At 47.2% G+C, this 243,793-nt stretch overlaps 4 protein-coding genes and 1 long non-coding RNA gene across 11 annotated transcripts; 4 read left to right on the top strand and 1 right to left on the bottom strand.

The window, feature by feature from the left end:
* Positions 1-621: 621 nt before the first annotated feature.
* LOC119173868 (solute carrier organic anion transporter family member 74D) lies at positions 622-160,010 on the top strand. Of its 6 annotated transcripts, none has more exons than XM_037424651.2 (14): positions 622-891; positions 79,950-80,040; positions 113,654-113,730; positions 141,907-142,211; positions 142,794-143,251; positions 144,316-144,570; positions 144,987-145,076; positions 146,081-146,365; positions 150,218-150,382; positions 151,278-151,467; positions 152,222-152,369; positions 155,213-155,373; positions 158,330-158,394; positions 159,279-160,010. In XM_037424651.2, the coding sequence occupies exons 4-14, from the start codon at positions 141,973-141,975 to the stop codon at positions 159,593-159,595; spliced, it is 2,373 nt and encodes a 790-aa protein (XP_037280548.2). In that variant the 5' UTR covers positions 622-891; positions 79,950-80,040; positions 113,654-113,730; positions 141,907-141,972; the 3' UTR covers positions 159,596-160,010. The 6 variants fall into 6 exon arrangements, with proteins under 6 accessions (XP_037280548.2, XP_075751574.1, XP_075751577.1 ...); XM_075895459.1 differs by having other exon boundaries at positions 150,200-150,382; XM_075895461.1 differs by having other exon boundaries at positions 753-891; positions 113,623-113,730; positions 150,200-150,382.
* Positions 160,011-175,403: 15,393 nt separating this feature from the next.
* Positions 175,404-195,359, top strand: LOC142817788 (uncharacterized). Its single transcript, XM_075895458.1, has 5 exons — positions 175,404-175,672; positions 177,986-178,399; positions 180,128-180,303; positions 183,172-183,202; positions 195,085-195,359. The coding sequence occupies exons 1-5, from the start codon at positions 175,619-175,621 to the stop codon at positions 195,304-195,306; spliced, it is 897 nt and encodes a 298-aa protein (XP_075751573.1). The 5' UTR covers positions 175,404-175,618; the 3' UTR covers positions 195,307-195,359.
* Positions 195,360-199,326: 3,967 nt separating this feature from the next.
* Positions 199,327-224,121, top strand: LOC142817787 (solute carrier organic anion transporter family member 74D-like). 2 transcript variants are annotated; one of them, XM_075895456.1, is made up of 9 exons: positions 199,327-200,270; positions 211,810-211,896; positions 212,967-213,161; positions 214,402-214,566; positions 215,757-215,952; positions 217,400-217,502; positions 219,892-220,064; positions 222,206-222,276; positions 223,008-224,121. In XM_075895456.1, the coding sequence occupies exons 1-9, from the start codon at positions 199,553-199,555 to the stop codon at positions 223,301-223,303; spliced, it is 2,004 nt and encodes a 667-aa protein (XP_075751571.1). In that variant the 5' UTR covers positions 199,327-199,552; the 3' UTR covers positions 223,304-224,121. The 2 variants fall into 2 exon arrangements, with proteins under 2 accessions (XP_075751571.1, XP_075751570.1); XM_075895455.1 differs by having other exon boundaries at positions 199,331-200,270; positions 217,358-217,502.
* LOC119174550 (uncharacterized) lies at positions 224,122-233,211 on the bottom strand. The gene is made up of 2 exons (XM_037425498.2): positions 233,041-233,211; positions 224,122-227,758 (listed from the first exon to the last, which is right to left on the bottom strand). Exon 2 carries the CDS (start codon positions 226,714-226,716, stop codon positions 226,312-226,314), a length of 405 nt encoding a protein of 134 aa, XP_037281395.1. The 5' UTR covers positions 226,717-227,758; positions 233,041-233,211; the 3' UTR covers positions 224,122-226,311.
* A 3,680-nt stretch (positions 233,212-236,891) lies between these two features.
* Positions 236,892-237,406, top strand: LOC142817255 (uncharacterized). Its single transcript, XR_012895133.1, has 2 exons — positions 236,892-237,087; positions 237,168-237,406. It is a non-coding gene; the product is annotated as an uncharacterized LOC142817255 (long non-coding RNA).
* The last annotated feature ends 6,387 nt before the right edge of the window (positions 237,407-243,793 follow it).

The following is a 243,793-nucleotide window of genomic DNA, read 5'->3' as shown; positions in this document are numbered from 1 at the left end:
GGACACATTAAAATATTTTGCATTCGTAATTATGATTCACACAGCTGTCTTTCAGTAGTAATCCATTTTTTTCTTCCGTTTGAACTACCACTATATGAAGATACGGCCGCGCCAGTGCTCCTCGCACCACCCCAGTTCTTCACTCGAGCGCCTGCGCGCCGCGGGGAGACGCGACAGGCGCGGCGATCTGCGGCGGCAGCCGGCGTCGACCCCGATCGCGCATGCGCCCGGGCCTGTGCGCTCGCTCTCGCCAGCGTTGCGACCGTAGCGCCGCCGCACCTCTACCTGGCCGCGTGCGCCATGATGACATCGGCGCCGGCCGACGCACTTGAGTTCCTCCGGCGGGCAACAACTCTCGCCGGTCTGCAGCAGGCAGCGAGCTGCCGCCGCACCACGCCACGCTGCTACAGGACCGCGCATAGAAGACCTCCCGCGATGAACGCGAACACCCAGGCGCTGCGGCGGCCGACGGAGCAGCGCCTCTAGGGACGACCAGAGACGACTTCGTTTTCGCGCGGTGGGCGCCCTGTGTGCGTGCGTGCGGATTATACAATAATTTGCCCCCCCCTCCCCGTTTACACTCCGGCCCTCCTGTCTCGACGCGTCGGCTCCGTGACACCCAGTGGCTGACCTTGTTTTTCGGTTGTTTTATCGTTTATCTGTGTCGCAATTTCGTCATTTTTTTCCGCGTATCTGCGCGGCATCCCCCACTACTCAGACGCTGTCTGTCTCGCTGGATTTACTGTGCCTCCAGCCAACTTGCCACTCATCCTGTGTGCGCCGAAACTGGATACGCCAACTGAGCGCGTGTGTGTGCGGCCTTTAGAGTTCTGAACGAGATCTGCGTGGCTCGCGACAACAGCTTTGTTATTTTTTTTTACGCCGATAACGGTAAGTCTCACCTTTCGCACTGTTTCATTGCGGCTTTCATTCCACTAGGAAAATCAGGCGTGGTTAAAGCAGGCGTGCCGAGCATGTTTTGCGGGCTGAAAACAATTTGTCTCGCCGTCTCCCCTTAACTGTAGATCGTACTTTCGCACTCATCGACAGGTAAACACTCTGATCCCGCAGGTAACTGCGGTAACCTTTCTAGCCACCGTGTGTAGACGTAGCGACGCCTTGTTTATTGCCTTCCGTCTGGCCTGCTCCCATTTTCACTACTTGCTGGCGTGTGTTCCCTTTCGAGTCACGCTGGCACGACACGCCTGCATGTGTGGATTGGCGCGCTAGCTAGCGGCTGCTAGCAGTGTTTGCAGCCGACCTTGAAAAATGAGCGTGTCGTCAAGGGCTGACTCGCCGGCTCCCTTTAAAAAAGAAAGAGAGAGAAAAGAAGTCGCCCCAGTCGGCTCTTCGGGAAGGGCGCCGTTTTCCATCACGTTTTATTTATTCGGCGAAAAGGCGCAGCCATGTTATGTAGTAGACGGGATGGATCGCGTGCACCCCCTCTTTTCTATGCCTCCTGTGTTCTTTTCCTTGGGTGTCGACTCCAAGGTCGCCGCCTGTCCAGATGAATGAGCGGCTTGTCTGCAGAAAAAGGGAAGCCTACATCCTTTCACGCTGCGTAGCACGTGCCCCAGAAAACATTGCGAGCGATCCGCGGTAGTTCTGGGTGCACGGACGTTTACAACTAGCGCTGAGCACCGAAAATTTCCGGCGCACTTTGTGAACTTAAACCGCGTTGTTAACTTTTCCTGCTCTCCCAGTTTCGCTGCTGTCGCGCGTTTCCTTTCATAACATGCGATGTACGCTACTATAACTTTTTTTTTTTGTCGTAATACTTGGCTGTCACGACGCAACCAACCCCTTGGCCGTTTATTAGGCGGCACGTAGTTGTGACATTAACCGACGTTGACATAATATGGACGCCGGGGAAACTAGCGACGTGAAAGAAAAAAAAAAGATGTGGGGGTCGGAGGGGAAGAAGCCGGATTAGATAGAGGCTTCCGTCGACCGCGGTTGCTCTCCAAGCTTAGTGGCGTGCTTCTCACATTTACATTTCTTTTCGCCACTCTCTCCTGAGCCGCGATTTTGTTGGTTTCGTTTTGTTTTGGCGCTACGTTTTTTCTAGTTTTCGCTGTTTCCGTCGTCTTGGAGTTACGTAACTGCCGGATCGTGGGGGGGGGGGGGGGGAGGCAAAAAAAGAACAGAAATTCGAAAGCGGCGAGAAGGCTCATTTCGGCCGTGATTTATTGCCCCGTAAAAAACTCGCCAGGCATTCTTTACTGGCGGGTAGGTCGCCTCTCCCGTAGATCTCAGTAGATGGTCCGTCCGTGTGTACACAGGTAGGGATTTGCGAAGCAGCGCTCTTTGCCGTGGGGCCGATCTGTTGGTGTGTGTGTGTGTCTGTGTCGTGGCTAGGAGCATAGGTAGCCTTCGTTGTTTCGTTTTCGCTCACGCTTTCTTTCCGGTCGGAAGTGCTGGGCGTGTTCTTGCCGGACCCCCCAGCTTGTTCGGCTGAAAAATCGCCGAGTGGCTCGTTTTCGTAGAGTCGCGCACACCCGAAGTTCTCCCGAGTAGCTTTTCTAAAGGGACATTCTGGTACATTTACACTTGGCTAGCTCAGTAACTTTCCTTTTCGCACAAATAGGAACAGTGATGTGTGTCACGTGTGTGGCACGTATACACGTGTATATACTTCAGTTGAGTTATATATGGTTAGCGTATTACAGCAGGAAGTTCCAAAGTTACGGTACAATTGACGGGGGGACCTATTTTGTTTACATTATGGAGTAATTACCATACGGTGGTTTTGAGGGCGTTAAACCAGACATATCACTCGATGGAGTAGTTACCGAAAATGCAGTAAATGAAAGTACACGGACGAGTGAACAATGATGAATAAGTTTGATAAGAGTATCATTAAAATGTATGCTTGCCATGCTTACAATCACAGGTTTGACTTTTATTCTACTTTGGAAAAAAGGCGGTACGGACGGGGGGGGGGATAAAATAAATCTGATCTCTGTCGGTGATCTATTTCAACAAAAAAAAAGGGGGGGGGGATGGGAGTGCATATACCAATGACATGACAGATGATTGCTGCAGTGTTTCGCCCCAATTGCTTCAGTAAATGCGAATGCGACCGTCATATTAACGAGATTTCGTTATAGAGCTCGGTTCGCAGAAATTCGGGCGTCGGCGTTGTTGGTTGTGAGCGAAAAATCATCATGTGCGAGACCGAAAAAAATGCAAGTAAAATAAATTATAAAACATTCTCTGTCCTAATGGGTATCGAACCTCGGGTCGTTTGCGGTAAAAGAGTGTTCTACCACACAGCCACGCGTCTGCTTTTTTTTTCTTTTTCCCCCTCTCCGTGGTATTTAATACAAACGCGGTTTACGGTACATACATAGCGTACATAATACTGAAGACCTCTTCGACGAGTGTACCATAGGCATTACAAAAACAATTCCATACAACACTGTGTCTAAAAGGGTATTCGAGCAGCAGACAACTTCCCGGGAGCATGCCACATACCTGTTTCTGTGCTGAACTCTGCAATCAGTTGATGACTGCGTTTTCAGGGGGTTTGTAGATTTGGTGAGGCTGAATAATTTGAACGGTGCAGATAACAGCACACGAACGCCCACACGTTTTCTTATTTTTTTGAGCCTGTGTGATATATGGTGTTTGTATGGAACAACGGCTATCCTTTCACGCTCTGTATCCGTGTGTGTTGCCCAGATCCTGTCTGCTCTGCCCTATTAGTCCGCAGGATAGTCTCGGCAACGAAAGCGATAAACGCCTCGGGGAAACCCGAAGCCTTAAGCCGGGAAACTTGGGCTTTGAGGCTCGCAGAGATGTTGTGAACGCACGACTTATTCAAGGCATTCTCAAGACTGGTTCGTGCTGTGCCTCGCTTTAATAACTTACACGGTGGGTACACGTTTCTTTCCAATGATGTGCACTTGATCTATAGGTGGCACGCAGGACCATTCAATACACTGGAAATAGGTTGGCTTATAAATTCATGGGCCAAACAACATTCCCGAGCTTCCAGCTAAGTTCATTTGCGGGGAACTTGAAAAAAAAAATTTCATGGGCCACGCGTCTGCTGAAAATAACTTGTGCTTGGAAGTGCAGAGAAAGTAACTTTCGTTCTTTATAAACACACGCGTCTTGTATACATGTTTCACAATATAACATGAAGTATTGCAGTAATAATGCGTGGTACAAGCGTAAATTGACATCAGGCGTCACATGTGATTATCATAATGACTTTATGGTTTAAAGCCGGTCACCCACTACAGATGCACACACGTTACTGTGTCTTAATTTTTTTTAAGGCCACGCTTTCGTCACCAAAACGAAGAGATTCCTCCAAAAAAGCTTTTGGAGCCCTAATTTTTTATTGATACGGTCTCATCGAGTGTGAGGCCCACGGGCAGGCTTTATGCTCTCCCAATAGTAGAGTACCCAGTGCTCTTAATCGTTAACATTTTCTAAACGCATAGCAAATTCGAAAACGATATCATGCACGAAGTGTTTGAAGTACGCACTATGAGACAGGATAACGCTATCGCGCCCAACTCTTAAAGGCGAAGCGTAAGGGTCCCCCCGCCCTTTTTTTTTTACACATTTGAACAGTTATATTTCGTCTTTAGCTGGCGTTAGCTGTATTTCGCGCGCTTCTGTAACAGCGCGACAGTGGCGAATCGCTTCAAGTCTATTAAATGTTCCAAGGACAGCGAGCACTAAGCCAGATGCTTTAAAAATGAGAGGAAAAAAAAGAAAAGAAAAGCGGAGTATAGAAAGCGAAGAAGCAAGCCCCACGTGCGGCTGCGAATCACGAAGCCGTTTCTTTGTGCGGGGGAGAGTTCGGCGGCGGCGCGGCTAGCCTTGGTCGCTAATCCAGATGTTTTGCTCTTTCTGCTTTTTTTTTCTTCTTTTTTTTTGCAATCTGGCGCGCCTTGGAAGTAGAGCGTGGCGATGTGGAGCCGAGAGTTATAAGGGGATGGGGCGGGGGGCGGCTAGTCGATTGGCGGGGATGGATGAAGGTCAGGGACTCGCGGACAGAGCGGCGGATGGCCGCTTCTATACCCTCTTCATCATCTTCGTACCACTCTCAACGCTGCTTGCCTACGGCACCGTCTATGATCTGCCGGCTGCGGTGGCGTTGAAAAAGAGGGGTTGCGTAATGCCACACACTCCGTGGTGCAGCGACTGTTACCAGTGCATGGTCTATCTGTATTACGGTGCACTCGCTTGGGCGTTAAGCGAAACGCTGCCTGGTTGACCTGTCACAGCATCCTTACTGGTTTTATCCGTTAGACGGACATTTAAGTGAAGCAATAAGTTAGGTTGAATTGACGAAAATCCCTAGTGCCTGTAGTTTCATCACCATACGTGTGTTAATAAACGAGAAGAGTGCTAACAAAGAGAGAGAATCTAGATGGGAGCCGACAGATGGAAGCACGTCGTGGGATAATCAGGCTGAACAGTGGAAGTGCCTCAGATTACCAGGAAACGACGTCACGGCTAATCCCCTTAAAACTAACACGCCGAAGATGACATAGGTCCTCCTATCGAAACGTCGGTTAGCCTGTCTGAGGCACTTCCACTGTTCACCCTGATTATACAAGAAAAAGAGAGAGATGAGTGCTAACAAAGAGAGAGAGAGAGGAGAGAGGAAATCTTTATTGTGACAGAAAAGGTGAGAGGTCAGCCTGGACCTGCTGCTGGGCGTTAGGAAAAGAGGTGGTAAAAAGCGGAGACAGAAGGTGTTCATGGTGGTGAGGAAGACGGCGATAAAGAAAAACATGTTCAAGAAGTCCCGCTGAAATTTCGCCACGTAGGTTCCAAGAAATTGCCTTAAATTTAGTATGTTAAATCAATGGGCCCCTCAAAGGACAATGCACTTCGTTTGTACTACAGCTTGTAATTGCGTAGCACTTAGTGGACGCCGACAAAATATGTAACGTCGTGATCGACGTTCGGCGAGGGAATCGCAAGCTGCCATCGCAACCCGCATTTTCTCTTAGGTCGTTGTTTATTTTCTCGCTTACCAAGCGTGTTGGGGTAAACGGGCAGATTTCCGAATTGTTATTCGGATGAGAAAAGTGGCCTTTCACTTTGATGTATCTTCAAGCGAAGCTTTGCATAGCGCCTGCTACAGTGCCGTTGTGTCTGTGATCTAGTCAACATCATCCTCTCAATCACAATATACTTCGCTCTAAACGGGCCACTGCAGTACTGTGGTTACGTCACTGAGCTGAGGACATGATGGTCGCGGGTTCGATGTAGCTCCGCCTCGTGCTTCGAATGCCGTATTGTCACCAAAGGGTGAATGCATACCGCAACTGTGTTTTTGTCGGCCCAGTGGTCGCGTCCTCGAAACGTTCTCAAACGGCACACGTGCATATCAATCAACTTGAAACTGGGCGACCGCGCTTCGCCTGGTTCTTGCGAGACGCGCTTTCCGGTCGGCGTTCCCCTTTTTGTCCCTAACTGGGGGTGACTTTTGACGGCTCTGCTCGTGAACCGTGTCAACGTCCGAGTCGCCTTTTTCTTTCCCATGCGCGCGCGGGTCTTCCGCGTCCCCGTTCGCAGAACCGAAACGGTCAGAATTGCAGCGCGGGAACTCGCTTTTCGGCACCCGCATAACTTGCGCCACTCATCCCACCGACCTCATACTTGTCTACCTCATACTAATTGCTGCGTCGGTGCCGTAGCCGGAATTTCAAAGACGATAGTCCTTTTTTTTTTTCATACTAAGCTTCGTATACCACGATGTACTGCGCACCGAGATAAAGAGAGAGAGTAGACAGAGAGAGAAGGAAGACCGGGAGGTTAACCAGATATTGGCGTCTGGTTTGCTACCCAGCACTGAGGTGGGGAAATAGGGGCAAGAAAGAGAAGTTAGGGAGATGGAGCGAAAAAAAAAACGCAGGTGCACTCAAGAGAAAACGAAAACACACACAGGAAGGGCGTTCTGGCTACAACCGTTCAGAAAGGCCTGTGTACTAACTTTCTGTGTACTTACTTTACACATTTTTAATGGACCACAGACAGCGTTCCTAAATTCCGTAAGAAACGTAATAAAGCAGGCGCGACATTGAAACATAAGGGTCAATAGGAGAAAGACAGCTGCCCCCTCCTCTGGGAAGGCTGTTGCGGTTCGTATTTAGCGCGACTGCACATTCATGAGTGATCTGTGCGCCAGACAACTACGGCGCAGTCAGCGGGGTTTTCCTCTTTGTCAATGGAGTAACGCAAGCCTTTGCGGTGCGGTGGCTGCCACTGCGCATGCGTCGTAACGCGAGCCGCCGTTCGCGCTTGCGGTCCGCCCGCAAGAAATCCGAAATAGCGGGCGGCCCGCAAGACCCGCAAAGCCCAATTGCGGTGAATGAACTTGCGGCGAGCGTGCGTCAGCGTTTGCGAGACCAAACGCTATTTGAAAACTCATATGGCGCTCGTACGCAAACGCTGCGCCCGCAACGACAGCTAACTTGGCGTACGCTATTCTCAAACCCCCTAACATCGCTGTCTTCCTTTGCATATAACTCGGCGTTGCGTTCAGCTGCACCTACCGCCACATTCGCAAAGGAAATCATGCACAGTACGTGTGTGTTTTCAGGAGACGGCATGGGACGAGCTGTTCGTATCTTGATGCCATCAGGCTTTTTTTTTTTCTCGCTGGAATCTGCGCATGCTCAATGCATACAGGAGGGGCGCTGTTTTGCTACATGCATGTGTATTCACGCGCCACTGTCGTCGAGTGTTTTTTCCGCTCGTAAGGATGTGTGCTGTGCGTGTGTCAGCAACTAAGATTGCGATGACGTTTTACGGGGACTCCCCTCCTCCCATCTGTGAGTGTGTTGCGGCAGGTTTCACGTTTACATGCATGCGGCGTCGGCGAGAGAGCTCGGATCGCCTGCTGTGGCTCCGCCTTCAAAGCTACGGCGACATTGTGCGCCTCTAGAGCAAAGGAAAGAAAACAAAGCAACAACGAAAACTCGCACGAAGAGGAAGGTTTTGCAGAACGGGAGTGCAATCCCAGCATCTGTGATCTCTCCTGAGGAGCTTACCGCGAGTATGCGGATTAAGACTCTCGACCATCAAACAAGAGCTGAAGCTGCTGTGGTATCCGTTGCGTATACGGGATATTTAGAGCTTTTCAGCCGAGAGATAAGTACACAAGTGTGGCCTACTACATAAGATTACGCAGTTCCCTCACGGTAATGCAGTGGTGCTCGGCTGCCGACTCGCAGGTCGTGGGTTCTATCCCGGCCGTGACGGTCGCATTTCGATAGATGCGAAATGAGAGTCACGTCTCCTGTACGATGTCAGTGGGCGTCCGAAATTTCCGCAGAACCCTCCACTACGGTGCCTCTCATAATCATGTGTGTCTGTGTGTTTGGAGATGGGTGCCCGGTTTGGCGCTCGGCGTTATGAATGCCCCATTTCTCGAAAAGGTGACATTTTCTTTCTCTCGCCCTCTTCTTTCAGTTCTCTTCCCCGCCCAACGACACTGCGCCGTGCTCTCCTAATTGTCATTTTTACGCTCAAACCACTCGTATGTCGAAGGCCTGTCTTGCACTGCAACAACCTGCAGCCGCGGGCACAACGTTATAACGTCACCACACGACCATAAGGTCGCACCGCAGTGAGGCGCCACTAAAAAGAATAAGGCTGTACGTCATTTCGTTAAAAAGGTCCACATTGTGTTCACCCGATACCCCACCAAACAAATAAGTAAACGTCTCTCTGTTTTCTCTTCAACTGCTTCCTACCATTCTTCTTGGCAGGATGTGTTAGGAGGTGCAAGCAAGTGATCTTGCAAGGGCCCCTTTTGCGCCCCTCTGCCGACGCCCATGGCCACGACTGTGTGTCTCCTCTTCGTGATACGTACTTAGCACCCCATACGTCGTCAATCAAAGCAACAACTTGCCCAAGAAGAAGCTCCCTTGTAATTATCCATTTAGCAAACTTTAAACGACATAGTATTCCCAAGGAAATACCGCTCACTTCATGTAATGCGGCACACTGTTTATTCCCGGCCAATTTTTTACCAGCGTATTGCCGGCATTGTCTAGCCAGTGGCTAACAGAGAGCTTTAGTCTGTCTGCGAAACTTTTCATACCGGACACCATAGCCGTTAACGTAAGAGGCAGGACAGGTGGGGCCATTTGGCGGGGTCGAGGTGGACTAGGCGAGCACGTAATTGTTATTGCAGAAACCCTGGCGCTTTCTACTTTTCTGGTGGTATAAATTCGAGGCAGTGGCCTAATACTGACTGAGTTGAGTTTTAACCCCCCCCCCCCCCACCCCGACTTGGGCGCACGTTAAAGAACCCCAGGTGGTCGAAATTTCCGGAGCCCTCCACTACGGCGTCTCTCATAATCATATGGTGGTTTTGGGACGTTAAACCCCACAAATCAATCAACCCCCCCCCCCCCTTCTCTACTAGAAGACTAGGCGAAACAAACTAACGTGTCTGTACTTGCGGTTACACGAAGCGTTGCAAAATATCGGTTCCATCGACCGGTAAACCGCTATTCTGTTGTGGGGACAGAAGGCTTGAAATAAACATTAAGTAACCAAGTGACCTGGCTGATATCACGGCATGAAGTGCGAGCTTCTGAGTCTCTTTGCCCTTTTCGCGGACGCCAAGCGCGCTGTACACTGCTCTGTTAACTCTTTTGCGTATAGACTAACACTGCGTCCAGGGAACATCGTACGTACCAACCCAAGCGTTTCCACGCGTATGCGTCTACCGTAGAGAGTTTTCGTTTAACATGCAAAACACGAAGGTTAACAGCTCGATATGGGAGCACTAGAGTTCGTCGATGTCGTTAATGATGATGGCTCGATCGCGACCGTATGAGCGGCCGCATTCCGGCCGCAGCAGGTCCTTGCTCGCGAGCGACAGACGGCGATCATCGCGCACCTGCAGTCGACAGGCGCAGCAGACTGTGATCGCTCGCGCCTGTCTCGTTTCCCGACCTGGCTTTTGGGGGCGCGGCACGCGCGTGGCTGTTTGTAAACAAGCGTGCAACGACTCTATCCCCGCCCGCGTGTTAGCACGGTCTCTTCTTGTTCGCCGTTGTTGTTGCGGCGTCTGCGGTTGGCCGTCGCAGGTGGGTGCAAGAAAAAGGGGTCCGCGGGCATTCATTGTCGTTGCTGTTTGATCGATGTGCTGCTCTTTTTCCCCCCCAGGCCTAAGCTGCAGGATGGAAGAAGGAGCCGTGCCGTTTTTTTGTTGTGCAAAAGAAGATAAACACACCACAACAGAAATCTTGTTAGGAGGGCGGGGGGCAGATAGTCGCGCTGGCTGAAGAATAGAGGCCTTTTGCAGCGCGATGACACGGTTTTTAGCCGCTTGTCGTGCGCGGCGGCGTTTGGGAAGTAGCCTTCTTTTGGTGCAGGGGGTGTGTGCCCGGCGGCTTTCTTTCTTTCTTTCTTTCTTTCTTTCTTTCTTTCTTTCTTTCTTTCTTTCTTTCTTTCTTTCTTTCTTTCTTTCTATTTGTCATGGGAGATGTTTGTTGTGACAGCTCGAGGCGATTGTATGCTCCTACAACAATGAACCTCGACAACGTTAGATGAAGTACTTAGAGCGTGTTAGAGATGAAAAAAAAAATTGTGAACAAGAGGCGTCGCTTACCGACGTTTTGGCAAGTGGTCTTGTCTTGTTCAAGAATGCATGCGTCTATCTCGGGCTGTGATTATTTGTGAATTTGAATAGTTGTGAAAGTAAATCAAAGCTGTGAAAGTGAATGGTTGTCAACGACAATCCTCTTTGGCATCTCATCGATATTGAGTCTTCCTCGTCGCGGTCTTATGTCTTTTTCCCCTTGCTGGAGCACGCCTCCGAGTCACTCTCACATCAGTTTTGATGAGTGTGTGTGTATCCATTACCACTTCCTAATTCTTTACCGGCCCTCTTTCGTTTCCATAGCGCAATATATGAGTTGCAGGTATCGGCAGCGCCTGTGTGTTTAGAACAAAAAATGGCAGCGTATCCACGGAGTGAATGATGGAGAGTGGGGCGAAGCATTCGTCCGTCCATTCGTTCTTGCTTCCATCCGTCCATGCGTACGTCTGTGTGACCGTCCAAGCGTCCATCCGTCCCTGCGTTCGTCCATGCATCCGACCCTGCGTCCGTTCATGCGTCCATCCATGCATCTGTCTATGTGTCCGTTCATCCATCTATTCAACACTCCAAAGTACCACCATCTCGCATCTTTTCATCATATGTTCCCCATATAGAAGCACCGCCATCCAGCGGACATTCCAAGGACTAAACGTGAGGTGGCACACGCACACTTTCTTACTGCTTGCGCTTCGGGTCTACTTCCCACCTTTAACCACCTCGAGTTCATGGTATATACTAGTTCACTGTATTCATGGCACTGCGGCCCAACGCTCGCTAAACCTTTCTAAAACCAAGGAGGTTACGCCCAGCGAGTATAACGTAGCAACCTTTTCCTGTCAGATAGTGCTCAATGTACATGCCAATGGCTGCTAATGGGAAATGAGAGACAGGAGAATTCGACTTTTAGTTAACGCGCACGCTGCGATTTCTCTTCTTTTTTATTGTTCAACGGGTGCCGCTATAAGGAGCTTCGCCCCTAAATAGTGGTTAACGATTTAGAATACTAGTTACTCTACTATGGGAGAGCATAAAGCCGTCCCGTAAGCATCTCCTGAGCTGCATGCAGTAGGTTCAGTTATAGTTTCCAAGAGGCCCGGTACCTGGGACTATCATGCCAGCTATGTAACAGTAATGTGTGTGGGTTCAGAAACCAGGCCCTCAAAAGTGCCCCGGTCACATGCGTGTTTGTGTGTTCGCCGTTTTCCAACCATCGATGCTCTGTCAATCGTGGCTTTGTCGGAAATAAGCCGTTTCTGATACGGTAATCTGATGTTTAGTCGAGGTCGTTTGTCAATTCACGTCGCCACGTTTTATTTGTGGCTTTCATTCTATTTTATTGTTCCACGCATGACTAGTCGCTGTTACATGTAAGCAACATTGTTCCGCTGCTAATAACGTGGGTTCCATTCCAGGCGTGGAGGAAGGAAGCTGGTAGCAGATATCATTGTGCAGTGCGATAGAAAAAAAAATGGCAGTATATCCACGGAGTGAATGATGAATAGTGGGGCGAAGCATCCGTCCGTCCATTCGTTCTTGCTTCCGTCCATTCATGCGTGCGTCTGTGTGGCCGCCCGTGCGTCCATCCGCCCGTCCGTGCGTGCGTCTGTTCGTGCGTCCGCACGTTCATCTGTGCGTCCGTCCCTGCTTTCGTCCATGCATCCACCCCTGCGTCCGTCCATGCGTCCATCCGTCCGTGCAGCCATCCGTGCGTCCGTCCATGCATCTGTCTGTGTGTCCAATCGTCTACCTATTCAACACTCCAAGTACCACCATCTCGCATCTTTTCATCATATATTCCTCATATAGAAGCACCGCCATCCAGCGGACATTCCAAGGACTGAACGAGAGGAGGCACACGCACACTTTCTTACGGCTTGCGCTTCGTGTCTACTTCCCACCTTTAACCACCTCGAGTTCATGCATGGTATATACTAGTTCACTGTTTTCATGGCACTGTGGCCCAACGCTCGCTAAACCTTTCTAAAACCTAGGAGGTTACGCCCAGCGAGTATAACATAGCAACCTTTTCTTGTCTTCTGTGCGTTGTTGTACAAGAAAAAATTCGCAGCGTGCGCGTTAACTAAAATCCGAATTCTCCTGTTTCTCATTCCCCCTTATCAGTCATTGGCATGTACATTGAACACTATCTTTTATTGTTCAACAACGCACAGAAGAAATTTCTCACCGGCACCACCTTGGAAGTCAAAATGTTATACTTGTTACACAATACTACAACGGCTACGAGGGACGAACGAGTGCCGCTATAAGGAGCTTCGCCCCGATAAAGTATGTTTAGCACGCCCGCGGCAAGCTTCATTTAGCCCCATTTTTCCGTTAGGGGAAAGGCTTGAACCTATGCGCCACGTCAACTATAGCTGTGAAGCTGAACTGTTATATTTTCCATTGATGGCCCTTGTTTGAGCCTTCGACCCGGTTTTTACGGAAGAATTTGCAGTTACCGACTGGACGAACAGTTCTTTCATAGCCAAAAAACACTGTCGATTATGATTTATGATTGGCTTGCACGGGCCTTCTTTGCGCTATAACTACACCGTATACCGTTTTTCAGTGCATCTCGGGAGCTCGGATAATACGAACAAGTGCACTACAGTTTGCGGAGTTCCGGAACACTCCCCTATACTTTAGGATTGCACAGCGTGTACTGGTTTCGTAGCTATATAATTTATAATTTGTTTTCTACTCATCAGCATGTGCCCTTCTGTTTACTTATATATATATATATATATATATATATATATATATATATATATATATATATATATGTGTGTGTGTGTCATTACGTAGCACGATACTTCCATTCTAATGTAGTCAATTTTGTCTAAATTTTGCTTATGTCACTATTACGGCAAAATGTACTGCGGCATCTACGAAAGATCTGGCAACGTAGGCGGCTTAGCAGTTACTTTATAAAGTTACAAGCGCTATAGGAAAGCTTTCCTGGTTAGAAACTGCTAAAATTGACAAGCCGTACTAACTCCTGGCTAGCAAAGGTATGCAACGAAGGTAGTGAAATACTCCGTGAACAAGTAAACACACGCGTTTACTGATTACTTTTTTTTTCTAACAGTGTTCTAAAAGACTTTACAATGTCAGCTAAATGATGGCAAATAATCTCGGCTAGTGTAGCGGTTGGCGAAATGATTGTGGATCACAGTGTTGACAAGTTTCAGATATCCGCTCCTAGCAGTGATATATTGATTTGTTCTCTATGCTATGATTGATTCCACTTTTTTGTTTTGCGCACATTATTGTTACCCAAGTACAGATGGGCAACCTAACATGCCGATCGCGTTATTGTGCACTCTTCTAGTGCAGCAATAACGCGTATATATACTCGAATGTCGCGATAGGTTTATTATTTTTTCTTCAGATCTTTGCTATATAGTTAAAGTCGACCCTCGCCTGGCGATAGTTACAGCGCGAGAGCAAAACGACGACACAGAGACAAGAAGGACACAAAGGACACGAGCGCTAACGACACACAGACAAGAAGGACACAAAGGACACGAGCGCTAACTTAGCGCTCGTGTCCTTCTTGTCTCTGTGTCGTGGTTTAATTGTTCTCGCGTTATAACTATCGTCATGCCATACCATCTAGCCCAAGCTGCCACACTTCTAAGTTACATTTCAACCCTCGCGTTACAATCGAATTCCGAAAAGATGATCGAAATGACCGAGTTTCATTCTCGACGCAACCAAAAGCCACCCCTCGTGTTATGATTGTGGTGGCGCTGCAATCGAGTAAATACGGTAATTCAGTATATGTGCGCCACTAATTTTGATTGTCCGAGTAGAGAGAACGAGCTCATCGTTACCATCTGCTATGGAGGGAGGGGGGTAACTACGCTATGCGCTTTGTGAATTTTCAGAAGTCTGAAGCTCTGTAACATCATCCATGGGTTATTTGATATGCTCGCAGCACCTTGAACAGGTTATGGTAATATATACCGTAAACTGACTAGTCGTGAATGTCACCGGTTTCTCGCTCTGCTAAGTGGCATGTGTATACCGTCGTCGTGGATCTCGTTGCTTGGCGATATTCGTTCACAAATTCACATTTTCGCCGAAGGAACACAACAGAGCAAAAGTGTAAGTGCGCACTGACGAATCTTTCCATCACCGATAGCTCCTTGTATATATAGTCCCCTCCTCTGCGTGATAGGTTTGCGAAAATTGTTTTAAGAGCTGAACGCTTCGCTTCCATGTTTTCGAAGGTGGTGGGTTCGGATGCCACCGGCAGAAAGGATGCGTTTATTTCTTTTAAATTCGTTTCAAAGTCAAGTCGTAATTGCTAGGCTTACGTATACGAGTTAAGTGGCAATTGCTAAACTTGCGTATTCAGCTAAAAACGACGAATAATGTGCCATACGATTCTATTGGTTCGATTGCTGTTGGATTCATTTGTGTGTAACAAAGAAACGTGGTCCTCGAACAATTCCCTTACTTTCTTTTATCTCTATGCTATGCTATATGTGTTTCGATACGGTCGATCGTTCCGTAAGTCTCCGTGGCCTGTTTCGCCCCAGGCTCCTTCCGCATGATTTATCAGCCATTGTACACGCACGGTTGGTTGAAAGCGACGGCTTGCGCAAAAAGGCTTTCCAATCATGCCCCTTTTCCTCACGAAAGTGAAGTTGGATCCGTGTTCATGGAAGTTGGCCCCGGGCTGTGCCACTTCGGCCTCCTATCGGGCACCGTACGAGTAGCTGCTATTTGACAGCTTCATTGCGTCGACGCTTGTCGCTGCCAATACGTTGTGCAATTCGTCTCGACAAGCGGCGATAATTCAATTTCGCCCAGGATGCATGCGACAAGCTGCGCCAAGAGAAAAGACCGATCAAGAGTGTAACACAGAAGAGCCGCCCAATACTGCGCGTCCTTGTGTCAAGTTCTAGCTGTTCCGCATATGCAGCCGGAGCTGCTGTCAGTGGAAGACGTGCTCCTCCCGTGGTCGGCTTCTCTTCCAGTCTTCGTCGTCGCGTGTTCGGGTGGTTGCGACCGCGTTACGTCACGGCCGTCTCGTTGGCGTCGAGTCTAGGAAAAAAGAAAAGTGCGGCGCCGTGCGTGTTACCGGGGCGCAACAAAGTGATACTCGGAAGAATGTACGGGCTCGGCCGCCTCGTCAGCCGTGGACCAGTCGACGACGGCACCATGTGGAAGCGGCCTTGCCCGGCAATCTCCGCTCATCACTCGCAATTCGGCGCCATTTGAAGAAGGGGGTATTCGCTCGATCCTGGCGTCGCCTCTCCCCGGTCCCCTCCGTTCGTTGGCGTTTCCGAAAAGAAACGCGCACTGCCGTCACCCTTTCGAAGCCTCTCCCTCTCCGTCTCGTTCCTTTCAATGTATCTCGGGGTATCTTTGCACTGCTTCACAACTCTATTCGCCAGACGTCGCCGCTTTTCTCTCTCTCTTTCTCTCACTCACTGTGGAATGCCGACTGCATCACTGACGGCCCGCCCGCCCGCTCTGGTTGTTCCTCTTTTGTAGTTTTCTTCGTCCCTGGCCTCGCATCTTCGCTTGTACGGATCGCCCGCCTTCTTCGGCCCTCAGCTGGCTTTTTGCACTGTCGGTGTTTTATAACGAGAGCTTCCACGGAGGTCGGTCTTTCTCGGCTGACGGGCCAACAGCGTTCGAAGTAAGTGTGGCGGCGTGGCGATCGGTTTAAGTGACCGCGACTTTCCAAAAAGCGGCCAAAGAAAGAAAAAAAAAAAGCGCTGCTTCTCGGGCCAAGTCCGCGGCAAACGTAAGTCGCGACACATTTCTGAGAAGCCGGCATCTCTCCTTCGCGGTGTTCCTCTCCCCAAGTCCTACCCTTTCTCGCGAGGTTGCCCTTTCCCTTTTCGCCGGCGCTGTCGTCGGTGCCGTCGTCCGCGTGGGGAAGCCAGCGCTGCCGCGTGAGCCTTCTTCCCTTGTGCACTATTCCCCCCGTGTCCTTTAATTCATTTTTTTTTCTTTTTCATTGGTTGTCTTCCGCTACCCCCGCATCGAAAAACTGTTTGTCTCATCCCTTCCCCCCTTTCGACGTCATCGCAGGGATGCAGTCGGTGCGGTTATAATACCACGTACCCGAGGGGAAGCCAGTCGTCGAGATCGTCCTCGGTTGCGGTGATTGCGGTTGTACACAGTCGCCGGCTATCGCTGTGCTTTTACTCGCAAAGCGGGGCAGTCTGGTGCCCGGGAAGGAACAGCGTGGCGGGGCATTTTTTTTAAGACTGTCGTCGACGATATGCGAGAGGCCTCGCTGCATAAGGCTCTTTCCTGAGCGAGAATCTCTTCACACTCGAAGTGGCTGGCTTCGTCGACGTCCACGGAGTCCCGGAGCAGCCGGATTTTCTGAGGCAAGACGAGAACGTTGCGTACTCGTAGCATGGCTCGATCGTTGAACAAGCGTGCTGAATGCATTGGCTAGCGTAAATTGGAACGTTTTATCCGATGCTCTTAGTTGTAGCGATACATTCAATGATAAAGCTTGAAGGTAAGGGACACGAACGCATCTGTTTGGATCCTATGTATACTTTTGCCCTCGTGTGATCATCAAGCTCCGTCTTTAGAGCGACAGAACAGGCTTGATGCATTACAAAAATTTGGTCTAGTTGGTTATGATGCATGGTGTGAAAAGGCGCGATTAAAACTGCGCAGTGAAGTGCGTCCTGTGTTTTTCTATTCGGCGTGTCGGATTTTTTCGCGCCTTCTCAGATCATCAGTTTTTACGAGTAAACATTAACCTGTATACTTCATGGCAACCGTGCTTTGCACCGATGCGTAACTTCTTTTCTTGTATCTTTTTTTTTTAAATTTCCTTGAACAATTCGGCAGTTCAACATTCCATTCTTAGTCATCACCCATCTTTTGTAGCGGCGCATGAACCCTTAGAGCCAATTGTTGGAGCTTGAACCGGGAACGTTTACCGAGAGGGCATGGGACGGGGCGATGCGACGTATATGGTCTACAACACAGGCGTTTTCGCATCTCATGGCTGGCTGTAGAATGTCGCGTGATATCCATGTATTGGTGACACAAGTTCCTTGCTATTCCTACATCATACCTGGTATATCCTGCGTACAAGGCCCGATGTGGCGTTATTATAATGCCTCCCGGGTTACTGAGGCAAGCCACCTTATGTCGCCCGTGCGGACTGCGCGCAGACAAGTGTGTGAGACTTTGAGTAAAGTGTTGCATATAATTCAGAGTTATATTTACATATTATATATTATAATATATAATACGTAAATTATATGTATGTAAATATATGTAAATATATTATTAGCTTGCACATATGTGGGCGCCCGAAACGCCGAAAGCGGCATCGCACACCATCGATTGTCGCAACACTTTTAGTTCCGGGCGTTACGGCAGTTCCAAGATCTCGCTTGTATCACTCGTGTCGGAGGAAGGTACTCGCGCAGTATCCGCCGGGATGAGCTGCGTCACATGAGAGCCCTGCACCATCCTGTATATCGCTTTCGGCGAGGCTTTCGCATCAACAGGAATCGCGCGTAGGACATGCATTTCAGCGTAGCCACTTGGTTCGAAGTATAACTGCGTTGGGGTGAGAATCACTGCGGCTATTCGCTTATTGTACTGTTACGCAACTTAAAGGTAGACTAAAGAGCAAAACAATTTTTCGCTTATTATTGAAGTACGATTACACAATCCCGAAAATACCACTCTTCACCGCGAGGCGACGTTTGGTAAGCGACAGAACCCGCGAAAAGTAAATGAAGGTTGGAGACGTCACCGTGGGATTCCCGCACCAAATACCGTGACGTCATCAATTTCGAAGGCGTTTATACTTACTTGGTCCTACGTAGCTTCTAATCGATAAAAAAGTACATTGTCGTCTGTGGGTGGCGTATACTTATAGCATGCGAAGTTTAACAAAATTTCATTGAGCCAAATGTCGCTAAAATACGAAAAATAGATTTTGAAAATTTTGACGTCATGACGAAGGTTTCGGCGCGAAATTTAACAACGGAACTTTGCCCTTGAGTTCCTTCGCCAATAATGACCTTGAGTTTCTTCGCCAATAATGAACTTATTAAAGTCAAACATATCGCACTGGAGTTCTCACAGTTAGGTTGTCGATATAAACGAAGTCATTGTTTCTCTTTGTGTCCCCTTAAGCTCCGCAGACAGCGAGAGATAAAAGTGTGGCGGTGTATATAAAAGGGGGGGGGGGAGGGCTAATCAGAACAAACATTACTTTTTTACCCTGTACGCTGGGCGTTGGCGAAGTTACGTAGAAGGAGAGAGAGTGAGAGAGAGAGAAAACGTGCACTCGCTGCTGTTCACAGCACATCACACAGGCTTGTTAGCATTGCTCCGCTCCAGGTTGTCGATATAAACGAAGTCATTGTTTCTCTTTGTGTCCCCTTAAGCTCCGCAGACAGCGAGAGATAAAAGTGTGGCGGTGTATATAAAAGGGGGGGGGGAGGGCTAATCAGAACAAACATTAGTTTTTTACCCTGTACGCTGGGCGTTGGCGAAGTTACGTAGAAGGAGAGAGTGAGAGAGAGAGAGAGAAAACGTGCACTCGCTGCTGTTCACAGCACATCACACAGGCTTGTTAGCATTGCTCAGCTCCATGTGAGCAACAGACCTGCACCAGCAACCTCTTATATGAGCTGCGAACCCCATCAGCAGCATCTTATACGAGGAACAAGCCTGTATGAACGATAAGAATTGCAAGAGGCATTTCGATATAGCCCTCCGATATGCGAGTTGAACACGTTTTATGTGCTATACTGCTCTCGACGACACGACGTTCTGTGACACACGCTAGCGACTGCACATTACGACAGACCAATCTCAAGATAAGTAATTTTATGCCGAGTTCACGTTTCTTAATGTGACTTTTTTTTGTTGCTGCTGCTGCTTTCGTTGTAACAATATCTTTTGTACTCTCATGGTTACATCAATAGCCGACTCCTTCTTTGGAGACGTATCGCAACAAACGTAATTTGCCTGCAAATATGTAAGGGAGCGAGTGAAAGCGAATCAAATACGCGCTTTCCTAAGCGTGCTAGTTTCCTGTCATCATGCCAGTTTCCTGTCATCACGACTCGCTAACAACGAAGGCCGACCCATCGTTATAACAGCGCGAAATTCAGCGCGCGTTGTTCGCACGACACGAATAATGCGTTTTCATATACTGCTCGCGAAAACTGCGCGTTCTCCAAGCACATACTCGTATACCACGCATTCATCGACGCTGCATGCCGCAACTGGTGCTGTACAATTACTTCGCGCTATACAACTGGTTCTGCTGCGGGCTGTGCTGAATTGGCTATGTGGTCTGGTTTATGCGTATATACGCGAAAAAAAAGGTGCCCGCGCATAGGTGCACGCATGGTTTTTCCATTAGTGGGGGAGGGGCGCAAAGTGGGTAAAGCAACGCAGCCCCCCCCCCCCCCCCCATACAAGTTTCTTCAACTGACGATCTTATAACGTATCGTAAATATGCGGTTGTGTGTGTGTGGGGTGGTGGTGCTTATTTTATGCTCACGCAGGCTGTATATCAGCCGTGTGCACTGCTGCAGTACCCTTTGGAGTTTTTTGTAACGGGAAGCAAATTGCCCGCATTGCAACTAGGTGGTGATGTTTAAGTGTATGGTTCTGCAGACTCGCGGGATTGTGCATGCGTGTAAGCTACCTTGGCCGGTCAAATTACCTCCCCGCATTTTGTATAGCGTGCGAGCATGTAGATAAATGCCCGCCATCACGCCGCAGCCGCGCATGCGACGGGGAGGCATGGGGCTATACTTGCGCATAGCGCGCCTGGGTATGTGTACATCGCCGTAATATTGAAATGCCGCGTGTCTGCGCAGTATAGGCATACACGAGAGCACGCCGATCTCGCACCCAGGCGCCTTTGGCGGTATACCCTCGCTCCCAGAGACGTCATAATTTGTTTGCAACTGCCAAGGCGCGCCTTGCTGGCATGGAATGCAGTGGCTCTGGGAGTTTCAAATGCGAAAAAGCGCCCGTTCACGCTGCGCCCGCTTATAGAATGTCGTCTGGGTATCGCTCCGCTGTCATCTGATGCGACTACAACCAGCGTAAGTGGAAGGGATTTCCGAGCACTGCCTGTGAAGTTCACAGCGCATCGCGGGAATCGTGCCGGTGCGGTGTTTTGCGATTGCACAGATTTCCGTTCACAACTGAAAACGCCGAGCTCCACCGCCTTATAGGTTATAATCGCAATCAGCAGGAAAAACTATGAGCCCAGTGAAGTGTACAAGTAAGTATACTTATTGCGTTTATTCAAGCGCGACTCCAGCTGGTTCACATTACAGCAGCGATTTGCGTGCAGTATGCCTGTAGTACGAGTCACAAAACTATTGCCGTACTTTTTCGCAGGCCGCATGTCAATAATAGGATATACGTATTACGAATCACGCGTGTATGCACGCACCGCGCATGTTTAGTACAACTGCAACGGCTATACTGTCGCGATGCGTGAACGGCGCGGAAAGCATGACTTTCGACTCGGTCGAACTGCGACATGTCTTGACTGTCACTAGGCGAATCTACACGTGCTATCGGCTGGCGTCACCGTAGCATTTTAATGTCTTGTTCTGGCTACCACTTTTGCACTGTATGTTCCGAGTGCCAGGCAGGACTGGCAATTGATACACATGTGGTGCACGAGCGTTAGTTGGAATTAGATTCTAGCGCTACGTTGACGCTGGCTTACAGCACAAATTCTGGCTTGTCACAGGCAGGGCACGCCGCAGTTCGACTGAGTCGAAAGCAACGCTTTCCGCTGTTCGTGTTTCTTTCAATCTCAATAGCACGTACCCTATGAAGCTGCTTCCGTAGTCTGCAATGCACGTGCTGCAGACATTCTGCACTGTCGATGACGGTCTCCTCGACGTTTCACCCGAAATCAGCACAAAATTCCACCACAGGAACAGCACGAAACACGCTTACAGCCGTACTCGAGTTGTGAAGTTTCGCGTTTGATTTCCAGAGCGTCTGCTCGCCTGGCAGTTGAGTGTTGCTTCGCCGCGCTTGCAACAGATGGCGCCACACGCTTTTCAATATGGCAGCAAGCACTGAGCTCGCCGTGTTCCAGTGTATACGGTCGACGAGGTATCTAGGTTGCAATATAACACGGGTTGTGGAGCTGTGTTTTGTCATTGGCTCAAGAGGAAGGAGAGAGAGTGACAATAAAAATATGTAATACAGGGAACAAGCAAATTCGAGGCCCGCCTAAGTGTATGTAGTGACGTGCTCAAGGTGCCCGGGTTCTGAACCGAAAGTCGTGGGTTGGATCCCTGCCTCGGTGGTCTCTGTTTTTGTAAAGACGAAAACGTTTAGGACCCGTGCAGTGTGCGATGTTAAGAGTTTGCGAAGAAAACCGGCTGGTCAAAATTTCGAGATCCCTTCACTGTACCGCGCACCTCATTGTCCTATCGTGGTTTGGGCTCGCGAAATCTCGAATATTATTATTACTGTTAGCGAATTCGCGAAACTGTGCGTATGCAGGAGTAGTTGAAACTTCCCAAGCCGTGCTGTAGGATTAAACGGGACGATGGATTGCGAATTTTCACCCCTGCAGCATTTACTGCATCTCGTATGCAAGCTCCGAACAAAAGGAATGGGAAGTGAAACTGAATGGTGGACTACATATTTGTATATTGCGTATCTTATCTCTTAGAGAATGGAGTTGGATTAAAAGAAAGGGGATATAGGGGGGAGACTCGAAGTCAGGGAAAAAGGAATGGGGAGCGTTGCAGCAGTGTATGAATTAATGACGCTGCGGAGAGAAAAGTCGCCGATAAAAATCGGTCGCTCTATTTGCTAATGCGCTCGTGCGCCGAGGGAGTGATCAGCCAACGGCCTCGACTGTGTAAACACACACACACACACACACACACACACACACACACACACACACACACACACACACACACACACACACACACACACACACGCACACACACACACACACACACTGCGTTGTTCGTTCGCTGCCTCCGCTATATGCATGCGTCGTACTCCCCGAACAGAGGCTGCATTCGGCTCCGCTAATGAGCTCATCGCGAAGATGCTGCTACTCCGATGGGGCTCGTTTTCAGCGCGAGTCCGCCGCCGCGTTGGCGCGACGCGGGTGCCCTCCGTCGTCACGCTTCATGCTTTCTGGCGAGCAGTCGCTAACAGGCCTACACTATCACCGCGGGCGGCAACTGCACATCTTCGCGTACCCTTGAGGAAGGCGTGCAGCGTGCCGAGAAAACTTTTTGTTCCCAGCAGTGGGGTTTAGCTACGTGCTCTTAACTAGTAATAGTGGTTGGCAGCGTTCGCTATCCGCCTTCTCAACAGTGTAATAACGATTAATTGACTACGCTTAATTGACGCGGCTCGTATAGGCCGATGGCCGCTTCTTATGACATGCACACGATCGCACCATATAGCGTGCGTGCGCTTCGTTGCAATTAAATGGACACCTTTGCTGTGACGTGCTTGTCCACGTTACGTAGTACCGTAAGCTATACACTTTGAACGCCGGTGTAGTCGGCGTTCCCAACAAGCCAGCGATATGCGCACTGCTAAATTCGTGAAAGACGGAGACGCAGATCCGACTCGTAACGCTTGTGCGCAGATGAAAAATCTGGCTATAGGTGGCTGCTCTCTGACTGCTTCGCATGGAATCGACTCTTAAAATGCGTGAGATCAGACGGAACTTTTTTTCTAGTAGGAATAGACATAGCACCGAAGGGACAGCTAATGCATCGTTTCGGCCACTTAGAAGTATAACTTCTGCATCTGTAATCTTCCGTGCTAACTTGCGTTATTGTTTTTTGTTTCTACGGCTATACGCGAGATAGCTGTTCTATGCACAAAGCGTCACAGATCGAACCGAGTGTTATACCGTGCACTACGCGCGGACTAACTTTTATGGCCGCACTATACGTTCGTGTAATTTCCGCATTATTGTCTGGTATACAAATACGAAACTAAAACAGGGCTGAATTGGCCTTCGATCGTGGAACCCGCTTCCCGCAAACTTTGGCGCTTCACTGCATACATATTTGCTATGAGTGAGCGGGAATTCTTGACTGGAATTCTGGGTGTCGATGCCGTGCGCGTATCTCTCGCAGTACTGCACGCTACTATGGAGTGCCGCGGCGAGGAATGTGCATACGCAACGGGGCTCTGCGTGTGTTTGTGTGAGCGAGAGAGAAAAGAGAGAGGTGGTTGTATGCGTCGCTGGTGGCGTCCTGCATCGCAACCTAATGGGATTATTAACTTTCGCCGGCTTTCCCGCCGTGCCACTTTGGTCTCGCTCGAAAACGACTCTCTCGTACAGCGTTCCTTCATCGCGCGAAGTGCTGCTGAATGCATGCAGCCCGCTCCGACCGACGTTGTTCTATTTCGAAGCAACGATTCTCACAGCGGCCGTTGCTCCTTTTTTATACTTATCTATACGTTCAATGTTGTTGTTTGTGCGCGTCCAGACGCTTAGCGTCAAACGATGCATAAATAGCAGCTCTGCGTGGCGCTCCTGGCGCCGAAAGACGTCGGCATCTCCAGAGCAAATGACCTCCGCATTCTGTTTCGGGGCCTGATATACGCTCCCTTGATAGTAGGTAGCACCGACCGTGTCTGGAGCAATCTCTGAGTGAGCCGATCCTTCTGTGCGTACATATAACGTTGTATACTATGCGTATAGGCCACTTCGTGACGTGTGATTTTTCACTGCATGGCCCTGCTTCAACTGCCCAGAGCCGCGCTGCATGATTTGTAAAGCGTTAGTGCGTATAGCGTTCGACAACACCTGAGTGGCGACACGCTAACCTCGACAGGACAACCCTGTAATGCGTTTAACCTGTATACATTAAGTCAAGGGCTCGACTCCCGCCTGCGAAACGCCCGCCTGCGAAACGTCGGTACGTTTTGTTGGGCACAGAATGTGAGAACGCTGATGTAACGCTGTGTAACTGAGGCTCAGACGAAAGCGTCTCCGGCTGTCGAAAATTCCTCCGCCTTAAGGCCGTTTCACATGCCTCGATTGCAGCGAAAAAAAAAAAAATGTTCCGTTCGCTCCACTCGCTCTGTTCGCTCGCAACCGCCGCTAATAGCGGTTTGGTATCACATGGGGAACGGTCCGCAATTTTCGATCTGCGACTGGAGCGGCGAGCAACGTTTCTGGCCACCGTTCGTTGTAGCAGACAATAAAATTTTTCAAATATGTTACAACCTGTGCGTCATGATAATATTAAGTTTCCATGAACGGTAACGAAGAGCACTTGTGTTTCGTCATTTAAGAACACTTTCCAATCTAAATACACTTCGAAATTCGCAACAGAGGCCATTACCAAAACAAACACGTTGACGCAGTTTCGACAGCTTTGACCGGACCGAGCCTATTTCGACGGGTCCCGGACAGACATCGCTCTCGCCGCTGCGATCAGAGCGAAAATTTCCGACACGTTGGTATATGTCGCCGCAGACCGCTGCGGCGGGAGCGAACTGCCCTTTTTGTTTGTTTGTTTTTTCGCTGCTAGCGAATTCGCAGACAGAAAAAATCGCTACTTTTTGTGTCGTGTGAAACGGCCTTTACGCGAGCCTGAGATGACTCATAAGACCCGAAAAGTGATGATCGTAGGTGAATTATGACGCCAGAATCAATGCAATAATTGACTAAAAAAAGAGGATATGAAGAAGAAGCGGCAGCAGCAAAAATCGTTTTTGTCATTTTGTTGAAATGTATAGTCGCAGCCGTCGCCTGTCGAAGCAAAGTCGATGTATACGTTCGCTCCGGTGTTATCAACGTCTCAGATATCAACGGTCGATTGACTGCCGTGTGCGAAGCACGTCGAACTTTGGGGACCGAACTCGTGCAGGGTCCGAGTGCCGAGTTCTCTGCCACTTCACAAGGCGACTGCACCGCATTTCAACTTGACTGTTATGACATGTACGGACACCGCATTTCAACATGACTGTTATGACATGTACGGACACCTGTGAGCGTCCGTATTTTGTACCCTGCAACAACTGAACGATACTTTATGAGCCAGAAAGAATACATAAATAGTATATATTGTGCAAAGCGCAATTAGACTTTTTTATGGGCAAGCCGTGAGAGCACCATTGAACAAAAATGTACTGTACGTATATGCTATGTTATATGTTCACGCGTTCATTAAAAGCACCAGAGTACATACCACAGTGCCGGCCGCAGGTCAGAACATTATTCACACCAATAACCTTTCTAAGCTTTTGAGGCGACTTCCGAAAAGGGCGTGATGAGCATAAGTTGTATGCACGTTTACTGTCTTCCACGGAATGGCTGACACTGCTGCATGCGACCATTGTGGCAGTGATGAAACAACTTGGCACATTCTGTGTGAATGCCCACAGTACTGCTCGCAGAGACAGTCACTCTGCAATGCACTAGATGAACTGGACAACCAGCCTCTTTCGGAAGAAAGAATCCTGCGCTGCCGACAGGACTTTATGTCGCAGAAGAAGGCTGTGAAGGCGCTCCTGCGCTTCTTGCGTTCAACCGGCCTGTCCAAACGACTGTGATCGGAACTCTCTGAATGTGTGCGCATGTGGTTTTTTTTCTAATTTATTTTATATCTCTCTATATCTATCCTCTTTCCGACCCTTTTCTCCGCCCCTGTACAGGGTAGCAAACCAGTTCGTCTAGGTTAAGCTCCCTGTCTATTCATTTTATTTATTTCTCTCTACTGTCTTTAACGTACGAACAAAGCATAGGTTTGCATGCATCTGGAAAATTTTCTTCCGTCTTAATGACACGACAAGTTTTGAACTCAGATCGTTAACGAGAACGGTAGTTTTTGCATCCTACCGAGGACGGTAGTTTTTGCATCCTTTTGCATCGTGGGTTGAGTGGGAGGAAGGTAGTCTGGGAAGGGAAAGATAGTAGAAAGCGGAAAGGATAGGCCGCACGCATTATCCATATAAGTGTCAATCAATCAATCAATCAATTTTGTAAATGTTGTCGTTACGATTGGAGATTATACAGATACAGTGGGGGGTCTCAAAGTCAACAGACTGTACAGGGCACCACCCATAAGGAGTGAGTAACGATAGTACGTACAACGCAACTAAATAACACCAACTAATCATTGTAACACAAGAAGCATAACACTAACATGATTTCACATAAACAAGGGCTAAAAAAGTGGTTATGATGAAATGATTATGCTGAGTGCGCAAATAAGATCTATGGTTGAGCTTGAATGTGTGGAGATTAGAGAGAATCCCAATATACCATGGCAATGAGTCCCAGAGCTGTGTGTCTGAGAACTTAGTCATTGCGCAATGATGATATCTGGGGTTTAACGCGCGCCGGAACCATGTGATTATGAGGTGAGCCATATATATATATATATATAGTGGAGGGCTCCGGACATAGTACACGACCACCTGGTATTTCGCCTACATATAAATGCGACCGACGCAACCGGCATCAAACCCTAGACCTTTTGATCAGCCGCCAACACATGGACAACCGAACGCCATGCTCGTGTGAGTATACATCTCTTTCCTTAAGGATGTGTACCTGGCGACACCAGGAATCCATCCCAGTACCTCTCGCGTTGCGTGCTGGCAGTCTTAAGTAACTATGGCAGCGGTATATCTGAACTGCAGATCAGCTCTCATTCGTTCGTTGTATTTCGTATTTTTTAAAGACAATATATATCTTTCTTAGGGACCTTCAACGCAAAAATTTTGGTCTGTCTGTCTGTCTGTCTGTCTGTCTGTCTGTCTGTCTGTCTGTCTGTCTGTCTGTCTGTCTGTCTGTCTGTCTGTCTGTCTGTCTGTCTGTCTGTCTGTCTGTACATTTTTCTTTTTGTCCGCCCTTAGCGGTACCCTAAACGGCACCAAAGTTGCAAAATGATACTCCACATGGCCGACCCCATCCGCAGCGCCCACCAATATTGCTCAAGATTCAGTATTCACCAATATTGCTCAAGATTCAGTATTCACCAATATTGCTCAAGATTCAGCGTTTATATTTGTGCGATTGTCACTTAAAAAGCAATTATCGCGCATATCTGAGGCACCATAACAACACGTCAATATTTTGTACGTGTGTCTTCTTACTAGAAAAGGCATACACAAGTAATTATAAGGACCGTATAGCGTTTATCACGCTGGGCTGACAATGCAACGCTTGCACGAAAAGGCAAGTGTTTCCAACGCTTTGTTAAGACGACACGGTGGTGGCACCTACCCGTCGCCTTGCGTTCTACACCTTATCGGCTCCGAGACGGGCGCGCACGCCGCGCGCTTCGTTTTCAAAGAAAACTGCCAGATAGCGCTAATGTCTCACGTGTGACGGGACTTGATGCGCTCGTTCGGCTCCGCTGCAGGCTCGAGGCACTTTAACGCAGCGCCTCCAGAATACCATTCACCAATTTTCTTGCGCAGAACATCAAATAAACGTTTTCTTTACTCTCTCCACACGCATGGCTATCGTCTTTCGACGACATTTGCAGTGTAACATGCAGATACGGGGCCAATTTTTTCCCTCTCCCTCTTCGTTCGCTTCAGTCGTTGTTCGCATCGTCTCTGTTCTCCTGTACCTTCGCGTGAGCATGCATATGTCTAGCATTGCTGTAGAAAGTTCACAGCGTTCAAGGTTTCGGTTCGCTGACTGCTTAATGACGAAAACGTGTGTGCTTCATGCGCCGCCTGGCGGCGGCCGTCAGCCTTTCAAGCGGGCCTCTGCCGCCGCTGCATTGCGCGACGACAGCAGCAACAACAAAATGGCATTATTCTCCGTCAAGTCTGGGGAAAGTGCGGACGAGAGATGAATGCCCACTCTTTCGTCCATTTTTTTTTCTTTTCTGCCAATTATATCTACTTCTTTTTTAGTCTTCAAATCGTGCACGGTGCGGCGCTAATTGTCGAGTGCGTGTAAGTGGGTGTGTGGCATGCATGTGCAGCTGAAATAGATCGTTACTGAGGACGTTCAGCTCCTCTGTAAGGGCTTTTACCTCGCGTTGTGTGCGTGCCTTTTCATTATTGTGCTTAAGGAAGGTTGGATGCGTTCGCCTGTTATATGCACCCTTCAAACGCGTACATCTGAGCTACAGTGAACGCAGAAACGGTGCGTACTTGGAACACTAGCGCAAGAACACACAGAAAAAAAGGACGCAGGACGAGCGCTCTTTTTTCACGTGTTCTTTTGCTGGCATTTGAAGTATGCTTCGACTACAACTCTCTCTTATTTGTATACCTTACAGATGGCGTCTAACTCCTTTTTTACTCACTCACTCACTCACTCACATCGTCGCATGGCTGCATGCGTGCCGTGATGGATGGACGAAAAACTTTATTAGGGTCCTGAAGGATTCCACCCCCGTTTTATAGTGGTAGGATCGCGGGCCGCTCCCATGTAGGGACGGGGAGGTCTAGCATCACCGCTGCATCTTAGGCCTTCTGTACAGCCTTGAGTTGTATGAGAACCGGACTAGTGAGCATTAAATGAAAGGCGTTTTCGGAAAATTCTTCATTTTTTTATTTTTAAAGAGGGGCACCTCCAGGGCATGTGGTTAAAATCACTGCAATTGTGGCAGTGCGGACAAAGTTCTGAAATATCGGAGTAATGGCTATAGGTTATGGGGCTATAGGAGTATGTTACCGTCTGAAGCATGCGAAGAGAGATTGCCTGTGGCCTAGACAACTTTTCGTGTGGCAGTGGAAAGGACCTACGGCCTAATTGATAATGCTTCGTCATATCGTTGAAGGCACTCAAAATGTCCCTAAAATGAAGGTTGGGGGCTGATTCCTCTGTCTGAGAAGCACAAGTCCCGGCGCGGTAAGTGAAACCTCGCGCCTTGGAATGGGCTAGCTCGTTGACATCGGGAGGGCCTCCGACCTCCAAGCCAAGGTGATCAGGCAACCAAATAATAGTGTGGTGGGTGAGTTCCTTTTGAGCGAGAGTTTTCAAAACTTCCTTGCACACGGAACCAGAAGCGAAGGCTCTAGCAGCGGTTTTAGAGTCCGTATAAATATCAGTTCTTTGTGGATCAAGGAGAGCAGAAAAAAAAAAAACACGTTTACAGAGTTAAGGAAAACCCAGCTCTTGGCATGACACAACGATCAATGTTTTCTTCTTCACCGCGCTTTATCTAATACATTGTACATCGCGTGGCATGTCCGCGGACGATTTAGCTTTTTGAATCGTTGGTACCGCTGTGTTTAGATTTTGCGCGTATGGCTTTTTAGTTCTGATCAGTTGTCGCTATACGTGAGAAGTCGTGAAACGCTGAATGCGAGCCGCACAGCCACCGCCCCCCCCCCCTTTTTTTTTTGCGTATCAATCTGCTCTCTTGCCGTTGATTCAGTTTATACAAATACAAGTCGGCAGGGGTAACAGCCCGCGATGGTGGCAATTACACATCCTGATGGTCTTCTACAGCTTAGAACGTTCTGGCCTTTGGCCTCTTAAGGGATGCGTATTCGTTTCAGTGATACGCTATGATTTCGTAACCTTCACTCTGAAGCAGCCGTGGTGGTGTCGTGGTATAAGTTGTGCCCTATCAATTGATTTGTTTCAATGTATTAGTAGAATAGAGGGCCTACATTTTTGTCGCGTTGCCCTATCTATAGCATAGCAGTAATAGCAAAACTGCATACTACTACTACTACTACTACTACTACTACTACTACTACTACTACTACATGTTAGTAATGGGTTATTTATATAGATATTATTTACAAACACTGATGAGAAGGAACACGATACTTTTTTTCCTTGCCGCATTGTAGTAACTCTTTGGCAGATGATGTTGACACTTGAACGGCGGTCAGCAGCGGATGTAGGAGCGGAAGGAAGGGGGGGGGGGTCAGGGAGAAAAAGAGAGGGGAAGGGAAAGTATTTCGTATTTATGTACCCATACAAAGGAGCAAATAGACCGTAATAGCTTAGTTAGGTCGAGTTGGCTCCTCGAGAGGGGAACTAACTCGTTATCATGCGAGTTCTTTCTTTGCAGTCTCTAATAATCACTTTTATTACTTTGTTCTCGACATTTTTAAAGTCTGTTCATAGTTCAGTCGTCTCGTTCAGAGCCGCGTTCGTGGGGCCTTATTTAAATCTACTATATTATTAATAGTATCGGAGACGGGCGGTTTTTTTACCGCCTAGGGGAAAACCTAACCGTTCCCTGAAGCTTGTTCTCGTTAGCCGAATTGGTGGAGCGAAATGAGTTGTCTGCGACGACGTTTCTCAAATAAATAACAGGCGAAGAAAGTTTGGATGAAAAAAAGAAAGATGCGCAGTCTTGGCCGAGAAAGAACTGTCTCCCGTAGCGACCGCTGAGGTCAAGGACGATGACGAACGCGAATACTACACGAAGCACAAGCGAGCAGAATAGCCACACTATCGCTAGAACGAATGCATGGAAGAGGATATGTGAGGGGGGGCATGCAACATCAGCCTAAAGCAGCAGCAGCGCTGAGAGAGAGAGAGAGAGAGAGAGAGAGAGAGAGACAAGAGGCGACGTTAGATGCCCCTGGAGATGGAAGTAGAGACGCGGGGGGGGGGGGGGGGGTAGGGGGGTCTGTGAGCGCGCTCACATTTCGGGCGCCCCGCGCACGCGTTTGGCAAATGCCTTGATGCGCCCGGTGTCTCGTCGTATGTATTTTGTGCGGGCCTGACTGACCCCGTTTGGTATAGAATCGGCGCGGGGTTTTTCGTCCCCGTCTCGGCTGTCGGTCGGAAGGACGGACAGCCTACCACACGCCGTGTCGGCCGTAGAATTTGGAGGATGCGTGCGCGGGCTGTTTGTTGAATGCCATCCCTGCCTTTTCACCACTACTGCCAACTCCCTTCTTCTTTATTTATCTGCGCTCTGCTTACGTGTGCGTGTCTACTGCGTTCGAGTGTATATCCTTATGAACCAGCTACGTGTGTGTGAATTAGACGTGACACCAGCATACATGCGTGAAAAAAAAAAAAAAACAAGCTCGCTATACTGAAGCCGCGTATACGGCGTGCAAAGATAGGGCTTCGTTACATGCAGTGTTCGTTGTAAGCGTGTGTTCATTATTCACGAACATGCCACAGGCTTGTCGTGCGTTTGAGCGTCACGTTGTTACACTTGGTCGATTCGTTATGAACGCATATTCGTTATGTACTGATATCGGTGATAATTGCTTCTGGGTAACTTGTTATTTCTGATGGTTCGACGTAACCGTTTATGCCAACGTGTGGCTCTATAGATAAACACGAAGGGCTTGCTATGACGTCATGGGGTGGTCGCACTGTTCGGGGTGGAACTGGTGGCGAGAGATGCACCCGGCAGTGCTGTGTGTGTGATTGTCGTAGAGAAGCAGGAAGTTTTTTTTTTCCCGCCCCTCGATTCACGTCTTTGAGGGTAGTAGGGGAAACTGGCACATAGGACGAGCCGCCTCGCTCATTGTTTCTGGTGGCGAGCTACAATTTCTGTTTCTAATATCCACGTATACACGTTGGCATGCCAAGTTCACTCGCTCAATCAGTTATTGAAAGTGACATTTGCAGTACTTATACTTACGACCAATTTGAGAGTTTAGCATTGGTTAAGATCAAAAGAGATGTCAGTCAGCTTTTCTAAACTACAGGCCGCATAAACATACGCATATTGCGCCCCTAAGTTCTTTTTTTTTCACAAAGTTTTGTTTTCGTAAGTATGCGATGCTGTCAGCGTGTTTACGTAAGTAGCATTGATATTTAGTGCAATGTCAGAGCCATGATGAAGTTCCCACAAATAACAGTACAAGCGGGGAGCGAGTGAAAAAAAAAAAAAATGGCAGCATATCCACGGGGTGAATGATGGAGAGTGGGGCGAGGCATCCGTCCGTCCATTCGTTCTTGCTTCCGTCCGTCCATGCGTCCGTCTGTGTGACCGTCCGTGCGTCCATCCGCCCGTCCGTGCGTGCGTCTGTTCGTGCGTCCGCACGCCCATCCGTGCGTCAGTCCCTGCATCTGCCCCTGTATCCGTCCATGTGTCCATCCAGCCATCCGTGTGTCCATCCATGCATCTGTCTGTGTGTCCGTTCGTCCATCTAGTCAACACTCCAAGCACCACCATCTCGCATCTTTTCATCATATATTCCGCATGTAGAAACACCGCCATCCAGCGGACATTCCAAGGACGAAACGAGAGGTGGCACACGCCACACTTTCTTACGGCTTGCGCTTCGTATCTACTTCCCACATTTAACCACCTCGAGTTCATGGTATACACTAGTTCACTGTATTCATGGCACTGCAGCCCAACGCTCGCTAAACCTTTCTAAAACCAAGGAGGTTACGCCCAGCGAGTATAACGTAGCAACCCTTTCTTGTCAGATAGTGCTCAATGTACATACCAATGGCTGCTAATGGGGAATGAGAGACAGGAGAATTCGGCTTTTAGTTAACGCGCACGCTGCGAATTTTTTATTGTTGAACAACGCGCAGGAGAAATCTCTCACCGGCACCGCCTTGCAAGTCAAAGCGTATGACATGTTACGTACTACGATGAGGGACGAACGGGTGCCGCTTTAAGGAGATTCGCCACCCCCCCCCCCCCCCCCAAAAAAAAAAAAAACGCATCCATAGCATGCGTATTTCGAATTTCGGCTCTGGTACCGTTGGTCGTGAACGATGGCTCGATTGTTTGCCGGCGTAGCCGGCAGGCTCTGTGTACAGTATACACTGTACACGTCGTTCACGCTGTGACGCGAGTCTGCCGTCGCAGCCGCACTTACAACACAAATTACATTGTCATGCGGTGACCAAGTGGTTCGCCACAGCTGCTACCTAAACCATCCATCTTTCTCAAAGCGGACGCTTGCATGGTTGACCTTCAAGCCTTTCGTTCCTCTCCCGCTTCCTCCTATCTTTCTCTCTCTACTGAGGTGTTCATGAACTGCATCTCTGACGCCGTAACATGCTCATTCTTCCCTAATATATATATATATACTTTAGCTCGCTCTGTAGGCGAAGAAGCGCATCAGACGGTAGCGAGTGGGGTAACCACGAGAACCTTTTCGTTCTTTTCGGCTGCGCTGAGCATCAGGCGCATCCATATGGCGTTGCATGTCACTGTAATGCACTCATTTCAAGTTGCTGTATACGCCACCTTTGAATAGAGTTGCACCTACGTACGTGACGTAGGTTGCACATTGGTACCGCAACTACGCGGCGATGCCGCACGCCGTTTTTGCAGGGGGCGTGCCTACTTGGTGTAGCCAGCCGGTCGAAATGGTTGACGTGTCGGAAGACAGGCGATTCACTGGACTCTCGGTAACTAGAGGAAATCTCTGCTTGTGCCGCATTGAGATGTGCAAAAGTGCAAAGAAAAATAGAGCTGATTATACGCACTGAGAAATTAAAAGGAAATTCGAGTGTTCAGGAAGTATTTGTATGCCACACAATTAGTATTATCCGGCTTTCTCGCCTTTATTGAAAAGTCGTCTCTCACCACTGCGCTATCAAGAATGCCATGTCACGCTGATAACGCGCGTGCCATTCGTGACTGGGAAGTGCCGGGAATGCGCTGACAATGCATTGGAAGTACGTGGGGTCAACCATCACTATGTCTGTGTGGCAAAAAAATATACTCTACAATACTCTATATTTTCTTAGGAGTAATAAATACACTAACTCTAAGCCGCTTATCTCTATAGCGCCCCTGTACACGAACATGCGCATTAAACGGTCGCGCGTACGAAATGAGCTGTCGCGTCGGGAGAGGGGGTGCTCGTATATCAAGCCGCGCGAGTGTGACCCCGACCTTTTCCGGCTGCCCCGGCCATCTGGCGGAGGTCTACGCCTATAGGCCGATTCTGCGCTCCTGGCGACGCCACGGAGTCACGGGGCGCCCTTTCTTTCTCACGCCTCTCGATCGTTGCATGGACGAAGTCGTGGTGTGCTAGTGGTTGTGACGTGATTGATGACAAAAGCGTTACTGACATCTCCAACACACACACACACACACACACACACACACACACACACACACACACACACACACACACACACACACACACACACACACACATATATATATATATATATATATATATATATATATATATATATATATATATATATATATATATATATATATATATATTTTTTTTTTTCCCGGCGGCTCTCCGTCGCTCCTTTCTAGTTCCTCTCCTTCTTCTGCTTCTTGTTGTCTGTTGCTACCTCGTTCGCCCGCTTGTCTTTTTCTCTCTCTCTTTTTTTGGAGGGTCTTTAAACTGTGAGGGTGACCCTCTGCTACGGGAACTTGTATCATTTCACTTACATCCTCCGAAGAAGGCTGGTCCACCAGCCGAAACTGTTAGGATTAAATAAATATTTTATTGTTTTGTTTCCTATACTGCACTATTCTCGAAGTTTATAACTTTTATTACGGTAGCCGGAAGAAACTCTGATCATCTATTTCATCTATATATATATATATATATATATATATATATATATATATATATATATATATATATATATATATATATATATATATATATAATCTACGTTTTGACACATCGTTCCGGTTCTAGTGCACTCTTAGAAAAGTTAGTAAAAAGATTGTAACCACGAGCAAAATGTTAGTAACAGCAGCTACTACTTACTCCCTTGGGCCACTACTACCTTTTTACTACATACGTTAGCAAACGCTTAAAGGTTGCAGTAGTTAATACCTCTTGCGCACCGTTACTAACTTTTCATCATGCATGCGTTCTAGCGCCAATGACACGGTGGGGCTCGAATCCGTGTCCGCTGAGTGCCAGCCCAGTATTTTACCACTGAATTACGCCGGTGTTTGTTACTTGTTGTCAAACTTGCCTTAGGCAGGCCTGATGTCGGGAAAACAATCGCGTTAATATGACTCATAAAGCGTTTTAAAACAGGGAAAAAACAAGCAGTCGTCGCATAATGCGAACAGCGTTACGAGTGGGCCGTCCAATGCAGCAACCCATCATAAAAGCTTCTTTTTGCTCCCCTATTAACTGTGGCGCATACCCACTTCAGCCATAATTTCTCATCGTCGTCAGACACTGTATGAACAATTGGCACAAAATTCCTCGAAGTTGCTTAGCGGATACCACGCTTCTCAAAAGAATGACGAAAAATAGCATAGCGAATGCCGGCCTACTACACAAATAAATTTAATAATAATGACCTAGTGGGTATCAAGCAAGTGTGCTTTCAGTATAGTTACCCAATGAGTGTTTCGAAAAGGCTCTGAGAGGCCGCTCTTCTAGCTTTTGCTGTGACTGTGCTACGCCTTCCGCGCAGGCCTGGCGTTTTTTGTTAGTAGCTGTTGCACACCTTAGTAACTATTACTTACTGCGTTAGTAAAGCTGAAGGTTACTAACGTCACTTACTAACCGGTTAGTAACATATATGACAAGCAGTTAGTAAACCTAAGTTAGTAAGAACTACAACCTTTTTTAAAGTGTGTACATGCAGGTTCGCACGTGTGTGTGTTTGCAGAGTTCTTAAGAACAATTACAGTTATGTGGGCACATGTGTGACGTCTAGCCTACATATCCCGATATAATGGCGTCGTATATTCCCCGTGGATTTCGTTGGAGTTCATTGCACTTGCATTCCGGAGCCCTTCACTATGACGCCTCTCATTAAACAGTGGTTTTGGCACGTTGAACTCCACATATCAATCAATCAATCAATCAATCAATCAATCGCACTTGCAAAGGCATCATCACTTGCCGAAATTTTCTGCCAGGTAAAGATACAAAAACTTTCGTTCTTTAGTGACCCCTTAGGCCTCGCTTATACACAATGACTCGGCGCACGTGAGTATTTATTTGTGGAATCTTAAGGAACATGTATGAGATAAAAAAAGCAGCATGCCTGAAGGAATTCCTCATTTGTTCCCATGAAGACAAAAAAAAAAGAGAAAAGCTAATCATATCGGGAAGGACAGTCAGTCGCAGGTCAGCACGGGCCTTGTGCAGGCGTATCTGTACGTGTGCGCGTTAAGCAGTCAGGATAAACGAAACATGACCTTAATGAGGTCGCAAGCCTGCGTGTGTAGCGTGACCTTCTCTGCCCTATATCGATTTGGTTTTTCGAAGCTTCGCGCCTCTTGCCGAGGCTGACGGGCTCTGTCCCTTTCTCCCTCTCTTCCGTGTTTTTTCCAGCTAAGCGAAGGAAGCCGAGGATAAACCGGGCAGTGCAGTTCGTGCGTGACCCAGAAGCCTTCGCGGATGCGCTGTTTGCGCTACCCGTGTAGTTCCTCGCAAGTGTGCCCCGTCCTCGGACTCCAGTGACCGTGCTTCCATCTTTCCTGTCTCTCCTATCCCCTCAGTTTGTTGTTGCTTCTTCTTCCTCTTTTCTATACCTTTACTCCTAACTTTTATATCTCTCCTCACCCCCATCCCTTGTGAGCCCTGTGTCGCTCACTGAAGCAGACAATAACGGGGCTCACTTTTCTCTTCCTTTCTCTTTCTTAAGAATCACGTGATTCTTAGAGTACTCCACCGTATAGTTCCTCGTGCTTGCGCAGCAGCGCCACAAACATAGCTCTAGGGAACAAACCCTACCACTCCGCCTTCATTTATTTCTTTGTTTATTTCTCTATCTCCTCTATTTTCCCTTGGCCGGCGGCGACCTCGTTTCCCGATGCGGGTGCAGAAGAGAGAGTGAAACAGAAACTGAGGGTGAGGGGCCGCGGTGCTGACCCGGGTCGCGAGCGCCCGAGGCCGAGAGCCCCGCAGAGGAGCAGGGTGAACGGCCATTGATTTTTTTTTCTTCTCCTTTTTTACGGCACTGCCTCGCGGTCCTTGCCCCACGCGCCGCTGGCCTCGGCCCCGTCGTCTCGGTGCTGACGTAGCGCCGCGAAGACCCCTTTCCACCCCAGCCCCGAAGCGCAGAAAATGGCAGGCGCGCACGCTATTCGACGGCCCGGAGTGGCGTCGCGCTGCCAAATGCAGTAGGAATACTCGCATGTCGACGCACAAAAAGTTTGCACCCTTTGCGGAATCGATAAACCGTTTCGTATATACCGTCACAGAGGTCCGCTGCGGTGTACAGGTGTAGCGGTTGCGGCGCTACACCTGTACACCGGTTGCTCTCTTGAGGGTCGCGCGTTCGATCCCGCCGGTCGCATTTCGGAGGAAGCTGTACGCTATATAAGCCTGCGTACTGTGCAAAATCAGTGCACGTTGAAGAACCCCAGGTGGTCGAAATTTGCGGAGCCCTCCACTACGGCGTCCCTCCTAATCGTATCGTGGTTTTGGGACGCTGAACCTCATTATTGAATCGACGATTATCACATCCTTAGAGCACTGAAATGTCTGGCAATGCTTTCTAAAAAAGAATGTGTAATCAAGAATATAACCTTCCCACGCCCTCACTCGATTAAAAGTGGTTGAAGAGCATTGTTCGTGAGCTACGCCCAATAAGTTGGTGGCACTTGCTTCAGTTTACTTTCTTAAAAACTCGGTGCTCGCCGCATTCCTGTCGAGAATGCTGTCACGCCGACATATCTATATAGCGCACGCCGTTCGTGACCTGAGAGTATATAGCGGCTGCATGTCGTTAACGCGAGGAAAAGCAGTGTGACATTATGTGGATCGGTGTTGTTTGAGCCGGGAAGACGCCCGGAACACACCATTTCTATTTAACAGTGTGGCATAAGTATACAAACAGAAAAACAGTTTCGGCGCCTGAAGCCTGCTTCGGCGCACGCAAAAATCGAAAATTACCGCGATTGCGCACTTGTGATCCGGCGCAAGATTCCACTGGTGATCTCCGCAACGAAGACCGACGTGTGACCACTGTGTCGGGCAAATTTGAGAAGGTGTTGGTCGGGTCACTGATGATAGCAATGCGCACATAGGATGACAGCCGCATCAGCTTGACGTGCATGCGCTGGAAGTCCTGGACACCTTAGAGTCAGTCTTTTCAAGCCTTCATTAACATCGTGGATTGCTGTCTATTTCATCTATAAAGCATGCCCCGCCTTGGTGGTCTAGTGGCTAAGGTACTCGGCTGCTGACCCGCAGGTCGCGGGATCGAATCTCGGCAGCGGCGGCTGCATTTTCGATGTAGACGAAAATGCTGTACGCCTGTGTGCTCATATTTGGGTGTACGTTGAAGAACCCCAGGTGGTCGAAATTTCCGGAGTCCTCCACTACGGTGTCTCTCATAATCATATGTTGGTTTTGGGACGTTAAACCCCACATTCTTTATTCTTTATTCGTAGTATACCTGCAGCGCCCGAAGGCGTTATAGCAGGGGGGTTACAGATCCGTAAGAAACAAATTTTCATTTACAGCAGACACTTGTACACTTGTGAGCCCATTCCACTCATGTATTGTTCTGACAAAAAAAGAATTTGCAAAAATTCCAGTCCTGGGACGGTATTCCCTCCGTTTAAAAGGATGATCAATTCGATTTGACAAATAATACGGCGTCTGTAAATACATATCCTTATTGATTCCAGTTTTATTATTAAATATTAGATATAAAAGTTTTAATCGCAATTTTATTCTACGCGATGAAAGCAGCTCCCAATTCAATTCTTGTTTCATAGCAGTAGAGCTTTCCTGCCATTGATACCGTCCCAGGACGAACCTTGCCGCCCTGTTCTGTATTTTTTCTATCTTATCACTAAGATATACCTGCGCCGGATCCCACACAGCGCAGGCGTACTCTAAGACTGGTCGTACACACGTCAAATACGCACATTTTTTAAGTCGCTGATGCGAACATCGTAAGTTACGCTGAATAAAATTTAACACCTTCGCAGCTTTCGCGACAACATAATCAATCATTATGTCGCGAAACATATCAATCAATCCGGCCACATACCAATCAATCGTCTATAAATCATTCGAAGTCAAACCGTACTTTACAACATTTGGCAGTTTGAAATCTTCATGGGTATGCACGACGAACGCTCCTATACATGCCAGCGTAACTGTTATCAAATTTCTTTTTCTTTTTTTATTATTTTCGTACACTCCTCACCTCCCACTCATGTGTAAGGCAGCTAACCGGGTGCAACTTGGTTGACCTCCCTACATTTCCTTTGCATTTCTCTCTCTGCTCTCCGTTTTTGATAATGCTAAATCTATCACACGATTACAGCGTGTGCAAGGAGTTTCGTTCAGTGAGCGTGGTACGTGTCTTGAAAAGCATGTACAACGAGCAAAACACGATCCCAATTGTCCTATCATGACGCGCATGTCCGTGTATTCTGTTCTTCGTGTGATGCGTTCCGATAGCACGTGCTCAAAATCAACACGACGCAGGTGTGTCTCATTTACAGCTCTGCCAACGTCATGTGACGCACTGTGTCACGGCGTGATGACACATATAGGTGAACTTATACACTTGTATACGTCGTCGGCGGTACAGTATAGCTCATAAAAAGCAAGCAAACAACCAAACGTAAAAGCACTCAACCCCCCCCCCCCCCTTTCTACTATAGCCCAGTAGAAAAAGCGAGTGAAAGCACTGTAACGCATATGTATTTAATTAATTTATTCGAAGTCCATTACAGGGACACCGAGGGCGTCGCCTAAGAGAAGTAACTGGGGTGTCTTCGTGCGCATTTTCTTCACGGACCGAAACACACTAGGAGTAACGAAAAAATGTCACCCGTTTCTCAGTCGACGCAGAGTTATACATCAATAAGAAACCATTGTTGATAGATATATAGCAAGAAAGAATTAAGTGCAAAAATGTTCAATATTGTTGTAATAAAAACTTGGAGGAGAGGATGCTTGAGCTTCGCATTCAGCTCGAGCTAAAACGCGGCATCGTACTCGGCGCCCCCTCGAGCGGATCGCCTTTTCTATTGCTAACCTGGCTTCGATTTTTCGCGCATTCTTCAACCGTGCTGCAAGATAAACGAACGTCCTTGCGTAATTGCGGTTTCGCAATTAGGTGGGATTTATTTTTTTATTTTTTAAAAGATGAGCGAATAGTGAAATGTGCGCTGAGGAGGTAGAGAGCCTCCTTGTCACCTCCTTCCACGCTTCTTGTCGGAAAGAGAGCGTGGGTTGTTCGAGCGACGGTGCGTCGATGTCTGGCTCGGTTCCTGTGCCAGCTGCCTTCCTCTTTGCGTTGTCGTGCGTGCATGCCAAGTTGAGCGGTTAGGGCCGTCGTCCCTGCAGAGTAGCGGCGGCAGACAACAGAGGCTCTCCTTTGCCAAGGCAGCAGCGGCGAGGTCAGTGACAGCTGAGGCGAGAGCGCGGGCACAGCGTGGTGGAAGCCGGCCTTCCGGGTCATCCCTCCTGACAGAAGCATGCAGCAAATGCGAGCACTGTGGCATAACGCGCTAGCCCTTTTGCAGCTGGTTTCCGTTTCCGGAGCACAGTTGCGGGGCTGATGAGCCCATAAGGTCGCGAGTTCGATCCCAGCCGCGGCGGCGGTCGCGTTTCCATGGAGACGAAATGGTGAAGGCCCGTGTGCTGAGAGGTGTCGCCAAATGCGGCGTCACTAATAATCATATGGTGGTTTGGGTACGCAAAACGCCAATTACTATTATTATTATTATTATTATTATTATTATTATTATTATTATTATTATTATTATTATTATTATTATTATTATTATTATTTCAGGTGACTATACTGTATCGTTACGTCAGAAGAGTTCATCCCACGTTTTCACTTCTGACGTTGGGTAAAAGCGTTCAGAAGGTAGACAGACGAGCCCACGAGAGCGTTCGCCGTAGACCCGGGTGCGCTACCACTGAAACTCGACGACATTTCGGAGATTTAGGGGCCCTTCAATTTTCGTTGAGGCAAGCTGCATATCTCTCTTTGCATATACAGCATAAAGCTCAGTGTGTGTCCCAGTAAAGGAAACGACAAAATGAGCATCGAAACGGCACGATGGACAATAAGTAGGGGTATGTGAATGGTGGAATGAGGAACCGAATCGAGTATGAATCGAATAGTGATCACACCGAATTGAATTCGAATATGTATCGAACACTATTCGTATTGCTTTTGATTATTAAGGCGACCGTTTCCAAGGCGGGCCTAGAAATCGGCAAGTTGTAACTTTTTTTTTTCAAATATATAATCGCTAATTTTAAGAGAATAACATAAGCGTTGAATAGTTAACCAGCAAAAGATGCCACAAAAGTTTAAAGTGCGATAAGCTCGTACACTGCAGCGAATAGAGCGTTGGATGTATTTTTTTTTTTTGAACTGCAGAGTCAATACAGCACTCGTTTCAGTATTCGAGCTGGTTCGTCACCATTCTTTATGCAACGTTAAGCCCTAAAAGTTAAATAGTATTTCACGAACGAACATCATGAACCTCGTGATAACGTTTCTGGATTGATGGCATATTCGCTTCGGCCAGCTTAAAGCAAACGTCCAATCATCCTATGATGATTAAAGCTTCGATGGACCCGAAAAAGCTCGTCCTGCCCGCTACTTGTCAATATGACTGATCGATACTACATAAATGATCCTTCGATTTTCCAAGACGTCGTTCCTATGAATTTTTTTTTTCGTTGGCGTTGATCGTTCGTGAAACATTTGAAATGTATTCAGCAGTTCGAATATGCGCTCTTTAATTCGTTATCCGAAGTTTTCAAGTGCTCCATGCCCCTAAGGCGCCTGCGAACAATTGAAACATTCTCCCATGCTTTTCCCTCTCAAGATGAGCTTGCAGCGGCTTTGCGCTTCACACGAGGGCTTCGTATGACGTCAAACGGCCCTTCCTTCTGTCCGCGCGTTTCCCCTTTTCATATGCAAAAGCGAGACTCGTCTAGCAACTCAATCTGTCCATGCTAAAGCCTATCATGTGTATACACTGAGGAAATTCATTTTTATTTATTTATTTATTTACAATACTGCTAGCCCTTGCGGGCTGTAGCAGGGGTGGGAGGTGAACAGGTGAACAATACACAAACAATGTTAGGCAAAAAACAAGTCCAGACGTCGTTGAAAATCCTGTGAGGATCTACATCCTGTAAGTACCTCGGGAGAAAGCGCATTCCAGTCAACAATAGATCGCACCAGAAACGAAAACCTAAATACATCCACCCGCGGTACATAAGCTTGGACAGAAAATGAGTGATTGGTACGAGCCGACACTCGTCCTGGGGGGCGCAGGTATACACTGGGATCCAGCTTGTAGTTCTTATGATACAGGTCATAAATAAATTTTAAGCGAGCTATTTTTCTACGTGTAGCTAACGATTGAAGGTCAGCCCTAGCAAGCAAAAGTGACACAGACTGTGTTCTCATGTAATTTGAATAAATAAACCTCGCGGCCAATCTTTGTACTCGTTCAAGTTTGTTAATTTCAGTTTTAGTATGCGGATCCCAGATGATAGCTGCGTACTCCAGCGTTGGTCTAACAATAGTCTTATACGCTAACAATTTAACAGAGGGCGTTGCATTACGGAGTTTCCTTCTCAGAAAACCCAGCTTTCGCTTTGCCAGTCCTGTAATGTTGTCAATATGCTTGTCCCACTTTAAACCGCTGGATATAGTAACACCTAAGTATTTAAACTGATTAGAACTCTTAATTTTTCTATTGTTTATTGTGTATTTATAGTTAAGGGTTTTTTTTATTTGAAATTGTCATGCAAACAGTTTTATCAAAATTATATTCATGTCCCATTTTTCACACCAGTTGTCAATACATCGAAGAGCATCATTGAGGAGCATTTGATCAGAAACACTTTTCACATGACAAAACAAGAGACAATCATCTGCATATAACCTTACATCAACAAAAGGAGGCACAACCGTTGCAATATCATTCACATAAATTAAAAAGAGTAGATGTCCCAACACGGAGCCTTGTGGCACACCTGAGGATACGCGTAAAAGAGAAGAACGTGTGCCACTTATTTCAACAAACTGCAACCTATTGCGCAAGTACGCTTCAACCCATCTTACAATTGGGGGATCAATATCAAGTATTAACATTTTTTGAATAAGTTTCTGGTGACATACTCTATCAGAGGCCTTAGAGAAATCAATTGCTATGACATCGACTTGTTCTTTTGAGTTTATCGCTGTAGCATTCATGACACCAGAAGAATAGCGTGAATACACAGTTCGTCGAAAGGAACAAATTCGATTTGCGGCAAATAGTCGCGGAGATTGTCACGCTCTGTCACAGCGTCTACAAGGAGCTTATCACTACCATTACTCTAGAGCAATAACACCCCCCCCCCCCCTTCACCAACGTGTGTGGTGTTTGAAACAGCGTCGCTGGAACATTCGCGTTCGCAGGGCCGACGTAAATGTTTATGATTATGAGAGACCGTAGTGGAGGGCTCCGAAAAATTTTGACCGTCTAGTGTTCTTTAACGTGAAGTGGCATTGCGCAGTACAGGGGCCTCTTCCATTTCGCCTCCATCGAAATGTGACTACAGCAACTGGAATCGAACCCACGACCTTTGGGTCAGCAGCCGACAACCGTAGCCACTGTTCCACCGAGGCGGACCACTTATTTCTCCGAGTGTGCCACGATCCGAAAACATTTTAGGTGCGTGAGTTGCTCGCGACGCTTCAGGCCGCATGATGAGAGTGGCTACGCAAGTCTTACGGACTAACAAAATAACTGTGCGTACGGTCTGCTGTCGTCACGCGCCAATACTTCGCGCGACGCGCATGCGCGAAGAAGAGCACACACATTCGCCAAATGCTATTCAGGCAGTCATCCTCAAAGGATGCCGCAGCGGCGAATTGGGTCAGCGGAACAGACGCGGCGGTCTGCCGCGGGGATTCCCCCGTTACCCCCTCCCCGCCACAAACTCCACCCGCTGCTCCGTCCTACCCTCTCGGCCCTTTCCCCACTCCAACAACGCAAGGTTCGTCTCCGTTTCCAAGAACATACGACCTGCCTCACCAGTTTGTGTACAGTGTAGCGTCGTACAGGACATCAACCACGTTCTCTGTGAGTGCAACGATATACGAATCAGAGAGACAGTCTCTTGAAGGTGGCCTTAAAACTACAACGGGACACAAACTTGAAGTTGGAAGATATTCTATAGGCCCATGTCAGAACAGCTGCAGTGAGTTACACGCCACAAAAGCGCCACTGACATACTTGCGGGCCACAAGACCGAATAAAACGTTGTAAATAGTGCAGTGCGTGTGTGTTACTGTATGTTTTTATTGTTTATCACTGTATATATTGATACGCAACCGCCGGCACAGCCTGTCTGGAAGAAAGAGAAAGACGACGTTGGTGGCTGGTTGTTGATGAACTGTCGCCATCTTGTTCGCCGAGCACAGTGCATCGTATTTAATTTATTAAATACGTTACCCGTAACAATATCATAGTCATCACCCGGTACCTGGAGTAGCATGTTAGGTGAAAAACCGGGCAAACTTCACCAGCTCTCCGTTAAAATAATTCGCTTTATCTCTCTGACTTCGCGTGATAGAGTGAATAAGCATTGAGTATTAGCGAGTGAATAAGTGAAGGAAATACGGGTTGGTTAACTGAAATTGCAACTATTCTAGAAAGGGGTGGGGGGGGGGGGGGGGACGCTTTACACTCGGCTCTCCGCCTTGACTCGACAATGTCTATTTCAGACTCGGCTTTTCACATGAATGTTCATTGTGTGTTGGCGATAGCGGGCATCATTTCGAGAGAACCGCTGAGTAACTTTCAGTCGAGTCGAACTTCGAACTCGAGACTTCATATTAAAAGAAAAGCGGCGCACCAAAAGGCGGAGACAAAGAAGAGAACCACACACAGCGCTGCAACACCAACTCGCCCAACTTTCTATTTTGTTTTTATAACTCGAGACTTGTTTGAGAATACAGGGGATGTGGTGTGTCCGGCAAAAAGTGACTCTAATGGACACGAGTGCGAGCGCTGCCGTGATAATGTGGACAAAAGTGCCAAATAGTTAACAAACATGAGCGAGTTCACCTAATTGTGTCTAACTTAAGTACGTCTGCGCAGCACGGCACGGAGAAGCGACATAGCCGCGCACGGGAGGTGTGGTGTCGTAGTGAACGGGGGGAAGTACATGACTCCGGAACGAACGATTGATTGATTGTATGTGTGGGGTTTAACGTCCCAAAACCATCCGGAACGAACGAAGCGAGCGTAGTGTAGCCTCGGCGTGTCACGCAGTCGCCATTTCCAGGCTCGAATGGATCGCTCGAACGAAGCCTCCACGTTATCCATGCAGGTACCGTGTGTACGCGCGCTCACACACACACACACCGGCTAGTTGCGACGAGGACCGAACGGGAAATTCCCAAGGAAGGCCGGTCCGCCGTCGGTCGGGGTCAGTCGTACGTGCGTCTTACGGCCGCAGTAGCCACTGCCAACAGCTGCTGCGGCCTTCTCGTTTCTTGACTGCTCGAATCGAGGACGCTCTTTGAAGAGCCGGTCGTATGGGGGCTGAGGAGGAAATGAAGAGGCAGTGGGCCGCCGCATTTGGTGGTGATGGGCGGCGATGCACTGTTGCTAGCCGAGAGCCCACGCCTGTGTTATGCGTGCTTCCGAACTAGTGAAGAGGGAATACCCAGAACTGCGGCCCTGATTTCGTGGCCCAGGTAACGAACGTCGTTTTGCGGCTAGAGAGGAAGCGTTTTGCGACTGCGCTTCTGAACTGTGCAACGCGCTTATTTTTCAGCGCACCTCTATGATTACTGCAACGATGGATTGACAGTCGAGCCTCCGCTTATGATGCTGGAGGTACTGGGCTCCTCTTCCAGGTACCTCCGTATATACGTATGTACACGGGGCGTACGCACATGTAGGCAGGTTGTCAGGAGGACTGCATTGTTCCTTTAAAGTTTAATGTGAAAGGTTATAGGCATGCCCGATTTTTGACGACAGTGACTGTCCAGAGGCTCGGTCCTTGCATTGTAAGAGCTCTCTACTTCCATCGTTCGGCCCCGAAAAGCCTCAGAAAACAGACATTTGCGAAAAGCATAGCTTTTCTTTTCCCCCATTCGTTTCGGGATTCGTTTTCTTTATGGCTCCAACAAGGAGGGCTTAAGGTCGCTGTGACAATACTCCTGAACATAGGGTGCCTCTTCGAAGTGCCTCTTCGAAGCTACATGCTCGGGATGAAGACGTTCATCCTGTCTCCGTTCTCGTCGAGCTGCTGTCCCCTCTTTAATGACCGAAGTTTGCTTGGTAATTATAGATGGAAAGAAAGAAAACGAGCGCGAGTAAAGGAAATAAATTATTAGATTCACGACCATGCCCAGCGCGTTGCGAAGAAAGCGTATATTTGATTTCAACTTGACGAACTTAAGAAGTGGTATTTTAAAGCTTGGTCTGGGGAAGCCACGTGGTTAATTTTGTGCGCATTCTTTTCATACGATACTTGACAGACCTTCCATACACTGTGCGCTCGTTATACGCAGGGCATAAGGTGTGATTACGTATATGTTTTTTTTTTTTTTGTGTGTGTGACTGGGTGAGTACTTGCAGCTGATAGAACGTGGAGTCCGGAAACGAGGGATTGTACTGGCGCCGCTAGAAGCCTGATGCATACGCGATCGAGATAGAGAGAGGGGGTAGATGGTGGAGAGGAGTATTGAAAGGACTCGAACCGGAAGCGTTGAAAAGTTGGGTTTGGGCGCGCACGCTCATGCATCTGTGTGTCGTAACGGGCATCCTTACGTAATCCAGCGCCGAGAGAGGTTGCCCGCGGGGCGAACGGCGTTGTCTGTCGCCTTGATCCCCTTGAGCCGAACCACTGAACCGCTATGCTCTTTGACGTGTGCCTCAACCGCGGGTAGCAAAGTCGCGGAAGCTCTTTGAGAGATGTTTTGCGCAGCAGGCTTTCAGTTATGGGCCCACTTTTTTCGGACGAAAAGTAAGTAGCGACAAAAAGAAGCCAAGTTAGAGGGAAAAGATGCGGATGAGAATGGAGGGTTAGGCCTAGCGGCAGCAGGGCCACAGCAGGCAAGCAGGCGGGCGAGCGACCGGCCTGTCGAGAAGGAAGCAGGAAGCAGCGGCAGCGCTGGATTTTTTAAATTTTTTTTGTCATTCTTCACTTCCCATCTGAGAGTGAAAGCGCATAGGGAACAGAAACGAAAGAAATAAAGCGAAAGAGACTGAAGTAGAAAAGAACGTTAGTGCGTAAGAGGACGGAAGGGGGATAGAAATGAAAGGGGGGGAGGGGGGCAAAGAAGAGCGCTGGCTTGAAATTGGTGTTTTCCCCACTTCTGAAGCGCTCTCGCCTGTCTGTTACCGAACGTCCGGGGTCTGTCTGGTATGGTTTAGCTTGGCTTCGCTTGGATTGCCTCGAAGGGTGGGGGTGGGGGGTTCCCCCGTCGGCGGGGACCTTGGCATTGAACTTCCATTTTCTCTTCACCCGCCCCCCTTTTTTTTATTCTTCTCGTCCTTGTTTTCGTTGCCGTTTTTTTGGTACTCCATCCAAAACCGTCCTCCCTCTTCCTTCCACTTCCCCCATTTCCTGACACGACCCTGAAGCCCTCCTGACCTCCTACCCCGGAATACGCGGTTGGGGGGAGCTGTCCCAGAATGCGCGCCCTATTACGCAATTCAAAACCTTCCCCTTCGTTCGTCAAAGGGGGGTGGAAGGGAGGGGGTGTAGAAAGGTGCACACAATGTGGACTGTTGATAATACGACTGTATTCTTATTGTCGACGCTGTGGTGGTTATTGTAACACCCCTTCAATGGCGGAGCGTACCCGCTACTCTTGTGGTTCTGTGTGTGTGTGTTCTGTGTGTCTCTATATTATGTAGGATACTACGGAAATAGTGTATTTGCTGGGTTTACTTGCTGCATTTCTTTTTGATCATATGCGTAGGAGGAGGAAGGAAATTGCCAAGCATTGCATTCTTTTTTGATGTCCCCATATCTTCTTGATCGCTGCACTAGACTCCTGTTTTTTTTTTTTTTTTTTGTCCAATGGTACGCCCAGATGCTGAGGTATCGGAAAGAATGGCATTATTTAAAAATAAATAAGCAAACAAATGAGTATAGAGACACTAACAAGGCTGTGTATTAGACCGTCATCTGACCTTCTAGCGTATTTTTCGTTTGTTTTGACGTGTTTCTGTATATAAAACAAACGCACGTGTATCAGCGTGCAAACGGAGCTAGAACCGAGTTTTCATGTTTAGTCGGCAAGTGACGTGCGCTTATGGAGTATCTTAAGCACACTCTTCAATAATTGTTGGGGTTTAACGTCCCAAGGCCACCATATGATTATGAGAGACGCCGTAGTGCAGGGCTCCGGAAATTTGGACCACCTGGGGGGGGGGGGGGGTCTTTAACGTGCACCGAAATCACAGCCCGCGGGCCTCTAGCATTTTCGCCTCCTTCGAAAATATGATCGCCACTAGACCACTCTGGTGGCAGGTAGGCGCGATCTTTAGATATATAGATAAACAGGAAGAACTAGAAAGAGAAGAGAAAAAGATAGATAGATAGATAGATAGATAGATAGATAGATAGATAGATAGATAGATAGATAGATAGATAGATAGATAGATAGATAGATAGATCGTGATCGATCGATCTTTATTTTCGCGTACCCTGTTGTGTGCCAAGTTCTGTGAAATGTTTCCGGCAAGATCACCTGTCCGCTCAGCTCACGTTCAGGCCCTGCGTTCATTACTGTGTTTTCGGAGGCTCTTGGCGGCCGCCTATTTTTGGCCCCCGCCAGAGTGCTTCCTAACGTCACTTTCTGACTCTTATTTTTTTTTTTACGCTATTTTTACCGGTGACGAAGCGCTGCACTTGGGTGTAGGGCGCCTGAGATATTCCACTTTCTCTCAGGTGATGATAACGCTGTTGTCGCTCAGGCCACTCTTCTCGAGTTTCGCGATAAGTAGAGGTAATCAAAAGAAAAAAATGGCCACACAGGATTTTCTGCGCAGGCAAGTCATTGGATGACATTATTGGCAAGATCTGCGCCGTTGCCATTGAAGCTCGACCTGACATTCCTGTTAAGCGTTACTGTATATGCAGCGGCATCATGTACTACGTGAAGAGACGTCACGCATTAACTGCAGACAGAACGACTCCTGGTCATCCAGTAGATTTATTATTATTATTACTGTTCGTCCTCAAGCTAACCGTTTTCTTTTTCTTTCTTGCATTATCCTCGATACAACGGGCTTCGCATTTGTTTGCCTCTCATTGTGGCGTAGGTCAAGAATCATGGGTAAGCGGGACATGCACGACGTAAGCGCGGTCCACGAATCGGTCGCCGATTGGGGGAGGTGGGGGCGCAACCCAAACTGCCTCGGCACACATGCAAGACACCGTGTCGTCGCCATCGAGGTGCAGCAATGTGGGCCACTTGCCTCGTATACGCTTGCTACCCGGCGTTGTAGGTAGAGGGCGGCTGTGCGGCCCCCATGGTAACAGCGGCTGCTGCAGAGTTTCTGCGCGCCTGCCTCCGCTAGCTCGCCCGCCAGTGGCTGTTGGTGACAGCAGCCTTTGCGTGACCGGAGGAGGGCGAGAGTGTTTCCCTCTTCAGATTTTTTTTTTTTTTTTTTCGGGGCACTGCCGACCTCCGTTCGATTGGGGTCGAGACTGACAGCGGCACAGCTGCCCGGATACTTCCACTACCGTACTACTTACTACTCGCCAGGCGCCCTTGCCCTTCTGCGGGCCGCCAGGAAACGGGTTGCGCCGGCCAGATCGCTGACCAGGTTGCGCTGCTGTTGCATTGCACGGTGGCACACCCCTTCCCCTTACTCCACGCCCATTCCCTCTCTCACCCCTTAAAGGGGTCCAAGTGCGCGGCCCGATTCTACTTTTTGTTGCTCCGCGTGCGACATCGAGTTGCGGGCGCTGCGGGGGCAACCGGGGGCTGCCGTGGAAGGAGTCGGGGCCGTTTGGGTTTTGCTGTGCGTTGCCCGCCGCCGCCGCTACCACTTGTCGCTGCTGCTGCTGCTGCTGTTATAAAACTGCGTGAGTGGAAGGGTCTTTTTTTTTTTCTTTGCGATTTGTGTGCCGGTCTGTCTTCACTGCTGTAGTGCGTACTATATTATACGGGCCGGTTTTTTCGGTTGCCGTTTTACCTCGCGGGCTATCGGCATCTGAAACGGAAAAGCCCGCTAAGACGCGCTCCGCAGGGTTCGGTGGTAACCGTGACTCTGATGATCCCCCGCTGATCTTGGGGGGGGGGGGGGGGGGGGCGTTACGTTTCTGTGGGTACGCATCTAGTAAGAAAAATTGCTGCTGTGTTGCTAGTGAAGCCGTCACTTTGTGTCGAGTGAGATAAGGAAGGAAACTGTAGCTGGCTGTTTGAATTAGTTATTGGTGCGGGTGTGGTTTAAGTTTAGTTACCGTCCACACTTTGACACACGGAGTTTGAAGTTTGTGTTCTGTGTTGGTTGAATATTATCTGAAATATTGAGAAAATTTTAGTGGATTTTTTTGTAGTTTGCATGTGTATAAACATTAACGTACGTTATATTTGTACACGCACATGTTTTTCGAAGGCCAGTTCGCTCCTCAAGGATTGCTACACTAAAATATTTGGTCGCCAACCTAGACGTTACATATTTCTTTTTTGGTCGTGATTGACGAGCTAGCTCTTAATGGAACAGATTCGCGGGTTCCGGATGGAGGTTTTCGAACGATTCTCGATCGGTGATCGAGTGTGCTCGTAATTGTTTTGGGGACAACGGAAGGCGCTGGCAAAACATAATTACTATATAGATCGCAACTGTATATATATAGTATTCGCCTTCTCAACGAAGGCTGCCTGGATGCCGCCATAATACCCTCTGTGCTGTGGCATATATGACCCTCCAAAAATGCACTGCTTGAGGAAATGACGTCAGCGTGCTTCAGCCCTTGTCCTGACAAAAAGTGGGTGGGAAAGTCTATAGAGATACGTTTTGATAGGTCGCACACGCATCCCGGCCACCTTTGTGGTGGCTCGACTGTTCTGTATCCGAAGCCAATCTATGACTTGGTAAGCGTTGACTTCCTGAGGAGCTGACATGCGTCTGGTAAGCACAAGTCATCGCAATGTACACATAGTATACGTGGACGCGACTAGATAACACTTGTGCATATATACCGGAGTTCGCCGAGAGGAAGAAACTGGCCATCTTTTGTTGTTGTCATTGCGATGCTGGATTGATGATCATAGGGAGTCCGACACCAGGACAAATTCGGTAAACCACAACAAATACCACAAATAAATGGGCGAGTTACGTTTAAAAAAAAAAAAAGCATCGCTGATGTTTCGATGTCAAGGCATGCAAAGGGACGTGTATAACGTCGTAAAAAAAAAAAAGAAAAAGAGATGGTGACTATGGTGTGCCCGCCCCACCGCGGTGGTCCAGCGGCTAAGGTACTCGGCTGCTGACCCGCAAGTCGCGGGTTCGAATCCCGGCTGCGGCGGCTGCATTTCCAATGGAGGCTGAAATGTTGTAGGCTTCTGTGCTCAAATTAGGGTGCACGTTAAAGAACCCCAGGTGGTCGAAATTTCCAAAGCCCTCCACTACGGCGTCTCTCATAATCATACGGTGGTTTTGGCACGCTAAACCTCGCATATCAATGTGGTGCGCCCGTTGTTTTATTCGCACATCGCAAATATGGTTCACGCATGCTTCTTTTTTTTTTTTCGCAGCGGAATGGGTGTAAAGGTAACGGCGTGCGCAGGATAAGTGCGTAGTGGGATGAAATAAGGAGATCTTCGTGCATTGGTTGATCTACGTAAGTTGAAGTCCGAAACCAGCCGGGGCAATTATTGTTAGGATACGATCACGACGTGTTCACGTGGTAATTTTTTTTTCACTTCCAGATAGGAAACCGTGCTGATTATTTGTTATACATTGCGGGGACATGTCTACAAGCGAAGTTGTCCCGGACTTCCTTGTAAGTGGTTAGGGCTCAAATCGGTGCGCGAGTGCGCACACCTTGTTCGTGCTGTGACACAGATTATTAGTTTCGAAACTGTACACATCTCTGCTAACCTGACCTTGAAAAGAAGAAAGCGGCCAAGACACGAAACGGTTAAAGAAAATCGAAAAACAAAGCATGTAACGTCTCAAGGCCGCGTCCGCGCGAATAGGCTTACTGGCGGCCACGGAGTTACGTGCAATATTGCTGCGCAAATGAGGACGCGAGCCAGGGCCTATTGGTTTACGTACAGTAGGCGTAAAAGTAGCACGCAACGCCAGAGGAACCTAAAGCACGAAATGACGCACGGCTTCGTCGGTTTCCGACGTTACGTTTCCGGCTTCTTATAATACGTCGCCGCTGAAGCTTTCTCCCTCGGTTCATCTTAGCGATAGTGTATAGAGTAGACCCCGGAAAAATACACACTTTATTGCACGGAACAGCCCCGCCACGGTGGTCTAGGGGCTAAGGTACTCGGCTGCTGACCCGCAGGGCGCGGGTTCGAATCCCGGCTGCGGCGGCTGCATTTCCGATGGAGGCGGAAATGTTGTAGGCCCGTGTGCCCAGATTTGGGTGCACGTTAAAGAACCCCAGGTGGTCTAAATTTCCGGAGCCACTACGCGTCTCTCATAATCATATAGTGGTTTTGTGACGTTAAACCCCACATATCAATCAATTATTGCACGGAACAGGCCGCCATTTTTGTCTTGACGGCCTCATGTGGAATTCTCGGTCTACCACCGGGCAGTCATCGTTCAGCTCCCAGCTTTTGAGGAGAGCATGCATTTTTATTTCATTTTTTTAAATTAAAGGTGATCAACTTTGCCCAACGCTACAAAGTGTATACTGGACACGGCGATAAAAGGCACATGCAGAACGCAACTATTCGAACTATCAACAATTGTTTTGTACGAGTCTTTCCTCGTCGTGCCTAGCATTTTTTATATACTCTAGCGCAGGGACAGTTGATCATGTCCAACCAAACAGCCCATTGGCAGGTACTGAGTTCACTAGGTGGCCCCGATTTTGAGTTACCGCGTCAGTTCTCGAATATGGTTTGTGAAAGGCAAGGTGTGGGAGCGAGCTGGTTCTTATTCCATATTGTTACAGATGAAGCGCGAAAATGGGGGAAGAGAACAACAAGAGAGAAGGCAGGGAGGTTAACCAGGCACATGCCCGGTTTGCTACCCTACGCTGGGCGAATGGGAAGGGGGCATGAAGATGAGATAGGGAGGAGGTAGACAGTGAACAAAGGGGACAACGAGGACAAGCGCTAACTTCCAGAGAGAGAGAAGAGAGAGAGAGAATAAACATTTATTAATAACAAATGCACACTGAGCCTTCTTTGGGTGGGGCCCTCAGTCCAGGGCTCCATTGCCTTGCGCGACCCTGCGAGCCCGCTGGACCAGCTGCTGCTGTTCCTGCCGGCGTAAGCTGAGCAGTGCAGACTCCCAAGAGGAAGGGGTGGGATTGGGAATGGGAGGCACGCCCTGTGGGGCAGAGCATTCCCACGTGGAGTGGTACGCTAACTTCCAACTACACTTTTTAATCAAAGCAAGCGCTTTATCAAAGCTAGCGCTTGTCCTCGTTGTCCCCTTTTCCCACTGTCTACCTTTTTCTTACGCTTCAGCTGTAACAATCGGGAAAAAGCGTTGCCGTTGTTGAGGTTGACGCAGCGCGTAGGGGCGCTGCCGTCGCCTCTGTGCGCGCACGAAGCTTTGCAGCGTGCTCTATCTGCTGCGTTCGTGGGCGCGCGTCGCGTTGGTTACGGGATGGAGGGAAGCGAACCGGTTGCGCCGCCGAAGTCGCGTTGCACGTGCTCCGCTTGGCGGCGCTCGTGCTCTCAATTCCTGTTCCGCCGCCGCCTTGTGTCTCCACTTACTAGGTTACCGTGTTCGAGGTCGCGTCCCGCTGATGAATGACACCCTTCCCAGCAGCCCTCGCTTGACGTCCGTCCGGCTAGCTCGTGCTGAGCGCTCCACACTTGTTGCTGCGGTCCTAAAATGAACTAGAGGGGAGACTCTTGACACTGTGATTGTTCAGAGACCACGGGGAGGATGAGTATAGTACACGGATTTGCCTATAGTCTTCGTACTCGACGGCGGCGAATCGCACCTGCGGATTCGCTTATTGCTGTGTTTTGGTTTTGTTGTGAAGGAAAGAATGAACCCTTTTGTTCTTAGTGACCCGATTTGAAATGGTAACCCTTACGGATTAAGGTGGTGAAGCGTAACTAATGAACTATTGCTGATTGTTGTTTTGTGACAAAACAGCTTCCAGCTATGCGAAGCCAAACGGAACGCGAAGTACGAAGATTATGCAAATCCATGTACTACCAATAATTGCCATGCTTGCTGAAGAGCCATGCGTTGCAGCTCCCATATACACTATATAGGGCCAGAGTTCCCTTTATAGTGTATAAAGAGAAAACTATATGGCTGAGGGCATCGGAGATGCAAGAGCGGCTGCTGATAGGAGCCATGCACAGGGGAGGGGTACGGGTGAGGAGCGAAGGTGCTTCCCCACATTTCTAGCCTGCGCCCCCTCCTCCCTTAAGACATTGTGAAAACGCAACGCATAACTAGTGGGGTACTGCCCAAGCATGAAGGAGAGAAGAGAAACGGGCAAGAACGTCATATGTGAATGCAAATTTTGACGATCTGACGCTTAATAATGACGTCATGCAATGGCGTCATCACATGAAATGCCATTGATTGATTAAAGGTCGCTCAGTAGCGGAAGCAGTGCAAAACCAGGTGGGGTGCAGAAAGCTTTCGCATGGATAGGGAACCGGTGAATTGTATATTTTAAGAACTAGCCAATACATAAGCATACACAGCGTGTGCGCTGCAGGTGTGTTCAAAAGGTCCTATATTAACGTATAAGTTCTCCACTTTTCTGCCCCTCATCTAAAGAGCCCCCCCCCCCCCCTTCCTCCCTGTGACCTGGGGCCACCCCTGGCGGCGATGAACGAACGACTCGGTGTCATTGCGTGTAAGTGATTCTTAAAATATGAGAACAGAAGATAAAAGGGAGCCCCGTAACTGTCTGCATCATAGTGCGACACCTCAACAGTGGCTCACGAGGGATAGGGGTAAGATAGATATGTGGGATTTAACGTCTCAAAACCACCATGTGATTATGTGAGACGTCGTAGTGGAGAGCTCCGGAAATTTCGACCACCTGGGGTTCTTTCACGTGCATCCAAATCTGAGCACACGGGCCTACAACGTTTCCGCCTCCATCGGAAATGCAGCAGCCGCAGCCGGGATTCGATTCCGCGACTTGCGTGTCAGCAGCCGAGTACCTAAGCCACTAGACCACCGCGGTGAGGCGGGGGAAATGGGTAAGGCGGGATTAAAAGGCATGGGGATACAGATAGGGCAGGGACAAAGAGACCCACACACGGAAATAAGAAGACTAGGAAAGATGGGCGCGGTCGCAGGGGTCCGAGGACGGGGCACCACTCAGCGAGAGCTTCACGGCGTCAGGATATGGCGGAGGGCCATCCGGTCGGCCAGAACTGCGCTGTCGTCGGAGATCGCGGGGGTTTTACTGGTCGGTGTGTCGCACGCGTACACGCGCTGTTTTTACTATCGCCAAACTCAGTTCCGCGACTGTGCTGGCCGTGGCCGCTGTGGTCACGCGGCGCTCTTTCGAACAGTAGTCGCGGATGGACTCGGCTCGGCCATCACGGTCGGAGGGCTGCGTCGGCGCACCCGACACGCACTGTTTGTGGAGGGGGCTTAGCGGCGGTAGCCCGTAAACGCACACTGCTTTGTTGTGACTAAAGCGCGAGCATGCACGCAGAGATAGATGAATAGAATGCGAACGCTCGCTTTCTAATGCTCAAAAAGAGTCATCCTATTAAAAAATAAAGCGTTGATGAACTGATCAATGTTTCTGCATCAAAAGAGGAGTCATATTGGATGCACATAATATCAGACCAAGAGTTAGCTTCGGGTAGGGGCCAATTAATTGCCAGGACAAATAATGAAGATTTATTGAATAAGTTCATCGAAAGAACACTGTTTTCTTGTGAGGAGCTGAGATCGTTAAGGCACCTGGCGGAGTAGGTCTCAACCTCACTCTCCTTTCTACAAGGCCGTTGAGATTGGCCGGACGTGTACAGACCAGGACCGCACGAACGCAGATTGATTGATTGATTGGTTGATTGATTGATTGATTGATGTGTGGGCTTTAAACTTTCCAAAACCACCATTTGATTAAGCGAGACGCCGTAGTGGATGGCTCCAGAAATTTCAACCCAAATCTGAGCACATGGGCCTTACAGCATTTTCGCCTTCATCCAAAATGCAGCCGCCTGGATTCGATCCCGTGACCAGCGGGTCAGCAGTGTACCTTAGCCCACGGAGCAAGCAACTAGACCACCGTTGCTCTGCGCACAAACGCCGCTGTGCCTGTGTCACTGCCAGGCACCAAAATAAGTCAAGCATTAGGGTGGCCTACAAATTCTCTTTCTAGTGTTCATTTCGTTTCGTGGTTCAAGTGTTCTTGTCCCCACCGTCTGCCTGCTATATGTTTATGGTGCCGACCGAGGGTTTTTTTTTTTTTTTTCCACAGTAAGGAATGTCCACACTGTCTCGCCGGTGACCTTGCTGCGGAGTGTACACTGGCGGTTCGAAAATAGCCCGGCAGAGCAGATAACGGCGTTTGGGAAGTGTACACACGTGGTGTGTGCGTACTTCGAGTGCGTCCCTGTTATCCTGTGCATTGATTGCTTATAGAGCATCGGTTAGTGCACTCGTGGTATGCTCGGCGGCGCTGCTGTACTCGATGACGCGGGTTCGATTCCCGGCCTCCGCACTTCGGCTGCATTTCGATTAGGACAATGAACGCCTGCATACTACGCTTTATTACTGGAATATTTCATTTTGCATTGTGAAGCCTGTATACAGGACGTGTGTGTGTTGGTAAATCACGAAAGATACTTTCTCTGCATTTCCAAGCAGAGGAATTTCTTTTCACTGTACTCCCAAGCAGACGCGTGGCCGTACAATGAAGAAAGAAAAAAAAAAGAAAAGAGGCGTGGCCGTGTGGCAGAGCATCCGCTCGTCATGCGAAGGACCCGGGTTCGATACCCACTCGGACGGAAACGACCCCTGTTTGGCCCCCCACTCTGACCCAGGATTCTTTATCTTTTTTTTTTTCATCTGCATCGTTCTTGATTCTTCGGTCACTCATAAGATGATAATTTTTTGCTCACAAGAAACTACGCCAACACCGGAATTTCGGTGAAACGAGCTCTTTGACGCTATATATCGCGTTAATATATTGTACACCACTGCGCCACCAGACACGCTCCGGCCGCCAGATAGGAAGGCTGATATGTGGCTCAAAAGTGTTGTGGCTCGAGCGAGTTGGTTATCCATGAACTTAGCTTGTGTTAGCGTGGCACATATGGAAATGAAAAGGGAAAGACGACAGATACGTCTAGAAAGGTAGGCGCTGAACTTCCAACAGTTACAACAGTTCAAAGTTTAGCGCCTACCTTTAATAGACGTCTTTTTCGTCTTTCCCTTTTCATTGCCATATGTGCCGCGCTAACACAAGCTAAGTTGATGATACATGGCGCATTTCTGACAGCAGCAATATATGCAATATACAATATATAAAGATGAAATAGCGGGAAACATTGGGCCGGTGACTGGCCGCCAAACATATGCGCCCTCTCTGCCTGCATTGAAAATATACTAAAAGTCGGCAGAAGTTGCTCCAGGAAATGAAAACAAAACAAAAATTCAACAAGAGAGGGGATCAACGAAGGCTGTACAATAAAAAAAGCGACAAGGACAACAACAACAACAAGAAGAACTACTACTACTACTACTACCACTACTACTACTACTACTACTACTACTACTACTACTACTACTACTACTACTACTACTACTATACCAACAGCAACAACAGTGCTTTGTTTGACTGTGAATGCAGTTTGTGCAAATCTGAGTATGACCCTGCGAGAACAGCCTATATAGGAGTTTCAAACGTCTGCCGACCGGAGGTTGCTCGAAGTATCCACATGTAAACACAATGCCAACAAGCGCCGAAAATAGAGAGCAGTGGGGTGGGGGTGTGGAGAGGACGAACTAAACACGAGCGATTACGTGCATCAAAACAACTCTCGGGAGCGACACGCGTACACATTTCTTATCTACAGTGGCGCGCACGTTATCGCACCCGTTCTACACTTGTTTAAAAGTTGGACGGCAGAATGCGGTGCCATCGTAATCTCCGATGTTGTTTAGTGCATCGTTGTGGTCAATGGTGCGTTAAGAACCGCCTGTCCTGCAGAAGAGCCCTTCAAACACGCGGAGCCGCGTTCAGAAGTTTGAGTCATGTCATCGAAATTGTTTGTTACCGCGGAGTTGATTTGAACCAAGGTTTCACCCATCGGAGTTTATAAAGAATTGCTGAAGCGGAAATCATTGCTCAATTAAGTGTAAAGCCATAGAGTAACATATAGCAAGCCGTGCCAAATGGTCGAGTGGGGTCACCATACACCGTCTGCGTTTGGAGAAGCAAAGGTGTGTTTTTCGCGCACGCTGGACGAGTTCCATATGACAACATGTTTGTATCAGATATTACTCAAAGTGCGTTTCTGTGTGTTTCCTTAGTAAGCCTCGAAGTCTTATCAAAATTTATTGAAGATCAAGTCACCAATACTCATTTCGACGCTTCGCTTTCTCAGAGAAAACGGTCTTTTATTTTATGCTTTAACGTATCATTGCACTAGAAGCCACTTAATCTGTATGCGGGCACCACCTGAAATGAGCATGTTTCGGAGATTTTAGGGGCCCAAGCGCTGCCTTCACTTTTGCTGAGGCCATACGAGAGATTCCACTCCAGAACTTTTGTTAACCACCTTGGTTTTGAACCAATTAACCAACCACCTTAGGTTTATGCCTAAATGTGTGCTGAGAAAAAGTTGAGCAGAGAACGTTTCTATATAATTATGTCCCAAAAACCATGATATGATTATGGGGAGATGCCATAGTGGAGGTCTCCGAAAATTTTGACCACCCGGGGTTCTTTAATGTGCCCGTAAGTCTGTGAGTACACGGGTCTCCAGTAGTCTCGTCTCCAGCGGAAATGCGGCCGCCGCCGACGAAATTCAATCCTGCGGGTCTGCAGTCGAGCAGTTTAACCACAGAGGTGGGTGCCAGGGAACGTTCGTTTAGCGAACATTTTGACGAGCATTATTTTCGTATAAACAAGCGTGCGTAAACAAGCGAAAGTGTAAACATATCCGAGGAAGTACAATCTGAACGATCACGACTATATATGCTACTGCAAGTGGGCCTTCGATACAGAGGCGCGACCAGCTATGACTGCTGTATACGGAACATATTTAACGAAACACTACTTGGTTTCATGTGCAACACTGGTCCTACGGCACACTTCTATAATATGCATGCGCGTACGAAGTACCACGCCTGAAGGGGCACGCTTATATCGCGATAAAAGCATGTGCAAACAAGCATGCACGATTGAAGAGCGCGCAAAGAGGCAGCAACACAGCTAAGCGCTCAAAACGTCCACAGACCGCGTCTCTCGCATATGAGGCATGTATACGCCGCAAAACGCAAGCAAAGCGCCAAGTCGCTCAGTCACGGAGGTAACCATAGCCTCATTGTGAGCCAAAAGCAACCCTGAGGGGACCCTTGCAGTGAGTGCGTGCATGTATTAACAAATATGTGGACCTGTCCAGTTGCTCATCGTAGATTGCAAGACGAGAGTCAACTTCTCTGAAGTATACGTCGGAATTTCGTCGAGCAAGCCTGCGAGATCGCATGCTTGCTGCCATACTTGATAGTGCTTCGCGTGGGCGAATTTCTCCCTCACCTAAACGAACAAAGAAAGTAAATACTTAAGAACTTATTCGCACGCAGTATAGCCCGCCGCAGATTTCCCGATCACTTGCCCGCAGAACAAAATCACGAACATGTGTCACAAGTACACAACCCGCTATCACGCAAGGGCTATCGAAGCGATCGAGTCGTCATTGCTTCCTGTGCACTTGTGTATGTGGTGTGGTGTTTATTGTTTATAAATTGCTTATAAATTATTGTTCATAAATTGCGGTGTTTATCTGAAAGCGTAATATTTTTTGAAGTGTAGATCACTTTAAGGGCCTGAACTGTCGTCATCTGGCGTAACGTAGGCGAAACCACGTATACAAATAGAAAAAAAAAAGCAAGCAAGCGATAAATAGAGAGAGAGGTGTTAAATAAAAATAGGAAGAAAAATAATAATTGACAAAAACAAAAAGAAAAAATACAAAAATAACTGCGAGAGAGAAAAGGAAACAGATGGGGCAGGAAAGATTAAACCGAAAATTAAACAAAGAAGGCTGCTCAGCCCCGCATTTTCTACGCACCAGTGTAGTAGTGCGAAGCTGCCTAAAGATTTACATACGAAATCACTTATATACGGAACTTTTTTTTTTTTTCGTGATCTCTTCGAGGTTCGATATGTCAGGGTTCGACTGCGCACTGTAGGTGTGCACGAATAAAGAGTGCACGCAGTTCTATATACCTGGCGTGCGCCCTCGCTTATATAGGTGTACGTGTATATACCAGAGAACGCGGGTTGCAGTCGCCCCTGGCAACGCAGTGGTGCTGGTTGCAGTGTAGTTCCCGTTTTTTCCGCAAGCAGAGCGGTGCTGTTGCGTGGTTGGCTAGTTTCAGTAATAAGGGGGGCATGAACCCCCCGACTTCCTAGTTGTCGGAACGGGGAAATCCCCCCCCCCCCCCCTCCCGGTGGGGTTCGTTGCACTTCGGGAAACCATGCGTGTAACGTCCTGAGCTCTCTCTTCCATTCATTATGTATATGGATTCCGCCTGAGGCGTACGTCCGCCCCGATAGCGTTAACCACAGAGCTGGTGACGCCGCGAGTCGAAGGCATTTTTTTTTTTTTTGCAAACTCGTTGATTTTTCGAGGGACGATCGGTTTCCGGCTTGTAATAAGCCCTCCCACTTCCCTAACCCCTTTTATCTACTATCCGCATACCTTCGGGTAACCTCCTTTATTTTATTTTTTTTGTTTCCTCTCTTTTGTCGACACTCGGGTTCGAGCGTGGTCTAAATTACGCCTTTTCGAGAATGAATCACCGCGGAAACGGTGTGCAGCGCGAGCGGAGAAAGTTGCCTTCGCATTCTTGGGCCACGGGGTGAAGCCAACTTTTGCGAAGTGGGAAATGTATGGCATTAGAGAAAGTGAAAGGAGAGGGTGTGCTCCTCCCTCTCTCCCGGCGTCAACTTTGAGGTTGCAAAGGTCATTGACATTTTCACGTCGTTGGGCTCTCCCAGGAAGAAGCTCCTACGAATGCCAGTGCCGTGCGTAGCTGGCTACGTCGTCTGCATAAGAAAAACAAAAGAAAAAAAAACACACACCCTTTTCTTGAGTCGGTTTGATCGCTCATACTGATAGCGGTGGTGTGTCTCCTTTTTTCTCTCCCTCACATGCACACTCTCTCTCTGTCTCTCTCCGTTCGTGGGAAGTGTAATGCAGCGTCAGTGTACGTCGACTTTCTCGGCCATTCTGCAAAAGCTTTGTATTGTTTGCATAGCTTGATTTTCGTTGTATTTTCAAATACAATTGATATTATCATTATCCTCGTTATAAGTTAACGAACAATGCATTCGACGTAGCGTTGGTGCTGGTCATTACACGTTTGACGGTATTAAAAAAAAAAAGTCTCTGCGCGAATGAATCGTGATTGCATCTTGTCGCACTATGTGGCGAAATATTTAGTTCCGCATGATCAGTTTTGCCGAGCCCCGTTATCATTCGAAGTCACCAGGGCGATAAAATTAATTTATGCAGATATCGCGCTGTCCCACCAATCAAGTCGCACCTTTTCTAAATCACCCAATTTCATGCATTCTGCGGGTTTAGTACATCTCTAACGTCAGATTTTGACCTGTTTTCTGATTCTCGTAGAAAAAAGACTTGTCTCCCGATCGCCGTTGTCGTCTCGACGGTGGCGTTGTTCCGTTTATTTAGTTGCGCATGATCAGTTTTGCCGAGCCCCGTTATCATTCGAAGTCACGAGGGCGATAAAATTTATGCAGATATCGCGCTGTCCCACCAATCAAGTCGCACCTTTTCTAAATCACCCAATTTCATGCATTCTGCGGGTTTAGTACATCTCTAACGTCAGATTTTGACCTGTTTTCTCATTCTCGTAGAAAACTCGTCTCCCGATCGCCGTTGTCGTATCGACGGCGGTGGCATTGTTCCGTTTCCGGCTTCGTATACAATAGGCGCGCACCTTGGCGGTTTTCAAGGGCGACAGCCCCCGCGCAAGAGGCCGTTGCCTCAATTGTTCTCTGTGATTGACGAGAGATATCGCGAAGTGACAGTCGGTCACAATAGTGACAGCCTGTGATGGCGCGCGCGCACGTGTTTCCTGCGTTTTTGTATCTTTATTTTAATCTGTCACGTTCCGCATTGCCCGGTGTGTATGGCATCTATTCTTTTGTTGTTTAACTTAGCCTATATACCTAGGAGAAGCTCGCCCATTCAGCTGCGCGTCGTATACGGTGTGTGATTGCGAGCTTGCACTCCACGAGACGAGGGTTCTCATGGGCAACAATAGCAAGAAATGAAGCATTTGATTTGTGTTTGTGCATATGCGCGTATATACAGACACATACAAAACTTAAAACATTACAGACTGAACCCCCCCCCCCCCCCGCTCCAAACCCACCGCCTTGGCCATGCCGTAGGGCTGCAGCAAAAGCAACAGACCTCGGCTGTGGCTTTTTCAGGGGCGAAGCTCCTTATGGCGTCACCCGTTAGTCTCCCGTCATCGTTTGCACATACCTGAGAGGGTGGTCCTTAGAATGTCCTCTGAATGGCGGTACTTGCATACGGTGTATACATGATGAAAAGATGTGGGATGGCGGTACTTGGAGTGTTGACTAGATGGACGGACGGATGGACACGCAGATGGACGGACGGACGGACGGACGGACTGACTGACAGACAGACAGACAGAGGGGTGGACGGACGAATGGACAGACAGACCGAAGAACGGCTGCATGAGCAGACGCACGAATGGACGGATGGACCGACAGACAGACAGACAGACAGACAGACAGACAGACAGATGAACGAACGGACGGATGGATGGATGGATGCACCGACGGTCACACGGATGGACGGACACACGGACGGAGGAAGCAACAACGAATGGACGGACGGACGAACGCCTCGCCCCACCAATCATCATTCACTCCGTGGATATGCTGGGATTTTTATCAGTTATTCTTTATCAATAAGTAATTATTTTATAGACTGATTCTGTTCATTATTTTACCTTGTGCAACTAGAGTGATGCTAGGATTTTTTTTTCTTACATACGTATTTTGTGACCCTACTGCGTTTGCCATAGATTGTTTATCACTTGTCTATCAACATTTTATGTCTGTTATTTTAGCTAAAACTGTAACCCCATGCCTTCTATACAGAAATGTTCTATATGCTTTGTTTTTGCATTTGTGTCGTTTTTTGTAACCACTCCCCTCTTTAATTCCTCTAGCTCTGAGGGCTTTCATAAATAAAAAAATGAAATTTTAGCCAAGCAATTCTTATCAGTTGCTCTATTTGTATCAGTGCGAGCTTCAATTAGCTTGCATTGCTTTGGCGTACGACATTGCGCAGAAGGCGGCATTCCACGGTGTTCCACGCAGGTGCTTTTCCACGATTTTCCAACGAGAGTGGTCCGCATACAATGTTTTACAATGCAGCGTCCGTGCTTGCCTACTTTGTCCTTTCGTGTCCGTTCAACATTGCGATAACTGAACCGTGCTAAACTTTCAGCCCTTGTCCTCTTTTTTTTTTTTTTGCTTCTCGACATCTCTTGCTGCATTTCGGCGTATTCTAAGTGCTCAAACAAACAAACAAAAAAATCTAGGAAGGTGATGGGCGTGAGCCATTGGGTGGTCCTCGTTCGTCTCTTCCTGTCTTTTGTGTTTAGTTGTGCCCTCACGATGGTTTTTTTTTTTTGTGTGTGTGTGCGTCAAAGCACCAACTTGCCCAACAGTCCACTCTTTTGGAGCCTCAGCAAGCCGACCTCCTCCTGTTGCCTTTCATTTACACCACTTCCACCAATGCGCGTTGTCTGACGCAACCAATAAATTGGCCAATAACGGTGCTAGCCTATCGTGTGACCAGGGCCTGTTTCTTCCGCAACATTTTTCTTATGATCAAGATGTCACGTGACGCTCCCTCCTTTAGTTGTTTCCCTCCTCCGCAGCTGGAAGGCACGGCCTCCGTGCTGTGTGAAGTGCCCGTGGCACCTCTTTCTTGCCCGAGGAGACTCGTCCGACTAGAGGCACCTCCTCTTCCTTCTCTAACTTCCCCCGTCCATTCGAATGCGCGCAAACTTTGCAGCGGGACGCTTATCCTCCTCTGCCTCCATTTCTCTCTCTCTCTCGAGGATTGTGGGTGATGGTGAATAAGATCGCTGAGGGCGAAAGTGACCGCCTCTCGTAGAGCGTCCCTCTCGGTCACCCGCAGCTTGCACGCTTCTGCAACGACCGTGTCAGCCGGCCGGTCGACCATTAGGCCGCCGTAGCGGCTGTCTGGGAGCGCTGCGTCCTCTGCGCATCTGTGTGTGTGTGCAGATGCGGCGTGTCCACGGGTTGTTCCACGTCCGGTCTGCTGGCGAAGGGTGAAATGTGAGAGCCGACGTCTGCCTCCGCGTTGCTCCCGGCTTTGCGGTCATAATCGCTGAACGTTTCATGCATAACCGGAAAGCTTTAAAAAAATTGGCCCCGTGTCTGCATGTAATCCGCAAATGTCGTCGAAAGACGATAGTCTTGCGTGCGGAGATAATGAGAAAGAAAGATAGAGAAAAATAAACTTTTATTTAGAAACCAGTGTTCCGAGCGAGGCCCGCTGTCACCCCTAAAATGGGAGGGTTCCCTAGTCTAGGAACATTCTGGCTTCGACTGCCCTCTTGGCCCTGTTGACGAGTTGTCGCTGGTCTTCTTGGTCCTCGAGGACGAGCTTGGCCTCCCACGTTTCCATTAGGTGGTCGTCGTTTATTTTTGGGGCTTGGTCCCGCTCCAGTTGCACGTCGTGGTTTGCATGGCACTGGCATTCCAGGAGCAAGTGCGCCAGGGTGTCTGGTACGCTGCAGAGCGGGCACATGTAGCCATGTGTCGTCGGGTAAAGGTGGTGCATTAATATGCCATCTATGTAAGTGTTGCTTGGTGCGTCTCAAAATCATGCTCTCTTCTTTGGTTATTTTTGGATGGGGTGGAGGGTACACCCGTCGCTACAGTTTGTAGTGTAGAAGTAGCGACCAACATGTCAAGACGCCGCGGTGATTTTCACTGACTCGCAAGACGCTTGCCGAAATTATGTGAAGGACCGCGTCTCAGTCTACGCAATTAACATCCTCCAACGGCGAAGCTATCCACTTCCATATACCTGCGTAATCTGGGTTTCTGGACACGAGGGTCTACAGAGAAATGAAGCGGCTCACGTCGCTGCCCGCGAGTACGTCAGCCGGGCTGCCCTGAGACCAAAGGATACCCGATCCGTGGCCGCAGCGATGGAGGTAGTAGAAAACACCTACTCGTCGCTACTTCAACACTACAAACTGGAGAGAGTGAACAAAACATTTATTTGATGTTCTCCGCAAGAAAATCGGTGAATGGTATCTGGAGGCGCTACGTTATAGTGCCTCGAGCGTGCAGCGATGGCGAACGAGCGCATCAAGTCACGTCACACGTGAGACATGAGCGCAATCTGGCAGTTTTCTTGGAAAACGAAGCGCGTGGCGCAGGGACGGGTGTGCACGCCCGTCTCAGAGGTGGTAAGGTGTAGAACGCAAGGCGATGGGTAGGTGCCACCACCGTCTCGTCTCGTCTTAGCAAAGTGTTGGCAACACTCGCTTTTTCGTGCAAGCGTTGCATGGTCAGGGCAGCGTGATAAGCGCTGTGGTCCTTAAAATTACTTATGTATGTCTTTTCTAGTAAAACGCGCACACGCAGAATATATACGTGTTGTTATGATGCCCCAGACACGCGCAATAATTCCTTTAATTGACAATTGCACAAGTATGAACGCTAAAGCTTGATCAACATTGGTGGGCGCTACGGAAGAGGTGGCCGTTTCAAGTACCCAGTGTTGTTAAGAGTGGACAAACAGACAAATGTACACAGACAGACAGACAGACAGACAGACAGACAGACAGACAGACAGACAGACCAAAATTTTTCTCTCGAAGGTCCCCAAAAAAGACTATCATCTTTAAAAAAACCTCTGGTTGTGTGTTTGTTAATCGTCAGTCGTTACGTGTTTGTTAATCGTCAGTTTATACGAATGCTATGTCACTACCTCATTCAAAAAGGAAATTAGAAATAAAGAGAGAGGCAGAGCTTGAGAAGTTATTGTAGACATCGGCCAACTGTCCTGCGCTTACGTAGGGAGGTAAGAGGACACCAGTATGGTATAAGGCGCAGGAAAGTAAAATAAATAGGGCGAGAGTTCATACCTGAACGTATACGTCCCGATATGATCTTCTGACCGCGGTAATGCTTACTTTCGTCGTAGGAAGTCAAAATGAGCACTGAAATGGTCGCGGTGATGGTGGATTGAGTGAGTTTGGCAATCCCACATACTACCTTATATAAGGGTGTATACGCGAGATATTGATTTATCCGTTCCTTCTGTTGCCCTGCGCTAACTTTTGCTCTAAGAGATCAGTTGCAGCTGCAAGCGTGTCTATACAAAATTTCATGCACACCACAGCAAATAGTTTCTATATATTCAAATTTCATACATACATTTAGGAAGGTGCCACATATAAAATGACATACATATTCAAAAGGCATCATATTAAATTTAAAATATTCAAGAGCCCTATTGCTCTTTAGCAATGGATTTACGCTGCTGGTTCAATGTGTGGTGCTCAAATGCACGCGCAGGGCAGTTGGCTCTGTCTGTCTCTTTGATTGATATGTGGGGTTTAATGTCCCTTAACCACCATATGATTATGAGAGACGCCGTAGTGGAGGGCTCCGGAAATTTCGACCACCTGGGGTTCCTTAACGTGCACCCAAATCTGAGCACACGGGCCTACAGCATTTTCGCCTCCATCGGAAATGCAGCCGCCGCAGGCGGGATTCGATCTTGCGACCTTCGGATCAGCAGCCGAGTACCTTAACAACTAGACCACCGCGGTGGGGCTGTCTGTCTCTTTGGATAACGGAGAGGGATCTCAAAGGCTATATACATTGGTACTGAACTCTGTGTATACCGGAAAGGATTTGGAGGCCACAACCACGTAAGCTACTCATAATTCTCAATGATAGAATGTCGAGCACTCCAGTAGAAGGAGGTCGCTTATGTGAAAGTGCTCACAGACCCGGCCCTACAGCAGGTGTGAAGCATTTCGTGGGGACCACGCCTGTATGCGCTGTGATACTATTGCGATAACGATATAAAGCTCGTTTAGCAGGAATTCCGGCGTCGTTGGTTGTGAGCGCAAACTGAACTTGTGCGTGACCCGAAAATCGATAGAGATTGTAATAAAATAAATATTAAATAATTCTAGGTCTGAGTGAGGATCAGAACCAGATTGTTTGCGCGGCGAGCGAAAGTTTCACCAGAGAATATACGCACACCGGTAAGAATATCAATGCACTATAAATATATCTTAAAAAATGAAGAAACAGTACTGCTACTAGTGCAACGTTATGATCAATAGAAAAAAAAAAGAATATACCAATAATTCTGAATATAACAGCTCAGTTACAGCACGCAAGCACTATAAGACCAGAAAAACGACACGCAGTGCTCTGTCTTTCCTGCCTCTCGGTCCTCGCGTAGCGATTCTACGGTTATGAATTTCTAACAAGCCCAAGCCTTTTGCCTAGTGAACTTCTGAGTGTTTTCTAAATACGGTAGTTGAATTCGGTTGTGAATATTTCGCCATCGCAAACCGTCGCTGTAACCTTCCATCGTGGCACGTCACTAATGACACCGTCTTCAAAAACAGCGTCGCAACTTGACGTCAACGACACCGCGTTGCGGGCAACAACCCATTGTTTCAAGAGCGTGCAGTGCTCACTGGCGCGGAGTGATGAGGGCGCATCAGTGAGAGAGAGGGGGAGGGGGGGACCTCCGGGTCGCGCACCCGTCCGCGGTGAACTCCGGCGTTAGGGCTGGGCGAGCGAAAGGCCCTCGCGGAGGTCTACGTCCGCGACCCTCGGCCCTGCCAGGGTTGGGGTGAAGGCCCCGCGCTGGCATTTCTACGTCTCCATCCTCGCTGAGCGCGCGTACACCGCCGCCGCCTGCAAAACCTGTTTCGGGGCGTCACAGCGGCGTGATAAGAAGACCTTCTCCCTCTCGACCTCCTCTCCGCTACAGGCTCGTCGATGATTCGTCGACGTCGTCGGTTTCGTCTCGTGCGGTGTGTTTGTTGTGCGTGTGGGTGCGCTGTTTGCGTGCGTACGTGCGTTTAACAAAACACGTGCGCGCGCGCGTGTTTTGTGTGTGTGTGTTTATACTAACTTGTCAGTCCTTTTAAGTCGCCCCGACGCGGTGGTGTAGAGGCTAAGGAAACTCGGCTACTGCGGGATCGAATCTCGGCTGAATTTTCGATGGAAGTAAAAATGTTAGCTGGCCGTGTGCTAATAAGATTTGGGTGCACGTTAAGGAACTCCAGGTGGTCAAAATTTCCGGAGGCCTCTACTACGGCGTCTCTCATAATCATATGAAGGTTTTGGGACGTTAAAGCCCACATATCAATCAAATCAAGAGACCGATTCCCCGTATGTACGAGTCACTTGTATAGACAGGCAAGTGAGGGTATAAGGCAGGATCTCCACCGCGTGTCTGTCCGTGCGACCGACACTTCGAGCGACGTCCCCGTCTCGCGCCCGGCTGGTCGAATCATCGCACCCACGCGTCGCTCGTCTTGTGCGCAAGCCGAAGTTGAAAAAGAAAAAAAGGGGAAAAAAAAAAAAACGCCTGCGCAATGATTGCCTCGTTCGCGACGGATGTAGCAACTCTTTGTGAACTCGGGGTCCAGCTCGCTCCTTTGTTCCGTTCGGAGTCGATTGTACCCTCGGCGAGATATTTTTTTTTTTCTTAGAAAATCAGTGGCTCTTGCTGGGACAGGTGACCCCAGTCGATGACGCCACGACGGGTTGCCGTGGCGACGTTGATGCCGGGGTCGTCCACTTTTTTTTTTTTGCGCGTGTCTTTTGAAAATTCACTCTCCGTTGCAGCTGTCGCCGGTGTCTGTTGTCCCTTGTGCAATACCGCACAACGTAACGTGACCTGCGTTGCAAGATAGTTGCAGGGCGGGGGGGGGGGGGGGGGGTTATCAGACTGTTTGCTAAGGCGACCTCCACGGCATCTGTTTTCCAAACTTCGCTGCTGAATTCTCAATGAGATCCAGTCTTAGCGATTTCGGGTTTAATCTCGAACATTGCTTTCTATCGTTTCTTTTTGTTTGTTTGTTTGTTTGTTTGCTTGCTTGCTTGCTTACTTACTTACTTACCTCTTTCTTCCTTACTTTCTTACTTCCCTTCTTACTTCCTTCTTACTTCCTTCTTACTTCCCTCTTTCTCGTCTTTCTTGTCCCCTTCCTTAATCCCCCAGTGTAGGGTAGCCAACCGGATGTCTTTCGGTTAACCTCCCTGCCTTCTCCCTTTTTGTTGCTTCCTCCTCCTATTTACTTGCTTACTTACTTACTTACTTATTTACTTACTTACTTCCTTTCTAACTAACTAACTAACTAACTAACTAACTTACTTACTTACTTACTTACTTACTTACTTATTTACTTTACACTCTACGTGCCTTTGTAAGATCGGACCAGCGGCGGCTCCTTATAGCGGATATGACGTTATGTGGCTGAACAACAAGTTCAGCGAGGTTCTGATTGTCCTACGTGGCTATCAGTGAAACCTATGCGCGTATTAAGTGTACGTCGAGGAGTACCATTGACTTATGTTGCAATCGTTATTTCGCCTATAGTTCATGTCTTTGTAGACAGTCCGTCTCGGTGACGCCATGCAGCCCTGTTATAGTCCTGCATAGGCTACTTATCATGTTGCCACAGAATGTTACCAATAAATACAGCACCTGGTGCTATAAAACTACTTATTTAGGGCAAACCTGTGCCTGTAAACTCAAAACTAAATTGTCAGCCAAAATGTCCCTCGCTCGCTGTCTCCAACTTCGTCGGTCTCTTCCTCTTCACCTCGAGTCTCGTGCCGGTCCCGTGGCGTAGCATCGTGGCGCGTGCAGGACGGCGTTCTATGGCGCGGCTTTCTTGCTACTTGTGTGGCGGCTTTTACGAACGCAAATTGTTGCACGCGTCTTCTGCGAATGTCGAACTGTGGCATTATAGATTTATCAGGAGCGCGAGCACATCTTCGATGCACATCGTTCTGCGCTGTGCTGTCACCTCCCACCTCGAATCACAGCCAGTCCATCGCATAGTCAGTTTGCATACCGTAGTTTGGGCAGATCTCTTTGGACAATGGCAGTCGTCGCAAGCAAGCACTCCAGTCGAGCGCGAATGTCATCTCCACCTGCAGATCTTGAAGCCGTGACCATGCTGCACAGAACTATACCGAGACAGAGTTCGTGTATGTTTGAGTAAACCCTGAACACGTTCGCGCTTCAAGGTTGTCGTTGCCCCACCGCGTTGGTCTAGTGTCTAAGGTACTGGGCTGCTGACCCGCAGGTCGCGGGATCGAAGTCCCGGCTGTGGTGGCTGCAATTTCGGTGGAGGCTAAAATGCCGAAGGCCCGTGTGCTCAGATTTGGGTGCACGTTAAAGAACTCCCAGGTGGTCGAATTTCCAGGAGCCCTCCACTACGGCGTCTCTCATAATCATATGGTGGTTTGGGGACGGTAAAGCCCACATATCAATCAATCAATCAATCAATCAATCAATCAATCAAGGCAGTTGTGGCCGTGGCTATGTTCTCAGAACTCTTTCAATTTCTGCAAGCGTCTGGCTTTCGGAAATTCAGATATACGCTCTCCTGAGAGCGTGGGTGGACCTGTCAATGATAGTGTCTGCGAAGTAACGCGTAATATATACGCACGAACCGACACTAACGAGCACTTTTTTCACAGAGCACTTCAAGTGTCGTCTCTCCTCTTTTTTTCTTCCTTTTTTTCAATGCCGTTGTGTTAACTCCCGCCCTTTATACTCCCCCGAGAGTCGGTTCCATGAACGACAGATCGTTGCTCTCCGAGGGAATGTCATTATCTCGGCCAGATCGCCTTACCGAAGCGCCCGCGTTAGGCTTAACGAAGTGGCGGAGTGCCGCGCCCATACGACGCCCGTCCCGAGGGTCAGAACTCAATTTCTTTGTTGCCCGTCGTCCTTCTGTGTGGGCGAAGCAAGTTGGCGCCTCGGCGCGCTGTTCTCGTCTTTCGTCTCGCGCCTAAATCGACGAGCGGTCTCCGGATGCATAGTTTGGTTAGCTTGTTTATTTGGTTAACAACGTATAATTAGGGTGACTGCACCAAAACGTCTGATTACGTCAGTGGCGTGGTCGTATTTATATTCAGGGTGAAGGGGCAGAGTGGGATTGGGGGGCTTTGCAGCCGGGTGTGTGTGGCAGAATATGGAAAGGTAGACTACGATAGAGCTGGCTATCCCAATATCATGACAGTAATGTACAAGATAAACATAAAAACACGAAAAATAAGAATGAAAACAAAAAGAAACTAGTCAGGGGCGCTACGTACATACTATGTACACTATAGGACTTATAACGCATGTATCCGCTTTAAATGCCATATATCCATATACACGATTTAATTGAACTAATTTAAATGCCAACCATGTGTCCGCTTTAAATACCTTTTCTGATTAATATTGAAGCTCTAGTGAAAGTGAGCGCTGTCTTTGTCAGCCTCTTCTGCTAGTATCGTTTCGGTGATCTTCAACCAAACATTCAAGGAAGGTTGTAGCCAAACATTCAAAGAAGGTTGTAGCCTTCGGACCGTCGTGAGTGACTGCGTGAGTTTTAGTTGCGGAGCATCTAATACTCGAGGCTTGTAGTGCGGCGCCGTCCGCAAGCTTCCTCCTCCTTCTTCCACCATCTGTGCATCCCTTCCTCCTCTACACACCGCGCGCGCTTCACTCCTCCACCATCTGTGCACCCTTCCTCCTCTACACACCGCGTGCGCTTCTCCTCTTCACGAACATTCGATAGCTGTATAATGTAGCGCGCATGCGCCGTCACGCTTCGAGAACATCGGCAGCTGACGCGCGCGCATGCGCCGTCGCGCTTCGAGAACATCGGCAGCTGACGCGCGCGCATGCGCCGTTGCGCTTCTCCCCCTTCTCGAACATTCGACAGCTGACAGTGCATGCGCCGTCGCGCTGTATATATACTCAAGGTCGGTGCTCGCTCGCTCAGTTGCCGCTCGTCGGTTGGTTTGTACGGCGCGTCGACGTCCGAGGTCGCAATGATCGACGTCCCTTCGACCAGCGCCGGCCAAAGTGTTGGCGGAACCGCAACCAAGTCGTCGTCCGAAGACAAGGCAGCGCGGAGAAGAGCTCGCGACGCCGAACGTAAACGTCGGCGTCGAGCGGAAGATTCTCAACTTAGAGAACGTGAAGCCGCTGAGAGACGTCAGCGTCGAGCAGCAGCACCGGATTCGACCTACGACCGCTGCAACCCGATCCACTCACTCTTCACTTTACCGACCAAAAAGCCATCGTGCTCAAAGTTCGTCGCAATAAATAAGCACCGCCCTTTCGCAGACGTGTCGTACGTGTTCACTCATTTAACACCCCTCCTACAACCACGTTAACCAATTTAGCCATCGACCCAAGTAAGTCGCAATTTAACACCCCATTTCACAACCACGTTAACCAATTTAGCCATCGACCCAAGTAAGTCGCACTTTAACACCCCGTTAACCAATTATATGCTCCGCATCCTCCTCAGCGTTCCCCCGAGGGAAGCTGCGGGCAATTTTTTTTATTCCACCAGTTGGCATTAAAGGGCGCCTAAAAACCGAAAATACGAGGAAATAGGGCGTTCCTCTATTCTGCGATTTCCGAAACATCCGTGGCAAACATTCGTGACGCACGCAGTTCGCTCGAGTGGGCTCACGGTGCAATAGGTTCTCAATTGGTCGATATAAGGACTATGTGTGTTGTGAATTGTCACCTGCATACCTAGCTGTTTCGCTATACAGATCGCGTGACCGTTACGTATTGTCTCTCATGACTACTGCGCGCGATTAACTGATTTCACTTCGTTTCTGACTGTGCAAGCGGAGACAGAAGGTTGCATTCGAAAAACGCGAAATCGAAACTGGATCAACGCTTAATATGTGGGGTTTAACGTCCCAAAACCACGCTATGATTATGAGAGGCTCCGCAATGGAGGGCTCCGGAAATTTCGGTCACCTGGGGTTCTTTAACGTTCACCCTAGTCTTAGAACAAAGGCCAGCAGTATTTGTGCCTGCACCGACAATGCAGCCGCCGCAGCCGGGATTCGATTTCGCGTCCCTGGCTCAACGCTTAAGGCTTGACCCCACGTATTCGTTGCAGCGCGTCAGCGCGTGGTTTTTTTGCCGCAACTCCGTGCCCTCTCCCCATGAAGAGAAAGGGCGCGTGGCTACGCGAACCTGCTCTCTCTCTCTCTCCATGTGAAAGAGGGCTCGGCGCCGCATAAAAAAAAAAAAACGCGTAGACGCGCTGCAACGGATACGTGAGGTTAGGCCTTAAGTGCTGACATCCGTCGTATTTTCTTAAAGTAGCGGGGAGGAGATATCGCCTGTAGGAAAAGTAGCGAATGCGAGGAGAAAGCCACTCCTTCGTCTTTTTAACTGACGTGGTTTACGGGGGAGCCCTTTAACCCACTTTCTCGCGCAGAAAGCGACGGGAGGGAAGTAACTTCTTGCGGCGCAAGCAAAAGTGGTTGACGCGTGGCGCTTTGCGTCGCGTGTATTCCGGCCGTCCTTTGCGGAAAGCGCGTCGGCCCTTCCGAGAATCGCGGCCGCGACGACGTTTCAGACATTCCTCGCCCGGCACTGTATTGAGGTGCGTGGCGAATTCGCAAGCGTGCGTAGCGGCCCTATGGCGTCACGAATGCAGAATGAAGAAGCTCTCGACGGAAGGTGCTGTTGCGCCATCTAAGCACGCGGGTGCGCTTAGTGGCGTATGTATGTATACATCCCACCCACACACACGCAATGGCTGCGTTGTGCACGCAACTGGGTCTCTCGCGCGCTGAAGGTAAAGGGGAGAGGTATAAGCAAACGAGAAGCAAGCCGTGGATAGATACCGCATAATTTTGCGTAAGGGCGGCGCCCTTAAGCAAGAGCCGCGTTGCCAACGTGAGTACCAGTAAAAATTAAGTGCAGTCGGCGTCAAAACTTTGCGAGACCATTGCGTCGGGAAAAAAAGTGAATTTTCTGGCATTTTGTCTCTATAGTTTGCCAAGGTGCACAGTACATGACAGTACGTTTTATAACATGCCTGAAATAGAAATGCGATGCTTCGTTGCCTAAATCGTTTTCTTCTGTTTTGCGGTATTTCAACTTTCGACGCTGTGTGTGCGCCGGCATGGTTGCCTGGATAAGAAGGGCGTAAATGGGCGCGAGCTAGTTGGTACTAATCATTCACTGTAAACAGCGCCAAAAAAAAAAAAAAACACCAAGCACTTTATACCAGCGCTCGCTGGATATCTGCATGCTTCGCTGCAAAGGTGATGCGTTAAGGCCGAGGACTCGCGACACCTACACGTGCTCCCGAGGGGAAGGGGAGGGCTCGTTTCTCCTCGTCATGTGTACAGTACTGACGGACTGAAACAGGATTATTTGGGGCTAAGCAACGCACATTCTTTCGTTTGCACCGTCTTGAGTTCGGGTAACATCGGCGTAAACGAGGGCTGTGCCAGCCCCGTGGCAATAGGGAGGGGGCTGGACTGAAGTCCCCCCCACCCGGAAAAAAATTCTGCCAGCTCGTTTTTCTCCCCCTTGCCCCCCCCCCCCCCCCGTAAAGAAATTCTGGCGCCGGTCCTGGGCGTAATTCTGACTTGAGCGCGTAGATGGAATGGCATGGGAAAACCTAATTTTTGTTCAGCAGGACAGGTTTCTTAAAGGGTGAATACCAGCATTATCTTTACAGACCAGGTTTGTCGATACGTAGACGTGGTACCTTGCTAGTAATTGCGAATTGCAGTAGTTATATTTAGAAATACATGTATCGCGTTTGAATCCGCAGCAAAACGACAGGTTTCTTAAAGGGTGAATACGGTAATGCACGTGACAGCTTCAGGAGTCTATATAAGTAAGGCTCGGGAAAATCGGCAGCAGCAGTGAAGGGGACGTGTATAAATGCCGGTGTACTGGTATATACTTGAGCTGAGCGTGCGTATGGAGTATATCTATGCCGGTGCAAGAACAGGTTCTCTTCTCGTCGTCCTCTTCGCGAGTTTACGTTTCTTTTTGTTGTTTCTTTTTTGTAGGGATGCGGAAACGTGAGCGCGATTGGCGCGCGTCGGATCTCCAGCGCGCATGAATACGTGTACTATAGATATAACGCGACGCCGCACGACTGCCGAAGGAGGCTAATTTCGAGGCCCTGTGGCTTACGTTATTCGGCTAAAATTGTGTGACGGGGGAAGTCGCGAAAACCGACGGGATGTATACGTAATACGTACGGTGATGTATGTCTCAGCAGTGACGGTGGAGCTGATACGGCTTTATACGTGATAATGGCATATCCTCGAAATTAACGACGATGACTGGGCAAAACAATGGGATCGTTCGGTGTTGCCGTAAATCGCCTGGTGACATTGACCACTCGCCCGTGTAAATGAGTCACAAAGCAGTGTCCAGCTGTGAACAATGTTTATTGGCCATAAATGGTACGCTGTGTTGAGTCGGGAATTTCGCTTTGCCTTCATTATTACCGTTTTGTGGTATACCCTGAAGTTGGCAAGGACGAGGTCTGGGCGCGTTCCTCTGGTGGTTGTAAGTTGTTTCCAGTCATACGAAATACATCGTGAGGGCATATTGAGACGTCATACACTGCACAAGCAGTCTATCCGGGAACATCATCTTCATCTTCGTCAGCGTCATCGTATTCGTCATGACTTATAATGGGTACCATGCACGTGGTGGGCCGTGATGGAAAAAAGAGAATGTGACACGCTTGTTCTTCAATGTCATCGGAATCATCATCGTCAGCGGCGGCTGTAGGGTGCACAACGTTGACGCCAGCGCCAACGAACAAGTCGTGACCATAAAGAGCTTCGTCCCTAAATAAACCGAGGAAACTGAGGTAGGAGGAAAGAAAAAAAAAACAGTACATAGTTGTAAAAAAAACAGATAACAAAGGCTTAAAACGCGACGAAGTAGTCACATATAGAAGGAGGAAGAAGTTAAAAGAGAGGGAAAGGGAGGTTAACCAGAAGGAATTCTCGTTGGCTATGCCCTACACTGGCGGTAGGGAAGGGGAATAGAAAAAGAGAGGTGAAAAGAGAAGGGAATTAAAAAAAAAGGGTAGAGAGAGAGACAGTTAATTCGTTGCATCATGTGGAACTGTACCGCAAGTCAGAGGCGTTCGCACAAGCCTGTCGTCCTCCAGAAGCACAACAGGGCTTTTCACTGCCTTGTGGGCTGTCAAGACATGTGGACGCTGTGCTGTAATAGCAGGTGTACAAAAAGTGGCCGATCATCCAGTCGCCGCAATGCGTGGGCAAGTGAGGAAGGTTTTATCGTATCTGGTCTCCCTCTCCACGATATGATGAGGGAGACATCGCTGCAGCGGTGAGTTCTGGAAATACAGACCATCGGCTTGACGGTCCCAACGTGGGACTAGCCGGGTGGCGCGGCGTCTCCCCTGCGTCTTCTCAGGACAAAAATAAAGTTTTAATCAATCAATCAGTCAATCAATCAATCAATCAGTTGTTCTTTAACGTGAACTGACGTCGCAATCAGTTCGTGGGCGTCTAGCACTTCGCCTCCACCAGAGTATGACCGCCGCGGCTGTCATCGAACCCCGATCGATTCGGGTCAAGATCGTTACCGCTGATTCGCCGTGGCGGACGAAGATGTTCTCAGTCGCATTCTTGCGTGGAGCTGCATACTTGGGGGTCGTTGACGATAATAGAAAAATAGAGGGGCTTGAGGGAGGAGATTGCGGGCGTAAGCCCCACACGTTCTGTAATGAAGTGCATGGTATAGGGAAGTACTCGTTATTCCATATTTAACACGGCAGACGAGAGGGGGGAAAAAAGACAAAAAAAGTTGAAGTGTCTCGCAGAATTCCGCATAGCCGGAACGATTTCTTGGTTCACGCTTCGCTTGTTGCGTAACGTTTCGTTCTTCTTTTCTTCCTTCTCGTAATCGGTTGCAGTTCTGCTGATCTTACGCTAGGTGGGACATGTTACTATATATATACCCTATATACAAACGCATGCACAAGAGCTGAGCGCGCGGCCAGCGGGGCAAACGAAAATCGGGAACGCTTCAAAACCGCCGCGGCGTGCGAGATGGTGGCGTCGTCTTCGCGCGCTAAGGCATTCGTTCCACTTTTTCCGTCGGCGTTCGTAACAGGAAAGTCTCGGTGCGTCTTCCCTTTCTTTCTTTCTTTCTTTCTTTCTCTCTTTCTTTCTTTCTTTCTTTCTTTCTTTCTTTCTTTCTTTCTTTCTTTTCTCTGTGTGCTCGTCGCGTTCTGCTTCCTCCCAGCGTCAACTTTCCATCAGACGTGGAAGTTGAAATTCCACGATGCGCTGGTCATATATATAACTCCACTTTTTTCGACAAACGAACGAACGAATAAAAAAAATGATAGAAAGGAAACGTCCAGTGTACGAGGTTACGCACGGTAGAGCGTTTTTGAGACAGTATAGAGGCCGGGTTTACAAGCTCGCGCTTTTGAATTCCAACTGCAGCGTGTCTGGACGGCTCTGTGCATACCTCGCGTTCACCCTGGTCGCGACTGAGCGAGCTCAGCTGTTGCTATTTCTGACTTTCGAAAGTTTATTCGCCACCCTGGGCATGCGCGGTCGCCTTCTAAATCGGTCTCGTAGTCGTCTCCACCGCGGCGAAAACGAGACTATACACACTAGACTCGAGGAGTGGTTTTCTTTTGTTTTCCGCTTGTCGTCCGCTTGCGAGTGTGTTGGCGGCTGACGGCGCATAAGGGGTTTGCAGTTCGCTATAATATACGTCGGATAGAGTAGTTTGCTACGAATGCCGCCAGGAGTTATTCGCGGCGCTGCGATCGTTTCAGTTGGGTTATATATGCATGCGTTTGTCTAATGATTACGCACACTTCTTGATGCATTCCCGCTTATATACCTCAGTAAGGCATTCTGACGTGCTGGGTCGTTCATTGCCACTAGACGTTCTTGAACTGCGCCAAAATGACGATGGTTCTAGAAAACGAAACGCACAGACGAGCGCAGACTCACACTTTCAATATTGTGACTATTCTTTAAGGGAAGGCCCCAGGACGGCATCCAGCACCCCAGCTTCGAACGTGGCCCCAGGACGTCCTGCGGGGCTACGTCTGAAGAATACCCAAGATATTAGAAGGCTGGGTCCTCGGTGGCTTCGGTCATGATTTCAGCAGCTAATGACGTAATTGCAGAGTGGCATGAATTTAACGCATTGTATTCCGTCGACTGCGCCATGTTAGGGAAATAAAATTGTATTCTTTCTTTCGTTATTTCCCTGATAAAGTCTGAGTCTGCGCTCGTGGTCTTCTGTGTTTTTTTTTTTCAGAGTCCTCGTCATTTGGCGCAGTTTAGGAACGTATAACAACCTTATTTACCTTTATTTTCCGGTTAAAACGCACACGCGCACGCACGCCATTCGCGTCTAGCCTCGTTACAAATTTGAAAAAGTCGTGACGAGCACTTCCAGCCTGACTACGCATTCGTTTACTTTCAGGTAGATAAAACTGCATCTACATCGTGGTGTGTGTGTGTGGGGGGGGGGGGGGGGTTGAATTCGCTTTACATACTTTGACGGAAGTACAAATAACTACGCGTATGGCTGCTTTGTTGTTCTTTTATTTTCGTTCCAGGGTAATTCAGTTTATATGACAACTGCTACACTCTGGTCCAATACTGCAGTGTAGTAACTTGGCTTCATGGGGTTGTCTAATGAAGAGGCCCTCGAACAATTCCCGTTACAATGCACTTATAATATGACGTGCATGTACCGTATCGGTGATTGCTTGCTGTACGTGGGTGTTGATAGCTAAGCGTGTCTCCTCAACGCGAAGTCGATCGTTGAGGAGACTTACCGGAGAATGGCAATAAGCAATGCTTGAATGCATTCTGAACTGTTTACCTAAATTGTTGTCGAACACGCTGAACTGCTACATAGTAAAGCAAGTGTGTTTTTACATTCCACGCTGAAACTGCGATGGCAACAGTACACGTAGCGTGATATAATGTCTAACACCTGAGTCTGTTTCTTCCTAATGACTAATCGTGTTCCCTCATGTCATTATTTTCTGGCTCTCTTCAGGGGGCAGGATTGGTTGGCCACACTGTGTGCACTTCTATTGGAGCTTCTAATTTATTTTGGAACTCGTGCTTTTGGGCGTCGGCGTCTACAGGTGAGTTTCCAACGCGCTGTTCTTACTGCTAAGCTTTGTACGACTCGGTTCCCCGGATTTACGGGAATACGGAATGAAAAAAAAAAGGAGAGAGACAAAGCAATATAACAAGATTTATACTCGAAAAAAAAAAAACGCTACACGTGCAAACACAATGGAGGGTTTAAGCTTCTTTTTTGTATACGCAAGGGTTGCCGGACGATGATATCAACAACTTGTGACGCGTCGTGCAACCCTAATTACTGACACACTTGTTTGTTTTCGACACTGGATTACCCCAAAGTGTCGTTGAAGACAAAAAAGTCAGAAAAAATGTAATCATAATATATTAAACCACTGGCGATAGTTTAATCAATCGGAGGAGTTTAGTACACTAGTGTTCTGCAGTAAAAATTCTATGCTTGCCCGATTCATCTCGACCACGCCAGATGGCACCACCTATCCGACCACTGACGTTTATGCCTACGCTATCCGGCGTCAAGCTAACGTAAAAAAAGATTGCAGACAAACTAAGGTTCTTTACGTGAATCGCGAGGTTTCGTGCATGTGTTCAAAAAAACGTGCACACACGTAGTAAAACTGAACGCTAAGCAATCCGCATGCTTTCGTCGTTTCCAGTTTGCGTCGCTGCGGCGTCACAGTAGAGTCGATATCGCCCGTACTTCGCTTACCAGATTTGTAGTGACAGGACGTGTGGAGTCGAGACCAAGCAGGATTTAAAAAAAAAATTGCTGGAGTGGAAATTACTGCCCAGAAGTGAAGACGTTCCACTGGCAAGATGGTGGCTGTGGCGGCCATCTTGCCAGGGGCATGATAAATTATCACCGTTCCGCGATTAAAAACGAACCGTTTCGCTCGTACGCCCAACAAGTTTAGTGTGGGAACTTTTTCTGGTCACATAGTGCTCCAAGTGCGTCTTACAGTTACTAGTTTTTCTTAGTCAGCCTCTAATTGGAGGCAAAGTTCCTTGAAGATTCAGTCATCTATACTCGTTTCTGTGTGTTATTTGGTCGAGAACAACAATCTTCTAAGATAGAACTAACGTAGCATTTACATAACATATCAAAGCCATTTGATCTTTGAGTGGGCACCATCAGAAAAGAGCATGTTTCCGCCATCTTGGCAGTGACAAAAGATGGCTTCTGCTGGCAAGGCATTGCAAGAGCTTCCACTCCAGCAATTTTTTCTTTAATCCTCTTTGGTCGAGACATAGCACAACAGTTTGAATGGCCTGTAACGGTGAAACAAAAACATAGCACAAACATAGCACAAATGGTTGCAAATAGCGTAAAACACAAAATCAAAACAAAAGCATTCGTCTTTCTTTTGAAAACGTGGCATTTATGCCACTCACTTCACGCGGGCTTCGTTTTAAGCTTAAGCGAGTAACAAGTTTCTGAGGCCTGTTATACTTTTTCTTCTTCTTCTTGGGACGCATTCTTTTGCGGCCCTTTGACATCTATTCGACGCCGTGACGCGTGGTGTGACCTTTATTCGAGCGCGGGCTGGGTGTTTGCGCCATAGGCTAAAGGTCACGGCGGCGTTCTTCCTTTCTCTCTATATTTGCATGCATCCTCGGCCCAGACCGACCGAGCGTCGTCCTCGACATTTGAAGGGCACCCACCGCGCCGTCTGCCGTTTCAACCGCGCTTACGCAGGCGCCTGCCACTGGTGTGACCTTTAAATTACAACTCTGGAAGAGCGCGCGTGTTTCGATGGCGTATCCAGAGTGTTGAAAATGACATGTATACTATAATTGACGCTAGAAAACAACTACAAAATTTCCTGCCAATGCCCCTTCAGCATCCGAGAGTCTCCTTTAGGAATTCTGGGCTGACGTAATCACTACATGAAGAACGCTTCAGTTGGTCATCGATGTTAACCCAGCGATAAACAGTGCGGCCGCGCGGTGCCAATTAACGGTGAATTTCTCGTTAAGGGCCCACCGAGCTCTCCTTACATTTATGAAACAAACGGACCTGGCCACCCGTTTATAGACGGTTTTTGCCGTTTTTGTTTTTTTTATTAGTTTTTTACTCATATCCGTGCCACACGGGCATAGAAAATGACATTTGGTGGCGAAGGCCTTCAGTTCCCGAATGACATTCGTTTCGCTGGCGCTGCTACACGTCCAAAGCGAATGACATTTGACTTGATGATGTCGATCACAGCACCTTCCAAGTGAGCATTGAGTGAATAGCAATAAAGAAATTAAGAAGAATTTACAAGCTTCATACACATCAGATAATCATCAAATGTAGAAATAAGCGTATTACGCTGTTCTAAGTTTTAGTTTCTTGCTTTGTTTTACAACGTTGCAGCCGACCGTAGCAACTTAAGTCAACACTAGTCAGATCCACAGCGTAAATAGACACTAAAATTGACAAGCGTTTCATTATCAATACTTTATTTTCTTCGTATAACGTTCAAAGCATCTTTTTAAGATTTTAGTGCAAATAAGAGACGGGAAGTTTCATTTTTAGCTCAATATGATTTGTCTTATATACTTTCAGATAAATCGCACTTCGCGAGCTGTGTCGTCGAGAGTAGGCATTTCTCAGTCAACTGAGTTCTGGCGAAAGCAGTTGGTGGCGAATGGCATTCGAATGGCATTCGGATGAATGCCATTTTGTTCGCCCGTGTGGCACCGCGCGAATGGCAATAAATCTGAAGGCATTCGGGGGTAAATGCCATTTTTTCTGCCCGTGTGGCACGGGTATCATACTCGTTGAAGTCTTCGTTTTTTTTTTTCATTCTTCATCTTCTTCTTTCGTTATTCCCTCCTACTTTCCTTTTCTCTGTTTCTTTCCTTCTCCTGAAAGCGTGAGCAAACGTTGTTCCCCTCCAGGTGGCAGTTGCCAGCTTGCTCTCTCCCTCTGTGTCCTTCATTATCTGTGTATGCAAGTCGAATAAATAAATAATAAATAAATTACGGGTCTTCGAAATGCAGTCTTTTGAAACGCGAACGGGATTCGAACCTTGCATACATCTCGCAGCCGGCGAAGCCCATGCATCGTAACCGCAAACGCTGACAGCCCCCCGCCGTCGTAGCACCTGGCCTTTCTCTCTCTTTCGTTTTCCTCCCGGGACGCATTGTCTTGTGCAGGATAAAACTTGCGTGGTCCGACGGAACTGTCGCTGGCAATGTTTCCAGCAATCAATAACTGTGGCCCGCAGCGAAACCTGCCAGGTGCCTGTCATTTAATAGTGGCTGCAGTGTAATAAGTCTGAAAGGGGTTTTTCCAGATAGGTCGCGGCGTATTGCGTTTCCGTTTCAGGCTTCTTGCAGTCGTGCGCTGCGCGCCGGCATGCCTCGTATCAGCGCCTGCCGTGGTTGTTTACTTTATATGTGCGGTTTAAAATAGGGTCACAATAAAATGTGGGTGCTTGCATTCGTGTGAGCACCTGCGGGCGTTAGTGTTGGTCCGTGTAGAGGTCCGTAGAACGTGACCTCTCGTATGCAGTCGCAGCTGCGCCTAGAGCATGCCGAGACTATGTAGCAATTTTCAACGAAAGCACGTGCCTCACTGCCCTTGCCGCCACGAATAGTAGTTGGCGGATGAAAATTACCTGAAAACTATACTGTTACGCTGACGTATTTCAGTCAATAATCCCATGTGAACATTTTTCAAAGCGCAGTCCTTTGCGATATAGTAAATAACCGTGGGTTCAGTTGTGTTTATGCGGAGTGTCCTGTTCGGGGTGGTTGACGATAGACAACGGAAGTTGTTTCCTTTTAAATATCATCATTATTATTGACTCTGTCATCGTTGTGATCTTTTTGTGCACTGCAGTGAAACAGCAGGCAGCGCAGTTGTTTTGCTCCTGTTGGAACGTATAGCGAACACGAAGTCTTTATATTGCAGAAGGACGTAATTAGCTGCAGAATGTGCGATACGCACCTTCCCGGTTCTTCTTCACAACGCTGCCACTTCAACAACATTCCTCGCTCGACTGCATTCCGCACTTGAGCGCCATATTTATTCGTCAATTCGGGAGAACCGCTCTACCCTATAGCCGCACCAAGCGTCAAAAAACGGTGACCATATCTGCTTCTTAAACTGAGGGATCACTGACCAAACTAAACCGAGCCCGACGTCAGCGCCGCCTCGTCCCTCCGTCGTCTCGCCCTTGATGTTCTTCTCCTTACGTCACGGGCAGGTGAAAGTGTCTCCGTGGAGTGGTCATTAATCGCTCGCCTCAACTGCCAGAGGCCAAGCAGAAAATGGAGGGTTACGCATGTACTTTCGCCGAATGCTGGGAATATAATTTACAGCGTTTGTTTGTTTGATTTGGATCGTGGGGTGATTATCGCCGTAACACCCCGACACGTCGTGCGATGCTAGTTGGTTGCGGTTTTGGTTTGGGGGGGGGGGGGGTAGGCAAAAGAAAAAAAAGGGGGGTCCTTGCCGTGTCGTTAAAGGCGGCACCCTTTTTTTTCTCTCTTGGGGTTGGTTCAGATGCAAGCAAGCTGGGTTTGCGAGACTCGCGACCATTAGTATTATTATCCGCGCGTTCGTTTGGGTGCGTCGTTTTTGGGGCGACGGGGCTGTAGCGTGACTGCTTTCTTGCGGCTGTTGTGGTTTGTAGCATAGGCGGACGCCGGGTAGCCGCGCGCGTGTGTGTGTCGACTCGGCTGCATGGCGCGAAAAAAAAAAAAAAAAAGCGCGCGCGGCTTTTGAGGGGTCAAGGTCCTCCGCGTAATCTCGTTTACCCTGTCGGGTCTCGTGGTGGCGGCGGCGGCGCTGGCAGCGTTGGCGAGAGAGGAGGCCGACGTCTCCCCCTTTCTTTCGACGCTTTCTCCTCCGTTTGTGCCGTTGTTACGAGTGGCCCCGGCAGACGCGCTTGTTCGTGGCTTTTTTTTTTTTTTACGTACGGTGAAATTAAGTAAATTGTACGACGTAAGAACCGAATTGAAATGGGGCCCCGTGAGCTCTTAACTTGTCACAATTCTTGTGAGGCAGCGTTTCCTAAATTTGGTTCGATTCCGAAAAAAAAAAAAAAAAGAGCAAGCGCTTGCTCTATATGATTGCACGGTAGTGATTATTTAGGCCGGTTGCTACATATTCATTGGATACGCGAAACAGTGTGAAATACAGGACAATAAAAAAAGACAGAGACAGGTGGGATTTGTATTCAGATAATAAGCCAGTTTGATTTATATAACATAATTGAGAAATTGGAGAACTTGTTAAAGAACAAACTATAGGCGAGTTCGCTAAAAAGTTCACGCGTGATTACGTGAAAAATACGAATCTGTCATTTTCCTGTATCTCGCGTTGTTCCTCATTTTGTACAGTATTCGCTGGATTGACTCTGCTCCTAGGACGTTGTTAACCAAAACAAGTTTTTGGTCGCGTGATCATTGCTCGAAGTAGTGGATGTGGTGACAAAAATATTGTTTGAACTCTCCATAATAGAAATCTTTATCATAAACGGTGAACGACTGAGGCATCTCTGCTTCTCCCGCGTTCGTAATTGATTGCGTGACGCTCGTGTCTTACAGCCTTCATTGCAGTGCACGGATTTCTTGAGGCGAATCACGTGGGCATAGTATCTGAAACAGGCGGCTCAGTTACAAGTTGAGCACCGATGCTGCTTTTATTTGTGTACAGTTATGGCAATCGTTAAATGAAAGGTGTCGGCAAACGGTATATGCTACACCTTTGTTTTACGTGATAGCGTTATAGAGGTCGTATCGCAGGAATTCCAATGGTAACGGTGTTGGCGTGGTTGGTTGTGAGCGAAAAATCATTTTATGCGTGACCGAAAAATCGAGAATGATGCAAATAAAATAATTAAAAAAAACGTTTTGTCAGAGCGAGGATGGAACACGAGTCGTTTGGGTGCATTTGAGGATTGTTCTACCACACAGACACACACGCCTCTGCTTGTGAATACAGTGAAAATAACTTCCTTTGCTGGGAAATGCAGTGAAAGTAACTTTCATGCTTTACCACGTCCACTTCTTCGTGACTTCAACTGTGATATCCCTAACACTGGTTTGTTCTCTGATCCACTCTGCTCTCTTCTTGCCTCTCGAGGTTGCACCTATCATTTTCCTTTCCATCGCTCGCTGCGTCGTCCTTAATTTAGGCTGAACCCTCTTTATAAGCCCCTAGGTTTTTGCTCCGCAGGTAAGTACCGGCAAGATGCAGCTGTTAACACATGCGTTCTGTATACATGCTTCACAACTCATCATGGAATATTGCAGTAATAATGAGTCGTACAAGCACCCGCTGCTGTCGGGCGTCAGAACATATGATTATCATAATGGCGTTGTGGTTTAAAGTCGGTGAGCCACTACAAAATGTGCACGCGCTACTGCGCTTATGCTACGTTGTGAGTGCGTAGCAAGTTTGAAAAGGTTTCATGCACTGAGTGTTTGAAGTACGCAATAACGACAGAATATCGCTGTCACATGCATTCAACTCTTAAAGGCGAAGCTTTATGGTCCCCTAAATTTGGTGATTGCGCACGGAGTCACTCTACAGCTTTACGTTTCGTAGCGCCTGCTTGTGCCGGCTGAAGTTTCTGTCGATGCTCTAGAACCGTGTGCGTGATCTTACCGCATGCCATCTCCGCAGAAGGTAGGAGTTTTCTTGCGTTACAACTTATGCTAAATCTCGCTCTGCTCTTCTATTGCGTGTTCCTATTAACGATGGGCCAGCTTGTGCAGCGTTACTGTTTTTTTTTTCTTTAATCGCTTGACTTGATTTGTTAGTTCCAACACATGCATTGGATTCTTTTAGATGCAGAGCATCTAATACTCGAGGCTTGTAGTGCGGCGCCGTCCGCAAGCTTCCTCCTCCTTCTTCCACCATCTGTGCATCCCTTCCTCCTCTACACACCGCGCGCGCTTCACTCCTCTACCATCCGTGCACCCTTCCTCCTCTACACACCGCGCGCGCTTCTCCTCTTCACGAACATTCGCTAGCTGTATAATGTAGCGCGCATGCGCCGTCACGCTTCGAGAACATCGGCAGCTGACGCGCGCGCATGCGCCGTCGCGCTTCGAGAACATCGGCAGCTGACGCGCGCGCATGCGCCGTTGCGCTTCTCCCCCTTCTCGAACATTCGACAGCTGACAGTGCATGCGCCGTCGCGCTGTATATATACTCAAGATCGGTGCTCGCTCGCTCAGTTGCCACTCGTCGGCTGGTTTGTACGGCGCGTCGACGTCTGAGGTCGCAATGATCGACGTCCCTTCGACCAGCGCCGGCCAAAGTGTTGGCGGAACCGCAACCAAGTCGTCGTCCAACCCTTTCGCATACGTGTCGTACGTGTTCGCTCATTTAACACCCCTCCTACAACCACGTTAACCAATTTAGCCAGCGACCCAAGTAAGTCGCAATTTAACACCCCATTTCACAACCACGTTAACCAATTTACCCATCGACCCAAGTAAGTCGCACTTTAACACCCCGTTAACCAATTATATGCTCCGCATCCTCCTCAGTGTTCCCACGAGGGAAGCTGCGGGCAATTTTTTGATCGTGGGTGTGAAGTGCCTCTACAGTAGTGGCAATACGGAACTGAGTGAGCATAGGAATTGTGCGGCTACATCTTGAGTTAGGGGCGGTTCCAGGAGGGGGGGGGTAGAAGCGATTGCCCCCCCTAAAGATTGTGGAAGCACACCTACCCCCCCCCCCCACTCAGTTCAGTGCGAGTCGTATGCATTCTATCTCCAATTTGGGAAGTCTCGTGATGATACACAAGTAACTACAAAAAACAATAGTCAAGACCCCCCACCCTTCGCCGCATTTATTTCAACTAATCGCCCCCACCCTTAAAATAAGTGACTGGGTCCGCCCCTGTCTTGAGTGTATTTTGCTACACTGCCACATACGGTGACTTAAGCGTTATAACTTGAGCATCGTTCTTTCCTTCTCCCTGCCTTCGTGCATCGAGGAGAATGCCGATCGATCGGTATGATGCATGTCCTAGCCAGTTACGCCCTTTCGTGTTTCTTTTTGTTTTCCTTTTGATCCATATCAATAATCGATTGCCACTTTCTTGCATGCGTGCCTTCCCTTGGTTTAACGCCGTGCATTCGCAAGTTTCCAAGACAAAAATAGACGCTATAGCAAATCTGATGCCGATTTAATTGAGAGATAGAGAGAAAGGAATCAGACATCAGACAACGCCCGTACCGGCTGTTCTTTATGTGAATTTATTTTTCCTATCCTACCCCGTTTGCTATACTCGGAGACAACTTTCTGTGGCAATGAAGGGAAGGCTACGTGGGCGGAGCTACTGCTCCTGTACTCCTCCGCGTACATTGTAGTCCGCTTCGGCTTGCGTTTCGAATGACAGCCGCGTTCATGTAATTCCACTGCAGACAATGTTATACGCCTGCTTACATAGCCATTTCTGAGAGAAATTCGACACAAGCTAACCTTCGGCGAGTCGTCCAAATAGCTGGAGGGCGACGCGCGCTCGCCTTAAGACGAAGACGCCATTTTGGTTGTGGGGTGCACGTACAACGTGCGACGTTTTTCAGACGCGCAAAAACGCGAAACGACTCTTCAGAAAGCAACGATAAATAATGGTATCTCCTCGGCGCGTGCAGCGTCTCTGTATAAGCAGCAGCATCTAGTACAAAATAGTGTTGTTCTTTTTTATTACATTTCACGCGGAAAGCACGGACGCATTTGTGGCACTATCTTCTAGAGCGGTGGCACATGGCCACTTTGCCTCCGTAGCCTTTCCTTCATTGCCACAGAAAGTTGTCCGCTAGTATAGCTCTCAGCGTTCTAGAATCGCGATGCGGCTCTTAGTCATACACAGACGTAAATGGAACGTGAAATGTCGACCACGACTATGAATAAAGAGGGTGGGGGGGGGGGGGGGGTTACCGAGTTGGATCGTTATGCAGTGTTTGAAAAGACAGCTCAGCGAAAGGGAACAGCTGATTCTGTGGGAGAAAGAGAGTGCGCGTGAAGGACATAACAACGGCGTTTCGATGAACGAAAGGAACGCAAAAAAAAAAAAAGAAATGAGGTATCCGGGGGAATAGCCGCATTTTCTTCCTAATGGAGCTTGACCGCCGTCGTCTAGACGTCCCAGACGGACGCTTGTTGGGGGCTTCATATGTACGTATACCGACTCCCCATCTCCACGCACTTTCACTAGCCCGACCATCAGACAGGCAGGCTGTAGGCAACTTCCTTTCTTTTGCTTCCGTTTGTTGTCTAGGCACTTCTTTGTTGCTGCGTCTGAATGATCGTATTTTTTTTTCCTCCTTTTGCTTCTCCTGCCAAGGCCTCTGACTTGGATTTCTTTCTGGCTTTCGCTGCGTAGATACGATACGCCCACGGCTTGTGTTTATTTCGTAGCAGCGCGGACGCGTTAGAATAGACGCCAGTAATTTATATTTAATCTTTCGCTTCGCTGTTTGTTTGTTTTTTTCGTGGTGACGAATACTCCGTTTTTTGGGAAGGGGAGGGGGCTACTTCAGCGCATTGCAAGCTGATTCGTTATCGATCACTATCAAAGCTGAGTTAATGATCTCGTCAAGAAACCAGAAGTGCTGTCAGGTCCACACGCATTGAGATTATTGCGGAAGTAGAGGCGACGCGAACCGGACACCGGGCGAGAGCTTCGTAACATCTCGCCATCTGCCCTCCGCCTCCGTGTTGCCGCTCCTTTAGGTGCGAAGCACTTCATAGGTCCGAGCTGTCGTATGTTGTCGTAGCTTGGAGGATCGCTGGCAAAACCACGACTAGCATGGCCATCTGTAGCATATCGGGCGTCAGGGTGAACTGATCTTTGAGCGCCTTGATTGTGATGAGTGTGGAGGAAAGAAGAAAACAGGGAGAAGAGAGAACTCAAAGAGATGCATACTTTCTCAGTGAACAACCACTTGGCCTTACTATTATTCCACTATATATAGTCTATCTTACCCCGCCTTCCTCTCTCTCTCTCTCTCTCTCTCTCTCTTTGCTTACGTCCGTACCATAATTTTCATTTTATTACCACCGAAAGTTATCGGCGAGTATAAGCTTCGATGCGTTTGATAGTGTGTGTAAGGCGAAGTAAATTAAATAAAAACGGTCCTACGCATGGGTGTACACCGGCCGTCGACTCTAATTTGTGCACACGTCTACCCTCGTTCGCTTTCTTTCTTTCTTTCTTTCTTTCTTTCTTTCTTTCTTTCTTTCTTTCTTTCTTTCTTTCTTTCTTTCTTTCTTTCTTTCTTTCTTTCTTTCTTTCTTAATACGAGTTGACACAATCTGTGTGTCTGTCCCGTCCGTGTCCAGCTGTCCACCCACCCTCGGGAGGACGGTGGGGGAAGACAGCTTCTCCGCGAAGTGATTTGCATACGCGGAAAACGCTCGTGCCAGCGTTTCCTTGGCTTTCTGCCCGCTTCAGCCCCGTTGCGGTGCTAACAAGCCTGCCTGGCGGCCACTCTCCGCGGCGAGCGGGTGCGCAAGTTGCACACGTCGGCACTGCCTCCCTCAATCCGCACCATCTTTTTTTTTTTGTTCGTTTTCTTTCGTTTTTTTAAAGGGTCGAAGATTCTTAGGGTCCATGTCCGCTGTCCGTCGGTGAGACATATGGGTATACGAGTACGTGTATCCGCATATGGGTATCCATATGGGCATGCTCGATTGGGCAATGTACGGGGGTTAATGATACCCCGGCGCTGGGCCTACTCGTCATCATTGACGTCGTGAATATTCTGTGATGTTTTTTTTTTCCGCATTGGCCCCATGCTTTCACTCGCTTCTGGTTGCTACCATTTCGTTCTCTTCCATTAAAGCGGTTGCAACTTGAGGAAAACTAAATAAAGAAGTAAATAAATAAACAATTAAGGCAGCCTTGCAATAGTGGTGCACCAAACCTGAAAGAAGTGCAGCTGGGTAGCCGCCTTTTTTTATATTAGGTTTTCTCTTTCCTCTTATTTTCATTTTCTATTTTCTAGATTTTTCTGTTCATTATATTTTATTCTATTTTTATTCCTATATTCTCCCTTTTTCCTTCTTTTTCTATTTTGTGGTTCCTTTTTCGTTCTTTTTTTCCCCTTGCTTGCCTTTGCCTGCGTTTTACGCCAAGCGACGACGACAGCGTACAACATCCCGATCCACTAAAGTGATACCAGAGTGTTCCGCACGAAAAAGGCAAGCTCTGCGTCACTGTGTGGATATCTCACTATAAATAGAGTTAGGTTAGATTGTGCCTAAGGTGGTTTAATAAAAACCACAGCCTATCCACGGAATGAATGATGATGAGTGGGGTGAAGCGTGCGTCCGTGACTCTGTGCGTGTGTCTATCCGTCCGTGCATCCGGATGGACAGAGGCACTGCCGACCGGACGGAAGCACGGATGGATGGATGGACGGATCGACGGCGCATCGCCCAACTCATCACCATTCACTCCGTGGATATGCTGTGAAAACCACTAACGCCAACTAGAAATATTACTTACTCCCAAGGACATATACACACAACGCCATCTATATAGCAAGTCATAAACTAAAGGTGGCTACATACTACATACGGAGAAGAGAACGACCGACCGCATAAGGAGCTTCGCGCCTAAAACTAACAAAACACAAACCGATGGAGTGAGTGAGTGAAACAACTTTATTGACGATCCGGCATAAAGGGGGAAGGGGCAGGGGGATTAAAGCGAGACACTAGCGTGCTCGGACGTCCCGGAGCAGCAACCTACTCGCGTCAAAGCACGTTTGCCCGGAGGTTTACACCACTGATGTATGCCAACACTGCAAGAAGGCGCGAGCCACCCAGAGACACCTTCTTTGGGACTGTGCACCACCGCCGGGTAACCAAGAAGTAATGCCAACTGCCATAAGCAGCAAAATTATCAGCTGAGAGCCAGGCAATTAAAGAGACGTGGTCCAGCACGTGCTTAGCATCCTGGAACCGATGGAGTGAAAATTGTCTTCGAAAAGTGAAGCCAGACAGCCGTCATCTCACTCCAGGTACAATAACACAAAGATCACAAGAACAACTGCGATCGGCTCACACGCTTTGTAAATTTAATAGGGTTAATTTCCTTGTATAGATACTGATCAACATGTGTCTGCTTAAGATGCCTCGAAGTCGTGGAAAATATTGGTTGACAGCAAGCTGTCTGTGCTATTTGGTATTAATTAATTTTGTTAGGAGAAGCGTCCTCTTATTCTATACTTAGGCTAGCACTCACGTTAGCAGAACAAAATCAATTAATCTCGGATTCGGTATCACGTGAAAGCCATGTTCTGAGGTAGACTCCAGGCAAATGCTCGCTTCACATCTGCTGCCACAGCTTAGTAAAAGTTTCCACTTCAGAATTTTTTTAAAACCTCTTGGTGAGGTCCCCCTAAGGCAGGAGCCGATCCAGCCACTCAATTTTTTGGGGGGGGGGAGGGGAGGGGGGTGACCGTTTAAAGTATCACCGGAGAGGGGTGTGGGGCCATCACTTTTTTTTGTTTTTACTAGAAGAAAAATATCTTCACAGCATAAATACTGTTAATATGTGTTCACAGTGGTTTTATTCATTTGTCCTGATTTGGAGGTGGATTACTAGCACTGAAGCGAGGGGGGGGGGGGTGCCAATTCAGACTTTGGGAAGGGCGGGGGGATTGGCCCTACCGCCCCTACTAGATCCGCGACTCCCCTCAGGACAATAACAAAATTCATTGTCGTTCTGTCTGCCGACAGTTTGTCTACAGCTGCGAAATGCAGTCGTGCTTGTTTGTTTTCGCTCGAACCATAAGTTCCTTTTCTGGGCTAGGTAAGTAGTACGCTTATTCAATATTGTGGCTTTAAAGTTCGACGATATTGTCTAAAACATTGCGTTCAGCTGAGCAGCTATATCACAATCCCTGACGAAATTTGCCTGGACGCTCACATGTTTCCGTGCTGAAACTAGCGCCACCAATGTGTTTGTTGAGAAAAAGTCAACAACGAGTACATGATATATCGGACGTACCATATATGAAAATTTCTGTGCGCTCGAAGAGATGTGTGTGAGGCACACGGGACGGCTTTATGCGCTCTCGTAGTAGAGTGCCCAGTACTCTAAATCGTTAGCCACTTTTTCAAACAGATGACTGTGAGAGCTGTTGATGTTCTATTTTACGTTGCGGTCAAGTGTATTATTTTGTTATTATTCAGCCTTAAAAATCGAAACGAAAGGAAGTAAAGCTTCTTCCCGTTTTTTTTGTTTCTCTTCTCTCGCTGACTACCTTTCCTATTCTCTGCTAGTTCTTATTCGTTCCGTCAGCGTTGACCGGCCTTGGCTGTATTTATGCACTTCGGGGATCCCTTGAGCGACCAGGGCACATCTGTTTTCGGATGGTGTATAGGTCAATGCACCCTCTCCCGGCTGTCTTTTTCGCTGCGCACGAAAAAAAAAAAAAAAACAGTGGCGGGCGCCCCTTGCTTGCGCTGCCGTGTTTTCGTTCTAGCGCGTGGTAGCTTGCGCAGCTTTTTTCCGCGTAGTATCGTTTCTGCCTACGTGCGCTAGCGTATGTAAACGTTCTGCGAGCTCGTCTGCATTTTTTACGCTGACTGCGTGCTTCCCTTTCTCTTCTTACGCTTATTCTTCCCTTTCCCTCTCAACAACGGTGCTCTAGCGCCTGCTGGCGTCACGGCTCGATGCTGGCGGGTCGCGTGGTGAAACGTAACTTTCATCGTCTTCGGCGATTGCATCTAAACGTTCGTTTTAGCTGCGGTGGTTTCATGTAGTGTATACTTTAAAATTAACTAGAGGGCGCTCTGGCGCTGCGACCATTCAGCCGCAGCGGGGAAGTATGGGTACTACACAAATTCGTCTTTGTGCTTGAGACTTCTAGCACACTTCTGGCTTTGTTTTATTGCTGTGGTTTGGGTTTGTTTCGAATAAAACAATATAACCCTGTGAACTTCGAGGAGGAGGAGGAAATAACTTTATCCAGAGTCCGACTAGTTGGTGGGGTGGGCCAATGGCCCCGCCTATAAGTTACGGCGAGGAGTCCTTGAATCCGGGCGGCTTCCTCGGCCCGCTGAATGGCCCACATGCGATCTTAGAGGGCGGGGCCGAGCATTGCGGTTTCCCAGCACGCGCGAAGGCTGTCACTAGTGGCCGCATACTCGTTATGGGCACTAATACCTCTACATTCCCATAACATATGCTCCCAAGTGGCTCTGGAGTCTCAACACTTGTACCTGTCCGCTTTGTACATATCGGTATATATAATGTGCGACAGCGCAGGATTCGGATACGTCCTACTTTGTATACTGCCGCCATTCGACAGACTGTATTTTTGGTAATTTTGGATGAGGGGGCGGGAATATGCCCCTCTGTAATCTATAATGCCTTGTAATGTCATTGTATCTGGTCGTTCTGTCTTCCCGTTCCCACTCGTCTGCCGCGCCGTCATCACTTCGAGAGCCGATTAAAATGTAGGTGAGCCTAAAAGGTCAGAGGTGAATGGTAACTGCTGAACGTTTGCTGAATTTCGTCTTGTGGCAAAGCGAATTCAGGCTCAAGAAGCCAAATGTAGCCAAAAGAACGAAGACTATAGGCAAATTTGTGTACTACCCCGTCACTCCCGTGCTCGCATGCAGAAGCGCCGTGCGTTGCAGCTCCCGTAGACACTAGCGCTGGAGTTGCTTCCCTCCAGTAAATGTTGTAGAAACTCAACGGGTGGTTACGCGGTTCTCGACCGCTGCACTCGAAATACGCGGGTTCGGCGCCAGCCCGCGGTGGTCGCATTTCGATTAAGGCGAAATTTCGCTGTTGATCCGCGTTTGAAGAACCCTAAGTGGTCGAAGTTATACGGAGCTTTTCGTTGTGGCGTCTAACCATGGCCTAAGTCTGCCTGGGACGTTAAATGGACACTGCACAGAAAAAAAACTGTTCTTGTTTTGGTAAATTACAACTTCACTACACCTGAAACACAACTATTACCGCCAGAAGGCGCTGCGTAAGTGAAAAAATGCGCAAGAAAAAATTAATTTCAATACAAGTGAAGGTCTGGACGCCATATTGAAGTTCGAGCACCATATCTCCGTGACGTCATAGATTTTGGAGGCGTCTTTTAAGGACTACGGAATGATCTGTCGCTAAAAAAAAAATCAACGTTCAAGCACTCCGTACAAATGGTTAACCAGCGAAAGCTGAAACGTGCGGCCCCGGTGTTTATCCGTTCCGTGGGTTCAACCCGACGTGGCACTGAAGCCTTTTACAATATAGTCACGTTAGCCCTTGAATTAGGTTTCACGCGGTGACCCACATGACACACCGAAAGGTCGATACGCATTTCATGAATCGTTCTCAAACAGCTGAGCACGTTCATATGCAAGTTCGGACTTGTAAAGTCTCTTTATGAGTCCTGTTATTTCACATTTCGTCCACTTCCCTTCTCTTTACGCTGGGAATATGCTCGCGGGTTCGATGCGTCGTCAAAGGTGGTCGAAATTTCCGGAGCCCTCCACTACGGCGTCTCTCATAATCAAATGGTGGTTTTGGGACGTTGAACCCCACAAATCAAATCAATCAATCGATGCGTCGTCAAGAGCGCGATGACGTCATGACTGGCCGGTTTTTAGATGCGAAAGCACGTTATGCTCGGGGCAGTGTCAGTCCTTCGGCGGTGGTAGTGGTTAGAAGAGGACAGGAAAAAGGCACCTAATTTCTGTCTGCCTGAGCGGCGACACGCCCTCAAAATATCTGCATACTCAATCGCGAGGTCACGCGGAAAGACTAGGATACCGTTACAAGATTTGTCATAATAAAATAGAAAGAAAAAAAAGGATCATTTAATTCAACCTGTAAGTAAGCGAATCACACGCTGTCATCAGCGAAAAAAAAAAAAAAAACTGAGCTACTATAACTGTCGTACAGATGTATTTCACAACACATTTTTCGCACCAACCATAAGGGAATGGAACGAGCTCCCAGCTGATGTCGCGGAACGCACAACCACAGCAGATTTCATTTTGACACCCCAGGCTCATTCGACGACTGTATAAGTGTGCGAGTTTACATATTTTGTGTAGGCTCACTTGTACATTTCTACCTGATGCCTTCTTCAGTTTTTGTTTTTCTTTTGACGGTACATAGTCTTGGTATCGGTCACCTTATATGTAATGAGATGCATAAATTCGTTCATTCCATAATGTATGTGCTATTAGTATTTAGGATATAATGGTTACCGTGTAGTTATGTACTGCGGTGATTAATGATGAAACCGATGATGCTTTGCTGTTGACGAATACTTAGTGTGTAGTATGACGTTATTGCTTTCGTTATCGCTTTCTTTCGCGCAGTACGTACGTATTTCTTCATCTTTGTATCCCCACTCTTGCTTGCAGCCTTTTTAGCTTAGCAGTATTCTGCAAATAAATAAATAAAAAAATAAAACGAGCGTTGAAAGACGAGGGAGTCCCGTTGCGGTAAGTGACGTAATTCTTGTCGCTTCGCTGAGAAAACTGCGCTACGCTGCGGCGACCTTATCCAACCGTCGGGAGAGAAACACTCAACTGTTAGAAAACGTCTCGGCAGTGTAGCTAGTGCCACGATGTATTGCGCCATTTTATCCGTACCGCGTAGGCGGCTGCTGATTGGTGGGGCGCGCTTTTTAGGCCCGCCGAGAAACGGCGACGCACTCGACGACAGAAGGCGGCCATCGTGCGCCTATCACGGCCGAGTCAAGAGCGGATGCGCGTTGTTCTGCCGCTGCAACAGCCGGTATCACGAGGAGGTGACCCCCCCCTGTAGCGACTGCCTGCTGTGTCTAGACTGAACGGACGTAAGAGGAGAGGAGGGTTATGGCTGTCAATATCCAAGGTCGAGCACGTCTTGATGCTCCACCGCTGTGCAGCCACTTCCTCCTGCAAAACCGTCTGCCGACACTTTCTTTTCTCTTTCTTTCTTTCTTTCTTTCTTTCTTTCTTTCTTTCTTTCTTTCTTTCTTTCTTTCTCTCCGCACCTATGTATAGGTTTGTCTGAACCGGCTGACGAAAAGTTCGCGTATTAAGTACAGCTCAAGAGTCGGATTATATATGTGAATGCATCTATTACACATCCTCCGCGTTGTGTAGCAACTAGTTTTGCGTCAACGTGAGCATTTAGTCTATTCCACTCGCGGAAGTAATTTCCGAACGCAGATGCCTGACGGACTCTCTCGGCCTGTTTGCGGCTGTCGTATTTTAAGGATTAGTACGGAGCAGTTAAATCGCCGCATTCGCAATAAATATAGTTTTTGCACATTCGAAGACTCCGTTAGGGGTGTCTAGATTCGCTAGATAACCCCGTCACCTTTCGTTTTAGCTCACGTCTCGTTAACCACATCGCGTTTCGAAATACACCAAACATGCGACGCCCATGGTGGTGGTGAGTGGAAGGCCGCTGCGATCGAGATAACTACCACTCAATTGTGCTCGCAGCGTAGCGCTGCTTTCCAGACGAGGGTTGTATGCAGGATGCTCGGAATTGAGCTTGGCTGCGTGTTCTTAGTTACTTGCTGTATTCCGTTTAGCGTTGGATAGATAGATAGATAGATAGATAGATAGATAGATAGATAGATAGATAGATAGATAGATAGATAGATAGATAGATAGATAGATAGATAGATAGATAGATAGACAGACAGACAGACAGACAGACAGACAGACAGACAGACAGACAGACAGACAGACAGACAGACAGACAGACAGACAGACAGACAGATAGATAGATAGATAGATAGATAGATAGATAGATAGATAGATAGATAGATAGATAGATAGATAGATAGATAGATAGATAGATAGATAGATAGATAGATAGTGCGCGAAGGTATGTGATATGACATTAGCATCATACTTTCGGTTTACTTATTTCTTTCTTCACTCCTCCCTCTGGTTACGTGCCCCGCGTGACTATACTGCTACTACTGCTATTGTCACGCAAACGTTGAACTTTTGACTCGTTCCAACGTCGTGGGGTCGCCTAAGAGTAGGATTTGCACCCCACTGCCGAAGCCCATCACTTCTTCGTGTTCTTCTTGTACTACTACTACTACTACTACTACTACTACTACTACTACTACTACAATAACAACAACAACAACAACTACTACTACTACTACTACTACTACTACAATAACAACAACAACTACTACTACTACTACTACTACTACTACTACTACTACTACTACAATAACAACAACAACAACAACTACTACTACTACTACTACTACTACAATAACAACTACTACTACTACTACTACTACTACTACTACTACTACTACTACTACTAGTATTGTCCTCCTCCTCCTCCGACGATGTTATCGGGTATACTAAGACGCCTTCGCTGTAGCAAACGTATCATTACGCTCTCGTTGGCGCGTTGTAGTGAAAACAGGGCAATGGAGCAAGCCTACTGCAGTGGTGGCAATGTAGCGCACAAGTGACGCAGCCCCCGCAAGATCAGCCGAGTTCACGCGCAAAAGTAAAGCCAGTCGCGCCGTTTTTTTCGCCTGCAGGACGGTCTCGACGTGGGTGGGGCGTCGTGGCGTCCGTCCGTGCACATTTGTTACGGGCAATAAGAAGCGCGCAGCTGTAGTAGCTCGCACGCGTTTCTTATTCGGGTCGTTCTGCTCGTTGGTCGGCCTGCGCGGAGAAGTTGAACGGTGATGATTTATCGTCGCGTGACACGGTGCTGACGACAGGCGATAAAGAACCACCTTCTCCACTCTCTTCGTCCCGTCTTTTTTTTACGAGCCGTCCTTTGCCAGTGGCGCTGTCTCGACTGGACACGTATCGCTCTCTCTTTTTCTTTTCTCTGTCAACAGTTGCGTGCACTGCGGCGAAAGCCATGCATCTCGCGTTGGCCTGTACCCTATAACGAGAGGCATATTGTGCGTTTCGAGAAAGGTCTGGTCCGTTGTGCGCTGCTAATCCTTCCGACAAGCTTTCCGCTCTACAGGCGCTGTGCGGAGGTGTTATCACTGGCCGACTGTGGAGCAGCCTCTTTCTTTGGCGGGTGCAAATGATAAACATTTTCGTTCTCCTGGGCGTTTTGCGTAATCACAGATATGTTTGCGTACCTAAAAGCCAACACCCAACCATCGTGCACTTCTTCGCGCTTTTTTTTTTTTTTTGCAGTTCAAGTAAGTATTTGCGTTCCCCGGCATTGGGTGTGCAACGCCTGGAGCTTTTCCAGCTTCGAAATCAGCTGCCGTCGTTTTTCGGAAACTTTAGGCTTGACCTACGAGCCGACCTGCGTTCTGTAGCCCCGGCGTGACTAGCGTACCTTTCGCCGTACTGCACGTAATTTGTGCGACGGACCATACGCAGAGGTTCAGTCCGCGCGGCTGGGAATGGTCACCACCGAGTGACCCCCACCAGACGTTCGTTTGAAAATACCTCCCCCCCCCCCCCGAAAAAAAAGGTGTCCCTCTCCCCCACCCCTCCTGTCTGTCAGCAACGATTCTAATGTCTTAGAATCATATATGACACGTAAATGCACCTATGTTTCTTCGGCGATGTTGTGTATGTCTACTTTGCCCTTTTGTCGTCGGCAATATCTGCTCTTTTAGCAATGTGTACTGCATAAAAATTGGCCCCACACGTTCTCGATGATGATGATTATGACGATGACGATGATGATGATGATGATGATGATGATGATGATGATGATGATGATGATGATGATGATGGCCTATTTGTATGGCTCACGCCTAACCTGGAGGATTGGTCAAAAACGAATAATTATAAAGTTGTAGGCCCGTGTGCTCAGATCTGAGTGCACGTTAAAGAACCCCAGGTGATCGAAATTTCCGGAGCCCTCCACTACGGCGTCTCTTATAATCAATCATATGGTGGTTTTGGGACGTTAAACCTTACATATCAATCAAATAATTAGATGCAAGTGATCGCATAAAAATTATTTTCTAATGAATTATACGATACTTATTATTCGTAGCTTGTTTTTCGTGCTGCATACGCATATCGGCATTTTTGCGCGAATTTCTTGCGCTGGCCACATTTGTTCTGCGCAACAGATCGCGCATCTGTCCGCCGCTTTCGTTTCAAGTGGACGTTAGGGAGTTTTAGTGCTGGGTACGCATTCTCTTGGGGCGTTGCGGGCTTGGGAGCGCGCGGCGTTACGTGCCCAACCCATACCCAACCGGAATGCCTTTTAGTTGGCGCCACGGTGGCACGCACGCAAACGCAAGCCGCACGAAGTTCACACGCGCTCGCAGAGCCATAGCGTCTTGTCGCGTAAGTATTATTTAAGTCTTTTTATGATTTAAAATGTTAAATTAAAGATACATAGTGATCAGGACACTTTTTTTATTGCGTACAGAATTCTGGTATACGTAAAAAAGTGAAAAATACAAGGTTACTGTAACGACAGTGTCGACATCTTGTGACACTTCATGCAACCGCAGTCATGAACATGTTAGCTTACGCGTGATGTTTTTGAGGTGAAAAAGAATAAAAAGGTTACTCATTTGTAATATTGTCGCTGCGCAGTTTTTGCACCAGATGTACAATGCACAATGTTTCTGCAATAACAAAGTTGTGGTTGTCTGTTTCACTATGGCCGCGCTAGATGGCGCCACCTATTCAGTTGGTCGGGGGTTGGCACATGACTTTTAGTCGCACTTTTGCTCGCACTTTGGCTTATTTTAACTCGACGGCTAGAGTATCCGCGGTGCGGATACCGTGAGTTCTTGCGAAGGTGGACCGCGCGGACGCATGGCCCCATCGCCCCAGCGATCTTGCGACGCATCTGTTTGGGGATTCGCGCATGCGCAATACCGCCGCCCCAACGTCCTGCGTACGCAAGCCGCTTGGGTACCCAGCACTAAAACTCCCTGTTATCGCAACGCGTGTGTTAACATGCCGCATTGCTATGCCCGCGAGCGCGCTTTCCTTAAACACTTCTAGATGCGTTATTTGTGACCATATGTTGCAGAGATATAGAGATACAAGACTTTATTGATACCCACAGTAGGCCGGCAGTTTGGCTTCAGGGGGCGGCACCGCGTTCCTGGACTCGGGCGGCATCCTACTGCCAATTTTTTCCACACATAATCTAGCTACGATCCGCATAGTTTTCTCTAAGCACGCAGAGTATGTCTATACGTATACTCTTACTTTCTTGACTATTTCTATCGTAATAACTAATACCTGGAACTGTGTTTCGTTGAAGTCTCCAATGTTGTTCGGAGCATTGCTGAATATTTTTTTTTAGTTCGTCAGTGAACGATTACTTCACTCGTTTGGAAATGAAGTGGTGAATAAAATACCCGGAACAATGACCCACGTATGCGTCGTAAAAAAAAAAAAAAAGTTGCGGCTGCAAGTGTGCCGGAGTATGACACAACTATATGTGAACCACCATTCCGGACAACAGCGCCGATTTTGCTCGAGCCTGCGTCCAGATATCTGATGTTCCATTGCTTTAGAAGTTCCATACATTTCGTGATCTTACGTGGAATACGCTGTTAAAAGCGCGGAACTCGCATGCAGTGGCGTAAGACTGCAACCGACAGCAGTGCTAGTGTTTGACCTAGCTTTTGCAATGCCGAGGTTTTGCTGGAAACAGACAGACAAAGAACTCGAGTTAAGTCCAGAGTGGCAAGCAGGGCAGGGCCCGCTGGGGTCCTCAGCTCGCTGCTGATTGCTGCCATATCTGAATCGGGAGACCATGCTTCTTCGCTCTTCCACAGGCCCTGTGTACGGCCGTTGACTGGGTATTGAGTTCAGTACTTGAGGTGGCCTGTACCGCGCCCTGTTTCTTGGTGTGTGACGTATCCCGCAGCGCATGCAGGCACACTGCCAGAGCAAACGTAATAGTGCTAACCGCTTCCCCGCAATCCGGGAACTCTCAGTTTCGCGGTTGGTTCCCCACTCATAGGACGTGTCACGGGGTTTCGACGGGAACATGTCACGTGACCAGTGGTTGCGTATCTCTAGGCAGGAACCAGGGGTGTCGACAGCAGGCTGCAAATAGGGCACCTGCCCCCTTCACGACACGCCAGCGCTTGCTCCCAACCTCTTCCTATTCCCCAGCAGCGATGCAAAACGAGTTTGCACCCCTCCCCACCCCCCAAACAGAAAATTCTGCCGACGACCATGGCAGAAACATGTCACGTGACGAGCTGTCACGTGACTTCTTTCTGGTATAGCTGGAAGCTTAAGTCGAGACTGTGTAAGGAGAGCCCAAGCTACGCACTGAGCTGTCCCGATTGAGCTCGCAAAGCCAAGCGTGGACGATTGTCCTTTCCGTCATTCTTTGTCAAAGAAAACTGTTGCTAGGCTGAGTTGAGTGTGTCGTTCGCTGTGTTGAATGGTATACGCCTAACCTGTCTCCTCGCCGCTGTCGAAATCGTGCTGTAAGTGCGCTGAAAGGAATCATTGTTTCGCGCAGCTCGTCGTTCGCTGCATAGGTGGGCCGCAGCAGTCTTTCGTGTCGCTCCTTTGCATAATACAGGCTCTGCAGTCCCGTCGGCTCAGGTGAGCGCGCTGATCGGTTCCCGAGTCGTGAAGTGGCAACCGCACGAGATTGCTTTCAAAATGGTACCGAAACCAATCATCGAAGATGACGATAGTTATAGCGCGAGAACAAAACGACGACACAGAGAAGAAGGACACGAGGCCAAATTTTTCTGTGTCGTCGTTTTTTTTTCTCGCGCTATAACTATCGTCATGCCATACTAACTAGCCCGAGCTGCCACACTTCTATATCATCGAAGCTACGTTTACTCCGTCATACAAATCTCTTGAGCTTCACTTTATCAGATGCCGCTCTGACAAAGCGAAGCACAGATTATGCTAAATCAATGTTCCCAATATTCTGTTTGATCACGTGCCACGTCCCACGTGACGTCTCGCTCAACATCACCGAATTGTGGAGTACCGTCTGCTTTTCTGGTTGCGGGACAACGGCATAGCGGCACCACGAGACGCTTTTGGGCGCGTTCTTGTGCTCCGTGAGTGTTTGTTCCACGAGGAAGCCCATTCGCAATTATACTTCACCGTCGAAACATTGCACCGACAGTGAGGTGGAACAAACACACTCTACCGATTGAATTCACTCCGCACTTTCGCTTCAAGTGTCCACTCGGATTGGTGGTCTATTTGCATGGTGCTGGACTGCCCACTTGACCCGGAGGAAGTCGCGGGATGGAATACCGGTCACGGCGGCCGCATTCTCGATGGTGGCGAAAACATGCTTGAGGCCCACGTAATTGAGATTTAGGTTCACCCTAAAGAACCCCATGTGGTTGAAATTTTCGGAGCCCTCCGCTATACACGGCGTCCTTCATAACTATATCTGGGTTTTGGGATTTCAATACTCTATTATTATTATTATTATTATTATTATTATTATTATTATTATTATTATTATTATTATTATTATTATTATTATATTTATTATTTCAACCGCCCGATCTCGCCCGGCGCTCTTTATCGTATTCACCGTTGTGTCTACTTCTGCTCTTTCTAATTAGTTCACAATACGCGCATCGTTGCCACTTTATAACGCATATAATTCCCGACCTCTTGTTACCCGGCGCGCACTGCGTGACATATTCTCGGCGCCGCTACGCAGTCTATAACGCCGCCTGCGCGACTTTTCGTCTGCTGATTAATTTGCGAGCGTGCGGCATTGAACAGCTGCGCGGTTTCATGGGCAATAAATAGATAACGCTTGGCCAGACTAGAGCGAAAGCCCAGAACCGCTGCGCGCAGTACGATGCAAAGCGGCATTTTTTGTTGCACTTCGCATATCATCATCATCATCATCATCAGCCTGACTACGTCCAATGCAGGACAAAGGCCTCTCTCCCATGTTCCGCCAGTTAACCCGGTCCTGTGCTTGCTGCTGCCAATTTATTCCCGCAAGCTTCTTAATCTCATCTGCCCACCTAACCTTCTGTCTCCCCATAACCCGCTTGCCTTCTCTGGGAATTCAGTTAGTTACCCTTAATGACCAGCGGTTATCCTGTCTACGCGCTACATGCTTCTTAATCTCGTCTTCTTAATCTTTTCAAACTTCTTAATCTCATCTGCCCACCACTTCGCATATATAGGCATTCGAAATTATCTCGGAAACTCGGCCCGCACTAAACATTCACCAGCTTCCACCGCTTTTGTCTTTAGACCCGGTCACTGCGCACGTAGGCATATCTTAATACTGTTGAAGGAATCGTGGTGAATACAATGGCCGACGTAATTTTGTGCGTCTCTCTCTCTCTTTCTATCTACTTCGCAAACTTGTGGACACTGAGCGCACCTTTGTATTCTTGTTCAGTATGACGAACTTCTCTCCTTCTCTTTCGCCCTGTGATCTGTCGCTGCCACTTTCTCGCAATAGAGGGGTAGCCAGCCGTAGCGTTATAATTAAACCTCTTCGCTTTTGCATCGTTGGTCTTTCCATCTATACCTGTCAAGCTGTCGCTTAAGAAATCAATAGGCACCGCAAGGAAGCGTGTGAATGCGGTACACACACACACACACACACACACACACACACACACACACACACACACACACACACACACACACACACACACATATATATATATATATATATATATATATATATATATATATATATATATATATATATATATATATATATATATATATATATATATTCCTGGCATGTCGTCTAGACTAACATGATAGTGAGATTAGCACCCATAGTCCACATAGCTTAACGAGCACTTGCATACGCTAAAAGCGTATTCACACGCAAGGGGAAAATCATGCTTCTCCGCGGATCGCACGGTCACGTGACCAGTTTCATCCGACGAAACGGCGGCGGGGTTGCATGCACATGGCCCGAGCGCTGCTCGCGGAATCGGCGTGCATACTACCATCGACTCTCGCGCGCTACGAAACCCTTCTCTCTGGGTACAAGGGGGGCATTCCCAGGTGGAACGCTGTTCGAAACGATGTTTGTACGCGAGGCATTTAGGTCCGTGGCGCCAGCGGTGGAGGGAGTTCTCCATAACGTGTGCGTCATGTGAGGGCGCCGTCCGCGGCGAAAATTACTCCTCCATCCGCTTGTGTGAATGCAGCTTAACGCGAACGACGATTTCTACACATTAACCCACGGAGCTACACGCAGTTCTGTTGATTTATTTCTTTTTTTTCTTTTTCTTTCCTTGTATAGCTTTTATCTTTGCAGGTATCATCATTCCTTTCGCTCGTCCAGCTTTATATAAAGAAACGAGGTCACGCTTTTCTATAACACGAACTTCGCGGCGGATGTCGTAATGGCGGTCGTTCTTATAGCTCCCGCCGCGACATCAATTACGGTTTCTCCTCGGCGGCAGATGCAATCGAATTAGCGTGCGTACACGCATCTCGTGCCGCGCAGCGAGACATCGCTATTTTCTATACCGCCCCCCCCCCTCCACCCTTCGCCTTATTCTTTCGCGTCGCTCCCCTTGCTCCGCAGGGAAGCCACTCTGCACGACGTTTTAATGAGCCCCATACGACGATTTCCAGCTGCACCCGCGACAGCCCTGGCGAAAACGAGTTGTACGCTCGTACTTCTCTCTCTCTCTCTCTCTCTCTCTCTCTCTCTCTCTCTCTCTCTCTCTCTCTCTCTCTCTCTCTCTCTCTCTCTCTCTCTCTCTCTCTCTCTCTCTCTCTCTCTCTCTCTCTCTCTCTCTCTTTCTCTCTCTCTCTCTCTCTCTCTTCTTTCTTTCTTTCTTTCTTTGTTTGTTTGTTTGTTTGTTTCTTTGTTTCTTTCTTTCTTTCTTTCTCAGCGTTAACACACATTACAAAGGTTTAGGGCGTCTGCTATGCGCTGCAATGTTTCCTATCTTGTGCGAAGCATTTCTTTGACGATCAAAAGCGCCTTGCATTTACTCGCCGTGCACCAATCGCGATTTGTTTAGAGAAATTTATTCTCACAGACAGTGAACATCAATTACGATCCAACAGAACATTGCGACAGAACACAACATCCACAGACACACCAAATGTTGTTACAAAAAGATATATGTGGTCGTTTTTAGCGGCGAAGCTCTTTATAGCGGCACCCGTTCGTCCCCCGTAGTATGTAACAAGTATAACATTTTGACCTCCCAAGGCGGTGCCGGTGAGAGACTTCTTCTGTGCGTTGTTGAACAATGAAAAATAGTGCTCAATGTACATGTCAATGGCTGCTAATGGGGAATGAGAGGCCGGAGAATTCGGCTTTTAGTTAACGCGCAAGCTGCGATCACCATTAGCAGCCATTGGCATGTACATTGAGCACTATCTGACAAGAAAGGGTTTCTACGTTATACTCGCTGGGTGTAACCTCCTTAGCTTTAGAAAGGTTTAGCGAGCGTTGAGCCGCAGTGCCATGAATACAGGGAACTATAGTATATACCATGAACTCGAGGGGGTTAAAGGTGGGAAGTGGACCCGAAGCGCGAGCCGTAAGAAAGTGTGCGTGTGCCACCTCTCGTTTTGTCCTTGGAATGTCCGCTGGATGGCGGTGCTTCTATATGGGGAATATATGATGAAAAGATGCGAGATGGTGGTACTTGGAGTGTTGAATAGATGGACGAACGGACACATAGACAGACGCATGGATGGACGCATGAACGGACGCAGGGGCGGCTGCATGGACGAACGCAGGGACGGACGCACGAACAGACGCACGAACAGACGCACGCACGGACGGGCTGATGGACGCATGGACAGTCACACTGACGGACGCATGGACGGACGGAAGCAAGAGCGAATGGACGGACGAATTCTTCGCCCCACTCTCCATCATTCACTCCGTGGATATGCGGCCATTTTTTATCTATCTGTCGAGGCGCCTATATCTGCTCTTTCTCGTGGTCGTCTCCTTAACTTCCTATCACACAAAATTAGCCCAGGAGGACATCATGAGTGCGTGACGAACACCGCTAACAGGTCACGACTGAAATACTGGGACCTGAAAGAAGGTACCGGGTTCGACCCTGGTCGCAGCGGTCGCATTTCGATGGGGCCAAAATGTCAGAGGCCCGCGCAGTGTGCCATGTCAGTGCACAATAAAGAACATCAGATAGTCGAAATTTCCGCATGGAGCCCTCCACTGCGGTGTCATTCCATAATGCCGTCGTGGTTTTGGGACGTAAAAGCCCGGATATTATGATTAGGTCGACAAATGCATATCTTGACATGCTTGTTATCCTCAGGTAAACACAAACCCTCGCTCACGTGTGTTTATGAATGTATTCAAAGAACCACGGGTGGCGTATGTGCTACCGATGTCCTTCTATAGAACATCACGGCCTTTTGTGGCTCTCCTAAACAAGATACATTGTTTAGTGGGAGACACACAGCGATGCCAGCTACGGATGGTTTTGAATCGACTTGACCCCGGACTATTTTGTGTGCAGAAGACACTAGCACCTTGGGCATCTGCCTCAGTTGCGCAGAAAGCAACTAAAGCACTGCTACTTTACCTTAAGTCAACAAACCTGAGCGACCGCCTGTAAACTGTGTGTGCTCCCCGAGTGTGCTCGTGATTGTGTGTACCTTCTCATCTTTCTGCAACCTCTTTTCTCCCCTTTATCACCTCCCCAGTGCAGGGTAGCAAACCGGATGTGCGTCTGGTTAACCTCCCTGCCTTTCCTTGCATCTTTATCTCTCTCTCTCTTAGAAGATTGCTAATCCGTCTCTCTGTTTTATTAGACCGGGCTTTCAACAAACTGGAGTTTTTTTTCTGCTATAGAGCCCGCCTGCCGTGCCCGCGACGCCAGCATGCGGTGCCCCTCTTCGCAGCGCCCGGCGCTGGGCCTCCCAAAGGCTATTCTGGGATCGGGAGCGCGCCCCTCTCAACGTTTCCTGGCGCAACGCGCTCCAAATTAATGTCTAACCGCGGAATGCTCGTTTCGCCGTCGTCGTCGTCGAAAGCTGCAGCGACTCGGCCCGACACGCAGCTTTACTTTCGTTTATTTTTCCTAACGTAGTGCAGCAGAGGTACGCGGGCTGCTCTTGTTTCTGTTTCGAACACTTCCGATCGAAACCTGATTTGAGTTTTACGAATATTCAGAAATAGGAAAATAAGAAATAGGAAAATAAACCTTAAATTTTGTATCGAAACAAAGACTGTGGTTCAGGTTAAAGGGGCCCACAACCGATGCAGCCCATTCAGCAAGCTGTATAACAGCTGTATCTTACCGGTACTATAAATACCTACGGAGAAAAAAAAAAAAAAAAAAACCTGGAGGCTAGCTTACGAATAGGGTTCAGCTTGAATTAAGGACGACGCAACGAACGATGGTAAGGAGAATGGTAGGTGTAACCTTGGGAGACGGGAAGGGAGCAGAGTGGATCAGGAAGCGAAGAGGCTTATCAAAATTTCTGTAATTGGTTTTCAAAGACATTAATTGGGTAATAATGGTAATAAATGTAGAATATAAATGTAGGTAATAAATTCCAAACGGTTTAGGGAACCTTCATACACACACGTAAACGGTGACTCGCATGCGTTGTCCGCTCATGGCTTTTAGTCAGCATATCCCCTTTCTCTCTCTCGATTTTTTTCTAAATTCGTTTTTTTTTCATCCAGAACAGCGTAGATTTGGTAAGCAGACGTACCGTCGCCTGCTTGCCATTCCTATTTGCGCAATCGGCTACAACGCGCTCGCATAAGCGATGATGGTGGTGCAAAAAGAAAACGAGAGAGAGAGAGAGAGAGAGAGAGAGAGAGATACAACACGCTCGCGATCGGGTACAACCAGGTACAACACGCTCGCATGATGGTGGCGCAAAAAGAAAAGGAGAGAGAGAGAGAGAGAGAGAGAGAGAGAGAGAGAGAGAGAGAGAGAGAGAGAGAGAGAGCCTCCTTCGCAACACAGTTTAACGAAAGCTTTTTTTGCTTTTGAGCTCGTGCCATGGGTTAGTCATCAATCCCGGAGCGCTCGCATGCTGGCGCGTTTTATAGTTTGCGTAACGCACCGCTATATGCGCTACGCGTCCCACGTTAGACACAGTTAAGTAGGGCGTACGTGTCGAGCCTACGTACTCACAACGTGGCTACGGGAGTGCAGCATGTAGACTCAGTACGTAACGTATAGGCACTGTGCCGTGCTCCCGAACGGGCTGCATAAATTAGGTACCTTTCTCTTCTTCTAACCGCTACCACCACCACCAGTGCGTAACGTATCTATTCAACGGATGCGCGCGTCCGCTTAAAAAAAAAAAAAAAGACAATCAGGCGCACGCAAGTTTAACAAGACGCAGTGCTAGTTAAGTACAGCCCTCTCGAGGTCTCGTATAAAAAAGCAGCCAGATTGCATGGGGGCACACAACGTCAAAACGTGGATACAACGGTTCAGCTTGACTTGGATGCCAGTGGCCGTTATAACAGCCGCTACCGCAGAATAGAACTAAAAGAAGCACTGGAAAGCTGTTTCATTTCACGTATGATATGTCTAGTTGAACGAAACGCATCCCGGAACTACAGTACACTGTAGCGGTACGGTCAATACGGTGAACTAAAATTGTTGTCGAGAACTCCGCTGGCAGCGTATGCAACGTCACGTGTGGCGTACGTAGGCTTGTTGCGCACGCCTAGCTAAATGTGTCAATTAGATGCAGCGTTCTGTCTGGCGTTAACCATTGCTTGCATGCCACGTGTCTGGTGGTTCTATGCAAAAAAAAAAAGGGGGGGGGGGAGGAGGATGGAAGTGAGATTGCAGGAACGCAACCGTGTACGTATATGTATGTGAACCTGTGAACGGCCAGTTAATTTCGGCGTAAAAGTCTGATAGCGTGTAGACTGCGCAAGTTTGTGCCCGATGAAGAAAAGCTTCTGTATTTTCTTTGTTCGCGTTCTTTTTACTTCCATCTAAAATCTTCCCTTTTCCTACTAACGTTATTAACTTGCTCTCTGGTTCTTCGTTTTAAAGTAAAACTTGCGTTGTTATCCCTTTCTATCGTTTTTTTTTTCGCCGCGATTTTATAGCGTCTGGTTTTTTTTTTATTCATATATCGTTCGCAACTAACTTATGTCAAGTTATCGACGACGCCTTTACATTAATTCCTGTTACTTCTATTCAGCTTCTCTCTCTCTCTCTCTCTCTCTCTTTCTCTCTCGTCTTTTTAGTCTAGCGTTCTGCGTTCAATCTCTGAAAGCCTTTTTTATGTCTTTTTGTGTTGGTGATAACAACGAATGGAAACGACCATACCGTACGTCGTACGGACAGCGTCACATATTGTAGCATATCGCAGCAGTTTATAATGGCATTACATTATTACTCGCCTCGTGCCTTAATTCGGTTCCTGTAACAGTGCGAAACTAGGTTTGGCCTCAAAGGGTTTCTTTTTCTATTTTTCATTCTTCGGCGTGGGTATCAATGCAGCGGACCTGGAAGAAATAAATTATGGCAGCCGCACTAGTGTTGCGAAGCCTGAAGAGGGCGAGGAGCGGGGAGGCCTTCTTTGTTGCTCTTTGTTTCTCTCTTTCTCCTTATCTCTTTTTCACAATTCGCTATTTTTTTTGTATCTCTCTTTTGTATCAGTTCCTATTTCTATCTTTTCCTCGCGCTTTCTATAATTATTTCATTTTCTTCGCTGTCTCTCTCCTTTATTTGTTTCTTCCTCTTTCTCTCGCAAATTCTTCTTTCTCGTTCAGAACCACTGTGCTGTCGCCTTATTCCTTCACCCTCACATTCCTCCTGGCAGATTGCGCGGCCGCGATATTCCTCCTGGGAACTAACCGAGTCCTGAACAAAAACTTCCACCCTCTTGGTAACGCAATTGGTAACGCCCGGTAACGCAATTCCAGCTTCTGGACTACGTGCGCTAGGCGGCGTAAGCCGGTGGGACCCATGGACCTAGGTTACCCCCAATTAGCTCTTGAAATTCCCTTTACCCCTCATCCAACGTCTCGTTCTTCTTCTAGCCAGACCTGGCCGGCCATTGTTGCGCCTGACTCTACGTTTACCAAGTGTCACTTAGGCCAGTTTTCCTCGGATAAGTTGAAGGAATAACCGAAACTTTCTTGCGAACCATCCGCGCACATTCTGGAAGCACACCATCTGTCCAGCGCCCCGAAAAGAAACCTCTTTTTCGATTCTCTCCGTGAGCTGTTATTATTTTTTTTTTCGCTGCAGATGCGCTTGAAAGGCGATGTCTCATGATCTGCATCGCCCACTTCATTACATTCCGTACACAATGGCGAGGTAGTATCCCTTACTTTAAAAAGTGTTCGCATTGTCCTTCCTGTGGAACGAAGGCATGTTAAAAATAAATCATTGCGCCTGGACATGTCCTCTACACCGCAACGCTTTTTCACCGCAGCAACAGTGTCAAGGTCGATGCAGCACTCGGAGGCAGGTGCATGCAGAGTCTGCCGTTAATGGAACTAATTGCACAGGCTCTTCTCATTCGTATTTTAATTTCGCAGAAATTCCAGCGAACGCCGCGCGCAAACATCGCGAGCCTCTGCGAGATCACCGCCTTTTATTAGCGGTGTACCATGTAGCGCAACAGGTGGAAGGGGTGAATGATGAGGGCTTAGTGTACGGTGGGAGAAATTGATCGTCTAGGAACACCTGCCCTGCAAGGCTTACGTCACCCGACCGGCGTATGGATTGTGAAATGTGGGAACACCTGTCCTGCGTGTGGATTGTGAAATGACGCCGAGGTATGTAGGTACAGCTGGAAACAACAGGGAGCCGGGATGGGCCCACCTCGTGTATGATCGTTGCCGTGCGAGCAAATATTGGAAATACTTAAAATGGACCGACGCGATATAGCTAACCTTTCCCACGCTTCGTAAAATGAAGAGGGAAAAAAAAATGCGAATACGACGTTTAACGGTGGAGTATGAAGTGATGTGATGTGGCCTCTTTTGTGCCCTTAGGAACATGGCAGTGGTAGTTGATATACGTAATAGCATTGTCACGTTGTAACGAGGCGTACCACGACACGCCTTCGTACTTTATGGCGACTACGGGTGTCGCTCTTGTATCGCGTAAACCAGGGATTAAAACTTCCTTTTCCGCCGTGTTCAAACGGGATAGCGCGAAGGAGCTCGTTTCGCAGAAACTCAGGCGTCGGTGGTTGCGAACGGAATATGATCAACTTCTGTGTAACCGATAAATAATGAAAAACTTCTGATCCGAATGGGGATCGGCCCCGGATCATTTGCATGGCATGTGGATGTTTCACTGCACGACCATGCGTCTGCTTGTGAATACAGGGAAAGTGACTTCCTTTATACGCTTGGAAATGCAGGGAAAGTAACCTTCACGCTTTTACACGCGTTCTGTATACATGCCTCGACATATAACATGAAATATTGCAGTAATAATGCGTGGAACAAGCGTACATTGCCATCGGGCGTCGAAACATGCGATTATCACAACGACTTCATGGTTTAAAGCCGGTCACCCACTGCAAAAGGACACGCGCTACTGCGCCTATTCCTTCAAGATCACGTATAGTGGGTGCATAGCAAGCTCCAAAAGATTTCGTGCACTGAGTGATTGAAGTGCGAACTAGAGACAGGATATCGCTGTCGCGTTCAAATCTTAGAGGTGAAGCTTAATTAAGGGTGCCCGAATTTTTTTTTTTCGCACTTTCCTTGCCTCTCGATATTTTACGACTATAGCGTGCATGCCGCAGTACATACGCGAAATGCGGGACGCGGTGTTATCTGGCCACTAACGGAGAGGAATGATTAGAAAAGCGTTTATCTTTGCAGAAATTCTGCAAGCGCCGCATGGAGTTCGAGATAAGGCCCTCAAGAAGTAGCGGGAGTATTTCGAGGAAAAAGAAGAGGGGGAGTGGTAGTCGTAGCGTGGGGGGGGGGGGGGTCGCTTTTTTGTACGTTGTCGTGTCGCGCCTTTGACACGATTCTGTCTCTTTGCTCCGCCTCTTTATCGGTCTCGATCTTTGACACACGTATTGTTTGTAGGCCCTTATCACCTGTACGGTTTTCTTTGCCGCTATTTTTCTTTTATTTAGCGTGTCTTACGCCGGCTATCTTCGCGCCCTCTTTCGACACAGTTTCGTGCTTTGCGTTCACCCATACTAGCAAGATCGGTCATTAAAAGAAGCAAAATAAAAAAAAATCGGCAATGTATCACTCCGCCGTCGCACTCCCTTGTTTTCCTCCCCCTCCGTTAGTTATGTAAAAGTCGGCTTAAAGCGTTCATTCGCACAAATGTTTGACGACAGTGTTTTCCCCAACCGCGGCACTGCTTAAGCCTTGGAAGTCGATTGAAGTGCTGTGGGACTACTTTTTACGTCGTAGTAATACGCCGAGTAACGCAGTCTCGCTGCGCTCGCCGCGATAGCGCTGCACGCGACTAGACTATGCGTGCGTGGTCAAAGCGTTATCGATTCGCTCTTGAAATCCCGGCCGACCTCCTTTTTGCTCGCGTCGCGTGGCTGTTCAACGCCACACGTGCTGTGGTAACGGGCGTGCGACGGTTGGGTGCAGTGATGAAACGGTCACTTTCTTTCAAGGATGCACTTTTGTCTTTCTTTTCAAAGTACAGTGTGGGTGTGGTGGATTCATCTTTCTTTCACGTAGAGCAAATAGCATTCTATGCTGACATTCATTGTTGTGTGTTGTGCGGAGTGCTGTGCGGTTTGGACTCGTCGTGCCAGTGACATCTCCTCACTCGAGCAGTGGTGGCTCTTTTTTTTTTATCCGACTACAGTATTGATCTGACGTGAGAGCAGCGGCAGCAGCAGTGGCGGCGGCGGCAGCAGTGCGCCTGCAGTACCGCCCTTAACGGTAAGCGATCACCACATTCTGTCAATTTTTTTTTCCTTTCTGCTTTTGCGCACGCGTGGTGTTTCGCAACTCTCTCGCTCTCTTTGTAGATCAAGTGACTGTAATATTAAGCCTAGAAGAGTCGCGATGAAAGGACGTGCACGCTTCAACTTGCTATCTTAATTTAGACAGTGGTGCGTGATTTGACTATTTCGGTGCAATCATGGGTATACGAAGGTGGTTGGCAATACTTCGCCATTACATTCTTTTAACACATGACTTCATGGTGCGTGTTTGCGATTGGAGAATCGAGTGCACGTGGTAGTTAAAGCACGGTGGTTTTTTCTTCGGAAGCGATGCTATATTTCAGGAGTACTCAGCGGCTGTAGCGAAATGAATTCATGCCCCGCCGCGGTGGTCTAGTGGCTAAGGTACTCGGCTGCTGACCCGCAAGTCGCGGGATCGTATCCCGGCTGCTGCGGCTGCACTGTCGCCTCCATCGGAAATGCAGCCGCCGAAGCCGGGATTCGATCCCAGGACCTGCGGACCTGTGTGCTCAGATTTGGGCGCACGTTAAAGAACTCCGGGTAGTCGAAATTTCCGGAGACCTCCACTACGGCGTCTCTCAATCATGTGGTGGTTTTGGGACGTTAGACCATACATATCATCGAAAGGAACTTCTCCTTCTGTTAACGCGTTTCGACACTGCGAAAGAGAGAAAACAAGGATGCCGTATTGAAGTGTACTTTCACCTAGAACAAGAACGCATTTCACGCCTTCGTCCGTTCATTATTTTTCGGCAAGCTGGAGCGTGCTAAACCTCAAGCTAATCATTGTTCTCACTAACTGCAGGGTGATTTCGAAACCGCACTTGCAAGTCATTTCGGCTGCTAGTTGATGGTGTTTTCTTAAGCCCGCTGACAATTTTCCCTGCAATCAGCCGCTGGCACGAAGTGTTCTGGACAGTAAAGATGATCTCGACTACCATGTATCGAGGAAAGTCTCATCAGACGCACACAGTGCGTATACTATTGCGCCCAGCGCGACTTGCTATACGCGAGAGCGTGTGGCATGCATAAGAAGCATCAAGATTGTACATGGCTTCTCCTCACCCTGTTTTCTACGTCTGAGTGCTGTTGACTCGTTCACCACCCCCAAACGATCACTATTGAATGAACAGCATTTAGTCTTAAAAAAAAAAAAGCAAGTGGATGCCATGCGGGATCGTTGGGGATCGTTTTGCCTCGTGCTCCTCCTGTGCTGCAAGCCGTACCGATCGCGTTAGTGCGTGTTTTTTTTTCTTTTTTTTCCTAAAGCCTTCTTCGATTTTTTTTGACGTCAACAGTGAACACGGACGTAACTGTCGCAGAACTATTTTACTGCCCTAGCTTTAACTGTTTGGAGAATCTGTCCCTGAATGAGGTCGCTGAACGCCGTGTGACACTTTGCCCGCAGCAGGAAAGCTTCGCCTCAATGATGCTCGTCTGGCAACAGTGCGCAAGCGCGAACCCCGCTGTCATAGCCGCATTATGCGCGGTTCATCGCTTCGCCGCATTCCATAGACAGATCTGGGTTGGTTCGAGCTTTCGTATCCAATGCGGGCATCCATTGCACTGTTCTGAATATATTACTGCTTGCGCCTCGCTCTAACTATTTTGTCACAGTTCTTTTTTACGTGTTTCCTTTCCTGCTATCCTGTTGCTTATTTTGACTGTTCCATGCGAGAAGGTCCACTCAGGAGCCCCAAGAACTCGCTGAAACGCGCCCCTGGGAAAAAAAAAAAACTGCAGTCCAAGTTACATTGTTCGCAGACTACTATGTGTGTTGAGTTGAATTAATAACTGATCGACGAAATTTGGTGCAGTTCAAGATTAAGGGAGCAGGGGGCTCACCACCACCGACCCCCTTTTGCCAAAGACGAGTGGGAGTGTGATAAAGCGTGTGCTCAGAGCGCTGATCACATTCTTCGAGGACAGCGTGCTCTTTGAGCACCTCTGAACTCTCCTGCTTCTCCCCTCCTACCCAGAGGCTCGCCGAACTTTCCCCAGTGATTTGACGCCCTCTTCACTTTTTTTCCCCCATTCTGCTGTGGCGATGTGCTCTGGCTAGCGCTTCCCTCCGCACTTATACTTCAACTGACGCGCCTCAGGGCCCGTTAGTTACTCCCACTCGGCGGGTTTTCCTCCCCTGGTGTTCTTGAGCCCCGCCACGGTGGTCTAGTGGCTATAAGGTACTCGGCTGCTGACCCACAGGTCGCGGGTTTGAATGCCGGCTGCGGCGGCTGCATTTCTGATGGAGGCGGAAATGTTGTAGGCCCGTGTGCTCAGATTTGGGTTCTTGTTAAAGAACCCCAGGTGGTCGAAATTTCCGGAGCCCTCCACTACGGCGTCTCTCATAATCATGTGGTGGTTTTGGGACGTTAAACCCCACATATCAATCGATCAATCAATCTGGTCTTCTTGGCGGCCTTTCCGAACGGTTTGCGGCTCGTGATTGTTCGGATCTGCGCTGTTGAGACAAAATCAATTCTTTTTTTTTCTCTCTCTCTTCTTTCTTTCCTTACCTATATTCTTTAATTCCACTACCCATTCCCGTGTCGACCTGTTGAGATGTCATCGTAAGGATAGACAGTTACGGGCGGCACTTTTCTCTTCCTTTCACTTACATAATCACTTAGAGAGAGAGAAAGATAACAAGATAAACATGGACAAAGTAGAAAGCATTACAAGCACACGAGCAGACCAGACCAGCAATACAAGCATAGAGATATTATATATGGTCGCAATGTTGGTTATGCTGGGAGCCAAACTGTCTTATAGCACCCGTGACCCCGTTCGGTCCCTTTCTGTTGCCATTAGTGTGCTGGATTTCGCCGCAGTACATAACGTGCTGCGTTCTTGCAAACGCTTTTTCTTGTCTAGTGAATTGTAATCACCTCTCATGCGTAGATTGTACATCGCTGAAATTTGCTAAATCAATCATTTTCATGACCAATCATGTGCGTTGCTGACTTTTATGTATTTTCTGTATTGGGCCTGCTACTAGCCACATGTGCTATGTGTCCAAATATTATCTGCGCGTCTTTTGTATACACGATTTAATTTAACTCATCTTGATTTGACTTGATTTGATTTGAACGTCATGTCAACTATAGTTCATCATTCTATACCCCTGAAGCGTTCTTCACCGCACGAAGCCAGCTATTGCAGTAAAGCCAGCTTTGACGGCACGTATTGTCTCGATAAAAAAAAAAAAATTGCGGGATGAAAATGGAATTGCCGCATTGCCGACCGTACATCCTTAGAATTTCTAATCCAGCATCTTGGTAAAGCTATAGTTTGCGATTCTTTCGAATATATTGCAGTGTGTCAACATCTACCTATGTCGAGGCAAATCTCTGCGCGCGCGCACTTCGTTTAAGGCGAGACATTTGGACATCGCGGGGTACCGCGTTGCCCGCCACGCATTTTCGTTGGAAGGCGCTCGGCGACGACGAGAAAGTAGAACCACCACACTGTGAACCAACTGCGCATGTGCTAAGCTACGTGTCATTTAAAGTAGACGTCGCTGACGGCACGGCTAGGGCGGTTTGCGCTCCCATGTTCACGCTAAGCGTGTTCAGGACTGTACTCGTACGGATGAAGTGATCGGTATATACGAGTTTATACTACGCGTGAAAGGCACCCCCCGCAACCCTTCTATGTAATTCCGAGCTGACCTACTTTTCTTCCCGCGCAACGCATGGCTGCTCCCGCGGGATGCGAGACAGCTCGCGCGTCGACGCAGCCGAGACGTCTCTCGATTCCGTACGTGCTCAATCTTGCTTGGAGAGGAAGTAAAAAAAAAAAAAGACAGCTAGATGGCGCCGTTTTTTGCTCACGGCACGAAGGGAAAGTTACCGCTTCTTGCAAGGGCTGTATGGTCTTCGCGGTTCCTTCGGGCGCTCTCGTTCTCTTGCGTGTATGAAAGGGAAAGAAAGAAAAAGAAAGAAGGAAAGAAAGAAAGAATGAAAGAAAGAAAGAAAGAAAAAAAGTAAGAAAGAAACAAAGAAAGAATACGAGGCGGGGTGCACGCAACGGACGTTAACGGAGACGAGTGCTGATAAGAGGGTGATAAAAAAGTGCGGTCGCCGCTGTGTGCGCAGTTTCGGCGTATATGACATATATAAAGAGAAGGGGCCGTGGACTAACATACGGATGGGTTTCTGTGTCTCTATATTGGGATGAAGCTGGGATGTAGAATTTGGGATGTAGCTGGGATGTAGAATTTGGGATGTAGCTGGGATGTAGAGCTAAATAAACAGCGCTTGGGTGCATGGTAGGCGCGCGCACACTTAAACATGGTTGTAATGGTGCATTCGACGAATTATTGATAATATGGGGTTCCTAAACTAGCACTCGAATGTATGTAGTACGCGGGTGTTCTTGCATTTCGCCACCATCGAAATACACCGGCTGCATCGTCTCTGTGGTTCTTGAAGCGTTGTCACGGAGTTGCAATCAAAGCGAAAGGCCGAGTCCCTGCCCTTTCTTCCCCCCCCCCCCCCCCCGCGCTTTAGCTACGTGCTGCTGTCAAATATGTAATGAATAGTGTTGTTCAGATTGTTTAGAAAACTTGTCATTATTTTCGAATTACCCCAAGAGCAACGCTGCGAAACCGAAACTGGCATAGGCGCCTAAAAGTTTTCTACAGTTGTGGCACAAATCATGGCGACGTGATGTGAACACATCAATATACACGTCATTCAAGTGTCGCAAACGCGTACGGGTGATAATCTGAAGCAGTGAGAGGTATAGAAGCCCGAGAAGAGGAGCTGCCATCTTAGAAACACTGGGGTGCAGCCTGGGACGCGCGAGAATCGGGCCCAGTGCTTCCCGCACAGCATCCACTGCCGCCGCGTTGAACCTCCTGATTCGGCGAGCATCGATACTTTAATTGGTGTATTCATGTGGGAGGTTGTAATAGCCAAATACCGCACCTGTGTGGCCAGTCTTACTTTGGTGAGGTTCAGGGGACTTATGGGACACGAGGAGAGCAGAGAGAGAGAGAGAACTTATTTATCCGGCAGACAAATTGAGTCGGGCAACAAACGGTTTAGTTAAAAACATTTTTGACAAAATCAAGAAATGGACATGGACAGAGCATGTACGCGTAAGCATGATAACCGCTGCTGATTGAGATTAACTGAATGGATTTCAAGAAAAGGCAAAGGGGTGAGGGGGAGACAGACAAAGTTTCGTCAGTGCACGAGATTAAGAAGTTTGCAGGTGGCAGCAGAATGCTCAGGACCGGATTGATTGGCGGAACATGGGAGATGCCTTTGCCCTGCATTGGGCGTAGTCAGGCAGCTGATGATATGAACTCTATTGAACTGGCAAACCGCACAAAGCGATTCTAAACAAGAAAGCTTTCGATACCTTCGCACTCGAAATGGCATTCGAGCCTCTGTTGTTATGACCTATCAAGGGTTTTTAAACCAGTGGTTCAGCGGGCCGCATATTTTTTTCCTTATTTGCGACTGATAATTTTGTAGCTTAGCTTTCCGCAATGCGCGTTATTTTCTCTCTAATGCGACTAATAACGCCTTGCTCCGTTATGCTACGCACAGGGGATTGTCAGTCAGTCAGTCAATGAACTTTAACACGGGATTGTTCTCAGGCATCATCATCATCATCATCATCATCATCATTATTATTATTATTATTATTATTATTATTATTATTATTATTATTATTATTATTATTATTAGGCGCCTCATACGGTCATATGTTGAAACAACCGTGGAAGAAAACCTCTATATTTAAGAATCGACTTATATATTTTAGTCGTCTTGGAGATCAGTGTCAATGTGTTTTTCAAATCCTGATGCAAAAATCCCCTTCAGAATTGACCCGAATACGCGATACGGGCAATGCCTTCTTTCACCTGACAACCTCAGCTGGCGACCATTTTGTTCGAATCCCTCGTCTCCCCATCATATTCGGCTTCGCGGTAATTTTCGGACTAAATACTGCGGCACGCTTCTAACGTAGGTCAGTTTGAGACCCCTCACCGAGAGAATGGTTCGTTTCTCGGAACTTATGGTGCTTTTCGGTTCATACTGCCCAATATATAACCATAAAACTATGGTCATTTAGTGCGAAACGATGAGTGACATTCTCTATGCACACAACATCACTGTTTTCACGCGTTTTTTTATTATTATTATTTAAGGTTGTGTATACCGAATACAGAACGGAGATGGAGGCTGAATACACGTCCCGCTAGACCAGGTGTTGTATACCTGTGCAAACACGTGTTTATACTTGTATAGCGCTTACAACGCCACTGTGTACGCCACCGCGGCGTCGAGCGAATCTAGGCCGCCTCCCAATCGCCGTCACTCTCCCCCTCGATGCGCGGCAGTTTCGCGTCGGCGTCGGGGATTTGCGGCCCGCGATGACCCGAATTGCGCCGCCGCGCACTTGTATAACGTGTGCGGGCAACGCTTACGTATATACTATCGCCTCCGAGGCCGTGGCCGGTTTCGCGTTGTCGTTGCGACGGCGGAGAGAGGAAAGAGGGAAAGGGGGACGACGACTGCGGCTGCTCGTATCTTGATGCGGGTGCCGCGGTCAACTGCGGGGCCTCTCTCTCTCTCACCAGCGGACGATAGCCGATGACGTCGTCTGAGATGCGAAAAATGAGGGCGCCACATTGGCATGCGCGTCTCTATTTTTCGCCGATGGGCAGAGCGCGTGTTATATACAACTGTTTTCGGAAATTCTGTGTTAATTAATCGCTCGACAGATTTGGGGGAACTCGTCAGTTGGCGCACGCCTTGCTCTCTCCCGAACTCATTTCCTCGCTAACGCCCTAAAAACCGCGATATAGTTAGGAGGGACGCCGTAGTGGAGGGATTCGAAAATTTTCGACCATGTGGTGTTGTTTAACGTGCACTGAAATAGCACAGTATGCGGAACTTCGTCCATCATTTCGCCTCCATCCCCGACTACCTCCGTGCGTATTCCATTCTCGTTTCATCAGAACGCCTACGTATTTGCAAGCTTCTATCAGGCAGAATAGGCCGAGTTGATTTCAGTTGTTGTATTAAACTTAACAGACATTCCCGTTTGCCTGTGTCGTAGCTGATTCTATAGCTGCTACCGTAGAGCATAATAGTACCTCATCAACGCATCATTCGCCGTCTAACAATGTTTGACGTGACGTGTCCAAGTAGCAGTTGCTGCTCAGTAAGGGAGATTTTAAATATATGCTTCCGACTTCTAGCTTAGTTTTTCATACCGCAGCCTTAATTTTGGTTTTCTAGTTCTAATGCGAATAACAGCGTATACTTTAGCGTGCAATCGTGTTACTGCGTGCTTAACCTATGATAAAACTGTTCTTTTTTTTCCTTTTTTCTTCAGTCCTACTAATAAAATTAGGAGGGCGAGGCGGCGTTTTCGTTGCATCATGGGACAAATACGGAATAAGCGAAGCAGAGGGAAGCAATGTTTTTCTCACCAAACACGGTAGAGTTAAAACAACAACAAAAAAAACCTTGGACAGTCAACAAAATTAAATGTTCACACGTCTCAAAACTGGAATGTCTGTGTTGCAACGCGTAGAAGAGGAAATGTCATTATTTTTATACTTCGAACTAAGGTGCTTCGCCGGAGTCGCTATGGCACCAGGGCCATGCCTGCATCCTCGCTCCTCTAAGCCATACTCGCTATTGGGTATAGCGTTCTCTAGCTTTCTAATCTCTGACTGCCGCCCTACTTATGCAGCGACCCGCAACGCCAGAGCCGCGCGAGTGGAAAGGCAAGACGCTATTCGAATATGTGTCGCGCCACTTGAAAAATCACCCGGAGTGTCCTTGACATTCTGCGATGCCTGTCACGTCCTGGTGACTCTCGCACTCTTTATGACGTCATTCTTCTTGCGCGACGGTGCGCGCCTGCGGGCGCCTGTATACATACAGTCTGGCATACGCTCGTCTGGAATGCCTGAGAGGGTGTGACAAGTGAGAGAGGGAGTCGTGTCGTTAATGAGCGCTGGAGAGATGTGCCTGCCTACATGCCTGGCACGCAGTCCTCCATTTTTCATCATGGCGCCAGGGTCCGTGCGCTCAACCCCTTAGCGGGAAAGTCGCGAAACGTAGTGGCAGTGCATGGCTCCGCACGCTTTTCTATTCCGGAGGCTTTTGATCTGGCGATACCGCTTGTCCCGGATGTCGCGAAGCTCCGACCAACGTTTTTTTTTAGATATGTTGGCTCCAACCTCCTACCAAAACGGCTGAGAGTAGAACTGGAAGAAAAAAAAACGCATTCCACATGAGTGTTATTAAAGGGGCCCTAAAGAAGAACGTCAACTAGGTTTAGATTGACAAACTGCGCTGTGAGAACTCTAATGCCATGTATTTCATTGTCGTATAAGTTCGTCATTAGCGGAGAAAATTAAGGGTTGAAGTTTCATTTTGAAATTTTGCGCCAAATTCTGCGCGCGTATAACGTAGGAAATTTCAAATGTATATTCGATATTTTTTTTTCGCATTGGCTCGGCGAACTTTTTCTGAAACTTCGTAAGCTAAGTGTGTGACACCCATAGATGACAATGTTCTGTATGGTTCACTGTCAAAGGGAACACTCGAACGCACCCCATCAATATTCCTGGCCCTCTGGGAGCAATCAGATAAAGAAACAATCTTCATGCACCTCAGAACTTTGTCAAGAGGAGTCAGAACTTCCAACCACCAGTAATATGCATATCTTAGCCACTGTGCTTCCGTAAGATGGCGAAATCTAAACATGCTGCTCGTGAAGGGGTTCCTTTTAACACCGGACCTGCCTGTACATAAATCTTTATTGATTCGAAGCTACGTATGACCCAGTAGACGCTTCTGAAATTTCTGACGTCATGGTGTTTCGTTTGGAACTCTCAAGGTGGCGTCGCCACCCGCATTTTCATTTCGCGCGTTTTCCCGCTTCCTTCTCTGCTCTCTACCTTTAATCTCCCCCATCCCCCTCCCAAATGCAGGGTAGCAAACCGGCTGCCTATGGGCTCGTTAGCCTCCCTGCCGTTCTTTTCCTCCTATTTTCCTTCCTTCCTTCCTTCCCGCTTATGAAGCGTTGTGTAGCGGCAAGAGTGGTGTTTTCGGGATTGTGAAATTGTACTTTACTAATATGCGGAAAATCGTTCTGCTCTTTAGTGTCCCTTCAAGTACGAAGTGCCAAGTCGCGTGGTGAGAGACACCTACAGAACATACACAAACACGCGCAGAAACAGACGACACGGCAGCACTTAATACTTTACCTCATGAGACCAGCGTAATATGGGCCGAGATTGTTTTTTAGCTAAAGTCTACCCGGCCATGGTGGTTATGGTGGTTATGGTACACGACTGCTGACCCGGAGGTCGCGTGTTCGAATCCCAGCCGTTGCGGCCGCATTTTCAGTGAAGGTGGGAGAGCTTGGAGCCCGTGTATTCAGATATATTACGGAACCCAAAATTGTCGAAATTTCTGGAGCCCCCCACTACGGCGTCCATCAAAAATGATATCTTGGTAATAGGACGCGCTAAACCCATAATCTCGTTATTACCTAAACGAGTGTTTCTAGTCTGCAAATCAAGATGCGAGAGAGCTCCTACTGTGTCTGTTACAAAGTTCGTGAGCAAGGCGTATATGAACTCGGTCCTAAAGGATTAAGGCAGTCGCGGCCCGGACGAAAACAGCTCTACACTCGAGGAAACTTCAAAGGCGCTTCGATGGGACTCTGCGCCCCTACCCTGTCGAGAACCCCGCGAACGCCCACGGCTCTCGTAGTAGGCGCCACTGCTGTATGCTCTATGCTTTACGTCATCTTTTGCTTCTAGGTGCGTAGGCGCGCGCATGGGAAGGGGGAGTCAGGGGGGGGGGGGTGTCAGGAGGGCGCAAGGTCTGCCCTATACATTGACGAAGTCTTCGCCTATAAAAAATAGGGTTCCTCGATGCGCGCTCCCCTCCGCCGCCTTCGCCTCCTCCCCCTCTCCCCCCCTCCCCCCGCCCGCGTAAGGGTTACTTTGCGCACGCTCATGTAGGTAGCTTTGTTACGTGCAGCGTTAAAAGGTATAGACCGTGTTCACGAACGTGACTCGGTCACTGCCGCCGGGTGGTGCTTTTTTTGTTCTTCTCGTCACGATTACGAAACGAGTTCGCCGAATCGTCCGCGCACGTAAATGAGCTTTTTTTTTTCGTTTCCCAGAATTCCGCAAAACCGATGTCGTCACGTGCTCATGCCATGACATGTAAGGCTGGAGTTGCGTGAGAGCGACCTTTTTTTCTTTTTGTTTCTCTTCGTTCTCCTTGTTTGTTTTTTTTTGTATTCGCATTCGATGTTAGCTATATATAACTGGAACTCTTGGAAACGCGTTTTCGCAGAATTGCCGTTCCGGCGCGTGTCGTATCGATAATTCCACCCAGGAGCTCGCGTTCCTATGTCTATTGTTATTAAGCACGCTCCGCAATATCATGAAGCGAGGAAGGAAACCGTATGCCGCCTGCATTCCTGAGGCATCCACGCGTTGGCCACAACGATCTCAATAAAAGTTGGCCCCCCTCATCTAAAAAAAAAATAAAACAAAAAAGAAAAGGGGCGGGGGGGGGGGGCTTGAGCAATTACAAGGCTTCTATTCTTCGCTCAATCGGTTTGAGTCAATCTTTCTGTACATGCAAATGTATTCACGGGCAAATGGTGTCGTTCCGCGATCATATATATAGGCTTTGTTGCATTAGACCGTATGTATGTATTGTGCAATGCAACAAATGACGGTGTTCACGGCACGCTCTGTACGATTGCGCGTCGTCAACACTGCCCCAGCGTTCAGCTGTTTTGTTGTTGCATGTGACAACGCGCGTGCCGCACGTGTTTCTAACAGCATTTATTAGTACATTCGTTTTACCCATTATCTGCATACTTTCCGAAGACGAGAAAAAAAAAAGTAATCACGCTTTTTTTTTTTTTCAGAAATAGAGTGCATTCATAGGCAGTTCTTAGCCGCCCGGTTGCTTTTTTTTTTTTTTTTCCTTGTCTTTCAAAGCCGTTGCGCGGTCACAGTATCGCGTCTAGTTTCCATGGATCTCGCATCGCGAGAAAATGCGAGAGCTAAAAAGTGCCACGCCATCGTTAGAAAAGGGAGAGTGTGTAGTGAGCGCACGTCCACGCCTTTTTAGATCGCGTCGACGGCCGTCATACTTAGGCTGGAACCTAGGCTCGAACACAACACCTAGGCTACACCTTTACGCAAATGCCTAGGCTATACCTAGGCTGGAACACAACATATGTGTTCACCCGTCACAAAGGGCAAAGCCACAAATCATCATAATCTTCATCATCATCATCATCATGTGGCATCCTTAGCAGAAGGGGTGAGTTGACCCACACTAGGTTTCGGTTTGCAACGGATCTCCTACGTGTCATTGTAGTAAGCTAACGCGTTCTGGTTTACTTTGTCACGGGCTGAAAAGATGCCGTACAATGACGACGACGACGAAGTGCTGAGCGGAACGCATGTGATTGCAATGTCGTGTCCACTCCCCCTACGCACCACCACCAATAAACTTACACAGGGCTTGTCGCCCCACTCTCACGGAGAATTATAAAATATTGCACATTACTTTTTGTCTTGTCGCAGGTGTTTAATCATTAAACACGACTCGACGCCGTGCGTAATGTCACGCAAACTGCAGCATTGCTGCCATATTAATCTTCAGAAATACTCGTTATTAAAATGCGGTAAATCTAACTGATCTCAAAATTGTTCCAATTAGGTTGGTACGGCAGTCTTGAATACGAGTTCAATAGCATACTACTTGTTTTCTTAATTCAATGTATTTCGTGTTATTGCTTTATTTCGATTTTTAAAGTAAGCTAACATTCTTCGAATAACTTTTCGAATTTTCAACTGCGCATTCTCGGTCAATCCCCCGGAGTAAGTACGTACGTGTGATAGGGTAGAATAAAAATCAAACAAAACGCGCTTGGACTGCAGCCGTGTTCTACGTTAGAAGTGTAGCAGCTTGGGCTAGTTGGTATATGACATGATGATAGTTATAGCGCGAGAACAGAACGAACACACAAAGCCGAGACGTGTCCTCCTTGTCTCTGTGTGTTCATTCTGTTCTCGCGCTTTAACTATCATCGTGTTGTACGCCTTTGCTAGCAAATATATCCCATGTGTGTATAGTTACTTCCTCGTAACATTTTATAGAAATTCGCGTGGTCCTTTGTAGATACGCATGTCACTGGATACGGCATTGTTGCAGGAAGAAAAGCAACCTGGTGCAGTTGCTACAGTATAGGTAACCGTGCCATACTGGATAGTTCGTTTGACCTGATGTTTTTGGATAGGACTGACTATATAGAGTTGAAAATTGAAGAGAAAACGCGAGAGGCAGAAAGGTTAACTAAGCTTTGCCTACATTGCTACACTACACACGTGGAGAGGGGGCATCGAAGAGGTGAGAGAAAACGGAAACGAAGCATGAGTGCAGATGATTCATAATTAACACGCACCGTACATGCAGGTACTAGGTTCGGGTAATAGTTAGTTCAAAAGATGTAGGCGCGAATTTAGCGTTTTGACCCTTACCCACGGTATCGCTCTATATCGCTGCTCACGCAAGGCCGCACAGAATTAGATGCTATCTAGCTTCATATTCGAAATCAAGAAGATCTTAGTGGTCGTGGGCAGGGCACGTAGCGCGAAGGCAAGATAGCCGCTGGTCATTAAGGATCGCAGACTGGATTCCAAAAAAAAAAAAAAGAGACAAGCGGTTGAGGGGGAGACAAAGTTAGGTGTGCAGATGAGATTAGTAAGTTTGCTGATATAAACTGGCAGCAGCAAGCACAGGACCGACTTGACTGGCAGAACATGGGAGAGTCCTTGCCTTGTCCTGCAGTAGGCGTAGTCAGGCTGCTAATGCTGATGATGATCTAGCTTCAAACTACGACCGCATTTGGCTCCCTAAACAGCCACGCACTTGTCACGTTAATATGGTGGTTACTGGTCAATGGTTACTGGTTAACGCCGGGACCGTAGGTCACTGTGACGAAACCATGGTTGCCGGTCCACATTTCGATAGAGGCGAAATGGTAGAAGCACGTGTGCTTTTCTTTGGGCGCGCTTTGAAGAGCCACAGGCAGCCGAAATTTTCGGAGCCCTGCGGCGTCTTTCACAATCATACCCTGGTTTTGGGAATGGAAACCCCGACTGTTATTATCCGAATAGCCACAAAACTCGTGCGCGTGACTGTTTTGCTCTTCCTCCACTGCACGGAATTGTAGGACAAGCTGTACAATGATTGCTGGGTCTATACATAGCTATTGCAACACGCTCGTGCAATGATGCCCTAATGGCGCATGCGCATCGAACGTGCTAGGTGGGCCGTCCCCCGAGCGCGACGTCGTTAACGGAACACCACTCCGATGAGATGACCCTGACAGTTCCGAGAAGTGTTTGTCGTCTTGCGTGCGCTACGGTTGCCTCCGTTGTTTTTCTTCGAATGCGATCTCCCTTCTCGTTTCTGTTTTTGTCCCGAGCGTCTCTCCTGCTTTGCGAGAAAAAAAAAAATGGTGGCGCCGTGCGCCCTCGCTTGGGCCGAGAGCGACGAGGGCAGGCATGGGCAACGGTCCTTTGGATGAGTAGCTCGTTAACGAAGAGAAATTTCGTTCTCCTTCGCGAATGACGCGCCATCACTGCAGACGTTAAAAAGAAAAAAAATTTCGACACAGGGAGTGTTGCTTCTAAAAAAAAAACACACACACAGGCTCGTCTTTGTCTCTTCTATTTGGGGAGGAACGTTCAGTTTGGCGCACAAGTTAACGGTGTTGCGCCGGAGACGTCATCGGCTGAACTTCCGAGCGATTGTGCATGCGCCTTGCATCACTTGTAGGAAGGAGACTGTAGTCCGTGTGAAGTCCCCTCGCCGGTCGTCGCTCCAATGTTGCTGTCCTGCTTTTGCAACACGTGCGCGCGAAACACACGCAAGCACTGTATTTATCGATGTTTTTTTTTTTTCAGAAACCGGCAGCTACACATTACGGAAAAGAGAAACAAGTTTTCGTTTTGTCGAATAAGGCAGGTGTCTCTGGGTGTGCGCTACGCAGTTTGCGCGGCGCCTGTATGTTAGTCACGCGAAGCGAAATTCGCTATACCGAGCTTCTGAACTGCGCCGTATAGCTTCTGCCGAGACATACAGTTCGCCGTCCTTTTGTTCAAGAGACCTTTGTACGAAATGCGCTCGTCTTCGGGCTTAGACACTACGAAGAAAGAAAGAAAGAAAGAAAGAAAGAGAGAAAAAGAAAGAAAGAAAGAAAGAAAGAAAGAAAGAAAGAAAGAAAGAAAGAAAGAAAGAAAGGACCGGTCACGCAGTTTTTTTTTTGCTACAGTCTTGTCATTGTATACCCGCTCGACTTGCAGAGTCCGCGCAATCTTGTGCTTGGTGTATATCCTGCGCCTACGTATAAGGATGGGGAACCTCTGCAGTTCTGACGACGGCAGAGCGCAGCTGGCGAGCGATAGCGCTAATTGCGCGAAAGATAGCGAGCCGCGAGGCTCTTTCGTTATTTTCTTTTTATCGCACTTCCTTTCTTTCGTCCTGCTACCCCCGGACCCGCTCTTTGTTTCTGGCTGTACAGGCGCGTCGCTGCGACCTATCTCTGTTTCCTCTGTGCTACTTGGAACTCCCGGCAGGGTTTTTTTGTGCCTGCCTTTTGAAATTTTCCTGCGTTTACTGAGTGCAAAAGAAGGTAGTTGTTTCCTGCTGATAGTTCTTTACTTTCTTCATGAACTTCGTGCTTCTCTCGGGTACGCCGAGTACTACTTACCACTCGCACGTATCGGCGCTTGTTTTGCGTTGAGATTCCACGCGGCCTCCCGCACAGCATTGTTCCGTCTTCGCGCGGGAAAGCGTCTTTTTACCACCGTGTACGCTGTCGCCTTTCAGTGTGTCTCGCAATCTTGTTTTTTTTTTTTTGTTATATTTTTTTCTCGAACCAACGACGAAGTTTCTGTCCCTCGTGGTGCCGCATAACGAACGATGAACGACGTAGGACGCGTAAGCTAACGTGTGTGCAGTAATAGATGAGTTTTCGGTCTTTCACGTGGTTGCCGATCACGCGTGCATGGCATGCTGACCTAATTGGAAGTGCCCTTATTTATAGTCGTTGTTCAAAAGAAATTTTGCCGAGTAAGAGCTCCTTAATTCCAGTGTTTTCAAGTTGAGGCGTCTCTAAGAGGGAGTGAGTGCCCTCTGCCATTAAACGTGTATATATATATATATATATATATATATATATATATATATATATATATATATATATATATATATATATATATATATATATATATATATAGAAAGAGAGAGAGAGAAAATGAGGGAAATGCAGGGAGCTTAACCGGAAATTAGAGCATCCGGTTTGCTACCCTGCGCCAGGGGAAGGTAGAATGGATAAAAAAGATGGTAAAAAAGCGAAGAACAAAATAGTTGCGCGAAAATGAAAAAAAAAATTGAGCTGGGGTGCTATAGCCTATACAATGGGTCACTACCACGCAAAAAGCTCCGGCGAAGTCACCAGTCGCGGTCACGCCGTCGAATCGCGTTTGCCTAACCTAACCTGGCCATGTCCAACTTGGCTTGCAGGGTAAACGACTGCGGCTGTTAGCGAGAGCAGATGTTGTAGCCGTTTATCAGTGAAGGCGGCTTTCGTAACGAATGGCCAATTTTTGTGAAAACGTTTATATAACCTAACAAACCTAGCCATGTTGAGCTCGCACACTTTGAAGTGACCGTTCTTATATGATTGGGGCTGTTAGCAAGAGCATGTGTTTGTAATTCGAAAAACAGGACATATATTATAAGTGAATGCGACTGACCTAATGGACTATAGCCTACAACTGTGAACTAAACCAGAAATGCTTATTAAAAACATGATTGACTACCCTAAGCGCCCTCGGGCGATGTAGGGTTTCATATATAAGCCTGAATGGCGGCCCCAACAGAAAGTGGGAGTTGGGGTGAGTTGTTTATCGTATATGTACGTGTTGCGAGACAGGTCTTGTGCTCCCCGTCGCAGTCAAGGAAATAGCGAGGTTGTGTACCTTCCTTCCGTCGGCGGACAATGTCCTCGCGGGCCACTTGCGCTCTTTTATAACCTCGTCGTGGAGATGGGTTTCTCAAGGAAGGAAAATTTCCACCGCCGCGTTATGATTAATTTGCTGCGGGCATCGCCGCAGGATGGCGCCACCAGCGTTGTTAGAAGCGCGTAGCAACTTTCGGTATTTTCTCGTTTAATTTCCATTTTTCTTTTGGTTCTTTGTTTTCCTTGCAAAATCTTTCAGTTTGTATTTTATGGCCCTCACCCTCTTTTTCATACCACAGGGTAGTCAGCCGGTCTGAAAACTGGCTACTAACCGCCTGCTCGTTTATCTCTTCCGTCCTTCCCGCTGCACACACACACACACACACACACACACACACACACACACACACACACACACACACACACACACACACACACGCACGCACGCACGCACGCACGCACGCACACACACCCACACCCACACCCACACACACACACACACACACACACGCACGCACACACACACACACGCACGCACGCACGCACACACGCACGCACGCACGCACACACACACACACGCACGCACGCACACACGCACGCACACACACACACACACACACACACACACACACACACACACACACACACACACACGCACGCACGCACGCACGCACACACCCACACACACACACACACACACACGCGCGCGCGCGCGCGCGCGCGCACTTAAGACTGCCGCATTGAGCATACGCGTGCTTATAGCGCTAATATTGTCGTAGATTTTATAGACTAAATTTCATCGCGTCTCTGCCGTTTATTATTGATTCTGTTGTTGAAACGGCGTGGCATATTTGCATGAATGCTGCAAGCGGTTTCGCAAGAGCAAGAGGTGTTTTACGATTTTCGTATAAGCCGAAGAAAGAGATAAAATTCACCGTCACACGGGGGATGTGCCGGCGCAACTCATTCCGCTGTTGACAAGAGGATAACCGGACGTTATTCGTAAAATACGACGAACACACTCACAAAAAAAATAAACAAGAACAAAACGCCGCAATGTTGTCGCAACAAATTCGGCTTCATGTCCTTCGCACCAATACAGGATGTAACGTTTAAGTTAAACATGTTATCGCGTGATGGTTAGCTTTCTTATATGCGTGTAAATGTTTAATTCATTCACTCACTCCTATATAGGCATGAGCGGGCTAGCCCGAGAAAGGCTTTCAACACTGCAAAACAAGAGTGTGCGCAGCCGATGCTGTTCGGGTAAGACTTTCACGTCTCTCCCTCTCTCTGCTGCGTGAGCTCGCAACGTCGTCAACAGCGAGACGCCGAAGGCGCTTCTCTCGAGCCCGCTGGAAAGCGGAAACGCAGTTTCATGTTATGTGTTTTTTTTCCCCGGCTCCAAGTTTGTTTTTCGTCTACAGAAGGCTTTCTTCGCTGCACTCCCTCGGTATACGGTAAGCCTTGCGAAGATCTCACGTAGTCCTTCCTCTCCATATGTGTTCTTTTCGCACGCTTGGCTGCTCAGGTTTAGCATACGCCACCTGGGATGAACCACGCGACGAGTTGGAGCTTGCAACTTTGTTGCTAGACTTGTGCCCCCGCTGCTCGCTTGGCACGGCCGTGTAGCATGCTCGTGATTCGCTCTCTCTCTCTCTCTCTCTCCCTTGAAGAGTGTATACGTGGTGTAGTAGTGGCAGTACTGTATACACATTGTCTAAGAAAGGCTGCTCCATCCCAGCGACCGCGAACGGCGTCTCGGTCTCTCGCTTCTTATTTTTATACGGCTTGATTACAGCGGTCATTGTTCGCCGGATCGCGTTATAATCTAACTCGCCGCTCGCTCGCGTCACCGAGCAAGATATACGACGGCAGGTGTCACTCTAAAAGCCGGCAGCGAGGCACGCATCGGTTGGGGACTCGAGCGAAAGTTCTTTGTTCTTGGACAGGACGGTGGATGCACTTCATACGGACGGTTGGAAGTGCGCGTATGTTCAGTGTTGTTCAGACAGACAGACACAGGCAGGTTGGCACGCAGACAGAAATGTTGTAAACGCATTAGGGGTGCTTCAGTTAGCTGGTGCTCAAATGCTCTTTTTCTTGAGCGAACTACTAAAACTGTCATACCAGCAGAGGTGGTGTATCAGGAAATTTTTACACGGGTACCGAAGTTAAATGAAGTAAGGCCTATGTAGGTTTTGGTCCTCATTTCGCGTTATCTCGCCGGTAAACCTTGTATATGCGATATGGTCAAGTAAAGTTCATTCGACCAAACGAGGGGTGATGGTGGGTGTCAGGCAGCTAATGCTTCGTGTTTTGACTGTTCGCCCTTGGCGTTATTGAGTGCGAGTGTTTACGTTAGCAAAGTTCGGCGTTACGATGAAAACACAAGTGCTTGGCGATGGAGCCGTGCAATCTACGGGTGTGTTCTACTGAACGTACTAAAGACGAATTGACGGGAAAAAAATATGTTTCGATTGTACAGGCGTTTGGAGTGCGGGTATATATGCGAACCGCGACAGAGTTTTCAGCGTGTCTGCACGTGTGTAGACGGCTTCCTGAAAGGGCTTGAAGAGCTATAGACCCCCAGTGTCTCCGGGGGGGGGGGGGGGGGGAAGACACGTATATCGTCCGCGGGGTTCGCACTCCCGCGAGAGAATCTTGCACTCGCTCACCCTTGCATATCACCATAACTCATATGATCGTCCTCGTGAGCAGCAGCACTCAGCCTCTCCTAATGTCCATTGCAGATCGAAAGCATCTCCCACCCGCCGCGGTGGTCTAGTGGAAGGTAGTCGGCTGCTGAACCGCAGGTCACGGGATCGAATCCCGGCTGCGGCGGCTGCATTTTTGATGGAGGCGAGAATGCTGTAGTCCCGTGTGCTCAGGTTTTGGCGCACGTTAAAGAACTCCAGGTGGTCGAAATTTCCGGAACCCTCCACTACGGCGTCTCTCATAATCACATGGTAGTTTTGGGACGTTAAACCCCACATATAAATCAATGAAAGCATCTCCCAGTGCTGTTTAACTGGCCTCGTCTTGCGCGCTGTGATCTCGCTCTACAAACAGCTGTCTTAGTCTATCCTCTGTTTCGTCGTCGTCGTCATCGTCGTCGTAGTCGTTGAAACATAATAGTAGTTGCAGTATATGCTATAGCTGTACTTCAACTATACTGTTAGACTACGACGTATATGGTGTGCAAAAGCCACAGCAACAGCAGCAGTACTACTGCCCCGCCGCGGTGGTCTAGTGACTAAGGTACACGGCTGATGACCCGCAGGTCGCGGGTTCGAATCCCGGCTGCGAGGGCTGCATTTCCGATGGAGGCCGAAATGTTGTAGGCCCGTGTGCTCAGATTTGGGTGCACGTTACAGAACCCCAGGTGGTCTAAATTTCCGGAGCCCTCCACTACGGCGTCTCTCATAATCATATGGTGGTTTTGGGACGTTAAACCCCCATATCAATCAAGCAGCAGTACTACTAGTAATAGTAGTAGTAGAAGCACACAAGTCACTCGACCAGAGCGGTAGCGAATGAAGAAATAAATTAGTCGAACTGATGGCTACTCGAAACATCAATGACGGTGGCGCTCGACATATGCGGGCGCGCGTATTTCAAACCTATCGGCGTATTTACGACGCCACGTGATCTCGATAGCCATTCACACGCACTCGCACGCCTACGGCTTCGTTTTCTGCCGCTATTCACGGCGTGGAACGGGATAAAGACTTTTTTGCCTGTGTTTTTGTTTAATTTTATCACCCCGCCTAACTTTTCGCCGTCCACGGCTGCGCTGACGCGCTATACACCGTGAACCACTTTGCGCGCTTAAGCTGGTTTCAAGCTAGAAAAGTACCCCTTTGCCTAATCGGCAGCGTTAGCAAAAGTGAGGGCGTAAGGTTACTTGTTTTCGTTTCGCCACATGGTTTCTGGGTTTGGGTAACGTTTTGCCGAAGACACCAGAACACGATGGTGTTACGAGTTGTCGAAACGCCCGTGGCCCGTCCGGCGGTGTGCTGTTGGGGCTCGTTGATTGAAAGTTCGTTGGATATTAAGCGAAAGTAGGATAAAAGATTCGTATCTTTTAGGGCTATCTACAAACACCAGATAATTTTAAGCCTATTTTGTGAATATGCAATGTTCGATGATATAAAACGGGAATATCCCCTCCTGCACAAAACGGTCGCTCAAGATACCATGGATTCACAAGATGGTCGGTGTAAAGCGGTGCGGCTGTTTCGACCAAATCGGGTTGTGTCTGTGGTTGCGTGCGTGTGTTCACCTTTTATGGTGATGTCGTCTGTATCTGGGTGTTTCCCGACTGGCAAACCTCACTTCTCACGGCTTTTATTAAGTGATAAGGGTGTTTGTAGATGATAGTCAAACCCCCATGATGGGTCTTCATTCATTCATTATGTTTCAATAAAACGCTTTTTTTTCTTCTTCAAAGGTGTAAGGGTGTTAGTTATAGGCACAGCTAAATGAAGAAAACGCCTTTTTCCTAAAGTGTAAGGTTGTTATATGCACAGCAAAATCACGAAGGCGCCCTTTTCTCAAGTTCCTAAGTTTTTTCTTAGTTCCTTAAGTGTAGGTGGCTAGTTATATAGATGCGGAAAAATGCCCGCAAGTGTGTTAACCGGTATAATTGAGGCGTACGCAGCCCGCCTGCTTTGTGTTTTTTTTTTCACTCTTAATTCTTCCCTTGCTGCTTCGTAACTCTATATATTAGAACGGCAAGGGTCGCAGTAGTAGCTCTTTGACTTACTCCTGCAACGGGCGATGGTTGCACCTTTTCGTTTGATACATAACTCCCGCCGCACTTCTGCACCACTTAGTGATTGCGTAACTGCGAACGAAAAGAAAGCTCTGTACATACGTATATCTTCCGAATCTCGTACCGTTGCGTGCACGCATCGCTGATCTATACAAAAAAAAATGGCGACCCTTACCTTTTTTTCTAATCCCGTGCGCCTTCAGATCGCAATCTTGACTCGAGCCGGAATAAAATATGACACTCGACGCGGGGGAATGCGTAGAATAAACTTGTGACATCTGCAGCTGCCACCGTTACTTCTTTTTTGTGGAGAAAGTTTCCAGGGTCGACTTCTTGGCTGCGTGTGGTGTGTGTGTGTGTGCGTGTGCGTGTGCGTGTGTGCGCTCTCGCCGTGAGTCGACTGCTAGAGACGTCGCATAAAGCTATCACTCGATGTCTTTCCTAGAAAAGCTGGACAAAAAAAAAATTGAGGACGCTTGAGCTTCACCTTCAAGAGCAGATTGCGATAGCGTAATCGGGATCTGATCGCGATAGCGTAATCGGGACTCTCTCGCATATCGCCTTCCGAACTCCTATAGCCTGCTTCGATTCTCGGTGCACGCCTCAACCGTGCCGTGTGCTAACTAACGACCGTGCACGTAACGTAGGTCGTTTCAAACTATCATTAACCTGCTTAGTGCAAGCAAAGTTAAGTGGTTAAACGCCCAATACGCAATATTTATTCCTTTTGCGAATCGGCGAAGAACTCGCTATGCGTTCGTAGAGCAACGCGCGGACCTGCTGCAGCTTGTTCACTTCGTTGATACTTCTGCTGCTGCTGCTGATGATGATGATGATGACGATGATGATGATGGAATGTGTCTCAGCGGTTCTTTGTAGTGGGTGAGCCTTTAAAACACCCACTCGTTGCTCAGTTCACACCTTCTGACGCCTGGCGCGATTCCACGCATCTTCCACTACGTGACATTCATATAGTGTTCTTTTTTTTTTCCCCAAAGTAGTTTCAGCGATTTTTGTGGCTCTGTGGTAGAACACCTTCTTGCCAGGCCTGGGTTCGATGCTCACTCGGAGCCGAACAATTTTTTTTTACTATTTTCATCTTACTTGCATATTTCGCGATTTTTCTGTCACGGGCAAGATGATGATTTTTCGCTTACAAGCAACGGCGCCGACACCGAAATTTAGGCGAAACGAGCTCGTTTTAACGCTATAGCGTTGAAAGAGAGAAAGTAAAGGGTTAAACCTTCCAATAATGAACAACACAACCAATACATTTCTAGAGGAAAATTTCACCAACTAAAGCCGCCTTCTAAAGTCGCCCTGCCCCCCCCCCCCCCTCTGGTGTGTGCGCCTCAGGGCTACGTAAATAATATATAGTGCCAAATTCAAAAAGCATTTCGCCGACAACGCAACCCCCTCCCCTTTCATAGCTTAGCCAGGCCCGTAACTAGGATGTTTTTTTCAGGTGGAAGGGGGGGGGGGGCACCTGTTTAATGCCTTTAAGAACACTTATTTTCGTTATTTATTCTCGGTAAAACCACCCCACCCAATCCGAATTTCTTTGAGGTGAAGCTATAGCACCGCACCCCTCTGGTGACGGGCCAGATCTTAGCAGGTAACGTGTCGCGCAGCTTATATCCAGGACGAGGGTTCACTTCCCTACTGCGGCAGCTTCACTTCGACAACGAAAAGGGGAGGGGGTAGCGGAATGTTTGAGTGCACTTCATAAAGCACTATACAAGTGGCTAAAATTTATCCGGAGTCCTGCACCACGGTGTACCTCGTCCTAATATCGCAGGTTCGTCACGTAAAATTCCATTTATTTTGAAGACATCTTTAAACGGCGCGAAGACAACACGCCACAAACATCGAACACGCCCACACACGAAGTTCGTGTTCTATGTTTCCATAGCGTGCCGTCTTCTCTCGTGCAGTTTAAACGCGTCTCCGAAATAGATCAACGAACTAACCCAACAACCCGCCTCGCTTCGGTAGACTATTAATACCTACCGGCAAAGTGTCTACACCTCGGTAACATTTATACGTATGCGAGTTTAAGCTGCCGAAGCACTTGAGTCGTTTCGCATTGTCGTCGCGGTAGCATGTGACGTACGCAAGTGTAAGACGTATGAGGATAGCGACATGCGAAAGAACGCAGCCAGACGTGCATGCATATGATCCGCTGACGCGCGCTCTGCACACGCTGCGTATGTTGTTTTTTTTTCACGCGTTCTTTTTCTTTTAATCTGCTGTACACGTACGTGTAATGATAGTCTGGCCGAGAGGATTTTTCACGACGGAGTCACTGCGCACATTTAAACTGTCTCGCTTTGTCTAAGTGTCCCTGTAGAATACGGATTGAGTGACGCTTGCATTCCGTGCGCGTTGATCAGCTGCTGTCTTCGGAACGATCGGATGAAGAGCAACGAAGCGGTCGCCATTTAACTTAACTCTATTCGCAACGGTGAGTGTTTCTGCGATGGCTTTATTCTCGCGTTATTTCAAAATAAAGCACTGCAAGCAAATTTAACGGTACTTTGCGCACAGTTGTCGCGTTCTGTCGTGTTTCCACGCTTTTTTTTTTTAATATCAATTCTTAACAATAAGGCAGCTCGAATCTCGGTCATCTGAGACTGCGTCTTGCATCAGCGGTGGATGTAACAATCAGCGCGACAACTTACCATGAAGAATGCAACCACAAGACGCTTGTATTAAAAGCTCGCCCACGTAATTTATTAATATGGGGGTTTCGTGTGGCGGAACCGCGATTGTGAGGCAGGCCGTTGCACAGGCCTCTATAGAGGCATATAGCATATATATATATATATATATATATATATATATATATATATATATATATATATATATATATATATATATATATATATATATATATATAGCATATCGCGTCCATCGAAACGCGATGGCCTCGGCCGGTGTCGAACCCGCCACCTTTTATTGGTCAGTGTCCAACCACCGTAATCACAGAACCACCGAGGCGGACTAGACACAATTAAAAAAACGAAGGATAAAAGAGACAGAGAGGGTGGGGGGAGAGAAACGGCACGAAAGATGTCCCATGTTTCTCTTTTCATTTTTCAGGTATCCCTCTTTTTCGCGCTTATCATTACTGTTCCCTAACAACGGTCTCTATAAATTATTTTGACGTGCTTGCTTGATATTCATTGCTTTGCGATAGAATTTTTGCTGACATTTCACTGAACAGCGTGTACGATTTTTTTTAGGGTTATTATTAATTCATTGCAGGCGTGATTAAATTTGACACCATGACGTGGCCGAAGATATATATGAAAGCCTGCATGCGCGATTTCCGAGAAGCAGCCTTGCCGTGATCTCGCAGATGCAGGCGTGCCCGATGGTTTCCGGGAAAGCAGAGGAAAAAGAAACAAAAAAATATTTGTGCCGTGGCAGTCGCCGTGCCGTTGTCGGCATGTTTCTTCATCGGTGCGCACCCCCTAAGCCGTCCACGCCTTTTCCGTGTCCGTCTCGATATAGCACGTCGAGGAAGCTTGGCATGCAAAGTACTTGACCTCATGTGCCACCTTGCCAGTCGTACAGCGTCGCCTACGTCGTGTCATTCAGTCAGGGGTCAGTGCGCTCACAGATACGAAGTTTTACGGCGAAGCTGCGGAGCATGTCATTCTGCGGACATTTTCAAATCTGGTGCCGTTTTCTCTTCCGTTAATTCAAATCTGGTGCCGTTTTCTCTTCCGTTAATTTTAACGATGTTATCGGACCTCTCCGTCACGCAATAAAATTTCTTAATGGTGACACGCTAAGGCAATGAAAAATGCCGCAGAAGCCTTTCGTGCTGATCGGGGTTGACCAATGACGAAGTTAGACGTGGCGGAATCCGACAATTTTCAGAATAGCGGCCCCCGCTGTGATTGCTTGGGTACGTACTCATCTCCGGCCGGTGAAAAAAGTTTACGGTTTCAACTGCAGTTGCTTGGGAACGGCAACCGTAGAATAAGAAGCTTGATTATGATCACATAACAAACTCGGTGTTAAACACATAACATAACTCGGTGTTAACACATTTGATTGATATGTGGGGTTTAACGTCCCAAAACCACGGTGTTAACACATAACAAACTCGGTGTTACGGCACCGAGTCTGTTACGTCTTGCTTGTTACGGCAGTTGAGATAGACGTTGTGTGCAGCAGCGAGTTCGGTCAGGTTGTATCTTCTCAGCTGTAGTGGTGACGCAACGTCCACGCGCTCTCTTGCGCGGCCCCCTAGTCAGCCACACGTTGCCGAAACGCCTTTAGAGATATTTAGTTTGTTATCGCGATTACTTCGTGGTTATATTACTTTAGACCTTGTTCATTCATTTTAACCATGATCACGCCACGTGAGATACACGGACTGGCGACAAGTCAGGCCCCTGAAGTGCATGAAAAACAACGACAAAAGAACATGTGCCTGTCGTATGGTGTGTTACCATGAACATATCCAGTTGAACCTTGTTAAATAAACACTGATGTGGAGAGTTAGCTGAACTAAAAAAAAAAAAAATTCGGCAGATCCCACGTACCTGGGAATCGGCGTTTCTCGAAGCATTCGGAGGGAAGGTGACCGTGTTGCAATTTTTTTTTATCGAGCGACACTTCATGCAATGACGCTCAATATTTTACAAATGTTGCACGCACTGACATATGTTGAAGAGTTGCAGATGTTTGTATAACCAGTGGTTTGTACTTGCGCAACAATGCCAAGTAGAACATGCGTATTAGCAAAGCCAGAAGCTGATATGAAGCGCTGACGCTCGCGAGGATGCTTTTCTTCGTTCCTATAGGTCAATCACCTGTGCCACATGCTCGTATACCAGTGGCACATACCCGCCGCCCGTGGGTATGTGTCACTGTCTAGCGGGAAGTGTTCGACGATGTGCGCGACGGCATTGTGACATTATTTATGTCTTGACCAGCGCGTCATATTCGTCAAACCATCTTATCCTCCCATGCTAATTTTGGCTCACGCCAAGTTAAGGGGGTGACCACGAGAGCACCCAAACGTAAGCGGACGGACGAACAGACAGACGAACAGACAGACAGACAGACAGACAGACAGACAGACAGACAGACAGACAGACAGACAGACAGACAGACTGACTGACTGACTGACTGACTGACTGACTGACTGACTGACTGACTGACTGACTGACTGACTGACTGACTGACTGACTGACTGACTGACTGACTGACTGACTGACTGACTGACTGACTGACTGACTGACTGACTGACTGACTGACTGACTGACTGACTGACTGACTGACTGACTGACTGACTGACTGACTGACTGACTGACTGACTGACTGACTGACTGACTGACTGACTGACTGACTGACTGACTGACTGACTGACTGACTGACTGACTGACTGACTGACTGACTGACTGACTGACTGACTGACTGACTGACTGACTGACTGACTGACTGACTGACTGACTGACTGACTGACTGACTGACTGACTGACTGACTGACTGACTGACTGACTGACTGACTGACTGACTGACTGACTGACTGACTGACTGACTGACTGACTGACTGACTGACTGACTGACTGACTGACTGACTGACTGACTGACTGACTGACTGACTGACTGACTGACTGACTGACTGACTGACTGACTGACTGACTGACTGACTGACTGACTGACTGACTGACTGACTGACTGACTGACTGACTGACTGACTGACTGACTGACTGACTGACTGACTGACTGACTGACTGACTGACTGACTGACTGACTGACTGACTGACTGACTGACTGACTGACTGACTGACTGACTGACTGACTGACTGACTGACTGACTGACTGACTGACTGACTGACTGACTGACTGACTGACTGACTGACTGACTGACTGACTGACTGACTGACTGACTGACTGACTGACTGACTGACTGACTGACTGACTGACTGACTGACTGACTGACTGACTGACTGACTGACTGACTGACTGACTGACTGACTGACTGACTGACTGACTGACTGACTGACTGACTGACTGACTGACTGACTGACTGACTGACTGACTGACTGACTGACTGACTGACTGACTGACTGACTGACTGATAGATAGATAGATAGATAGAAAGTCGCCGAAGTTCGAAGTTCGCTAAGAAATGCGTCGCATTTAATACGAAGTTTGGTTGTCCACTTTATTTCAGACATGAATTCTTTATGTGACGAAACCGAAAATGCGAGAGTAGCCGTGATATCGGCAGGAACGATCGAAGGACCATTTGGTGCGTGCGTGGTTCTGAACTGGACAGGTAGCACAAAAAGCAAAACAAATATTAAAAAAACATTCACAACTACGCTTTAATTTTTCTATATCGTTGTGAATTGTTGTGAAAAGCCACCAACCAGATCGAGCCGGGAGATTTCTCATCTTTGGTCAACTAATCTTACCGCAGGCCTGTTTTATCGAAAAAACTCATTATTTCGCCTTCTCTTGTTCCTGTCTTCTTAGTTCCCACAAAGACAGATAATACCTCGTTCATATATTGGGTTTGTGGACGAGAATAATGAATTTTTTATCCTGTTTTCTTTAGCAGTCCAGATTGCCCATGAATTTGACCCGATTGGTATTTCAACTATTACAATGAATATCAGATATAACGACCCTATTTATGGCTCCCATGCTACTTCATTTTAAGGAGTCCTGACTGCATACAGTAGGCAAAATTTGGTTGTTCACCACGGCTTAGTCGCCCCGCCGCGGTGGTCTAGTGGCTAAGGTACTCGGCTGCTGACCCGCAGGTCGCGGGTTCAAATCCCGGCTGCGGCGGCTGCATTTCCGATGGAGGCGGAAATGTTGTAGGCCCGTGTGCTCAGATTTGGGTGCACGTTAAAGAACCCCAGGTGGTCGAAATTTCCGGAGCCCTCCACTACGGCGTCTCCCATAATCATGTGGCCCCGCCGCGGTGGTCTAGTGGCTAAGGTACTCACTCGGCTGCTGACCCGCAGGTCGCGGGTTCGATTCCCGGCTGCGGCGGCTGCATTTCCGATGGAGGCGGAAATGTTGTAGGCCCGTGTGCTCAGATTTGGGCGCACGTTAAAGAACCCCAGGTGGTCTAAATTTCCGGAGCCCTTTACTACGGCGTCTCTCATAATCATATGGTGGTTTTGGGACGTTAAAACCCCACAAATCAATCAATCATAATCATATGGTGGTTTTGGGACGTTAAACCCCACAGATCAATCTACCACGGCTTAGTCGGAGATGTAAAACAATTACTTTTTCTTTTTGTTCGGGGAGTGATTCGGCGATTTTTCTTGTCCACAGGTGACGATGACGTAACCGGGCCCAAACGGTACTGCCCAGATACCGACGGCCTCATCTGAGGCGGCAATGGCGGGCGACGACCAAGCGCGGCAGCGCACCACGAATGGGTGCGGTGGCGGCGGCGGCGTCGACGACTCCAGCAAGCTCAAGAACGGCAACGGTCTCCTTCTGCCGCAGTCCAACGGCAGCAACCACCACAAAGGTCTCAATGGTGGCCTTGACGCACTCAATTGCAAAGTCCTGCAGCCTGTACATCCTGAAGAGGACCCGGATTCCATATGCGGCCTCTGGTTCTTCAAACCGAGGTCGGCACATGTTTGTATCTGTTCTTTTTTTTTAACAGTACGGCTGTTCAAACTAGAGGTTTGCTACGATGTATTAACAACAACAACAAAAAAAAACATCGTCAATGGCCTCTGCTGGGGAATCTCTTGTCGCTTAGCACCCTGCAGAGTTGGGCCTAACACGTGCAGTGCAGTAACTCAGCTGGTGCACTCTCTTCGTCCTCTTCTTCTTAATCTTCTTCTTCAATCCCCTAGCACAGAAAAATAAAGAGAAACAAGGAACGGCGTCCTGTGCCACCGTTTTGTTTGGCTTGGTACCAATAAGGCCCGTAGCCAGGAAATTTTTCGGAAAGGGGGACTTGCTAAAAAACACTTATTTTCATTATTTAGTCTCGGTGTTCATTACATTATGGTGTGTACTGTGTGTGGTGTTCCATGAGGGCGGCTGTCTACAGACAGACCCCACAAACACTACGCTTCCTGCAAAGTTCAGCAGCGGAGCTGCCTAATGCTTCGATGGCCGCAGTCAAGAGAACCCACAACAGCACCATTTGCTTCATATGCACAGTGAGAGCTATAGAGACCACTCACTATTCCTTTCAGATGGCTGCAGCGGTTTGCGAACAAAAAGGCCTTCCTGGCTGTGTTCTGCCTGACAAGCGTGCTGCAGGGCATGTACTACACGTACTTCGTAAGCGTGCTGACAACCATCGAGAAGCTGTATCAGATCCCGAGCAAGACCACGGGCATCATCATGTCGGCCACCGAGATCGGCCAGATCGGCGGCGCGCTACTCCTTACGTACTACGGGGGCCAGGGGCACCGGCCCAAGTGGATTGCCTGCGGCATGCTGGTGTTTGCCGTTGCCTCCATCCTGTGTGCCACGCCGCACTTCATCTTCATCGACGACTCGCTCCTGGTGACATCGCAAGCCAGGGTCCGAAGCTCCCAGAATGCCACCATCGAATCACAGCGGGCCAAGCTGTGTCAGGCGCTCGACCATGCCGCACCTGCCTCTCCACTGCCAGGCAACATGAGCTCACCGTTCATCATCGATGGAGGTGAGTACTGTGGCACCATCATCGTTACAGTGCGCATCATAGCATTGTTGTCTTCGTCATAATCATTGTCACTGATAACAAACAAGACTTCGTGCAACATTGCTTATTGTAAAGGAGTACTAACACGAATTTTAAATATTTTCTGGCTGTTGCTCTACATGAAAGCATTGGTGTCGGAAAACTCTGAAAAAGTATTGTAGTGCCTGGCACTGCATCATATATAAAACACGGTCTGAACATTGAGGGGGTGGCTTATCAGTGACGTCTGTCATTGCAGCATGACGTCGTGGGGATAGAGCGATTCGCGGCGTTCTAGCAGCAGATCTGTCACCTGCTCGTGTGCAAGTGAGTGACGAGAGAATTGTCATCCAGCAACCCCGACAATGATTTCTTCGATCTAGGCTAGGTGTAGGACGCAGAATTCACAAATGCGATGGATCTATATTAACTCATCGGTATGATGTCCCTTGCAATGGGGCTAGCTTGTAGATGCTTGGTGACAAAAAAATGCTAAAAGCAATGTAAAATATTTCATGCATGTTGCAGGACTCCAGTGTGTGGATAGCATTAACACGGCATAGCAAAGAAATAAAGGTCAGCCATTCTAGTTCGTTTATTGCAAGTTCGGCACTGTTGTTTGCAGTAATTGAATTATCAATATGAAAAAAGCAAGCTTTCTATAGTCGAATCTGTGTTGTTGCCATTGTATGACCTTGAGGGGAAGTGAACAAAGAAATAAATAGAACAAAATTAATACAATGATAGCACTGATTGTATTCCTGTGTAGCATTGATAGTAATATAGGTGGGTGCGTGGAATGGGCCTGTCATCGCGTGGGATCGATTTGGCTAAACCAGAACAACAAGGAAATAACAAATGAAGCCTTAGTAAGCACTTCGTTGAAACTTAGAAGAGGCAAAATGTTATGCCTGACAGAAGGGACAACGGCTTTGTTGCAACAAACGGTTTTAGCAGTGTGAAATTGGCTAATTTTTTTTTTCTTCATGTTCTTTGATACCACTTCATAGCTGCATACAGTGTGCGACTACTTTCTCCATTTGCAGTGTTGGCGACAACATCCAACCTCTTGAATGATGGTGAGGGAGCTGGTGGCCCGGTGGCAGACGCGTTGAGACAGACAGCTCCCATTTGTGACGTCTCAACGCGGCCGCTCACCCAGAATCGCATCACGCATGTGGTGCTTTCCGTGTTCTTCATCAGCCTGCTCTTCATCGGCATTGGTGCCACAGCCGTCTACACGCTCGGCATACCATACATTGATGATAATGTCGCCAACCGAGAGTCTCCGCTCTATTTCGGTGAGAGTGGATCCACAGCCTGCATTATTGCATCATTTGTCTGTTGTATTATATTATATTAAGGACTGTAGTTATATAGTTGTAGAAGTGAAGAATATATGCACACAAAAAGTGCGTTATAATCAAATCTGAATTAATGTACTTGCTAATCATCGTCATAGCAGTAACTTGCCCTTTCTACTTGCTCACTTACAATTGTTATTTGTTGGTAGCTAAATACAAATAAATATGCACGAGCATTATTTGTTTGGTTCAACAACAGTTATGTAGCCTGCTGCGGATTGATATGATTTACTTAATGAAGGGTTGATTATCCTGTTTCTCAACAAATAAATTTTTCTGTGACTTGAATGTAACTGTTCTGAGTCTGTCTGTGTAATTTCCAAATGACTTTGTCATTTTTTTTTTTCGTACAGGTATCACGATAGGTGTCAGGATATTTGGTCCTGTGTTCGGCTTCCTTCTTGGCTCTTATTGTACGAGCGTCTATGTCAACTTTCCATTTGGTGAGTTAATGTTTCAGCGGTACTGGCACATGTGGGACTGAACTTGGATCGAATCTAATTTATTGATGTCTGTAAATACAATGAGCTAGCCTTTGAAGAAATGTTCACTCAAAAGTTGCTTGTTCATTGAGTTTCAACTAGAGCTCAATATCCCTTTCGGACTCAAATTTTTTGTAGGGTGGAAAAAAAATTTTTGATGTTCTTATATAGTGGAAAGCCTTTTGAAAGGCATGGGGAAAAAAAAATAGAAGAAACGGTACGTGCAAGGAACAACTATATGCAGTATACTGGACACTGATGTTTATTTGGGAAAGGCATACATTCTCCTCTCTTACCTGAAAAAAAAATGTTGGTTTTGGTCCTGTCAGAATTTCCAGCATGCTCCTTTATTTTTTATGGATGGGCTTCAAGATTGTCACGTGATGCTCCCTACTAGATTTTCTTGTTCTGCCTATGTTTAGCACAATGAGCACCAGTTACGTCCTAGTGCCCAGTGTACTTGACATAAATACTTCTTCACAATGAGAGAAAACTTCTGAGAAAACTTCTTCACCATGAGAGAAAACAGCACCATTCTAAAAGCAAAATATAGTACTTGCATAAATTAAATCACCTGAATTGAGTGGAGATAGCTGCTAAAATAAGTTCGCATACTTGAGCGCACCGAGTGTGCGAGTTCCCCTGTCGTCGGCGCCATTACTCTGACCATTACATTCCTGCATGTGATGTTGCCTGTTGTGCTCTAGTTCTGCCAATAGTATACCATACATCAAAAATGTTGTCTCGCACTACAAGGGGCCCTAGATATGTTTACATCTCCAACTCCATGCACAAGTGCTGTGTTAATGTGTCGATAGATGTAGTGTAGAAGATACTGTTGATTTAATGTAAAGTTGATATCATCGAAAAGGAGTGCTTATCAAATATTTTCTAATTTATCGGGAAACGCATAGCGCTACGTATAATCAACACTGTGTTCGGACATTTCATTTGTAATCCTGCAGAGACGTCAAACCTGTCTCCCGGCAACCCGCATTGGGTGGGCGCTTGGTGGCTTGGCGTGTTCATCGTGGGCGCGGCACTCATCGTTACGGCTCTGCCCATGATGGCGTTCCCGCGCAACCTGCCACAGCGGCGGTCCTCGCAACGGGTGCCACGGCCCGCCCTGGACCGCAACGGTGCCATCTGCCCCAAGCACCAGCTCCAGCAGAAGGTGCCACTCATCAGCTCGCCGCCAGCATCGCCGTCCGGGGCCAAAAAGGCCCTCAAAGACAAGCCGACGCTCAGAGGTGCCTACTGTCTCCACTTAATAAGGCTGCAACGGCTGTTCGTTGCTACAACTTCATTTTGTAATGAGCTGCTAGAAATGACTAGGAGTGAAGAAAACGAAAGACAACTAACAATTTACTTTATTGGGACAATGAAAAGACCTGTGTACGGGCTGAAATAAGGAAGTAGGAACATGACAGTGAAATAGAAAATCAGAAATAAAAAAATGGTGGACAGTATTCAAAGAAGTCATATCAGCCTCCAAGTGAAAAAAGAAAAACACCGCCAACATGTGTCATGTGTTATGCATAGCGCATGACACTTGTTTGTCTCTGATGCTGATATGAATAACAAACATTTGTTTGAAGTGCTTGTGGACTTTGACCTTCTCTGACTATAATCTACTGCTTTTGCTTTCAGAATTTGCTTTCGTTTTACCGTGTTACTTTTTTCATGTTCAAGCCTATACATAAATCTTTGCATGCTCGAAATAAATCAAGTTGTTAGATTGCTCATCGTTCTGTGTTGTATTTCGTTTGCTTTGGCCCTTTTCATTTCTAGCAGCACATTACAAGATGACTAGCCTGCTTGATTTTTCGTGGTGTATACCAGTCATTTATGCTAATGCTGGGCTCTAAATCCGCTTAGTCAGCTCTGACATTCTTTCCTTACAATGTTCTGTCAAACTAATTAAGCATACTATGCTGACATGTTATTGGATTTCTATGTTCCCATATGATTATGGCTTGTCCGAAGTGAAATTCGTACGCTTTTTTGGAAACTTATCACCAGCCAACTAGAGTGACTTAGCGGCTTAGCAGCCAAGCATGAGTATGCAAGTTTTATTCCTGGCCACAGTGGGCCCATTATAACAGGGGCAAAATGCAAAAACACGCATTCCGTATTTGCAGTCACCATCATACTTTTCTTAACCATGCTTTAAGTTTCCTTTTCTTGTAGTGCTGGAACTTATGGTATGAGTGTCTTGACTGTTAGTGTTCGATGTCGCTTTTTTTATACTACACTTGAGCCGATTTATAAGAGTCAATTCTTGCCTTTTATATGAAGTGTCTCTTATAACCAGGGTACCGTGTATGCACTTTCTTATCAACACCTGTTTTTATAGAGGCTCACTGGTGTCTGTTATACCCATTTGTCTCCTACATCAGTGTCTGTTATAAAGGGGTACAACTGTAGCGCTTTATATTTGCACATTACAGCATGCATTTGCTAATGTGCTGTAATGTCTAATGGAATATGTTACCAGCTGATTTAGTTGGCCACAACACTGCAGATTCATTCCATGAGGCACTGTAGCCCCCGCAGTAATGCCTAAAATGACGCTGCGGGTAGTCATCCGAATAAAAAAGAAATGTGTAGCCCACAGTAAACACACTTTACTGTTTTGCGGGATAGCTGTACCCCTAAACTCTTGATGCTTCGAGAGAGGTGAACTGGTGTAAAATAGAGCTGTTGTCGCACTGCAATCATCCAATCTAGAATTGAAACTTATAATACTCGTATACTTAAATGAAAATGCATGTTAAGCAACAACGCATTCTCAGAATTAATCTTGGGTTCTTTACCACAGTGGGCCTCATAATCATTTCTTGGCTTTGTCACGTGAAGCGCCAGAAATACTTAGTGAATTGAAATCTATGGTAAATATTTTATGTATAGCTTTACATCTATCGCTGATGTCTATTCCTCTGTCTGTGAAATGAATTTGAGGCTGCAGAAAAGTTTCGAGCAATTTTAACTTGATTAAAAGATGTGCTCCGACCTAACACAACAAAATGTAACAAGAACTTCAGAGACGTTTCTCCACCTATGCAGGTGGCATCCTCAGTTAGCACTGGCTCCAAACGAGCGAAAGTCACCCAGTCTATGTCTAGTCTCTTGCGTCTCTGTACACATGTAGTTGGGGGCCGCAGTTGTTGTTGCATGTGGACTTGTGAATGAGCCACGACTCGAGAAGCTTTCTCTTGCCCCATCATCGTTCTCGAGCGTCTTCACATTACTGAATTCGAATGGCATGCTCTGTGTTCCAGCAGTGCTCATCGAGCTGTCTTCAAATGAGTGGCGTGGGTGGTTTCGGTCATGTCCCCTTTGTGCTCTTTGAGCCTCGTTGACCGCTTCCTGCGTGTTTTGGCTATATATGTAGTGTCGCAGTTCCCACACGGTACTTTGTAAGCGACCCCGCTTTGATCGTTCACAGGGGTGCTATCTTTAGGCTTGGTAAACACGTTTCCCAAGGTACAGTGAAGCCTAAAAACAGTTTTAATGCCCAGCAGATCGAGTGCTGTCCAAACAGAGTCCGATACACTCTGAACGTAAGGAATGCAAACATTGGATGTTGTGTTTTTTTGTGGCACACTCCTCGTTCTTCTTCGCATGCGTTTCAGGGTGTCGTTGATAAGCGTCCTCGACAAATGCATTTGTTCTAAGGCACCAACCACATTTTCCATCTCATGTCGCCGCAAGTGCTGATCAGAAAGTCCTCACAATGGACTGTTTGTGCTCGGTTGGGTGATGCGAGCTGAATTACAAGAAATCCCTGGTATCGCATTGTTACTGCAAAAGTTGTCCACTGCCATTGCTGGTGTCAGTAACCACTATTGCATGAAATGAGAAAAAAACTCGGTAAATAAAAAGCACTAAGGACACAATAGGATTCGAACCCAGCTTCCCTGCATGCCAGCCCAGTATTCTACCACAGAAAACTGGCCTGTTGGGAAAGGAGCCATGTAATACAGGTAATAAAGTGTTTTAGTATAGCAAAGGCGAAAGCAGGTATCACACAATGCAAATAGCATGACGCCATGCTGCATGTTTGTTTTTTTTTTTGTTCGGTACGCTTGTTTCCACCCCTCCATCACAAGTATATATCCGAAAATGGCAAGGCACTGTTCTTCTCTACTTCATAAGTAAACCTAATGGCAGCTGTACGCTGTTCAGTGCCTCATGGAAAGCAACCAGATTTTTCCTCTTCAGGATGACAAAAGTGTTATCAACGAATCTACGGTGCAGTTTTAACTGAATAGATAGAGCCTCCAGCGCACACGTTTCGACACGCTCTTTCACTAAGTTGGCCATGGTGACTGAAACTGGAATTGCAGGGGGCATGGGGCAGCCTCCTCCACCGACGTGCAACTTTGCAAATTCCTGTCCTCTTTCAAACGGGCCTCCACAACCTAAATGGCCAGGACAACAGGGACATTTGTAAACAGGGAAGCAATATCAAAACAAACCATGACATCATTATCACTGAGCTGCTACATACGCAAAACAGTTGCAAATTCCATAGTTTTTGACTGACCTGCTGCTGTTCTCGGTTAACGGTCTTGGCAAAGAACTCCGACAAGTTATATGTTGGTGATCCAATGAAGGACACAACAGGACATAGAGGGCAGCTCTCCTTGTGTCGGAGCACATCTATTAATCATGAACTCACTCGGTTTTTGGAACATGTTTGCAATTTTAACTTTTTGGCTATTCCATGTTTCAAAAAGTTTTATGACTGCTTATAGTTGTGCATTAAGCATAAACAAATACCGCCACTCAGAATGAATGATGAGGCTGACTGACAGGTACAATTTTTCTTACGGTTCCCATTTTGCGCCATAGGCTGTACTATATACGATGCTCGAAACATGCTACGCAATACGGAAAACTGTAACAGCGGCATTCAACTGCTCGCAGAGGCATTGGACGACGTTTGCTTTAACGCTAGTATCTGTGCATGTGAATGGGAAATGTGTGTTTGTGTGTGCTTTGCTACTTCTGCTTTACGCTGCATGCTTGCTTTTCTATACACCTTGCTTTGCCCGGCTGCTACTTATAGCTTTCTATAGGTGCTCTTTCTCTTTCAGACTTCCCCACAGCCATTCGGCGCCTCCTGAAGAACGAGATTCTGCTGTACCGCACGGCCAGCAGCGTCCTTCACATCTTGCCAATCGCCGGCCTCTACACTTTTCTCCCGAAGTACTTGGAAAGCCAGTTTCGGCTTACCGAGACCAAGGCCAACATGATCACGGGTGAGTCAATTTCTGAAACCTGGCTGACTGCACGTTGTGTTGGTTAGTTCCAAGCGAGCACATATTTGCGGAGAACCGCAAATCACAAATTCAACTCGTCAGGCACTAGTACCTTTCATTTTTTTTCCTTGAGGCTGTTCATTATCCTGTACGTGAACCCATAACAAGCGTAGAGGGAGAAGGAGGGTGGGAAAGGACATATGGCCTAGCTCAATTAAGTCCCCTTTTGGGCACTCTTAGAAGGTGGGGAAGGAAGAAGGGCCAGTCGTAAATTGTGGTAGTGGTAGGGTGGAGGGGGGCGGGCTGCTGCTGCTACGGACGACCCCCTGCCACCATCACTGATCGGCTGTTGAGTAGCCAAGTCGTTTTGTTACGTAATAACAAACTTTGTATGTATTTTTATACATCCTGTAATTCACATTTGTTACATTGAGATATGATGTGCACGAAACATTATCCTGGAAAGTTATACATGTGACCATTGTACATTGCTGATTTTTAGATTAAGTGCATCAGAGCTACACAAAAACACTAACCAGCTTAGTATGTCAAGTGCTGATTGCACGACATACTAGATTGGTTTAGGTTGTTTTGCACTCTAGGCAGCTAGTGTATGTGAAATTTTGTGGCAAGCTGTGACAACAAGCTTCTAATTTCCTGTTGGGTCAAAAAATAAGTGATTCAAATATTCAAGTGTTTCTTTTTCATTTAGAATAACAAAGCTGGGGTAGTTGGTGCAAATTCATCGCAAAAGACTGGGCGTGCAAACACGGACACAAGAGAGAGGTCATGACGCCGCAAGCACCTGTGTTTGTGGTGTCTCGACCATAACTGTGCCCGTGTTTGCACGCCCGGTCCTTCAACGTAGTTGCTCTTGCCTTTCCCGTCATTGCAGGGTTTGCTGGTATTCTCGTCATGGGTGTGGGCATTTTCGCCAGTGGGACGTTCATGCGCAAGTACAAGCCGAACGCCCGCTTTGTTGCCAAATGGATAGCATTCACTGCCCTGGCGTACTCCATCGGCATGGTCATCCTTATGTGGGTGGGCTGCCCTCTTGGAGACTACGTCGGCCTCAATTCTGAACAGTAAGTCCACAGTTCTGAAGACAAGATTTATATATCTGGCTGCAGGACAAAGGCCTCTCCCGATTGACGTATGCATGTGGGAGGTAGTGGCCAGATACTGCACCAGGGTGGTCAATCCTTCGCTGGTGAGGGAGTGTGTTACCGGTGACGCCGCACCCCAGGCGTCTTTAATTAGGTTGACCTAGATAGGGCCAGACAGAACACGTTTAAGCCTTGGTGAAGGTTTCACATTGAACCGCAGTTCTCTTATCCTATCCGAATCTCTGCTTATCCTCCCCTTTCCTGTGTTAGTGTCCACCGCAATTCTATGGCATGAATCAATTGAACACAGACATAAAATGAGAATGTGTCCTCTCGTCTTTGTTTTCACATGATAGCATTTTGAATTAACGATATGCCAGCACGGCCAAGGTTTTCTCGTATGTTACTTCTGTACTTTACTAGCAAAAATGTCAGGTAGGGAAACCACTCTCACATTCTATTATTAACTCTGGTTGGGTATATTGTTTCTGGAGTTTTATTGGTCCTACAGGTTTACTTGATCATTAGTAAGCATCCGTTTATCCTATTTTGTGGCTCCGTGATAAAGGATTACAGGTGGTTAAGGTGTACTTGGAATCTTGTTCACAAACAGCAACTGTCTGTGTGGACCGCCATGCCTAATTTAGTCATTGAGCCCCACAGACTGAACCGAATGAGATAGAATCAAATTCACGTTGAAAAACCAATGTTTTCTTTATTTTGTTTTTTGCAGCAGGGACGTAGATTTTCTACCTCCAGCATGCAACAGCACCTTGTGCGAGTGCAAGTCGGGGCTTTTTTCTCCAGTGTGCCATGATAGTGTGACCTACTTGTCTCCGTGTTTGGCTGGCTGCTCACAAGTCTCCGGCAGCAATCAGCAGGTGCGCTGTCTAGCTTCTTTCTATGCCAGTGCCATAAATTTGTTCAGTGGCATGAATCGTTTGGGATCAGGGACATCACGACCCCCCTTGTGTTCCGGGCTTGGAGGGGGGACCTTTTGTGAGTGTTCTTTCTGTGAAATTTGTGTTTGAAGCATCACATAGCCTGATGCCTATGCTTGTAAAGTGCATATTTTGATCTCTTAAGTAGTCATTAGTCATACTGTGCAGAAAGTTTTTGTACTAACCTATTTCTTTTTCACATCTGTTCATTTTGTAGTAGTAGCTGTGTTCAAGACACTAAGGCATACAGACTAACTTTATTCTTATCTCATATCTTCCTGATTGGATTTGTGCTTTTAGGATGTCTGGCAAACAAATTGTTCCGGTACAGACAAACCAATCTTGTTGATACATATGAGGGGTTTAACGTCCCAATACCGCCATATGATTATGAGAGATGCCATATTGGAGGGCTCCGAAAATCTTGACCACCTGAGGTTCTTTAATGTGCAACCAATCTTGTAATTGCCGTTCACACTGCTACCGTTTTAGTGCCCCTGTAACAGATGTACAGGAACTTAAGAAAACGATAAGATGTGGATAAGGTGGGTTCGTGAATTCAAGCATATGTCTGTATTGAATTTGTCTGTATTGATATGCAATTTGACTGCTTTCCGGGGAGACTCAATACCACAATACAGTCATGTGGTGTGTGAACCCACGCTCCGTCTTTTTTTTCCAAAGCGCAATCTGAAATAAAAGCAACATGCCCACCATCCTCCCCCTCCTTGTAATTTTACCTCATTGACGTCACTGCACCTGTCGGCACATTGTATTTCACGTGCATTTTTTCAGGGCTACTAGAGTATGCCACTTTTCTTGACAACTTAGTTCAGTGCTTCTAAAGCTACGAGTTTCAGCAGCAAACCAGGAAAAAAAAAAAAGCAGCAGAAATGGCGCATTTGTTGAACACCTCTAATCACACTCTGCATGATGGCAATTAGGTGTTAACTTGTGCTGGTTCGTGCATTCTAGAAAAAACTGCCGTATTCAAACGATTGGAAGTTTACACAAATGTAAGTCGATCCCGCAAAAATCATATGGTGAAAAAAAAAAATAAGAAAAGGGGGATGGGCGAGAGCATACCTCATTAAAAAATTAGTTATTCACAATGTCTCCAAAGAAAATGAAATTGAAAGTGGTGTCAAGGCAGTGCAGCTGCACAGGAAAGCTAGCTTTTCTGTGATACGTAGAATCTTATTTAGAAAGGCTTTACACCCGAAACTAGCTTTAGATTCTAGGACGACCCCTCCAACTTTATAAATTTCAAATGAATACAAAATTGGTCGACCTACAATTATGTAAGTACGGTAGATGACAGCGCAAGGATAAGTGTCACGCAACGAATTGATCTCCTTCCTTCAGTGTAGCACACATCTGGTTTTTTTTTTTTTTTTTTTTCACTTAGACTGAAAAGAGCTTGATTGTTAACTGCAGAGAACCGTGGAGACACATCATAAATTTCCCACCATTGTGGCTAGGGTGCAGGGGGTGTGGGTTCGATTCCTTGCTCATATAGTGGTCACCCTTCATTTGTGATGGAGTGAAAAAAAACTGCCATGTACTTACGTTTAGTTGCAATGGGTGAAAAATTTTTGGTGTAAACCCACCGTCAGAAATCGTCAGAAATCGTGTAAACCCACATCAGAAATCAGACTGAACGCAATCTATGCACAGGTAATTGTCGTGACGTACTCTCTCCCCTTTTTTATGACACGTTACATACTGTTTCAGTGGTTGGCTGCATATGCATTCTAGCCTGCACTATCCACAAAGCAATGTATTTTACAGTGCGATCATTCAGAAAAGAAAATAGAGCTGGCTGTCAGTAGCAGCTCTTACATTTTTCTGGACACTTTAACTACAAAAAAATTGTGTCCTATAGCAAACACCAAGCAGCTCATGAAGTTATTCTGTGCTATGCTGGTTACTTCCAATACTCAAGGAGCTAATTCCCCAACCACACCATGTACTAACAGCTGCTGGCAGATCACTGTGTCAGATGAAGCAAACTTGCTTGTGTTTAGAACTTCAGTCAACACAAACAATTAAATCAAACCTTCAAGGAAAGTACAGGGATTGTTAATTGTTGTCTTTAGCTGTAGTGTAGTAATAAACACCTTACTTGAAGTGAAAGTCGACGAGTAATGACTCGTTTTGTTTGTGAGCTCCGAATACACGACCGCTGATTGAAGGCTGTGGGCACAGCTGATTTTTTGTCCACTTTAACATAATTTCAAATCACGTCATCATTGCTGTGCTGCAGTTAAAGGGGGCCCACTTTTTCAAGTAACGGTCAATTGGCTTTAAAGGATTTCGTTGCCTCGCGAATCGACTGTCGCAAAAATGTTGACAAACCACTGAGTATGAATGAAGTAAACGAGATTTGTTATGCGTCATCACTTATAGCCAAAAAGGGGAACGATATTTAGGTAACTTCAAGACTTAACTGTAATTTCCAGGCCACGTGTTGTGCTACAATGTTTGACTGGCTCGCATATTCTTAAGAGCCCCGGCTACCAATCGACACCGTTTTCTGACCATGCTGAGAAACAGTGGCAGGGCCCTTTTAAAGACGATTAATGTCCTCTATGCTTTTCCTCGCTTAACTATTGTCAGTTGGATTAATTTGGCTGTGTCCAAGCAAAAAAAAAAGAAACTAGCTCCTCAAAAAAAAAAAACTGCCCTTCTTTCGCTCGAGAAAAATAGTAGCAACATCCATGCACTTTTTATTTTTAAGGCCTACCAAGATTTCAATTATGTTTTTTTTTTTTCTGTTACAGCCAACATTTAGCGACTGCCATTGCACAGGAACCAACGAAACAATTGTGAATGGGTTCTGCTCTCTCGAATGCAACACCCTTACTTGGTACATTGTCATCTTCTCAGTTTTCGTACTCATACACTCAACGTCCGAAGTTGGGTCCATGCTGCTGACTCTTAGGTGAGAAAAAAATGAAAGCTGCATACTATTTTTTCATAGCCTGTGAACATAGTGAATGTAGAGAGATTTACAGTGGTTTTGAGGGCTTGTCCATCTCTTGATGCATTTGTCACAGTCACTGCCTCGGATGTCTCATGATTGGCTTGCTACAGCGCCTTCTTTTTCGCACTTTTAAAACATGCTCCGCACATTTTTTTTTTCTGCGCTAGCTATCAAAGGCCATATAAGTGAAATTTGGCGTAAGCCATAGTCAATATATATGCTATATGAGCGACCACCAAGCCAATCTTTGCAAGACTGCATGCAGGTTTGGCAATGGTAGAGTTTTCTTATTGTCAGCAATCAAGTGGCACTTCAGCTAACTGCTTGCGCACCTGCTGGCTGTCAATGGGATATGAGTTCAAGCACAGCACGTAGGAGACACTTTAGCTCCCCCAATCTCAAACGGCAATTCGACGAGCTGCACATTCTCGGTCATGCCTCACACCCAGTCATGGGCACGTTGCCAATAAAATGTAGCAGTGTTTCAGTTACAGCTACCTAAGCCAAAAAGTAACCCAGTTACAGTTACTGTGAAAAAGTAAAGTTGTTACTTTTCTGTTACTGTATAAAATAAGTAATTTATTATGCAACGCATGATCAATTTATGTAATAAAAACGCACTAAGCGGTACGGGTACTGCATCAGGGGTGATGACGACATTCATGGATCATTGCCGTCCATTCCCATGTGTTCTTCGAAGTGTATCAGACCCTGTTCAGAGAGATGGGACACGTTTTGCGAAACCCGAAGAACGCACACCTGCAGACGATCAGGGCGAGATCATCTACATTTACGATGCGGGGATGGCAAAGTGTTTTAATTACATCAGTGAAACAGGCAGGCAAGAATTAGTTGCTGTAATCAACCCTGTAACACATTCTGAGACGAAGGTTTTTTAACATTACTTGACCACGGCCGGTGTCAAGCAAGTGCGCGCCTCCAGACCGGTCGTTGCTTGACAGGCAATAACTTTGCCCTAAACAATGCGACGACACTGCCCCACGAAGGACAGCAAGGGGGTTGGGGGGACTTCTGGAAACGTGATTTTTGCCCCACAATGCTCTGGCTTTCAATAGCAATAGCGGCCCCCTACCGAATGTTTGCAAGAACATGCGTGTCAAATGAACGTCCGCTTACCTTTTCCTGTTTTTTTTTACTTGTAGCCAGTTTATACTTGGCACACGTCTGCTATTTTGTTAATAATTGTTGTGTGAAGTCGAAGTAGACCATTGGCAATCAATTACAAAAAGGTTTTCAAAAGCCGATTCAATAGTTCAAAGCCTTCTGGCTTTTTCAGCCGCTTTGTGTGGCTGTTTTTTCGCCACCTGTCAAACACGATAAGCTCGGGGCCTTGGACGAAAGAATACTCCACCGACACGTGCACAAAGAAGACAGTGTGAAGCTCAAGTTACAAAAAGGATATATGCCCCCTTCTCTCCCCCCCCCCCCCCAAATTGTCGTGAACTCGGCATGCTGTTCAGCTACAACATAATAGATTCACGACATGGAGTTTGCAAAAGATGGGACATGGTCTTTTGCATAGAAGATATATCCCTTTGCGGCTATTTCTCCTAAATGCTAGGGCAATGCTATTGTGGTAAGTAGGAAGGTAGAGAGGATATTGCAAAAAAGAAATTTAGGAAAATTGAAAAGCGTTTACCATCGGTCTTTAACGAGTGTTTCTGTTGTAGAATTTTCATAAAAGCATGAGTTACTCGAACGCTTTTTTTTTCGTTACAGTTAATGTGTAAAAAAGTAATAGTGTTACAGATACAAAATGTGGAAATATATGAGGGCACAAGGTAGCAGAAAAAGCACTTGACAGGAAAGACGCTCACTTACAACTGAATTTTTATTAGAAAACATTCATTGCACGAGAACACAAATGCGCAGGCACAACCAACTATCACTTCAAGGTTCCACCCCCCCTCTTCTCTCCCCCAAAAAAGGAGGTATACGTTTATCTACTTCAACAGCTCAAAAAAAGACACCTCTTTTTCACTTATTGCTACCGAAGGAACATATATTTCCACATTATGTTGTACCAACTGGCCCAGCATTCTACTTTATTGAATTACTGATACAAGTTACTCTAATAAGTAATAGTTACAGTTTCAAGTTACCGAAAAAGTAAGTGGTTACTGGTAATGCTTTACTAGTGATTAGTTACTACCCAAGACTGCTCACATCCAGCTAATGTTAAGGTGGATATGAGTCCCAAATTTTTTTTATCAAATTCTTCATTAATTGAAGTGGGACTTGCAAAGTTTATATTTGCGAACAGATTTCAAATATGCAATATTTTTTTTCTGTTTGGAGGGTGGGGAATGTTCACAAACCGAGACAGTGGCGAAATGTGGTCGAGCTGAATGCTATTACTTCACATGTTGCCGTGAGCGTTTTTGCTCGAAAAGCACCGCTTGCGCTTTCCTTCGATATTGGAAAATCGCTGCTAGCTTATGCAGAATCGGTTTATATTTGAAATGTTTTGCTATGGACTTCACGTTCTGTTAATTTACTACCGAATAGAAAGTGCCACGCTATAATGCGCCGCACATCTGTTAAGAAAGGCAGTTTTGACAAAAAGATATCATGTACTGAATAACAGTAGTCAATGTGCATTCATGAACAAATGAATGAACAAATAGTTGAATGAACAGATGAATGGATGGGTGATTGATTGATTCATTGGGTCACAGTGATAGCGTAATTGGAAACCTTCCCACAATAAAAAAATTCAGTGAAGGGCTTTTTCTCTACTCGTTATTGGAAATGATAGCTTTGAGTGCAGTTGTATGTGCCATTAGGATATAATTTGTTTTATGCATTGACTATTATTTGCAAGCTTGTTAATGTTCATTCCTTAACAATCTGATGCTCATAACTCAGAGATTAATTACTCAACATTCTTTAGGTGTGTAGAATCACATGACAAGGCCCTTGCATTGGGATTGATCCAGTTTGCCATTGGACTGTTTGGTAAGTTGCTGTCGTAAGATTTATCAGCAGCTTTTTCTCTGCCTGCCAGCTCTGAGCAAGCCCACCGTGATAGCTTAGTGGAGACGATGTTCCGCTGCTTAGCTTGCGGTCTTTTGTGTTCAGCTCCCGAACTTTGACACTGCGTTTAAGTGAGGGTTAATTGTGAAAGTGCTCATATATTTAGCCTGTTCTGTCTCTGTGAAAGTAATTGGACTCATTGCTTTGAGCAAGTGCAGTTAATTTTGAAGCAAATATTTTTTTACCTTCAGCTTGAATGTCTTTTGTGGAAGGCATAACTTTACTTTGGCTCAGCAACAAGGCACTCCATGTATACCATCTGTGGTGCACGGCTGCTTTAAAAATCGCGTTTCCGAGAAATGTCAACTATTTTGTCTTCGCAGCAAGTAAATAAAATTTTCCGTAGTTTATTTTAGCCCAGTAACGCTGCGGAACGGTCTCCAACGAAGTTGCAATCAATATTTATGCATAATCTCGGTTATAAATTGCAGTTGTTAGCTGGTAAATAAGGTAAATTATATATAATAAAATTTATTTTGCAATAATATTTAAATTTTACCAATTAATTTTTTTCATTGTTCGTCTGAAACAATATATTTTTTTCGTTTTCTTGTACGCTCAAGAACAAATTAAAAGACGTTTCAAATAAACTGACCTGGAGTTACCTTTTTGGGTCTGAGGATGTTAAGTTGAGCTGTGCATGCAAGGATCCCAGGTGCTCAAAATTATCTGGAGTGCCCTATTACGGGCTACTTCGTAACAATATCTTGGCTTCATTACTATGGCTTGCTTCATAATGATATCTTGGTTTCCTCACTTGAAGCAATGGAACTGAATTTTAACTCACTAATGTGCACATTCTGCAGGGAATGTGCCTTGTCCTATAATCTACGGCGCAGTCGTCGACTCTGCCTGCCTCTTCTGGGAGGACAACTGCGGGGAGCCTGGGGCATGCCGCGTCTACGACCCGGCCAAGTTTCGTATGGTGTTCCACGGTGTCACTGCTGTCATCATGTTTGTCGCGTTCCTTGTGGATGCTGTCGTTTGGTACAAGGCCAGCTCCATCCACATCCACGAAGAGGAAGAGGCCAAAGACGTCGCCGTTGTGGCGGCAGCAAACGACGTGGCTTCCTCGTCTCCGCAAGTCCCAACGGCGCACGCTGAAACCGAGTCGTGTGTGTGAAGGATGCGCTTGCCTCTGTTGCCACGAGAATTTGGCGCTTTTGCGTCTGTACAGGTGATGCCGCGGTTATGCTGAGCCTCCAACTCTTCCATCTTGTTTTTGCTTCCTCCTGTTCCGGTGGAAACAGTTTCGAGCAGCGCTCGCGAAGTATCTCCAGATCCTTGGCGCAGCAATGGTTCGGTCTCCGCTGCTCTGCTAGGGCCATCGGTTGAAAAAAGCGCTGTGGCCATCCAAATGCCTTGCTGTGGCAAATGTGGCAGCCTGAAACCACGTATTTCGCCTGGGGACAAGAAACAATGTGCATCCAAAGTGCCAGTCTTGCCTAGTGCTGTAAATGTAAGTGACCCCACCCCGCCTTTACGTGGTTCGCGTCCTTCTTAGTTTGGCAGTGTCAGTTTCACGAACTCTACGTGCAAGTTGTCTGTTAGCAAGGCTGACCGTGCAAGTGACTGCTTCATGACAGAGGTGCAGTTGCCGCACAAAATTGGTAAGGCGTGTAACTCTAGACAATTTGCTGCACGCACAATTGCAACCTCTTTTGAAAGACCGCGAAGTTTCATCACTCCTTGAACGAACGCAGGGCTGTTCCCGCTACAGACTTTGACACAACTTGTTGTTCTGGCTTGGGAAGAGAAGAGGAGGACTCATGTTGTTTAATGTTGCTGGACGATCGAGTGTGCATTTGTTTTGTACAGGAACAACTCAACTCTTCTTGTGTGGTTCACATCGTGTGTTTGCTTCCGCAGCTGCGGGAGTTCTTGTTGCTGGAGTGTACCGAGAAAGGCAGCTCTGCGAATGTGCGCCATGGCCTTTGTTGTTTTCGAGATCGCTGTTAACCTTCATTTTTTTTTAATCCTAAAGTTGTTGATATGCTGAGTTAGTTACTGGAGCGAAAGAGAAAGAAAGCAAGCAGAGTGAAAATGGTTTTACTTTAGTATATATTGAATCACTTGGAGGTGAGTGTTGATTATTAAGCCGAGCGCTGGACTGTCGTCTTTGCACGCTGTTGGAGAAAGAAAATGCACAACTATATGGGAGAGCTTTGTTCCCTGATCTTTTTCTCCCCCCCTCTATTTGTGCATATTGCATCCCCTTCCCTCAATTACGACTTTAGTAATATATGAGACCTGTTGGACAAAGTAGTGTTCCTTTTTCTTTTGGGTGAAATCCATCCGAACTGTGTGGTGCAGTGCTGTTGATCAGATGGGGACAAGTTTGTAACCCATCACAGGCTCCATCATTTGGAGCTTGTATTGGTTTATTAGCGTACGTAACATGGCGCGCAAACTCCTCCGTGTTTCCGATGCCTCTTTAAAAATTTTGTGTGAAATCTTGTTACTGTTGTAACCGTGAGCTTAGATTATTGACTGAAGTTGTAAGCTATGCTTTTTTATAGGCATAATTTGCACATGATGAAACATGGCACATGGAAACCATATGACAGATTTTATTGTTAAGCTCTGAAACTCACTGAATGAGCATGTTACCATTCGCCTACGTTATGTCTAAAATTCTACACTTACCTCTCAATGCTTGCATGCACTCTACAAATTTAATGTGTTAGTAATTAATTTCCCCTAGGTAAAACTCTTCCTACTGAAGACAGGTGTTGAATTCACTTAAGCCTTAATTCTGCTTCCAGTGAAGAAATAACACTAGGGGCACCTGTTTTTAGCTGTTTGTAAACAATGTCCCAGTGCGTTTCTGGTGCCACTAGGAGCTGGTGCAGTCTTTTTTATCATATATTACATTTTTTATACCGCTGCACTCCTGGACAATGCATTAACTTATCGAAAGCATTAGCAGTTGACCAGTAATTGTAACTGGTAAATCGATCATGTGATTGGAGAGGGCAAGTTCGCGGAATGGTTACAGTTGTGTTGGTGTAGCTTATTTTCTCATCAGCCATGCTTCCTACGCACTCGATATGTTTGCTTTGAGGCACACTTTTGTAAAATACAATACGGTTCTCCATTATTGAAAACACTCATAATTTAACGAACAATCACCACAGGATAACAACATGCAAGCATTACAGCTAGTCCTCACCTTGTGGCTGTTAGCATTGATGCGTTTTATTTTTTTTTTCTCACTACGAAAGCGTGTTCAAGTTAGTATGTAGTTTTCAATGCTAGCTAGGTGTTCCTTTCAAGCATGTACTGCACTGTACAACTCGGCATATGCTTTGCTTGTCTAATGATGCTGTTTCTTGAATAATGCAAAATGATGTGTCATCCTCAGCCTATGCTTCAAGTGATATGCTACCACCAAAAAACTATTTCCAAGTCGTATTCTGGCTTGAGTCAGTCACTCTGGCGTAATGGCCAGAGTTGCTATTTAGTGATGGTTAGCATTTATTAGCAACTTTATAGCAGTGAAAAATTACCGTACTTGATTGCTGTACTGATTCCACCTGGTGCTGAAACCCAACTCCGCCACTGCTATACTTGACTGTTGTTATCAATCGTACATCACACCCACAGCCCTTGCTGGATCAAGATTATCACTATCCCGGTAAATGAAAATTGTGTACAGTAGAATCTTGATATAGCGAAGTAGTACATAACAATGTAAGAAGACATTGAAAAGTTTTATCTGGACCAATGCGGCCTATATGTCCAACATATTGAAGATAATGTAATGTTGGATACAGTTGTGTTATAACGAGATTCTACAATGCGCTCCAGCAGCATACACCGTTTCAATTGCAGCATTTAAAACGGAATCAGATTCTGTCTCTCTCTTCTGTGCTGCGAGTTACAATTGTACACACACAACTATATGCACACGTAACTATACGCACACATAACTGTACACACATGTGGGCTTACGTATGGGTGATGTCAGTTTCTTGGTATTGCCCCCCTGTTTGCCCATTGTCAATGCGCACATGTATGGATATTGATGTGTGGAACTTTACCGCTGCTCAGCGTGCTTCGTCGTGAGCATTCCCTCTGCACAAGAAGTCTACAGAAGAAAAAAAAAATGGTGCTGTCGATGAATTATTTTAACAAATCAAAAAATGATCGCTTTTGTAAATATGTATGTGTGTCTGTAAATGTGTATGTATGCATGAGTGTTAGTTGTTGCTGGCGATGTGTTACAGAGAGTTTTATAACATGTGGTGTAAGAGATGTCTACACAAGAAAGAAATTGAGCATTCTTTTTTGGCAAGCCTGTTGAACATTTTTCACCAAAGAAACGCGTGCTTACAAAATATGAATCGTGCCACGCGCTGTGAACAGCGGAAAAAAATTTTTTTCTTCAGTTCTGCTGATAGAATGCTTCTTTTAGGTACGTTTTTTATAGTATTTAACCTACTTTTACCATACAAAACTGCATCGTCACATCTGTCCTACAGAAGATGCACTTGGAATTCAACGTACAGTTTTACAAGCTGTTTGCTTTTTTTTTTTTTGTGACAAAGCACTTGCTTCATTATCATGCTTAGTAGAGCAAGTTTCACTGCCCTACAGCTAGTAAAAATTTAATGCATGTAACGTGGGACATTAAAAAAATATCAAGAATTGGGCTGAACAGTCAGTGCTGTGCAGTGTTCACATGGAAGCGGTTTTAACACGACAGAAAGCAATGCTTATCGTATTCTAAATGCCCGATCTTGGTGCCTGCTTAATGCATGCCTTCAAGCATTCTGATTTGTGATGTTTTCACTTTTGTTTATATTTTCTATTATATGCAGATGTGTGTTAGGCACATTGTATTCATCTCTAATTACTGTGAACTTGACTGCGAGGCTGTTGTGAGCCTCTCTTCAAGGAAACCTTATTTTTGTAAAAAAAAAAACAGAATATGGAACAAACGGGCTAAGGGATAAGGTAGTCATATGAACTAACGAGAAATTTCTGCAAGAAGCATCAATATTAGAAAGAAGCATCAATGTTAGAAAGTAGAAATGGAATCGAGAGTTAAACGACTGTTCTACTTTCCATGAAAGAAGAGTTTGTGAAGCTTAGCAAAAAAATATAGTCTTATTGTTCATTCAGGTGACAAGTGTCATATTGCTTTGTTTATACACACCATTTCTTTTTAACGCTCATAGTGCTGTATACGACAATTAGCATTGACGTGTTTTAGGAGTTTTCAACATGGTTATTCTGATGTAGTCGTTTTTCAGCATGTTGGTTATCGTTTTCTTTTTCCTTTCGTTCTGCAGCATTGGCTCTTTATACCAAATATACTCTAAATTTCTTGATGATAAATTGTTAAATCGATCATTTTTGCCAAAAAATGTGAACACAAAAATAAAACGCACCATATTGACTTTTATTGCCACCTATCTGTGTCTTTTGTTGGCAGTTGATCATTAAAAAGCTGTTTGATACCATAAGTGATGGCAATTTTTTTCAAGTACCTGCCTACACACACACACACACACACACACACACACACACACACACACACACACACACACACACACACACACACACACACACACACACACACACACCACACACACACACACACACACACACACACACACACACACACACACACACACACACACACACACACACACACACACACACACACACACACACACTAACAAAAACCTCATATATACTATGTTCATTACAATCATATATCCAACCTTATGGATGACACTGACTATCACATGGCGAGGAATTACAAATTTTTGTGTATCCATTAGCTCCTGAAATGTGTTTTCTTGTTCCAAACAAGACAGGTTCAAGGTATGTTGAAGCTGCAAGTGATGTGAAGGCATTGAAGAAACGATGTCGCTAGATCCAATGCCTTATGAAATGTTGGCTCAGCCGATATCGTGCGTGTAATGATTTCTCATCACCGTGGAACCTATATGTTGTTGAAACACCAACAAAATTTTCTCAAATATTACGATTGATTGATATGTGGGGTTTAACGTCCCAAAACCACCATATGATTATGAGAGACGCCGTAGTGGAGAACTCCGGAAATTTCGACCACCTGGGGTTCTTTAAAGTGCACCCAAATCTGAGCACACCTTAAATATTACGCTGGATAGAATTATTCCTTGTGTGACCTTGTGTCGTGTGTTTATGAAAATGTAAGAAACTAAGTATCAAGCTTCACACCTGGAACTGCAAGCTGATAATACGTAAAGTGCGCTATACTCAAGCACAAAAGACACATGAAAGGAACACGCACAGGATGGGCGCAAATTAACAAAATTCAAAGCTCGACACTTAACGCGCTGCTCATACCCAAAGGACACGTGAAACATACGCGCAGTTATACACGCACCACGAGTGTGAACTAATTAGTGTCAGAATTTCGACTTGTGTGTGACCAGCGGGCTCCTTTCGCAAATGGGGTCTGCGCAGCGAGTGAAGTGACCTTGAACGAGTGAAGTGTCACTTGAACGCAATCTTTCCGGGGAAAGCACACCATGTACAAACTGCTCCCATCAAAAGATAAGCGGCCGCGCGCGTTGACTACGCCCAGTAGTGCAAAGTACGCGTTCACAGTGCGTAGTGCAAAGTACGCATTCACAACGAACCGAGCGCGCCCTTCGCACCATCTCCCTGGTATATGCAGAGAACACACTGATATTCTGAGATCGGCGTACCGCCAGCGGTAGATGGCGTGTGTTGTTATAGGCTTAATAGCTCGCCTTTACTATAATGAAAAACGCGGTTTAGTGGTTGAGTGGTTAACGCTGCGGAGAGTTCGCCGCTTCCACTCCACGCATTGCAAAATATTTTTCTGAATTATTGTTTTGTGGACCTGTATATGCGTGGGTGACAAAGCGCGAGTCTGAACACCCATTCGTCGTCGTGGCCTCTCCTAAAGACTATAGCGGAGATACTTCGGAGCTTACAAGGTTCTCCGATGCATCATTGAGATTAATTACGAGGTTGTTCCCGACGGCCCTCAGTGTTCAAAGCGCCAAAGACATTCGCCAGAAATTGTTCACGTACTTCGAATGAAACCATATCTTCAATGAATATATAGTTTTTTTTTTCTGCTTTATGAGCCGTGTTATGACCGTCGTCAGTAGGCGCCATGCCGTCGCTGAGATACGTAGCTGGGCAGCGCTCCCACGCCTGGAACCCCAGTTCTCTCGGAACCAGCGTCCAGCGGCAGGGAGCGACAAAGGGATTTGAAGACGGTCCGTGAGCCTAAACTTCTACAAACGATTCCTCCGGGCCGGCTTGTTTAGTGAGACGGCGAAGCAGACCAACCGCACAGGTCGTGTCTCCGCGATTCAAGTGTCTACTCCTTGGCTGCCCTTTCTGGGAAAGGCGGAAGAAGCAACTGATCGGCCAAATTGTTCCGGGAAGGAACCCCGGAAAAAAGCATTGCATCATCATCAAAGCATTGCGTCAAGAGGGTCAATAACTATTTGGCGGACCATGTGCTACTGAATTATGCCCTGTTGGTGGTGCCTTGTGGGTGTGTGATTGACGTTCCAATCAAGGAGGAGGAGCCCGACAGGGTTGAAAACGACGCTGCAGAATGCAGGACGTCGCTCTGAACTGTGCAACGGTTCAACCACCACGCTCGTGGTTTGTTAAACTCTCAACCTCTGTATGCCGTAAATAAGTGTAAATGGTGCCATAAACCTGTTTGTTTTTCGTATCCCCATCTTGTCAGCGTTCGTTTCCTCAACCCGAAGCTACACCACGCTACTACAAAAGACCAGGCAGACCCCGGTCCGCAACAACTGGTGATCAGCGCTGGGATTCGGAGCGACTACGGGTGAACAGCGCCGAGAGCCGCAACAACGGGTCCTCAGTGCTGGGATCCGCAACAGCCGGCATCATCGGGAAGATGTTTTTGTTTGTTTTGAAGAAGGGAATAATGCTTCGTGTATGTGCCACTGGCGAAGACAAAGAAGTCACTGGCACATTCGCGGGGCATTATTCCCTCCCCCCATAGATATATATATATAGACTGTCGTGGTCCAGATACCATGTGTTTATTTTAATGCACGCGCACTTCCTCTTCGTCGGCTTCTCCTAGAATCACCTTGTTAATGCGTCACACTTCCCCCTCCCCTCGAGAAATTCTCAGTTCAGAAGGTTCAAAATACACCGCAGTTTGCTAACATGCACAATGTCAGAGTTTCTACGTAAAGGTAGCACGGAGCGGTTGATCTCATAGTTCACTGTTGAGACCTTGCGTAGAATCTTGTAGGGTCCTTCCATCACGGAAGTCAGTTTGCCGTTGTTGGGATGCCATGGTGTCTCATAAAGGACAAAGTCACAGACTTGGAACTCAATCGGAAGAAATTTTCTATCATAAATGACTTTGTTCTTATTGCGGTAGGCGATAGAACTTGTAACTGCAGTTTTTCGCGCTTCTTCGACAGTTTCTTCTCGTTGTTCCAGTACAGTAGGATAAGATGGAATTCCATACATCAGGAAGGAAGGTGCATAGCTGGTCACTTCGAGGGTGTTCTGTTGTATTCGTCAATTACCTCCGGAAGCAGCTTAGTCCAAGACTTGTGTGGTTCGTCATTGATCTTACATTTAAGTCTCGTTACGATAGTCTGGTTTGTCCGCTCGTTCATGCCATTGCATTGCGGATGATGAGATGAGGTTAATAGTTGGTATATACGATTATGTTTTAAAAACTGCTTGAATTTTCCTGTATAAATCCTGTTCCACGATCTGAAAGGAGCTTCCGTGGTTTTCCAGAAGAAAAAATTGTTTTTAAGCATGAAATGTAGGCGTCGCTGTTCTCACTTTTATGAGCAAACGCCCATTCGTAGCGAGTCGCATGATCAATAGCCAAGTGTATAAACCTTTTTGACGAGCCATATCCAGAAGATCCTCCAATGGTGTCTATTGCAAAGAGGTCGAAGGGCTCTTCAGCTGGAGGCAATGATTCAAGCGTTCCAAACTTTTTTGTTTTCGTCTTCTTGCATCTCTGGCATGTATCACAATGGCGAATGTAAGTGGAAACATCGGTTACCATATGCGACCAATAATATTGCGGAGACAGGATTGATAGCGTCTTCTTCACTCCGACATGCCCGAAATGTTGATGTGCATTCTTCAGAATGGTTAAGCGTAGTTCATGGGGCACGTATATTTTCCGTAGTCCTTTTCTTTTAACGATGATGATGTTATTTTCCAATGAGTGCGTTCCTTTTGGACGCTCATTGTTGCATCGCTGAAGGTCGTCGTGTGATAGAAGATTAACTATTGGGGCTCTGGAGAGCGCATCTGCTTTGACATTACTTGCGCCCTTTTGATGTTTGATGTTCACATCATACAATGACAGTTTCAAAGATCGCCTGATGAGACGACCTTGAGGATTCTTAACATTCTTCAGCCACTGGAGTGCAGAGTGATCTGTTACAACAGTGAATGACTTTCCATGCAGGTAGCAATGCCATTTATCAATGGCATCTACAATGGCAAGACATTCTCTTTCTGTAATAGCATAGTTCACCTCGTGCTTAAGTAGTTTGTGGGAATAGTAAGCAACAGGATGTTCTTTGCCTTTGTCATCAGCTTGTTTCAGCACTGCACCGATGCCTTCGCCAGATGCGTCACAGTACACAGTACATGATCTCGAAGGGTCGTATATGCGAAGCACCGGTTTTTCAGTTATACACTCCTTCAGTTCACGAAAGGCTTGCTCGCATGCTTCTGTCCACACCCACTTGCTGCCTTTGTGGAGTAGTTTTGTGAGTGGAAGAGCGATATCGCTGAAGTGGTGGATGTACTGACATTAGGTGTTTACAGTGCCCAGAAAACGCTGGAGCTCTTTTTCTCGTTTTGGTGTTGGAAATTTGAGTATGGCAGCCACATTACTTTGCTTAGGTGTCACTGTTCCTTGTGAAATTTTGTGGCCCAGGTATTCAATGCTGCAGCGTGCAAATTGGCACTTTTTTCGTTTGAGTTTTACGTTCTCGGTTTGAGAGCTTTCAATAGCGCCTCAAGGTGTCGTATATGATATGATAATTAAATGTCTCTGAGTATACGACCACATCGTCAAAGTAATTAATAACATTGGTGAGCTGATGTTTCGCTATTATTGATTTCATGGCTCTTTCAAATGTAGCTGGAGCGTTCTTCAACCCAAACGGCATTACCAACCACTCAAAATGACCATCAGGTGTGACAAATGCAGTTTTCTGAACATCGTCAGGATGCATTTGGACATGCCAGTATCCCGACGTTACGTTGAACATAGTGAAAAACTCCGCCTTTCCCAAGTGGTCAAGAATATCATCTATACGTGGAATTGGTTGAAAGTCGGGTACCGTTATGGCATTGAGTTTCCGGTAGTCAATACATAGACGAGTGCGTCCTTCACCTTTCTTTTCTGCTAAAATGACAGGTGCGGCGTAGGGCGATAATGAAGGCCTCACAACACCTTGCTTGAGGAGAGCATTAACTTGTTTGTTGATCTCCACTTTGTCTGCCAGTGAACATTGGTATGGTGCTCGACGAATAGGGACAGCATTTGTAAGTGCGATCCTATGTTTCTCAGTGATGATGCACCCAATATCTGTCTGAGATTTCGAAAATATCTCATCATACTTGCTTAAAAGAGTCGAGCACCACAGACTCATGCTCTGATAAGTTTTCTGAAGTCAGGGTTCGCATCAGCGGGGCTTGAATGGTTTTCTTTTCATTGTGACGCGGAATGTTCATATTCTCACGTGCTTGTGTCACTGACTTGCTTTCCAGATTTACAGAAAGATTGAAGTATGAAGCGCTGTCTAGGCCAAGAATTAATTGCGTTCTCATGCCTCGCAGCACATTTGCATAAACTTTCTTTATGACGTTTCCAATTTGTAACTGAATGTTTACGCGACCCAAAGTTCGAATGCTTGATGCAACTTGCTGGACCACGATGCTGGAGTGTCTCATCAACTGAAGTTTTAGCTGTTTGTACACATCCTCGCTGATACAAGTAATTGTTGCTCCTGTATCGAGAATCGCGTTTACTGGCTTTCCGTTGATAAGAGCACTGAAGTGTATTAATGAAACTCTGGGTCGCTCTCCTCGTTTCCCCGTTCAGTATCAATAGTGGACATATTGCCGCGGCGCGGACATTCGTTGTGCCAGTGAAACTGTCGTGGGAAACCAGCAGCTGAGCAGTATCTACATTCGTTTTGCGGGGCACGCGGTTGAGGAGTTATTGTCGGTTGCTGCGATCTGCTGAAGAGACGTGGAGCTCTTTATGCGATACTAGCGTTACGAGTAAAGGAAACTCCTCTGACCCGTTTTAAAGATGTCTCGACCCGTTGAGCAGCGGTGAGCCACTCTAATGACGAGTTGAAAGACAGTCCGGCGAGCGCCAGTTCCACATCGGGAGGAACACCATCAGTCAGTCCAGAAATTATGTGGCACTCTTTCAGGTCAGCCAAGGAACCCAGTCGCTTTCTTTCGTCGTAGTAGTCCTTGATGGTCTGCCCTCCTTTCAGTCGATAGTGAATGAAGAGACGGAAGGCATCTCCGTCAGTCGTAGCAAAGCGGGCTTGAATGTCACGCTTGATATCGTCCTAAGTTGTCTCGCCGTTGCCGAAAATCTCTGTCAGGTACCACTTGAACGCTTCCCCTTCAATGTATTCGTTGAAGTGACTGACCCGATCGCGGTGAGTCCATGATGCCTCGGCTGCCTCCATGCCGAAAAGAAGAAGCCACTTGTCGATGAGGACGTCTTCTGGTGTTCCCTTGAACTTCTGTATGTTGAGCAGAGGCTTTGGCTTAGCCATGGCACGTTGATGAGGTCGATCCTGTCGACTCGTGTGACGCTATGAAATGGAGACACGTCGTGGTCCAGATGCCATGTGTTTATTCTAATGCACGCGCACTTCCCCAGAAGGATTCTCCTAAAATCACCTAGTTAATGCGTCATTATTCCCTCCATATATATATATATATAACATCGACGGCAAAAACCAGCCGAGAGTGTCATATAATGGGTATCGCAATAAAAGATTCCGGTGGCGAAAATTCTTTAAAGCTACATATTGAAAGGCGATGCGAAACTGGCCATGATAGGAACATTGTGAAGTCAACATCGTACAGGTTCCATGTGAACTGTATGCGGAAGGCGCCATGTGAAGCGGCTTCCATCACACTTTTATGGAGAGCGTGAATGCAGATCATCACGGCTACGGCGAAAGTTTGTTTGGGTTCCCAAATTTCCATCGCAATACAAACAAGGAAATTAGATCGGATGTCAACTGGGGCAGAACATAGGCACGCGTATGGTAGTGAAGGGTTTGGGCTGCCACCCCTAATTCTCCAAGTGGGAGGGGCCAAAGCCTATAGCCCATCTCGTTACTCGGTCGGAACTGTCCCGTCATTGTTTGAATAGGGGGATGCATCTCCTTTGAACGCCATGGCGATATCCGACCCCATCCTCATTGCACTCTGTATAACTTGTCATGTTAGTCGCGCGACCAGCACACACGTGATCTGGTGAGATAACGAGCGCATCGGCGATTTCGAATTGTGAAGGCGATGCATTAAGGCATCATGCCGTCTACACCAATGTCGTCCGATGGACACCAAAACATTTTTTTTTTTTGCCAGACTGAATCCACCTGCTTCCTTTACGGCATCACTACAACAACGCCCTGTAGGTATATACTCAAGTATGCAAATTCAAAGGGATGCTGTTGTAGCGAAGCGTGCATATGTAATGAGAATAAATACAATCGGCAGCCCCGCCGCGGTGGTCTAGTGGCTAAGGTACTCGGCTGCTGACCCGCAGGGCGCGGGTTCGAATCCCGGCTGCGGCGGCTGCATTTCCGATGGAGGCGGAAATGTTGTAGGCCCGTGTGCTCAGATTTGGGTGCACGTTAAAGAACCCCAGGTGGTCGAAATTTCCTGAGCCCTCTACTACGGCGTCTCTCATAATCATATAGTGGTTTTGGGACGTTAAACCCCACGTATCTATCAATACAATCGGCAGGCACGAGGTACGCGTAATGATTTGCAAAAAAAAAAAGAATTACGGTATTGTAAACACGGTGCGACAGTACAAATGCGATTTATTTTATGCTCCTACTCTGGTGGCTAGTTACCCTAACTATACGTGCGCGTTGCAGCATGTCAGCGCGTGGCGTGCCGATCGCGACTTTTCCTTATGGAGGGAGGGCGCGTAGCTTCTTATACTCACGCGTCAGTAGCTAGTTATACAATAATTACGTCAACAACAGGGAAGGGACACAAACGACCGACGTGGACAGGCGCTGTGGATTGAGAGGATAGATATGAACACAAGCAACGGGGTCTAACGAACTAGAAACGAACTGAAGTAGTGTGTGTGACCACGAAACTACATTGAATCCCACTACCTTATTCCTTCCGCGTTGTTTACGTATAATTATGGAATGCCGATTAGCTACAGGCACGCGCCCTGCTTAATTATACGAGCTTAATTACAATTACAGAAAAATTAACCAGTGCCATTTGCAAGAGCGATTCTTCTGCAGAAACGAAAGAAAAAGAGGGGAGTGGGGGCACATATAGCCCCCGTGTTCTAGAACGTACCTTCACTCAACGCTTCACCTTCACTTGAGAAAGCCGATGGGTACGCCGTCTCTAGACACGGCAAATCACTGCATGTGAGTGATAATCTGCTGCGATTATTGAGTAGCGCAGCGTCATTTTGAGCTGAGCTGTGGCGCAGTGCTGAACTCTGTCAAGGGAAGGGTGAAAGTCGAGTCGAGGAGCATTTGTGAATACGGACGTAGATCTCGCCTCACGTTTTTTTTTTTTTTTTGACGACTTGGCGAGAGAGATAAGAGAACGACGAGATAAGCAATGTCGAGAACAAACAGATGCGTGGTTCTCTTTCGCGAAGCTTAAATCGTGAGAGGCGGGCACGCCTTGGACCGGTGCATGGCCGTACCGGAGGGACAGTGCCAAGCCTCGTGAAACGCGGCGTGATTGGAAAGCGTGACGTCGACCCGATGTCGCGTCGGCATGAGCTTGTAGCGGCGCAGTCGCTTCTGCAGCTGCGGCGAGTCACACAGCGTCATGGCCCAGTGCACGAAGAACAGCTGGCTCTCCAAGTACTTGCGCTGGTCCGCGAATCGCACCGAAGGCATGGGCGACACGCGCGCGGACAGCGCGAGCAGCGCCGACGGCTGAACCATCTCGCGCAGCTGGTCCGGCATGTGGGCGTCGTAAGGCGAGACGCCGAAGCGACGCGCCAGGCAACGCAGCTGGAGCATCGTGACGCGCAAGAGCTCTTGCGGCTCGCCGGGCAACGCGGCGCGGAGGAGGACCTCGACCAGAGGCGCGGCCGCCTGAACGTCGCCCAAGGGTCGCTCTTCGAGCACGGTCGACAGGGCGGGCGACACGTACACCAAGTTGGGCTCAGCGAAGTAGTCGGCTCGCATCGAGAAAGGATCGACTTGGTGTCTGGAGTCGAGGCCGTCGTCGGGGCTCGCAGCCAGCCAGAAAGCGTTGGATCTCGCAGACTGCACCCGGAGCAGCGTTTCCAAGATGCCTCCGCTGGTGCGATCGGGGATGGGACCCGGAAGGCAGTGTTGTTCTCGCTGCGAGCTCGTGTTCCCGCCGAGCACAAGGCGTGTCTGGAGCAGTACGCTCGCCCGCCGCAGACCAGAACCCTTCTCGCGCCAGCGCAGTGTCTCCACCACAGCCGCGGTGGCGCGTTGCGCGGCTTCGAAGAGCGCGTGGGCGCGGCCTCCTTCTGAAGGTGGCTGGTACTGGCCCTGTCCGGGCTGCAGTCCGGCGAAGAAGCGAAACGCGAACGGGTGCAGGTGGGCGAGCAGCCGCAAACAGCCGACGAGTCGCGGAGACCCCACGTCTGCCCACGGCGCTAGCGGAAGCAAGAAGTTCGCCTCGGCCGGCAGTAGCGGCGCCAGGTGAAGAAGCACCCTGTAGCCGAAGTAGTTGAAGATAACCGCGGCGCTGGCGTTGCCCAGGGTCTCGGTAGTCAGGGCCAGCTGCTCGGGCTCGTGCACCAACAGAGTCAGATTGGCCTGCGCCAGCAAGGACGAGTCGTTGCGCACGATTGCCACGTACTCGGCCCAGTTCCAGTGGCGCGATATTGGTAGATCGCCGAGCCGAATGAGTCTGGCGCCGTAGACGAACGCGTCACGCGGCTGCGCCTTTTCCAGCGCTTGTTCCAGCCGCACAATGGAGGCAGCCGCGGCGCTCCACTGCTTGCCGCCCTCGCTGCTTTCACCGGTCACCACGTTGGAACCGCTTTGGAGGAGGCCCAGCGCCTTCTCGACGGTGCGCACGTAACTGTTCATTTCGCGCAGCGGCAGGGCAAGCTGGTGGAGACGTAGCGGCAGCGGAGTGCAGTCCAGCTGCAGCGTGACGCGGCCGTAGTGGCGTCGCAATGAGAGACGCGCCACCGGGAACACGCCCAGCCGAAAATCGATGACGCCGGCCAAGTCCCAAGGAGACAGGTCCAGAGGTTGAGCTCGAACCAGGGGCCAACCGGCGAGTCCGAGACTTCGCATCAGGTGAGACACGTGCTCCCAATTTGCGTCCGCTGTCGGAGCCGTGCAGGCGCGGTACAGATCGAGCGCTAGCAGCACGTAGTGGCCCGGACAGGATCCTCGGAGCAGGGCTTCCGAGATTGGCGGGAAAGCGTACAGCGACGCGTTGAGCCGTGTCACGAGGGACAGGACGGCCTGTTGGTGTAGCAACGGCCGTGCGTGGTAGTGCCGCCCGCACACGAAGTCGTAGAAGCTACTGCACTCTGTGCTAGCGGCGCCGCCCCATTTGTGGTGACTGCCTTCAGCGTCGGAGCGGCTGTCCTGGCAGGACGTCGAGTTGCACTCGGGGCTGGTAGGCCGCGCTCGATCGCGGGAAACGGTGACCGACAAGATCACCACGCCGATGCACGACAGGACGCCGACGACGCCAATGGTGACGGCGGTTCGGTAGCGCGTTGGCATCATGGCGAACCGGATGAAAAATGTTTCGGAACGCTCTCCGATATCACAGCCTTCTGCGCCACGAGCGCCCGCGAGCTGCTGCTGCTGCTGATGATGTTGATGATGACCTCGTATGGAAGGCGCTCAGCCATAAAAGGAGATATACTGAGAAACGAGCGGCAGTAAAGGTCTGTCAAATCAAAAGCAATGCGGAAAATTAGTTTTAATATCTAAGATAGAAATAACGACAACTTTCAAACCAAGATTATGGAGATAAGAATAACTGCCAGTGGCGATGCGGGCTGGATTATCGTTCCTAACCCTCCGATTGTGGGAAAATCAAACGCTATAGATAGAAAAAAAAAGATGTGACAGTACACACTAACATTGCCAATGGTCCTTAGGTCGTTTATTCTTGAACACTGTGAGAACAACAGCATTCTGCGTGCCCTTCCCTTTCTTACTCCGCGCTGTTCTCCCACAAGACATATATGTAGATGTAGATGCTACAGTTCTTGAGCTCACCCACCCAGGACGTTGGCCGAGAATCAGGTCCCCTAGAAAAATATATATGTTGAAAAAATAGAAGAGAGAGAATATATTCTTATTGTGTATAACAAAAAATGAAGTTACTCTTGCGAAAATAAAAAAAAGGTCAGTTCATTTGTTGCACTATCAAAATGAACGTTCATGTTCTCCTGATTGCAGCAACATTCCATGTTTAGTAACATTCACATCTTTCAATGAAGGCATCATGATGTCATCTCTCGTGCCTTCCTATGGTTACATTACTGCTTTGTTCACAGTCGACAGCTTTTGAGAAGGAAAAAAAAGAAACAGCGAGGATCGCCATTGTTCTAACTTCTATACCTTCAGATTAACTACTTAGCTGTGCAAGTAATCACAGCTTTCTTTCCTTTATATGTTGTCTTTTATCTTCTCATTCTTAATACAGTGCTCTAGATAGTTGCAATTTCATAATAAATTCTGGCTAATCCCTAGTGAGGGTGCGAGCCATTACTGAAGGATCATCATCATAACCGTCGCTGCGCGTCGAGCGCGATCGCGCGCCGCATGCAGCAGCGGCTTCTCTCGGCTTTGCACGCGAGCAACGGAGCAAGGCCCAAGTGCGGTGTTCTTGTGACGGCCGAGCCAAGAGACATTTAATGTTGTGCTCGGCCACCGACTCTCAGGCCAAGCTGCTGCCATCGGACATGAACGTGAGTGCTCCGGCTGTACGCTTGCACGACTCGCGCTTTCTTGCCTGCAACATATATATTGTACCGGTGCACATCGGCGCTATAGCTCTGTGCCAGTGAGAGAAGAGACGACGACGTTCGTGTGTCGCGCTATGGGCTTCCTGTTTTCTGTGCTGTAGCTGCCTGGCTTGCCCTGGCGAGTTTCTTGCTGAAACTCCTCCGAAGAACACGCTTGTTACAATATGTATGTACCGAGAGAATGCGCTCCTCGGCGTGAATGTATAGGCTCATCGAGCCCTATTAGCTTTCATGAACAGAAACGATTTGGCATCGTGTTCACAGACACTTTTCCATGTGACTATACTTATTTGTGTCTTCATCAAGCGAATGCTTGAGGGACCCTGTGTGTTCTCTTCCAACTACTGGTTTTCTGTCGGTGACAGGCTTATGACGTTACGATTAAACGATGTAAATACGACGGAGGAAAATGAAGTTGGGAACACGATCTGTGTCACCGCGTTCTTCTGAGGAAGAAGGCATCAACGCTTCTGCTCTTCCGAACATTTCTGAATACAGACGTTCTCTTTCTTTCTTTTTTTTTGTCGCACCATGGTCTATTGTTCAGTTCTTTCTATGTCGACAATTAATTAATTAACAGAAAACGAAAGTAATGTACAACAACCTCGGAAAAGAGCAGCGCTTCGAGATAGGTAATAGTACACTTCAAGTTGTAAAAGACTATGTCTTGTTATGGGTCGGAAGGAGGAAGTTGCAGATGATGGCATCCCACCGCTGCCACCAGTTGTTGGGGATGGGGGACTACCCGGTCTCCTGTGGTAGCGTGGTGTAACCGGGTGGAGGAACTGAACGCCGACAAGAAGAGGATACGAAAACAAAACTGGTTTATGGCACTATTTACACATATTTACAGCAAAGAAAGGTTAGTGGTTTCACAAACCACGAGCGTGATGGTTGAACCGTTACATGGTTCAGAGCGACGTCCAGCACTCTGCGGCGTCGTTTTAAGCCCTGTCGGGCTCCTCCTCTCCGAGTGGAACACCAATCACACACACACAACAGGTGAGGGGGACGAGCATGCACGGTCCACGTGAACGTCCAATATTGAGTCGTGAACACTGCACTGCAAGGTGGCGCCAGCAGGGCTCTTCCTCGTCGTGTGTGTGCCGCTAGTCGAGAGTTCCCACGATCCTGACAGCGTACATCAAAGGGTCTGCCGCACAGCTCGCCTAATTGGCGGGGTGATTTGCGGTGGCCGCCGCGGTCTCTTCCAGGAAGATGCTGTCTTTGTTGTCCTCTCTCGTCGTGGCGTCGTGGCGACACGACGTCTCATCCTCCGGCTAGCAGGGACAATGCCTGGCGGGCATAGGCAGCCGGCCGGTCGTCTACTTGATTGGGGATTAAAAGGAGCGCCGCTCTCCTGTCAGCTCTGGCGCCGGTCACAACAGCTTCCCCGTCGCCAGATGAATCACCGAGGTCATCAGGCACCGCTGCTGCTTGAAGGGACGACAAAAGGGTCCGCATTTGAAAGACGGGAACTCGCTTTTGCTTGCCGCATTGTCTGGGTAATTACTCAAATCTTCGACAGCGTCTGGCAGACTGGGTGCCGAAGGGATTGAGAGCCTCCCCAGTGGACCGGCTTACGCACAATGGCGTCTGCCCAGACGAATTTCCAGGCCAAACTTAACAGTCTACTTAGGGCAGGTAATAACCGCGGAGCCGAACCACGAGATTGAAGTAACTAGAAGAATAAGAATGGGGTGGAGCACATTTGGCAAGCACTCTCAAATTATGACAGGTAGATTGCCACTATCCCTCAAGAGGAAGGTATATAACAGCTGTATCTTGCCGGTACTTAGCTACGGAGCAGAAACCTGGAGACTTACAAAGATGGTTAAGCTTAAATTCAGGACGACGCAGCGAGCAATGGAAGGAAAAATGGTAGGTGTAACCTTAAGAAACAAGAAGAGAGCAGAGTGGATTAGGGAACAAACGGGGGTTAAGGATATCATAGTTGAAATCAAGAAGAGGAAATGGACATAAGCCGGGCATGTAGCGCGTAGACAGGATAGCCGCTGGTCATTAAGGGTAACTAACTGAATTCCCAGAGAAGGCAAGCGGGTTAGGGGGAGACAGAAGGTTAGGTGGGCAGATGAGATTAAGAAGTTTGCGGGTATAAATTGGCAGCTGCAAGCACACGACCGGGTTAACTGGCGGAACATGGGAGAGGCCTTTGTCCTGCAGTGAACGTAGTCAGGCTGATGATGATGATGATGATGGTGATGATGATGATGTCGACAATGCGAACTTCCGCAGGAGGATTCCCAGAGCGCCGGCTGCTCATGGTACGGTGCTGGTGGCGGCGTGCTGCCGCGATCCGCTTTGCGCCAGCGACCGCTGGGCAACTTCCTTCAGCGTCGGGCACCCACGGCCAGGGACGCGTTTCCGGAGACCGAGATCATGTTTCCGCTGCTGCCTGACAGTCGGATGGACACCTGGAGTGGCCGTTACACTCTGGACAGCCCTCCGGACACCCTGCAGCGCCGTTCGGCCAACAGCCGGGCGCAGGGTCCCAGCAGCTCGGCAGCGCGCGGCAGGATCCTCCGTGATGGCGGCAGTGCCCGCCAGGCCAGTCAGCGGCTTTACGCGACGCGCGACGGTAGACCCGCCAGAAGCGTGTCCAGCGGGTTCTTCAAGCGGATCTTTCGGGGAGCGCCGAGGAAGTACTCGGTGTGTGTGCACTGCATGCCGACAGTACACTGTACTGCTCGACAAAAAGTGTCACAGTTCAGCTTATAGCAACGCCGACTAAATTTCAAGGCCGAAAGGCTGCCGCAGTGACGTCAGAGGGTGGGGGCCCAGCTACGCCGCGAACGCGGCGGAAAGCCTGTGTTTCGTTCACGTTTTAAGAGAACAAACGCTCCCGCTCTCGCAGCTGCTGCGGCTTGATTGGGCCGAATAAAAGATGTGAAAAAAAAAAGTCTTACTGAGCATGCTCAGTTGGGCAACTGGGCCCCAACCTCTGACGTCACTGCGGCAGCCTTTCGGCCTTGAAATTTAGTCGGCGTTGCTTATAGGCGTGTGTAGGGCTCCCTTTCAGAGGAGGAGGGGAGGGGGGGGGAAGCGGAGGTTCTTCGCAGCGCCCCCGGTTCATCCATGTCTGCGGCTGACATTGCGCCCCATCCCCGTGATTATGTAACGGCTGACTTCGCGCCCCCACCCCTTAGGTGACTAGGGAGGGCGAAACCCCTACACCCCCCCCCCCCCACCGTTTGTGCACATGTCTGTGGAGGAATGAATACAATAGCTACAGATTGCAATGCTATACGAATATGAGTAGCTAACTCCCTGGGGATCCGATCTCTCGTAACTGCAAAACGCTAACACGGCCGCTCTGGTTTTCGCGCTGCCTACATGTTACCTAAATACGAAGTAACACGAAGTGGTGAGAGCATAGTTTTACAGCGGTGAGATCCGCCTACTGATGTGTGTTGAGAAGATACGAAGCGTCGAGCGATGTTATCGATTTAGACTTTGTATACGCAGCATGACGGTGACGCCGACATCAAGAACGCGCCTCACGGGTCCGTATGATTGATGCCTCAATTAAGGAACTCTCAGGTCCTATGGTATACATGATTAACCCGATCGAATGTAATATATCGTTCCCATTATCGGCCTGCACATGCCTTCTATTGCGCGGCTTTCGAAATTTGCCGTGATTATATGAAAAACGCAATACAGTGCCACGTAGGTTGCAGCCTGGTTAATTCTGAGTATGGTGTTAATCGCTACCGCTCAACAAATATTGATGGATCATTGTCAGTACTTGATTACGAAAGGTGAATACACATAATTGTCCGATACATTTTCATTGGGGCGCTCGATTGAAACATGCGGCATTCTTACTCGCTAATCCGAGGCCACGGCTGCGTATAGACTTCGCTTTGGCTGGGCCTCGCGTCAAGACTGTAGAATTTCACTCTTAAGACTGAAAAAAAAAAGCTTCTCATTTCGGCGGGTCATACGTGACGAGCAAATACTCACAATTTTGCACTATACAGCTGCAGCCACCAAAGGGAGCCCTCTGACGCTGGTTGGGCGAGTGACACTTTGGTCTTAAAGCACATTTGCATACAGGTTCATAATTCTCCTAATAACTACGCGCACGTACTCTATTTGTAAACGTACATTATATTCAGATCAAGGAAAGATGTATACTTCTCGCCCGAAGGGTCCATATAGCTTTCCTGTCTAGCGCATGCAGACGGTCGCATGGTCTTTCGGTTGGTCGGTCGGTCGGTCTGTCGGGCAGAAGCTGGCCGAAGTTAGTGATACGCTCTAGTTGTAACACCAATGACCGGTTGATAAGGACATGTAGTTGTGTCGATGTTGACGCTATCTGCTGTTGTCGCGGCTGAGCAGACGTGTCGCATGCATTCTGGCTGCGAAATGCAGGTGCCGCCCGAGCCGAAAGACACCTCCCCGGAGCTTAGCTTCAGCGAAGTGATGATGCGCTACCACCAGCAGTCGCCCGACTCTGGCAACTCTTTCGGCTCGGCCACTAAGAAGTCGACGTCGGAGCGCAAGACGATGCCCGAAGTGGTTCCCGCAGCACCCCCACCGGCGCACAGGTGCGCGTGCGTGTATAAGTTGTGTAATGACCCCTGTTGAATCCAGCGTTTCTCAGGGGTCCGTTCTGGGTCCTTTTGTGTTATTAATTTATGTAAATGACTTACTCAATAATATTTCCTCATAATTTTGTTTATTTGCGGACGACTGTGTCATATGTAGCAGAATAACTATTACCTGTGCCGTCACTAATCTATACAGTCCGATCTAAACGACGTCCACAACTGGTGCGTCACTTGGCGCATGGAGCTCAATACTAAGAAATGCAAATACACGAGAGTTTCACGCTCTAACGCAGCGTGCCCAACATTCGTGATTAATACCGCCATTCTCGAATCTGTAGCATCATACCGTGTTACCTTGGCGTCCACATAAACTGATGATTTGCCGTGGTAACGCCACGTGGAACACATAATGTTCTAAAGTGACCGTACTCTGGGATACATAAAAAAAAGAAATCATTTCCTCGCTCCATCTTCACTAAAATTACTGCTCTAAGCCACGTATATTCGTCCTCAGCCAGAGTGTGCATCATCGGTTGGAGATCCGCATCCATTCATATTATAGACGCAATCGAAGCAGTGCAAAATCACTTTGTCTGTTTTATGCCAACTAATCACCGTACAGGAAGCGTAACAGAAATAAAAGCTCTTCTTTACATCCGACTATACTTGCCATTCGTCGCCAGCAAGCTCGGCTTTCACTTTTTCGTAAAATATATCATCACAATGCCACTCCTCGTTCACCCACCACCATTTCCGCTCATAGGTATCATTCTCATAGTCAAAAATCTCGTTTTCTAACACTGTCACGTGCGCACGTCATTTCTTCCGAAAACCTCAGTCGACAGGAACAATCGGCCATCGTCTCTAGTAAACATACGCGATCCGATTCTTTTCAACCATGCTCTTGTGAACATGACGTAGAACTGCAAAATTCTGCCATCTGTTCTCTTGTTCTTCATTCTTTTTATTTCCTGTTTGGTGTTCGGAGCTCGTACCTTTTTTTTTGATTATTCGATTTATATCTGGCTTACTCAATCGAGTGGTAAGTTTTGTACAACCAGTGTTTAAATCAGTCTTATTCTTTACTTTTTGTTTTTATTGTACATTGTTACTGTTCTCACCTGATTGCGTGTTCTTGTATTTTTTTTTAAAGACGATAGTCTTTCTTGGGGACCTTTGACGCAAAAATTTTGGTCTGTCTGTCTGTCTGTCTATCTGTCTGTACATTTGTCTGTTTGTCCACTCTTAACGGCACCGGGTACTTGAAACGGCCGACCCCATCCGCAGCGCCCACCAATGTTGCTCAAGATTTAGCGTTCATACTTGTGCAATTGTCAATTAATAAGCAATTATCGCGCAAGTCTGGGGCACTATAACAACACGTATATATTTTGCATGTGCATCTTTTACTAGAAAATGCATACATAAGTAATTTTAAGGACCGTAGAGCTTATCCCGCTGCGCTGACCATCCAACACTTGCACGAAAAGGTGAGTGTTTCCAACGCTTTGCTAAGACGCGATGGTGGTGGCACCTACCCGTCGCCTTACGTTCCTCACCTTATCACCTCTGAGAAGGGCACGCACACCCGTCTCAGAGCCACGCGCTTCGTTTTGCAAGACTGCCAGGTGGTGCTCATGTCTCACGTGTGACGGGATTTGATGCGCTTGTTCGCCTCCGCTGCACGCTCGAGGCACTCTAACGCAGCGCCTCCAAAATACCATTCACCCATTTTCTTGCGCAGAACATCAAATTAATTGTTCACTCTCTTCACACGCAAGACTATCGTCTTTCGACGACATTTGCTGATTACATGCACAAACGGGGCCAATTTTTTTTTTCATCTTTTTTCGTACTTGCCCTTCCCCTCTATGATGTACTGTATGTACCTTGAGGCTATTTCAAATAAATAAATAGACATGCACTCACTCACTCACTAAATCGTCAAAATAATGGAGATACCGATAAAGTAACAAGATAATGTATATAGTAATTGTGGAATTGAGCTAATGTTACGTTGCATAAAAAGCTAAAGATGACTATGTTACATCGTAACGCACGACATTATAGAGTGATTGCTCCTTTCGCACTGCGGTGGAGACGATAAAGGCGGTACAAACAGTCTCGTGAATTGAAGACATAACGAGTGCAAGTTTAACAATTACGCAAATGCAACCAGTTCTTAGTGCAGTATAATAACACAATGCGAAATTTTCTGTATTATAAAGGTGTGCATTCGCGGTAATACACATCTAAGGTGTTTATCTTATCACCCAAACCGAAGGAAGATCTTAATTTCTACTACTGGATATACGCTAACCATTTATTAGCGTAGACGGTTGTGGCATATATGTCAATGCATGAATTTCCGGTCACGAGATTCCTTTATTTACACATTGAAAATTTCTTGACATGAAATTTCAGGCAACAGAGCCGCAGAGAAACCGAAAGAAAGCATGTTAGAAAATTTCGTCGTTACGTCACTGGGAGCATCAATATCCAGCGGCCGTACGTGGGATATGTGAGCAAGGCCGGACTAACCAGTAAAAACGAAGTAGACGGAAAGTGCGCGAACTATCAACTGGCTTATTCGATCTTAAAACAGCCTATATGAACTTATTCAACCTTTACAGGGAAATAGGGGGAGGGAATAAAGAGATAATGCAAACAAATTTATGCACAGTGGCCACATGAAGATTTATGTGGCCAGTGAGATTTATGCCTCGATGTTTATGCCCAATCGACACGTCGTACCTCATCACTTATAGTCTAAAACGACGTTTTTAAGGCCTGTGGCTGACCACTATTTTGTTTTCTCCGTGGGTTATACGCACGTGCTTTAAATTTTCTTTTTCTTTTTCGCAGGAAGAAGCGATTCACCGCGCATGAAAGAAAGGTTAGTTGTTTTTTTTTTCTTTAATGCGTCAGCAATACAAGCTATGGTGCTTTAGTGGATGTGATGTGTGCGCTTATTCCTTATTTCGGTTAGATTTCGATTGGGTATTGCTAGGCTAATGACACTACCGCCATTGACGTCAGACTCTGGAGTTTTGAAGGCGCGTAGCGACACCTGTCGGAGCATTTTTGGGTAGTGCAGACTTTGACTCCCTTGCAAAGTTTGCTGGGCAATCAGATGCAACTAGCGAATGTGAAACAATGATAGAGCTATGTTTCAGGTGGAATTGCGCATTGAACTCGATGTCATTCGATGCTTGCTTGCATTTGCGAGTTGCAGCTCGCCAAAATAAATGAAACATCTTTAGCATTAAAACCTCAGTTCGCTTTGATGAGCTTTGTATTTTTTTTGAAGCGAGAGTGAATTGACAGAAGCTTTCCACGTCGTTAATTGGCAGGAAACCACGTTTAAACACCCATGAAAGAGGGGGGCCTACGCATATTTGCTCGCGGACGGCTCTTTCTGCACTACCCAGTTATGGCCAGGGCGGCGATGAGAGCGCTGGTGGCGGCGTTTTTTGCAGCGCCACCTGGGCAGAGTCTGACGTCTATACCTGTCGCAGTGGTCTAGTGCATGGTGTTAGAAGTCATTTAACCATATGGTGTAGTAGCGCAATTTTCACGGGGACGAAGAGGACAAGAACACACGACACTCGCTACACTCGCAACTAATTTTATTTCAGAAGCAGCACATCATATATAACCCATAACCCTAGCGACACAGAAAAGAACTACGAACATTGAATCAATGCCAACAGAAGCTTTTGCGCAGACTCAAGCGATAGTACACGGCAGTTACGCTTACACTTTAAAATGACATAACTAAAAACAGCCCTGGATAACATCAAATAAAAAAAAAAGTTTGCGGGAATTCACACGTGTTTGAAACAAAATTTTGAAACGACAAAAAGGAGAGTATGACACGTGCAAACACTGATCTCAATTAAGTCCTTCGAGGTAGCTGGCTTCTCGGTCACTTAACGAAACCGATGACTGACTAATGCATCCTTCTTTTCTTTTTTTAATGTGGAAGGCTTCGACAATTTCTCTGGTTAGTTGGTTTCCATGACGGAAGACTGCGGTCGTGTCACTGAACAGTGGTGAGCAGCCACACTGGGAACAGTGTCTCATTTTAAAGTGTAAGCGTAACTGCCGTGTACTATCGCTTGAGTCTGCGCAAAAGCTTCTGTTGGCATTGATTCAATGTTCGTAGTTCTTTTCTGTGTCGCTAGGGTTATGGGTTATATATGATGTGCTGCTTCTGAAATAAAATTAGTTGCGAGTGTAGCGAGTGTCGTGTGTTCTTGTCCTCTTCGTCCCCGTGAAAATTGCGCTACTACACCATATGGTTAAATGATGTCTCACCAACTAGCCCAGCTCTCAACCCTACTGGTGTTAGAAGTATTTGTGGTCTAGTGGCTATGGTGCATTACTGCGGACTGACCCGAAGGTCACGGGATCGAATCCTCTCCTCGGCGGCCGCATTTCAAGGCGAGTAGAATACAAAGAACACCCGCGCATTTACATATTCATAGGCACGTTAAATAGCTCCAGGTGATCGATATTCCCGGAACCCTGCACTACGACGTCTACCATAATCGCATCGTTGTTTTGGGTCGCGAAATTCCAACACTTGCTAATATTATATCTGCACCACAATGGCTCCATATAAATGGTATTAGTTTGCTGCAAGGTGCGCACGTATTGCCGATGACGTGGTGCCAATATTCTAGTGTTCAGTCATTCAGCCGAACTGGGTTTTGTATTATCATGTTGTTGAAGTTATAGTTAACGTGGGCAGCCGGAGTGGTCGCCACACGGTGGCTCTGAACTCAAAACAGCAAATACGAAGGCACAGACACGTTACGTAGTGCGTGTGGAGAGGAGGAGCAGACGGATGAACATTTGATAACGTTCTGTAAAGGGCTCCACCCAAGATAATGGCGCGCAATTTTTCAAAGCATTGGGGTTTAGGGACAGTGAAGGCAAAATAGACTGTAAACGGGTAGAAATAACCAGGAGGAGGCTAAGTGATTGGTGGCTACAACCAAGGCGCGAGTGACATTCAATCCTTACACACATAGTGATAGTACTTAACTTTATGGCTAGGTGGCGTGAGCCACCGCCCGATCTTAAGGGCACAGCCGGATACATCCATTCATCCAAACACAAATGCTAACACTACTGCAGTTACATGCGTATGATACATTCCTACTCAAAGCCTCTCTCTCCCTTTTTTAGGCAAGATGTATATATATATATATATATATATATATATATATATATATATATATTCGGTGGAGATTTAGGTACACGTTAATTGAAGAACCCCAAGAGGCCCAAGTCTCCGGAGTCTTACACTATGGCGTCCCTCACAATCATATCACCGTTTGGGACGTTAAACCCAAACAGTTATTATAATTATTATATACATTGGCCCCTTTTAATCGCACCTCTGGCACACGCGCACGCGCGTGTGCACACATCTGTGTTTTTCTCCACCTCCTATAATCACACTCCTGTTTATGTTGTTTATATACACTACCATGGTCTAGTAGATAACAACTGAAACTTTAAAAAAAAAAAAACAAGACTGCCCACTCATACGCTGTCTCGCACATCATCGGCATTAGCTGAGGAAATACTTCGTTCCTTTTCAAGCTATACGTATACAGGACATTAATAATAATAATAATAATAATAATAATAATAATAAAACGAGATAGGGTGACGTCCACGAAGATAAATGTACTTAGTGGATTTGACTAGATAGGACAGTATGTTAGTATGTGCACAGCTACTCGAAATAAGGGCATGTTTGGAATAGCTGTGTTAGATGAACGACATCGAGAAACCACGCGGTAAAGCTCTGATTGCACAGCAAGAGTCTAGCGGGATCATGTGAGTTGTCTTATAATACGGGCTTTACAACAACAACAACAACATAATAATAATAATAATAATAATAATAATAATAATAATAATAATAATAATAATAATAATAATCGAGAAAAAGCTGCCTGAAACAAAAGTGGCGCGAAAACGGAGCGGCAAATATAGGCGGGAAAAACTGGCGGGAAAAATATACACACGGGAACGGGAACTTTGCGGCAGAGTATCGTTTAGCTGGCATCAGTTATTTGCCGGCTCAGATTTTTCAATTAAGCTACCGCTGAAGCGACCATCAGAAAAAAAAAAAACGAGCAGAGCTACATAAATGCGCGCATCAGTGGATGCGCTCTGTACCGCGCATATAGTGCACATAAAATACCCAACGTAACGCACGAACACGTCGAGCACAAACACACAGAACACACTGTCATGCACGAAAAACTCCGAACGTAACATGCAGGGCGCCTACAGCTAACGTATATGCGCATATCGAGTGAAAATACGCAGAACACACCAAAGTGCACAACACGAACAACCGATGCAATGCACAAACTCAACGTTCAGTACGCGTATGGGCGTACAGCCCTTTAGGCCTAACATAGTCGCCGTGCCTCTTCAATCACGGCTCATATTTGATACTACTACTGTAAAAACACGTTCCAGCCCCATAACACAAGAAACACAAGAGTTATGAGACCACAACATTTTCTGGTGGCATGTTTAGTGCAAAGGAGACGGCCGCAGAGTTCGTTGGAGCGTATGAGTGGAATATAAAGCGCGAGGCAACACTCACCCGTCAAGAGATGTCGGCGTCATGACACAAGTCGATGGACCGTTGGCTTATAAGCTTCGATCCCAGCGACACAGGTTTAATCACCTTGGTTTTGTTGTGCAGCACAACGAGGCTGTCCACTCGGTGTCGTAAAAATAGCGGTGTCCTGCTGAAGTAATCCACACGAATTTTGCAATCACATCATGGGCCGAGAAAAGGCGGGAAACGACGTTTTCCATGCCCCGATTATCCACCTCGTTGCGGTCGCAAGTGGCAAGCAGGCCACGTCATTATGACAGTATACGTCATTCGTGTATTACGTTTGAGACGCAGCAATCTTCACTTGACTGCTAAAGTACACGTTATCGGACTGTTAAAGAAAGTACCGATCAAACTTACGCACGACCACTCCGCGCACTCGACTCCCGCCGACTGATCTCCTTTTTCCCCAGACGCGGCAGGCGTAACTGGTGGAGTCCCTAGACAAACCGCCTTGTGTGATCTTCCGTTGCTAGAAGAAGGAATTAATCTAGGGAACTTTAGCAGGGGATAACCCGATGCTTCGCGCGGTTGCTGCTTCGTTTCCCTGCTCTGATTTTGAATTTTCTCCTCGATTAGGCAGAGAAATAGTAATTTTTCATGTTAACTCCGGATATGTTGGTGTCGTTCAACGCCTGTCTTGGTAGTCTAGCAGTCTGATGCGCGCACACAAATAATACACAAGAGCGACGGTTGAACGCAAAACCTTACTTACGAATGAGCTTGCAAGAGTTTGTTACGAGCACAGGAGCCCATAGAGTTTCTTAATATACACCATAGAGAACTCCGGCGCTAGTGTCTATCAAAGCTGCAACGCACGAAGCTTCAGCGAGCATGGGAATGATGGGTAGTACACACATTTGTCTAATCTACGTACTTTTGGCTTTTGGCTCCGCGTGTGTTCGTGTGGCTCTGAGCTGTTTTTTCGCGAAACAAAAATCAGCAAATGTTCAGTGGTTGCACTTCACCACCTTATTCTTTTAGACTTGCCTTTCCAAATCGGTTCACGAAGTTCAAAAGGGTTGAATCTTTCTCTCTCAAAAAAAAAAAAACGAAACACATTAATAAACAAAGCCGCAAGTGCAATTCGTCACCCGTAAGTACGAAGACTATAGGCAAATGCGTGCACTGCCCATCATTCTCATGGTCGCTGAACGATCGCAGGGACAGTCCCCTCTAGTCAATTTTAGAGAACTCTAATCACGAGTCATGGCCTCCGATCTCGGAGGCCATGCACAAGCCCACCGATGGGCGTGCAAGCGCTGGTGGGAAAAGTGGGTGCGCCGCAGCAGACGTCACGCTGAGTGCGAAAGCCGCGCAATAGCATTTCGCCTGCGCCGTGCCTGCACTTGTCAGATCAAGACAACGCGTAAATGCGCAATGTATTTTTGCGTAATTCAATCAGTTTCTTCGGTGTTTACTTACGACAGCCCCTCACTGTTGGAGCAGCTAAGTGGTTCCGAAGTATCATTCCGTTGTTGTTGTTGTTGTTGTTGTTTTTTGCGCGCATGAAAGAGAAGTCGGCACTTGGTAATATAAGATACATTGATTAGAAATCGCGATAGTCGCTCGTACATTTTGGTAACGTTGGCTCGTATACAGCCGATAACGGAAGATTAGATTTCACCATTCGTTGACACTATAACTGCAGATTTAATTTAAGAACGCCGGTTGTGTTTCGCTTATTGCCTCACGAGTGACCATGCTGTGGGGAAATATATAGTCGAATACGCCTAATCAATACGAGATAACCTTTTAAAGACCAAAGCGTTTAAGTGAAGTTGGCAAGCGCAAGAGTGTTCAGGTCACGAAATGCTCGAGCGGTAAGCTATTCCTGGCAGCTCGATGCGTCAATGTTCACCAGCGCATTACAAATAATCGTTGGATAACCATGAATTCGGTGTTCCAGATCACAGTTCAGTACGCTTTGACGGTACCGGCACACGGTAATGCGCTGGCTGATTAACTGCTGCCTCTGCAACAGATGCGCTTTGTAATAATACCTATAGACACTGCATTGCGGTACTTTTTTTAACATAGCCCCGCCACGGTGGTCTAGTGGCTAAGGTAATCGGCTGCTGATCCGCAGGTCACGGGATCGAATCCCGGCTGTGGCGGCTGCATTTCCGATAGAGGCGGAAATGCTGTAGGCCCGTGTGCTCAATATTTGGGTGCACGTTAAAGAACCCCAGGTGGTCGAAATTTCCGGAGCCCTCCACTAAGGCGTCTCTCATAATCATGTGGTGGTTCTGGGAAGTTAAACCCCACATATCAATCATTTTTTTACATAACAGTGCTCTTTCCTGTACTTGTTTCTTGCTTTCATAGTTACGCTGTAACTACTACTGTTTCGCTGTTTGTATTTTCAGTTATGTCCAACCAACTTGCCAAGTTTCCACGCTTTATACCTTAACATTTCATGCGCGCATATGATATATGCAGATGAGTTCAGACGTACGCAGTATTTACGTAAAAAAAATGATAGTCAAGAAGCGGTGATGTTTTTATCGCAACTTTCTTCCCTTTATCTTCTCGCTGCCACGAGTTAGACCCAAGGATGGTGAGGGGGCGAGGTATGCACTGCAAAACTACACCAAAAATACGGTGTCGTTTGACAGTCCTTGGATCTTTACCACGGCTAAAGGACCGCACAAGAGTTCTTAATGATAAATATTGGGCACAACTTACATCCCCATCACAACAAGAAAAAAAAAGAAAAACGAACGAACGTCAACGAAATGTCTTTCCTCTGAGGCTAAAAACACAGGCCTTGCAAGGGGGATAATTTGTTGGGGGGTGTTTTACACCTGCTCCGACAATTACCGATATCACAGCGGTCAGTGTTTTCGTCCACCGTGGGGATTTAGCGGTCACCGGGCTCGGATGCTGACCCCAAGGTCACCGGTTCGACTCCGGCCGCGGCTGTCGCATTTCGGTGAAGGCCAGCTGGTTGAGGCCCGTGTACTGTGTGACGTCAGCGGAACGTTAAAAAGAACACCAGATGATCGAAATTATACCGAGCTCTCCCCTACGACGTGGCTCGTGTGACGAGGTTTCGGCGCGGAAATACCAGATATTTTAATAGTTTAGGGCGGACGCTGACCTCGGTTTCTGCCACACATAGGAAGAGGCATGGCGCAGAGTAGTAAAACGGGTGTAGTGAAGAAGAGGAGCTTCAGCGGCATTTCTCGGCGCCTCAGGGGCATCGCCATCAGCATAAGCTCGTGCTTGCTGCGCTTGGCCGGATGCTGCTGACTGCTTCGCTTTCTGCGTTCTGCTCTGCAAATAAACCCCGTTACAAGTGGGGGAGTCTGCTGGGTTTCGATCACCCTGGAGCTTCAGAATCGCATTTTACCATCCATTATGCCTACCGACGCAAATGCCGCTCCAACTCCTCCACTGGCACCGCATACTGTCCCCTGCGCCGGTTCTCTGCGTCTGCGAGATCCCCCTGTTTTCTCAGGCACAGAAGACAAGGACGTTGATGACTGGATTTCAATGTACGAGCGAGTGAGTACTCACAACAAATTGGATGACGCCGCCAAGTTGGCCTACGTCTCCTTCTACCTGTCGGACGTGGCCAAGCTGTGGTTTATAAACCACGAAGCGGAACTCCCTACATGGTCGGTCTTCAAAACGAGCCTCACACTAGTTTTCGGACGGCCTGAGGTACGCAAACGCCGTGCCGAACAACGCTTACATACTCGGTCCCAGCAGCTTGGTGAGAATTTCACAAGCTATATTGAGGACGTTCTGGACCTTTGCAAGCGAGTCAACGAGTCGATGTCCGAAGAGCTTAAGATCAAGCACATTATGGAGGGCATTGAGGACGACGCTTTCCAAATGTTGCTGTCTAAGAGTCCTCGCACTGTCCTAGAACTGACCGAGTTATGCCAGAGTTTTGACGAGTTGCGCAGGCAACGTCTTTCCACCCGACGTCCCTCGGTGCTCGACGACTCTTTGTCCAGCCTTTCCACCCTTGGCATAGGAGAAGACCATGCCCTTCTTCTCTCCAAGATCCAACTGTTCATCCGCGCTGAGGTCGCTCGTCAGCTCTCTTTGATGTCCTGCGTACCCGATCAACCACGCAGATTGACGTCTACACTCCGTGACTTCATTCAAGACCAGGTCGCACAAGTTCTTCCTCCCGCCCGTGAACCGCCCCCAGTCGCCGCACCTCTCACGTACGCCGAGGCCGTTGCTCGACCTCGACAGCCTGCGTTCCAGCCAGCGCCTATGTATTCGCCGCCGCCCTTTTCGCCGCCGACCTATTCACCGCCGCCTATGCCGATACCACCTCGGCCGCAGTTTTCTGCCCCCCAGCCGCAAGTCGGAATCTACTCCGACCAATGGTGGACTTACGACAACCGTCCCATATGTTTTCTTGTGGCGGTGTTGGCCACGTGGCACGTTATTGTCGTCGTCGCCAGGCTTCTCAGAACATTCGACGAATGCGCTCTTTCGACCCTCAGTTTTCTTCCACGCCTTCAAGCCCTCCTTCTTCTTCCTTTCCTTCTGATCGTCCACACGGCCCGACCGGCCGCTCCCCATCTCCACGTCGACGTTCGCTTTCCCCTATGCGTCACCGTTCCGGACCCACCGACCAGGAAGACTAACGGCCGCAGTTCCCGAGGCACGAACTGCGTCCCCGTCGCCATGCACAAGTCCTCGCCCCTGTCCAGCTAACGTCATAGAAGTGTCAGTCGATGGTATCGTCGTCATGGCGCTTGTCGACACCGGAGCCGCTCTATCCGTCCTTTCCATCAACCTGTGCCGCAAACTCCGCAAAGTTCTGATGCCATTATCCGGCCTCTCTCTTAGAAGGGCTAACGCACAAAGTGTAACACCTCTCGCAGCCTGTACCACACGAGTCATCATCGAAGGGATTGTGTATATCGTCGAATTCGTAGTGCTGCCCTCGTGTTCCCATGACATGATACTCGGCTGGGACTTCCTTGCGAATAATAATGGCGTCATTGAATGCTGTCACGCTGAACTTGAGCTATCTGCACTTCCTGATGTTGACGCTGTCGAAGCCTCCCTGTCGTGTTATAAACTGTTTGTTTCCGACGACACCACCGTACCACCGCGCTCTTCTCTGCTGGTGACTGTGTCGTGTGACGCTATTTCCGATGGTGATGTTTTATTTACGCCCTCTGCCCTGTTCATTCAATGCAAATGTTCTCCACTGCCCGTTGCTGTCCTTACTCTCCACCATGGCGTCACGAAGACGCTCGTGTACAATACGCTAGAAGGGCCTTTACCTTTATTTTATGGTGTATGTCTCGGTCACGTGCATCAGATCGACGCCCGTCACATTTTTGACGTTCCATCTAGTTTACTTGCTACGGACCTCAGCGCACTCATTTCTGACTCTGTTGTTGACCAGTCACTCCTGGACGCTTTCCACCGCTCCATCGATGTCGCAACGTATTCTTCAGAACGAAGCCAGTTAGTGAACCTGCTGCAAAAGTTTCGTACTTCTTTTGACAGCCACGCTTTTGGCCTCAGTCGCACATCCAACATATCTCACAAGATTGACACAGGAAGCCATACGCCTCTACGGCAGCGCCCCTACCGAGTCTCAGCGTCGGAGCGCCGTGTTATTGACGACCAGGTTGCTGACATGCTCCAGCGGGGTATTGTACAGCCTTCTAACAGTTCCTGGGCGTCACCGGTCGTTCTTGTTAAGAAGAAGGACGGCTCCATTCGGTTCTGTGTGGACTATCGACGTTTAAACAAGATCACCCGTAAGGACGTTTACCCGTTACCGCGAATAGATGACGCCCTTGACTGTTTGCAGGGAGCAGAATACTTCTCTTCGCTGGATTTACGGTCTGGATACTGGGAAGTTCCTATGGAAGCATCTGACCGACCGAAAACAGCATTTGTCACACCTGATGGATTATACGAATTTACCGTTATGCCTTTCGGCCTTTGTAACGCTCCTGCCACTTTTGAAAGAATGATGGACACTATTTAACGAGGCCTCAAGTGGAACACATTTTTATGCTACCTGGATGACGTAGTTGTCTTTTCCACCGATTTCGACACCCATTTAAATCGTCTCGAGCACGTCCTCACACGTCTCACCGACGCCGGCCTTCAACTCAACCTCGAGAAGTGTCGTTTTGGTGCCCGGCAGCTCACCATTCTTGGCCACGTCGTATCGCGGGACGGCATACTTCCCGACCCCGCTAAGCTTCGAGCAATCGCCGATTTTTCGAAGCCAAAGAACTTGAAGGAACTTAGAAGTTTTGTCGGCTTGTCGTCATACTTCCGACGCTTTATTCTGACATGCTATGCGTGCCATCTGACACGCTATGCCAAAACATCCGCGCTGCCGACTGCCACAGCCCGTGACGTTGGAACATTTCTGTTGCAATGTTTCATTCTGCGTCATAGTGCCCCTCGCGAGCTCTTAAGTGACAGAGGCCGTGCCTTCCTTTCTGACGCCTTGAAGGCATTACTCAACGAATGCCGAATCGTGCACCACACAAGTACAGCGTACCACCCTCAAACGAATGGGATTACGGAGCGCTTCAACCGTACTCTTGGCAATATGTTATCGATGTACGTCGCCTCTGATTATTCAAATTGGGACCAAGTTCTCCCATTCGTCACCTACGCGTATAATACTGCCGTACAAGCTACTACTGGGTTTTCGCCATACTTTCTTCTGTACGGACGAGAACCTTCAAATACAGTAGAAACTATTTTTCCATATAAACCTTATGAGTCTGAAAGTACAACTCTGTCCGACGCTGCCCGACATGCTGAAGAATGCCGCCAGCTTGCCCGCTCTTTTTCTTCCGAGGACCAGTGGCAGCAGCAATCCCGCCAGACAGGGGACCGTACGGCTCCAAACTTTCCACCTGGTTCATTGGTATGTCTTCGGGCACCTGCTACCGCACCTGGCCGCTCCGCAAAACTTATTCCCAAATACATCGGGCCATACCGCGTTGTAGAGCAAACGTCACTCGTCAACTATATCGTGGAGCCCATCATCCCATCCACAGACCTACGCTACCGCGGCCACGACACTGTTCACGTCTCTCGCCTCAAGCCATATTATGACCCATTAGTCGTTTCTTCTCCCTAATCCGCAAGGATGGCGTCTTTTTGTGCGGAGGGCGATTGTAGTGAAGAAGAGGAGCTTCAGCGGCATTTCTCGGTGCCTCAGGGGCATCGCCATCAGCATAAGTTCGTGCTTGCTGCGTTTGGCCGTACGCTGCTGACTGCTTCGCTTTCTGCGTTCTGCTCTGCAAATTAACCCCGTTACACAGGAATGGAAGGGGGAAGTGAGGATTAGAAGAGATGGTGGCAGGGAGACGCCATTTCAGGAAGATGAGTGCACAGATAGGCGTGCTTACGGGGGCGGGACATGACAGGGAGGGGGGCGGCGTGATAGACCTCCGCCTATCTCCCCCTAAAAGGGAACCCATGCTTATGCCTATGAGTGTACACACCTCTGAGCACTAGGTTGGAGTCTCTTTCCCTCTTAAAAAAAAACGGAGGGCAGTTAATGCAGTGGAAATTGAACCCAGCACCAGAGCGTGAATCATTATCACGAACATGCATTCACTGGCTGAGTAGAAAAGAAAAGCTGCTCAATCGCGACTCGATGGTGCTCTTTTGCCCCACGTAGACGCTGGTACTGCATTCATAAGACAATACAGAAAAAGCACGGGCTAATGATATTACATTAAAAGCAAAGCAAAAACTAAGTAGCGGCAAAATGAAATGGGCAATGCTACATATACAATGCAATCGGGACATTCAATAAAAGTTACGCGCATAACAATATATATTAACTGGGCGATGTACACTTATCGCAATAAGTTTTGAAAGTAATTATAAGAAAGATCACGGATGGAGGTGTGAGGTGAGCCATATTTTAGTACAGCATGCAAGATATAGCTTAAAAAGTTTGAAAACAGCAGTTCCGTGAGATACATACAATACTCGCGGTGCCGTGTACCGCAGTGATGAATGTTGTATGCAGGAATGCGAGGGTTGTGAATGCGAGTGCGGGAGGTGTGCAGTGCCCACTTCCAGCATAGAAGGTGGACGCTCTTAATGACTTCACCGCGGCCCGCTGTTTCTTCCGGTTTATGTAGATGGTGTTCGTGAAGATCCTACAGGACGCCCTCAGCAACCCCGACGCGTGTCCCAACAGCGCCCTGATGGTGACGCCCGACGTGGAGAGTGGTTGGTTCCTGGTGTCCTACCACGTTTGGGTGAAACACGATCACCAGCCGCTCAAGGACGCGGTGGCCGCCAAGCGCTTTCCCAAGCAGGGCGCCACCTACTTCGTGCACGGCGGCACGGGTACACTCTGATGCCCCGACCTGCCGAAGCACCAGATTAATAAAGGACTCGACCATCCACTTGAGCGCGTCCAGTTTTGGAGAGCATGAATCGCTTGAAGCAGCGTGTTGTGATAGCACAGCTTGCCTCTTGACAGGCATCACGTATTACGCGAGCAAGGGCGTCAGGTAGGACATAATACATACATACATACATACATACATACATACATACATACATACATACATACATACATACATACATACATACATACATACATACATACATACATACATACATACATACTTGTAAATACATACGTACGTACATACGTACATACATATATACATTCATACATACATGGGGCCTGGGAACTTTTGAGCAGCCCTGTACGTATGCGCGTGCGTACTACATGCAGGGTCGGTCAAAAGTTCCCAGGCCACTATGCCATGTATTCCCATGGGAGCGTAGCCTGGGACTTTTAACGCGATAGCGTTAGAGAGCTCGTGTCACAGAAATTCCACCGTTGGCTTCGGCCCCGTTGGTTGTGAGCGAAAAATAGTCCGCGACCGATAAAGCTCGTTACATAGATCATTGCGGGAGGCCGCTACTTGTCCACGCGTGCGTGCGCGATCGCACTGGTAAAGCTGCGCATTCTAAGAAAAAAAAGTGCTCAAGGTCACGAGGCGCGGGTGACGTAGTTTCTTTGCCTCTACCACCACTCACTGCTTAGCTTCCAGCGCTTTCGTGGGGACGAGAGAAGAGAGAATGCAATTGCAGCATGCGACAAACCTTTGTAACTCCACTCGCACTAGACGGATTCTTAAAATTTTCGCGGCGTTGAATAGGTGATGTAGTAAGCCCTTCTAGTGAATTCATTCTATGGTTACTTGAAGAAGCGTTTCAGGGCCCCTTTAACGCATTTTGTTCGACAGGTGGCACGACGAAAACGAGCCTATTCAGCGATTTGTAGGCGCATTTGGGAGGCCTCAAACTGCGTCGTTGAAGGCCGGGATAGTGCAGCCATCGCCGCTAAAGCATACAGGAACTTTCAAACAGCTCTAAAAATAGGCAACTATGTCCATCTAGTGGAAAACATATCGTCTTTCCAGATGTGTTGATCAAGCAAACAGTGAACGCTAGATAATGTGCTGCCATCTGTGAGGCATGGTGAGACTCTTTATGGCCACCGAGATGGTGAGTGCGCGGCGTGTATCTTGGAGGCCGTGCGACTCTTGCTTTAGATAAAAAACCTGTACGTACCATTCTCACGCGCACGCTGGTACAATCTACTCTGTGCGTGTGTGTGTGTGTATGTAACAAAACATATTAATAAGTGTGCACTTAGCGGTTGAATGGCGCACTATAGTGGCGAGATTTCACTATCGTGTTCAACTAATGAAGGCGAAGCTTAAGTGTCCCCCAATTTTTGACACCCCCCCCTCCCTGTACATTCATACCTACTACGCACCAAACAAACTTGCGCTTTGTTAGCGTTGTGACAGAACAGTGTTTGACAATGAGAAAGGCTAGAAGTTCATATTTAGAATGTACTTCACGGAACCATAAAGACAGACCAGACGTCTTGGGCAGCGGCTCGGTATGTCAGGTGTATAAAGAAAATACACTCTTAGAAAATACACTTTTAGAACTCAAAAGCTCTGTCGTACACATTTCGGATGATTACGATCATATAGCGACCTGTTGGTGTTTGAAAAAACTGCTCGTGCCTTGGCACTTGCGTGCTATGACAATCTTGTCATCTTTAGGAAAAGCTGCAACTCCAGGTACACGGGGAAAGAAAGAGAATGTTGAAGCGTGAGAATGAACATCTTTATTTACAGGGTAGCTTAAGTGGAGCGCCGTTATTTGTCCGCCGGATGCCTTGAGCTCGGGCAGCGTCCTGGACCCTCAAGACCAGCTCATCACCAAGGTTGGCACTGGCCAAAGTTCTCTCCAAAAGTTCGTAGGTGTGATAGTTGTTACGGGGTCTTAGTGATGATTTTCAGCAGCCCCCTACCGTGTGTAGGAGTCGGTATCAGGGTATGTCGGGCAGGCTCTGCCATTGCCATTATCGGACATTACAATGTATTGCTGTGGGTACGTTATACAGCGAGGAATTCTGCGAGAAGGGTTGGAATGATATAAAACTGTGAAATCTTAAGTGCCCAAGCCATATTCTGGTTACGGTTGCAATGGTAACTTCACAGTAATTTTAAAGTAAAATTTGGCAGATCTCACGTACAATGGGTATCGATGTCACGAGAATAGTGCGCAGGGAAGGTGACTGCGGTGTAATTTTTTTGTTGTTGCTGAGCTAACTTGTTACGAAATGATGCTAAGCTTAAGTAAAAAGGTTATACGCACAGACATGTTGAACAGTCACATATGTTTTATATAAGTCATTGTTTACAGTTGCGTAACGATGCCTGATCGGTTGAATATAATTTACTTTTTAGCATTTTCATTCTATTTGATCGTGAATTTTCCCACCAAAATGCATTTTTAGCCGCATTATGGCTGTATGTTGTGAGCATTTACGTTCCACAGGTGTTCTTAAACACAAAGTGACGTTTTTCTCGCGATAAGCTTTGTTAAAATTATCCAAACTTGATCTACCTTTTCGGTAAAACTATCTGACCAATCGACTTCAAATTTTCTTAGATTATGTGTAGATACCTTCCAAGCAGTCCGAACCTATAACTTTGACAGACTGTTTAAGTTACAAAAAAAAAACGATTACCTTTTCCTGTTAGACAAATATAAAAACCAGTTTTATAGGTCCAGATTAATGCTACTATCATGTGGAATAAGAGAGCCAAATATTAAGGCCTTACTGTTATCAGTTTTGAAGAAAAAGGTACATTGAATTTCGTGCTCTAGTCTGAAATCCGGTGCTCCACCAGAAACAAGTTAGAAAAGCAACAGAGTAAATTTAATTGACTGAAGGCCAATATCTCCCTAATCAAGCACGTAAAATTGAAGGTCAAAATATGGCATGATTTTGGAGATACAGGCCCGCATTCACAAACCAACCTTGACATTACCTCACGTTTTCCTTAAGTCTCTGTACTCTATACATGCGTCATAAGGGCACAGAAATGGTAACATGTTAAAACAAAACAACAAGATTGGTTCGTAAATACTGACCTACTTTATTCATCAAGTGCAACAAAGGCTTAACACAGATAAGGAAAACTGGAGGTAAGGATGAGGTTGGTTTGTGAATACGGGCCATAAAACTGAAACCGGGATAACCAATTTACCATATATGTCATACCCCCTTAAGTAAACCAAGTTTTTTCGCGGGCATTGTAAGTTTTCTGTGCGTCACCCGGTTTGGCACTGTCACCATACTGCCACCATCATTGGCCCGCCTAGCGACGATGTCATGTGACGACGTCGTCATGCATGTGAGATCATGATGTCACCGTGCGATGAAGATCTTTTGCATATATTTTTTACATCACTCGTGTTGACACCGACGACGCGACTGATGAATTTTCGCTTTCATCTTAGGATTTCACCTTGATAAAACTCATAGTCTTTGCAGACTGATATCGCGGCACTGCAGGTTAAATGTGCGATAAAGTTCGGATAACCACGTGTGTTTGTAGTACTTGTTTTCTTCAGTCTGCATCAGTTCTCATAGTCCTATACTCAGCTCTCAACGCGTCTCCCAAGTTTAATTAGTGGACGAAAAGCACGCTTTCAGAAGCGTGTTTCATCTTTCATGGCCAAAGACTATCTCAAAACACCGAGAATAAAACGTCTTATCACGAAACCCCATTCATTGGTCGTTCAACATTATCGTGACCCCATCACTACTCCCACATTCCTAACCTGTTTACACCCTATACTTGCAGGCAGAGCTCACGTGAGCCTCCTACTCACTCAGGGACTTTAGTCTCGTGCGGCACCTGATCGTGGGCGGCAAAGGTCATCCCGATAACGCAAGCGGCTATGCATGCGCTGTGATTAGTGCCAGCTCTTTAGATAAGAGCTCACCTCCCCCCTCCGGTTATTTCGCGCTGTCTAGCGATTGAACGAAGCCCTCGACAAACGTATACATCCCTATATGACGTCGACAAGCGAGCGCTATCAAGCGTCGTCGACAGTTGCCCGCTGTTTGTCCGGCGCGTTTCTTCCTGAGCGGGCGACGCCGTGGGCAGATCTGGATCTTTCGGTCGGCATGCCACTCGCGCCGTCTCTCCACCCGTCGCGCCGCCGCCGCAGTCAACGCTTCGAAAGTGTCGTCCGCCTATTATAAACGCCTAGATGCAGCAGGAGGCAAACAACGGGGCGCCGGGGGCCCAACCACCCGTAGCCGAAGCGCTGCTCGTGGACAAGCAGGACAACGCAGACGGAGACGACGGGAATGGCAACGTCGAATGCGCCATCGGCAAGTTCCGCGTGCCCCTGTTACGACGTCTGGTCACTCCGAGATGCTTCCTGCTCCTCTTCTGCATCCTGGGAATCCTGCAGGGAGCCTACAGGACGTACTTCATCGGCGTCCAGTCGACGGTGGAGCGGCGCTTCGCGATTCCCTCCAAGGCGATGGGTTTGGTCCTCACGGCCGAGAACATCAGCCCCGTGCTGGCCGTCATCGCCGGCTACTACAGCGGCGGCGAGAACTACAACCAACCGCTGTGGCTCGTGTTCGGCATGCTAACGGTGGTGCTGAGCTGCGGCCTTTGCGTGCTGCCGCACTTCGTGTTCGGTCCGGGCCTCCCGCTGGCGTTGTCCCGCATGGTCCAGCCCGGCCAGGAGACGGCCTCCGGACTCCTTCGTGGAGGCGGTGGCGTCACCTCGCTGTGCGGGCAGTCGAGGGACGACAAGGACTGCCTGTCCAACATCAACCTGGAGGGTGACGTCACCATCTTCATCATGTTCATTGCCAACCTGCTGAACGGCTTCGGTTCGGCCACGTTTTACGTCATCGGCATGACATTCATGGACGACAACGTCAGAAGGAAAAATTCGCCGATGTATTTTGGTGAGGAAAACACAAGAATGTTGCTTATAACACTTACATGTCTCATATGCATGTTCTCTCAAGCGCATTGCGTGGAGCTACGTAAGCAAGGAAATAATTGAGTCGCACAAGGCAACATAAGCCGCGGTATAGCGAAAGGAATCAAATTATTGTTTTCACTCCATTATCAATCAAACCTTTGCAGCTTCAGCGGAAGCTACCAAGAAGTATGTGCGGATTTCTCAGAAAGAACGTTTCTTAGATGGCAAAAACTTTCAAGCTTTAGGATGTTGTGCGTATACATTCCTGCAACTCGAGGGCTTCCGCGGAGGTGATATATAGTCCACATGTGACGTAATGTACGCAACTTCTTAAAGTACAGGTGCTCCAACATGACGGAGATGATGACGTATAGACCACGTAATCATGTTACAGGTAACACTTTTCAATGTGACAACGACGCCGCCTGAACGTTATTGGCCTTTAATAGCGAGTAAATAACGAAAAAAAACTGCGTGCGATGTACTGATAAGATTAATGTCACATCGCAAACTTCACGCCCAACAAGCGTGGTGCTCCAATATGGCAAGCCATTTAGATTTCATTGCCAGCTCCGAGTTGTCTAGCAATTCGCACTCGTGCAGTCCTTTGCCATGTATGAGAGGGAAAAGATAGGGCGAAATTCAGATTGATCGATTAATATGTGGGGTTTAACATCCCAAAACCACAATATTATTATGAGACGCCGTAGTGGAGGGCTCTAGAAATTTCGACCACCTGGGGTTCTTTAACGTGCACCCAAATCTGAGCACATGGGCCTACAACATTTCCGCCTCCACACCATGAAAGTCATTCAATTAGATGTCAGCCGCCGCAGCCGGGATTTGATCCCGCGACCTGCGGGTTAGCAGCCGAGTACCTTAGCCACTAGACCATCGCGGCGGTGCCGCGAAATTCAGACAGGACACGCAAGATGAATGACACGACAACCCCTTGCTTCCTGGTTAACTGTAGAATGACTGCACAGGAAATCCTCGGACCCCAGTTTTGAACCCCGGTCGGGGAAGATCTTTTCGTCAACATGAAAGCTTCACTTCTGAGAAATACACGTGGTTTTTTTTTCTGTAACTTTCTCTAACTATACTGTATTTCGTAGAAATGAGTTGCTATTCACAGGCAAGGGAGAGAAAAAAAGGGATGAAACCTGTGAGGGGGTTCGTATGTGCTTTTGCAGTATTGACCAAACGATCTTTTTTCCACTAATTTACTGCGTCTCTCGATTGCGTTGGTTCCTTTCACTCAGACGCTTCCCGAGTCTCACCCCCGTATTCTAGAACGTCCCTTCACTCAACGATGAAAGCGCACTCTCTAGGCATGGTATAGTCACAGCATATTAGCAATAATGTGGTACGATTCTCGTGCAGCGCAGCGTTAATTTCAACCGAGCAGCGGCGTAGTGCTCAACTCTGTCGAGTGAAGAAAGAAAGTCGAGTTGAGGATCGTTTGTGAATACGGGGGTCAAGCTTCTCTTGTCAAGGTGAAAAACAGTTCAAGAACATGCTTTCTCGTTCCGTTTTGAAGATAATGTTACCCTGTCTTACATAGGCATGCGCAGGTTACCTCTTCGGGTGGGAGGGAGGGCGACGGTTCGTCGAAGCACCTACCTCTTCTCCTCACTAGATCAATATATTGGCGCTGACTTAGGTGACTAAGAGGCGTGCCCCACCGTCACCTGTGGGCACGCCGATGATGTCTTACCATTCAGGAGAGTGTCGACATGACATCACCACGACTTTGCGTGTTAGTCTTACAATTTGCTGTAGCGTTAATAAGAATTTGTGAATGAAAACTGATTTAAAGATTATCAAGAAAACGTGGTTTGGAATGTAAGTAGATCATTATACGAACACTTCATTAATGTCTCTACTTATAATATTATTATGTACATTACAATGGCCGTTCAAATAAAAAAAAACATAGAATATAGGAATGGTCAAATTGTTAGTGGGACGACACTTTTTTTTCTAAATTTCCCGAGAACGTAGAACAAAGGTTTGAATACTATCTTTAAAAAGCGGCGCATCAAAATCATATTTATCTTCGAGAACGTTTTATAGCCGAGGTGTTTTACAATCGAGACACAGGTGATCCGCAGTTATTACGCGATTATTAACTTATTAGTCTTTGATGAAATCATCCATTGTTAGTTGAATCTGTAGTAAAGAATAAACTGTATAGTAGATGCTCGTCAACTTGCTGCACACCACATCAAACGTTTGCGATGGCTCCCCGTACTCAGGAACTGTTCCAACTATCAAGCACGGAATGAACGCTAGTTTGGTTAGAACAAGTATGTCGGTGATTTGCAGTAAAACGTGCGCGGATTTACAAAAAAAAAAAAAAAAAAACTCGAGTGTATCGTAATGAGACCCGCTCGTCAGCGTTCGTGTGCCCTTCTGCATAGAGTTTCTCAAAATTAACTAGAGGGCACTCTGGCGCTGCGATCGTTCAGCGACCATGGGAATGATGGGTAGTACACACACTTGCCTAGTCTTCGTACTTGCGGGCGGCGAATCGTACTTGCGGCTTGGTTTATTGCTGTGTTTCGATTTTGTTTTGAAAGGAAAATTCAATCCTTTTCAACTTCGTGAACCAATTTTGAAAGGTAATCTGGAAAAAATAGGGCGGTGAAGCGCAATCGCTGAACATTTGCTGAGTTTTGTTTCGTGAGAAAACAGCTTCAAGCCACACGAACACACACGGACCCAAAAGCAGGCCAGAAGTACTATTAGAGAAATGTGTGTACTACCCATCATTCCCATGCTCGTTGAAGCACCGTGCGTTGTAGCTCCCATAGACACTAGTGCCAGAGTTCCCTCAAGTGTATATTAGAAAACTCTATGGTGTTGGTGGCCTTCGTGGCCACCTGGCCTACGAAGCCACCAGTTATTCCTCCTGAGCATCTCCTAACGTAATTGTAGTGGGTCCCTGTGACCCCCAGCGTCCATGTGCGATACGACTGTAACCACGTGTTAACCAGCCCAGAGTCCTCGAGTTACACCACTGTGGCTACTTGTTTGTTCAGTGGTTGCGACCACGTAATAAACAGCCCAGTGTCCACGCGTTAAACGCTTGTGACCACTAGTTTGAATGTGACCACGTGTTAAACAGCCTAGCGTCCACGTGTTAAACCACTGTGACTACGTGGTGAAATTCTGTGACCACGTGTTAAACAGCTTAATGTCCACGCGTTAAATGGCTGTGACCGCGTGTTAAATGGCTGTGACCGCGTGTTAAACGGCCCATTGCAGGGCCGCCAGCACGTTATGAGCGAGCATCTAGTCATGTTTTACATGACATAACTATCATGATTATCATGTTCGGAAGTGTCATTTATCTTCGTCATTCATTCACGTCACGTAATACCAAATTTATTATATGGGGAGGTAGCGAAACGGCCACGAGCGCGCTATGAGCGTAGCATGTAGTCCTGTTTTACATGACATGCATGTCATGATTATCATGTTTGGACGTGTCATTTACATTCATAGTCCATTCACGTCAAGTAATACTAAATTTGGTATATGTGAAGCCAGCTAAACGACCGCAAGCGCACTATGAGCGTGGCGTGTATTCATGACTTACATGACATGCATGTCATGATTTCCACGCTAGCGTCTATCATTTATGTTCGCCATGCAGCCATGTTATGCCATAGCAGTTTTGCAATATGTCATGAGAACAAAACCACTGCAAGAGCAGCAAGACCATGAAATGCAAATCATGACATTTATGACATACATGTCATCATTTTTGTGTTATGACCAGTCACTTATGCTCGTCATACAGTCATGTTATGCCATAGCAATTTTGGTATCCATGACATTATTGAAACGGCCAGGAGAGCTGAAAGTCGTAGGCGGCTAGATAGAACTATGGGAGAGAAGAAGCCATCCCAGTCTTTCTAATATTTTACGAAAGCATGCGTGTTAACTTGAACGCTTATAATTGCAGCTTGGAAGACAAGAATGCTTAGTAACATGGTAAAAGTTTGCAATGGAGATACACCTTCTTATCCCTGGTATTACGGGTGATACTTGAGCCTCTCAACAAATTCTCTCGAAAACCTGACATCTACACTCAGTCAAAATAACACTGCATTTAGAAACGAGGGATTTTTATTTTCAATGTGCCTAATGGTAGCACTAACAGGCGAAAATTGCTTGCACTCTGAAGGAAAATGAGCTGGTACAACTCTCTTAGAGAGGTGAAGGACTGGTGAACCGAAGTTAGGTGGCCAGATTTTAAAACCTATTTATCCAATCCAATCATTTTGTAACCAAGCGAGTATTAAAAAATTCACAGCATATCCACGGAGTGAATCATGATGAGTGGGTTGAAGCGTCCGTCCGTCCGTCCGTCCGTCCGTCCGCCTGTCCGTCCGTCCGCCCGTCCGCCCGCCCGTCCGTCCGTCCGTCTGTCTGTCTGTCTGTCTGTCTGTCTGTCTGTCTGTCTGTCTGTCTGTCTGTCTGTCTGTCTGTCTGTCTGTCTGTCTGTCTGTCTGTCTGTCTGTCTGTCTGTCTGTGCGTTCATCCGCCCGTCCTTCAACTATCTGGAATCGTACGTCCATCCGTCCGTCTGTCTGCCTGCCTGCCCTTAAACTATACGAAATCGTGAACTATACGAAAACTACTAACACCATCTAGTGATATTATTTCGAAGGACATATACACCCAACGGCATTTAGGGAGCAATTCTTAAACCTAACTTGCAATGGCTACATAATACTATACTACTACAGAGGAGTAGTAGTAGTAGTAGACGACCTACACCTAGTAGTAGACGACCTACACCATCAGGAGCTTCGGCCCTAACAAATCACAGCATATCCACGGACTAAATGATGATGAGTGGGGCGAAGCGTCCATCAGTCAGTTCGCGTTTCCGTCCGTCCAATGATCCGTCCGTGCGTCCATTTGTGCGACCGTCCTTGCGACCGTGCGTTCATCCATCTGTCCGTCCTTCCGCCTGTGCGTCCACCCGTCCGTCCGTGCATCTGCCTGTCCGTCCGTCCATCTAGTGAACATTCCCAAGTACCACCATCTCACATCTTTTCATCAAATATTCATCGTATAGAAGTACCGCTATCCAGCGGACATTCAAAGGACTAACAGAGAGGTGGCTACCCACGACTACTACTACGACGGCGACGTTTACTACTACTACTACTACTACTACTACGACGACGACTACTACTACTACTACTACGACTACTACTACTACTACTACATACATCGCGGACGCATGGCCTACGGCATGCGTCCGTGGTGGTGGCACCTGCGCGTCGCTTTGCATCCTACTCCTTATCACCTCTGAGACTGGCGCGCATCTTTCTCCGCGGTCGCGCACGCCTTTGTTTTCAAAGATAACTGCCAGATGGCGCTCGTGTCTAACGTGCCTAGATGCGCTTGTTCGCCTCCGTTACACGCTCGAGGCACTCCAACGCAGCGCCTTCAGAATACCATTCACTTGCGCAGAACATCAAATGTTTGATTTATTTGGTGTTCTTGCGCAGAACATCAAATAAATGTTTTGTTTACTCACTCCAGACGCAAGACTATCGTCTTTGGACGACATTTATAGTGTGACATGTAGATTCGGGCCATTCTTTTTAATCAAGAAACTCGCTAGCAGACGTTGCCGGCATCGGCTTTGCTAAACGTCATCAGAAGGACTATATGAGAGGCGAAAGCGAGCGTAGGTTATCAGACGCTTCCTGCGTCGGCGTTGCGTGGCAGGAGAGAGGGAGCTAAGAGAGAAGGGAGAGGGGAGGAGACGCCACGTGCAAGCAGGTGGTTGGAGAGAAGTGAAGAGAGAGTAACGTGCAGCCATAGAGTTTCGTAATATTTACTAGAGGGGACTCTGGGGCTGAGACCATGAAGCGACCATAGGAATTACTGGTAGTACCTGGATTTGCCTAGTCTTCGTAATTGCGGGCCTCGAATCGCAATTGTGGCTTTTTTATTGCTGTGTTTTGGTTTTGTTTCGAATGAAAGAAACCGTTTGAAACTTTGTGAGCTGATTTGAAATGGTGATCCTAAAAAAGTGAAGCGTAACTGCCGAACATTTGCCGATTGTTGTTTCGTGACAAAGCAACTTCGAGCCACGCGAAGCCAAAGATACGTAACGTACGAAGACCAGGCAAAGTCATGTACTACCCATAAATCCCATGCTCGCTGAAGCGCCATGCGTTTCAGCTCCCATAAACACTAGCGCCAGAGTTTCCTCTAGGGTACATTTAGAGAACTCTATGTGCGTAGCTGGTGGAGAGAGGGAAGGAGGAGAGTCGCGCATGCGTAATGTGAGTGCCGACTATTCGTGTGTGACATATCCTCGAGAAAGAGATGCTCCGCATCTAAAAAGGCCTTTGTTGGAACTGCTTGCAGACACCGTCTACTGACTCGGTGGTTGCTGCATACCTTCGATGGGACCATGTAGGATTAAAAATCAAAACTTCTTTATTTAATCAAAGACTGTTTGGTGAGAGCATTACATCAAGCAAACAGCCTTGGCAAGCGGACGCTACGTGAATACCCTACAGTCGGCTCAACACGTGATCTCCGAGACACAACCTATTTGCAGGGTATACGTTTGGGTTGCCGTCGCTTTTCCTGCACAGAATACGCGCTTTGTGGATGGCCTGCACGTGGTGTCATGGACGCATATTCTGAACGTATTAACATTTCGCAATTGAGGCTGTGATGACAAACAAGTTTGATCAGATAAATATCTGAGTGCAAGGCACACAGGGGGTGCATGCCGGTATCTGAGAAGGTGTCGCAGTTTCCAGGTCGAGTATGGATGGATGGAAAAACTTTATTTCGTCAGAAAGCAACTGAGGATGATTCCGTGTTAGATGGCCATCAACCCAAGGTTAGCGGCGACCTGTGTGGCCCACTCCACGACCCTTAACTGGACGACTTGGTCTGAGCTGGTCAACACGGCCTCCCAGTGCTCAAGAGAGGGATCACGCATAATATCCACCGGCGGCGGCACTATGCTACATTCCCAAAGTATGTGATCATATGTTGCCACAGCCTGACACCATTTGCATTGCGGCTTAATCTCCTCCGGGTACATTTTGTTCAACACGTAAGGGTTGGGAAAAGATCGCGTTTGCAGTTTTCTCCAGACGCATTCCTGCGCCTTAGTCAACCGCTTGTGCGGGGGCGGATAAAACCTCCGCTCTAGTTTATAATGATTCGTTACGTCATGAAAGGACACCAGCCCATCCCTCGCGGACCTCCCCGGAACTGGCGGCTCACCAACCCGGCTGACGAAACCTCGAGCATTCAGGTGAGCCGCCTCGTTCCCAGGGTTCCCAGAGTGTGCTGGTACCCAGACAATTTCTATTTCTCTCATTTCTCGTCCCGTGGCCCTATGCAGAAATCGTGCAGCGGTCGCCGATATTCTGCCCCTCGCCAGATTTCGGATGGCTGTCTTTGAATCACTGAAGAGTAGCTTTGCGAATTGTTGAGTCAGCAAAGTTTGCGATAGCGTTTATCGTTGGGAAATGACCACAATTTTCTTCGGGAAGGTAATTACATAGCTTTTTCAGGTAACACTGTAAAAGTTGACTAGGGCGAATGCGTATTGAATGTCTCCAGAAGAAGGGGATTTGTTGGAGCACCCTGTTTCGGGGCGACGGAAGCAAGTGATAACGTGTGCGGTTCTTGTTTATCGGTTTGCGTTTCTTTCACCGGATGAAGGGTAGTGAGGAAGGTAAGGGGCGATAGGTGAGACTGAGAGCTCTGATGGCCGCCCCTGATCACTGACACAACAACCTAAAACAGCTTTCTCTTTTTCTCTCCGTTCTCCCCATTCGTATCGCGTCTGGGCTCCTGAAGAATCTGCGAGGGACGCAACGGTGCTTAGTGCAGAGGTCAAACCGTCGGCACGCTTATCTTGAAAGCCGTCTCGACAAGCTACGTGAAGAGATATGAGATGCCGACTGGTGACCCCTCACGAGAGGCTATAAATGGGTTCTCCGTCCGTCACACTTTCTCTCAATCTCTCCTTACTGTGCTCGACTTTGAGAAACACGTACTAATTAATGGGACACTACAGCGAAACAACCAAGCAGTTTAGATGGACTTGTACTCAACCGGCTTAGATAGATTTGTGCTCAACCGGTTTAGATGGATTTGTACTCGGAGAACTCGAATGCCGTTAACTGACCCAACATAGGCTTGTTATTAAAGAGGAAAATTGAGATCAGAGTTTCATTTTTCAGTTTTGTGCGGTAATCTACGCACGCGACGTCGCTAATTTCAAATCGTATTTTTCGTACTTAGGCGATATTGTCTCAAGTAAATTTCCTTAGACTTGGTATGTTAAGTCTGTGGCCTGTCATGGGACAATTTACTTCATTTTTACTGACTAAGAACTACGTAGGACCTAGAGTAAGCTCTAAAAATTTATGACGTTAAGGCATTTGATGTGAGAATTTCAAGGAAGCGTCATCAACCCCAATTTCTTTTTGCGCGTTTTGTCGCTTTCCAAACGTCTTCTCGTGGTAAGCGAGTGGTTTTGGAATTCGGAAAGGGCAGTTTACTGATGTAATAAAAGTCACGTTTGTCTGCATTGTCCCTTTAAGAAAGAAAGAAAGAAAAAGAACGAAGTGGTGTTATTGTCGTAAACCGTTATCACAGGTGCTTCCACTGTTTGGAAAGCGTTTCGCTTTGCTATGTACCTGCGACAACGAGGCTCTAGTCTACATCTCCACGTGGAAGCTCCGGTCAACTAAAGCGAGTTTTGACAGGGTTTGTTTTTGTTGATGGCGGAAACGGTTAACGTAAGCAGCTTGTTAACATAACGAGATAACCGAGATAACACCACGAATTCGAAACTGTATTTACTGCATCCATTCACTAGTCTGTTGCTGTCGTCATCATTATTATTACTGTTTTGTTTTTTTTTCTTCTAACTATTTTCCACTTTGAGGAACGTGTTCAACCCTCTCTGTTATATACTTTCTGCTTCGGATACTTTGATTATTTAAAATACCTCGAACATTTATCGGTGGATACTTGTAAGTTATTTTGTATAGAACTTGATATAAAGCCTTACTATTACTTTGTGACACTGATTGAGTATGCTTTCCTGCACGGTCATTTGAAGTCCCCTGTAGTAACAGGTCGGTTTTCTTCACCATTATCTGTTATTTTTATTGAAATAGAAAATAAACTAAGGAGTTGTTCTCATCGTTACTTGGCGACGGCTGCCCCTTTTCACTTGATTGTTAAAAATAAAGAGCAAAAAAAGCTTATATACAGTCCGACATAGGTGAGAGCAAAAGTTCTCCTATGGGCAGAACAAACACGTAGTCGCCACGCTCACTTTTAACTATAGTCCGCTCAGTAGCGGTCACAAATATTCGTTTCTTCGAAAAGGCGTTGCAGCACCTTCATTGTTTTGCCATTTGTTTTAGATTACCATGGGCCTAGTGTTTTATCCAACGCAAACAGCCACTCGAGATCTATCATATGGAGTTCCTGTTCGAGTCGCCTTCGGTGTGTGTCGTGTTTGGGACAGTCGAGCAAGAAGTGATAGATATCCTCGTCGTCGTGGCCGCATGAATATGCTTATAAAGAGTATCTAGAATAATTATGTCTAACGCTATAATCGGCGTCTGTAGATCATCGCGTGAGGCACCCAGAACGACTATGTCATCTCGCAAACTAGTATGTCATAATCACGTACAGTGCCTGTCGATATATTGTGCTCCTCTGTGACAAGTCATGCTTCAGCTTTGTTAGGAGATTTGAGCAAGAGTTTTTTTTGTGGAATTTAGTATATGATAACTTTATTGCTCTGGTTGTAAATGTGTGGTTAAAAATCACAGAATATTTTGTTGTATTGATGTTTACAAAATAACGTTACTAAGCTGCCACTAAATAAATTTACTCTGGCGAATTCGTTGGTTACTTATAGCCGCGAACTATTCGTACCGATAAACTGTTTAAAAATAAACTAATCCTGCAATAACTGGAGACAAAAACTCTGTTATTTTTTATTTTGCTCTGGAGCATCACCTGTGAAAATTAAAATCTGGCTAGTCTTGGTAAATTTTCCGAAGCAAGAGTGGTCTCCAACGCGGGAAAATATTTTGACATCACAATAAAGTGCGCTACAAGCTTTTAGTACACTTGAATTATACGGCCGATTAGTCGCTGGTTACGTAACTTCCACGTCCTGTTAATATCACGTCAAGCTGACGTACAGCTTCAATTTATTCCCTCGTATTTGGGCTCCATTTGGCTGCACCGTAATGTCGTTAGAATTTGCTATATTTAGATGTTAATTGATACGAGAGACAGATGCTGTTAAAATGTGTGACGTCACCACCAGCTGGCGCTGGAACTAAAAAAAGAAGGTGTATATCCACACTTACTTCATTCCGGCTTTCTTTTTGACTTACAAAACATATTTTGAATCTAACAAAGAAAACTGAACGATACATGTATGACCAGGAGTCTAATTATGAATAAGTATCCAGCACGGATTTTTGGCGGGGGGGGGGGGGGGCATACGCGTAAAAGTAAGAACGAAATGAATAAAAATAAAGAGCGAGGGGGTGTTTATTGGCGCAAAGGGGCTTGCTGATGTAGGAGAGTGATGGCGTAAAACTGATAATTCAGTGTATTGTGCGCACGGAAGTGTATCGAATTCTTCATTAAGTTTTCCACTCGGGACTGGTCAAAGTGGCATGCAGTGAACTCAAGGCGCATGTCACTCACACACTTTTTTTAGGCAAGGAGAAACACCCTTCGGTGCCAACCAGATCGTGTTAACAACAGAATGACCTCGTTGAAATGGTCTGCTGCAGTTTAAATGAGGTTATAGTAGAGTGTGAAAGGGCGTAGTAACAGGTGCGGAAAATTAAGTGCACTCTTTTTTCACAAATATGGGCGTAATTTTTTGCACTGTGTGTTACCGTTGGTTTTCACTATACGGTAGCCGTGGCATAGCCAGGGGGTCGCATACCAGGCCCGTACACCCCCCTCCCCATTTTTTTTTTTGCCATGGCATACATAGCGCGAAAAGACTGTTTGGCTGCCCGCCTCTCTTGAGAACAAAGTGTGTTTAGAGAAAGGGGGTAACAATTTAGAGCACTAGGTACTCTACTATGGGAGAACATAAAGCCGTCCCGTGTGCGTTACCTTTTACTGAGGAGCCCTAGCTCACCCCCCCCCCCCCTTCCCCCCTCCGCCCGAGAAAAACATTTCTCCCTGCACCCCGGCATGGTAAGACACGTTTGAGGGAAGCTATTGCCGGTCAGATCTGCCTTTATAACACAGCCTGTTGCAACATCACCACCACAACAAATGAGCTAGTGTTTCTCTTAAGAGACCATTTCAAAGTTCTTGTCAAAATGCGGACAGCTGCAAAGAGTTCGCACTTTTTAGTGCACATACAGTGTACGGCCAGGTTCGCGTTGTTGGACATTGTAAAACGTCGTCATATCTTGTTTTATCTACGTTTGCTCTTCTCTCTCCAGGCACGATGTTTGCGCTTCGCCTGTTTGGGCCTTCCATGGGTTTCTTCTTGGCTTCTTATTGCCTGTCCCACTACGAGATACCTTACGGTATGTATGTGTACACCTATACCTCTTTTAAGTGTCGCCCTTGCGGTAGGAAATGTGAGAAGATTACTTTTAGTGAAGCAACACTTCACAGACGTCTAATTCGAAATTTCGCCAATTGGATAGCTTCTTTGTCGTGAAAAGTTCTTTATAAACGGGCTCCTTCAAAGACTTGCATACATGGTCGAAAAAAAAAAAAGCCCAGTTATTAGCTAATAGAGTAAATGATCGTGAATGCCTTCTGGGGGTATTTTTCGGCTTCTCGAAAACTGCCCCAATGCTTTCTTTGCAAATACTTTTCTAGATCCGGAGCTGTCATTCCTTCACTGTATGCTCAGAACATGTCAAATGATTTAATGTTAATGGGATTAATATATGGACATGACCCATCGATACGAAGCAAATTTATGCATGCTACGCCGCCTTTATAGCAGCAGTTATGCTCGTGTGCACAGTGTTCTGTGCAGTTCATTCGCGATCTTGACCATGTAGCCACTAGTTGCTGCCTCCATGCGAAAAGTCTGCGGAACACCCCTGCACAAATGATTTGTCTTGAGCAGTGCATAGTCTTCGTGTTGTTCAGCCCTCTGACCTTGGTGCCACAGGTCAGTGCCGCAGCTCATACATGCCGCAAGTCAGCAAAGCGACGCATGCACCGCTACTTCTTTTCGAATTCTTCGGGATCAGTTATCGAATAAAGGCAAGTAATGGACATGTCCAAGTGTTCCACTACCTATTTCGTTTCATACCTTAATGCCTTTTCCAAAGCATGGGGCAGCAAACCACGTGGTGCTCTAAGATCTTACGGTTTTTCATTCTACCCCCTCCCACCCTCCCTCCCACCTCCTGACGGACTCATGTCAGGCCAGTCGCTTTCTTCTCCAAGGTTTCCATTCACGGAAGTCAATGTCTCCAAGCTTCGAAACCTGAGCGGCTATACGGATCAAAGTACATTGAGGGGCCGGGTCAAAAAGTAGATAAGATGTCATAACGAGAAGTGCTGGGAAGTTGGCGTGCTCTTGATTCGATGAATGGTGGGACATGCTCGTAAATACGTCCAACCTCTTCGCCAGTGGACCCGGGGATAATGAAGAAGGATCCTCGCTGGATCGGTGCTTGGTGGCTGGGCTACGCCTTCATCGGTGTGCTGGTCATCGTCTTCTCGATGCCCATGCTGCTTTTTCCCAGGAAGTTGTGGAAGAGCAGGATGGCCGGCGTCGACCACAGGGTCAGCCTAGCCTCCGGCACGGCGACCGTTGACGCTGTAGGTACGACCCTTTCGTGTGCACATCCTCTCACGCTTGCCACATTTCACGTACCTAATAATTACCGGTCGCGTACACTAAGATACTCGAATACTCGAATGACATATATAATGAAGTCACAAGACAATGATACATGAGTAGGAGGCCATCTCTTTCTCCAGACATCAAACTTAACAGGGCACGAGCTGTGACAGTCAGACAATTAAAACACATTCATATTGCTCACGTGCGCAATACAAGCAGTGACATAACATTTAAGACAAGCATACTATAGGTAGAGTATGCTAGGTAGAAGATTGTGCATTATAACATGTGCTGTGGCAGTCATGACGGGGATTTGGAGACATCTGCACGTAGCTCCACCTTTCGTCGGCCGAACGGCAATCTACCGTAACTGAATGGCAAATAATCGAAAGAAATCATAGCTGATGAAAAAAAGCCAGTTATAAAAAACGACTCCCGGTACTATACAGCAGAGGCTTGTGAGGACGTTCTGGGTAAGTTAGTGTCACACTACGAGCCGCGTGGCTTCTCAGAGGGTTTAATATTTAGCAATGGAATGTCATGTATTTCGACGGCAATGTTAAATTGTACTGGGAAGTCACACGCTTTGTAGTTCGATACTGCAATTTTACTCAGCTGTTCCAGCAGGTTTCTTCTTTATGGATCCGGGAGTGGTCAATCACAACTGGCTAATTTGAAGAGATGTGATTTTTCTCACCTATTTCCCATTCAGTTATGGTACGCTGGCTCTCCTGTCGCCGAGAGACGGCGCCACGTTCGGTTGTCCCCAATTACTGGGAATGGCGTGTCGCTTGACCCTGGCGTTACTATCGACAGATTCTCAAGGATGATCAAGTCACAAGACCACAAGCAGCAACTCCTGGCTATCTAGTGCGTCCATGATAGGGTCAAGAGGCTTGGTGTCCTGGTTTCAGCGTGGGCGTATAGTTAGGCGGGATCTCCAGCCCTGAAAAAGACATAAAGAAAGCTTATTCATCCTCCTATTGATCGAAATCTCTGGACTCATAGTTTCTGGGACCTATGAGTCCTAATTATAATGTATCTATGCTCATAGATATCCCTGCGGTTATGGTTCCAGGACCTATGGAATTATAGAACCATAGGTGTGGTTCCCTTCCTTCACAATCTTCATTGTTCGCAGCCTTGAAATGCTCGAGAAATTCTGATTGGTTGCATTGACGTCACTCACCTCAATGTTTTTATCTTTTTTGTTCGTCAGAGCTTAAAGAAGTTGTGAAGAGACTTCTGTGCAGCCCGTTGTTCGTCTGTCACGCTGCGGCTCTCGTGTTCACCGTGAACGGGCTCATGGGATTCTTGCTTGCCACGCCCAAGTACATGGAGACGCAGTACAGGCGCTCGGCAGCTACGGCCAGTCTTTTCTCAGGCAGGTGACCGTAGATAACCTTGATGCTGATGCAGGAAGATGTTGTGTTTCCGTGTTTCTAACGCATCACGCGTGGAGTGTGAGTGTAACCGCTGTAACAAGGTTATGATATAATATTTACAAGGCTAGCAAACGAGGCTAGTTGGAGGCCATCATTGCTCGACAGTACCACTTTATGACGAGAAGCGAAAGATTTCATCAAGGCCAACGCCCTGTCTGCTTTTTTTTTTTACTTGGTCCTGCCAAAAGCGCCGCGATTGATGATGGGTGGGCGTGTATTAAGGAGGCCTGCCATTGCACACAACATCTTCACACCTCATACAAAGTTTGAAGGTAACAAGCGAGGTGATCATTGGCCATTTTGTACCATCACATGGTACATGGTGCAAAAGTCGGAGGTCTGGCACAGGCAGTCACTCGTGTCATCTACATCATGTTGTAGTTAACGATCATAATGGGGAGCGTTTTAAAGGGTCGTAGTTCTTCGAAATGGATGTTTGATACTTACCTGTATGGAGTGGGAGTAGGAACCCCGTATTCTTGCTACCTTGCCGTACCCCTGCCCTTTTTTTACGATTATACAGCGTACATGGCGTACTCTTAAATGAAGATAATATAAGAGGGGTTCTTGATATCATATGAGATGACGTTATTGTTGTCGTAATCACACAATAGTCGGTATATGCAGTTTTATGCTGCTGTACCTGGATGTACTGTGCTTTTCTTAAACTACTCAAATAAATGGCACCAATTTTCTGTCTTTCTTTGAACGGAAGGTGTCAGCAGTCCGTTGCTCCGTCAACGTCTTTCTTTGCAATAATGGGACATATGCTACTACTCAGGCCTCAGGAGCGAGAAAGGGGGGGGGGGGGGGGTGCAAAGGCCCGGGCCTCCCCAGAAATTTAGATGAATGGTGGTGTTTTACCAAAAATAAATAAAAAATAAAGTTTTTTTCAAGGCCGTCAACAAGTGCCCCTCCTTCCTCCCTCGTGAAAAAATTTTCTGGCTACGGGCCTGCTACTAATACTAATATTACTACTCTTACTGCTGCTACTACTACGACCACTGCTACTATTACTATTGCTACTGCAAGCATAAATAACATTAGTAGTAGTAGTAGTAGTAGTAGTAGTAGTAGTAGTAGTAGTAGTAGTAGTAGTAGTAGTAGTAAATGTAACTTTCTGCTGCAGGTTCGGCCTCCCTTGTAACCATGCTGCTGGCAGTTTTGTTCAGCGGCGCAGTGGCGCGGAGGCTTAAGCCAGGCGCCGGCATAGTGTCAGTCTACATCTTGGTGGTCGACGTGCTACTGCTCGCCTGCTTCGCCTCCTCTCTGCTTCTTGGTTGCCAGCAGCTGAACATGGCCGGAACGCCACTGCCCAATGGCGAGTGCGTGGCTCAATCACGTGACGTGCGAGCTAGTTAAGGTTGAGCAGTTTTGCAATATTCTTAAGTATGTACCTTTATCGAGTAGCCGCGCAGCCGATAACACCAGATTAAGCTGTAATAAAACAACGAAGACGTTATGCTAAGTTTTAGGTTATGTCGTTACAGTTACAGAGAAGTTATATATCCTATACATGCGAACCTTTAATCAAAAGCGCTGCCTTAGGTTGGTTTTTCTGAAACATGATAAAAAAATTGCGGTCCATTGTATATGTCGACAAAACAATGCGTTAATTGGGCGGGTTGGTTTCTAGCTTCCAAATATACAGCGTTGGACGAGCGCATTGTAGAAATTAGAGTGGGCACCCTGCGCTTTGTCCCATAGTACGGCTGTTGAAACACAGCGTGTTACAGACGTCACGTATGGATGAGAAAATATCGGCCAAGTATATGTATACATGTCGCCGTACGCAGCCAAGGACGCTCAATGACACCATTTCTGGTGATGAAAGACCCCCGGCATTGCTATGTGCTTTATCGGCAGCCATTATCATGGTGTGCTTTAGCTTTATACTTTCTCGTCCGCTATCGCAGTAGTCTGCGGAGGCGGGGGGGAGGGGGTAATGATAAGACTTACGGGCAGCATTTATTGGGATAACTTCAGGGGAAGTAAGCCACGGAATTATTCCACGAATGTTCCAATCGTACCGGTCGACTCTAGAAATTAGAAATCGTGCTTATGGCTTCCATTATTAAAAATGACGATGAGGGACCTGTATAGGTTGTGGTCGACACACTGGACGCACTATACCGGTTGTTCGATTGGTCCCTATACCAGTGAACAGAATGGGTCACTTGTACGACTAAATTCGTTGTGAAATAACGCTGATTAACCTTAGAGATTTGAGACCATAGATTACTTTCAATTTGCACAATTAATTTTAATTAATCAAACCTGCTCATTGGCTGTCTTCACGTCTTGCATTTGCGGAGGATATGTGCGCTCCTGAATAAGCGTGTGACCGCTTGAATTTTTCTGACGTGTGCCTAAAACTGCACCACAAGGGCATTTTAGCATTACGTCGTAGTGTGACGGCTGCGGCAGGGACACGAACCGGGGACTTTGAATGTTGAAAACGAAAAAAAATAGCCACCGCAAAAAAAAATTGTTTGATGTGATGAATTTTTGTGCGACAGTGCAGAAACATAACGTAAATAAACCGTTGTTGGAGCCCACTCACCCGAAAAGTATTACTCACTGGGGAAGAAAAACAAAACAAAACAGCACTACCGGAATCTGGTGCTTTTATCATTCTGATTTTACGACGGCTAATGTGCACCTTGAGAGCGCTGCAGAATGTCGGGTGAGAAGAATGTCGAACGCTGCACGGTTGTCGTGGAAACGCAGACTGAACCTAGTCAACGAGTGCAACTCCCGGTGTTCCTGTAGCACAGATTTGTTCGAGCCCGTGTGTGGACCGGACGAGGAGACCAACTACTTCTCGCCTTGCTTCGCCGGATGCCACAATTTCAACGGATCGGACAGCAAACAAGTAAGCATGCTCTACACCAACAACAACCTATAGACAAGCGAAGGCCTGCGCGCTCTTTCCGTGACGTCACAATGATTACCCGACTTGGAGTGGTATTAGAACACTCTAGCCATGCTGATAACGTTCCTGATATGTGCGGTTTAACGTCCCAAAACCATGATTATGAGAGACGCCGTAGTGGAGGGCTCCGAAAATTTCGACCACCTGGGGTTCTTTAACGCGCACCCAAATCTGAGCACGCGGGCCTACAACATTTCCGCCTCCATTGGAAATGCAGCCACCGCAGCCGGAATTCGATATCCCGCGACCTGCATGCGGGTCAGCAGCCGAGTACCTTAGCCGCTATAGACCACCGCGGCGGGGCGATAATGTCCCTGTAGCGTGTTGTACTACAGCGTCCACTGACCGAGTGCGTCTACTGCTGTCGCATGCAGCACGAACGCGCAAACTACGCCGCCACCGGCGATATCGCCCTTCTCCGTCGGGCAAGGTCAGTGACGTCACGGAGGGAGCACGCAGGGCTTGTCTTGTTTAGGTGGTCTTCTACAGACACCAGCCAGAAAGTATCCAACTACCCTGGTCTCTCTGAGTTTCGGAACGTGCTTGCATAGTAGGTTGAAAAATTGAATTATAGCCTTTAAACGTGCCAAACCGGAACACGAGCTGTCAGAAGCGTGCGTCGTATATTTAGAAGGTGTGAACGATCTATTTGTTCTGTTCTACCGCCCGTAGTTCTCTTACACACATCCCAAAACGAGTTCATACATGAATGTTTTATTATGTATTTTGCCAACGATGTGACGCAATAAATCGATCCGGCAATCGAACCCAGCTGCGACTATGTGTTCAGCTATACTGCACTATTAGATGTGCCTTTATTGGCTTTGTAGCTTGGCTTAACCACATCCACTGTATAATCATATGGTGGTTTTGGGACGTTAAACCCCGTAAATAAATCAATCAACCGATCGTAGTTTTCACTTCATTGTGGGTTACATGTTACCTAACAAGGATGCCAAATATTGTGTACCGTTCTGGTGTTCATAGTTGTGTCATCAAGTCGTGTAGCACAAATGCTAAGACTTTTCTTTTTTTATCTCGGTTTATTTTCTTAGCATCATTATAAGCAAAACCACGACTGAGCGTGATTTTGTTAGGCTTTAAAATACAGCGATATTTCCGTTCGGTCATATACTTCGGCCGTGTTGGCGCACTTAATCGTTAGTGGCAGACGCACCCAGGATTGCCGTTTTGGCGAGATGTAATTGCGTCTACGCAACAGGACTATGTCCTTAACACGACCCGGATGACATTGAAGCCGGCGCGAGATGAGGTCAGTATATACGCGCGAAACTCAGCTGGTCTTCTTAGACGACTCGAAAACCAAAACCACATTTCTCTGAGCAAGACTTGTGTTCGGGCAAGTTGACTCATACTTGACGGGTCATGATGTGGCCATGGATGATGTGGTGTTCACGGTGAGTCCTTGTAACTTTTGTTATCAGGTTGATGCACCCTGAATGTAATCCCCATTGCGGGCTGCTGCTACAAATTTTCATGTTTCTTTTTTTTCCCAAAACCCCAGTTGAAATGCTGATAGTTATAGCGCGAGAACAGAACGACGACACAGAGACAAGAAGGACGCGAAGGACACCTTCGTGTCTTTCTGTCGTCGTTCTCTTCTCGTTCTGTAGCTATCGTCATGTCATACCTACTAGCCCAAGCTGCCACACTCCCAGTTGAAAGTTGAGCGCCTATCCGTGTGCATTTTGTTTGTCTCCGTTTTTTTTAGCGTTTGCTTCTTTCGCGCCTTTTTATTTCCAGCCAATTGTATCGACCCTCCCCCCCCCCCCCCCCTTCTCCAGCACCTTCTTCGCTGCTGAGTTTTGTATAAACAACGGGACTTTATGACGAGCTGTGATAGTGGCGACGAACGTTGTTGTCCCCGTGCGCGCATCAATTGCTTTTTTCCGTCCTGCTCTCTTTAATATTTCATTTTTTATCCGCCTGTCCTCTTCCATATAACCAGTATATACTATTTTCCGCAAGACACGGATGCGCCGCCATTATGGGCTGGTAAGCCGATGTTTTCGTGTTTCTGTGTACCGCGACGTGAATCAATAGGACCATGAAGCATCGTGTGCGCCAAGCCAACGTTTTCCATGCGCTTGCGCCTACCATACCACTGTTCATTTAGTTGCTAAACATACAAGACACAAAGGTTAACTGCCCACAATGGCGGCACTCAAAACTGTCCATAAAATAGTCTAGGGTAGCAGGCCAGCTGCAACTAGGTGCGACCCGGTTTTAACTCCTTCGAAACCCTTCACCTGCTTTTCTCACTTTTTGTTCATTCACTGATGTAACCCGGACACTACTCACGTTGCAGCTGCTGGACTGCCAGTGTCTGGTTGGACCAGAAAGCACCACCTACACGCACAATGCGAGCGCGGGATTCTGCTTCAATGAGTGCACCATGTTCGTGCCTTTCGTGGCAGTGCTTGGCTTGGCGAGGATGGTCTTCGCTACCTCCAAGGCGGGCAGCGTTCTCATCGGCATCAGGTTGTCACTGCTGCCCAGGCCTACATTCCTCGCTTTATGCGTAAATTCAGCGCAACCTCCGCAAAGGCGTGGGAAGTCAAATGGCAAAGCATGTGATGCAGTGTGTGCTAACCCCAAAACAATCGCTTCGTCCGTGCGGTTTAGTCCGTGTTCTTGGCTGTAAGCATTTCCTTCCGCTCCAAGAAGCATGACACATGCACCACGATTCGTGTATTTTCGCTAAATAAGTTAGTATTGCTCTACTTATGTGGACCATTTTCGGTTTCGGTTTCGCGGCGCCGAGTTGGGAAGTGACGTCGATGCATAGGTGTAGCTTGGTCACGTGAGCACAAGGGGCTGTGACGTACATAGTGCTGAGTTTCGTCTGCTCTCACACACACGTGCCACACAAGTGCCAGCAAAACACTTAGTGCCTTCGCAGGTTTAGATGCGTAGCGTTTAGCCAAGAAGTGATCGAAACTCGGCGAGTAATACAGCAACCGATGATTTGCTGGTACGTTGGGTACACCCGTTTCGGAGATGGCAGAGGTCGCTCACGTCACTACAGATCTGGTGTGACGTCACGACAACCGCCGTTGCTTCTCCTATTCTGAAACCGCAGTGTTGCTGCGCAAGCGATGGGCCTAGATTGCAAGAGTAAGCATTCAGGTACACATTTAAAAGTTAATTGAAATATATTCTACGCGTCTGTTGTGTCCGACCCTTCCTGTGGAGAGTCCTTGCATTCAGAGGAAACCCACAACAGGCTTGGGATAGCCTCGAAATTTGGTGACACCACCCCTTTGAATAGAAAAAGAAATTGTTCTCGTATTAGTAAATCACTTTTTCACAATACCAAAATCACGAAATTTGTCGCGAGGAGACGCTTGGTTTGAAATAAAACGTACAAAAACAAGATGCGGTTAAAGACGTCACCTTGAAACTCGCAAGCCAATCACCGTGACGTCAAAAATTTTGATGGCGTGTACTAATTCCTAAACATAGTTTATAATCAGCAATGATGAAGTATATTTACCTCAAAGGGGGCACGAGACGGAACATACGAAGTTATAGGAAATTTGATTCCGTAAGCAAAAATTACGAAAAAAAAAAACTCGACGCCCTGCATGCGCGGAGATTTCGTCGTGATATTTAAAAGTAAAACTGTGAGCATGATTTACTCTTTTATTGTTGAAAAACTGATGACAAATTGAACGTCATAATAGTTCTCAACGTAAAATTTGTGAATCTAAACCAGTTCATTATTTCACTTCAGTGTTAAGTGCAAATAACTATATGTTATTCCAACCAACCCCAACGCAAGCCGTATACTTCAAAAGCAAATGCTGTAATTACCTTGAAGTCCATCGAGTATAACTGTGTTTTAAAACTGAGACTGAAGGAGTGTAAGGCGTATCTTTTTTTGAGAAATGCTCCATTCAGCAAGTAATAATGAGCGAAATGCGATGCCCAACAATCGTTGCTTACAGGTGCCTCAAGTGTAGTCGCTGGGGCCTCTCAAACTCGCCACTGCTGCATTTGTACAAAGCGTAGTTGGATGTGTTTACTTATCGCTATTATGCTATACTTCGATAAGTATGCCTGACGGAATATCTTCCCATACGTTCGTATATGAACTTATAAAGAAATCCCTCAAGCAAGAGCAAATCGTAACAGGTTTTAAACTTAGGCCTGTAATCAGGCGTACGACTTTACTATGCCGAAAATATTTCTGCCAAGTTCCCCAATGCACTTAATGGTTCGTGGTGATGCCTGAGTGTTAAAACACGTGTTATTATCACGTCTTCACGTGTAATCGTTCTTATCGTGGGAACTCGTGTTCTTATCAGCTTATCAACATTTTTCAGTTCACCCTATAGATATGCATGTCCCTGTCTGTATAGGTTTCCGACGTCTACCGTTGAAACTGAATCCAAAGACACTGGGAGAAACTTTCGGTCTAGAATGTATCTGCGGTGATGTGCTATAGCTCGCAGGCGACCTCGGTAACAGCTTATGCATTCATATATTTAAGGATCACTTGCAACTTTGTTCGATTATTTATTGCGCGAGCTAATAGTGTAGGGGTGTGAAGGTGAGCGCTGTTTTATTACAGAAACTAAGATGCTTGTCTCTTTGAACTCTTTTTTTATCTTTTCCAGGCCTAGCTGCCTGCACCCGAGAGAAGAGAAAATCGCCATTGCGGTTCTGCTCACACTGGGCTTAATTTTTGGTGCGTTTCTTGATTCCCATTGTGCCTATTCACTCACTGATACAGCACTACGGAAATAAATAAATAAATTGATAAATAAACAAATAAAAAATAAGTAAATAAGTAAATAAATATAAATGTTGATGTACAGTGCACTGTGCAGACGTGGCCTCACGGATTTATAGTGCGTAGCGCCTTGTAGCCATTTTGCTTTGATGTTATTAATGATAGCCGAGGCCTCATAAAGCACAAAAAAGCCACTGTAGAAGAATCACGGGACTTATCAAACAGTAACTGGTGGTAGAAATTACTGCGGGGCCTCCCCTATGGCGTGTCTCGTTACCGTATCGCGTGCATAGCGAAAGCGTTATAGAGCGTCAGACACGAGTGGTACCGAAATTCAGACGACGTCATAGATACGTGAAACGGCGCCAAGAGCAAAATACTTAATTCGGTACGTGATGTGATTAGAAGAAAAAGAGTGCGTGAGATGAATCTAATGTGAATTAAGGAACATTAGAGCGAACGAAATTCGAAATAGAGCGAATCATATGGGATTGAAGAGTGAGAAATCGGAAGGCTTTAATGAGCGTCTCTTAATAGCATAAGCTTCCGCGTGTGTTTTCCATAATGTTAAGTAAGTGAGGGGACGGTCAAATTATTTTACTTTTTTTATTAACGCAAAAAAGAGAGGGAGAAATCCTTGTCCAATAAGGTTAAAATCGTCGCATGCGTGTTTTGTGTTCGCACAGGTTTCATCCCGTACCCGGTCATCTACGGTGCCATCATGGACACGTCGTGTCTCGTCTGGGAAGTGAACTGCGGCGCGCGCGGCAACTGCTGGCTCTACGATGCGGCCACCTTCCGCTACCTGTTGCACGGCGTCTCCATGGGCTTCATCGCGCTCGGCGCGCTCTTCAGCCTCGCCGTGTACGTGTTCGGTCGCCACTCGTGCCAGCTGCGGGTCGACCAGGACAGCGCAGACGAGGACGAGGACGTGGTCTTCATGCGTCACATCGGACACCCCGGCATAACGCACTCCACGTGACTCTGCGTTCGTAGTGCCCGCGCATGCGCGTTGTTTCCGCAACTTGACCCTCCTGGAGGAGCTCGTCTTGCTTCGTATCTCGAACCACAAAGCTGGCTTTGCACGCCCACGGGTTACGGCTGGACTGCACGTGACGTCATTGGCATGTTTACAAGAGGAGGGGGGGGGGGCAGAGAAGGTTTCCGCCCCACTTGTCATCCAAGAGGGCGGGGGGGGGGGGGGGGGGTGAAGTCAGCTCCTTACTGACCTAATAGGAAGGAGACGCTGCGACGAACTTTCGTCTAAGGTCCCTAGATAAAACAAGCTTCATCTAGGGACCTTACTTTCGTCCCCACCCCCGAACATATATGTGCAAGCTTCTGCATGACGTCACGGAAGCAGTTTCTTAACATGCTATGCAGTGCTGAAACGTGACGTCTGGTACGCTGTTTTATCAGCATGGAGGAAAGTAAAAAAAAAAATACTAGGAATGAGCGTCACGTGGTACCAATAGCCTCGACAAGCTATATGCTTCTCTGACGCCATCCCTCACGCTGTGTGGGGCCCTGTGCCCGGTGTCTTTCGGGATTAAGTGGGCCACCGGAGCGGCCCCAACAGGCGAGAGACGACCAATAGGAGAGCTCTTTCTCCGTTAAAATTTTAATGACTGAACTTCGAGACTGTCACGTGACGCACCATCCTTGTCTTTTTCCTTCCTCCATGGTCATCACGCGTGCATCGCGTCGCTGTTGGTGATTCCAGTTTTTGAGCTGGAGCCCTTCACTACGGCGTCTTATATGGTGGTTTTGGAACATTAAACCCCACATATAAATCAATAATCAAGTTTTGAGCTGGTTTATTGTTACGATTTGTGTCTCTCTGTTATGGTTTTTCTCTCACGCAGCTTCTCGACGTGATAGGACCTTAATATGGCAGCCACTATGGGTGCCACTACCTACAAAGATAGCGCGAGTGACGTCACGAACACAATTAGCACGAGTCACGTGATGAATGCGTTTACAAAGTTCTTGTACACCGCATGATGAGGTAATACGTTAGTTTCGGCGTAGACTGCAGCTTCTTGATGATCAAACGTTCTTCTTTTTTTTTTTTTCGAGTGGGGCCTTTAGTGACTGCAGTGTGGCAGGCGAAAAAAGTACATGTCAAAGAAGTGCCTATATTGCCTCTACAAGCGACATAATAATACATTTGATATTGGTTGCCGCATTATTCGACTGTATACGGCCGAGCTGTCATAAAGTAATGACATGCTAGAAAACTAGCAGTTTTTGCATGCTGCTGCAGTAAAAAAGATTCCCGAGTTTCCTAGCCAGTTGTCGAGCATGCAAAAAGATAATACCTATTCAAAAGCGTGACAGTTCAGTGACGACAATTCGTAAACCATGCGCAAGCCATTCGGGTGCACCTTACAGACATGTGCCTTCCCATTTCTGTAGAAATCTGAAGGCGCCGTTGAAAAGGCGTCTCAGCATTTTTTTTTTTTTTGTCTGGTACTGTCTCATCGCAAGAACGGACCATTCATTCGCCTTGTTTACGTGGCTCCCCAAAGAAGTGACAGAACGAACTATATATAGCTGTCGTTTTTATGAAAGAGAACTGGCGAGCGCGCGGCAAACAGCCTCGTATTGCGCATGCGTCGTAGCGCAGTGGGGAAGTGTGAAAATAAACGGAGGGAGCGTTGTCATTCCGCCTATTGCCTGCGTGCACCTGTTCTCGCAGTTCTTAATTTTCTTTTATCACTTTATGTTGTTGTGGCACGCGAGCGGACAAGTTTCTTTTCTTTTCTAACCAACGTGGTGATCATGTCATTGCACTGTCGTTCGAAATGAACGATGAAAAATGGGATGATGGCTGAACTTGCGCCGATGAGTCATCCGTGAGAAGGTTGAGAGCGCTCCCATTATATTACTTGCGATTGTACCAACGCACGTTAGACAGAAAAAGCAATTCAAATCTATGGGAAAACTTGTAATGCTTTTTACTTATTTCGTGTATGCTTCCGAATCCGTGAGAGCAACAATCTTCATCGAATGCAATCAACGTTCACTGAAAAGCTCCAACATGAGATAGATATAAGGAAGAAAGCGCAGAATAAAGAAAAATTTGTGACAAAGTGTAGACAGTGGAAGGAGCGACACCACTCTCTTCTATCATTTTTTATACTTCGCCACTCCCATGCGCCACATATCCGGTACAAGCCTATGTTTTTCTCGCTCACGTGTTCCTTTTCACAAACATGTAACATTTGTCCATGATAACGTTCATGAGATTGATTGATACGTGCCGTTTAACGTCCCTAAACAAACATATGATTATGAGAGATGACCGTAGTGGAGGGCTTTGGAAATTACGACCACCTGGGGTTCTTTAACGTGCGCCCAAATCTCAGCACACGGGTCTACAACAGTTCCGCCTCCATCGGAAATGCAGCCGCCGCAGCCGGGATTCGATTCCACGACCTGCGAGTCAGCACTTAGGTATGGGAGTAAAATGTGAATGAAGGTATTTATCCTGCGGCTCTGGGTATAAACTTTATCATGAGTAACACGCCTGAACAAACGAAGTGATATGCTATTCGCACAAGTCATTTCTCGCCTTGCCTCGCTGCGATGACTAGAAAGATTCACGGTTACCTTGGTCGAGACTGCCGTGTGTATGGTTTCTTAAGCCAGCTGGTGCGACAACAAGCCTTGTTATTTTATACTATAAGGTAACGGGAAGCAACCTGCTTAAACATTCAGAGTGATTTCTAATGACTTCATCTTGTCAGTACTTGTGACATCGACGTTCTTACGGCCAAAAGCACTGTGGACCACATTCAAAAAACAGAGTATCACTTAATCGATGTCTTAACGTACACACACATTGTTCAACACGTGGTCACTCCAACCTTCACGGACTCCATAATGTCGAAGATCCGCGAGCTTTTAGTAACAGTTTGTGCACCGAAAGCACGCTAAGCATCCCAAATGTGCACGGCTGTAGCAGGAATGCGCTGAAAGACAAAACTACATCGCAGTTTTGTTCTCGCACGTGATTTCCAAGCCGCTGTACGACGTCACATTGTTCCTGGACTCCTTATTCGGGACCTTGTTAGTCGTCGAGTCCACGGCATCGCATTGTTCGTCTTGCGACGCCGGGTTGGCGCCGTCTTCGAGCACGATGGAACCAAGCAGAGGTTCGTCGTTGTCGGTGACCACACCTTCTTCGGCGTCCGGGACGGCGCCGTTCTGGGCGTACTTCCATTCGGCGGTCTTCTTGTAGTACACGTCCGACTTGGCGTCCGCCGTGGCGGACCAGGCGCACGGGTAATGCCTCTGCGAGATCCAGTAGTAGCTGCAGATGGCGGCCAACAGGAGGCCCAGGAACACGGTGCCTCCGACGATGCTCAGGACGAGCGCGAGGTACTGCATCGGTGCCCGTGGTGCCGAGGCGACGCGCACTGGCAACGACAGGGCGGCCTTTCGAAAAGTGCAGTTGATTACGACGTGGTGTCAAGTTTAATGATTCCTTGGTCTGCTGCTGCTCAACCAACCCCACGATAGATGAATTAAGGAACGCAAGCAAATCTTATACTGTATTTCGGCGCTTGTAGTCGCACAGCAATACGCATTCGTTACGCACGAACTTGCAGTGACGATGAGAACCGGAATCCAAAGTGGCAGTCACAAAATCGGTGCATTAACAGCACGCTTCACCTTTTGGTGATCGTGATTTGTTGTTCTGGCCTTCAGTGATGTTTCTTCAGGTCCACATTAACGCACGCCTAGGCGGTCAATTCAACAAACCAAAGGTGATAAATCGCGCACGTTCGCGCCCAGTTTTATACGGACTGCTCTTTATCTCAAGGTACTTTGAAACGCAACTTTCACATCACCACAAACACACTACAGACACAGCAGGCTTCTCGAATCACAGCGAAAAGACTTAGGGCTGACTCGGCTGAGGCAAACACACATTTGCGGATGACTTTCTCCCGGATACGTCATTAGACGGACGACCTGTATAGTTGGGTCCACAGTAGACAGCGAGTGCTCGTAAACAGTGTCACTACTCACGATTTCATCGTTGACAGCAACAGTCAGTCGCAAGCTAACACCACAGCCGATGCGCGGAACTTTCACTTCCGTTCGACGATGACTTGCGATATAGTTAAAGGCTCTGGCGGACGTCTTTACTGCTCGGACTTGTCTCGCGTCGTCCGCTGCGAGTGAAAAGCAACTTTCTCGCGGCAAGCAATGTAGTTCCGTGGCTGTCTACGGTAGTGACGCTACGCTGCTCGTCCGGAACTCGAGCTGAAGCTGTGCACCTTTCGCCGTAGTCCCACCGCTGTGGCTCCTTCCGCACTTGACGAGGGAGGCATGGTGTGAAACGGCTTCCTCACCGGAAAACGGCGTTCCGTGCGTGCTCGCCTCTCACCCGCCGCGTCGCCGCTGTTGTTCCGTCACCGGCACCCTGCAACGTGAGTAAGAAAAAAAGCATAAGGGGAAGTCCGAGCGGAACTCTTTGGTGTGCACCCGGTGAGGTATATACGGAGGCGAGTTAAGATTTGCCCGCTTGTAATGCGCGGCTGCACCGAGCTGGCGGCGGAGCGTTGAAAACGGAGCGGACGCCACGAAATCAAAAATAGAAAAAATATGAGTGGAAGAGGAAAAAGGACGACGCCTGGCCCGTGCCACGCGTGCGTAGAGGACAGCCGCCAGCCTTGCCCGGGCTGGCGCGCTTGTAGGGCAACTAGCCGGTGCGGTAATTTTCGCAAAGGAACCGGTATGTGTCGGTAAGGTCACTGATGCATGCACAGACTCGCGGGAGAGATGCGAAAAAAGGCTTGCCCAGAGAGATAGCTATGAGGAAATCGTTACGTCTTCACGCTCGGAAAGGTTTTCGAAGAGACATCTTTTCTCTTCAGAGGTGCTGGACATGCTTTAGTTTTTGTGTTGCGTCCCGATGATCTTGTATGCCGGCGTAAGAAATAGGAAAGACTAAAGAAGCGCCTATACCTCGGGTCTCGCTCGCTTCGTTATGTCATGTGATGCAATTACTGGACGTATCTTTGTGTTTCATGCAAGCGAACCTTAACGCGTTGAGAAGATGTGCGGTATTTTTTTCGTTCTCGTGATTTCTGCCATGTATGCCCTTAAGCCAATTTACATCTCATCGACGCGTTTGCCCTAACCTCCCCATTTTCACTGGTAACCTAAAGCGTCATCTTATGACTCGGTGCTACGAAGGGAACAATTGTCACTGCGATCATATTATGCAACATTTACGCATCTATTCTGCAGGTTTAACATGCTCAAAAGTACACCGAACAGGTGGTTCAAAAATCGTGCCCTTATCGATGAACTGCTGCTATTGTCAAGCACTTCGTAGATATGGTCATGATTTAAAAGATATGACAAGCCTGTGGCGACAAAATGCGCGCCCCTAATGACATTTATTGTGACAATCGGGGCGAAGCATTATAGTGAGGTATTGAGAAAGTACTGATACTTGCACTTCGAGATCAAAAGCACAAGGTCTATCAACAAGACTTATCTTTGAGCTTTTATGTTGCCTCGTTTCGGTAACAACGCTTTCTGGTTGTTTAATTAAGGCATCGTACGTGTTTAAGACTAATTGAAGCATGCTTAGTTGGTCTCAGTACATTAAAAGAAAATGCTGCCTTATTGTCCCCAGCTATACTTTGCTGATTTGATAAGGGGTCGTGACAATCGGATATTAAAGTCACGCAAGTAATACTTCCGGCCTCTTTCAGGGTTGGTCTTTAGTTGAAAATTACGTAGATTCAGATTAGGCTAAACGTTCCTTGCACATGTTATCTCTCAGTTGTTCGCAAGGTTTGCAGCATGCGAAGTGCAACGAAAAGCGAACCGTTGCTAATACAAGAAGTAAAAGAAGCGCTAGCCCCAACACGAAACAGTGTACTCGCAAGTACCAGTGCTCCTATTCATGGACACTTACGTTTGAGCGAATACAGTGGTTATAAAGGCGAAAGACTTCCATACTTCATCAAACGGGAATGGGACCGTCAGCATCATTAAAAATAACGCGAAAAATAATCTCGCAATGACGTCATCTATGACGACATCGCTACGTCACAGGTCGCCTAAATTTGTAAATCATCAAGGCGCCACATAACGTAACGTCATCACATGCCATAGTCACTCGGTCAAAGATAGTCTGATTCCGGAGGCACCGCAAATCCACGTACAGGTGCACGGAGCTTTCGTGGGTGGGATAGTAGTAATAGTAATAGTAGTAGTAGTAGTAGTAGTAGTAGTAGTAGTAGTAGTAGTAGTAGTAGTGAAAATTGTTGGCTTTGCATCACAAACCACATAACTGCGAGAGACGCCGTAGTGAAGGGCACCAGAAATTCTGGTGTTGTTTAACGAGTACCTTTCCTCTAGCATATCGCTTCTAACGAAGTGCGGCCGGGATTCGATCCCGCGACCTTCGGGTCGGATGTCGAGCACCGTGCACTTGGCGGGTTACCTTCTTCGGGTGCGGGATAAGTACAATCCATTGAGAAGAAGACGAAGAAAGAAGAAAAAAAGGAGCAGGAGGATGTTGCTTTCGAGTCGTCTTTGGCAAGTACTATAGGCAAGTACATAACCTGTGACACTGTACTCGCCGGAACTAAGTAATTGACCGTATGATGACGTATTGTCGTTGGAAGTAGAGACCAGTGATCGCTTCTTCGGACGCTGTCAATGCACCTGTCGTGTCTGTAATAGGCAGCCGGGAATCCGAGGTAGACGTCAACAGCCTTGGCTTCTCCTCTAGTGCGCATTCTCTATAGCCAGCGTCACGTGTGATAGGACAAGACGACCTTCGGCGCCAAGGCTGTTTTTTTCGCTCAACACGTGTGAGCCCGACAGCCTGACCGACCAGCTGCTTTCTTCTTGCTTATTTCAATCCGAACACGGAGGTGGCGACGCAGAAGCAAAAGGAATGTGGGACAACCGAGATGTGGAAGTCATTTGGGTCCCCGCTGCCAGTTGTGAGCTGCAGGCGTCAACGAACTTCTGTCCGTAGGTGTACTCTGGCCTTCGCTCTTACACGTACATTGCGCTTGCGAAAGGCCAACGATATGAAAGATGGGAACTTGCTGGAGCTTCTATATGTGAGTGTATAGAGTGAAAAAAAGAGGCAGGTGCATTCTCTAGATATACGTGTATAGATTGAGAAAGGAGGCAGGTGCGTTACTTTTCCGAGGGAGTCTGTCTATCTATCTATCTATCTATCTATCTATCTATCTATCTATCTATCTATCTATCTATCTATCTATCTATCTATCTATCTATCTATCTATCTATCTATCTATCTATCTATCTATCTATCTATCTATCTATCTATCTACCTTTTCCTGTCTTTTTCTTTCTTTTTTTATCTATCTATCTATCTATCTATCTATCTATCTATCTATCCACCTTTTCCTGTCTTTTTCTTTCTTTTTTTTTCCTCGGCCGTGCTGGTCTAGTAGCTAAGGTACTCGGCTGCTGACCCGCAGGTCACATGATCGAATCCCGGCTGCGGCGGCTGCATTTACGATGGAGCTGAAATAGCTGTAGGCCCGTGTGCTCAGATTTGAGTGCACGTTCTTTACCCCAGGTGGTCGAAATTTCCGGAGCCCTCCACTACGGCGTCTCTCATAATCATATGGTGGTTTTGGGACGTTAAGCCTCACATATCAATCATATCAATCATCTTTCTTTTTTTAACTGTTTAAGAGTAAAAAGTAAGGTAATTGTAACCAAGAGGAGCCGCTTTCATAAATGTTGTATTAAGATGCAAGTCTTGCAAAGCTAAAGGAAGAGGCCTTGCGTTCAACATCGTACATGTCTGCTAACATCAGCATGGCTGATCAAGGAAGATATAAGGCACTCGTACTTTGCTAAGCTAACAGACATCTACATCACGTTCAAGGAAAAACGTTTAGGAGCTGTTCTACCAAGGACAAATGCCGAGTACTCTGTTAGGAAACGGAAATGAAGCATAATACTGGACTATGACGATGTCATAAATAGGCAAGACACAAAAATGCCCTCTGCCTTTTATGAACACCATGTTTTCAATTCTTTTTTTATGAGATATATATTGAAGACTTCGCCCATTTCATAGTCATTGGAAATATGTTCCCTACGCGACGTTGCTGAGAAATAAGCTACATCTGGAGGTGGTGCCGAAAGAATTTCCACTATTACTCTTAACTTCTTTGTGTGCTGGTGCCGTGCCAACATTGCAAGACTAGGCGCACTCCCAAGGCCTTAAAGAGTTGTACTGTCGAGCACCAGGCCTAAACTGTGCTTGAACCACTTTTACCTGTTGATTTCTGCCACAAACACGGTGGAGGCTCAACTAGATACATATACGAAGGCTGTGGTGGGTCTTTGTTTGCAGACGTAATTGAAAAACATTCACGCTTAAAAAGTTTCGGAAAGTTTAACAGCAGTTGTCCTGTCCTGTACGTGCGTTGAACCGTACGAAGTGGCGCGTTGTTTACACGTAATGTAAAGTGTCAGGCGTATGCCTTTATAATGTTCTATCGGATCATAAAGATAATGGTAGTGGTCTCTATGCGAATACGTAAATATTCAGACCAGATACTACCTTCAGGTTAACCTTCCTGCGTCCCTAATCTCTTTATCTTCTCTCTCTCTTTACACATAAAAAAAGCCGACTCATCGTTGACTTAGCTATGTAGTCTTTTAGTGATGCTCGTTCTAAAAAGGAAAATAAAATATGAAACAAATGATATCAGTGATAATTGATTCCTCTCCTTTTCAGGTTTGTTGAATAAAGAACCACTGTATAAAAGCTCTTGCTATTTTGCCGTCATTATTATCTGTCCATATTCTGCCGGTCTAGTCGACGCACATTGTTCAACGAAGTTCCCAAAGTTATCAGCACACACATCGCCAGTGCGTCTTCTTGTTATAGAATTTACCTCTCTCTTTGTGCTCAACTAAATTAATTCGAGATGGGGATGATAGTGGTGATGCTGATAATGTTTCAAGGAGGTGGCGTGGGGGAGGAGTTAGAAGGTTAGCCTGGGAGACCTGGTCGGCAATTAGTTCCTTCGAGCGCTAATTTCAACGTTATGTGTTTTACAATGAGCTAACTGTTCAAGTTTCTGGCGGAGCGGTCCAAACAATGCGAAGTCCTTAATTATGCACTATCCACGCTGCACCGTGTTAGACGACAAATCAGGCAGAGCGCGCATGAAGCGGGGACGAAAAGGACCTACAAACATGCGTGATGTCCTTCTTATGGTTCCTGTTTATTTCGTGCTGTAATTGCTTTGTAATGAATTAGCAACACGCTCAAGCTTCCATGCTAAATTCCGTCTCGGACGACTATATCTGTTCAACGAGCTCAACCCCACCAAATCCGCATTTCTATCCTTGTCGTCGTTCTGCTACTTCTTTTCGCCTGACGTATCCACTAAAGTGCCACAAGTAATACGCCCCCCCCCCCCCCCCCCGCCTACAGAAAAAAAAAGGGCTACTCCTTTGTCCCTGACCCTTTCTGCTCTCAGCTGACCTCTCAGTGTTACGGCGACCGCTCTCCTGCCGTCACATGCAGTGGGGCTTAGGTATTTCTCGGCCTGTTTTGTTCTCCAAGTTTCTAGGCGCATATGTTGGAACTTCTTCCCGAGTACTAAGAAATCTGCGGCCCCTCAAGCACGCATCACGTTCGTATAAAAGATCACTGCGCGAAGTCGTAGTCCTTACCTGTGTCGGGCGAGAAGCGAAGACCTTGATTATTGCCTGCGCATCTATAGTGGCGGTGGGCGCAGCTCACGAGCGACAGACGCCATACACCTCGTCGGCGTCTTCGACGGCGACGCTGAATCTGGCGCCGGCTGGTATCGTGCCAAGTGAAGGAAGAACCGAGAGGTTGGCGTAGCCAGATCCATCTGCTAGCTCGGTAGTACGGAGAGAATAAAAAAAAATACAACACAAAAAGGAAGACACTCGACTTGCACCCTCTCCGCGATTCCGAGCGCCCCACAACCTACTTTTTTACGTAGCCCGTTTTACTGCCGCCACGCCGCTGCGCACCATGAGCGAGATCGGCACACGCGCCGCAATATGTGTATGTCGCTTTTGCGCAGGTATTACACTCAACCATCGCGACACGATGCGATCTTCGAGAAAAACCTGGACCACTAAGCACCACCAGCAGGAAGAAGAAAACTTTATTTGTGCAAAAGACGAGAACCTTTTGGCCGTGGATTCTGCGACGTTACGCCGACTTCAAACGAACATATGTGCAAACATCCGCAGATTCCGTACGTTCTACCCCACAACAAAAAGAAGTAGAAGAAAATGTAGAACGCTCTGCTTCTTTCTTCTTACGGTGCTTCGGCGTTTTCTCGGCGTCTTGTACCAACTAGCCGAGCAAAAAGTTCTGCTGACTCGTGATGCAAGGCCGGCGGTAGATAGATAGATAGATAGATAGATAGATAGATAGATAGATAGATAGATAGATAGATAGATAGATAGATAGACAGATAGATAGATAGATAGATGATAGACAGACAGACAGACAGACAGACAGACAGACAGACAGATAGATAGATAGATAGATAGATAGATAGATAGATAGATAGATAGATAGATAGATAGATAGATAGATAGATAGATAGATAGATAGATAGATAGATAGATAGATAGATAGATAGATCACAGTGTGCGCCAAGAGATATTGTGCTTCGTCTTCTCGTGAGCTCTATTTTTCTTGCGCTACAGTTAAATAAATTGCCGAAGCTATAGCACGAAGTCGCCCAACGCCTGAAACAACAACGAGGAAAAAAACGGGGGTTTTTCCTTTTCGTGTCGATTATGCCTACCGTTGTCGCGCTGTAACTATAGACGACATAACTTTGAAACAACGAAACCGAACGATTCAGGAATTTAAGCTGGTCGCTTCTAGACTGTTGCTAGGTTTTAGCTGGGTGATACTGAGTTGTTTCAAGGTTGATTCTGGGTGCACAGAGGTTGGAGTTCAACCACAGACAGTTATAGACGCGACGCGGTTGTCCAAACTTTATAGACAGAAACTCGCTTTGAAACCACACGTTGGCCGCTCTCGTAGATCTGCTGGCACGTCGCCGTGGGTGTATACGCCTTCCATCGCTTCGTTGTCTTCTCGCAGCCGCTGTCGCCTTTCCCATTCCCTGTTGTTGTCTTGATGCACGCAGTCGACGTCCTCGGCTCACCACCGTCGCTTCGCAGCCGTCGCTCGGCGTTCATTTTTTGGGGGACCAGTGGTGAGTGGAGGCATACTAATTGCACAACTTAAGCGTTACTAGTATCAGCCTTATGTTGGCTCACGTTTATACTCACGCCTACTCGCACATAATTAGTCGCACTAGCGACTAAAGTATGTGTGAGTTATGAAGGGCGTCAGTTACGAAGAACGGGCCTGGAGAGGGGGGAAGTACCAGAACCTGTCCCCCGGGAACTCTTTCGCAGGTAGTTCTTGATGAAAATAACTCATGTGAGTCGACTCTTTTCAATGACCTTGCTGGATTGTAGCCAATGATATCTAATATTTGAAGGTACGACATCGATAAAGTACCAATTACTCGAGATGCCGGAGTTGAGAAGCATTGATAGCATGGTCTAGAAAGCCAATTCTACGTTAACAGACTTGCGAGTCGACTCACTCACACTCACACAAACAGAAATCGAGCCGTGAGGCTTAATTGACTCTGAGTGAGTGATCGTTTGGTGAGACTGACTTCGAGAGAGTTTGGAAGAAAAATTAATTAGTGGGTCAGTGTGAGTGCGAGGGAGTCCGGTTGAGGAAAATTTTGGAGAGGCTGAGTGCTAATTTGTTCCAAGGACACAAACTGGAAGACGCTTGAACTGCGCCTTCAAGTGCAGGTCGCAATATCGAAATCGGGCCTCTGGCGCATCGTTTTCCGAATTACTAGCCAACTTCGGTTCACGGTGCAAGCCTCAACCATGCCGTGGGGAAACGACAGACTGCGCGTATTTCAAATATGATGATGATGGCCTGAACGAATTATCTTTGAATTTCGTCTACAATCACACTTAAAGTGCCCACTACACCACAATGATTCCCTTTGTGAATCAGCGAAGGGCACATTACACATCCGTACGACAACACGCGAACTGTTTACATTGTTGGTGGTTCTGTAGTTGTTGTTGATGATGATGATGATGATTAATTTTTTTTGTCGCCCTTTGTAATGGGTGGGCCTTTAAAATGCCCTCTATTTGCTGCATTCACATGACTGACCACGTAGCGCAAAACAAAAAAAAAATGACGCGGGACAATAGAAAAGATGAAGGGGTAGCGCTTTCTTTGTCTTGTGTCAAATAATTTTTTTTAGGCTACGTGATCAAATATACATTACCAACACGCCCAACTTCATACTCTCAATTCGCTTGTTCTCTTATCGCCCCATTATCTTTCACCCTAGTTTAAAGCAGCTAGCCGGATGTCCGTCGTGTTAACCTCCCTGGCTTTCACTGCTACCGCCTCCCCCCTTTCTCTCTTTCTCTGGAAGGGGTCAGTTATATGCGCGTAGATATGGTATCTCGTTTCTGCATTCGCTGCGGACGGCGTGCGCGGTGCCCGATTATTGCCTCCTTGTCATTTATTTTTTTTCTTTGTTCTTTTCCTTCCGCCGTGTCTTTCCCGTATTGCAAGTAGCTGGACTGACCCGTGTCGCTTCAGTTGGCGCATACTCGGCCGGCCGTGCCATCTTTCGAAGCGCACTGACTGTCTTTGAGGGCACGCAACGTCAATGCGAGCAACGTAGCGCGGTCCCATGGGGCTCCAGGCACCAGGTCATGTGCCGCGATTTGCGAGGTCTGCATGGTTGTCGGGGACGCCGACGGCCGATTTTAGAAGCACGAACTGTTCAGACGTGGCTTTACACGCAAGGCCGAAAAGGCAACCGCGCGATCCACATCTCCTCAATTTCATATTTCATGCATTTGTGTTACCGAGAATGGGCAGCTTGCCCAGTTGCCTGTCCTTGTTTTCTTTTCTGTTCTTACGTCTAAATATTTGTAGGTGTGATGTACCAAGCACAAAAGTGAGGTATGGAGGGTGAGGGTAGGGGATAGTAGCTACATTGCTAAGCAGTAATGTTATACTGAGCAACATAGGATAAAGCAGAAGCACCTTGATGGGACACTCCTTTTACCTATAGGCCGCTTTCATGCACTTTCTCTACTCGGGTATTGCGTCGTACGATTTCGGCCTGGCAGGATAATACAGGTAAAAATAAGTTGAAATGCAGTAAACGAATAAGTAAAAAGAAATTCAAAAAGAATAGTTGAAATACAAAGCGCTAATTTCGTAAATTAAAACAAAAAAAGGCGAAAGATTGTTGCGACTGGCTGAGGAAGGACTAAGCTATCGAACTCAATTGCCGTTTTTCAGAAATAACATGACATGCTACATTGTGTACATGCCATGGCACTCCAGTATATGGGTCATGTACCTTCTTTTTATGTTCATGGAAGACATCAATCATTCAATAATTGATTGATTGAGTGGTTCATATTCCGTGAAAATCACCGAAGGTGAGCACCTGCTTTACCTACGTGTACTCGCACCTATAAATCTTAACTTCCGCTGTTTATAGTGTCTTTGCAGATTTCGGTGTTTAGGATGGGCTGTGCATTGGGCAATTTTCTTTTAAACGGCAATGGAAACGAAAAGAAAGCACAGCGCTCAGAGGCAAACTGTTCAGCGACTGCCCTTCGCATATTACCTTCTTTAACTCCTGTGCGGTAAGTGTAGCCGTTGGTGGCTTCGTCACGCAAATTGGCTACCCACCTGATTCTTGAGTGTACATGCGATACAAATACAGATCTATCGCCTCCGCCGAACACCTGCGACGCTGGTAAAGAAAGCGAGCACCTTCTCGAAACGTGGGAGGCCAAGCTAGCCTTGAAGGACCTGGACCAACGACGACGTCTCGTCGCCAGGGCCAAGGAGGCAGCGAGGGCCAGAGGGTTCCTGGAATGAGGAGACCTCCCACCTAAGGTGAACGCGGAACCTACACAGCTACACCGTTTCGAAAAATAAACGTTTATTCCTCCTCCCCCTCGACCTGTTTGGTGACAAAAATTTCCATTTGGCTGCATGCCTGTTTACTGGCTACTTGTAAATTTCTGGTACTACCTAATTATTCAAAATGGTTTCCTTTATTCATTAATAGTAAAGAATCTGTTCAGAGTACCACTCCTGTTCTATTTTTGGCTACAAATCTGGCAATAATATAAATGACATGGCTTTGGCTACATTTGGCTTAAGTTGAGCCGCCTTTTCAATTGCACCCAACAGTCACCCCTGGCAGTATGAACAGTAAGGGGCCATGCTTGGGGCTGTTAATCATCGTGCCATCTTCATTGCGACGCGAAGATGTGGTGTGTCATACCGTCTGAGCAGCGTGAAAAAAGTGTTTTTGTACGTACTACATCGTGTGTTTGTTTGTTTGATTGTTTGTGTGTGTGTATGTGTGCATGTGTATGCGCGTGCGTGCGCACGCGCTCGGTTAAAGGTGTTCGTTAAATCAGACTTCTCTGCAATACAAGGCATTCCATGGTAAAGCCTGCTTTACGCTTCCCGTTTCATAATGCCGTAGTATTGATGCCCAGTCCTTGTGGAGCTGAGCGTGTGAAGGCCGCTTTCTGGTCTTCGAACAGGCCTCGCGAAACCCATTAAAATATAAGAACTCTATCCCATTAATGGCAGTGTGCCAGCGAATGTCATGTTTTTGCTACATTGTGCAACTCCAGGTCTGAACCAGCTGCACTGTTACCATTTTATCATTTCTTTCTCATTTGCATTGGATAAAAGTAGGCCAATTGTAAAATTTGCATACACGCATTTGCAAAATACGCTCACTTTACGTTGAACATTTACGATTATCGGGTGTCATGTTGAATCTGAAAGCAACGGCGTTTGTGTACGCATTTTGGACTTCCCGGCATACGGATGAAGATGATTGCATGTTCATTGAACTTAAGGACGAAAGATTTTGGAAAGACGATTGTTTATGCGCTGAAAGTTGCTGTAGTCATAGTAAACGATTTCGCATTCTTAAATATAAGGTGACAGCCTATGTTTTTGTTGTTTTCGATGAGGTTTCGTCTGTGACCTCTTGTGGGGAGTACATTCTTGCGGTGGCAGAGAGTTATGTCGTCGTGTATTGGCGTCGAATCTTGAAAAGGCGTCCTTTTGGTGAACCTGACGAATGATACCTTCAAATGGCCTTTCGTCCTTGTAACAGAAATAGTACAAACAACAAGAAAAGAATGGCACATAAGCGTCACTGAAGAAGTATCGTAGGGTCAAAGAAGCCACCCCAAGTTTGCGAAAAGTGAATTTTACGGTGCTTGGTGTCAATCGTATACCAGGCACTTTTTTTCACAAGGAAAACGTAGGGGCAAAACGAATTTTCGATGTAGACCCCAAGTGTAGCAATGAATAGATGGATGCAAAATTTAATTGAAAATCCTGAGGTGCGCGACTGTGCGCGTAGCGGGCCGCCGCCGTGTTGGAACGGACAGGTCAAGCCCGACCGCTACATCATGGGCCCACTGTTCAGAAAAATATTTCTTTAAGGGGCAAGCAATGTCTTCTCTCGCTGTGGGGGAAGTCATTAGTCATGGATACCATGGGCACTGCCACTGGCCCTTCCATCGCGCCTTGTCTACCATACTCTCCTTGTCCTCGGGGTCGGGTCACCAGTTTTGCCGTGAACTGTTTCTTCAAATAGTTTTTTAAGGGCTTCAGACCAGTGCCGTCACATAATATTTTTGTACCATAAGGTATATAGGAAGTGTGGCACCTTGAAAGTTTTGATACCTGTAGCTCGTTGGGTCGGGTTTTTCTCGTTCTTTCTTTCCAGAACCTGAAAGGAGAACTGTGAGAGTTGAGGGACAAAACCTTAGTGACCGGCGATTTGTGGGAGACAGCACCTTGCTCAGTAATGTAGGAGACAAAGTGCAAGTCATGATTACAGAATTGGACAGGTAAACCATAATGGTACCTTTATAAATTATTGGATATACAGAGAGCTGAAGTACTGTTCAACAGTTTCTGAAGAGAAGAGTGGTTAATGATAGGCAGCAAGACACTGAAAGTGGTATGGAAGTAGGGCTACTCGAGGCACGAAGAAACCACAGATCCGAACCATAAGTCAACTATAGAAACAAAATAATGGTGTCGTGTGTGTTTTCCAGGTATTTTCAGATCGTCAGTGGTACTTTACCGATATACTTCAAGAAAAAAGTCTCTAACAGCTGCACGTTACCAGTGTTTATGTATAGGGCCGAAATATGAAGGCTTGCGAAAAGCCTAAATTGAGGACGAAGCAACAAGGCATGAAAAGAAACATATGTGTAACCTTAATGGACAAGAAGAGAGCGAACTTGGTCAGGGATCAAATGCGTGTTGAATTCACCCTAGTGGAAATCAAGAAGATTGACTGATATGTGGAGTTTAACGTCCCAAAACCACCATATGAATGTGAGACATGCCGCAGTGGAGAACTTCGGAAATTTCGACCACCTGGGGTTCTTTTATGTGCTCCCAAATCTGAACACACGGGCCTACAGCGTTTTCGACTCCATCTAAAATGCAGCTGCCGCAGCCATCTAGAAGGAGGGTCATCAGCAGTTCACGTAGTGAGAAGTGAAGAAAACCAGTGTTCACTGGGATCAACACTGTGAATTAAGAGAGGCAAGCACGCGAAGGTAGGTAGCAAGTTAGGCTGACATATCAGATTACGAAAGCTGTGGGATCACATGGTCGCAGCAAGAACAACATGTGGTCAATCGGAGAAATATGTACGCCGTGTTGGTGTAGCGGTTACGGTGCATGCCTGTGGAACCGAAAGTCGCTGGATCGATCGAGGCCACGACGGTCACATTTCGGCGGAGGTGAAATGCTAGAGGCTCGAGTACTTTCCAAAGTCTGTGCACGTTAGTTAAATGGCACCATATGGTTAAAATTTCCGGAGCTGTCCACTACAGCGTCCCTTATGATCGTATCATGGTTTTGGGACCTAAAACAAGGATCCAGCCATTTGCAACAGGCTCCGTCTCAGGCGTGACGGCCGGAACACCAACTCTGCTTTTTCTTTTTATCTAATCTCATCTCTCCCCCTATATTTACCACAGTCCTCCAAGGGCATAAGTGTGAATAAAGACGTGTCAACAACAACAACAACAACAACAATTGTAAGTTGGAGAAACATGGGAGAGGACTTTTTCCCTAGAAACGTTGTAGTTAGAGCTGTTGGGACACCGGGTCTGTCTGCCTCTCACACGATTCAGCCTCCCGGCCAAAGTTTAAGCATTTGCTCTCTGTTGCTGAACGCCCAGCCATCTTGAATGTTGCCAGCATTTATACTTCTGAACACGGAGGAAGGAAAGGTGCTTCTAAACATTTCCGATCAAAAAGCCCAATGTTACGAGTATCGTAGGGGCAAGATCGATACGCAAGTATTGGTAGGGAGGTGTGTTACTTTATTAGGAAGTACATAGATGCGTAATTTTGAAGACCGTAGTGCAATTTTTACGCTGAGCTGATCGCGACGCCCTACACGAAAAAGCCCTTTGACGACCATCGGTGCTGCTACCTAGCAGTGGTCCTGATTTCTGTATGAGCTCATGTTTTTCAACAACACTACCAGATGGCGTCCATACCTCACGCAAAGCAGGATGAGCATGATCTATAAAGGAAAGGGGGACAAAGCTGATATAAACAACTACCGTCCTATAATAGTGCCATCAGTAGTTTACCGGCTGGTGATGCCGATAGTAAATAGCGGGAAAAGAACACAGGCCCCTGTGGCTGGCATTTCTAGATATCAAGGGAGCTTACGATAGTGTGATTCGAGAAGACTTGTGGGGAATACTGGACACACTAGATGGGGAAGATGGAATAACCAATCTTCTAAAGGATATCTATAAAAGTAAGAAGGTAGTTATCAAATGGAAAGAACGGGTATCTGAACCTATAGAGATACAACGCGCGCTTCGACAGAGATGCCTCTTGTCACCTTTGTTATTTATACTGTATCTCCAGGGACTAGAAGCCCAATTAGAGAGAGTTGACTCGGCTTCGGCCTCTCTTTTGCCAAGCAAGGATAACACATTGAACAGTCATTACCAGCATTGATGTATGCAGATGATATAGTATTAATAGCCGACAACAAGGAAGATCTGCAGGGATTGGTAGACATCTGTTGTAATGAGGGAGATAGGTTAAATTTGAAGTTCAGCAGAGAAAAATCGGTGATCATGATTTTTAATGATAACAAAGGCAGTGAGCATAAGATACAGGAAGTCACACTAGAAATAGTGGATAAATATAAATATATGGGCGTATGGATAAATAACGGTGCTCAGTATCTAAGGGAGCGCGAAAGATAGGTAATGATTGAAAGCACCAGGAGTGCAGCTGTAAGGAAAAATAGGGCAATGTGGAACTGCAATAGGTATTACGTTGTGCGAGGGATTCGGAAAGGTGTCATTGTCCCGGGTTTGACGTTCGGCAATGCGGTCTTGTGCATGAAATCAGAAGTTTAAGCAAGATTGAAAATTAAACAACGGGGCATAGGTAGGCTTGCTTTGGGAGCACACGGGAGTACCCCAAATCAGGGGGTACAGGGTGACATGGGATGGACAACGTTTGAGTGCAGGCAAGCTAGCAGCAAAATAGAATTTGAGTAGCGTTTGAGAAAAATGGGAGATGAGCGTTGGGCTCGGAAAGTTTTCAGTTACTTGTACGTAAGGAATGTTGATACTAAATGGAGGAAGCGAACTCAAAAACTGTCAAGCAAGTATTTAGACAACAGCAGAACACCAAGCCAAAAAGAAATATCGGTTGAGTAGAAGGTGAAGGAAACAGAGAGGGACATGTGGAAGATGGGAATGCTTACGAAATCATCACTGGAGACCTACCGAACTTTAAACAGGAAATTGCAAGGGAAAAGATCTACGATAATTCTCAGGGTAGTTCTCTGCTCTTCGAGGCTAGAACGGGAGTATTGCGGACCAAGACTCACCGAGCAAAATGCGAAGGCACAGACATGGTATGTAGTGCGTGTGAAGAGGAGGAAACGGCTGAACATTCGATAATGTTCTGTAAAGAGCTCCGCCCTACAGTCAAAGATAATGGCACCGAATTTTTCAAAGCATTGGGGTCTAGAGACAGTGAAGACAAAATAGACTTTAAAAGGGTATAAATAACCAGGAGGAGGCTAACTGATTGTTGGCTACAATCGTGGCGTGAGTGAAATTCAATCCTTAAACACACAATGATAGTACTTAACTTATTTATGGCTAGGTGGCGTGAGCCACCACCCGATCTATAGGGCACAGGTGGATCCATCCATCCATCCATCCATCCATCCATCCATCCATCCATCCATCCATCCATCCATCCATCCATCCATCCACCCATCCATCCATCCATCCATCCATCCATCCATCCATCCATCCATCCATCCATCCGTCCATCCGTCCGTCCATCCGTCCGTCCATCCATCCATCCATCCATCCATCCATCCATCCATCCATCCATCCATCCATCCATCCATCCGTCCGTCCGTCCGTCCGTCCGTCCGTCCGTCCGTCCGTCCGTCCAAGTTCTAGAGGCTTTAACGCAGCGCCGAATTTATCAATTCCAGCTAGATGCAGCCAATTTAACATAGAGAAGGCACTGCTTGAGGCAAAACAAAACATAAGTTTAATAACATAATTAATAAGCAATCATAATCAATAAGTAAGACAGGTGTATGAATATAAGCTATTACTTTACATTTATAAAAATAAACTCCACACAATTACGGCACCGGAAGGCGCACTCAAATACTCGCTCCGTAGGCAACAATTTCGCGTTCCTGCTACTAGGACTGGATATGGTAGAGCCCTAATTGCATACCGCGCCCCACAGCTTATAAATCATTTAGGTAAACAATTAAATTTTAACCTCTCATTAACGCAATTCAAATATCACACAAAACATGTCCTCATTAATTGAGTATAGTAAACACCGTGTTTCCAATAAACTTCTGGCTAGGTTCCACATATGCTCTCACCTTTAGGTACAAAACGCGTGTATATACAGTAGCATGTACGTACATATGGGCAGATGTATGTATTATTATGAGTGTATTATATGAATATATCAATATGTATGTGTTTTTTTATATGTAATGAAAAGAGCCTCGATGTCTGATTCTGTGTGTCTATGCAGCCTATTTTTCGTACTTATATGTCACCTATTTTTGCTTTTATGCTATTTGTGTTTCTGTTATTATGTTGCTCCTTGTATTGTGATAATTATTATTCAATGTAGCACTGTTTGCTGAACTTTTTTCGCGTAGCAAAGCCACGTCAGGCCGAATGGCCTTTAGCTTCGCTTCGTTTTTCTGTATTCTCTCCAGAAATAAATCTGCTCATTTCATTTCATTTCATT

The sequence above is a fragment of the Rhipicephalus microplus genome, chromosome 5 (genome assembly GCF_043290135.1).
Source record: "Rhipicephalus microplus isolate Deutch F79 chromosome 5, USDA_Rmic, whole genome shotgun sequence".
Lineage (NCBI taxonomy): Eukaryota > Metazoa > Arthropoda > Arachnida > Ixodida > Ixodidae > Rhipicephalus > Rhipicephalus microplus.
Note: the sequence above shows the minus strand (reverse complement) of the source record. Positions and strands in the feature narration are given on the sequence as shown.

Excerpts from the sequence above, each read along its gene's own strand:
- LOC119173868 (XM_075895459.1), top strand. The coding sequence starts at position 141,973 with ATGGCGGGCGACGACCAAGCGCGGCAGCGCACCACGAATGGGTGCGGT. Across the intron at positions 145,077-146,080 it reads CTATGTCAACTTTCCATTTG|AGACGTCAAACCTGTCTCCC; the intron begins GTGAGTTAATGT and ends GTAATCCTGCAG. Across the intron at positions 146,366-150,199 it reads AGACAAGCCGACGCTCAGAG|GTGCTCTTTCTCTTTCAGAC; the intron begins GTGCCTACTGTC and ends AGCTTTCTATAG.
- LOC142817788 (XM_075895458.1), top strand. The coding sequence starts at position 175,619 with ATGTTGTGCTCGGCCACCGACTCTCAGGCCAAGCTGCTGCCATCGGAC. Across the intron at positions 175,673-177,985 it reads TGCTGCCATCGGACATGAAC|GAGGATTCCCAGAGCGCCGG; the intron begins GTGAGTGCTCCG and ends GAACTTCCGCAG. Across the intron at positions 183,203-195,084 it reads TCACCGCGCATGAAAGAAAG|ATGGTGTTCGTGAAGATCCT; the intron begins GTTAGTTGTTTT and ends CGGTTTATGTAG.
- LOC142817787 (XM_075895455.1), top strand. The coding sequence starts at position 199,553 with ATGCAGCAGGAGGCAAACAACGGGGCGCCGGGGGCCCAACCACCCGTA. Across the intron at positions 214,567-215,756 it reads TACGGCCAGTCTTTTCTCAG|GTTCGGCCTCCCTTGTAACC; the intron begins GCAGGTGACCGT and ends TTTCTGCTGCAG. Across the intron at positions 215,953-217,357 it reads ACGCCACTGCCCAATGGCGA|ACTGAACCTAGTCAACGAGT; the intron begins GTGCGTGGCTCA and ends GTGGAAACGCAG.
- LOC119174550 (XM_037425498.2), bottom strand. The coding sequence starts at position 226,716 with ATGCAGTACCTCGCGCTCGTCCTGAGCATCGTCGGAGGCACCGTGTTC.